This window comes from Globicephala melas, chromosome 2, assembly GCF_963455315.2.
Source record: "Globicephala melas chromosome 2, mGloMel1.2, whole genome shotgun sequence".
In the NCBI taxonomy this organism is placed as follows: Eukaryota; Metazoa; Chordata; class Mammalia; order Artiodactyla; family Delphinidae; genus Globicephala; species Globicephala melas.
This window is the reverse complement of record NC_083315.2, coordinates 168966054-169206875: the sequence shown is the minus strand read 5'-3', so window position 1 is coordinate 169206875 and position 240822 is coordinate 168966054. Positions and strand designations below refer to the sequence as shown.

Below are 240822 nucleotides of genomic sequence, written 5' to 3'. Positions count from 1 at the left end.
GTGGACTAGATATATATATATCCTGTTATCTTAGAATAGTAAATATTTTTGTGCTTTAAACATTAACTTGTTGAATGTACATATTTAACACATGGATTGACTGTGTACCTTTTTTTTTTTTTTTTAAATACTGATTGCCTCAGAAATTGGAGATGGCCAGGGAGCTCCAGACAGCCTGGAGGTTCTGGGCACTCAGACATTTGGGAGACTAGGCTTTGACTTCCAGCTCTGCAGCCATTTGTGGGAGACTGGGGCCAACCTTTTAACTTTACCCAAGCTGTTAAATTGGCTGTAAAACAGGGGTGAAACCACCAACCTAACAGGGCGGTCAGGATCAAACAAGATATACGAAAGCACCTTCTGAAGTGGTCTCCATAAGTGAAATTGCTTTTTTTCTGCAACGCTGAAGCACGCTTCTACCAATGGGAGTTTTTCATTCCTTTTTTCGTCCCCACCCCGACTCCCTTTCCTTTTATACATATGTCTCATTAAAACTTGTTTTGATAAAATAACACTTTGAAATTTTGCAGATTTAATTTGGGAACAGCTTGCTCACAGCAACATTCTTTTTTTTAGTATCAACAAGAAAGTGCTGTCAATTTAAATGTAAAAATACTCATGTAAGACCAGTACAAAACTTGATGGAGTAAGTACTCTTCAGCATTCTTTCAAAAGGTCTATTATATCAAATATTCTAGAGTTCACTAGTTGCCTCATTTCCAGATTTTCAGTTTGACCCTACTGACACGCAGTTAAGCAGGTAAGTACTTTTATTCAACCGGTCATGCTACTTTAAGTCATTTTTGTTTCATTCTTGTTTACATTACTGATAACATGTAAATGAGCTAGTTACAAGGGGATGGCTTGCAGAGAATTTTGTATCATATTGGTGTGTTAGGAAAGGAGATTCTATTGATCAATTCTATTATGCCTACTAAGGGATCTTTCTTCTGTTATTCCTTTCCTCTTTAAAATTTTTTTTAATATTTTAGTTTTCATTGAAGTATAGTTGATTTACAATGCTGTGTTAGTTTCAGGTGTACAGCAGAGTGATTCAGTTACATATATAGGTTATTATGAGATATTGAGTATAGTTCCCTGTTCCTCTTTCAAAATCAGCTTTCATGTAACCACAAAGTTCAGGGGATGCTTTTATTGACACATATGGGGATGGTTGGCAGAGTCAGAAGACTTGGGTTCTGACCGTACCCTCCTGCTCACAGGTGGGCTGCTGAGCAAGTGCCGCAACCTGTCCAAGTCCCAGCTGGACAAGTCACACACAAAATGAAGGGGTAAAGGGCAGAGTTCTTAAGTCAATCTGGCACATATCAGAATGTTTTCCTACCCTGTTCCCCCTTAACAATCAAACCACACATTTCGTGTTTTTGAACACTGGCGAGAGAATAGTGCAGTGTTGTGATGGGGGAAGGGAATGAATGCTCAGTACCCCAGTAGCTGCTGATTAGCTGTGTGGGATGTGTAATGATTGATTCTGGACCTGGAGGAAAGGTGGGGAGCGTGTCATTGTGGGAAATGAGGTGTGCATTCTCTTCATAGTCATACTGCCGCTTCAAGGATCCTGGGAGCAGGCACAGCTCAGCACAGATTGGTGCTTTTGCTACAAAGGGATGTTCTTCAGCTGGTTTGAACACCGTTATCTATTGCATTTCCCTTCTCTAATTAGTATATAAAAGCTAATGTAGAAAATATGAAAAAGAAAATTACTTATCTTACCACCTAGTGATAGCTACTATATTATTTCATTTTTCCTTCTGTTACATATAAGGTTATTTTTCAAGATGTAGTTTTAAATCCCTTTTTTCCTGTAGTATAATTTTCTCCAATTTTAATGGCTGCATAGTTTTCCATCAGGAGGATCTGGCATAACTTAACCACTTTTTAGAGCCTTTTCAATGTTTCATTAGCGAAAATGACATCCTTGTTGTATATCTTCTGCTGAATCATGTCACTATGCTAGATTTCTAGGCTATTACCAGCACAGAAGTTATAAGCTTTGTAAAGGCTTTATTACCACTATTTTCCAGAAAGGTTTCACCAATATATCTTCCAATAGAGTGTAACTATGCCTCTCACTAAATCTTTATTGATATCATTATATTTAAATAAGAGAAACTATTAAATTATTAGGTAAAATGGCTTAACATAGCTAAGCCTATTTTCCTTTCTTGAATTACTGGTCTGGTCGAACATCCTTCAAGTGATTACTGGACATTTGTATATTTTTCTGAGTTGATCATATTATTTGCCCCTTATTCTCATTTTTTTCTTACTGACTTATAAGAGCTACTTATTTGGAGGTTCTTTCTTTTTCTTTTGGAAGTGAAATCAAGGGTTAATTTATCTGGTTAAATTCTTTTACAAATCTAGGTAAAATGAAGGTTTTAATGTCTAGTGGAGGTTTTGATATGTGTAGTTCTATTAATGTCTTCTCTCTCTGTTGCTCTTTCATAGTAATAAAAAGAGCAAATCACTTCACACCGAAATGGAACAATACAGAATTCAAAAATGGAAACGGAATCTCTCGGAATCAAACGTTTATCACAAAATGAACGCTTTCAATTTTTAAACATACAATCACTTTTCTTCATACTTAACTCAAAATTAGTAAACAGAATTTTATTCAGACTTTACAAATATCCTTTACATTCAGCCTGAGATTAAGCATGAGAAAGTTCAACCTGAAGTTAGACTTCGTTACCCAAACACTTCAGCATCTGAAAATAAAGCTGAGGATGAATGTTCATTTATCAAACATAATTTAAGCATTCCAATAAACTCTGACATGAAGAGTGACCCAAACCAAACTTTAACTTGCTCTGGTCTACATGATCTTCAGAGCCTAGAAGTACCTATTATTTAATAATGATTTTAAAAAGTCTTCAAATGACAAATTATGAAGGTGTGTCCAGATGTGGAATTTTAGTTCAACATTTCTATAGTTGCTGCTTTAGACTAGTATTAAAAAAACAACTCCCCAATCCTTATTATTCAACATGTACTTGAAAACATGTAGCAGCATGGTATAGTTTATTTTTATAAATATTAGTACCTGTAATAAAATATAAAATACAGAGTCTCCGTTTTTCAAATATTAAGTCTCTGAATGCTTCATTCATCCTTTGGTTTCAAACCCATACGATGCACTCATATGACATTGCAGATTTAGCATTCAGACAGAACACTGTACATCTGTTGGGGAAGGAGGGGTGCTGTGGGAATACCAAAGCGCTACATCATAGAAAGGAAACGCTGAAGCAAAAATACTTTCTGAATATATACTGTACATTATGTAAACAAACATTCATAATAAGAATCAACACAGGCCAAAATATTGTTTTCTAGGAAATCAGAGTCTTTTTTCTTTTAAATCACACACACTGAAGATGCTTTTTGTTAGGAAAAGAATGGAGCCTGTTCCTATATTTGCTTATGTGCTTAAATATCTTGGAAACAAGTAATTGTTGCATTCATTTGCTAACGGTTTGTCCTCTTACTTGGCTGGCTGTTGCAAACAGGAATACAGTACTATTTCAGTACCTGTTCTTCACGTAATGCTAGCTACATAATATAGAATTAATTCATCTTTATCAGTCCATATTAATAATATAAATAGATTACATGAAGCAGTGAATTTCAAAATTTGTGCAGGAGAAACTAGTTGATAATTTGTTTCCAATAAGGCTAGTAGCAAAATAATTACTACAAAGTCAGTCCAAGCTAGTAGCAAACCCCTGATTTAGCAAGCTGAATCAAAGTTTGAAGTTAGTTTATTTCCTATATTACTGTGCAAATCTAGAATTTCCTATGTAAGAGAGAGTGCTGGCAGCATCAAAGTCCTGCAATAAGAGAATGAAATACTGATTAGGTTTTCAGAATGCCAGAGATACTATATGAAGAAATCTGAATGTCTTAATGATGGTGTCACAGCAATGGCCTCAGGATTTCCTTAATGAATCACAAACTAAGAAAGACAATTCATTAGTCAATAAAGTTCTCAATCAAAAGCCTAAATGTGAAGCAAAAAATCATAAAGACACAAAATCAAAGATGCATTTTCTACTATGACCACCTGGAAGAATTTCAAGCTTTAGGTCAACATTGTGTACCAGCAGCAGCCTCTCTAACAGGAAAAAACTTAGTCATGACTGTCCATCCCTTTTCAAAGCTTCCAGTCTTTGAAGGAGTGCATTTCCAAATGCTTCCCGGTAGGCAGGGCTAAGTGTATCCAACAAGGAGTAGACTGTTTCATGGTAGGGAGTCTGTAAATGATCGTCCACCTGGTCAAAAGCATAACCTACCACCTACAAGAGAAATGCAGTAGTGAATAAATAATCAGATTTCATCTTGGTACAGAAAGCAAAAAAAACCCCAACTTTTTACATGGGTCATTCTCTGACATTATGTGTTTCTCCATCAATAGTTAGAATACACATATTTTTAATACAACCTGTAATATTTAAGCAATTCGTAACATACAGGAACACCACCAGCAAAATGCTCTCGTTATAATTTTTTTCTCAAAATTTAAAAGGTCTGTTTTACCTACTTTTGATCCTAAAGGAATGTAAAATACAGAAAGAATTTAAAAAGCTATACAAAAATAGTATTTCATTTTCATGGTCTAAAACATACTTCTATTTATTTTGGGTTTTTTTTGGCTGCACCACCGGCATGTGGGATCTTAGTTCCCTGACCAGGGAACGAACCCGTGCGCCCTGCATTGGAAGCACGGAGTCTTAACCGCTGGACCGCCAGGGAAGTCCCCATGCTTCTATTTAATTCCACATACATTGAGGGTCTTTTTATAAAGGTACTATAATAAATAATTATACTTATTATTACTACAGTGTTATTAGTCCATATTGTTATAATTTATGTGATTTGGACTTTGTATAAAGAATTCTAAAATTTATTTGAAGTTTTAATTCTTCCTTATAATTAGTTATCTGAAATGCCACTTTCATTACTAATACATTACTTATCTGCTCAACTCTGTGAGATAAAAGGGAATGTTATTCTGTGTGCTTCTCTGTGTGTTTTTTCCCCTTAAACACAGCTAAAGCTTTTTTTCTTCAACAGGATTATAAGACCTATATCATGGTTCACCAGCACAGTGTAGGGCAAAATCAACTTAGGTTTTGCTGACTTCATGAAAGCTTGTGAACTCCCCATATGAACCCCACATTTTATGACATCTATTCAAGCCATAGGAGAGGCAAGTTTCTGCTAGAAACAGAAGCAGAGTTGTTATTGCACCACTTCGGGACCATGCTCTGTCCCAGCACTTTCTACAACATATTACAATTTTGTTTGCCCCTCTCTTATCCCCACTAGACTGTGGTCTACCTGGGGACAGGGATCATGTCTTATTCGCATGGTTTGATTTCTAATTCCTGACACAGGATAGTTACTCAGTAAATGTTAACTGAATCAGACTGAAAAAATAAATATTTGAGTACTTACATGTCAGGTTTTATAACTGATCCAGATCTTTCTGCAAACTTTATTCACATAACCATCCCCCAAATCCTTTTCAGTTTTTTTTTTTTTAATCTCCAACTTACAGATAAAGAAGTAGGGACTCAGGTTGACTGACTCACCCAAGGTCACTCAAATTCACATGTAAGACTTCTGACTCTCATTAGAACGTTTCCTACCTCACCAGAATTAAACAGCGTCAGACAGAATTAATTTACCTGGGGTCATTTATCTCTACTTTCGATTTGCCTATTTCTATTTAACATCCACTTCTAAAGATTGCAAGTTTTTGGTACAAATTTAGGAAGGGGAGCACAAAGATTAGTTAATTCCGGGACTACTCCCAAAGCCAAGCCTCATCTGTTGGGGAACTAAGGGTAGTGACGATGCTGGCCTTGCAATCTGCTTCAATGTAAGTGATCCTCTATCAAGGGATACACAGAACACACGATCACATACATCTTAGGTAAAATGAACCTAGTGAAATAAAGAGATGTTCATGTGCTTGTTACCACATGACACTTTTACTTGCTTAAACCCCGTGCTCTACTTCATGATACTGCGTATCTTTGGGAGAACTATCTATAGAAACAGAAAAGTCAGAGATTTTTGACCAAGACAGAAGGTTATTTATTTATTTTGGCTGTGCCGCACGGCCTGCGGGATCTTAATTCCCTGACCAGGCGTTGAACCTGGGCCCTTGGCAGTGAAAGTAAGGAGTTCTAACCACTGGACCTCCAGGGAATTCCCTCAAGTATGTTGTTTCAATAGAAGAGACATTTATAAGAGGTGGGAAAATATTCAACACAGTGGCTGCAAAACTCATCCAATGCAGAGAATGCATTATTCTGGTAAACATATTTAGCTAGAGATAAGAAATAAGTTAATCTGGGGGGTGATGGTTACAACAAAATAACTCTGCAAATCAAATCTGTTTCTTCTTTTTCAAAAAATCCAATTTTCCCATGTTGGCTGAAAGACTTTAGTATTAATAAAAATTCCTAGGGAAAAAAGCTTTCCTTAAAAAAACTTAGAAGCTAATGAGTGTCAAGTTCTCATCTAACACTCTTTCCCACTCCCTGACTCCCTGCCCTTTTTGATTAAGTGGTAAAGATGTAATTTTTTTTTTTTTTTCCTAAAGAGAAAATGACTTACCCTGAGCCCGGCTTCAGTGAGCTCCAGGCAGTATCTATTCCTTTCTCTTGTTTCCACATTGATATAGGCCACATCGTCTGCACAGCGCAGGGTTTTTGAGACAAACATGGTGTTAACAGCAAAGAGAACATCATTTACAACTGCTTCAGCTTCCAGTCTCATGTCTTTCATATCTGTTCCTTCAAAGCCATTAAGCTCTGCATCTTCTTCAAATCCTGACACACTGCTCAGCTCCATGGGATTACAGTCTGTTTCCATTCTGCAAAAATCTGGATATAAAACTGGCTTATAGAAAGACACTCCACATACTAATGTTTGATTAAAAGCAGTTATGCCTTACAACTGCTACTTATTGGAAAACATTAATGAGTTAACAACTTTTAGGGAAAATATTGCCTAAAACCATTTTCAGTAGTTTTTCACAGCAAAATTACAGATACCTATAGATTAAAAAACCCCCCAAAAACAAAAAACTCTTGTTCTCCACTTCTCCTCAAAAGGTTAATCCCCATATTGGTACGAATTCAGAATATCAGTTTTTAGCTATTTCAAACAATGCCAATGTAAAACTCCTAGTACCTACTTCTTTTTAAATGTATTATTATTTTTCTAGGATAGATATTTAGAACTGGAATTGCTGAGTCAAAGTATATACTCATTTTAACTTTTAATAGATACTGCTGAGTCACCCTTCAAAAAAGGCTGTACTGACTGATACTCCACCAACAGAATATGAAGGACTGTGCTCTTTTTCACCACACCCTTTCCAACCCTTTTTAACATTTGCCAACTTGAGAGGCAAAGAATGATGTCTCATTGTTTGAATATGTATATCCTTGATTAAACAACCTTTGGGTATTTATAGGATATTTTTAGTTCTAAGATCATACAGCTATTAAAAAAAACAAATAAAAATGAACTAAGTAGTCTGAAATCAAAGTTTAAGTCTTTACCTACTAAGGTACACCCTCAATAGTTCCTTTTATGACTTCTCAATTTGGGGTTTTGCCTAAGAAGCAATCTTCCCCATTCCACGATTACATTTTAAAATGCTCTAAATTATCTTTTGAATTCTCATTCTCTATATTTAACTCTTTGATCCGTCTGGAATTTATTCTGTGTAGCTTTATTTTCCAAGTGGATAGCCTATTGTCCCAACACCACTTACTGAATAACTCTTTTTACTATTTACTTGAACTGGCTCACATATTATACACTGAAAAATATTATTTCTTGTGCTAACTTGACCCAATATTACCGCCAGTCTGCTATGTAGTTCTTGCTTCTCTTCTGTGACTGGGGGAGCAGTTTTGTTAAAAATTCTAAATGTATGGATGAGAAAAGTTAATAAATGTGAGATTGCTTTGGAATGTAAAAACAGCTTTTCAGAATAAGATATACTTTCTTTTTACCTGTAGGCTTTAAAAGTAAATTAAGATTTCATTTCTCTGGTATGGATTAAGCACTCACTGTCCTAAATGCAGGACGACTGTTCAACTTGTTATGAACATTTATTTGTACTGTTTGTCTATTACCTTACAAATTCCATCCCTTTTTCTAAAGTTACCAACTTGTGCCCTATCTGTGTGATGTTCAAAATCCTTTAAATTAGTGGTCCTCAATTGTGGCCAAAAACCCTACCTGAGAAACTGAATCAAAACCTCTGGGAGATTTTTCTGGGTATTTTTTTCAGAGTTTCTGGGTGATTCTACTGTACAGCCAATGATCTGAATTATTAGCAAAAATCTTAAGGTGCTAGAGTTCCTATAGCTGCAAGTCATTTGCACATTATAAAAGTCAAAACTATTTGCTAAAGGCAACTTATGATAAACTATGTAAAGCTCTTTCAAAAAACTACATAGAAAACTGGTACAAATAATATAATCCTCCAATCCTATTTCAACTAATGATACGTTTTAAGGGTCCTTTATCTTGTCTCCCACAGCACTTCATAGGATTAGTCACTAACTACTAACAATACAAGTTAATTATAAATTTATCAATTATTGCTGGAGGAATTTGTCAGGTAACTGAAATCTAATATTGACTTAGTATATATGAAAGTGAAAATATTTGATTTTCTAAAAATGTCTACCTTCTCTAGAAATAATCATTATATTCCTTAATATTACACTTGGTTTTATGTATAAGAAATGAGACCATTTTATTTTTTTACAAAGTCAGTTCTGAAGATTTTGAAATGTGACTGTCTACCATAAATCTCTTAACATCCTGAATGGCAAACATCTTTATTTTGCTCAAGTAATCAAGTACCTTAACTACAGATGACAGAAATAGTAACTGTTACATGAAAAAGATGTTTATATGAGAAAGCTTTTAAAGAAAGAGCCTAATTCATTGCAACTAGGACCATAGTGATATGATAAGCCAAAGAATCCAATACTAGAATATAAGACCTCACAGGTCAGTAAAGCAGGTCATCAAACTGTGGGTAGTAGTTAGCACCAAGGGGCAAAAAAAGAGAAAGACACCTTTCCTGAGACTGTGAACTTTCAGGAGATTTTTCTCTGAAATGCTTTTGAATGATGCATTAAATAGCAGACACATCCAGAACCTCTGATGATACATAAGAATTGACAGATTTTAGTACTGAAGCATTATACAGGTTAACATTTTAAGCTATCAGTATTTTAAGGTATTATTACAATTATCTTTTGTTGGTATGACAAGCTCTTGATTATTTATCAATACCCTTTCCCCTTCCTAACAGCACCCAGATTTTCCAAGAGGAATCATAATACCTCCCCTTCCCCTATTTTTTTTTTTTTAAGTTTTTGGCTGCACCCCACGGCATGTGGGATCTTAGTTCCCCAACCAGGGACTGAACCCACGCCTCCTGCATTGGAAGGAAGAGTCTTAACCACTGGACTGCCGGGGAAGTCCCCCCTTCCCCTATTGAGTAAAGTAACCAAGCAATTTGCATGAGATTGACCCCAATCCCAACTGAAGACTGTCCTGAACTTATCAATACACTGAATTCTTCCTAGTCATTTTATTTTTAAAATTTATTTATTCATTTATTTATGTTTTGCTGCGTCAGGTTTTAGTTGCAGCACCCGTGGTCTTCATTGAGGCATGCGGGATCTTTTGTTGCAGCACGGGCTTCTCTCTAGTTGTGGCATGCGGGTTTTCTCTAGTTGTGACGCGCAGGCTCCAGGGCACATGGGCTCTGTAGTTGTGGTATACGGGGTCCAGAGTGCGTGCACTCTGTAGTTTACGGCACACAGGCTCTCTCATTGAGGCACGCAAGCTCAGTAGTTGTGGCATGCGGGCTTAGTTGCCCCATGGCATGTGAGATCTCAGTTCCCTGACCAAGGATCAAACCCATGTCCCCAGCACTGGAAGGCGGATTCTTTACCACTGGACCACCAGGGAAGTCCCTTTTCTTTAATGCAGAATAGTTTACAGCACACACTTTAATGCAGAATAGTTTACAGCACACAGCCCCGGCTGTCCCTGGTAGCCATCCCAAGATGAGGGAAACTCAAGGATGATGCTGACAATGGGAAAACAGAGCCAAGAGATTCACAGAGAAATGAAGCCCGAGCCCTGACAGCTGCCCAACCTTTGCACTTTTCAGTTATTGCAGCCAATAAATTCATTATTTTACTGGCAACTGAAAGCATACTGAATTAGGAGTTACCTAAAATAAAAAGCACTCATTAATCTCGCTCTTCAACAGCTTTACACAAGAGGTTTAAAAAAAACGGAACCATGATGATATTTTTGTCTGTCATGTAGAAAGTGCTTAATAAAAGCTTTGTAGACTGAGTATCAACATGTGTATTAGTTTCCTATTGCTGCTGTAACAAATTACCACAAACTTAGTGGCTTAAAATAACATGAATTAATTTTCTTACAATTCTGGACGTGAGAAATCTAAAACCAAGGCGTTAGCAAGGCTGCATTCCTTTTGGAGCCTTCAGGGGAGAATCTGTTTCCTTGCCTCTCTAGCTTCTGGAAGCCTCCCGCATTCCTTGGCTCATGGTCCCTTCTCCCTCCACCTTCAAAGCACATCACTCCAATCTCTGGTTCTGTGGTCACATTATCTCCTTTTTCTGACTCCTGGCACCCGCACTCTTTTATAAGGACCTTTGTGATTGATTATATTGGACCCACTTGAACATTCCAGGATAATTTCCCCATCCAAGGCCCTTAACTTGAACAAACCTGCAAAGTTCCTTTTGCCATATAAGGTACTGATAATACATTCACAGTTTCTGGGGATTAGGACATGGACATCTTTGGGGGGGGGTCATTATTCTGCCTACCAGTATCCATATCCTATCAGCAGGGAAAGGAGTATAAAGGTAGTCAAAGAGACTTCATTTTCTGACTTTCCTTTTTGGAACAGTCATAGTTTACTTTTAAAAGGAGGTCCAGCGTACTTGTCAAGCTCACTGCCTTCTTTGGAAAGGTTTCTTAGTTACAGCTTTCATGATTTGTATTCTGTAACTCCAGCACCGTGATACAGCGAAATGAACTGGATTTGGGTGTTATAATTAAAGTCACCATTTCGAGGCTGGCAAGGGGTTTATGAATTGTCTTGAATCAAGAGCTCTGTCCAACTACCCGATTCTGGATGGTGACTGGTTCATCCAATCAGATCCTCTTTTGAGGAGTATGAACACAGAGCCAAAAAACATGAATTCAGTGTGTGATGAAAGGAGCTACAGAAGCAAAGCAGGGAGCAACTGGGTAGCCTTACCAATGGGGCACTAGAGAAGTGGTTTCTATACTTTGATTATTCATCCCAATAACCAAAAATATTTTGAGCAGATACCTCATCATATGTATATTTATTTACATATCACAATTAGCGTATCAAAACACATAAATATGAATTTAAAGAGAAGGTAAACTATGAAATATAAGCTTATTTTCTTCTTACTTCTCAATGGATTATCTTGTGTACCCAACTGTAGAAGCCTGCACCATTGAGGATGGGGACATATACGTCCATGGTGGTGAAGGGACAACTGCTAAAATTACTAATGAAACATTAGAGATGCTGTCAGGTTACCAGAATGGTTGACTCATCAATGTGATTCCTGTAAAAATCCCTGGATTCTTCTGTAGGCTAAACAACTTATCATTGTATGAGAAATTCTAGACCAGTAGAACTCTGTGCAATGATGGAAATGTTCTTTATCTATGCTGTCCAATACAGTGGCTACCAGGCACACGTAGCTATTAAGCACTTGAAGTTTCGCTAGAGCGACTGAAGAACTGAACTTCAAATTTTATTTAATTTTCATTCATTTAAATTTAAAAAGCTAGTGGCTACTGTATCACATAGCACAGGACTAGACCTTTGTGAATACTTCTGGATAATATAATGAACTGAGTTTATATTACTGTTGAAAACAATCAAGATATAAAGGTACTAAATTCAGCTTATTTTATATGAGTACCAAGATTTGGAAATAGGTATGTTAGAAAATCTATTTTGAATCTTAGCTAATCTATGGAGGGAAATTAACTGTCAGTGTTTCATTGGTAAAAATCAATGAATTACTTCATTTTTTTATCTTTTCAATTTAGACTCTAAGTTTATTTATCTAGCACTTTTCTAAGCATTAGAATACTAATTAAGTATGTTTACTGGTAGTTTACAGCCTAATTTGAGAAATAAGACAGGCACATGAAATACGTACACAAATATTAATGCCACGCACATGAATCATAACACAAAAAATGTATAATTAGAAAAAACAAAATGTCTTGGTCCTACTACAATCTTACCACTCAACTTGTATAAACTTGGGCTGGCCATGTAACCTCATTGGTTTTCTCACTTACAGAATAAGGGGGAATGAATGGGAAATTCTTTACTGTTCTTGAGAGCTCTGACATTCCATGATTTATGACATAATTGTTAAGTTACTATGGGGCTTGACTCATGGAACAGGTCAGTCAAAATTGGGCTTGAATGAGCACAGATGAAAAGTTATGGATAAGCAGAGAAGACTTGAGAGTTGTGAAGGATTCTTCAGAGGGAACAATGCATAAACAAGGCCCAGGGTGTGGCAGGAATTGTAAGGAAACTGGACTAGGTAGTCTACTACAAGGAAAATGCTAAGAGAATAACAGATAGGAATGGCCCAATGTGACAAGGTGCTAATACCTAGACAACAGAATTTGATTTTGGTACAACAGGCTGTTTTAAGCTCTTGAGAATGGGAAGAGCAATGTCTTTATATTTAAAGTAGGTTCCTTGTAGGCAGTATATAGTTTGGTCCTGCTTTTTCATCCAATCCGATAATCTCTACCTTTTAATTGGAGTGTTTAGACCATTTACGTTTAATATGATTACTATGATTATTGATATGATTACTATGATTGATGTGGTTACTATCTTGCTGTTTGTTTTCTATTTGTCCCATCTGTACTTTATTCCCTTTTCCTTATTTTTCTGCCTACTTTTGGACTGACCACTTTTTAGGATTCTTTTACATCCTTTGGTGGTTTATTGACTCTTTGTTGAACGTTTTTGGTGGTTGCTTTAGAGTTTATAATATACATCTTTAATTTATCACACCTTCAAGTGTTCTTATACCACTTCATGAATAATATAAGAACCTTACAAGAGTATATTATACAGTCTTTGTGCTATTTTTGTCATACATTTTACTTCTACATATGTTAGAAACCATGTTATTTTTGTTTCATTATTATTGTTTTTAACAGTGTTTTTTTGTTTGTTTTTTGGCTACACGTCATGGCTTGTGGGATCTCAGTTCCCTGACCAGGGATTGAACCCAGGCTACAGCAGTGAAAGCCTGGAATTGTAACCACTAGGCCACCAGGGAATTCCCATTATTTTTGCTTTAAATAGCCAGTTACTTTTCAAAGAGACTTAGGTAGTAAGAAAAATGCATTTTATATTTAACCATATGGTTACTATTTCTGATGCTCCTCATTTCTTTGTGTTGATCTACATCTATAATCTGTATAATTTTTCTTCTGCCTGATGATTTCCTTAAACATTTCCTGTAGTGTAGGTCTGCTGTTGATGAATTCTTTCAGCTTTTCTATGTCTGAACAAGTCTTCCTATCACTTTCATTTTTTTTTTTAATAAACTTATTTATTTATTTTTGGCTGCACTGGGTCTTTGTTGCTGTGCACAGGCTTTCCCTAGTGGCGGCAAGCAGGGGCTACTCTTCATTGCAGTACACAGGCTTCTCATTGCAGTGGCTTCTCTTGTTGCAGAGCACAGGCTCTAGGCGCATGGGCTTCAGTAGTTGTAGCACGCAGGCTCAGAAGTTGTGGCTCATGGGCTCTAGAGCGCAGGCTCAGCAGTTGTGGCACATGGGCTTAGCTGCTCCACGGCACGTGGGATCTTCCTGGACCAGGGCTCAAACCCGTGTCCCCTGCATTGGCAGGCAGATTCTTAACCACTGTGCCACCAGGGAAGCCTCACTTTCATTTTTAAAAGATATTTTTGCTGGGTATAGAATCCTAGGCTGACTTTTTTTCTTTCAAGAAAAAAATGTTTCCTTCAAGCAAAAAATCAAAGATGTTTCTCTACCGTCATCTTATTCGCAGTTTCCCGTGAGAAATGTGATGTCACTGTTATCTTTGTTCCTCTTGGTGTAGTTTTTCTTCATGTTTCTTTTGCTTGGGGTTCATTGAGCCTCTTCCATCTGTGGGTTCATAGATCTTAGCAAATTTGGAAAAATTTTGGCCATTATTTCTTCTAACATTTATTTGTCTCTCCTCTCTCTGGAGAGTCCAATTTCATGAATATTAGTCCAAGTGAAGTTGTCCTACCCCTATGCTCATTTTTTCACTCTTTTCCTCTTTGTGTTTCACTTTGAATAGTTTCTATTGCTATTTAAAGTTCTTTTCTAATCTTTTCTTTGCTGTATCTAATCTCTTATACTTGGATTCTTCTTTAAAAAACATATTTTTATGTATCTACTTCATTTGCTCAATCTTTTCTCTAATTCTTTTAAACATATGGAATAATTATAATAAATGTTTTAATGTCACTGTTATTTCTGGGTTAGTTTCAATTGACAGATTTTTCTAATCGTTATGGGTTGCATACTGCTTCTTTGTATGCCTGATATTTTATGATTGGATGCCAGACTGTGTGGATTTTACCTTGCATGGTGCTTGATATTTTTATATTCCTATAAATATTACTGAGTATTGCCCTGGGATGTAGTTAACTGGGAAAAGCTTGATCCTTTCAGGTCTTGCTTTTAGGCTTTTTAAGGCAGTATCAAAACTCATTTAGTCTCTGGTTAATTTTTTTCCCAACTACAGAGGCAAAACCTTTCTGAGCACTCTACCGGATGGCCTATGAATTATGAGATTTTTCATTCTGGGTGAGAGGAACTGGAACTATCACTGGTCCTGTCTGAGCTCTGAAAATTCCTCTAATTCTTTTGGGTAGTCTCTTCCCCAGCCCTGGGGAGTTTCCTCACAACTATGTGTTGATTAGTATTCAGCTGCAGACGGGAGGGGGATCCTCTGTATTTATCCACGGCTCTAAGAAGCTCCCCTCCTTCTAGTACTCTGTCCTAGCTGCCTTGGCCTTCCTGGAATCCTAGCTTTTTATCCTCAATTCAGGTAGACTGCCAGTTCTACCTGGGTTTCTCCTCCCAAGGCCATGCCTAGAAATTCTCTCCAGGCAATAATCTGGGGCAACAGTTTGCATCTTGTCTCTCAGGGATCACTGTCCTTCACTGCCTAATGTCCAAAGTCTTAAAACCATTGTTTCATGTATTGTTGCCCACTTTTTTTGTTGTTTCAGGTGGAAGGTTAAATCTAGTCCCTGTTACTCTATCTTAGCCAGGAGTGGAAAGCTTATTAACCAGTTTTCAGCTAATTTTGGAATCTTATTTCATCAGTTTTTCTTTCATTGATTTTGGTCTCTCCTATATTATTTTGAATCAACTTCACCATCTTGTTGGTTCTTTCATTAATGAGTTAAAAACATTTTTGACACATGCTTACTATATGTTTGTATAAGACTCACTTTTTTACTTAAAAAATTAAATTTTGACACTACTTTCAGACTTTTAATCCTTCCAAATTCAGTTTGGACACATCTGTTTCAGGATTCTGTATCTGATCTCAAGGTAGAGTTAATCACTATATCCTCCTTCCTTAGAATTTGTTTTGATACTTCTGTACTTATCATACCTCAGTGCAAATGAAGGTCTGTGGTGTCCATATCACCAGCACAGTGTCTGGCATAAAGCAGGTCTTCACTGAATACTTTCTGAGCGAATAAACCAAAGAAAAATTACTAATTTTCTGCTTCTCAAGCTGTAGTACTCAGCTCTGTGACATGGGGCATACAAAGCTACAGGATAAACATGATAGACACTCCTGGAAAATACACATCACTGCTAGAGTAACAATATTATGAAGTATGATGCAAAATTATGTACAACTTTAAAGCAAATGGCAGCCTCAAGCCATGTCCTCTTTAGGTTATGTTTCCCCACCCCTAGGGTTTCCTTTGCCTCTGACTGAAATATATGTGTGAAAAATAAGTAAGAGAAGGACTGCTTTAACTCAAGGAATTAACTAAAAAAGCTGAAAATTCCAGGCACTGGGTCTGGGGGTATAAAGTTAATAGGCAGAGGTTGCAGCTGGTGGAAGAGTGGAATGTTAGTACTGGGTTGGACCTTCTCTAAGTCTTTATAGCTCTTCCCACTTCGGTTATAATAATGCTCTTTATTAAAAGTTAAGGTAATTATTGATAGCTCTTACTTCTGTTGGTATAATTTGGGGGCTGTGTTAGTGTTTTTGGAGGATTCATGAAACTGGTTATCAAGATATTGATTACTAAGTCCTTCATTCTCTATTTCTTAATTTTTTATATTCTAATTTTCTATGGCAGAAAAATGTATTATGTTTGTAATAAGACAAAAAACTTTAAAAAATGTGATGTATTAGAAAGTATGAGGTGTAGGAAGCAGACACATTTTTCTTCTTAGAGAAGCCAGACTACTTAGTGTTTTGTTTTTTGGCTGCGTTGGGTCTTCGCTGCTGTGTGCGGGCTTTCTCTAGTTGTGGCGAGTGGGGGCTACTCTTTGTTGTGGTGCACGGGCTTCTTGTTGCAGTGGCTTCTCTTGTTGTGGAGAATGGGCTCTAGGCGCACGGGCTTCAGTAGTTGCGGTGCATGGGCTCAGTAGTTGCAGCACGTGGGCTCTAGGGTGCATGGGCTTCAATAGTTGTGGCACGTGGGCTCAGCAGTTGTGGCTTGTGGGCTCTACAGTGCAGGATCGGTAGTTGTGTCACAAGGGCTTTGTCGCTCCTCAGTATGTGGAATCTTCCCAGACTAGGGATCGAACCCGTGTCCCCTGCACTGGCAGGCAGATTCTTAACCACTGCACCACCAGGGAAGTCCTAAGACAGTTAAAGTAACTGGCAGCTTCAGTTTCAAATGAAATGAGAGCTTTGAATTTATCTGAATTTCAAACTACTGTTTTGAAAGTAAAGATGAATAAAGTTGATTCGCAACATTTAGAATTCAGGCAAAGCTAAAGCTAGTTTAAACTTTATTTTCTGTAACACATAACATTTAATGTTTTCAATAGCTCTGAGATGCTTATTTTGAAATTAAAAATTTTAAATCAGAATCATTTGCAGCATTACAGCCATACATTATTTGTAATTCAAATAAAAAGGGCTTATCTTTCCATTTGTACACTGGTTTATAAAATTACTCTGCACCCCACTTTCAACAAAGACACACATACACAACCTAGTAATAACAAATCAAGCCACCAGAATTGTATTGTGCTTCAGCTGATTAAAGAGGTGAAGAAATATATAATGTTCATTTGAGAAGTCTTTTTTTTTAAAGATTTAATTGGCTTTATTAGGCAGTTCATGCATCGGGCAGAATCCCATCTGGCAACTAGAGCGGTACTCCTGGAGAAGTCTTTTAAACTGTAAAAAATAGGCAAGAACACTACAACCCTGTAAACAACCTTTCCTTTGAAACCAGAAATAGTAAATGAGATTCCAAGACTAAAAAATTGAATGCTTAAGAACTAAAACCAAAATAACTCCAGGAATTAGTTTTTTGTTTCTATATAACCCACTAGGTTATATAGAGGATTTGGTATTATATTTAATATAAGGTACATTCTAACCAATATAAATCAATATCTAAAGAGATATGAAACAGAAAACCTCTTTGTTTTCCATTTAAACTCTAAATTGGCTCTCTACCAGACTCTGAGCAATATTCTGTTGCTAGCACCTTCAAAAATTGGAATACCTTATGGTTGCTTTTAGTTATTCTGGTAGATTGCATCACCTTGCAAAAAGTTTCCAAATGATTCCTTATAACATCATCCATAAATTATTTAGGAACCGCTCTTACTTCATCTGTTGGTATAATTTTTGGACTGTGTTAGTGGTCTGGGGAGAATTCATGAAACTAGTTATCAAGATATTGTTCACTGAATTCTTTATTCTCTACTTCTTAATTTAGTAGACTTTGTTTTGTTTCATCACAAATTTACAGCATTAAAGAGCTAGCAGAAGACTAGATTTGTCCTTGATGACAAAAGAACAGGCGTAGAAAGACATACACGACTGTCTGCATGTCTACAGCATGGCAAAAGAACAGAGCCAGAATGACTTCAAGAGCAGTATACAGAGGTCAAATTTACATTTTGAAAGAAAGTTAGATTTTTCAGTTGCCATTACAACAGTCAGCTGAGGGTTAGAATATAATATCTTAATGATGATTACAGCTGACCCTTGAACAACATAGGTTTGAACTGCACAGGTCCACTTACACATAGATTTTTTTCAATAGTAAATACTACAGTATTACACTATCCATGTTGATTGAATTGGCGGATGTGGAACTGCGTATATACAGGGCTGACTACAAGTTACACGTGGATTTTCAGTTTTGGGGGGGTTGGCGTCCTTAACCCCAGCGTTGTTCAAGGGTCAACTGTACTTTTATTTATATCATACATCACAGTCTGGAAAATCCTCTCAACATGAATAAGAAGTCGCCATATGGTGTGATGGTTAAAGGGCTCTTTTGAACAGACTGATCGGGGCTAGAGTCTCAGTTCTGCCACTTACTCTGCGACTGGAGGCAAGATATCTTAATCCCTCTAGTCACATGTTCCGCCGCCCTAAAATGAAGCCAACAAGAGCATCTACCTTAAAGGGATCCCAAGAGAACTAAATGAGTGAATATATGGAAAACGCTTAGCATGGTGCTGGACACGCAATAAGCTCAAGAAATATTATCTGTTAATTGTTAAAAATAGAGTATTTAAATATCTTTAAAGAAGAAAGAGTAAACTCTGACCTAAGCCCTTTGACTCCAAGTTCCGTGCCCGTTACAGTATGTGGAGTGGCTGCAGCTGCGGCCTTCCACGGCTCTGAGAAGCATGAGACGCAGGAACACTATTATCTTATTCCTGTTACCTCAGGCACAAGTCTTAGAAGGACAAAAACATCTCAGCTTTTTTTTTCTTTCACATGTTAACGTGGATTTCTTTCATGGATGATTTTTTGACATGACCCATTCAGCCTCTGGTATATAGCCTCTAACCTGTCATTTCAAATCTTTTCTAGAATTTTTTGGAAGTTGACAATGTTTGGTTGGTAATTACCTTCATCGTCCTCCCTTAATTAATGTTAGCTGTTAACATTTTGTGATAGTACTTTGTCTTTGATAAAACACAAAACACTGTTAGGATGAGTCTGTACTCTATTTGAGCTAGAGGTATAATAATGACAGATCCCAAACCTTAACAATTTATGCTGAATTTCTCCTACAAAGCATAAAACGTACCCGGCAACACACTTAAGACTGTGAAGGGAGCATGTTTGTTTTTACAAAATCTTCTAATTTTTATTTCCCTTTTCTGATATTTGAAATTTCACACATTCTACGGACAGTCTGAATGTAATTCTGTATTCCAAAAGCAATCACTTACTTAACATTTCAACCTGAAAAGAAGTCAACTGTACTCATTCATCAAAAGTCTGGTTCAAACCTCCCAAGGTCTAGTCTAACTCCCTGCCAGATTGGATCCCAGTTTCATACCACTTTGTTTACACTCCTTTTATGGTAAGCATTATAATTATTCATAAACATGACTTATTATCTTCCAAATATATCCAGAATCCAACTGCTTTTTCCCATCTTCACTTCTATCACTCTAGTCCAAGCCACTGTCATCTCTGCCTGTATTACTGCAATATCTTTCTAACTGGTCTTGCTTTTTCTCCTTTGGTCCTCTCCCCTCCACAAGTCTATTCCCAACACAGCAGTTAGCATTGATCCTGTAAACATTTTGGCCAGATTATGGCACTACTTTCCTCAAACCCATTCACCGACTGAATAAAAAGGCAAAGTCCTTATAGTGGCCTACAAGGCCCTTATATGACCCCCCCCCCCGCAAACCCCCAGCTTCTCCTCTTTCCTTCACTCCCTCCTGAGGTTCCTTGTACTTGCTAAGCACGCTCTTGCCATGGGCCTTGCGTTCTGCTGTTCCCCCTGCCTAGAAAACTCTTGCAGGTATTCACTTGCCTTGCTCCCCAGCTTTCCCTAAGTCTCTGATAAAATGTCACCTATTAAACAAGAGAGGCCTTCCTTTATCCCCTATATAAAAGTGGCAAGGGCTTCCCTGGTGGCGCAGTGGTTGAGAGTCCGCCTGCTGATGCAGGGGACATGGGTTTGTGCCCCGGTCCGGGAGGATCTCACATGCCGCGGAGCGACTGGGCCCGTGAGCCATGGCCGCTGAGCCTGCGCGTCCGGAGCCTGTGCTCCGCAACGGGAGAGGCCGCAACAGTGAGAGGCCCGCGTACCGCAAAAAAAAAAAAAAAAAAGTGGCAAATCTCTCTGCTCTCCATTCCCTTTATATTACTTTATTTTTTTCTACAGCACTTATGACCACATGGCATATGACATGTTTGATTACTGTTTGTATCCCCTCCCTTCAATAAAATGTAAGCACTCCATGAGGGCAGGGACTTAATCTGGTCACTGCTGTATCCCCAGTACCTAGAACAATCCCTGGCACATAGCAGGCAATCAGTAAATATTTACTGAATAAAGGAGTGACCCCTTCACTATAGAACATAAGCTCCTTGAATGCCTCTTTACCTTTTTCACATCACCAACTGTGGAGACTTTCATTCAAAGGACCCTTAACAAACATTTAAACATGCATGAAGAGCAAGGGAACTGAAGTTACCAAGAATGCTTGCAAGTCTACAAAGAATGAGGGGTAGCAAGAATCCCAGCACCTACGTACAGTGGAAAGCACCCTGGTTCCAAAATGAAAAGGTGGAAAGGGGAACCAGAGCTTTCTCCATTTGCCAACACTTGTGGGCTGTGTTAGTATTTCTAAGGCACTGGTGAAAGTTATCAGCATACAAACAAAATCTTCTTAACCCGGTCGTCTTAATTCACGATTTTTTTTTCTTTCGACAGTTTCATTTATTAACTAACCATGAACCTTTTTACCCACAGATAGGATAAATCAACAGTGTTGGCAAATTTAAAATCATTTACTAAATCTTACTGAACGGGGCCTTGAGGCAAACATCCCCACTTTTAAGCTCTCTTCTAATGAGGTGACAGACTCAATTATTTGGTAGAAATACCAAATAATTTAAGCAAAACCGGACGGCTAATAAAATTTACAACTTTAATTAAACTTTCTACACTCCGAATACTAGAACTGCTTAGTGACAAACTCCACAAGACTTTCCAGTAAGCTTATTACAGTTTGTTTCGTCTGACAGGTTACAAGACAAACACCCAGTCTGCTTGAGTTTTAAAAGGGTATTTCCTTTGCTTCCCCGGCATAACCAAGAAAGACAGGAGTCCAACTGGTAAAGCGAAAGTCGGGTTTAATTAACTATTCTTGATTAAACTGGATGTATCGGGACTCCGCTGGTTCCCGACGTATATCGTTTAAGTTTCCTAACAATATTTGGAGATAAGATATTACTAATGTGCTCACAGTTGGCGAAGACTCCGAGAGGTCAGCGGCCGCTTCGAGGGGGCTCGGCTAATGAGCGCCAGGGGCGGGATTCTAACCCAGGACACTTGGCTTCCGGGCCACGAAACAGCGGCACGCAGGCCTTCTCGGGGGTGGACCAAGTTAAGGGCCGGCTCCGCCTCTGCAGGAGTTGCCTCCTAAAAGGCAGAAACACGGCTGCGCAGATTCCCAGAACCGCACAAGTACTTTGCCCAGGTTTCCGCGGGGTCGGAAGGTTCTGGTATCGATCAGAGAGAGCAGTTCTGCCTAGAAAGCTCAAGTGTCTTGGTCGCTGGCGCAGCACACGCAGGATAAATAAAGCACTTTGGAAACTGCAAGCCTCTAGACAGACAGCGAAGCTGAAGCTCCGGAAAACAATACCTGAATGAGGCGGGCGACGAATAACTTGCTGACTATGGGCACCGGCCAATACGGGGGGTGGGCGTGGGGGGGGAGAGGGATGCTCGAGAGGGGCTGCAGCCCTCCCCGTAGAGCCGGCGGCGTCCGAACGCCCGTTTCCGGGGTCGGGGTCTAAGCTGCCTGGGATGGCCCAGGCCGGATCCGCCCCCAACCCCACCCCCTCTCAGCCCGGGAACCGGGCCGCTTCTGCCGTCGCCCCTCACGGCCCGGCCTGCAGAGCCACGTCCGGCTCAGAGGACCCCCAGCTCGCCCTCGAACCCCCCTCGACCCCCAGCCGGCCTCTTGCCGCCGGCCCCGCGACTGCTCACCTGCGCACGCCCCGCGTCCTCCTCTCATTCCCTCCCCAGGCCTCTGGAAGCGACCCGCGACACCTCCCCATCTCCTCCCCGCCCTCGCCCCGCCCCCTCGGAGCCGGAACTGCCCCCTTCCGGGTCCTTTTCCCCGCCTCCTTCGGCCCCCTGTGTGGCGTCACTTCCGCCTTGCCCGGCCGCGCGCTGGAGTCCGGGTCTCGCGGACGCGCCGGTAGCGTCCCGCAGTCGGGAGCGCGCCCCGTGGATGACAACAAATTCGTCGCGCAGCGGCGGTGGAGGTGTCCGCCTCAGCTCCGGCCTCAGGCCTTTCCGTCTCCTCGCGTGATCTCTTGCATCCTCTCTCTGGGCCGACTAGGACCCCCTCGGAAGCCCCCGGACTTGGGGTGACGGGGACTCCTCCGCGCCTTGTCCTCGCCAGGCCTAGCGCGAGCGGCGCGGCACAGGTGATGGGATCTCCCTGAGGGATTCCCGGCCCCGAGCGGGCATGGAGGGGCCTCCCCGGGCTTAGGCTTCGCCGCGGCCTGGGCTCGCCGGCCGGGACCTGAGACGCCGCTGCAGCCACAGCAGCGGCCTGGAGCCGGAGCCTGGACCCCCCAGGCCGGAGCCGTCCGCAGCCCCCGCCGGCCCAGCTGCCAGCCCTCGTCATGCCTTGGCCGTTTTCGGAGTCCATCAAGAAGAGGGCCTGTCGGTACCTCCTGCAGAGGTACCTGGGCCACTTTCTGCAGGAGAAGCTGAGCCTGGAGCAGCTCAGTCTGGACCTGTACCAGGGCACCGGGTCCCTCGCCCAAGTTCCCTTGGACAAATGGGTAAGAGCTGCCGGCGGCCAGCCGGGAGGGACTCAGTTTTCTCTTTAGCGCGATTCGAACGAGTGTCACCCAAGATTGGTGACGTTCAGTCCCCCCCTGGGGATTGTTTGGCTCCAGGTGGGGCAGTACTCCGAGAAATGTGTTCAAGTGTCGTGTAATCTGTTTCTAGCAAGTTTGCTCTCCCAAATCACGTGTTCAGAAACTTAACATAGGTAATGGAGTCTACCCTGTGGGAATCAGCGGAGTCAGTGGTTTGGGCGGGGGTGGGTGTCTGTGAATCTGGCTGAAAGGGGTCCATGGAAGGAGGTGATCAGTGCTGCCCCTTTGGGGAAGGACGGGTCTCGGGGTTCTGTGCAAACAAGTCGTATTTCATGGGATGACACTCTGGAAAGATTAAGGATGAGGAGGACCTTTGGGGATGTCAGAATGCCTAGGTATTCATTTATTTACTTGGGGTTGGTTACTTGCACACCGCGGCCTCCGTACAGCGTTTGGCATCTGGAAGAAAGTTAGGCGAAGGCCTCCTCTGCCGGTTTGCCTGCTTTTGCTTGATACTGTGTGTAGAAGGCCAGTCGGTGAACGGTAATGTGGCTCTAATAGTGATGCTTGGTTGTGCCTGTTTGCTTCACGTGACAGATCATAACAGCGGGTGTTGCAAAAGCGCTGAAGCTGCAGCGTTCAGACATTTAAAAACCTGTTTTCCGCTTGTCATCCAGAGGTTGTGAGTTGACTCGTCTTAACAGGTGCTTCATGTACAGTTGAACCTGCGTCTGTATGTTTTCAGTGCATAGTATTTTACTTCATGTGTATTCAGCCTTGAGTTTGGCAAGAATGGAGTGGCTCTCCCACTTCCCCCAACTCTTATTTGTTCCACTAGAGTTTGTGGCTTACAGTTTGTGTTGGTTGTACCATTCTAAAGTATTACTATTCTGAAAACATTCCAACACGGTTTACATTTAGGAAATCATCAATATAGGTAACTCTCCTGTGGTAGCTGGGCGAAACAAAAGGAAACATTTTTTTTTCTTGATTTAAGCAGTGTAAAAAGCTTGTGGGTTTTTTTTTGTTTGTTTTTCTTTTATGTAAAAGTATTTTAACAGAGTAGTGACTTCTTTAGCCGTAGAAACCTGAAAAACTCAAATTATGCTGACACCTTACTATGACCCTTAAATTAATTTGTACTGGTGTAAATAAGCATGTAATTTTATCAGCAAGTGGATGACCTACACTAGGGAGAGTACACAGGATAGTGGGAAAAGCCTTGGCTTGAGTAGCAGAAGGACCTAGTTCCAACCCAGGCTAGCCCATGCTGCCACAGTTAGCCAAGTGACGTTGGACATAGTAATTCACCCGAGTTCAGTAAACATTAATGGAGTACCCACTCCATGCCAGGCACTGTGTCAGGGTACTGCATCGCTGTAATTCTTACCAAAAGATAAGGATTCTGATGGGTATTTTAAAATTCATTGACCCATAAGTCTATCCTTTGGGTACAGTTATGAATAGACCGTCTTTAAGGAGGAGGGTTGGATATTTATTAACAGTCTTTTTTGGGTTGAAGGACTTGGCTGCATTATTCTTTTTTAATTATTTATTTATTGAAGTGTAGTTGATTTACAATGTTGTGCGTATGCATTATTCTTTTTTTTTAAATTTATTTATTTATTTTTGGCTGCGTTGGGTCTTTGTTGCTGAGCGCGGGCTTTCTCTAGTTGTGGCAAGCAGGGGCTACTCCTCGTTGTGGTGCGTGAGCTTTTCATTGCGGTGGTTTCTCTTGTTGCAGAGCATGGGCACGCAGACTCAGTAGTTGTGATTTGCCGGCTCTAGAGCACAGGTTCAGTAGTTGTGGTGCACGGGCTTAGTTGCTCCGCGGCATGTGGGATCTTCCCGGACCAGGGCTTGAACCCGTGTCCCCTGCATTGGCAGGCGGATTCTTAACCACTGTGCCACCAGGGAAGCCCCTACATTATTCTTTAATGACTTTTCACATTAACCCTATAAGGTGGGTATTATATCTATTTTACAGATGGAGTTAAATAATTTGCCTCAAGTCACACAGCTAGCAAGTGGTATAGTGAGAATTCAAGTCTCACTCCTAAGCCTGTTATTTCTTTATTAATCACATGGCTTCAAGCCAAGGAAAGAGCAGTTAATGTAACTGAGCATTTGTTTATTTCAGGCACTGTACTAGGCACTGTTATTTACGAGGTTTTATTTAATCTTCATGGGAAATCAGAGGTGGTAATATTTCAGTTTTACAGTTTGACTTCAGGATCATTGGAAAAGTAACTTATGGTTGGACTTAATCTGAAGGTTATATTTTGTTCTGCTTCTTGAAGGTGAGGGATATGCCCAGCCAAAATGATGTCAAATAAAGTATCCAGTAAACATTGGCTGTTGCTGGTTTCTTTATTTCATTATAGTGTGCTGTGTTTATGACTAAGATAAATCTTGGTGTGACGTTTAGATACAACTATTTAAACTTCTGATTGCAAATTCAGTTGCTTTTGACATTTGATTTGAAGGACTTTCATGACAGATAAAAAGATACCTCACAAAGATTCATAGATCCAAACGGGAGAATCCTATTATTGACAACATTCCTAATGTTTCAAATCTCAGTCATCAATTATGCGCAGGATTGTGTTGAAATCGCCTGTGAGATTCCCTTCTTCCTTGATCTCAGTCAATTATTCTTGCTAATTAATTGGGACATGTTGCATTTATATATATATATATGTGTGTGTATATATATATATATATATATACACACACACATATATATATAGTTAACTTTAAAACTCCTTTTAAAAAACTGTTTTAAAGGGCTTCCCTGGTGACGCAGTGGTTGGGAGTACGCCTGCCGATGCAGCGGACGGACGCGGCTTCGTGCCCCGGTCCGGGAGGATGCCTCATACCGCGGAGCGGCTGGGCCCGTGGGCCATGGCCACTGGGCCTGCGCGTCTGGAGCCTGTGCTCCGCGGCGGGAGGGGCCCCAACAGTGAGAGGCCCGCATACCGCAAAAAAAAAAAAAAAAAAACCTGTTTTAAGAAGACTTTAAATTTACTGAGTTAATTTTTCATGTTTTCAAACCTTTGTAACCTGTGTAGATAACGACTTAAAAAATAGTGTTTTTAATAGACATTTTTTCAGCAACAAGATCATGTAACAGTGGAAACATTTCCAAATATAATTTTTCAAAATGTCCTCTCCGTAGTACAAAAATCCTTTGAAAAGCAGCTACTTTTCTCACTCATTAATAAAGTGGTATCTTTACTTTGAAAAGACAGATTAAGTGTGTTTTGTGTTTTGGATTATACCTGCTAGGTAGCATGTACTACTGATAGCCATTTGTCATCACATAAAAGGTAGGCATATTTAAAATTCTAATCTTTGTGAAGAAGAAAATTACTTATTATCTTTAAATTCAACTCCTAAATGTTTGGTCATAAGAAAACCCAGGAAATCAGAAAGTTACTGTCATTTTCTGTCTCTCACAAAGATTCAGTTTAAAAGTCTGTTTTTCTTATGTAGACTGTATGCTCAAGTGTCAGTGCACTGAAATGGACCATCCAGCCAAAGGTACCACCCTTCCCACTGTGGAACTGCTAGTCTTCTCTTTGTTCCAGTCTGATGTATGGCCTGAGTGAGAGTGCAATGCCCATTTGTACATTAAGTATAGTACGACTTTTAAGTCTGTTTTATTTGAACTCTTACGCCTGGGCTTAAACTAATAAGGATGTATTCTTTTCCTAGTTAGTCTTACGGTATCAAAAAGAAGCGTATAACGTAATGTTTGCTTTTCTTCATCCTGCCAAGCACACCTTGAATTCCTAGTAGTGCTCATCATTGTACTAGGTAGGCACTGTGGAAGACAAAGAAAAATAATCAGCATTTACAGAGTGTTTACTTGGTACCAGGAACCATGTTGGTAGCTTTACACGTTATTTCGTTTACACTCACAATAACCTTAAACTGGTAGTATCGCTATTTTATGGATGAGGAAATTGTGACTCAAGTTAAAACCTTGTCCAAAGCCACCCAGCTAGTAAGTGACCGAGCTACTGTCTTTTAAAAGACTGTGTTTTAGAAGACTATTCTTCAAATATGTTTGCCCAGTTTTCTTTAAAAAATTTTTGAAACACTAACATATTCCTTGTACATTTTAAAATCGACTTTAAAATGTTTTCATTATAAGTTTAAATAGTTGTAAGGATAATGTAAATACTGATATAATAAAAATATAGTTTTTTTACCCAGTAAGATCTAAATACCTGCCATTATATATTTAAATATACTTGAACAAGGTCACCATTAATAGTTGGAAATTTAACATTGTATGTTCTCCCATTGAACTCATATGTCCGTCCAACTTCCTCTGCAAGATTTTATCGTAATTTGCATATTTTATGCTTATATCTTTTATTGATCATGCTGTTATTTCTCTATAATAAAAACATGTAACTAAATTGAAATCGATCATACTAAAAATTTGTGTCACAATTCAACTTTCTTTTGCATTAAGTGAATATTTTCTAGTGTAACTTTTTTTTTTTTTTTTTTTGCAGTACGCGGGCCTCTCACTGCTGTGGCCTCTCCCGCTTTGGAGCACAGGCTCCGGAAGCGCAGGCTCAGCGGCCACGGCTCGCGGGCCCAGCCGCTCCGTGGCATGTGGGATCTTCCCGGACTGGGGCACGAACCCGTGTCCCCTGCATTGGCAGGCGGACTCTCAACCACTGCGCCACCAGGGAAGCCCTAGTGTAACATTTTAATTCCCATAATGATTTCTTCACTATTGATTCTTTTTTTTTGAGTTTTTTAGTGGTTGCTCTAGGGCTTTTACCATATTGATCTTATCAGTATCTCCTTCACATAATCATTGGGTTTTAAGTGAATTTTTCCCCTGGATTGTTCTGTTATTACAATGTTAAGGGCAGTTGATCAAAGCAATGTAAATATATTATACATTTGAATAACTAAACATAAAAACTTATTGGAAATATATTTATTGATGTTATGGGTGTGTTTCCCCCTCTTCCCTGATTTGTTCATGTATCCATAGATGAATATACTTACAACTAGAATTTGATAGGGTTCAGCATAAATTTCACTCTAAATTTTTAAAATAGTTATAAGCTTGAGAAACACTGCTGTCCTAAATAAGTAGATGAGAATTATAGGGATTTTGCAGTAGCAGTATCACTTAGTTCTTTGAATTTCTTTTAATGGCAATGCCAAAAATACGTATAAGGTGAGGAAAGACCAGAAAACTTATTGCTGGTCCTGCCTGAAGATTTTTATATCCTAGGCAGTGCGTAAGGGAGGGTTCAGGAAGGGAAAAAGATATGCCATTTTTGGCTCAGTGGGAGAAGGGAGACTGTACAAGGGAATATGGGAAAGGAGACCCAACATGATGCCAGTGCTTTAAGTACCCTTCTCAGGAAGGTCCATTTTAGGAAAGAATATATTTGGAGATTGGGGATCTGGAATTTTATACCTTAAAACCATCCATGCCCATATACTCTTTAGGAAGTCTGTAGGATCACACAAACACCATTGTGAAGAAAGTCTATTAAAATAGTAACTTCCAGTGACTTCCCTGGTGGTCCAGTGGTTAAGACTGTGTGCTTCCATTGCAGGGGCCACGGGTCCCTGGCTGGGGAACTAAAATCCTGCATGCTGTGGTGCAGCAAAAAAAAAAAAAAAAAATCAAAGTAGTAACCTCCAGTGATAGAACGTGAGCCAGTCTAGATCTCAATGTTCAACGTTAGGTTTGTAGACAAAGAATTACAACACTACCCTTATGCAACATAGCATACAGGAAGCACATTACGTGTAGACTGGCATTTAATAAATTTTTGTTATTTTAATTTAAAAAGTATATTGTCTGTCAAAAAAACCCATTTAATGATTCTACTAACTGTATTTACATCCATCTGTCTTCCTTTTGTTGTAGTTAAAACTTCACTGAAATTGCTGTCAGTGGGATCACCTATACGCTAAATGTCACTAAATTCAGTGGACATTTAAAAATCTTTGACTTCTGGTTAGTTCTCGTTGCACTTGACCACTCTTTATGTTGTCTTTCCACAATTTTCTGGGGCAAGAGGCTCTTGATTTTCTTTCTACTTCTCTGTTTGCTTTTTTTGTTGTTGTTGTTTACTTTGCAGGTTCCTCTTTCTTAACCTTCTTCTTAAATGTTGGTGTTTATCAGGATTCTGTCCTAAGCCTCATCTTTTTACTCTACGTTAGTTCCCAAAGGCTGTCTCTGCTCACCCCTGTGGTTTCATTTACCCTCTGTGTTTATAAAGCCCTTCTGTATTATAAGCCCAGATGGCTCTCCTGAGCTCTGAACCTCCTAGACATCTCCACCTTGATGTCTGCTCAGATATTATCTTTGGAACTGAATTCTTCATCTTCCCCTTACCCTGTCTCAGTATATGGCGCCCCTATCTAAGCCGTTGCCCAAGCCAGCACCCAGCGAGTCATTCTTCATTCCTTCTTGTCTTTACCCCTCATGATGACAATTAATTCTACTTCCTAATATATTACAGAAATCCATCTTCCTCTAACTTGCCTCATTGCCACTATCCTTGCCAAACCAAACTTTAGTTTCTCTTACTTATAACATCCTTTCTGCTTGAGTTTTGCTTTCCTCCAATGCATGCTGTACATGACAGCAGGAGTGGCTCACTAAAAGTTCTATCCTCATCATGGCGCCCTTGCTTAAAATCTTTCACTGGCTTCACATTGCCCTTGAGATAAATTTCAGACTCTTTAACATTAATTACAAGGCTTTTTGGATCCCATTCACCCTTATCTATGTAGCCTTATCTCTGGCTCATCACCCTGGCATGCTCGTCACCCTGGCATGCTCGTCACCCTGGCATGCTACAGGAAAGCCTAAAGCAGCTTTTTCCACACCTGCCCCCCCACCCCGCCCAAAACTCTTGTATCTCAAATATGTGTGCTTGTACACTCTGACGTCTGCCTTCTTTGAATCCTTCTACATGCTGCTGTCTCTCTCTGGACCACTGTGTCCAGTTAACTCCTCAGCCTTCTGGTCTCAGCTTTAAATAGCACTTCCTCAGGTGGCCTGCCCTGTATCTCTAGGTTAGGTTCTTTTACACGTTCAAACAGTACAGTGTATTTCCTCTGTCAGGCAACTTATCCCACTTTAATTAAATGTGTCTTTCGTGGTAAGCTGTTTTGTCAGCTTAGTGAGGGCCGAGAATCATCCTTATCTTGGTCTCTGCTTTCTTTATCCTTAGTGCCTGACACATGCATGAGCATATGTAGCATCTCTGAATAAGCCAACAATTTTAAGTTCTTGTTCTTGTGATTTCAAAATGCACTTTTTTTTTGTCTTTAGTGTCTCAATGAGATCCTGGAGTCAGCAGATGCGCCTTTAGAAGTCACTGAAGGATTCATACAGTCCATTTCTCTGTCCGTTCCATGGGGCTCCTTGCTGCAGGATAATTGTGCACTGGAAGTAAAAGGGTTAGAACTGGTCTTCCGACCTAGACCTCGCCTAGGTAGGTGTATATTATGTGTTTCTGTTTGTTTCTATTTTTAATTTTCAGAGATTGGGAAAGTAACCTGATGGCGTTAAATTCAGTATTAATTTTGCATTGTATTTGTGAGATTTTCAGTAGATAAAATATTAGGGCGTGGTCCATGTGGGGGGCGTGTGATTGTATCTTCAGAGTTATTTCTGTCTCTATTTACCTACAGGAACTTTAGTATATAATGATTGGTTTAATTGTTTGTTACCAATTATCTAAAGTGACTTATGCTTTTTTTTTACTTGAAGTATAGTTGATTTACAATGCATGGCATTGTACAGCAAAGTGATTGTTATACATATTTTTATGTTTATATGTATATATATTATTGTTCAAATTCTTTTCCATTATCAGTTATTACACAATACTGAATAAAAAGCGACTTATGTTTTAAAGATTCAAAGTATTGTGCCAGAAAGCAAGGAGGTGCTCCAAGATTGATGGAGAAATGTTAAAAGGACACAGGATTGGGCTTGAAGGGGCTCCCATTGGCCAAATCTGGAAAACTTGGGCATCAAAAAGGATAATGAAAATAATGGATTATAACACACTAAATAAAAACAACCCCTAAGTCCATGTCAATACAAATAAGTATGTAAGGGGGGCAAGGAGAAGGGAAAGCTCTTCATTGCTACTACTTAGAAACATAAAAAAAATGGTGGAATATTCCCATGTTTTCAGCCACCATAGTAAAAATTAATGGTATCAAGATCATCAATGAACGCTGATACCGTTCGGTGAAGGGTTGTTGAAAAACTGGATAGATATTTAGACAGTATCAGAATATCTCCCACTGTTTACATATTATTTGCAGAGGGAAAAAGTTTCTTTTACCGTGCAGAAAATTGACAATCACCACCATAACTGAGTGATCAAGCTTAACCTCATCAATAATGGGTTAACCTGACATCATGTGTGTCCTGACTGAGGGACTGAGAAAGACGTGATCACTTATGTATTATTCCTGCTAAAAGTGCTTAATCTGAATCAAATCACGAGGAAGCAGTCAGACAAATCCAAAATAAGGGAAATTCTATAAACTAACTGGTTGGTACTGTTAAGAAAATGTCATGAAAGACAATGAAGGTAGAGGAACTGTTTAGATCAAAGGAGACTAAAGACACGAATAACTAATTGCAGTACATAATTCTCTTTCTCTCTCTTTCTTTCCTATGAAGGGTGTTATTGAGGCAGCTGGGGAAATTTGGATATTGAATGTATGTATGATATTTTGTCAATGTTACGTTGCTTGGGTGTGTTAATGGTATTGAGCTTTTGCAGGAGACTGGTCCTGTTCTTAGGAGTTACATGCTGAAGTCATTAGGAGTGAGTGTTATGATGTCTGCAGTTTACCTTCAAATAGTTCAGTGAAAGTTTGAGAGTGTGTATGTAATCTTTTTTTTTTTTTTCCTGGCTGCACTGGGTCTTTGTTGCAGTGTGTGGGCTCTTCGTTGCCGTGCGCGGACTTCTCTGGGTGTGGCATGCGGGCTCCAGAGCACGCGGGCTCAGTAGTTGTGGCGTATGGACTCTCTAGGTGTGGCACGTGGGCTTAGTTGCCCCGCAGCATATGGGATCTTAGTTCCCCGACCAGGGATTGAGCCCACGTCCCCTGCATTGGAAGGTGGATTCTTAACCACTGGACCACCAGGGAAGTCTCAGTGTGTGTGTAATCTTGATGAATCTAGGTGTAGGGTATGCAGGTGTTCACTGTACACCTCTTTCTTAGGACTGAAAATTTTCAGAAGAAAACTTTGGGAAGGAAAAGATTTAAACTGGTAGCAAGTCATTGTTTACAAATATATGCGTGTGGTAGCTTTAATTACACATATGATGTTTTCTGATTTATCAAACATGTATACTGTGCTTCTTGCATGCCAGATACTGTTCTGGGTGGTTTACAAGTACTATCTTCACAGTAGCTCTTTGACATAGATACTTTTAATTATCTCCATTTTGCCGAATAGGAAATTGAAGCATAAATACTAGGTTTAATAACTTGTCCAAGGTTATAGCTAATTAAATGGAAAAGATGGGATCTGGATCTAGGCAGTCTAGTTCTGGAGCCCCTATTCTTAACCACTGTGCTATGTTGTGTCTTGGATTGTCTACTGCAAAGAGTGTGTGTTTATGTATAAGCTAGTAAAGTCATGATGGTGAATCATGTTAAATTATGAACTTAAATTCTTTCAGTGACAAGTGATGTTTGTAAAGATATATTTGAAGAATTATGATCCCAAGTGCTGCCTGAAACACCATTTAAGTTATGCTTAGTAAAGTTTAGTATCTGTATTTTTAAAATTGGTAATCTATGCATGGAAATTCTTAATAATCTGGTATTTAATTAACAAGAATATTTTATATTTTAACCAAGCTGAGTAGATATAGTAATACTTTACTAAGGAAAGTCAAATATTTTACCCTTATTTTAAAAATATTTCATTAAAAGGACTTTTAATTTTAGAAGACAATAATTCTAGTAATCTCTGTCAGTTTGTTTTGAATAACATAAGGAAGTGTGGTGGAATTCTCTCATAAGGGAGGATCTGGAAAGGACTCTTCGCAGTTTGTGTGTTCCTTCTCCAAGGATGCTCTTCTGTTTTATCTACATTTATAGTAACCTTCTGAAGCCTAGGTCAACTGCTATCTCTCCTTTCCTGTGAATTCCCTCAGCCAGAAGATTTAGCCTCTTCTCTTAGCTAGCATAATATTTTCTGTTGACACTCAGTAGTTGGCTATTAATTCTTCTTAATTTTATCTCATTTCTTCTACTATCTTGTAGTCTCTTTGAGGGCAGAATTAATAATTATTTTATTTTTCTTTCTTTTATAGCAGGGTCAGCTAACTATGGCCTGCACACCAAATCTGGTCTGTCATCTGTTTTCGTAAATAAATTTTTATTGGAACATCACCATATATACATATTCATTCATTCATTCTCTCTGGCTGCTTTTGTACTAGAGTGAGAGAGTTGAGTAGTTGTGATAGAGACCATATGGCCCACAAAGCCTAAAATACTTACTGTCTGATCCTTTGCAGGAATTTTGTTGACCCCTGCTCTACAGTATTTTGAACAGTACCACTCATATAAAATATCCATTAAATACTTGAATGAATATGTGAATTAATATTTGTCAGATATGTATCATGTAATGAGAACATATGTCTCTGGACTTCTATCTGTGATTTTTTTTTCCTTCTCAGTTATTATAAGGTGATGTTTAAATCTTAGGAGTAATTTCTAGACTATTGTATCCCTGGGTGACACTATGATGCTGAATATCTCTTGGAGGATTAAGAATTTATCTGTTTGAAATGTGTGATTTTAAGAAATGGCTTTGTTGTAACTGTGAGAAGTTATTTAAGATTAATCTATATTTTCTGCAGCAACTGGTTCTGAGCCTATGTATTGGTCAAGTTTCATGACCAGCAGTATGCAATTGGCAAAAGAATGTCTTAGCCAGAAACTAACAGATGAACAAGGAGAAGGATCCCAGCCTTTTGAAGGACTTGAAAAGTTTGCTGAAACCATTGAAACAGGTTTGGCATTATTGAGTATTTTCAAAAATTTTAGATTTTACTTAGTAGTAAGGCTTGTATAAGAAAAACTCATTTGAATGATTTTAAAAGAATTGTTATTCTTACTTCAGAACTTTAGAATTGAGGTTATTTTAAAAATTGTACAGTAAATCCCCCACATACAAACCTTCAAGTTGCGAACTTTCAAAGATGTGAACCTGCGTTCACATGTCCAATCACGTAAGTTAGTTCACGTGTCTGGTGTACATTGTCACGTGTGTGCATCCTCTTCAAGTGGCTGTGCTTTTGTGTACTTTACTGCACAGTACTATATAGAGTACAGTAATACAGTATCTTTATTTCAAGCCCAGGATGTCTGGAAGCAAGCATAAAAACAGCAGTGATGTAGCTGCTGGTACTACTACCAGCCCCTGTGTGCCAGTTGTTGTGCTGGACTACTGTACTTTTCAAGGTACTGTACTGTAAGATTAAAAATGTTTTCTTTATTTTTTGTGTTTGTTTTTTTATGTATTATTTGTGTGAAAAGTATTAGAAACCTATTACAGTACAGTACTATATGGCCAATTGTGTTAGTTGGGTACCTAGGCTAACTTTGTTGGACTTAGGAAAAAATTGGACTCGCTCTCGGAACGGAATTCGTTCATATGTAGGGGACTTACTGTATTCAATTAAATTTCATGTTCTTTTTTACCCTAGTTTCTCCTCTGTTTATTTTATTATGCTTGCATAATGAAGGGATTAGAATTCAACAGATAGTGTTAGTCATTGCCCAGGTTGAGATGTAACATGGGTAAGTGCTCAGCAAGGCAAAATATCTATTACAAAGCTCAAGATTTGGGGATTTTTTAAAGGAAAGAAATTCAACTTTTATTTTGTAAGTTCTTATTAAACTAATTTAGTATTTATTCCTTTCATTAGAAGTTTTTATTTAGTATACACATGGTCTCATGTTGATGGTTACCTGTTTACTCTAGTACTAAGAAGAGTAAAAGTCACTTTTATAGACACTGTCTTGAGAATTGAACATGTGCCAGAAAATTCCAAAACTGGAACTGCACTTGAAATTCGAATAGAAAGGTAAGACTTCTTATATCTGAAAGCAAATTACCCTGTTCTTTTCTTTGTAAATAATAAAATCTGACTCTCGTTAGATTTCAGGATGCTTTTGGAGTTTAGAGGTGCTTGTATTAAGTTAATATATTACATTATTTCTGAGTAAAGTGCTTTTCTCCAAGTTGTGTTCTAATCCCATTATTGAAAACTGAAAGTACCAGTTGGGGTATAATTGTATATAATATAATGCTCTGAATATTTGATTTCACAAAGCAGGTAATTCTCTTTTAGTTAATATCAAATCGAAATAATGACTATTTGAGTGGTACTAAATTTAAGGTACTCCTGTTGGAGAGTTTCAGTTTTTTCATATGAACAATGTACTATTTAGATGTGTCTCATTAATGTGATAGGCTTTTTTGCTTTGCTTTATTTGGTCTATGTGCTGCTTTAGGCTAAGACTGTTGTTTTCTTTGAAGATTCTGTGAAGGTATTTTAAGGTTAATATGTACAATAGTGATTTACTTAAAAAGATGTAAACACATCACTTTTTGTTTTCTGTGTTTGCCCACTTGGAGCACCTATAAATAGCTCTAAAACAGGGACTGATTTACATACCCACTACTGAGTGTTGTTTTGAGGTAGTAACTCTTCACCTGTGTCTTAATGCCACATGAGCTGCCAGCAGAGATAAGCAGAAAGAAGTAGGTACACCGAGCACCAAAGACACTTTGTATGTGGATCTGTTGGGGGCCTTTATTGAGTTCTGGTCTCTTTCACAAAACATAGCTATTAGTGAAACAGTTACTGTTAACAGATCTTTGAAATTAGGTTGCATTACCTTAAAATGGTATATTTAAAAAATTTCTAAAATCTCATGCATTTAGCACAACAATATTTTACTTAAGCTGAAGATGAGTCATAAGGACTCATAGAATAGTTACAGGAATTCAAGAAATGTCACGTCAGGGGCTTCCCTGGTGGCGCAGTGGTTGAGAGTCCGCCTGCCGATGCAGGGGACACGGGTTCATGCCCCGGTCCGGGAAGATCCCACATGCCGTGGAGCGGCTAGGCCCGCGAGCCATGGCCACTGAGCCTGCGCGTCCGGAGCCCGTGCTCTGCAACGGGAGAGGCCACAACAGTGAGAGGCCCCCGTACCGCGAAAAAAAAAAAAAAAAAAGAAATGTCATGTCAGACTTGTGACTTGGAGCCAAATGCTGTCCCTGTTAACCAAGAGATGTTTGTGAGGGAGCACAGGAGTTGTTTTCCTTGAAACTAACTTCAGGAAGTTATTAATTTTTTTCCCCCAAATTTAGGAGCCTCAAAACATTACCTTGTTGGGCTTAATGTCTCTTCATGAAAATATTTACTGTAGTAAAGCATGGTAATGCTGACCCACCTTTTAGATATATTCTAAGAAGAGCTAACACTTGAAAAATTCCTTTAACTTCAACAGCGATGTGCATTTCTTATAATTGCAAGTAGGTTTTCCTAGGAGTTTTATGCAAATGCTCTTTTTGTTTTTAACTTTCAGAACCATGTACTGTGATGAAACTGCTGACGAGTCCTCAGGTATTAATGTACATCAACCCACAGCTTTTGCTCACAAGTTACTTCAGCTCTCTGGAGTGTCTCTCTTCTGGGATGAGTTTTCTGCATCAGCAAAATCTTCCCCAGTTTGTTCAACTGCACCAGCGGTAAGGAAAACAAAACAAAAAACCAAAAAACCAAGATCATAGATTTTTGAAAGGTTTACATGAGGGTTTTTAAAATTCCCTAGGATATGTAATATGTACTAATAGGTTTCCGTCTGATGTGAGAGCTAACACAAATATTCAGTAATGGGGGCATATATTTTGGAGATTTAAGGATACTTACATTTATAATTAATGCCGTTTCTGCCAGTTTGCTCTGTATTACTTAGATAAACACTGGATTCTGTGTCTTAGAGGGAAATGATATATTAACATCTAATACCCTTTTTACAGTAAAAACATAAAATCAAGTAATGTTCACATTTACCTTACATGCTGAATGTATTACTGAAAATGTATCTTACAAGTCATATCTTAAAGAAGTTTTATAATTAAGGAACTCTTTGTTAATCCCTTCTAAGATTGGAGAGTCCTTTTATAAATTAGTCACTCAATGATTTATCTTTTACTTTATTTCACAAATCTTATTTTCTTAATTATAGAATGTCTATTAAATTTTCTTATTATGGAACTTGAACAGAGACTGTGCTTTATTCATAAAGTCCTTTTCCATGATTTGCCTTTATTAAGGTACTGTGCTGTTTCATGGTAGCTCTACAATACTGGTTTATCCATTGTCACATCATACAGTTTTCATGTCAAATACTTTATTCTTCTTAAACTGACAATTGTATTTTGCATTTCAATTTCTTTACATTAAGGTATTTTAAAGAATTGCTTTTTTTCGTATTGCCTTACTGTAGGAAGCTGAGCCAAAGCTGTCCCCTAGCTGGAGTCCCAGAATTGTTTATGAGCCACACCCACAACTAACTAGGAGTTTGCCAGAGGCAGCACCCTCTGACCCGGTGCAGATTGGAGGGCTAGTCGGTAGTTTGGGGTTGAGTCTCACATTGAAACAGAATGAGGTACTTCCTGGAGCTAAGGTAAGTATTTGTTCTATTTTCTGTAGATAAAAACAGAGGAAAGCCACAGGCATCCTTTACTCTATGCGGGGACCCACTGATTGGTTGCTGTAAATTACCCTGTGACGAGGGGGCCACGGTCTTGGAGTCAGCGTTTTTACTCTCAGCTGGTGCTTCTGTCTGTAGGTGACAGAGTTCGGGTGAAGACGGGCTTTCTGCCCATCTGCTGCAGCTCAGGATTTGAAGCTGTCTCCTATGCTTACTTTCCTCCACTTTCAGAAACATTCATTAGTTCAGATAACTGGGAATATCTTAAAGAATCTCTATCATCATCAAATGATAAAGTTAAAGGAAGGAGAGATTGGGAAAGCAAGTTGACTGAAGGGGATGTTTAATCACATGTATGTAAAACTATCCACCTATGTGTATTTTGAATGGAATGTCCATTTTTATAATACTTATGAAAAGAGATTGATTTTTTTCATGATGTCTCATAGCTTTTTGAAGACAGTGTAAAGACAACTGTACTCATTTCTTAGGGAACAATATTGAACAGTCTGGAGAATCAGGAAACTTGTATGTATTTAGTCAGTTAACAATGTGTCTGTCAGGTATTATTTTCAGACTCTGAAAACTAATCTTCCATATAATCTGTGTAAAATGTAGTTTGAGAAGATATCAGGGTTTATTTATTTGTATATTCACTTATCTAACTAGCTCTAGACATTTGAGTGACTACTGTATGCCAGACCCCATACAAGTTCTTGGGACAGATGCAGAGATGAACGGAATGCAATCTTGGTCTTAATAAAAGATAAAATAAGGGCATAGACATGGCTGTGGGAATGTGGAAGAGGGAGCCACTGAGTACATGTGAACATACATAGAAAGGTTTTAAGTTCAGCATATAATCAAAAAGAGATCTTCCCACTGTCCCCAGCCTTAACTCCTTGTTGATTTATGGCCTGGGATGTCAGCAGTCAGTAAGGAGGCCCCATGAAACCAGCACTCCGCGGGTCAGCTTAGCTTAAAATCCTGGCTCTGGATCTGTTAGATGGCCTTGCGCAAATCACTTAATCTTTGTGAACTGTTTTCTCATCTGTAAGACCGGAACAGTACTAAGAATTAGAGGAAATAAAAGCATCTAACACAGTGCCCCAGTACGCAAAAAAAAAGTTGGTAATAATGATTATTATTATTATTGGAGAATGTATTATTTTATTAGTTAGATCATGGAAATTTCTCAAAGTCACTATGTAATTTATTTTATTTTTTGTTCTTACAATCAGAAGAAATTTGTTTTTCGCCTGGGAAAGATGCCATTTCCCAAATATAAGTATTTTCTTAATTGAATTATTTTTAAATTGTATAATGGCATAAAGATAATAGGAGTCCGTGTTAACATTAAAAATAAGAGGAGGTGAATGAAAAGTAAGGCGAGCATATTCAACTTTCCAGAATGTGATGTAGAGAACAGGGTAATTGCTTTTGTCAGCGTATACGCCAAAAGAATCAGGGTGAGAGTGGGATCGGGCTTTTATTTCTAGAAGGAAAAATGGACAGGGAGTTGGAAAAGAGAAGGGAATTCCACATGAGCCCCCTCTTTCTGCTGTGGCTCCATGCCCAGTGGAGAGTGGGCTTTGTGGAGCACAGAGGGCATTCACAGGGACACACTGTTGATAGAGAAGGTCCTTGCATGTTCTACAAAGGAGTGTGATCTGTGGGCAAACTTATGAAAGCCAGCTTTATTTGCTCTTGGCTTGAATCAAGCTTTAAAGATTATGATTTGGGTCTTTTGAAATCATGATGGGAATGATTACTCTGTTACCGCTATAGATATTCTTTCTTGGAGACTGTATCTTAAGGCCTCCTCAAATACCTTAAATACTCAGAAAACTCAGAGAGACACAAAGTATGACATTGGACTTGCCAACATGGAATTTCTCAGGAGGATTTTCCCTCTTAAAACAACAGTTGTTGGCCTTACATCTTTTCATTTAGATTGTGTGGATTAGTAGAGAGAACCTTAGGTAAAGGAATCCAAGGCTAAATGATCAGTATTCCTCTTAGTGCATTAAAATGTACTGGGATTTGTCATGATGAGTTTATAAAGAGTATTCATCCTGAGTAGTTTTCTTCTTTTTTTTTTCAAGTTGGATATTGATGGACAGATAGACTCTATACATCTATTCCTGTCGCCAAGGCAGGTGCACTTGCTTTTGGATATGTTAGCAGCTATTGCTGGACCAGGCAAGTATAACTCTGTTGTTATTTCTAATTCTTTAAAACTTTTTAGCTAAAATGTATAGCATACAAATAGGGAATTGTATTACCATATAGGAAATGTGTGAACTTAAAGCTGTATTGTAGGGACTTCCCTGGTGGCACAGTGGTTAAGAGTCCGCCTACCAACGCAGGGGACACAGGTTCGATCCCTGGTCTGGGAAGATCCCACAAGCACGGAGCAACTAAGCCTGTGCACCGCAACTACTGAGCCTGCGTGCTGCAACTACTGAAGCCCACGCACTCTAGGGCCTGCATGCTGAAACTACTGAGCCCGTGTGCTGCAACTATTGAAGCCCACATGCCTGGAGCCCGTGCTCCGCAACAAAAGAAGCCACTGCAATGAGAAGCCCACGCACGGCAATGAAGAGTAGCCCCTGCTCGCTGCAACTAGAGAAAGCCCGTGCCTGGCTTCCTTTCAACGAAGACCCAATGCAGCCAAAAAAGAAAAAAAAGCTGTATTGTATTGTGACTAAGAATCCTCAATAGTTAAATTTGATTGGATCTTTCAAATTGTATTATCCTGGCACAAATTGGGGTTCAGATTCTTTGTATCATATACATAACATTTTCAGAACTGACTGGCTTACTTCCTTGGTTGGGGGTAGTACTTCATACAACTGAGAAGGTGTAATTCTTAAACACATTCAATAGCACGCACTTAAAATTTTTAATGACTTATCTATCAGAGATCAGATCTTCTGATTCCTAGCTAGCTGCTTAGAGCTATTGCTTAGATCTCCAGTTAATATTAAATAGTGCTGGTTTTGCACTGACTGTGGTACTGAGTTGCCATTGATATTGGATAAGTGGGTTGGGAGAGAAATGATTAATTAACTCCAAATTTATTTACTGTTTTGCTTTCCTTTTGTATACTTGTAGAAAATTCAAGCAAAATCGGGTTAGCTAATAAAGACAGAAAAAATCGACCCATGCAGCAAGAAGATGAATATCGAATTCAAATGGAATTAAACCGGTATTATTTGAGGAAAGATTCCCTCTCTGCGGGTGTATCCTCAGAGCAAAGCTTTTATGAGACAGAAACAGCTCGTACACCTTCTAGCCGGGGTAAGCAACTCAAAAAGTTGACTTCTGAATCATACATTATCATCATAGAGCAAGGTAAACTTAATTTTGACTGCTGTAAAATGGAGTTTAGTAATGAAAAAACTGAAGATCCAAGAAGGTTTAAATTTATAAGTTGATCTAACCACAGCCTTACAGTGATGCACTGGCACGCATGTGCTGCAGTATCCCTTTTGATTGTATAGTTTTGTTTTGTAAATCATGATTTATTCTAAGGAAAGTCAATTAAAAATGTGGATTTACACAGAAGATAAATTGGGGGTAATTATTCATTTTTTCAAATTCTTATGTGCTCACATAATGATTTACAGTAGTTTTCTTTACATAGAAACCTTTGTCCATTAATCTTTCTATCAATTAAATGTAAATATAATCTTTATCCAGTTTACTTTGCATTTCAGAATGTGTAAGCACTAATACCACGAATAATAAGAATCAATTTAAGTATGGAATGTTGAACTAAATAAAAAATTCAAGTCTACTCAAGAAATTTTGGCCATAAGAAACTTCATTTGCATGAGGGTAAAACAGTCTCTAGAAAGAAGTAAAACATAAATAAAATTCTAAATAAAATATTCAACTCTTTTTTTAAGAAATAGCTGTATCCATATGAAGCCAGAGATTGCAAGATATTTATACTATTTAAAAATCTGGATTATTTTAAAATCATATGACAGTTAATGACATTACATCATACCATGTAATGCAGCTTATCATATATTTTTTTAAAAAGTTCACCAGTGGGCTAGCTTAACCTTTTGTTAATCTATATTCAGTTGAGTTTTTACTATGACATTAATATCTTGGTTCCAAAGAAATTACCCCATTTGAAGTAACATAAAATTTAGGACATCACTATATCTCAGATAACCTGAGGGAAGAATATGATATTAATATATATGAACTTATTTAAAGATGTGAATTGGAATTATAATAAAACTGACAAAGTTTAATTCTGTCTAGAAGAAGAAGTTTTCTTCTCCATGGCTGATATGGACATGTCCCATAGTCTCTCTTCTCTTCCACCCCTTGGGGAACCCCCAAATATGGACCTTGAGTTATCATTAACTAGTACATATACAAACACACCAGCAGGATCTCCGTTAAGTACTACTGTGGTAAAGTATTAATTAATTTTTGTTCTGTTCTTGAAAAGTTGCTTCTAAAATTTTGCACTTTATTCATGTGCTTTAAAAAAATTATTTTATAGCTTCAGCCAACTTGGGGAGATTTCCTTGATCATCATAAAGAACAGCCAGTAAGAGGGTCAGCATTACCATCCAGCCTAGTTCACCCAGCATCTTTACAGAAGACTGGTAAGTAAAAAAAAGACATTTGTTGATAGTTTCCCCTGGAATTTTTAAAAACTTAAAAATTAAAAAAAATTGTTTTTAAAAAATGCCATTCTATTCTTTTTCATAAAATTTTCTTTGGTCTAGGCTATTTAACAAAATTTAGAAACAAAATGAAGCATTGTTGAACAATTCACTGTGAAGTGTTTCAGAATAGGTGCCTTCTTATTGTATTCTTTGTGTATTTAAATACTTAAATATTTTTAGTAAAAAGTACACCAGAAGTTTCTTATTATTATTACAGTTTAGGGGTCTCAAATCAACTATCTGATTTTTGTTTCACGTTTACACTTTCCTTGAAAGAGAACCTCAAGTTTCTTTTCTGCAAAATTTAATTGAAATAGACACAGGCTTAAAGGAAAATTTGAAGAGCAGCTTTTGGTTAATCTCTGACTTTTTCCAATACAGTTTTATTAATGCAAAAGTTTTGTTCATATGTTTCCTATTGTAACAATTTTTTTTTTGTACTTCAAGTATCAAGGATCTTGGATATAAAATGCAGAAAGATTAGTTTATTTTACTCGTTTACAATCACTCAAAATGTGTGATCACATGTTTTTTGAGACTAAAACCTCAGGTTTAATTTTAAAATTAACACACGAGTAAATGTTTTATAATTTTGATATAATGGATTGTTTTAACTATTAACTTTTTTATGAATATAATTTTAACACATGTATTTCAGCTCTCCCCTCTAGATCTGTTTCAGTGGATGAATCCAGGCCTGAATTTATTTTTAGACTAGCTGTGGGAACTTTTTCAATCTCTGTGCTTCACATCGATCCTTTATCTCCACCTGAAACATCATTGAACCTTAATCCATTGACACCTATGGCGATAGCTTTCTTTACTTGTATAGAAAAGATTGATCCAGCAAGATTTTCAACAGAAGATTTTAAGTCTTTCCGAGCGGTATTTGCAGAAGCTTGCTCACATGATCACCTTAGGTAAACTTTTATATTTATTAATGATCCTTGAAAAAGAACCAAATGTGGACTTTTCATTTATCTACAATACCTACCTATCTCCATTTGTTTTTCCAATTCACATTTTAAATATTTGTAAATGAGTGGAGTGAGTGTGGTTTTCTTGCAGTGCTGCAAAGATGTTTACCATAGAATCTCTCATTCAGGTTATTTGGCATGTGAAACATTCAGATATAAGATCTATATAATTTGGGGTTGTCTAAATTATCTTTTCTTTAGTTCCCTGCCCTGCCCTTGCCAAGTTTCTTTGCCCACATTTTGCCTTCATTCCCCACTGACACCATTATGATCATAAAAATAGTTCTTACTGTCACAGGTTTGGTAGAGATGGCAGTGGTGGTGAGCGTAGAATGGGCTAATGCAAAGGGACTTGAAGGTGATTCATACGCTGCTGGCCATGGGGTGGGAAATGATACCAAGGCTCATCCTGAGCTTGGACGCTACATTTTCAACTTCTGCTTAAAAAAAAAAAAAATCAAAGCTGTTCAAATAGCCACTGATCTTTTTATGGGTTGAGTCCTAATAGATGAGGAGATAATTAAGTTTATAAGTACATATAATATTGTTAATGTGCAAATACTATTCATTTTAACATGAGAGTGACCTATAAATTGTCCATTCATATGTTATTTTATGTAATGGCTTAGGCACATATATTCCTATTTTTAGAGAACGCTTTGGGCTTTCATTTTAACTTTTAACTTTTTTGAAGTATTAAAATTAATATACAAAGTAGTTTTTATATCTAGCAACAGAAACTCTACAGGTTAGGACCATAATATTTATTATAAAGCTGCAAAAACATTTTTTCTTCATATTTTTGATAAGGTTTCAAATATCTGCCAGTAGGAAATACAATAAATGCAACAAAAACTAGAGGTAGACCTTCATTTGAGTTCCACTGACTAAAGTTTTAAAAATATTGCATGATCCTTCTAGATAAGTTTAAGAAACTATGTACATATATTTTACAGATTTGAAAGATTTTATCCACTGAAGCATAAATTTTTTTTTTTTTTGCGGTACGCGGGCCTCTCACTGTTGTGGCCTCTCCCGTTGCGGAGCACAGGCTCCGGACACACAGGCCCAGCGGCCATGGCTCACGGGCCCAGCCGCTCCGCGGCATGTAGGATCCTCCCGGACCAGGGCACGAACCCGTGTCCCCTGCATTGGCAGGCGGACTCTCAACCACTGCGCCACCAGGGAAGCCCTGAAGTGTAAATTTTAAAATGTAGAAGAGGGAAGGGCAGTGTTGGGAAATACGTCCTGGGTGATTTCTTATCAGCAGATCTGATTTCTTTATCTTACGTCAGGGAATGGGGAATTTGAAGCAGTCTTTCTGGTTAATATCATTAAGAATATTAGTTATTACTAACAATTTGAACTTGTCAGAACAGGTAGGTATTAACAGTTGTGTACTATTCTTTGACACATTGTTTAATCTAGAAATATATGGATACTCTTAAATGATGCATTTTTTTTTATAACAGATTTATAGGTACTGGCATCAAAGTATCCTATGAACAAAGACAAAGATCAGCTTCTAGATATTTCAGTACTGATATGTCCATAGGGCAAATGGAACTTTTGGAATGCCTGTTTCCGACTGATTTTCATTCTGTTCCTCCTCACTATACAGAGGTAAATGCTGATACTTTTCTTTTAGGATTAGTCTTTAAATGTCTTGCTTGTTAAGAATTGTGTGAACAGCAATGATTTTCTTTAAAAAGGCATAGGAAGTTGTATAGGAAGAAGTTTTTTGTGGTGTTTGCATTTATATTTTGTTGAAACAGATTTTTAAAAAAAATTATTTATTTGGTTGCAGCAGGTTTTAGTTGTGGCAGGCGGGCTCCTTATTTGCGGCTCCAGGGCTCCTTAGTTGCGGCACATGGGTTCCTTAGTTGCGACAGGCGGGCTCCTTTGTTGTGGCATGTGAACTCTTAGTTGCAGCATGCATGTGGGATCTAGTTCCCTGACCAGGGATGGAACCTGGGCCCCCTGCATTGGGAGCACAGAGTCTTACCCACTGCGCCACCAGTGAAGTCCTGAAACAGATTTTTAAGTGTGGCCTTTAAGGCCATTATAAGAGTGTGTTACATTTTTAGAGTTGACTTGTTTTAGAGTCAGTTTATGGGACAAATGACTTAATTTCACTCATTTTCCAAGCACTCTTAATTTCAGAAGAATTCTATTATTCAACAAATAGTTATTGAATGCCTACTATGTGCTAAGCACTGTTCAAGATAAGTGAAATGTCTTGTGCCCATTTATCGTTAATCTGATTTTTTTCCTATCCTAAAAGCATGTCCTAGAGAAACTTTTAAAAGCTATCAAAATGACATTTTTATTGCTGTTACTTTGCCCTTGTGACTTATTTTATTTTCAAAGCGCTTTATTTGAATCCTCACATACATTTTGCAGATGTGATACTAAGTATTTCAGAAGTTAACTAATTTGTCTAAAAGTCACGTTGCTAGTAAGTGACAAAACTAAAGCTTAAACCAGCCTTTCTGACTTCAAAAAGCTCTTTCCGCTATTATATTAGCTCCTCTATTAATTCATGTGATTAATTATAGCTTAATATTGTACATTTCATTTATCTTCATCTTTGTTTTTAAGCTTTTAATGTTCCATTCCAAAGAACAAACTGATTCTCACCCCCCTGTGTGTCTTCAGCTTCATTATAAGCATTCTGAGAATAAAGGACCCCAGGTAAGAGATCTTTTTGTGTGATTAGCACCTGTAAATTTTCATTTGATGTATATTTTATCACAATCACAAGGTTTTAATTTAATTTTATAGAATTGTTAGTGATCATATTAATGCTTTCTTTTTCTTTTTTTTTTTCTTTTTAGGGTAGTCAGGCAAGACTTAGTTCTGTTCCTCAGAAGGCAGAATTACAAGTTAAGTTAAATCCAGTGTTTTGCGAGCTGGATATCAGTATTGTGGACAGGTTGAATTCTTTGCTTCAACCACAGAAGCTCACTACAGTAGAGATGATGGCATCACACATGTATACTTCATATAATAAGCATATTAGTCTGGTAAGTATTTAAAAAGTTGCAAACACACATCGTGATCATAGCTAGCTAATAGGCTTATTGGATGATTTCTGAGCTGAAGTATTCTTACTAGGTTAAATAGCATATGTTATTAAACGGCATCATTTGTAATAATGAAAAAAGGAGGCATCTTTAATGTCTACATAGTAGACTAGCTAAATAAGTTGTGCTAATGTACTGAGTGCAATTTTATGCTGCCACTTTAAATGATGGCTATAAAGAGGGTACAGCAACATGAAGAAGGCTCATGAAGAAGTATGAAGTGAAAATGTAGAATATATTATTCCACATAAACTTTTATTATAACTGTGTAAATAAAATTGTATAGAAAAAGACTGGATGGATATATACCATTTGGTAGCATTGATTATGTAAGAGTAGTAAAATGAGATTTCCTTTTCTGTGTTTATCTGAATTTTATAAACTGTGACTATAATATCTTGATAAAACTTTATTCACACATATAATGAACTAGTTGAATCTCCTGTAAAATGCAGCCCATATAATGTAGAATATACTCTTGAAATTGGGAACATAATTTATCATATTGTGTTATGGAGCATCACATTGTATCACTTTTACTTAGATCTGGTACCTGGAGTCTTTTCTAAGCTAATCAAGTAAGTCAGGTTTGTAAGGTGTCTGCTAGGAATTTTAGGATTAGTCACAGACAGAGACAACTTTGTCTAAAAAGAAAAGGGAAAAGATATTTTTCTACATATTTGCCTCTCCCTTAATTAGTGGTGAGTATTCACATTAAATCAAGGTTCTTTAATTTTTATTGTCAACAATTGCTATTTTAAGTTCTGTGGGGCAAGTGTTTATATTTGCTGTTACCCATAGATGTACTGGGATGATGATTTTATCTCTTGAGCAATTTTTGCTGAGAGTGGGGGTTAGTATTAGAAAGTCAAATAAGGGAGAGAAAAAATAGGATCCAAGTCTTAGCATAAAAATGGAACTTTCTAATCTAGGTGGTTAGAGACTGATCCGTGAAATTGAGGATTGTTATCACCTACACTGTATGCTGGACTAAAGCTTCATAAGTTTTAATTCATTTTAGAGAAAAAATAGAAATAGACTTTTATCTGAAGGGCATGTTCTTTGACCCTTTTATTATAATGTGGCTTTAAGTAACTGGTGCATACGTGTTTTGGTTTCTAAGAGTCATTTGATGGCATCATACCCTTGGATTGGATGGGAGCTCACAGTGAGCCATTTAGGGGGGAACTCAGAGTGAGTCATTTAGGGAACATTTATTTAGAACCTGTGATGTGCCAGGCCTGGGCTTAGTCCTGGAAATACAAAGATGAGTCAGGGATGGGCCTTTGCACTTGGTATAATTCATCGGATTTCACACTGAAGTCTTTAAGTAGCATGTTGGTGGATAAATTCTTCAAATTGAATGCTGGGTACTATAGTGATTTTTAACCATATTGAGATTGTTGATAAGCTAATTTACACATTATTCTTTATAGTCTGTAGTAAGATACATATACATGTATAGCACCTGTGTCTTCACTTTGGTTCAGTTTTTATTTTAATTAATTTTTTTATGTGAGGATTTAACTTTTGCCAGTAGTTTTGACTTTTGTCAGTAGCTGTTGCATTATAAAATTTCATTACACTAAATTAATATGGTAGTAGTTAATATGAATTGTGTGTTAATACATTATCCTGAATGAGGAAATAGTGATTATGTATATTGTAATGTTGAATACTAGTGTCATTTATGTTTATTTGCTTAATTTAACATTTTGGCATATTTTTGTTGTTTTAGCACAAAGCTTTCACTGAAGTATTTCTAGATGACTCACATAATCCTGCAAATTGTCGGATATCAGTACAAGTTGCCACGCCAGTATTAAACCTTTCTGTTCGCTTCCCAATACCTGATCTTCGCTCAGATCAAGAGAGAGGACCATGGTTTAAGAAGTCACTTCAGAAGGAGATTCTTCATTTAGCATTCACAGATCTAGAATTTAAGACTGAATTCCTAGGAGGATCAACCCCTGAACAAGTTAAATTGGAACTTACCTTTAGAGAACTAGTTGGTAAGATTGACCATGCCTGTAAAAGAGCCAGACTAGAAACTAACAACTGCTACTGAAACTTACATTAAGAAGAGTATATGACAGCCCCCCAATACAATAAAATTAAAGAACATATGTTAGAAAGCAGGTGTAACAGCTTTTTTCTAATACTGTATGCAAACGTGATATCTGTCAGTTTTTGAAAAGAAACTACAATGCGTGATGACTTACTCACTTTGAGAATATAGTGCTTTAGCCTACATTTTAATACGACCTACTACTTACTTGTTGTAGGGCTAATAGTAGCCAAAATTTATTGAGTGCCACTCTACGTTTGCTGTGTGCTGAGCACTTCACACACATTATCTTGTTTCCTTTAATCATCATAGTTACGGTAGGCTTATTATTTCCAATTATTCGTATCATTTATAAGTGAGGAATCTGTCGACTTCCGAAGAGGTACGTCCCAAGGTCAATGTAGTAATAAACGGTGGAATCAAGATTCAAACCCAAGTCTGACACTAGAGCTTGAGCTTTCAACCATCATACTAGTAGTGACTTTCCTTTGTAAAATCTGTTTTAAGTAACCCTCTCCTCCTCTTTCTGCTCGCCTCCTTCTCTGTAGGCTGCAGTTTTCCTTCCCTTGTTTTCTCTGAGTTTTACATATCATTAGAGGTATTTAAAATTGACTTGCCAGTTATGATTTCATGGAAAGGCCTTTAGGGGTTATCTGGAATCTTCCCTTATCTCTAGTGATAAGAAACTCGTTATTCTGGTGGAAAGTCATTCTTTGTAAAATGGAATGAAAAAACATATATGGGGTTATTGTGAAGAAGTAATTCTTACAGTGCTTGGTACAAAATAGACATTTAAGAAATGTAGTTATTTCTTAAAATAACTACATTAAAAAAATCTGTTCCTAGACTAACTGCATAAACTTTTATGAAGAATAATCACTAAGTGGCACTCAGTAAGTGGTAACTACTATATTTAATATGTTATGCTTATTTATTTATTTATTTATTTGGCCGTGCCATGCGGGATCTTAGTTCCCTGACCAGGGATTGAACCTTGCCCCCTGCATTGGGAGCACGGAGTCTTAACCACTGGACTGCCAGGGAAGTCCCTTATATTTAATATGTTATGATTATGCACCTTACACGTTAAACATTCATACCTAAGAATTTGAGTTTGAGCAGAAAACAGCATTTAATTTAATTTATCTGCTTATCCTGTCTCCCCACATGTACACGTGCAGCAGGAATAAATGAATAAATGTTGTAGAACTTAACACTGCATTATGTCCCTGATTTAGAGGATCTTTGCTCCTCGAAGGAGGAAAGTATCTTTTCTCTTAGTATTGGAGAAGAAATGCATCTCCATGAATCAGTCTTGTTTTATTAGGGTCATTCCAGGAGGGTAAAGGAGAACCATCCATTAACTTTTTCCACGTGACTAGTGGAGGAGATGGAGACACAGCGTCATCAGATGACTTTGACTGGCCGCGGTGAGTAAGCAAATGGACATGATACATACATTTAATGAGACTTTCCTTTCAGAAACAAGTTGCTATAGCTTTTTTGACTGACATTTTGGCTATTAAATTTAAGCTAAAAATATCCAGCCTTGATGAGAAAACCCTGAGGAAGATGGAAAAATTAAATAAAAAATATGTACTACTTTATCAGAGGTGCCTGTGAGATACTGACAGAGATGGACATGTAAAATGTGTTCTCCGGCCTCAAGTTACTTAGCCTAATTAGATGGACAAAAGAATCATAACCATTCTAAAAGCAGTTCATTTTTGAAAAGGGCTTTAGTACAAGAGGTATCATACAGCACCATTTGGTTAATTATCAGATGAACTTTATAGTCAGTGATTGTTTTAGGAAAGTATTTTCAAATCTGGGGAGCTTTTACAAAACACTGATTCTTGTGCCCCACGTTGAGATTCTGAGATAGAACCTGGGCATCAGTATAGTTTAAAAATACACCAGGTGATATGTTCATAGCAGCACTATTCACAATAGCCATGGAAACAACCTCAATGTACACTGACAGATGAATGGATAAAGAAGATGTGGAGCATATATACGATGGAATACTTCCCAGCCATAATAAAGAATGAAATAATGCCATTTGCAGCAACATGGAAGGAACTAGAGATTATCATACTAAGTGAAGTGAGTCAGAAAGAGAAGGACATACCAATGATATCATTTATATGTGGAATCTAAAATATGACACAAATGAACTTAACTAGGAAACAGAAATAGACTCACTGACATAGAGAACAGACTTGTGGTTGATAAGGGGGAGGTGGGATGGGGGAGGGATGGAATGGGAGTTTGGGATTAGCGGATGCAAACTATTATATATAGAATGAATAAGCAACAAGGGCCTACTGTATAGCACAGGGAACTATATTCAATATCCTGTGATAAACCATAGTGGAAAAGAATATGAACAAGAATATATATATATACATGTATATGTATAACTGAATCACTTTGCTGTAAATTAACACAACATTGTAAATCAACTATACTGCAATTAAAAAAATGAAACTACAGTAGGTGATACCAATGTGCAGTTGGATTTAGAGAACCACTGCTTCAGGATTTCTTGGGCAGGAGAAATCATTCTTTAAATTAGCCTGATAGTGGGCTTGGATTACATTTTTTTTTTTCTCTTTTTAAAAATTTATTTGTTTTTTGGCTGCGTTGGGTTTTTGTTGCTGTGCGCGGCCTTTCTCTAGATGCGGCGAGCGAGGGCTACTCTTTGTTGCGGTGCACAGGCTTCTCATTGCGGTGGCTTCTCTTGTTGTGGAGCACGGGCTGTAGCGCGTGGCCTTCATTAGTTGCGGCACGTGGGCTCAGTAGTTGTAGCTCGCGGTCTCCAGAGCACAGGCTCAGTAGTTGTGGCACACGGGCTTAGTTGCTCCACGGCATGTGGGATCTTACCAGACCAGGGCTCTGAACCCATGTCCCCTGCATTGTCAGACAAATTCTTAACCACTGCGCCACCAGGGAAGTCCCTTGGATTACATTTAAAAGAACTTAGTTTACCCAAAATAATGATCCTTTATTATATTGAAAACTGAGTTCATGAATCCTCTCTTAAGAATTAAAGTGATCTTTCTTGTGCCACTTTCTACCTGCCTTCTTTTACACCCCCGTACCCTATGTGTCAGACCTATCAGACTCCTAGGACAGGCCTGGTCGGCGCACAGCTGATCATGAGCAGGAGTTTTCATCATAAGAAACGAATCTACTTCAATTAAGTAATTTGAAAGCACAGTTTACATTAGGATATCTGTAAATTAGGAAACAGTTGTTTTAGTTTATAACTAGAACCAACTGGCAATACCTTCTTAGGAAAAAGAAAGCTATTATAGATGCTACACAGCTGTTTTGTTTGAGCGTGCCATGTCTCATCATGACGGCAGGCTGGTGGGATGAAAAGGAGGCTACAAAGCCTTGTGCTAGTGACATGCTGCAGAGAATTAGGAAAGGGCTGGCATTAGTCTGGGGCAGAAGCTAATGTCATCAAAGGCTCTTAGCTCTTGATATTTTGAGTTTGTAGCTACAAAACACCACCAATAACACAAGTCTTTTATTATTGAAATTCCTGAAGGAAAAGATTACTTTGTTGTTGCAGTTCTGAAAATATTCTCTAATCAAACTCTCCTTCTTCCATTTGGACAATTTATATAGCATGAGGTTTCTTAGGTATGCAAGTATTTCATAAGCCGAACAGCTGGAATGTAGAAGGATTTGGTTTAATGATAATAAATAGAATTCTTAGGTAAAACTTGCTCGCTGTTAATGAAATTACAAAAAAAATGTTGTTTAACTGATGTATAGTTGATTTACAATACTATGTTTCTGGTATATGGCAAAGTGATTCAGATATATATATGTATGTGTATATGTATATATGTATATATATATATTACACATACACACACACAGACACACATATTCTTTATCATATTCTTTTCCATTATGGTTTATTACAGGATATTGAATATAGTTGCCTTTGCTATACAGTAGGATCTTGTTGTTTGTCTACTTTATATATAGTAGTGTATATCTGCTACTCCTTATTTATCTCTCCCCCACCCCCTTACCCCTTTGGTAACCATAAATTTGTTTTCTACATCTGTGAGTCTGTTTCTGTTTTGTAAGTAAGTTTGGTAATGAAATTTTAAAATAGCCCTTTTGTTCTCAAAAGATCAGATTTTCCAGTTATCCAAGTATAAAATGTTAATGCCCTTCTTTTATTTGCTTGTTTCATCAATTCCACACTTTTAAGTTTACAGCATGCTCAGGAGTGGGTTGCGTTAGATATAATTAGACTTTGTAGAGAAGTTGACGCCTATCAGTAATGATTTAATCAGCGGGCTTTCTATTAGTTTGTTTTTGCGGTAGGTGGGCCTCTCACTGTTGTGGCCTCTCCCGTTGCGGAGCACAGGCTCCAGACACGCAGGCTCAGCGGCCATGGCTCACGGGCCCAGCCGCTCCGCGGTATGTGGGATCTTCCCGGACCGGGGCACGAACCCGTGTCCCCTGCATCGGCAGGCGGACTCTCAACCACTGTGCCACCAGGGAAGCCCTGTAACCACTGTGCCACCAGGGAAGCCCTGTATTAGTTTGTATACAAGTTAGTTTTGCAGTTTACACTTAGGTCTTGATTTTTAAAATTGTCTTTGCTATCAGAATTGTACTGAAAGTAAACCCACCAGCCATGCATTCCATTTTGGAGAGAATAGCAGCTGAGGAAGCAGAAGAGAGTGATGGCCACTACCAGGAAGAAGAGGAAGGAGGCGCTCATTCCCTGAAAGACGTTTGTGATCTGAGAAGACCAGCCCCGTCTCCCTTCTCTTCTCGTAGGGTGATGTTTGAAAATGAACAGGTAAAGTAACAGTGTGAGCAAGCAACAAAGGAGTTACCCTCTATCAGATAGCTCTTAATGCTTTCTCTTTAAAAACATACTTTGTATACTGTTTTTTGCCATATTTTTAGCTCCAAGATTGAATAATATCTATTTTTTTCCCTTGGTTAAAAGTTACATGCTTATTTATTTGCCCACATACAAGTCGTATGGGTCGGGTAAGAAGATGCTACTACTATTTTAAATATAAAATGGTTATTTGATGCTTTTTTTCTTCTTTTTTTTGCACTAAACTGTTATGTTTTAGATGGTGATGCCAGGAGACCCTGTAGAAATGACAGAGTTTCAAGATAAAGCAATCAGCAATTCTCACTATGTGCTGGAACTTACATTACCCAATATTCATATAACACTACCTAATAAAAGCTTTTATGAGAAGCTTTATAATAGGTGAGTTTAAACTCATTTAGTTGAATCTTTGGGATTGAACTTTCCTGTCTAACTGCCTCTCTACTGTCCTATCTCCTTGTTTTCCCTCTTCCTCCTTTTCTTTCCTTGTTTTAATATTACCAACTATTTCAGTGTACTTTGTATGGTGTTGATTATAGACCTATTACCGTTATGATGAGCTATTGTCATAGCAGATTTTCCTAACCAGTGTGTCTGGTAACTGGGTTTCTTGTGTGTGAGATGTATTCCCTCCATCCTAGGTTGGCTGGTTGCCCTCTGTCACCTTACCACAGAGTACTGAGAAAGTATCTCTTTGTGTATAATGACATGAAAAGAGTTGGGATATACTTGTATAGAGGGCCAAGAGATACTGGTGTAAAGTCAGAGTCCTAGAGTCTTTGTACAAGGAGCATCCCTTCTCAGAGTGTAAAAAAAAAGCATCTTGTTAGAATTAGAAACTCTATCTTATAAACTTGTCTATAAAAACTTAAATTTATTACATTTAAATACCCTTAAACATATATACCAAGAAAATATGTTGAAATAAATGGCATTCTAGAGTAGAAAGGTCATAGACTCTGAAGATCTTGGACGATTTACCTAGTCCCCGTGAGCTCCATGTCCTCACATATAAATTGGAGATGATACTTGTACAGGCCTCAGTGGGTTGTTTGGAGCATTAAATGATACAACCTTTGGGAAAGTTCTGAGAACAGTGCCTGGCGAATAGTAGGTAAGAATGTTATCATTCCTACCCACTCTGGCATAGCTGAAAGGTGGTCATGTGGGTTTCTGGAAAAAGACACGTCCTTAGTGTCTGTTATTGCTAGCTTCCCACTTGTAGACAAGTCATCGAAATTTTTGTTAATCTTCAGAAACTGCAGACCGTTGTTCCTGCTGTAGATTTACTTGGTACCAAATAGGATTCGGATTTATACAGGAAACCACTGATCTCTAGACTGCTCTCCTTATTTTATAGTTGAGGGATATCTACCAAGAGCTAACGAATGTGCAAGGCTAAGACTGAGCAAAATGAAACAACTAGTTCAAGGTCCATCCCAGAGGTCAGAAGGGCTTCGTCCATTTCTTTCTCCTTATGCATTGATTGAACAGGTGGCTGTTGGTTAGATTGCAACATCAGAATAGTAAAACATACCTTAAACGTTCCATTTATGAATGAATATATGTTCATTTACCACTTCTTTTTAAAATATAGGACAGGGCCTTTTTTTGATTACAAGCCACTGGTTAGAATTTTTGCTTAATGTATACCCAGAAGGCTTTGTCTGCAATTCTCAGTTTCAGTTTCTTTGAAGTGGAGTGAAAAAATAGTTTCAAAGCAGTCTGAGTGCAGAATCCTTCCAGGTTTTTAAGATTTTTTTCTCACTTCAGTGTATATACTTAAAAGTCATCAGTTAGCACAAGATTGAATTAAACTATGCTTACAATAACATACAGCTGGGATGAGCAGATTTGGGGCCAAGCACGATTTACCCGTGGTGACTATACAAAACGTATAATTCAGCTGGTGGGTGCAGAAGTTCTCAGGGGGGCTAGGGAGTTGTCTACCAGCAGCAAGCAGGTGGCATGTGGGGGACATCAGTCAGTATGGCAGGCAGGGTAGCTTAAATCAGGGAACTGGAGAGCATCTGCTCATCTGGGGAGCTGGTTCAGGGGTGTTGCTCACGAGAGTTTCTGTTCTCTCTTACCCTGCCCACTGCTCTGTGTCTCAGGCCCCTAGACTTATATAAATACCGCAGTGTTCCCCAGCTGTGGGTCATATAAATCATATATCTAAGTTAGCATGTGAATTCTTTGCCCTCTGTTTGGCTTGGTCTATATATACATATACATACTTTTTCTTTTAATTTTCAGACATTCTCAGACTTATAGGTAAGTTGCAAGTACAGTACAAAGAATGTTTTTTCCCTGAACCATTTGAGAGTAAGCTGCTGACTTGATGTCCCTTCAGCTTTGAGCAGTTGAATGTGTATTTCTCACAAACACGGACATTCTTATATATGACCATAATTCAGCCATTAAAACAAGAAAATTAATATTATACATTAGCATCTAATCCTCAGACCCCATTCATGTTTTGCTAAATGTCTTAATAATACCCTTTATTATACATAAAATTTACAAGTATCTTTCTGAGCAGGAATTATAACCAATTCTGCCTTTACTTCATACATTTGAAATATTGGTTTATTTCTTCATCAACTGGCTCTTTTCAGAAAGATAGTCTCAGGTACAGGTAGATTTTTTTTCTATGTCAAAAATCCTTTAGAATAGAATATAAAAAATATTCTACCTGGTTTTATTAAATCAGATATCTTTGAGCTTCTATAATGTTTCAAGCTCATCGGCACAGAATCGTGGTGATGTGTCCTTAAACATCTTAAGTGTTTTTTTTTCTTGATATTAGAAACGTCATTCAGTGTTTTATAGTATTATGGTATCAAGACCGTGTTTAGACCAAAATGTAAATAAGGAAAAATAGTAAAATCATATGAAACATATTTGCAGGTCATATACCACGAACTCCAGGTTTTATTTAAAGTAATAGTTTCTCTTTAACCTGTGAAGATAAGAGAATGGTTGGAGGGAATAAGGTAAAGAAAAATTTCCTGAGAAAATTCTTCATTTTATACTTTCACTATTTATTCATATAGGAATTTAGACTAAGATCTGAATTTAGACTCTTGTTTCTTTTTTTTCAATAAATTTATTTATTTTTGGCTGTGTTGGGTCTTCGTTGCTGTGCGCGGGCGTTTTCTAGTTGTGGCGAGCGGGGGCTACTCTTCGTTGTGGAGCTTGGGCTTCTCATTGCAGTGGCTTCTCTTGTTGCAGAGCATGGGCTCTAGGCACGCGGGCTCAGTAGTTGTGGCTCGTGGGCTTAATTGCTCCGCGGCCTGTGGGATCTTCCCAGACCAGGGCTTGAACTTGTCCCCTGTATTGGCAGGCGGATTCTTAACCACTGCGCCACCAGGGAAGTCCTAGACTCTTGTTTCTTTGTTCTGTGAGTGATACACCCAAGAGGCAGCGAGCCAAATGAGTACCGCACAGTTCTGGGCATCGCTGTCAGTGTGTCTGAGGCGAGACATGCGTCTGCCCTGTGTCCCTGGTATTGTTCATCCAGTGATGCTTCCAAAAAGAGACCTTTTGGGTGGGGATTACAATCTACTGAGAGTGACAGTACTCAGTCCTCGTTTATACTTTCTAGGCCCTCAGAAGCTCAGGAATTGGCCCGGGAAGTTCCTAGACAAGTGGCTTCTCACAGGAAGGGGCCAGGGCTACATCATCGCTTGGCACCTTGATTGGTGTTCACACTAGGCTTTATGACGAGTCTGTGCTTTTGGCAGTCCTTCCATGTGAGTCATCCACTGGTCCTTTCTTCAAACCCTCAGAGCCTGCTGTGTGACAGCCACTGTGCTAGGCACATATAAAGATGACTAAGACACAAGTCTTAGTCTAGGAAAGGGAAACAAGAAAATGGAGTAGTGTTATAGGTGCAGTGATTGCATTATGCATGTGAAGGATATGCTATGGGTCCAAGCCTAACAAAGATCTTTGTAGAGAACATTGTAAAGTCTCAGTTTTCATGATAACATAGAGGTGAGTGGTGGGGGTGGTGGTATCTGAGAAGGGACAAATATTTCTTTGAAAAAATAGGATGCGGTGGTGGCCTAGCTTGACATGTATCACCCCAGTGGTCACCAGTATTGACTTGGCTGTTTGTCTGTTCCGTTAGTTAGAAGGGTTTCCTCTCTTTATTTCCTGTTCTGTATGCTTCTTTATCTCATGCAAGCTTCCCAGCGAAGCTGTGCTTTCTGTGGAAGAAAGAAAAAGCAGATATCCCTAGGGAAAGTGAGTAATGGAAGAGAACTGAATTGGGAGCTGGACATAATCTGGGCTCTGGTTCCACTTCTCCCACTAATTAGCTGTGTGACCTTGGGCGGGTCACTTAACCTTTATGATGCAGTTTCTTCCAAGTGTAAAGTGAGAATAATAATTCTGCCTTGGCTTCCCCAGAGGATTGAGGGGAGTCAAATGAGACAGTGCATAAGCTATTATAGTTTATAGAGTGTTCTCATATACGTGAAGAGTCCTTTTGTTCTTTATGGGTTTTATTTTTAATAAACCTCGTCCTTTAAGTGCATTTAGATGTATGTAATTTGATGCATATAACACTGGTGAAACTAGGAGGATATCTAATTAGGTATCTAATTGTCCAGATTCCTTTCTCACTGCCCTGATAGCCATAGCAGTTATTTTTCCATTGAAAGAAATTACATTTCACCATTTGGAAAATTTATTATTCATGTGATTTCTTAAAGGGATATTCTTTAGTTTGCCTTCAGTTGAAGTAGGAGTTATGTATTTATTTTTCAACTTTTGTCTTTATAGGATCTTTAATGATTTGCTGCTCTGGGAACCAACAGCTCCTTCACCAGTAGAGACATTTGAAAATATTTCATATGGTATTGGGCTTTCAGTAGCCAGTCAACTGATTAATACCTTCAACAAAGATAGTTTTAGTCCATTGAAATCTACAGTTCACTATGGTAATATATTTTAAATTTCTTCTGAATTAAAATGCTTGGTTTATCAATAAACAAAGTAGTAACCTTTCAAATTGATGGATTTAAAAATGTTTCTTTGGCGTTTTCCATTTATAACTATATTTTATAATATCTTTTAGTAATTTACAGTATTTCCCCACTTCTAGCTATTTTTTAAGGGTTATTAATTAAGTGTTATTTTATAGTATATTCATTGTCTGAAGTTCAGTGGTAAAGAGAAAGACAGTACATTTTTATACCAGATTCTTTGTAAAAATAAACAGGTTGTAAAATAAGTAAATATTCTTGTGATAACGTTCAAGGTTGAATGCTGTTTTGTGTTAATAAGCTGTTAGAACAGCTGTAATTGTGCAATTTATTTCTCATAGATGAGGAAAGTGGATCTGAGGAGGAGACTTTGCAGTATTTTTCCACTGTTGATCCCAATTATCGTTCTCGTAGGAAGAAAAAACTAGACTCTCAGAACAAGAACTCGCAGAGTTTTCTCTCAGTTCTTCTGAGCATTAATCATGGATTAATGGCAGTGTTTACAGATGTCAAGGTAAGGATTTACAAATCCAAAGTGATTTTTCAAGTGCATCTTATTATAAATCTAGCATGATATACACATTCAATAGTTGAGGTAGTTCGAGGTTGTTTCAGTGACTGATGATGAAGGTCAGTTTTCTGAGGCACACCACGATGACAGCAGCTTGGGAAATTTAGCTTTCGTTGCAGATCAAAAGACAAACATTACACGGACCTTCTTTTGGAAAACGTGCTGGTCCCACTCCTGCGGTGGTAACAGTAATTTATCTATTCCAAAGGGTGATGAAGTACCAAGGTTCATTTGGCAGAAGAGGCCCGGCCTAGTGTTTAATTATGCAGTTCTTAATACCACCATGTTGGATGGTTCAAGAATCAGACCGCTTTGCTGCAGTGTGGGAGATCCTCCTAACCTGAATCAAGGAGGAGCATCTCAAGGGTCGTTCTTACTTTTCTGTTTTTAATTAATGACTTCTCTGTTTTTTCTGATCTTCTTATTAGCAAGATAATGGAGATCTGTTGGAAAACAAGCATGGTGAATTCTGGTTAGAATTCAACAGTGGTTCGTTATTTTGTGTGACAAAATATGAAGGTTTTGATGACAAGCACTATATCTGCCTTCATTGTAGCAGTTTCAGTCTCTATCACAAAGGTAGGACAAATGTTAAATATGTGTGTTGTTCACTTCTGGTTAGACATGTTTAAATTTTGCTTAATAAAGAAAATCTACTGAGAACACAATTCTTTTTTTTTTTTTACATCTTTATCGGAGTATAATTGCTTTACAATGGTGTGTTAGTTTCTGCTTTATAACAAAGTGAATCAGCTATACATATACATATGTTCCCCTATCTCTTCCCTCTTGCGTCTCCCTCCCTCCCGCCCTCCCTATCCCACCCCTCTAGGTGGTCACAAAGCACTGAGCTGATCTCCCTGTGCTATGCGGTTGCTTCTCACTAGCTATCTATTTTGGTAGTGTATATATGTCCATGACACACTCTCACTTTGTCACAGCTTACCCTTCCCCCTCCCCATATCTTCAAGTCCATTCTGTAGTAGGTCTCTCTCTTTATTCCTGTCTTACCCCTAGGTTCTTCATGACATTTTTTTTTCTTAAATTCCATATATATGTGTTAGCATACAGTATTTGTCTTTCTCTTTCTGACTTACTTCACTCTGTATGACAGACTCTAGGTCCATCCACCTCATTACAAATAACTCAATTTCGTTTCTTTTTATGGCTGAGTAATATTCCATTGTATATATGTGCCACATCTTCTTTATCCATTTATCTGTCGATGGACACTTAGGTGGCTTCCATGTCCTGGCTATTGTAAATAGAGCTGCAATGAACATTTTGGTACATGACTCTTTTTGAATTATGGTTTTCTCAGGGTATATGCCCAGTAGTGGGATTGCTGGGTCATATGGTAGTTCTATTTGTAGTTTTTTAAGAAACCTCCATACTCTTCTCCATAGTGGCTGTACCAATTCACATTCCCACCAGCAGTGCAAGAGTGTTCCCTTTTCTCCACACCCTCTCCAGCATTTATTGTTTGTAGATTTTTTGATGATGGCCATTCTGACTGGTGTGAGATGATATCTCATTGTAGTTTTGATTTGCATTTCTCTAATGATTAGTGATGTTGAGCATTCTTTCATGTGTTTGTTGGCAGTCTGTATATCTTCTTTGGAGAAATGTCTATTTAGGTCTTCTGCCCATTTTAAGATTCGGTTGTTTGTTTTTTTTGTTATTGAGCTGCATGAGCTGCTTGTAAATTTTGGAGATTAATCCTTTGTCAGTTGCTTCATTTGCAAATATTTTCTCCCATTCTGAGGGTTGTCTTTTGGTCTTGTTTATGGTTTCCTTTGCTGTGCAAAAGCTTTGGGGTTTCATTAGATCCCATTTGTTTATTTTTGTTTTTATTTCCGTTTTTCTAGGAGGTGGGTCAAAAAGGATCTTGCCGTGATTTATGTCATAGAGTGTTCTGCCTGTGTTTTCCTCTAAGAGTTTGATAGTTTCTGGCCTTACATTTAGGTCTTTAATCCATTTTGAGCTTATTTTTGTGTTAGGGAGTGATCTAATCTCATACTTTTATATGTACCTGTCCAGTTTTCCCAGCACCACTTATTGAAGAGGCTGTCCTTTCTTCACTGTACATTCCTGCCTCCTTTATCAAAGATAAGGTGACCATATGTGCGTGGGTTTATCTCTGGGCTTTCTATCCTATTCCATTGATCTGTCTTTCTGTTTTTGTGCCAGTGCCATACTGTCTTGATTACTGTAGCTTTGTAGTATAATCTGAAGTCAGGGAGCCTGATTACTCCAGCTCCGTTTTTTGTTCTCAAGATTGCTTTGGCTATTCGGGGTCTTCTGTATTTCCATACCAATTGTGAAATTTTTTGTTCTAGTTCTGTGAAAAATGCCAGTGGTAGTTTGATAGGGATCGCATTGAATCTGTAGATTGCTTTGGGTACTAGAGTCATTTTCACAATGTTGATTCTTCCAATCCAAGAACATGGTATATCTCTCCATCTATTTGTATCATCTTTAATTTCTTTCATCAGTGTCTTATAATTTTCTGCATACAGGTCTTTTGTGTCCTTAAGTAGGTTTATTCCTAGATATTTTATTCTTTTTGTTGCAATGGTAAATGGGAGTGTTTCCTTGATTTCACTTTCAGAGTTTTCATCATTAGTGTATAGGAATGCCAGAGATTTCTGTGCATTAATTTTGTATCCTGCTACTTTACCAAGTTCATTGATTAGCTCTAGTAGTTTTCTGATAGCATCTTTAGGATTCTCTATGTATAGTATCATGTCATCTGCAAAGAGTGACAGCTTTACTTCTTCTTTTCCGATTTGGATTCCTTTTATTTCCTTTTCTTCTCTGATTGCTGTGGCTAAAACTTCCAAAATCATGTTGAGTAAGAGCTGTGAGAGTGGGCAACCTTGTCTTGTTCCTGATCTTAGTGGAAATGCTTTCAGTTTTTCACCATTGAGGATGATGTTGGCTGTGGGTTTGTCATATATGGCCTTCATTATGTTGAGGAAAGTTCCCTCTATGCCTACTTTCTGCAGGGTTTTTTTTGTTTGTTTGTTTGTTTGTTTGTTTTCATTATGCGGGCCTCTCACTATTGTGGCCTCTCCCATTGCGGAGCACAGGCTTCGGACGCACAGGCTCAGCAGCCATGGCTCACGGGCCCAGCCGCTCCACGCATGTGGGATCTTCCTGGACCAGGGCACGAACCCGTGTCCCCTGCACCGGCAGGCAGACTCTCAACCACTGCGCCACCAGGGAAGCCCATCTGCAGGGCTTTTATCATAAATGGGTGTTGAATTTTGTCGAAAGCTTCCTCTGCATCTATTGAGATGATCATATGTTTTTTCTCCTTCAATTTGTTACTATGGTGTATCATGTTGATTGATTTGCATATCTTGAAGAATCCTTGCATTCCTGGAATAAACCCCACTTAATCATGGTGTATGATCCTTTTAATGTGCTGTTGGATTCTGTTTGCTAGTATTTTGTTGAGGATTTTTGCATCTATGTTCATCAGTGATATTGGCCTGTAGTTTTCTTTCTTTGTGACCTCCTTGTCTGGTTTTGGTATCAAGGTGATGGTGGCCTCATAGAATCAGTTTGGGAGTGTTCCTCCCTCTGCTATATATTGGATGAGTTTGAGAAGGATAGGTGATAGCTCTTCTCTAAATGTTTGATAGAATTCGCCTGTGAAGCCATCTGGTCCTGGGCTTTGGTTTGTTGGAAGATTTTTAATCACAGTTTCATTTTCAGTGCTTGTGATTGGTCATATTTTCTGTTTCTTTCTGATTCAGTCTCGGAAGGTTGTGCCTTTCTAAGAATTTGTCCATTTCTTCCAGGTTTTCCATTTTATTGGCATAGAGTTGCTTGTAGTAATCTCTCATGATCTTTTGTATTTCTGCAGTGTCAGTTGTTACTTCTCCTTTTTCATTTCTAATTCTATTGATTTGAGTCTTCTCCCTTTTTTTCTTGATGAGTCTGGCTAATGGTTTATCAATTTTGTTTATCTTCTCAAAGAACCAGCTTTTAGTTTTATTGATCTTTGTTATCGTTTCCTTCATTTCTTTTTCATTTATTTCTGATCTGATCTTTATGATTTCTTTCCTTCTGCTAACTTTGGGATTTTTTTTGTTCTTCTCTCTCTAATTGCTTTAGGTGCAAGGTTAGGTTGTTTATTCAAGATGTTTCCTGTTTCTTAAGGTAGGGTTGTGTTGCTATAAACTTCCCTCTTAGAACTGCTTTTGCTGCATCCCATAGATTTTGAGTCGTCGTGTCTCCATTGTCATTTTTTTCTAGGTATTTTTTGATTTCCTCTTTGATTTCTTCAGTGATCACTTCGTTATTAAGTAGTGTATTGTTTAGCCTCCATGTGTTTGTATTTTTTACAGATCTTTTCCTGTAATTGATATCTAGTCTCATAGCGTTGTGGTCGGAAAAGATACTTGATACAATTTCAATTTTCTTATATTTACCAAGGCTTGATTTGTGACCCAAGATATGACCTATCCTGGAGAATGTTCCATGAGCACTTGAGAAAAATGTGTATTCTGTTGTTTTTGGATGGAATCTCCTATAAATATCAATTAAGTCCATCTTGTTTAATGTATCATTTAAAGCTTGTGTTTCCTTATTTATTTTCATTTTGGATGACCTGTCCATTGGTGAAAGTGGGGTGTTAAAGTCCTCTACTATGATTGTGTTACTGTCGATTTCCCCTTTTATGGCTGTTAGTATTTGCCTTATGCATTGAGGTGCTCCTATGTTGGGTGCATAAATATTTACAATTGTTATATCTTCTTCTTGGATCGATCCCTTGATCATTATGTAGTTTCCTTCTTTGTCTCTTGTAGTATTCTTTATTTTAAAGTCTCTTTTGTCTGATATGTGAATTGCTACTCCAGCTTTCTTTTGGTTTCCATTTGCATGGAATATCTTTTTCTATCCCCTTACTTTCAGTCTGTATGTGTCTCTAGGTCTGAAGTGGGTCTCTTGTAGACAGCATATATATGGGTCTTGTTTTTGTATCCATTCAACCAATCTGTGTCTTTTGGTGGGAGCATTTAATCCATTTACATTTAAGGTAATTAGCGATATGTATGTTCCTATTCCCATTTTCTTAATTGTTTTGGGTTCGTTATTGTAGGTCCTTTCCTTCTCTTGTGTTTCTTGCCTATAGAAGTTCCTTTAGCATTTGTTGTAAAGCTGGTTTGGTGGTGCTGAACTCCCTCCGCTTTTGCTTGTCTGTAAAGGTTTTAATTTCTCCATCAAATCTGAATGAGATCCGTGCTGGGTAGAGTAATCTTCGTTGCAGGTTTTTCTCCTTCATCACTTTAAATATGTCCTGCCACTCCCTTCTGGCTTGCAGAGTTTCTGCTGAAAGATCAGCTGTTAACCCTATGGGGATTCCCTTGTGTGTTATTTGTTGTTTTTCCCTTGCTGCTTTTAATATGTTTTCTGTGTATTTAATTTTTGACACTTTTATTAATATGTGTCTTGGCATATTTCTCCTTGGATTTACCCTGTATGGGACTCTCTGTGCTTTCTGGACTTGATTAACTATTTCCTTTCCCATATTAGGGAAGTTTTCAACTATAATCTCTTCAAATATTTTCTCAGTCCCTTTCTTCTTCTTCTGGAACCCCTATAATTCGAATGTTGGTGCATTTAATGTTGTCCCAGAGGTCTCTGAGACTGTCCTCAGTTCTTTTCATTCTTTTTTCTTTATTCTGCTCTGCAGTAGTTATTTCCACTATTTTATCTTCCAGGTCACTTATCTGTTCTTCTGCCTCAGTTATTCTGCTATTGATCCCATCTAGAGTATTTTAAATTTCATTTATTGTGTTGTTCATCGTTGCTTGTTTCATCTTTAGTTCTTCTAGGTCCTTGTTAACTGTTTCTTGCATTTTGTCTATTCTATTTCCAAGATTTTGGATCATCTTTACTATCATTATTCTGAATTCTTTTTCATGTAGACTGCCTATTTCCTCTTCATTTGTTAGGTCTGGTGGGTTTTTACCTTGTTCCTTCATCTGCTGTGTGTTTTTCTGTGTTCTCATTTTGCTTATCTTACTGTGTTTGGGGTCTTCTTTTTGCAGGCTGCAGGTTCGTAGTTCCCGTTGTTTTTGGTGTCTGTCCCTAGTGGCTAAAGTTGGTTCAGTGGGTTGTGTAGGCTTCCTGGTGGAGGGGACTAGTGCCTGTGTTCTGGTGGAAGAGGCTGGATCTTGTCTTTTTGGTGGGCAGGTCTACGTCTGGTGGTGTGTTTTGGGGTGTCTGTGGACTTATTATGATTTTAGGCAGCCTCTCTGCTAATGGGTGGGGTTCTGTTCCTGTCTTGCTAGTTGTTTGGCATAGGGTGTCCAGCACTGTAGCTTGCTGGTCGTTGAGTGAAGCTGGGTGCTGGTGTTGAGATGGAGATCTCTGGGAGATTTTCTCCGTTTGATATTATGTGGAGCTGGGAGGCATCTTGTGGACCAGTGTCCTGAAGTTGGCTCTCCCACCTCAGAGCCACAGCACTGACTCCTTGCTGCAGCACCAAGAGCCTTTCATCCACACGGCTTTCTCAGGGCCTTGGCACAAACTGTTCTTGACTTGGAATGTCTCTACTTGGCTTTTCCCAAAGCTGTCTCCTCATTTTCTTGACTTCAGTTTCACCATCACCTCCTCAAAGTCATTTTCCCTGCTGGCTCCACCTCTCTACCCGGTCACCCCCATAGCCCCGAGATGTGGCACCCACAACTCACGCTTCTCTCAGGCCGGGTTCCGGTGGGGTCAGTGACAAGGCCGACGTGGCGTCCACGTATTGCTCCAGCCCCCAAACGTTGGGTGCGTGTCCTGGCTCAGCCTGCCCCCGGGGAACAGAACTCTGAACATTAGAAATTATTTTCTGTAGGGTGTTCTGATTCCACTGGCAAGGTAATAATTATTGTAAATTAGAAGTTGACTTTATGTTTTTTTTTGCAACAACTTATATTGAGATATAATTCACATGCCATGTAATTCACCCATTTAAAATACACATTTCAGTGCTTTTTAGTATTCCATAGAGTTGTGTACCCATCATCACAGTCAACTTTAGAGCATTTTCATCAACCCCTCAGAAGAAGTCTGCATCTTTGAGCTATAAACCCCGAGTCCTGCAGTCCCCTCTGGCCTCAAGAAACCACTGATTTACTCTCTGTGTCTATGGATCTACATATTCTGGCTGTTTCGTATACATGGTTTCATACAATAGAAGGTCTTTTGTGATTGGCATCTTGGCATGATGTTTTCAAGGTTAATCCAAACGTATCAGTGTTTTATTCCTTTTTATTGCCAAGGAATTGGATATACCATATCTTAGTATACACTGAGCAGTTGATGGGACTTTACATTCTTTATTTTCTCTTAAGTGGTGTTTCCTTTTGGTAACAAATACAGAATTTGCTCTTCTTTGAGCACATTCCTTGTGTTACTTTGTGAATAGAAATGAGATACTTGCACATTCTTAATGTTTATTAGATTTTCCTATTTAAATTTAACTTTTCTAGCATTTCAGATCTCAAATTTTTTTTTTTTTAACTTGGATAGTCACTTATACCAACATTAGTAGAGGAGAATGAATTATTAATGTCAAGCTGGTTCTTGGTCATTTTGCCTCCAGGGTATGTTATATTCAATGGAAGTACATGGATTTTCATTTTGAGTTATAGAAGTTCGTGAATTAATTTCAAATAATCATTTTGTTATCTTGTCACCTCATTGTGGATATAGGCATAGTGGATGGAGCAATTCCTTCTACAGAAACACGACTGCCCAGTTCAACCCGACCACATTGGTTAGAACCTACTATTTATTCCTCTGAAGAAGATGGCCTCAGTCGAGCTTCTTCAGATGGTGTTGGAGGAGACACTTTGAATATGCTCTCTGTTGCAGTTAAAATATTGTCTGATAAATCAGAGTCCAATACAAAGGTGTGTGTTTTGTACTTTTATACCATTAAATACTTGCTGCTGATTTGATTACTAGTTAATAAAAATGATTGCATAAATGTAACACATTTATTTTCTTAGAAACTTTTCAAGTTTTGAGCCAGAGGGTTATGTAGGTGATAAATATAATTCTTCGTGTTGCTCTGTAGGAATTTCTCATTGCTGTGGGACTGAAAGGAGCCACTCTCCAGCACAGAATGCTTCCTTCCGGGTTTAGCTGGCATGAGCAGGTAAGAGAGCTGTGATGTATATTTATTGATTTATTTTTTACTTTATGTTAACATATAATACACATAGTGAAAAGTTCACAAATCATAAATATTCAGTGCTCATCAAATTTTCATGAAATAAATACTCCTATATAAATACCACCTCTTATGTTAGGAAATAGAACATTATCACCACCCCAGAATGTAATTGATTTTTTACCTTAAAGTTTGGTCCTTAAACATCTCAAAGACAAAGTTATGTTTTATCATTAAAGGGAAGGGACCTATCGAGTGCCTGGCATAGAGGAGAATAAATGAGTGTTGACTTGCACTTATAACTGTATATTCTTTAAGTGCCGTAATTTCAGAATTATCCCCTAGGCCAACAATATACACTGAGGCATTTATAAGGAATTCTGTAATTAATTTCCGGTGTAATAACTGTATTTGGTTAATTACATTTTTTCAAAGGAAACTTTGGGTAAGAAGTTAACTCTTCTTTATATGAGAATGAAAACTAGCACACTATGATTCTTGTTCATTTTCCTTAGAAAGAGAAACCTTTTCTTTGTGCTTGGAAAATAATAAATTATTTTAAACTTGAATGCTTTCAGAAACATTCTGAAACATAAAATATATATAGAGAGAGAATGAATGGAGCGGGGGGTAGAGAGATGGTTAGTCAACTGGCTCGCTGTAAGGGAGAGATTTAGCCTAACTTTTTTATTTAGATAGAAATATAGAGTAGATGTTGGTGAGAAGGACTGGTTTTCAGACAGATTTGGGTATAAATTAAGGAACAGGAACTTCTCCCAACAGTGGATTTTATAGAAAACCAGATGGAGAGTTTTAAACAGTCTTCGGCAAAATTTGTTTTTTTCAAAAGAATTATTCCAAGCAAAGTAATGTTGAAAGTATATTATACATACTTTGTTAGTTTCATAGGATATGATTTTTCCAAGATCTCTGTAGCATTGCAGTTGTTACACGGGCCTCTTCATTTCAAATTCTAGTTATGCAAATACTTTTTGAAATGAATTCCTTCAAATGATGATTTTCTTTTAACATTATGATTTTCCACTAAATGGTTGGTTTTTTTGTGAGCTATTTTATTTCATGTTGGTATTAAGGATATCATATCAAAACTTTTTTTTTCTTCTAAAGCAGGGCATTTTATATTTTTGTGATTATAGATTTTATACTTCTTGAATATTGCTGATGAACCTGTTCTGGGATACAATCCTCCAACTTCATTTACAACCTTTCATGTTCATCTCTGGAGCTGTGCACTTGATTATAGGTTAGTTCATAAATGGAGCAAAATAAAGTTTTAGTCTTTAAAATATGTACTAAGTTTTGAGGAAAAATATGTAATTCAGTAGAGTTAAGGTTCAAAATGCTCTTTAAAGGGAGTTTCTTTTCTTTTGCAGCAGACTAATGTTCTCTTGTTTCTTTGTGGTAATAGGCCTCTTTATTTGCCAATCCGATCTGTTCTTACTGTTGAAACATTCAGCATTTCAAGTAGTGTTGCCTTGGATAAATCATCTTCTACTCTCAGGTACCGTGTTAAGCCTCTCTGTCTACTAAATGCAGCTGTTCAAAACATACTGACAGAGCTTTATCTCAACCCTTTGATTAAAGTCTCAATCTTTGTTAAAACCAACATGCTTTTACTATTAGTCATGTTCCTTTATTCAAGTTTTCAGTTTTTCTTTCTCAGATGATTCGTCCCACCTCTTCAATTCATTACTGTATTTCATTTTTAGGGAGGAAATTAATTCTTGAGATTATTGGCTAACTTTTTAAAACATTTATGTGTAAACTTCCCATAATACCTGATACACTTCATTTTCCTAATTTAAACCTTGTGAATTTGGGCATCTGTTAAAATTGCTGAAAATTTAAAATTGATTCGAGCAGATGATTTAATCTCATTTATGCCATTTAAATGTTTCTAGTACTCATAAACAGTGAGTTTTAAAGAAATGTTAGGGCTTACCTGGTGGTCCAGTGGTTAAGAATCTGCCTTCCAATGCAGGGGACATGGGTTCAATCCCTGGTCAGGGAACTAGGATCCCACATGCTGCGGGGCAGCTAAGCCCACACCACAGCTAGAGAGCCCACGTGCTCTGGAGCCTGCACACCACAACTAGAGAGAAGCCCACGCACTGCAACGAAAGACGCCGCATTTTGCAGTTCCCGTGTGCCGCGACTAAGACCCAACACAGCCAAAGATAGATAAAAAAATAAATAAATATTACAAAACCAAAGAAATGTTAGGTGACATTTGTAAGTTAGAAACTGCATATGACTTTGATCATATTTATATCAGAAAGAATGGTACAGCTAAGTATATAGTGATCATGCAGCATATATTCAAGGTTAGTTTTTTAGATCTTGATTTTATCTTTTTTTTGCCCAGAATAATCTTGGATGAAGCTGCTTTACACCTGTCTGACAAGTGTAATACTGTCACTGTAAACCTGAATAGAGGTAAGAGTTAAAAAACAAAATCTGGGATAGATGAATCCTCTTTTATTTTTTGCATCTGAATATTTTTAAGCATTTTAATTCTAGAATAATGCCAGTGAACTAAGGATCTTATCAGTCTGAATATTGTAATACCAGTTTGTAATATCAATAACATTGGTGAAATGCATCAAATTATATATACTCTGGTTTATTTAATAGAAGGCAGATTTTGTTTCTAATTAAAAATAAAGTGAACTGTAGGATTTTTGTAGGATGAAACTATGTTTCCATTACATTATAAGTATTTGTACTACTACCTGCCATGAATTTTAAAGAAACACAAGTTTTATTAGGTGTTTGTTGGATAAGCATTTTTTGAAAGTTATACTCAGATATTTTATTAATTACTTAAAACAATTTTAGATTATGTTCGTGTGATGGATATGGGGCTTTTGGAATTAACCATAACTGCAGTGAAGTCTGATTCTGATGGAGAGCAAGTAAGTTATTAAAATAAATGGATATTTTTTAAGCCCTTTTTTTTTTATAGAAGAGACTAAAAACATACTGAACTTACTGTAAAATTATTTTTCCGCTTACCTAATTTTAGTCAGAAATAGATAAAATATTTTAAAGTTAAGATTGAGTTATTATAAATGCATGTTTCCTGTGGCAAGACAAATTATCATATTATATTTTATTTAATGTAAACCGATGCAAACATTTTTTTCTCTTGTTTTGGTAGACATTTTTATCCTTTTTTCCGTGTCCTGTCCAGACTGAGCCGCACTTTGAATTACACTGTTCGAGTGACGTTGTCCATATTAGAACGTGCTCGGACTCTTGTGCTGCATTAATGAATCTCATTCAGTACATTGCAAGCTACGGGGACTTACATGTGGCTAACAAGGCGGACGTGAAGTCCGGAGCCCCGCAAAGAAAGATGAAGGTACAGCCGCCAGCCTCATTCATTAGAACTCACTCAACCCCTCCTCATTCCAGACATGCGAGTGACCTGTACATTGGCGAGGTCTTCTTGACAGTCATAGGGTAGAAAGGCAACTTTGAATAATCATCTATCTATTCTTACTTTCAGGGTGATGGGGTCTAGAAAGGTGATTCCATGGGCCTTTTTGGAAAACCACTCTACTGTTTGATGCTCTCAGTTTCAGAACATTAATATTCTCAACCAACATACATTTTCCCAGACTTAAGTTATTTTCATATGTGCTCAGGGAAGAAAGAAAACATTTATCATGTGAGAGTCTGTTATATGCAAGTTGTATGTAAAAATGCTATGAGAAGGTGGCAGGAATTAGTATTATTACCAGAAGACTTATTTATATGACATTATCTTTCATATTTGTTATCTACAATTCTATCCAGTTTTCAGTATACTTTCTCATATGTGAGTTCCTCTTACCCAGTGCAGTTGAGAGGTTAAAGGTTATCATCTCTGTTTAGTAGATGAATAAGACCCAGAGAATTTAGGTAATTTGCCCTAATAAGTAGCAGCAACAATATGCAGGTATTTGGATTTCCAGTTCATTGCTTTCTTATGCCCCCAGCTGTCACCTCTCTGCCCTCTCATATGTCCAGATAGAACAATGTCCAGTTTGTTTAGCATTTACTTTTTATCAGTCTTTTTATTCTTCTTCATGGCCTCTTCTGTGAACAGAATTCTCAGTCCCCTTAGGTCAATGGATCCTTCAGTAAGGGTCTGACAGGCCTTGCATTATCTTTCGTTCACGCTGATCTTACACCTCATTTGTGTTACGCTTCTGTTTTTGTTTCCTTGCTCCTGCTGTATTCTCCCTGATAATGAAGTGATTTATGATACTCTCTCTCTACTGTTTCTTCTCTTTTATTCTCCAGTTTATTAAAAGTTATTTTAAATTATCCCTTTCAAATGAGATCTTTCCATTTTAGAGTCATGCTGACATTTTATTTATTTATTTTTTATTATTATTATTTTTTTGCGGTACGAGGGCCTCTCACTGTTGTGGTCTCTCCCATTGCGGAGCACAGGCTCCAGACGCGCAGGCTCAGTGGCATGTGGGATCCTCCCCGACCGGGGCACGAACCTGCGTCCACCGCATCGGCAGGCGGACTCCCAACCACTGCACCACCAGGGAAGCCCCATGCTGACATTTTAAAAGCATGGTTTGGATTTAATGAATCCACGATTCACTAACAAAAATGGTTAAGCATCAGTGTTGGAATTGAACTCCACAAATCACCTTTTAGTAGATTTCCCCTCTCACGTGTACCCGCTACTGTCTTTAGGTGTCTATTCGTTCCAAGAAATGAGGCTCTGCCTACAGTGGCTTTGTCTCAGAGGGTGGTCATGGCAGCCATCAGGTTTGAGCAGATCGGACTCTTTACAGAGAGACCCCCCTCTCCCCCAGCTTCACTGCAGTGTTTTTCACCTTCCTTCTTTTCGAATGTATTATGTCTTCAAGATTCAGTTCACTGTGTCGGCTTTGAGATGATAACACATTTATTTCTATTTACCTGTAGTTGTTGGGGTGAAAATACTAAAGACTTAAAATGAAAATGTAACACCTGCTGAGAGAATATAGAAAAATGAATGTGTTCCTGTTTTTGATGTTTTTGTGAAATGTAGTATATTTCTAGGACAAAATAAACGTTGAGTAATTTGCTTTTTAGATCATTTTCAAGTTGATTTTAATTAGGGTTTTTGGCTGTAGGTAGATTCCGCTGGTCGGTCATCCTCACGTGGTCCAGTGCTTCCTGAAGCAGATCAACAAATATTACGAGATTTGATGAGTGACGCTATGGAGGAAATTGACACACAAGAGGCTGCTGCGTCTGTAAAACCACAGTCTAATGGTGAGACAGACCAGGACTTCTTCCTGGGAGCTGTGATGTTGTAGTTGAGGCTGACATTGTTTGTGTTCTTACAGAGTCCTCAGTAAGCAGCTTACTAAGGAAAAGACAGGTCTGAGTTTTGGTGGGTATTTATTAGTCAGTCAGCTTGTGTTCATTCAATGTTTAGTAGATAAATAATACTGGCCAGAGTGTTGGGGGGCGGCGACAGATAAAGTGGAAGGCAAGGCTTATGTAGCTGGTAGCTCGTGGTCTAGTGCAGCAAACTGGCCCTGAACCAGACTGAGGCTAGTGCTTAGAACCATCCAGAGGTGATATAAGAAGACACTTCAGAATGTAGTGTACACTCTAATCACTGGTCGGAAAGGATTTGGAATCCCTTCATTAGGCTTCAGTGAAAATGAGATGAGTTGGCTTTTAAAAAGTGTGTGGAACCTAGGCGTGTAGAGGGGAGAGAGAAGATAATCTTGGCAAGGTCACTAACATCAACAGAGGCCCAGAGGCGTGTATGAGCCTTAATGATCTAGTAACTCAGGCTGTTAATACTGGAACAAAAGTTCCCTTCTTGTCGAAAAGAATTAGGCAGTAATGTTAGATAAGCAGGGAGGAACCAGACAGTGAGAGAGCTTTACAGCCAAGTGGAAGCATCTAAATACTTTGAAGTATCTATCTAAAAATATTTTTTTTCTAATTGGCTGAACATAGCTATTTCTATATGTTGTGAGATCTTAATTTTTAAAAATTATTTCGTAGTGTTATAGAAGTTTAGCATTCAGTGTTGCTTTCATTCTAATTTAGAATAACTTAGAGCTCAGGAAGCAAATGGGAACTTTTAGCTGTGTACTAACATTATTTGTAATAAACGTTAGCAGCTAACCTACTCATGTGGGAAAGAATGTTTAATGAATATTTACCGAGCAGCTTCAACACACAGGACTCTGTACTGTACACTGAGCACTTACAAGGATGAGTGGGTTCAAAGTACTGCCACAGGAGAATGTCTAGTCTGAGAGCCTTCCGGGCTAAGATGTCACCGCATTCATCGTAGTATTCTTAGTTCAAATCACAGGGTTTGGTTTGGATGAATGAATGGAGAAAGAATTAGTGAATCTGTGGAATTCCCTGGCAGTCCAGTGGTTAGGACTCCATGCTTCCACCACAGGGGGCATGGGTTTGATCCCCGGTGGGAGGAACTAAGATCCCGCATACTATGCAGTGCGGCCACAAAAAAAGAAAAGAAAAGAATGAGTGAATCTAATATATAATATAAATGTATAAAAAATATATGTTCACGTACAGATTTTTGCACACATGCAGCCTTTTGTGAACTTCATATTGTGAGAGCTACCTGAGAACAGGTGTCCCATTTGGGTATCCAGTGCCCCCAAGGAGTCTTTTTATTGCTTGGACTCATTCCCTGGCCTAAGACATGCTTGGCAACTGTTTCCCCCACCCCTTCCCCGAGCAGAGATTTCCTATAGTTTTAGGTGAGACGCTGCTACATGTAACTATTTCCCCTCTCCTTGCCATATTGTCCAAGGAGTTTCTTCTAGAACTCCACCTACAGCACATAATTGTCAATATGAAATTCTGGCTAAAATGGAACTCCAGTCCTCACTAACTAGCTGCTGCTGAATTCCTGAACTTCTTTGACACTGAATAACTAAGAGGAGACTGTCTGTAACTTTATGAGTCCATCATTTACTGTTTCTTAGAAAACTTCATACTTACTAGTCTTTTTATTAGTAGTCAGAAGGTTATTGTAAGAAATAAGTAAGATACTGTTTTTTAAAAATTTTTGGCTGTGTTGGGTCTTCGTTGCTGCGTGCAGGCTTTCTCTGGTTGTGGCGAGCGGAGGCTACTCTTTGCTGCGGTGCGCGGGCTTCTCGTTGCGTTGGCTTCTCTTGTTGCAGAGCACGGGCTCTAGGTGCGCGGGCTTCCTTGGTTGCAGCACGCGGGCTCAGTAGTTGCGGCACGTGGGCCCTAGTGTGCATGAGCTTCAGTAGTTGCAGTGCAGGGACTCAGTAGTTGTGGCGCACAGGCTTAGTTGCTCCATGGCATGTGGGATCTTCCTGGACCACGGATTGAACCTGTGTCCCCTGCATTGGCAGGCGGATTTTTACCACTGTGCCACGAGGGAAGTCCTAAAATGCTTAATAAATGTTATTGTTGTTGATGTTTAAAATATGCCAAAATTGAATGTTGTAATCTTTTCACCTAGGTGTTTTGGATGAGAAATCTCAAATTCAGGAGCCATGTTGTTCAGACCTCTTCCTGTTTCCTGATGAGAGTGGAAACGTGTCCCAGGAGCCTGGACCCACTTACGCCTCATTCACACACCACTTGATGAGTGATGCGGTGACAGGCGTGCCCACAGAAAATGACGACTTTTGCATTCTCTTTGCACCAAGAGCAACCATTCAGGTAATAAATTGATGATATAATTAATGTCTTAAAATAGTGTTATAAATTGAATTGACCAAAGGGCACCTGAAAAGATTCTTTAGGTTTTGTTAACTCTTTACAGTTCAGAATTACTTCCTTTTGTAATTTACTCTTGAGACTTTGTAAATGTTTGTTATACTTTACTCTTTTTATGAACATCTCTCAGAGACTCTCTACTTGCAAAGTCTCCTGCATTGTTTATTGAACTACAGAGTAAGTATGTAGTAAGATACCTCTTCAGGGTTGTGAAATTAAATGGCAGAAAGGAGTTCTGTACAGAGTTGTTAACACCAGAATTGGGAAAGATAAGATGTGATTTGTGAGAAGGCTAATGCTTGGTTAATGTATATATAATTTCCTTTTTAGAATCATGCTCACATTGAAAAAGCATGGTCTGGATTTAATGAATCCACAGTTCACTAAACAAAATGGTAAAGCATTGAATCTGTACCTTTTTATTGTCAAACGAGTAGTAAAAGCCAAATCGTAGACTATAAAAAATTCTTATGGAGTGATTCACATAGAAGAGAGAGTTCATTTTATTGTTAATAAAGCAGAGTATCTTATGCGGTGATTATCGTCAGTATTTATTATTCCACTATATATTGAAATTATTAGAAAGAATGCAGAATCAAATCCCCTTGAGATGCGCACCATAATCAGTGGTTTCTACTTAAATAAGAGAGTATGTGTTACCTCTTCCTTTGTCTTAGGAGAAGGAAGAAGAACCAGTTGTAAAAATAATGGTTGATGATGCGATTGTGATAAGAGATAATTATTTTAGTCTGCCTGTTAAGAAGACAGATACGAGCAAAGCCCCGTTACACTTTCCTATTCCTGAAATTCGGTACCTGGTTAAAGAAGTCTCTCTTGTCTGGCATCTTTTTGGAGGAAAAGATTTTGGAACAGCCCCTCCTGCTTCTCCAGCTAAAAGTTATATGTAAGTTAATTTCTACATAAGTTTATTTGGCGGACCAATATACTCTCTTTGTTGTGGCGCACGGGCTTCTCTAGTTGTGGCGCGTGGGCTTAGTAGTTGTGGCACAAGGGCTTTGTTGCCCCGCAGCGTGTGGGATCTTAGTTCCCCGACCAGGGATCGAACTCGCGTCCCCTGCATTGGAAGGTGGATTCTTTTTTTTTTTTTTTTTTGCGGTACGTGGGCCTCTCACTGTTGTGGCCTCTCCCGTTGCGGAGCACAGGCTCCGGACGCGCAGGCTCAGCGGCCATGGCTCATGGGCCCAGCCACTCCGCAGCATGTGGGATCTTCCCGGACCGGGGCACGAACCCGTGTCCCCTGCATCGGCAGGCGGACTCTCAACCACTGCGCCACCAGGGAAGCCCATGGAAGGCGGATTCTTAACCACTGGACCACCAGACCAATATATTCTTTTCGCTAAAAATACATAGAATTTATCCTTTTAAGAATTATTAATAAGTAATATTAAAAACTGTAATTTAAATGTTACTCTTTTAATGTTAAAGTTTTGCATTTGAAAACTTGTTTGCATTCTTTGTATTTTTTTCCTAAAATATGATGACTTAAGGCATTTCCATTCAGCAAAATTTTTCGGGTACCTACCATGTGCCAGAGCCTGTGTTAGAGGCACACTCATTAAAATGAATACGACCCAGACCCTGTCCTAAGTTCAGAAGGGAGAGAGAGTTACGTGAGCCAGTGAGGGCAATGAAGTGAAGTGTGTGCATCAGGAGGTGGGGACCACGCGTGCCCCTGATTCTCTAGCACCCAGCAGGGTGCCCAGCACAGAGTGGATGCTGCTGAAGTACCTGCTAATGAGTGCCTTATTCCATGGTTCTAGAGGGAACTGGATGGAAAGATGAGGCAGAGACTAAGGGTAAACACTCTCAGTGGGGTGGGGAGGGTCAGGAAAGGCTTCACGGGGTAGGAACCTTTGGCATAGCATTGTAATGACTTTTTCTATTTAAAAGTGCTTTTAAAAAAACTTATAACTTTACTATAATTCTTTTCCGTGTTAATTGGAATTTCTAGGACTTGTCCTCTGACTCACAGGGGTTTCTGAAGTAATAAGGAACTTACACGGAGGTCTCATTTCTAAGTCTATCTTGTGATATGCACACCAACATCATAGTTAGCGTTTTCTGTAGTTTTAAATATTTAGCAAGTAGATGATTGCTGTAACGGCAGTAATAACATTTATGTTCTCAGTGTCTCCAAGAGATAAAAGATGCGGTTTTGATTTATAGCAATACAGTTTGTGGCAGTGTTTTGCTAGTTCTGTAATCTTTTCTTTTTTCATCCTGTTATTTTTTCTGGTGTCATTCATTGCCTTTCTTTGACTATTCCTTTAACAAAAGGTTTTATTTTTCATTTATAGTAGTCCCCACAGCTCACCTTCTCACACACCTGCAAGACATGGACGTAATGTGGTATGTGGGGGAAAAGGAAGAAACCATGACTTTTTAATGGAAATACAATTAAGCAAGGTAATGTGACATTTTGAAAGGAAAAATCCACCGAAGTAGGAGCATTAGTGGGTGTTCTTTGGTTACTCCCTGTCCCCTCCCCCATGTGGTCTTGGGGTGTAAGAGGAAAAGTGCAGGGATCTTGTATAGAAACTCTTGCCTCTTTTTCTTTCTCAAATACTCTAAGAAAATTTAGGGTTTTTGTTTTTGTTTTCCCAGGCTACCCCTAGAGCAGTGTCTCGCAGAGTTGAACAAGCATCAGAATCCCCTTGAGGGCTTGTTAAAACACAGGTTGCTGGGCCCCAGAGTTCTTGATTCAGTAGGTCTGAGGTAGGGCCCATGAATTTGCATTTTTAATGAGTTCCCAGGTGATTGTGATACCACTTTACCCAGGACCGTGCTTGGGGAACCACTGCGCTGGAGCCTGTCTCTGGGAAGGCCTGCCATTGGATAGCACACAGGTCTCAGGTCCTTTGTGAGCATCTAGAGACCAGTAGCCCAGGCTGCCAGTGCCATTGATGCAGTTAATTCTGTCAGCTTGTCTGGGATTGTGCCAAGGGTCGAATATTAGGGCGCTTATCATAGAAACAGTGCAGTGATGACAGCTCCATATACTAAATTGTATCCTTGCGCCCTTTTGGAACTTGAACCTTGCCTCCAAGCAGTTTCATAGGTATGCAAGATAATAATTTTATGACTTATGCCTATTGAGCGTTTTGCTTGAAAAGGATAGGGATTTTACCAAGGTCAAATAAGAAATGTCAGTCAGGCTTTTCCTTGTATGGTTCTGAACACGTGGATTAATAAATAAATACGTGAACAAATGTAGGAATGTTATGCTGTTCTCTGAAAGTGGAATCGAAAGCTGAGAATTCAAAGAAAATGAGTGATGTGTTACATTTTAAAGAGAAAATCTGATTTAAATAAAATGTAGAGATTGTTCTGTGTTCTTTCTCTTCTGTAAAGGTGAAGTTTCAGCACGAGGTCTACCCCCCATGCAAACCAGAATGCGATTCTAGCCTCTTGGAACACCCGGTCTCCCGGCAGGTGTTCATCGTGCAGGATCTTGAAATTCGAGATCGTCTGGCAACATCACAGATGAATAAGTTTTTGTACCTGTATTGCAGTAAAGAAATGCCTCGAAAAGCTCATTCCAACATGGTAAGATTTAAAACTTCATATATTTTGTTGTTGTATTAGTTTCAGAAAAGTATTTTTATTGTATCTAACTGCAGAAGATTTATTTTAGATTAGGGAAAATTATGGGATTTTTTTTCTCATTTTTATATGAAAATCCCTTTTAAATACGCTGCTTAAAGTTTTATGTTTTAAAAATTATTTTGCATGTTGTTTCTATAATTGCCAATATATCAATACCTGAGGAAAACCAGAAGTCCATAGTGATCTACACAAAACACTTACACAAGGAATTCCCTGGCGGTCCAGTGGTTAGGACTCCATGCTCTCACTGCCAAGGGCCCTGGTTCGATCCCTGGTTGGGGAGCTAAGATCCCACAAGCCACGCGGCATGGCCAAAAAAACAAAACACTTAACACGAAATATTTAAACGAAATTGTTGGCAGTATTCCACATTTCTAACTTTTAAATTTTCTTAGAATAGAAATGATCAGCTCAGGACTTGCAGAAGAAGACGTCACAGAAGTTGTCTCTGGAGTGTGGGTCTATGGATTAGCTCCTGGGGCTTAGCAAACTTCTTTGAGACGCGAGTACAACATTATCATTTGCGTTTTTTCCTCTAAAGAGAATTTATATCTTTCATCAGATTCTTTAAAGAGTGTGTGACCCAAAAAAGTTAGATTCAGGATCCTAAGGGAAGAGGGTAAACAGTTCCAGTTTTTGTTCTGATATACGGACTAGATATAGGATTTTTTTTCCTCTTTTTTGCTTTTCTTTTTTTTAATGAAAACAAGGTCATATTATCACTAGGGAAAAAATGTGTTTGTCTGTCTCATCTCGTAGCTGACAGTGAAAGCATTACATGTGCGCCCGGAGTCTGGCAGGTCACCACAGGAATGCTGCCTCAGAGTGTCACTAATGCCACTTCGCCTCAATATTGACCAGGTTTGTATTACAAGCATAAGGCATGGAATTATGTTTAAATATATATCCCACATTCAGAATAAGAGATTTAATTTAGTAGAATTATGTTTATTATTATTTAACTTTTATGGAAGTTGCATAATTAAAACAGACTTCTGCTGGTAAAGAATAGGGCAAATTCATTAGCTGTTTGGAATCTGAATTATTAGTGAATAAACGTTATTAGATTTTGTCCTCCAGTTTCCTGCGCACTGTCTACGTGACATAGCGCTTAATACCTGCTTCTCATGTTCTCTGATCTTTACATACGTACTCCTAATGCAGATATACAGGTATTTTCAGAGGATGAAGGGACTCCTCGATATACACTACTGAAAGATATAGGGGATTGTAATCACAGCATCTGGAAGAGAATTCCCTGCCCTGGGCACAATGACAAATTAGTAAATTGGCACTTGAACAGGTCACAAACAAAGCAGAGATTTATGGAAAGAGGTAAAGATATCCACTTTCCTATATCCTAGCAAGCACCCCATCAGATGATCCTGGGTTTTGCCTTCCCAGAGAGCTGTTTAAAGCATAGTTGGTGTTTTACAAGCTTTGTTCGGTGTATGAAGATGTGATACTTGGTAGTAGTGCAGTGTAGTGAAGAGTGTGGGTTTAGAGTCAGACCTGGGCTTAAATCTCAGTTCTCTTTTACTAACTGTGTGGCTTTTGGTAGGTAACTTAATTTCCCCAAGCCTCAGTTTCTTCACTGGTAAAATGGAAAAAGTAATAGTACATGTAGCGTCTTTTTTTTTAAAATGAGGATTAAAGGAGACTGGTGTATGTAAAACATTTAGCTTGGTGCCTGGCACACACTGTTAGCGAGCAGAAGTGTTAGCAGTTATTATTAACTGAAGCATATAACAACTACAGAAAATAAGTGGAGTTTTTATAATAATCTGCTTTTGAAATAACAAAACCCTCCCCTTATACCTTACATATTGGTGTGAGCTCAGGTTTGGAAGTGGAGTATATGTGGGGTGGTATTATTTGTTTGATTAAATAACATTGATTGAATAATGTCAATTCATTATTTAAATAAGTAATAGATGTATCAGGGATAATCTAAAGTAATGTTTATATTGTAAACAAAATATAGGAATATCTCAGAGAAGATGTGTTGTGAAGCACAGAAGTTTAGCACAACTTTATGTTAATATTTGTAGCTTCTGAGCTGGGTCAGTCTTGCCAGTGAGTATTTTAGATTTATGTTTTCTCATTATGAGAAGAATATCTTTTGAAACCCATATTTTAATTTAATTTATCCATATTGGCCTAGTAGGAATATGATGAAGTATTTATGGGAAATTTGATCTGTGAAAATGACCAGTGTGAGCAAGAATTTGAGATTTATCTTTATGGCATGACTTTACCAGACTTATCAAGCCCAGTTTTCTTTAATAGACCTTTTCTTTAATATTGAGCTTAATTTCTTCTTTAGAACTATAAAGCATTATGATTTTAAAATGGAGGAATATTAACCTTAGCAAAAACAATCAGAGAAATAAATGTTATGACTAAACTGAGAAGGAATGGGAAATAATTCCCCAAGGTATGGGATCGAGGGAAACAAAGCCATGCTGCAAATACGTATGCCTTAACTAGGAATATTATGATACAAAAGAGTCCTTTCTAGTTTGTGTCTTCTAAGATTGACATACCATACCAAATGGTCATCTGAATAGAAAGCCAAATATTTGTGTTCTTTAGTTTTTCTTTTGAAAACATATCAGTTGATGAATGAGAATGCTTTGAGTAATGTTTTTCTTACCAAGCATATCTCTGACTTTATCTTCACTGGATCATAGACAGTAAGTATGAAAGCAATGTGTTGTTTTCTCTTGTTTCTAAGAAGCTGCATTGCTGTTGAAAGTCGGTGCAGTTGCTTGTGAAGCGCAGCGTACCTGTAGGGCAGGCAGGACACTAGGCAGATGGAGTGATTGCCATGTAGGGAGCTAAGTAGATGATGGAGGTTGTGTAACTAGGCGATTTGAGATCCGAAATCTGAAGGGGCCAGATTTCCTGGTCTGATGTTCATTTTAGTATTGAACTACCTGGAAATCTGTGTAGGAAAATATGTTAATTCCAAATCATTTGCTGAATGCCACCCTTGTCCCAGGTCTGAAGTAGGATGCTGGGAATACAAAGAGGAAGAAACATCCCATCCTCAGAGATCTCTGTTTAGTGGGGGAGACAAAGAGACAAATGACTTTAACACCCTGTGATGAAGATAGGCATGAAGATGTGTCCCACCAGAAGAGGGCTCCTAAGACAGGCTGGGAGTTTGGAAGATGAGGGGTGAGCAGTAAAGGCTTTCTGGAGGAGGTGACAATCGAGCTGGGTCTTAAGGGTCATAATAAAAATTATGAATTTTTGTAAAGGCATTGAGAGCCTAATTCAGGTTGTGAGATGCAGTGTGAGGCCGTTGGGTAGGACAGGTGCTTGGCTGAGGTTGGAAGTGATGAACATGTAGCAGTACCAGCTGGCATGTTTGTGATTCTTTTCAGTATCACCTGAGCATGACATTGAAAGCATTTCTTTCAATACCTTAAGTCATATCACACTGTTAATATCCTTTACCATGGGACCTTAAAGCTAGAAATAACTATTTTATAGTGAAGTTTTAACAAAAATAATAAACCATATTTTTTAAAGTTAAAAATTGATTTTATTGAAGTATTATTTGCATATAATAAAATGCAGAGATTTTAGGTGTACAGTTTGAGCTTGACAAATATGTCTTGTTTTGGCTCTTAATGAATAAAGCTGCTATGAAATCTGTGTACAAGTCTTTTATGGACATAAGTTTTCAGTTTTCCTGGGTAATTATACACCGAATGTCTGGGTCATAGAGTAGATGTGTGTTTACCATCATAAGAAGCCGCCGAATAGTTCTCCACAGTGGTTGTACCATTGTAGGCTCCCATCGGGAACAGATGAGGGCAGCAGCTGCTTCACGCTCTGACCAAACTTGGTGTTGTCTTTTTAATTTTCGCTACCTTACTTGGTGTTCATTTTGGTTTTAATTTGGATTTCCCTGATGACTAATGATGCTGAGCATCTTTTCGTGAGCTTATTTGACATTTGTATATCTTCTTTTTTTGAAGTGTGTGTCTTTCTAGTTTTTTTTTTTTAAGTGATTTTTTAAAATTTTAGTTATTTATCTTTGGCTCTGTTGGGTCTTCGTTGCTGCGTGTGGGCTTTCTAGTTGCGGTGAGCAGGGGCTACTCTTTGTTGCCATGCGCGGGCTTCTCTTTTTGGTGGCTTGTCTTGTTGGGGAACACGGACTCTAGGTGTGCGGGCTTCAGCATTTGTGGCTCGCGGGCTCTAGAGCGCAGGCTCAGTAGTTGTGGCACACGGGCTTAGTTCCTCCGCAGCACGAGGGATCTTCCTGGACCAGGGATCAACTCATGTCCTCTGCATTGGCAGGCAGATTCTTAACCACTGCACCACCAGGGAAATCCCTGTGTCTTTCTAGTTTTAGAGTTAGGTTGTTTGTCTTATTGAGTTGTAAAGAGTTCAGCATAAATACCAAAATTAAAAATTTAGAGAACATTTTGAAAAGCTGATGATCAGTATCCCTTTGTCTGTTGTTTGTAGTAAAAATGTGTAAAAACCACTGTCTCTTTAGTCTTCCCTTTTTTTAAATAAGGGCACATTTATACCTGGAATTTTCTCTTTGTTTTTTTTTGGAGGCAAAACATTCATAGTATTAAAATATCGCCATCTGGTGGCCAAAGGATAACATTTTATATACTATTAACTGTCAACATGTAATATTGGATATATGTAAATATACACATATATAGTGATTTATAATAAATGTATGTAGTGTAAATAATATATAAATATATACTTAAATACGTATGTGTAAAGCATAATAATATAGTGAACAATTCATGAACTTACTCCCCAACTGCAGATCCAGAATATTTCTAATACTGTTGAAACCGCCTGTTCGTTCTTCAGTCCTAGCCCTCAGTCTCCCATATGCCATGTTATCTAGAAAAATACCTTTCTAACTTCCATCATTTACACTTCTGACAAGTGTGATCAGTAGTAGATCGGATCCTTTGGAATCGCCAGTCAGGCACTTGGTGCGCTGCCACTTACTGTGACCCTGTATCTCACTTTCACATTGCGGTTTGGTACAATATTAACGTTTTATATTAATTAAAGTTTTTTAAAATGGGAGGGAAGAGTAAGAAAGAACAGGCTCTGGTATTTAATTTTCATATTCTCCAAAATGGATTTGTCAGTCTCAGTAAGGCTTAATGAAGCTGCTAATAATGGGCAAATGTGGCTTGCATACACAGCACCAAGAATGGTCCATACCATAGAATTTCAGAAAAGACCACACTGATTGGGTGATTTTATTTATTTTCAATTTTTATTTTGAATATCATGTCTAATGAAGAAAATGTTTAAGGCAACATAACATAGTGGTAAAGGCAGAAATAAGACATTAAGAACTTTTAAGGCACATCTGAGTATCCAGTACATGCTAGCTGCTGTTATTGTTTAGTAATATCACTGCTACCAATTCAGAGTGAGAACTAATGCCAAATTAAGAATGAGACTACTATATTTCTAAGAAAACCAAAATGTACTTTGATTTAGAAATAGCAGTTTAATTTCTAACTTATCTGTCGTAATTTCTGCATCTATAAATTAATTTTCTCCGAGTTGTGAGAATTAACAAGGAAGTGTATGTGTGTGTGTGTGTGTGTGTTTATGTGTGAGAGAGAGGGAGAGATTGAGAATAGGAACAATGCTTGACACAGAGTAGGGACTGAATAAATTATAGCTGTATATGAACAATGAGTGAAATATAAGACTTCAAGACACTTCGTTTCATAGTTTTAGAACCCTTTAGATATAATTACATCTTTCAATTTTAGGATGCCTTGTTCTTCCTGAAGGATTTCTTCACAAGTGTTTCCACAGAAGTAGAGCTTCTCATGGCTCCAGATCCAGAAGGTATTAAATATGTAGAGTTTGAAAAAGTCTATAACAAGTACTTGGATTGATTTTGATTGTTATGAGGCCTTTTTGAGAATGTACTTACAAATCTTTATTCTCATTTATATAAATGTGTTCTGTGCTCATTTTTGTTAAGTTGTACAAATGTAGTTTATGTAAAAGTACAGGAGTCCCCCCTTATCCTCCAGAAGTACCTTCCAGGACCCCCAGTGGCTGCCTGAAACTGCAGATAGTACCAAGCCCTAAATATACTAAGTTTTTCTTTCTATACGTACATGCCTATGATAAAATTTAATTTATAAATTAGGCGCAGTAAGAGATTAACAACAGTAACTAGTAATAAAATAAAACAATTATAACAATATACTGTAATAAAAGTTAGGTGAGCATGATATTTCTCTCTCTCAAAATGTCTTGTACAAATTTAATGCCTTTTCCGTCTTAACTAAGCACTTATCTTGCACTGTGGCTGTAACCTTTGAGGTACGACAGCAAAATGAGTGCGAATTTCTTTTTCCTTCATCACAGTTTTACAGATTTGTTCTTACTGTAGATCTTAGCGGCCTGAGCATACAATTTTTTTTTTCCTTATTAAGTCAAGAGCTTTCACCTTTTCACTTAGAGGAAGCATGCTGCGGCTTCTCTTTGGTGTATCCGAATGGCCAGCATCGCTGTTCTTGTACTTTGGGGCCATTATTAATAAAATAAGGGTTACTTAACACAAGCACTGCAATACCCCAACAGTCAACCTGATAACTGAGATGGCCACTCAGTGACTCACTGGTGAGATATGCTGGACAAAGGGATGATTCACATTCTGGTGGGATAGAGTATGACGAGGCAAGATTTCATCATGCTACTCAGAATGGTGTGCAGTTTAAAACTTAGGAATTGTTTATTTCTGGAATTTTCCATTTCATATTTTTGGACCGCAGTTGATCTTGGAAAGTGAAACTGAAGATAAGGAGGGACTACTGTAATAATTTAAAAGGTGAAAGGTTTCTCTAGCAGTAGCTGTATTTATTAAACGAAATGTAGCAAAGCAAGTTAAGTGTAGATTGACTTAAATTGTTGCTTTAAAGACGTATAGCTAATTTTTCAAATGTGCACTTTCAGTTAAAAAGTCTCCTGGAGCTGACGTCACCTGCAGTTTGCCAAGGCATTTAAGCACCTCAAAGGAGCCAAATCTAGTTATTTCTTTCCCTGGGCCAAAGCAGCCATCCCCAAATGGCAGTGCCAATTCAGTGCAAGTGGTCAATGGGGAAGAAGAGAAGGACTTCTCTGCTGAAGAAGCATCGTTTAGCGATCAGCCTGTGTTTTTTAGGTAAATCATTTAATTTTGATAACAGATGAAGTTATTGTAGAGTATGAAGGTTGTTCTTTCATGTGTCTGTGTGCGGGAGATCAGGAGGTCGCGTCAGCGTCTCTGTGCACTGGCAAATCATCACCCGGTGTATCTATTTGTATGCGGGCCCCACCTGCTTGCACCTCCCATTTATACACATTGCAACCCTGGCTCAGGATTCATCCTCCTATTGATTCTGTAGCAGGAATTTTCTCTTCCCCTTAGATTCTTCCTTCTGTTTTCCTTCACCTGTCCCTCGCTTTCCAGTCACTTATTATGGCCTGTTTGTGTGTCCTTGAGCGTGATGCTGTCCTTTTCCCTCAAACGCCTCACCTTCAGCATTCCTCCCTTTTCCCTTATGGGGATTTTCTGTCTACTTTCTCTGCCCTTCTCTATCACTGTTGTGTCCTTCCTGACCCGCCGCTAACTGGCTGAGTTGGAATCACCAGGAAACCCATGTCCCTGTTGACTACAGCCAACAACTAGCTGGTTGTACATTGGAGTTTATCCTCATTTCCAGATCCATTCATTCTAACCGTTTTCTTTCTTTCCCAGCCCTTGATGGTAGGGATGGAGCCTTGGCTCTATTGGAAGGAGAGAGGTTGAAGATCGAAACCACCTGTGTTGTGAGGGACCGTTAGCTCCTTTCCCTGGTTTTCTATAGTCCTCTCTTGTTGACATCAGTGGTCCCCAAGTTCTGTCTTTCTAAGTTCTGAGTTTAGAATGTGACCCAAAGTAGGCAGTATAACTGTTTTAAAGTGTTTTCATGTTTTAAATATCTTGTATATTGATGAAAATAGTTAGAAAATAGAATGTGAGAATTGGAACGATCCTGGGAGAGAGGATCTCTGGTGGTTCTAAACTTTTCTACCATAAAAGAAGAATCTCTTTTATTATTTTCCCACATTTCTTTTTTATTTAAAAATTTTTTTCTAGCAAAAACATTGTGTATCTTAAGTAATAATTTGAATTCTCATTTCATATAAGCTACCAATTTGGTTTTTGTGAACACTGGATATCCAGTATAAAAGAAATTGAATTGTTATAATTCTGGCCTGAAAGCACAGAAATTTGACACTTTTTAGTCAGACTAGGTAACCTCACTTACTTAGGTAAATATTTGTTTTTTTCCATTTAGACTACTTAAAATAGCTTGTAGATTTCTGTTTCTACTCTCAAAAGCTCCTAGTGTATCTAGGACCCTGGGGTGGTACTTGGTGATATAGTTCAAATTACTCACTTTACAGATGAGGAAGTTAATGCACAGAGAGGAGAGGTGACTTGCTCAAGGCCACACAGTTAGTTAGTGGCCAAGCCAGGACTAGAACAGAGGTCTTCTGAATCCCAAATCCAGTGCGTTTTCCAAGTAATGGCATAATAGTCCCCTCTCCTGCAGACATTTATTCATCCCACGGATATTTATTGAACATTTATTATATGTATGTCAGATTTTGTTCTAGGTGAACAAAGTAGAGAAAAATCCCTATTTAATTGAGCTTATAGATAATAAAAATATATGATTTGGCCTATTACATACATGCCATGGAGGAAAGAGTGAGAATGGAGGAGGCAGATGTCGAGGGGCTGTCGCCCAGAGAACCCAGTGCAGATGAGTGTTCGGAAGATGAGGGATGACCTGGGAACCCAGACTTCTTGTAGTGATTGATATTAATACAGCACTTCCATTTTACTGTAGGTTAAATGGACTTTTGTGGGATGACTTGGGATGACTTAGTATATAACCACCGACATTAATTCTGTAGTAAAAATGTGTTTCAGCTTCCAATTTACAGTCCAACTTTTGGAAGCCAACTGCTTTTGTTTGATGTGTACCATCAATGTATAATTATAATTTCACTTAGAATTCCCAATATTTGTGTGTCAGTGTCCTATTTGCAAGCGTTAATTTCATGACTGTCCACTAAAATTCACCAATGTAGATGGCATTTAAAAATTTACTGATGAAGACATTTAGGCTCAGAGAGTTTAAGTTACTTGCCTCGACTGCATCCCATGTAACTGATAAAACTAGGGTTCATGTCTAGGTCTTCTGGATCTTTCTGCTCTATCACAGAGCTAAAATGAATACCTTAGCCCTTTTTTACTTTTCGGTAATGATTATGTCATTTGGTTTAATCTTGAAAGTTGTCTTTATTAGTTCGTTCTCTGTATGAATGGAATATGTGCCAGAATAAATTTTCCTAAGATAAACATTGTTTAGTAAACTAGGAAAAGGTTTTTGTGAGAAATTTAATATATAATGAAATAAATAAGATTTATAAGATGATTAACATCTGTTTAGTCGTTACATTGCCTTAAGAAAAGGTAGAGCTAAAAGACATTCTCTTTTATTTAGGCCTTAATATAGTCACATTATTTATTTTGTGGCTTTGTTTTTATTCTCCAGTTGAACAAATTCATTTATATCTAATTTCAGCTCTTAGTAATTTTGAATATAAATAACTCCCCTCCTTTCTTTATCTTTAGAGAATTTAGATTCACATCAGAAGTTCCTATTCGACTTGATTATCATGGCAAACACGTATCAATGGATCAGGTCTGGAAACTTTGCACAAATATACTCTACAAAATTATCTCATTTGTGGACTCAATTTTTTAAAAACTTTTTTCCGTTATAGTTTGTATATGTGAAATGCAGTGTAAGATTTTAAAATTTAATTCTGCTTTTAAAGTAAATTAAGTATAATTTTACTTAAGAACCCATGAGTAAAATTTGATATAAATTGGGTCATATAAAATACATGTACTTTTTTGCTCTAAGTATTTTAGGTGTTTTACCTTTAATAGCGATTTTTTTTTTAATTTAAAGGGTACGTTAGCTGGGATTTTGATTGGTCTGGCCCAGTTAAACTGCTCTGAACTGAAGCTGAAGAGGCTTTTCTATCGGCATGGGTAAGTTGACTTATTACATGAGACTTTAAGATGTAGTTACTAACGTTAGTTTACAGCAAACTAAAAATTGAGTTTTCTTAACAAGCATACATAATTTATTTTACAGTGTTGTTTGCAGAGACCTCATTTTTAGAGGATTTTTACTGGCTAGGGACTAATTTTTATTCTGAGAGAATAGAAGTAGTTTGAAGAGAGTAGTATTTTTCAAAAAACAGCTATAGTTAGGATTTTTAAATAATTTCCCGAAGTTATAAATTAGCCTATTCAGTGAAAAGACTGGAAGTTCACAAGGTAAACGGTTCTTAGTAGCTAAGAACTGTCTGGCGATTTATAGACACTGAGTCAACCCTGTGCCAAAGCTTTAGATGTTGAAGAAGTAAGAACAGTGGAAAAGCACACTTATATATACTACCTAAGCCTTATATAGAAATTATTAGCATTATAAGTGCTAAATTATTAGCACTTATATATACTGCCTAAGCCTTATATAGAAGTGATTAGCATTAGCATTGGGTTAAATGTATGTGTATACATAGATATATTTATATACTTAAATTGAAAATCTATAAAATTTTGTCCTTATAATTTGTACGTTTTCTTTTTTGTCTTTTTTTTAATAAACTTATTTATTTATCTATTTATTTATTTTTGGCTGCGTTGGGTCTTTGTTGCTGCACCACGGGCTTTCTTTAGCTGCGGTGCGGGGGGGCCACTCTTGTTGCAGTGTGTGGGCTTCTCATTGCAGTGGCTTCTCTTGCTGTGGAGCACGGGCTCTAGGTGCGTGGGCTCAGTAGTTGTGACTCGCGGGCTCTAGAGCGCAGGCTCGGTAGTTGTGGCACACGAGATTCGTTGCTCTGCGGCATGTGAGATCTTCCCGGACCAGGGCTCGAACCCATGTCCCCTGCATTGGCAGGCGGATTCTTAACCACTGTGCCACCAGGGAAGCCCTCTTTTTTTGTCTTAAGTAAAAAAATTCCCCAAACTTGTCTAAACCTATAAATTTCATTTTCCTTCCTGTATACTTACAGTCATTTGCTCTAGTTTGCTAGGTGTTGACAAATTATTCTCATATGCAATCACTGAATGGCTTACTGACATTAAGAAGAACCAGCTGCCAGGAATTCTGGGAGGCGTTGGGCCTATGCACTCACTAGTGCAATTAGGTGAGTGTTCTTTTTTAATTAGAAGATAATTTATTTTGCCTGATCAGTGATTCTTAACTCTTTTGGGGTTATGGATGCCTTTGAGAATCTACGTGAGGATCATCTTTCTAGAAAAACCTACATGTTAGTCGTACAAAATTTTGCCTCCCATTTTAGGAGTTAAAAACCCGAGGGTTGGAATGATAGCAGAGATCTAAGCTCCAGCACGCCTCTTGATTTCTGTGTGTTGGCTGCTGTTCTAGTGCAAGGCCTGAAGGACTTGGTCTGGTTGCCAGTTGAGCAGTACCGGAAGGGCGGCCGCATCGTCAGAGGGTTTCAGAGAGGCGCCGCCTCCTTTGGCACCTCGACAGCGATGGCTGCTCTAGAACTCACGAACAGAATGGTTCAAACCATACAGGTATCTTTCCAAAGACCAGCTTGATCTGTACAAAGAGGAAGAGCTGTTGTAAGCAGTTGGGTTATTTTGTTCTCAAAATGTACTGTGAAAGTGTATAAAATATTGAGAATATTTTATTTGTAATGATTTCATATCATTAACTTTTTTTTTGATTAGCTGTCCAGTGTTAAATAAGTAGTTAAATAATAAAGCAGTGGACTACAGTGTCAAATTCGTTTGCCTCTTTCAGGTAGATTATAACTATTAAGTTAGCCAAGGATTTATTTCACCACATTTATGTGAAAAGATCATAGCTGAATGTAAAGAAGGCATTAGAGATCTAATAGTGGTCGTATTAAGGTTTGTTATATTAAGTATTAAGCTCCATTTGGCCTTATCCAGTTGTTCACAGACATGCATTCTTGTCTAACCTTGGTAACAGGGAGAGTGTTCTCAGAAGGCAGAGGAGGGGCTGAAAAATTCAGCTCAATCCAGATATGAGTTATTAGTGTACACTTTAACATTCTTGTTATAAAAGTGATACATTCTTGTAAAGAATTCAAATGCTGCAGAAGGGCCGGTCTGAGGGTGTGTGAGTCCCTCTCCTCTTCCTCTCTCCCCGTAGGAAGTGCACTGTTGGAGCTTAACCCTCCAGACTTTCTTCTGATTCACTTTTTTGTTTTCTGATTCACTTTTCACTCTCTGATAAAATGATCCAGGCGGCGGCAGAGACTGCTTATGACATGGTGTCTCCTGGTACCCTTTCTATCGAGCCCAAGAAGGTCAAAAGGTTCCCTCATCACCGCTTAGCCCACCAGCCAGTGGACCTGAGGGAAGGTGTGGCCAAGGCCTACAGTGTCGTGAAGGAGGTGAGTGGGCACCCGAGGGGACAGGCCAGAAGCAGTTTGCGTGCTTTCCTGACGTTCATCTAAAGAGCAGCGGCACTTGGGCTTTGTCCCAAAGAAACCCCTGGGGTGGACTTGGGACTGTTCTGTCGCTGGTGAGTGCAAATATCTGCATGAGGTAAGAGAGGAGGCTGTGTCCTGACCTGCAGGCTCACGAGAAGAGTAGTGATCTAGTGGGAAGACTGACCTCTTTACATACAGAAGCAAACAAGGAGTAGTAGAAACACGCCACGGACTCACCAGTGGAGTTAACATATGTTTATATTTTGCTGTATTTTCCGCAGATTTGTTTAAAAAATAAAATTTTTCAGGTTAATCACAAATGCTGACCCCATTCCCATGCCTTCACTATCCTGAAGATGGTAGATATTTTTTCTGTGCATGTTTTTTATAGTTTCATGTAAGTATGTATTCATAAGCAAATAATTGCTTATATTTTAAAAGTTAACATAAATGGTATCATCTGTACCATTCTGTAACTTTTGTCTTTCAAGATGTATCCACATTGATATATGTAGATCTAATTTAAACTTTTATAGTATTTCACTGTATGAATATAGCATAATTTATTTATCTTCCTATTAGTGGACAGTTTCCTTTTTTAAAAAATTAATTTATTTACTTCTTGTTGGCTGCGTTGGTGTTCGTTGCTGCGCGCGGGCTTTCTCTAGTTGTGGCAAGCGGGGGCTCCTCTTCATTGCGGTGCACGGGCTTCTCACTGCAGTGGCTTCTCTTGTTGCAGACCATGGGTTCTAGGTGTGCAGGCTTCAGTAGTTAAGGCGTGTGGGCTCAGTAGTTGTGGCGCACAGACTTAGTTGCTCCATAGCATGTGGGATCTTCCTGGACCAGGGATTGAACCCATGTCTCCTGCATTGGCAGGCGGATTCTTAACCACTGCGCCACCAGGGAAGTCCCAGATTCCATTTTTTTCCCTGAAATACGGCTATTGGAATGTTCATATAAACGCCCCTTTGTTTGTATGTGCAAGAAGTTGTTAAGGGTGGAATTGGTGATTTGTAACTATTTGAATCTTGACACTTATTAAGCATTAACAAATTGTAATTTAGTTGCACCAGTGAATCCTGGTTCTTTATGGGTGTTGACAGGAGCATTCCTTGTCTTTTTTTTCTTTCTTTTTTTTTCTTATTCAAACAAAGTCACAAAAATTATAATCATCCTCATCAGTTCACTCAGTCCCATGTAATTAATTTGTTTTTCATCTTGATCTTTTCTTAGCACTTTTGTGAATTCATCAGTTTTCCATTAGAGTTCTGAGAATACTTATTCATTCAATTCAGCAGTATAGTCAGTTACCAGAAACCTGTACTTGTCAGAGTCTTTTCCATGAATTCCTTGAAGGTGAAACCCTTTTATAGGAACATTTTTGCAAAAGCATCAGAGTACACCCAGAACCGTCTGTAAATGACAAAAGACTTAAAAATGACCACGGTTAAAGATTTGACGAAAGTTCATAATAATGCAATTGACAAGGAAATTTAGTTATTTCTGAGATACACATTTTAAAATAATAACTAGAATTATGACTTATAACATTATACCAGAACGTATAAGATTTTTAGGAATTTCATGTAACATCTGAAACGTTTATATTAACATATTTCCATACAAATGACCCAAAGAAAGTTTAGTATTAGTTTTTTTTCCTTTTTTTAGCATTCCTTGTCTTAATCTTTTTTTTTTTTTGACATAGGACATGAAGTTTGAGGTCATTTTACTTATGATTTGTGTGTTAAGATTTCATTAATGATATTTTTCCCTGTCATATTCTGACAGGCAGAAGTGCCTTAGGACAGTCTTTTACGTGACAAAAGAAGCCCATGTGGTCCCAAGTGGTGGGAAGAAGACTGAAGTGAGGCCCCCAAGAAATGTGTTAGTGGATAAATAAAGGCAAGACCACGGATCACCTCTCTTAAAAAGAGGTTTAGTCGGGAGAATAAAGAGAGAGAATTACCAGTCAGACCTGTTCCTACAGATGTCAGGATTGGGCCAGTAATCAGCAGACATGTTAGAAATCAGGTTTGTAAAAATTATCCTGGGCTTCAAGGCGTAGCAGGGGCAGTTTGCAGCAGGATATAATAGCACTTGGGTACCTAGCACTTTGCAGTTTCACAAAATTCTTCCCTAACTTAATCTATGCTCATTTAAATAAAAGTATTTGTGTGCTTACTCTGTGCCAAGAGGATAGTAACCCTTAAAAGATAGGTGGTTTTCCTGACTTAGAGATGAGGAAACGGGGTCAGCAAGAATGGCTTCCCCACTGTACCGTGGCGAGACGGTAGTGGAGCCTGGATCGGAACCCAGGTATTTGGGTCTAATGTTTAGTTCTCTAAAACCATCTGTGTGAAGAAGGGAGGAAGGAAGGTGAGCATGATTTGATATGGTAGGTGTGCTTGATTAGACGGAGTCTGAATTCTGTATTAGAAAACTTTTAAAATAGACGTTCCTAGGTGGTGATAAATACTATCTCTTGGGCTTCCCTGGTGGCGCAGTGGTTAAGAATCTTCCTGCCAGTGCAGGGGGCACGGGTTCAAGCCCTGGTCCGGGAAGATCCCACATGCCATGGAACAACTGAGCCCGCGAGCTACAACTACTGAGCCCGCGTGCCACAACTGCTGAAGCCTACGTACCTAGAGCCTGTGCTCCACAACAAGAGAAGCCACCGCAGTGAGAAGCCCATGCACCACAATGAAGAGTAGCCCCCACTCACTGCAACTAGAGAAAAACCCGCGCACAGCAACAAAGACCCAACGCAGCCAAAAATAAATAAATAAAATAAATAAATTTATAAAAAAAATACTGTCTCTTTTCGTATTATATGTTGGTAACTCAGAGATCAAGAGGAAACATCACATGTGTTTCACAAGATCAGGGGTTGGCAAATGATAGGTCTCAGGTCAGATCTGGCCCATGCCTGTTTTTATATGGACCATCTAGTAAGAATGATTTTTACAGTCTTAAAGGCTTGTAAAAAAGAAGAAAACAAGAAGGAAGAAGAAGAGTATATGACAGAGACTGTGCAGCCCGCAAATACTTACCACCTGGCCCTTTGCAGGGACAGTTTGCCGAGCCCTGCTCTGCATGATCAGGTCTCGTGGTGGTTGGGGAGCAGTGGCGAGGGAAGTAGTAGTTGTAGGAGCTGTTCGGTGAGCACTTAGTACCTGCTGAGTTGTACCGGGCTCTTTAGGTGCAGTATTTCATTTAACTCTAACAATCACTACAGCATTTTCATTCCCCTCTTAAAGCACTTGTGTCAGGTCACACAGCTAAATGATGGAGCTGAGGTTTGAATTTGCTTGGTGGTGCTGATCACCACGTTCTGACACACTAACAGCGACTGTTTGTGGGTTAGGGAGGGGACCTGGGAGCAGGCAGGAGGAGGATGTGGGCAAATGTGTAAATTGTAAGCATCTTCACTGTGGTGACGGTTTTACTTGTTGGCTGTTATTCTGTAGATAGTTTGAACAATAGCACTTACATTTTTTTTTTTAGCTCTTCTGTAACCCCCTCCCCGCCACGGTATTACATGTTTTTTGCCTGCTGTGCTGTGTAAAAATGATACTCGCATCAGGTTGTCAAAGTGAGGGCTAGACTTTGGACTAGGGCAAAGCTCCTTGATTTCCCTGGAGAGCCCAAAGTTCCTCTCGTTGTGCCTGTCACTGAAATGGTCACAGTGGAATAGTGCCTCGTGGCCCCTAAGGGATTTTGAGTTAGCCAAATGGTAGAGATTTGAAAGTCATGTATGACGTTTTACCACTCTGGCTTGACCTACTCATTTACATATTCAGCTCTAAAGCTCAGCAGTCATGATTATTTTAATGTTACACAGTTAGAAGAAAGATGAAAAATGCTGCAGAAGCTTTGTTTCTAATTATTAAACATGTTCCTGCTTTATGTTCTCAGAATTTTCTCTGTTTAATCCAGTAAAATGTTCTATTTAGCCTTTTATCTTAATTGAATGTTCCACAGTTATCTCTTCTAGTACATAGCCAGTAATTTAAAACAAATTAAATTATTTTCTGGAGCTTAGTCAAATTAGGTTTTTTGTTACAGTTGAATCACAGGTGCTATCACCATATTCATTTAGTGATTATATTTATTCAAGAAGCTTTGTTTGCTAAGTTTGATTTAACTAGAGTGATTACTGGTGCCAGAAAAGCTGCTCTTGGATTATTGACTATTTCTGTAAGCTTCCCCACGTGAAATTGTAGTTTACAATTGTAGTGTACACAACTGTCACAATAAAATGCTAAATCATAATAATTGCATCTTACTTTCCCTTATAATTAGAATTGTCATAAAAATAATTATCCTGGCTTATCTCAAAAGTACAGGTTCTGTTTTGTTTTGTTTTTTGTCTAGTTACAAACCTGCTGTTGATTAACTCGACTAAAGTGTGTATTATGAGAGAATTTAGAGAGTTTTCTGACCAGTGATTTGCTCCCCTTCTCTCCCCTCCCCTCTTTCAGGGAATTGCAGACACGGCTCAGACCATTTACGAAACCGCAGCCCGGGAGCACGAGAGCAGAGGGGTGACTGGCGCCGTGGGCGAGGTCCTGCGCCAGATCCCTCCCGCCGTGGTGAAACCTCTGATCGTTGCCACAGAAGCAACATCCAGCGTCTTAGGTGGCATGAGAAACCAAATCAGACCAGACGTTCGGCAAGACGAGTCACAGAAATGGCGCCACGGAGAAGACTGACGTTTCAGACGTGGTTCTTCATGAAGATAATGAGGGTGGAAATAAGGAACAGAGTATCCCACTGGCAGCTTCAGGGGGAACTCGCTTAATTTTATTGTGCTCATCTCAGGAACAAAACCATTTCTTAGTGAAATAATTTAGTATCAAAACAACATGCAACCAAAACCTTTTGACATTTTAGGGCTAGTTTGGTACTTGCCTGTAGAATAGAAACGTTTGGTGGCTGGCGTCAAAAGTCCAGGAAGCATTTGCTGCCCAGTTAGTGGAATGTTTGCTTTTATTAAAATGACTGTACTGTTCCGTGTTACAGACAGCTGTCATTGGAAACCTCCTTTTACAGTACAGAGTGCTCAGAAACATTGGAGCACTTTGAAAGCACTATTTACGTTGCTCTAAGGAGTTGATTTTTCTCCAGGTTTGAAGAGAATCACAGCTTCGAAACTTTCATTGAAAATGAGAGACAGAAGCCACAGGGAAAGTAAAACAAATAGGATTTTCAATATAAATACCCGTGAGGGAAAAATAACCTAGTCTGTTGGATTTAGTGTTCCCGCACTCGCGAACAATGTCGTTTCCATTTGCTCAGAAGAGCCTTCTGTGGGAGTTTGAGAACGTGAATGTCGCAGACTTGTTCTGTTGTGTTGCACTTTATTGTGTGTGTGTGTGTCTGTGTGTGTGTGTGTGTGTGTGTTTAGATTAATACAAGTTATGTGCTATATTCTACGTGTAATTTATAGAGTTACACAAAATATAAAGAGGGGTAAGTCTGAAGGTTTTTGGCAAAGGAAGGTAACTCAAATGTAATAACTTTCATTCATTCTGAGTGTAAATGAAAATGTGCATTCTATAATGAACTGGGGCCCATCTCATTGTTTATATATTCAATTTTAAGCAGGTGTAGTGCAAGGTTATTAGGAATGTGTGGAAAGGGAGATTGAAAGTGGTTTTTACTCTTTTGAAATTAACCAAAAATCCTCCAAATATGCCCTAGTCAGCTATTTCGAAGTACCATTTTTACTTGGTTAACAATGTACATTTTGATAATCTGTCAGGAATGAATAAAATATTTTTATTTAAAGGTAAAATTGTTTTATGCTTCCATGAATATTTTGCTTCTCTTAGAGCATATTCATAGATGCAATACTAGAATTTATTCCAAGACCCTTGGGAACACTTTCTCAAAATTGATTTTGGTTAATATCAAGTAAATCATTACCTAGGAGTGAGAGGGAAATTGTTCTCAAGAACTCAGCCTCTAACTTTAGATTAATCTAGCAGAAAGAAAATATAGGACTTTGTATTCATCCACTGTTTAAAGTTGCACGATGTACATCCTCATTTTCTAGAGTGGGGGGATGTCATCGAGGTGAATTTGGATTTCACAGCTGCTTTCACTTTGGGGTTTGGAAAATGACGTATCAATTTCATTCTCTAAACTTTCTAAACAAGAAAGCAAATGTAAACCAAAAATCTGAACATTTAAAATTTATAAAATGATGTTAAATAGCATTTGATTTAATTTTGTTTTCTGTTTACTGCTGAAAAACTTAAAAGGATAGTGCTCAGAAAACCACCTGTTTAAGCATCACAGGACCGTTTATTACTCGGCCCTAGTTAGATGGAGTCCACCTAGAACGTGGTCCTGAACGCTAGCCATGGCTGTTTATTATATGAAGCTTCAGCCTGCTTCCGGGGTGCTTTCCAGGCACCCTCGCATTGACACCAGTATTTTCCCTTATAAGGGAACATGCTGTGTGTGATATCTGTGATGATCAATCAAACTGGAAAACACTTGCTCAAATTTAAAAATATAAAATCTCTTTATTAAATATATTTTCCATACTACATCTCATTGAACTTAAATAATTAGTATAGGGAGAAATAATCATCCTCTTCTTTGTACTCTGAGTTGCAAATGGATCTGTTTTTTTTGACAAATTGGGTTTATAAGTCCCATTTAAACATATATCTTTATAGTGTAATTTCCATGGCTCTCTGTTCTGCCCTCCTGCACCTGCTTTTAATAGAATCCATGTTTGGGAACAGAAACCTTGTGTCTCAGAAAGATTCAGTGTCAGGGTCTAGTCATTGTCAGTTTAACCAAGATGCTCTTTACTTGAGATGTTTACATAGAGGTCCTTTCTATATTTGAATACTTAGGCATTGTTAAATGTCCTTAATTTTTTCTATAGTGTCTTTTCGAACTTTTACGTCACCATGACACAGTAGAGAGTGTTGGCAGGATCCTCGTGTTGCCAGATCTGTGACTTACCAAGTGGATGCTTTTGCCAAGACATTGAGTTTCTTTGTGCCTCTGGGTCCCTCTCTGTAAATGAAGGGGTTTCTTACGACAAAGCCCAACAGAGATTTTCGGATGAGTAGAGCGTGTGTGTGTATGCATGTGAATGATGACGTGGGATGTGGCACTCCGTTGAGTGCCCCAGGCCTCTGGCACCTGGGACGGGTGGTGGTGTCGAACGAGAGCACTGGCCACATCACACCCACAGTAGCCACGGCTCCTTCAGATCTCTGATCTCTTAGAGTAACGTGTCTCTGAATGGCCATGGTGCCTTCAAGGCTGACTTCTGAATGGAGCAAACTGAGCATGTCCATGTACTGCTGCATTGAGTCCACGTTACGTTTCTCCCCGAGGGGTCCAGGTCAGCGAGCTTGATCAGGATACGTTTGTGAGTTTCAGAACCTCACAGTGTTGCAGGAACATGTTAAGACCACTTTACGTTATACAGGCAGCAGAGGCCATGGTGACATCTCCTCTTGATTAGGATCCCCCAGTTTCCCTTCCTGTCTGTCCACAGATTGCTGTTATTTACAGGTAGAATGTCCGCTCAGCATTTGCCTTTTAGGACAGATAGGATGCAATGTTTTTTTCTAGACATCATAGCGAAGACTTTCATTTTAGTAAAGCTTGGGTCCAATTTGGAGTCCCACTTAAGCACATATATTTAACATCAATATTTTTATAATGCAGAACTCCCTTTAAGAAAAAAAAAAAAAATCTTCCCAAATAGCAATGTGCCTAAAATGAGAAAAAGACTAAAAACCAGTATTTCCTGCGACATGCTATGCGTCACTTCCCTCTCCTTTAAAAACTGTGTTTTGTAGGTTTGGTGCCTTTGTTCAGTTCCCAAACAGTCCAAACAACTACGTCTGCTCCTCGGGGGCCGCTCGCCACCCTCGGGTACTGTTGATTCAGGTTCTGTGCACCGTGTGTGCTCTCACCAGAGACGGGAGACGAGAGACAGAGGGCAGAGGCAAGTTAAGCAGTTTTAAACGAGGAATCCACACTTGCACTAAGTAGTTTTAGGATTAACAATTAATTATCTTACCATGAATTTAGATCTTGTATATGTAAAAAGCTGCATGACTCAGCTTAAGAGAAATCATTTACCTTTGCCCCGCCTCAGTTTTCTCACACCTGAGTGGGGTGCAAATGAACTCTCAGCTTGTGGCAGTGTGGCAGGGCTAGTGGCCCGTGGTGAGCAGTCTGTTCCCTGTTTCCCTTCATATCCTCTTGACCTACTTAAGACACGAGAGAAAATGTCTATAAAGGTCTTTAAGCGTCGTGAAAGTAAGGGCCTGTGCAGATGCAAAGCGATACTTTGCATCTGCAAATGCATCAGCTGGACATACCCATTGGTACTAAATTGAATAACTCAAATATCAATATAAATTTGTGAGTCTTAGGTTAAAAAGGAAGGTTATTTGGGTAGTATATAGATAATGAAGGAAAGAAAAATTTTGTTCCATTACCAAGAAATCTTATTTCTGTGTCCCGGAAGGTATAGTCAGTCTTTTCATTGAGAATAACTGAGTGCTTTAATGCCAATTTAGTTTTATCTCAGAAGTTTCAGGATCATGCTAGGCATTGCTCCCTGCAGTAGACTTTACATGCACAGTGGCAAGTCAGCTAGTTTTAATCAGAAGTATTTTCCTTTCATCGTAGTGTCTGCAAATCAGAGAGAGAGAAGGCATTCTAACACACCACGATCGGCTTCTTTGGGGATGCGAAACTTGAGTTTCAACAATTCATATTTTGAAATGTCAGCAATTTTTAAAAACAGAGGTGTTAGACATTTTTGCTTCCTGTAACCAGTGTTGGCCCCTTGGTTTCAAGCATATTGCCTCATAAAAAGCACCAGATGGCTATCTGATGTATTTCAAGAGATTGTAGATGTGATGTTGGCCGACTCAGTGACATCTCTAATGCTCTGGGGGTGTTGAAATAGCAGCCCCTCCTTTAAGAAACATGTTTACTTTGCTGTTTCACATGTACTTTGTGTATATGAAATGGCAGCTTCCAATTTCTAGTTGGATTTGTCTTACATTGTTTGTGTAACTTGCCGGTCACACAGGACTGTTTGCTTTTTCATTGCGAAATTTGGTAGGGACGCCAATTCAGCTCTTATGTTAATCCATCCTGATTTATTTTAGACATTGAATTGATCTCACCAGAAGTAAAAAGCATATGTTGTATATGTTGACTGTCGTTGCTAAGTTTCCTAATTGAGGTAATTATGGATATGAATACTTTAAGAATACTGATGCTATATGAGTATTTTTGTGGAAATGTTAACTTGTTAGTGTGACTATTATGAATTTAAGAATATTCTTGAAGAAAATTAAAATATTTACTCTTTGGAGTTTGCTCTAAACACTATTGTCTTTCACCAAGAAATGTTCCCTGTATAAAAAGCCTGTATAAAATACTTTTTGAGGCAGAGGGCAGGTCTGTGTCAGATCCTGTTGCTGTGAAATGGTGTTCTTATGATCCTGTGCTGATAAGTACTTCTAATAGCAACTCTTGTAGCTACCTGCTGCTGCCTTCTGAGATGTATAGGGCATATAATGTTAGAATTTGCCACTCCTTCCCCTTTTGGGATATTAATCACTGCATTAGTTATCTTATCTCCACAATGTAGACTTGCAGCAAACACATCTTATAGTTTTGGTCTTAGGGACCTAGATAAATACTTGAAAAACCTGTTCTTTTTAGAGGAATATTATTATTTATAAAAGGAATATTTAAAAGAAATATTTATTCTTAAAGACAGTACTGTAAAATAAGTTTTGATGTGACAGATGTCATTATATGACCATCCACTGTGAGCAATCATGGAAAAATCGTGAGTCACAACACACTTCACACATGACTCTTGTGAGAGAGGGAAGGGAACCTTTGTGAGGTGCTTGCTGTGAGCCAGGTTCTTTATATAACCCCAATAGCCCCTCTGAGGGGTGCGTGTAATAATCCCTCTTTTCCAGAGGAGGAGACTGAGGTTCAGAGAGGTCAAGGAAGTTTCTTAAGGTCCCATGGTTTGATTCCCGAAGCCCATGCTCATTCTAGGATTTTATTTTAAGAGGAACTTGTACCGTTGTCTAAATTAGTGAAAACTCTTCACTAATTAGGAAACCAAGAAAGGAGTTTTGCTAGAAAATGGAGATTATAGGCTCTCAGAATACTTTAGTCAGACAAACTTGCTTATCTTGCATCTCCACCCCTCCCCCCTCTCCAGGCTGGGCTCCAGCCACAGTCGTTAAGTCTGGGAGCAGGGCTAAGTTAGATTCTCTCCACTTTAGAAATCTTACCCTTGGGGCTGGATAAGCCTTTGCTGTGGGGCTGTCCTGTGCACTGTAGGATGTTTAGCAGCGTCCTTGGCCTTACCCAGTACGTGCAAGTAGCACCCCGTCCCCACTTGTGTAAACCAAAAATGTCTTCAGACACGGCCAAGTGTCCCCTGGGTGGCCAAGGTCCCCTGGGTGGCAAGAGCCCACTGGTGCAAACCACTGGGCCAAAAGCTCCCCTGGTGAAAATCATGTGCGGCATGGAGCGAGCACAGCGCGTAAGAGCCTCCCCACATTCCTTTCTGGAATATTCTGCCTGGTTCCTCCTTATCTCAGCTTAAAGGTTACGCTTCTCTGGCCCAGCCACCCTTACCTCTTTATTACCTCATTACTCATTATAGCACACACTCCTCTCAACAAACTTTGTGGCATTTCTCTCATTTTAAATTCAACATTTGTTAAGTATTTACTGTGTGATTACTACTTTGTTCAAACCTCAACAACATGGCATTCACATTCCGTACCAGCCAGGGTCCTGGCCGGAAGCAGATGGCCGGCCACTGGGGCGACTGAAGGAGGTGTAAGGAAGGGACTTAATTTAGCACAGGTGGGCAGGGGCAAGGGAGATCCACTGGCACCTCGGGAGCTGGCTCGGCCTCAGCTCTGTGAGTCAGTGGTGGTGTCTGACTTTTTCCCGCTGACCTTGGACACAGGAACACGAGGCCGCTCCCCCTTTCCCATCCCATCTATCAGGAGACTGAAGCAGTGCTAAGCCTCACCACAGGCCTGAGGGGACAAAGGGATAGAGTGATTCACAGAACCCGTAGCTGAAGGGGAGGGCTGCCTGATACAGCTGTGGCCTTAGGTGGAGCCAAGTAGCCAGAGGGGCCCAGACTGCTAAATCCCCAGCCTCGGGCTCCTGCTTTCCCACCTCCTGCTGGAGCCTCCCATAGGTTGAGCCTAACTTACTGCAGTATCTCAGGCTCAGCCTCCCCGGCAAAGAGCAGGGGAGAGGGGGTGGAGAGTGGATCTGGAGGGGCAAATGAAAGCTGTCACTCGGACATGATTTGTATTTGTAATATTGTCTTCATTCTGCAGATGACAACACTGAGGCTTAGGATAAGTGACCTCCCCAAAGCCACACAATGTACTAGTTAAGGAACACTGGTCACTGATGACAGATAAACCCCCGAATCCCAGCAGCTTAACAAAAAAACGATTTCTCATTTACATCAAGTCCAGTCAGTGCTCCTGAATATCTGGCAGCTCTCCCCTAAGTGGTGCTGGAATAGCCCAGGCCCCTTCCATCTTGTGGCTCTGCCTCCCCATTCAGAATCTGCCTCACAGGAAAGAGGACAGCCTAGTGCTGGAGACTTTTGCCCACATTCTATTGGTCAGAATCCTGTCACATGATCACACTTGGCTTCAAGGGAAGCTGGGTAATGTAGTCTTGCTGTGCGCCTAGGCAGGAAGGAAATGGAGGTTGGTGGGCACGTAGCCAGACTCTTATCCACTGGAAAAAATAATGCACAACCTCAAAGTAGAGAATTATGTTTTATTTGGCAGTCTTTCTGAGGACTTCAAGCCCAGAAGACAGCCTCTCAGTTAGCTCTGAGGGACTGCTCTGAAGAGGTAAGGGAGGAGCCAGGATACATAGGAGTTTTTGCAGTGAAGACCAGGTAGTTGGACTTCAAAAGATTACTGTTAATTAAAGAAAATCAGGTATCTCAAGTTAAGGACTTCAGCACTTTTCTGTGTATGGGAAGATGCAAGAGTCTGGGGTCCTTGAAACCATTCCTTTGATGTGCACGTCAGCTATCTGGGACCAGTATCCCCTGCTTTCCCATCCTGATTCCCCTCAGGGTACACCACTGGGGGCAGATGCCATGGCTGAGGGCTGGCAGCGAGGTCATTTGTTCCCTCAGGGCTCACCATCAGGGCAGCTGTAGTGGCTTGGTGGCTGCAACATCCTTTGTTTAGTAATATGGCAGGCAACATTTTCCACTCACACTGTTACGTGCAGAGATGTTAATCCAAGAATGTCTTGACTCCAGACCCATGCTCTTAGCACAGACTCTGTTGGAATTACAGTCAGTTACACTCCAGGGTAATTTGATACAACCAAAGTTTGGATATTATTTTTTCCTCCTTGTTTGTTTACATTCCTGAAAGCAGGTCCTACTGTAGCAAACATATTCAATTCAGCAAACATTGCTGAGTAGTGAGGCAGGATAGTATAATGTAGTGGTTCTCAAAATGAGTCCGTGTATGGGAATCAGCTGAGGAGCTTTTAAAAATTCCAAAACCCATACCACACCCGAGACCAATTAAATCACAATATAATGTATTAAATGTACTTTTTGAAGGTGTACTTTTGAAGCTCCCTAGGTGACTAATTGCAGACAAGTTGGGGAACTGCTGGTATACTGGCTAAGAATATATATTTTTGAGTCAGACTGCCCGGGTGTGAACCCAGGCTGCATTACTTGTTATCTGTGTGGCCTTGGGGAAGTTGCTTAACCTTTCTGTGCTTCAGTTTCCTCCTCTATAAAATGGAGCTAATAATAGTGTTGTTATGAGGATTACGCGAGTTAATCAGAACAGTGTCTGACACAGAGTAAGTACCATCTAAGTGTTAGATACTGTTACTGTTTCTCGAATGCCTACTATGAGCAATGCCCTGGGCCAGAGATGAAAGATATGGTCCTCGATTTGGGGGAACTCAGAACCCAGTGGGAATACATCAGACTCTAATATAAAACAGCTTAGACACAGCTAATCATTCCAGCCATTTGTTCCTTATAAATGGAAATCAATTTGTTTTGCTTCTGGGAAATTGAATGGCATTTTAGGAAGCCGAGGAAAGGAGCAGAAGCTGCTCAGAGCAGTTTTAGAATTGGAATTCCTGGTTTTGAAGACACCACCTGGTCTCCTCTTTCACTGCCATCCAGACATCTGCTTCCCTGGCGTTAAACACAGATCCGGGGCAGGCTTGGGAAAGCTGGGGGAGCCGCTTCCCTTTTTAGCCTGATGTTCAGGATTGACTGGTTACAGGGAAATTTGAGTTGAAGGGGACATCTTGGGTAGCATCTGGAAATAAAAGTCAAGGAGGGTGCTGGAGGCAAAGTCTTTGGGGTTTTGGGTTTGCTGAGAAAAATGAGTATTAGCACAACCTTACAGTAAGAATTTCTAAGGCTGTCAGAAGAGGGCAAAACATTCTTTTAAATTTAGATTTCACTGAGGTATAAAGGAAAACACGACTGCTCGTTGCCAAGTACTACCATTGCTTCCAAAACCTAATGTGAGCATTTGTCAGCCCAGATGTGGCCCATTTATTTTTAGAGTGATGGACCTCAAGGCTACAACTCAAAAAACACTTAACATTTAGTAAAAGTTAAGCACAATACCGCCCCCCCAAATATGCTATTTAAAAATCAGTATCAATGTCATAGCTCTATAGTTAGACATCCTCTTTCCATTTACAACAAGCACTTCTAAGGCCAATTAAATACCTCCCTTCCTTCTCCATTTCAGTTTAAACTTGAGCCTTACTTACTTCCCCTCACCCCACCCCCATTTTCTTTAAAATATTCTTTTCTTCAAAACCCTCCTTAATCCTTCATACCAGATTTCATTTTGAAAGCCATCTTCTTAGTCTTTATGTCTTATTTGCTGAGCTGGGGTTTCAGCCAACTCGCTACCCCAAGGATTGACCTTGAGCAAATCACTGAACTTGGCTCCACCTCAGTTTCTCAGTAGTTTTGATACCAATCAGGGTTCTTGGCCTTCTCCAAGCAACAGAAATTGACAAGAGGCCAGACAAGAAATTCGGGCAAGGTTTATTGGGGCCCATGTGGTCACAGGAGGGACTGAGAACTAGTAACAGGTTCCCTTGTTTGCTCCCTGACCGGAGGCAAGCTCATTCCTTACATGCGGTGAGGGTAGGGTTGTGTCCAAGGGTCAGGCTAGAGGGTGGCTTAGGTGGGTTGCCCACCCCTTTGGTGGTGTTGAGTGCAGGGGGCAGTACCCTGCTTTTGCTCCCAGTTCTTCAGAAGTGGCAGTTGGGTTTTTTGGTCTTTTTGTATCTTTTGTCCAGAATTTGCCCCAACTGTGCATACCCGCAGTTATTTTTTAGTCTCTTATAGATTCTTTGTATTTTGTAGCTCAAGGAGATGTTTGTCCAGGTGCAAGCATTGCAGCACTGCAGCAAAGGGTCCCAGGTTCCAGCCTTGAGGCAGGAGATAGATGGGCCCCCGGGGCAAACAGTTTGAGTTTGGTCCTGTGGACCTATACTCCGAGACAAGAATAACAGGACAATTGAGAGAGGAGGCTGGGCCCTGCCCAGACAGAAGTTAAGAGGCCACATATTCCTCATTCTCAAAGTCAGGAGACCTCCCCAACTACACATGAACAGAAAGGCTCGTTGGAGGTCAAAAGGGAAGTGATGCTAAGTGGCTAAATCTACCCATAGTCCTCTTCAGTAGAATCCATCTTAGCTAAGAGATGCACACGCACACGTGGGAAGATACTGAGATACACCAAATACGGACTTTTTGAACTAAGCAAATCAAAATGATTGGCAAAAGGAAACCCAGAAGAAATGCCCCATAAAAGTGATTCAAACTGCCACAAGGGCACGACTCTCTCTTGGAGCCTGCCTGTGTGTCTATCCACATGTACTGTACATTTTTTTTCCTAATAAATAATTTACTTGTTTCACTACTTTCCTTCTTTGTGGGAATTCTTTTTCTGCAAAGCCGTAGGGCCAGAGCCTTGTCGCTGACCACTGGTCTAGTGGCTAGGATTCGGTGCTCTCACTGCCGCGACCTGACCTCAAGCACTGGCTGGGAACTGAAACCCTGCTTCAAGCCGCTGCTGGCCGAGGCCACCCAAGATCAGCCTGCCTCAGTTTATCTGTTGGATGGATCACTACAAGGGGAAACACTGAATCAATGATATGTGACACCCATTTAAAATTTGAGTGGCTCTTACCAACTGCCCTCTTATAGAAGTTGTACCTACTGACGTACCCACCAACAGGGCTCAAGAGCAATTGTTGCCTTTCCACGTTTCCATGTTTTGTTAAGCTTTGTAACCTATCTGTTGTAACCCATTCAAGGACCTGCTTTGAAATTTTGTGCAGAAACATTTCTGGGGAAAGAGCACTCTTCTTCGAGGCCAGCAGGAGGCGCCCGCTCCCCTCCTGAGTGGAACTTTGGTTTCCAGCATTTACTCCCTACAAAGCCTCTGCAGCCCGTCTGAGCCTGCGCAAATTCTGACCCCGCACACGGTGGGAAGGTTTCGGAAAAATCCTATCCCTACCCTTTCGCAAGGCTAGTCTGTGGCAGCGTCCTCTTGGTCGAGGAAATAGCTTAAATTTAAAATGAAAATGTCATTTGATTTCACAATTAGTTTCTCCCTGTAAATACTGGTTTGAGCGGTAAAGCACAGCCAGCCCCTCTCTCAATCCCCAGGCTTGTGAAAGTTGCCCTGGTGCAATTTTCACAACAGGTTGATAAGGGAATATTTGAGACCTGAGACAACAGAAATGTGCTTTATATTCAGATAAAGTTTTTTTTTTTTTTTTGCGGTACGCGGGCCTCTCACTGCTGTGGCCTCTCCCGTTGCGGAGCGCAGGCTCCGGACTCGTAGGCTCAGCGGCCATGGCTCACGGGCCCAGCCGCTCCGCGGCATGTGGGATCTTCCCGGACCAGGGCACGAACCTGCGTCCCCTGCATCGGCAGGCGGACTCTCAACCACTGCACCACCATGGAAGCACCAGATAAAGATTTCTGTTGTGTTTTCCCAGCAGGCGGTATGTAAAGGTGAGTCTGAAACAGAAGCCTATTTAAGCTTCTCTGCTAATTCATTCCTCTACTGGGAATGCAGCCCCAGCCCTGAATCCTGCCACTCAAGGCTGGGGCTAGGGTGTGGCGGCTGAGGCCCTCGCCTTGGGCACAAAGTTTAAGGAAGGCGGGGTGAGTATAGGAGCACAGCGGTAGTCAAGATAATAATTCAATGCAATGCTTTTCAAAACTCAAAATGAATGCCAAACACCCATGATGAACAAAAGAGTGACATTTTAAATAAAGACAGGATGACCCATGCGCCTCCATGCTCATCTCAGTGGCCTCCCTCTCGGCCAGGTCTGCTGGACCCTGTCTTTCCTTAAAATGTGATGTTTTGCTCATTATGACTGAATCACATTCTTCCCTTTGCTCCCTCTTTCCCAGTCTTACCCGCCCCTCCACCCCCATCACAAGGTTGGCTATAGTATCATGTGGGGAAAATAACATTGGAAGAAGCCACAGGGCGAAGGTGAGGGGTATTTATTGTTAAACACTGGGAATGATGCCAGAATCAATGATGGCTAGTTGCTATAAACGATGTCACTGTTTGGACTGGAGGAGAGCTTCTGCTGATATTAGCAAACATTTATTGCATGTACAATGCTGAGTGATTCTCTGTGTTTGGCTATTTAATCATTCCAACTGTTGTTTGTGCAGAGTCCCCACTCCCCACCGCCCCATCTCCAAGCGTGCCGGCCTCCAAGCCTCCCTTTGCTCACACTTTCCTAGCGCAATGGCTTCTCCCCTTCCCTTTGTTAAGTTCAATCCTTCAAGGGCTGAAATTCTACCACCTCCAGGAAGTCCCCCCAGATCACTAGCCTTTCCTAGAGGTCTTTGTTGAGTAACTGGATCAGATCAGCCAAAATGTGGTTCTCAGCTGGGCATGGGGGATGATTTGCTCCCAGAGGACATTCGGTCGTATCTGGAGACATTTTGGTCGTCACACTGGGGGAGGGCGGATGCTCCTGGCGTCTAGTGGGTAGAGTCCTGAGATGCTGCTAAACTTCCTACAACGCCCAGGCCAGCCCGCACAACAGAGAGCTATCTGGGCCCAAATGTCCTCAGGGCCAAGAACGCTGCATCAACCTTGCTAAGGTATTTTGTGAAAACTCAAGAATCAGATTTGCATTTCACCAACAGGCTTTCATGTTTTTATGCAAGATGTTTGGAACTTGAGTCCCGTGGAGTAAGGGATGGGCAAGGTAGTAGGAGCTGGGGTTTGAGGACACTCCTGTCTTCCTGCCTCAGTTCTGAACTAAAGGAGGCAACAGGGCTCAGCAGATGGGGCCACCACGTTATCTTTTTTTTTTTTTTTTTTTTGCCGTATGCAGGCCTCTCACTGCTATGGCCGGACACGCAGACTCAGCGGCCATGGCTCACGGGCCCAGCCGCTCCGCAGCACGTGGGATCTTCCCGGACCGGGGCACGAACCCGCGTCCCCTGCACCGGCAGGCGGACTCTCAACCACTGCACCACCAGGGAAGCCCGTTATCTTTGTTACTGAGAAGAACTCACTTGGACAGTGTCACTCAGGCATGTGACAACAATGGGCTTCTTAGTTCTGAATCCCAGGATCAGGCTGACTTACCCACACAGGCCCAGAGAGTGCTGACAGTTTCCCGCCTCTGAGGAAGAACCTCATGGCTGAGAGAAGCCCGGGGTCTGCAGACAGCACTTCCCAAAGAGTGAGTACGGAGGAGGGAACTGCACTCTGTAGGCTCAGTTCTTTTTTTATGAAACTGATCAATCAGATAAATCACTTTTCTTCCTTGGAGAGGAGTAAGGGGTGGGCAAGAGGCCCAGAGTTTAGGGAGCAGTCCCTCCTCATTGAAACCTGCTGAATCAGTGAGGATGAGCTAGGTTCTGCTGCAGTAAAAAACATCCCCCAACTCTGTAGCTTAAGAGCAACAAAGGTTGATTTCTCACTCATGCTGCATGTTTAACACAGGGGCCCTGCTCTTCTAGTCCTTCAGGGGTCCAGGCTGATGGGCTGTACATCTTAATGACACCACGGTCTTGACACAAGTCCCCAGGGTTCGCTATGGCAGAGGAAAGGAGGTCACAAAGAATTCTGCTCTTAAGTGCTCCTGCCTAGAAGTGACACACGGGTGCCCTCACATTGGCCAAAGAAGTGCGAAGGCAACTCTTAGCTTCAACAGGGTGAGGAAGTTCAGTCCTCCCACTTCCCAGAAGGACAGGGAACTAGAATTGTTGGAGAGCAGCAGTCATGTCTCGCGCAGAAGAGTGACGAAGGGTTTCCTGCCCCTCCCACTGCCTCCATCAACACTGGTCAAAGGCACTTCCATTGGAAAGACAAGGTTATCTCAGGGAGTGTTTTCCAGGGAGCCACTTGACAGGGCTGGAGGACTAGACATGGCAGGAGAAGAGCTGGCCCTGATCCCAGACCCCACATGGATGGTGTCACCTTGGGACGGGCAAAGCATTCTGGGCCTCAGTTTTTCCGTCAATAAATTGAACAGGCTGCACTGGCTGATCTCTTCCACATCCTGTGAACTCTCCGAAGGGACCAAAAGTCTTATTTACTCTGCACCCCTATGCCTCACACAATACCCGCCCTGGATTGAACACTCAGTATGTGTAGTCAAAGCACTGAATGAATTAGCTGCTCTGATTCCATCTGAGTTTGGGAAGGTCACGGTTGGGGTGCTCCCAGCCCACCATCATTACGCCTATCCCACTGTGGTTTTTAACTCTACCCAAGGTCAGCTCTGTGCCTACTGCTCCCCCCTGCTCGACCCCCAGAAGCAGATCCACTAGCTGACTGGCCGCTTATCGCAGGTGGGTGGGTGAACCCAGCCAAGACCAGCGGAAGAACCGCCCAGCTGAACCCAGCCCAAGTGGTCAACTACGGAACTATGAGCTAAGGTGCTTGTTTTAAATCATTAAGTTTGGGGGTGGTTTTTTTCAGCGATAGATGACCGATATGCTCTTCAGGCTATCGTCCATGTTCTAGTGAAGTGATCTCTCTGAAACGCAGGCCTGAATGTGACACTCCCCTGCTCAGAGCCTCCATTGACTGGCATGGCCTTCTGATACTTTTCTGTCTCCCGAAACTCCTGGAAAGTAAGCCTGGCCTCTTGCTCATTGCCTTAAATCCAACCCCAGACACAGGGAGCTCTGCCACCATCAAGGCAACTCAAATGGTGGCGTCCCTGGCACTCAGGTCTCTTCTCTGAACTCCCAGCCTCGTGGGCATCCCTGGTCTGGACAGAGCCCTGCCCCAGGAGTCCAGCTCACTGGGTAACCTTGGGTAATTCTCCACCCATCTCCGGGCCTTGGTGTCCTTGTCTGTGAAATGGAGGGGCTGAGCTTGATGATATTTTCTTTTTAAAACTTGTTATTAGATTCATAGCTCCCTCGTTCTCTTTACTCAGTATCCCTCAGTGGTACTGTCTTACCTCAGTATGGTACGATGTCACAGCCAGGAAGCTGACGGGATATAATTGTTCAGCTTTTATTCAGATGGTACCAGTTTGACATGCACTCATATTGATGATATTTAAAGCCTCTTCTAGGTCATAGGAGGGAAATTCCCACCTGCTCTTTATCAAACTTGTGACTCACCTCCGGAGAACAAGAAACTGCCTGTGACACCGGGGAGTCTCCCCAGGCTGGGATTTAGTGGGGCTTAGCGCTTCTCAGTGCCCGTGATGGATGGGATGGTGGATGCGGCAGGGGAGGGAGGCCAGCAGCCGTGGACCCACATGACAGGCCCAAAGCTGAAAGTGGATTGGAGAAGAAGCTCCATGTCTGTACTCGGCCCTTCAGAGAGAGAGAGAGAGAGAGAGAGAGAGACAGAGAGACAGAGAGAGTGGGAGCTGGGGCGCTGGAGCTGGCGATGCTAGGAGACCCTTTGCTAACCCGCCATGCCAGGTGTTCGTTAGCCCTACAAGGTGAGGTCTGGGCCTGGACCCAGGTGTGAAATATTCCAGGCAGGCACGTCCACTCATGGGAACTCAAAAATATTAATGTCTCCCTCAGCATTGATCCTCTTAACCAAGGCAGGAATTTCCTCATCTGCAAATGAATAATTGACCTTCCCAGTAGAAGAACAGAATCCTAACTGTGGGGTTTGCCAATTTCTGTCCTGCTGTAGGACCGTGCACTGTGCTTTGGTAAACGTGACGGGCATTCCATAAGTCAGGTGTTTGCTTATCAGAGCCCGTGTTGACAGTCTACTGTCGAACTTCAGGCCGACGAGCAATGTTCTGATTTCTCAGGCCAGCACACTCTTCTAGAACGTGCAAGCCCTGTAAGGATTGTTGTAAGCTACAGCTTTAAAGCAGGGGCTGAGAAGGAAGGAAAGAGGGCATATTGGGGTCACTGCGCAAGAGACGATGTTATTTTCTCTTTCCAACTCTCTCTTCTTGCCGGATGCTTCTGCCTATTCTGGCCACTTTGCTATGGGGCTTTGCTCACTGGATTCCTGTGCAGGGGCTCAGAAATTGCACTGCGCTGGAGGCAAGCAAGCCCGGTGAGTGCAGCCTCCGCCCCCGGGGAAGAGGCTGATCTGTCAGCAGGGGCGCTGCTCCTCGGCTCCCTGGGGAAGCCCCAGGAGGTCAGCTCCAAGAGGACCAGGGATGCTCCTCTGTCTTGTGTCCTGCTTAAGTTCTTTACTTAAGTGCCTGGCAAAAGCAGATGCTCAATAAATATCAGATGAAGGAATGAGCGCAGATTCAGCATTGCCAGAGCTTCCAAGTGTTCAAGGGAAGCCCCGAAGATGGATTTTTAGTATGGAATTTAACTATTTGTTAAACCCCGTGTGGTCCAGAGTAGATACGTGTGGAGGCGGGATCCTGCTTGTTGACCTAAATCCAGGCCACCTGAGCCTCTCTCTGCTCTCCAGGAAACCTACAGGGGCTGGGGCACTGATCAAAGTGTTGTCTCTGATAGCTTATGAGGGCCTGGTGGCCCAGCCCCGCCAGCTTCTCCATCACCAGGCTCCAGCAACACCGGCGTCCTTTCCATTTCTTGAATGAATCTGGGTCTTTGCTGCTATCGCATAAGGACAAGTCCTTCCCGTGCAGCAGGAGAGGCGGATCCTCCCCCGTCCCGCACTGTTCCGTGGAGACTGGCCTTGGCACCTGGCCTACTGGCCTCTCCTCCCCAGGTCCTTCCATCATCTTGCCTGCCTGATAACCCATCCCTCACCTCGCTAGTCTTTGACTGTCTGGTCCTTCTATTCCAACCGTGCATTGCCATGGCTGTCCTTGGTCCTTGTCATCTCCTGGGATGGCCCCACCTTTGGAAGGTTCTGTGCAAACATTCTTACTTGTGGCCACAGCCTCCTATTTTTCTTGCCCTCTCATCTAGGTACGCCTGCTACGCCTGTGCTTTCACCATATCAACAGTACTCCGCTTCCCTCATCTCCTATGTTCATTTTCTTCCCCAATTGAGCCACTTCCCATAGTATAACCAGAATCCCCAACACCCTTGAACGTTGGCTGCCCATCTGGCAAATCGCCAACTCTGGAGCAATCCACTGTCTACTGTTCTTGGGCCCACTGAGCTTGGCTAGAGTAATTCACATAAGAAATGCATGCCTCCTGGCTCCAGCCGGGCCCTCAAAGCCGCTGGAAGACCTTCAGGCTTCCCTCCCTGCCCTTGACCATCATGTATCCTCTCAACACCTGCATCCTCCTCAAACCTCGAATCCTTCCAGGGCTGCCTCATCCTTCCTTCCTTCCTTCATCCTCCTCCTTAACCTATGAACCATCCTGTCTCCGGATCTGATTAGTTTCTTTTCTCTGGAACACTCCTTTCCCCCATTTTGCTTGTCCTTTGGGACTCAGCTTCTATGTCTCTTCCTCTGGGAAACCCTCTCGAGCCGTCCCCTCCCAGCACCCCAGGCTGGACACCCCTTCTCTCTGCTCCCAGAGCACCTGCTCTCACCTGACACTGGATCACCCTACTCTGTGACACTGTCCTAATTATCGTTCCTGTTGCCACGGCCTCCTGGAAGACAGACTTGCTCAGGTTCACTGCTGGGACCCTCGCAGCAAGAAAGATACTGAAGCATTAAGTGTTCAGTAGATATCCCTTCACCTGCAGCCTACGCTTTCTACCTGTGTATGCGGTTCTGCCTCTACCAGCCCTTCCTCCCTCTCTCCATGTACCAGATTCTAACCCCTGTCAAACTCAGCTCACAGTTCACTCCCTTCACAGCCTCTTTTTTATTTACATCTTTATTGGGGTATAATTGCTTTACAATGGTGTGTTAGTTTCTGCTTTATAACAAAGTGAATCAGTTATACATATACATATGTTCCCATATCTCCTCCCTCTTGCGTCTCCCTCCCTCCCACCCTCCCTATCCCACCCCTCTAGGTGGTCACAAAGCACTGAGCTTATCTCCCTGTGCCATGCGGCTGCTTCCCACTAGCTATCTATTTTACATTTGGTAGTGTGTATATGTCCATGCCTCTCTCTCACTTTGTCACAGCTTACCCTTCCCCCTCCCCATATCCTCAAGTCCATTCTCTAGTAGGTCTGTGTCTTTATTCCTGTCTTACCCCTAGGTTCTTCATGACATTTTTTTTCTTAAATTCCATATATATGTGTTAGCATATGGTATTTGTCTTTCTCTTTCTGACTTATTTCACTCTGTATGACACACTCTAGGTCCATCCACCTCATTACAAATAGCTCAATTTCGTTTCTTTTTATGGCTGAGTAATATTCCATTGTATATATGTGCCACATCTTCTTTATCCATTCATCCGATGATGGGCACTTAGGTTGTTTCCATGTCCTGGCTATTGTAAATAGAGCTGCAATGAACATTTTGGTACATGACTCTTTTTGAATTATGGTTTTCTCAGGGTATATGCCCAGTAGTGGGATTGCTGGGTCATATGGTACTTCTATTTGTAGATTTTTAAGGAACCGCCATACTGTTCTCCATAGTGGCTGTACCAATTCACATTCCCACCAGCAGTGCAAGAGTGTTCCCTCTTCTCCACACCCTCTCCAGCATTTATTGTTTCTAGATTTTTTGATGATGGCCATTCTGACTGGGGTGACATGATATCTCATTGTAGTTTTGATTTGCATTTCCCTAATGATTAATGATGTTGAGCATTCTTTCATGTGTCTGTTGGCAATCTGTATATCTTCTTTGGAGAAATGTCTATTTAGGTCTTCTGCCCATTTTTGGATTGGGTTGTTTGTTTTTTTTGTTATTGAGCTGCATGAGCTGCTTGTAAATTTTGCAAATTAATCCTTTGTCAGTTGCTTCATTTGTAAATATTTTCTCCCATTCTGAGGGTTGTCTTTTGGTCTTGTTTATGGTTTCCTTTGTTGTGCAAAAGCTTTGCAGTTTCGTTAGGTCCCATTTGTTTATTTTTGTTTTTATTTCCATTTTTCTAGGAGGTGGGTCAAAAAGGATCTTGCTGTGATTTATGTCATAGAGTGTTCTGCCTATGTTTTCCTCTAAGAGTTTGATAGTTTCTGGCCTTACATTTAGGTCTTTAATCCATTTTGAGCTTATTTTTGTGTATGCTGTTAGGGAGTGATCTAATCTCCTACTTTTACATGTACCTGTCTAGTTTTCTCAGCACCAATTATTGAAGAGGCTGTCCTTTCTTCACTGTACATTCTTGCTTCCTTTATCAAAGATAAGGTGACCATATGTGCGTGGGTTTATCTCTGGGCTTTCTATCCTGTTCCATTGATCTATATTTCTGTTTTTGTGCCAGTACCATACTGTCTTGATTACTGTAGCTTTGTAGTATAGTCTGAAGTCAGGGAGCCTGATTCCTCCAGCTCTGTTTTTCGTTCTCAAGATTGCTTTGGCTATTCGGGGTCTTTTGTGTTTCCATACCAATTGTGAAATTTTTTGTTCTAGTTCTGTGAAAAATGCCAGTGGTAGTTTGATAGGGATCGCATTGAATCTGTAGATTGCTTTGGGTAGTAGAGTCATTTTCACAATGTTGAATCTTCCAATCCAAGAACATGGTATATCTCTCCATCTATTTGTATCATCTTTAATTTCTTTCATCAGTGTCTTATAATTTTCTGTATACAGGTCTTTTGTCTCCTTAGGTATGTTTATTCCTAGATATTTTATTCTTTTTGTTGCAGTCGTAAATGGGAGTGTTTTCTTGATTTCACTTTCAGATTTTTCATCCTTAGTGTATAGGAATGCCAGAGATTTCTGTGCATTAATTTTGTATCTTGCTACTTTACCAAATTCATTGATTAGCTCTAGTAGTTTTCTGGTAGCATCTTTAGGATTCTCTATGTATAGTATCATGTCATCTGCAAAGAGGGACAGCTTTACTTCTTCTTTTCTGATTTGGATTCCTTTTATTTCCTTTTCTTCTCTGATTGCTGTGGCTAAAACTTCCAAAACTATATTGAATAAGAGTGGTGAGAGTGGGCAACCTTGTCTTCTTCCTGATCTTAGTGGAAATCCTTTCAGTTTTTCACCATTGAGGATGATGTTGGCTGTGGGTTTGTCATATACGGCCTTTATTATGTTGAGGAAAGTTACCTCTATGCCTACTTTCTGCAGGGTTTTCATCATGAATGGGTGTTGAATTTTGTCAAAAGCTTTCTCTGCATCTATTGAAATGATCATATGGTTTTTCTCCTTCAATTTGTCAATATGGTGTATCACATTGATTGATTTGCGTATATTGAAGAATCCTTGCATTCCTGGAATAAACCCCACTTAATCACGGTGTATGATCCTTTTAATGTGCTGTTGGATTCTGTTTGCTAGTATTTTGTTGAGGATTTTTGCATCTATGTTCATCAGTGATATTGGCCTGTAGGTTTCTTTCTTTGTGACAGCCTTGTCTGGTTTTGGTATCAGGGTGATGGTGGCCTCATAGAATGAGTTTGGGAGTGTTCCTCCCTCCGCTATATTTTGGAAGAGTTTGAGAAGGATAGGTGTTAGTTCTTCTGTAAATGTTTGAAAGAATTCGCCTGTGAAGCCATCTGGTCCTGGGCTTTGGTTTGTTGGAAGATTTTTACTCACAGTTTCAATTTCAGTGCTTGTGATTGGTCTGTTCATATTTTCTATTTCTTCCTGATTCAGTCTTGGCAGGTTGTGCATTTCTAAGAATTTGTCCATTTCTTCCAGGTTGTCCATTTTATTGGCATAGAGTTGCTTGTAGTAATCTCTCATGATCCTTTGTATTTCTGCAGTGTCAGTTGTTACTTCTCCTTTTTCATTTCTAATTCTACTGATTTGAGTCGTCTCCCTTTTTTTTGTTGTTGTTGTTGTGGTATGCGGGCCTCTCACTGTTGTGGCCTCTCCCGTTGCAGAGCACAGGCTCCGGACATGCAGGCTCAGTGGCCATAGCTCACGGGCTCAGCCGCTCTGCGGCATGTGGGATCCTCCCGGACCGGGGCACGAATCCGTGTCCCCTACATCGGCAGGCGGACTATCAACCACTGCGCCACCAGGGAAGCCCCTCCCTTCTTTTCTTGATGAGTCTGGCTAATGGTTTATCAATTTTGTTTATCTTCTCAAAGAACCAGCTTTTAGTTTTATTGATCTTTGTTATCGTTTCCTTCATTTCTTTTTCATTTATTTCTGATCTGATCTTTATGATTTCTTTCCTTCTGCTAACTTTGGGGTTCTTTTGTTCTTCTCTCTCTAATTGCTTTAGGTGCAAGGTTAGGTTGTTTATTCAAGATGTTTCCTGTTCCTTAAGGTAGGGTTGTGTTGCTATAAACTTCCCTCTTAGAACTGCTTTTGCTGCATCCCATAGGTTTTGGGTCGTCGTGTCTCCATTGTCATTTTTTTCTAGGTATTTTTTGATTTCCTCTTTGATTTCTTCAGTGATCACTTCGTTATTAAGTAGTGTATTGTTTAGCCTCCATGTGTTTGTATTTTTTACAGATCTTTTCCTGTAATTGATATCTAGTCTCATAGCATTGTGGTCGGAAAAGATACTTGATACGATTCCAATTTTCTTAAATTTACCAAGGCTTGATTTGTGACCCAAGTTATGATCTATCCTGGAGAATGTTCCATGAGTGCTTGAGAAAAATGTGTATTCTGTTGTTTTTGGATGGAATGTCCTATAAATATCAATTAAGTCCATCTTGTTTAATGTATCATTTAAAGCTTGTGTTTCCTTATTTATTTTCATTTTGGATGACCTGTCCATTGGTGAAAGTGGGGTGTTAAAGTCCTCTACTATGATTGTGTTGCTGTCGATTTCCCCTTTTATGGCTGTTAGTATTTGCCTTATGCATTGAGGTGCTCCTATGTTGGGTGCATAAATATTTACAATTGTTATATCTTCTTCTTGGATCGATCCCTTGATCATTATGTAGTTTCCTTCTTTGTCTCTTGTAGTAGTCTTTATTTTAAAGTCTCTTTTGTCTGATATGAGAATTGCTACTCCAGCTTTCTTTTGGTTTCCATTTGCGTGGAATATCTTTTTCCATCCCCTTACTTTCAGTCTGTATGTGTCTCTAGGTCTGAAGTGGGTCTCTTGTAGACAGCAGATATATGGGTCTTGTTTCTGTATCCATTCAGCCAATCTGTGTCTTTTGGTGGGAGCATTTAATCCATTTACATTTAAGGTAATTACCATTATGTATGTTCCTTTTCCCATTTTTAAAATTTTTTTGGGTTTGTTATTGTAGGTCTTTTCCTTCTCTTGTGTTTCTTGCCTAGAGAAGATCCTTTAGCATTTGTTGTAAAGCTGGTTTGGTGGTGCTGAACTTCCTCCGCTTTTGCTTGTCTGTAAAGGTTTTAATTTCTCCATCAAATCTGAATGAGATCCTTGCTGGGTAGAGTAATCTTGGTTGTAGGCTTTTCTCCTTCATCACTTTAAATATGTCCTGCCAGTCCCTTCTGGCTTGCAGAGTTTCTGCTGAAAGATCAGCTGTTAACCCTATGGGGATTCCCTTGTGTGTTATTTGTTGTTTTTCCCTTGCTGCTTTTAATATGTTTTCTTTGTATTTAATTTTTGACAGTTTGATTAATATGTGTCTTGGCATGTTTCTCCTTGGATTTGTCCTGTATGGGACTCTCTGTGCTTCCTGGACTTGATTAACTATTTCCTTTCCCATATTAGGGAAGTTTTCAACTATAATCTCTTCCAATATTTTCTCAGTCCCTTTCTTTTTCTCTTCTTCTTCCGGAACCCCTATAATTCGAATGTTGGTGCATTTAATGTTGTCCCAGAGGTCTCTGAGATTGTCCTTATTTCTTTTCATTCTTTTTTCTTTATTCTGCTCTGCAGTAGTTATTTCGACTACTTTATCTTCCAGGTCACTTATCTGTTCTTCTGCCTCAGTTATTCTGCTATTGATCCCATCTAGAGTATTTTAAATTTCATTTATTGTGTTGTTCATCATTGCTTGTTTCATCTTTAGTTCTTCTAGGTCCTTGTTAAACGTTTCTTGCATTTTCTCCATTCTATTTCCAAGATTTTGGATCATCTTTACTATCATTATTCTGAATTCTTTTTCAAGTAGACTGCCTATTTCCTCTTCATTTGTTAGGGCTGGTGGGTTTTTATCTTGCTCCTTCATCTGCTGTGCATTTCTCTGTATTCTCATTTTGCTTAACCTACTGTGTTTGGGGTCTTCTTTTCACAGGCTGCAGGTTTGTAGTTCCTGTTGTTTTTGGTGTCTGTCCCCAGGGGCTAAGGTTGGTTCAGTGGGTTGTGTAGGCTTCCTGGTGGAGGGGACTAGTGCCTGTGTTCTGGTGGAAGAGGCTGGATCTTGTCTTTCTGGTGGGCAGGTCCACGTCTGGTGGTGTGTTTTGGGGTGTCTGTGGACTTATTATGATTTTAGGCAGCCTCTCTGCGAATGGGTGGGGTTGTGTCCCTGTTTTGCTAGTTGTTTGGCATAGGGTGTCCAGCACTGTAGCTTGCTGGTCGTTGAGTGAAGCTGGGTGTTGGTGTTGAGATGGAGATCTCTGGGAGATTTTCGCCATTTGATATTATGTGGAGCTGGGAGGTCTCTTGTGGACCAGTGTCCTGAAGTTGGCTCTCCCACCTCAGAGGTACAGCACTGACTCCTGGCTGCAGCACCAAGAGCCTTTCGTCCACATGGCTCAGAATAAAAGGGAGAAAAAGTAGAAAGGAAGAAAGAAAGAAAGAGGATAAAATAAAATAAGGTAAAATAAAATAAAGTTATTAAAATAAAATAATAATTATTAAGAAAAAAAATTTTTTTAAGTAAAAAACAAAAACAGACAGATAGAACCCTAGGACAAATGGTGAAAGCAAAGCTATACAGACAAAATCTCACACAGAAGCATACACATACACACTCACAAAACGAGGAAAAGGGGAACAAATAATATATCTTGTTCTCAAAATCCACCTCCTCAGTTTGGGATGATTCGTTGTCTATTCAGGCATTCCACAGATGCAGGTACATCAAGTTGATTGTGGAGATTTAATCTGCTGCTCCTGAGGCTGCTGGGAGAGATTTCCCTTTCTCTTCTTTGTTCGCACAGCTCCCAGGGTTCAGCTTTGGATTTGGCCCCGCCTCTGCGTGTAGGTCGCCTGAGGGCGTCTGTTCTTCGCTCAGACAGGACGGGGTTAAAGGAGTAGCTGCTTCGGGGGCTCTGGATCACTCAGGCCGGGGAGAGGGAGGGGTACGGAGTGCGGGGTGGACCTGCGGCGACAGAGGCCATCATGACGTTGCACCAGCCTGAGGCGCGCCATGCGTTCTCCCGGGCAAGTTGTCCCTGGATCCTGGGACCCTGGCAGTGGCGGGCTGCACAGGCTCCGGGAGGGGAGGTGTGGAGACTGACCTGTGGTCGCACACAGGCTTCTTGGTGGCGGCGGCAGCAGCAGCCTTAGCGTCTTATGCCCGTCTCCGGGGTCCACGCTGTTAGCCGCGGCTCGCGCCCATCTCTGGAGCTCATTTAAGCAGCGCTCTTAATCCCCTCTCCTCGCGCACCAGGAAACAAAGAGGCAAGAAAAAGTCTCTTGCCTCTTTGGCAGGTCCAGACCTTTTCCCGGACTTCCTCCCGGCCAGCCGTGGCGCACTAACCCCCTGCAGGCTGTGTTCACGTCGCCAACCCCAGTCCTCTCCTGGCACTCCGACCAAAGCCCGAGCCTCAGCTCCCAGCCCCGCCCGCCCCGGCGGGTGAGCAGACAAGCCTTTCGGGCTGGTGAGTGCCGATCGGCCCTGATCCTCTGTGCGGGAATCTCTCCGCTTCGCCCTCCGCACCCCTGTGGCTGTGCTCTCCTCCACGGCTCCAAAGCTCCCCCCCCCGCCCCCGCCACCCACAGTCTCCGCCTGCGAAGGGGCTTCCTGGTGTGTGGAAACCTTTCCTCTTTCACAGCTCCCTCCCACTGGTGCAGGTCCCATCCCTATCCTTTTGTCTCTGTTTATTCTTTTTTCTTTGGCCGTACCCAGGTACGTGGGGAGTTTCTTACCTTTCGGGAGGTCTGAGGTCTTCTGCCTGCATTCAGTAGGTGTTCTGTAGGAGTTATTCCACGTGTAGATGTATTTCTCATGTATGTGTGGGGAGGAAGGTGATCTCCGCGTCTTACTCTTCCGCCATCTTCCGAGTAGAGTCCACAGCCTCTTTTTTGATAACTCTAGAAGGAGATCATCCCCTTTCCCTCTGAATGCTGCAGGTACTGGGTCTTTGTCACACGCGTGCGATTTCTCATTTACTTTTTTTTTATACTATAATTATTTTGATCTACGCAAGCTCCTTGTGGATAGGCTCTCTAGCTAGGTCATCTCTCTAGTCCTAGCAGTTAACTTAGAACATTTTGGATGGACAGGCAAGTGGAAATGTAACAAGAGATGCTTACTGGAAACTTGTTTCCTGCCGCTGTGACAAATTAACCATAAACTTGGTGACTTAAAAACAACACAGATTTATTATCTTCTGGTTCTGGAGACGAGGCATCACTGGGCTGAAATCAAGATGTCAGCAGGGCTGGTTCCAGAAGGAGGCTCCAGGGAGGATCCATTTCTTTGCCATTTCACGTCTCGACAGGGGACCTGCAATTCTTGGCCTGTGGCCCCTTCATTGTATCCCTCCAGCCTTCTCTGTGTCTGACACTTTTGCCTCCTCTTTTTATAAAGACCCTTGTGATGACATTGGGTCACCCAGATAACACAGGATAATTTTCCATCTCAAGATCCTTTGCTTAATTACATCTGCAAAGTCCCCATTACCCTATACACATTTACAGGTTCCAGGGACTAGGTCCTGGTGATCTTGGGGGACCATCATTCAGCTTATTACAGTAGTATTTATTACGTCAGTAATAGTTGATGAGGAAGTCACACTTCTTGGCTCCCTGATGCTTACTTTTTAAAATAAATTTATTTATTTTTGGTTGCGTTGGGTCTTCGTTGCTGCGCGCAGGCTTTCTCTAGTTGCGGCGAGCGGGAGCCACTCTTCGTTGCAGTGCGCGGGCTTCTCATTGCAGTGGTTTCTCTTGTTGCAGAGCACGGGCTCTAGGTGCGTGGGCTTCAGTAGTTGTGGCTCTCCGGCTCCAGAGCGCAGGCTCAGTAGTTGTGGCGCACAGGCTTAGTTGCTCCACGGCATGTGGGATCTTCCCGGACCAGGGCTCGAACCCGTGTCCCCTGCATTGGCAGGCGGATTCTAAACCACTGTGCCACCAGGGAAGTCCCTCCCCGCTGTTTTAATTCCGCCAGAAAAGTTGAAGGATTTCTTTTCTATGGGACGTGGATATTGGAGTCAGTCATCTAGGGATGCATCGTTTATAAAGTTCCCAGACCTTGGTCCTGAAAAGCCGGCCCAAAAAGACATAAATCACTGGATTCAGGCAGCTGTTCATGAAAGCAAAGAAGTTGGCCCATTGCAGGCCCAGGTCGGTGAAATTCTCCCAGAAGCAGCCTCTGACAGCCCGCACCTCGAACAGGAATTCCAGGAAGGCAAAGAAGTGGTAAGGGGTCCAGCAGAGCAGGAAGGCAGCCACAAGCAAGAGGATCAGGGCCGTGGTCTTGCCATCCGTGGGCCCCCCGTGCCTTGTCTTTCTGACCTCCCCCCGCCCTCGCAGGGCTGCCAGGATGTGACAGTTGAAGAAGACAATTGCAACCAGTGGGAGAAGGAACCCCAGCACGTTTAACTCCACCATCCTTGCAAAGGGCCAGGCCTCGCTGGGGTACAGCAACACACAGGCGGAGATGTTCAGTTCCGGGACAGCTTTGACGGAGCGCAGCAGGAACGTGGGGATACTTAGGAGGCCCCCCATGGCCCAGATGAGCACGCAGGTGGCCTGAGCCCACCGCCGTCGCCGCCGCCTCCAGCTGGCCATGGGGTGCACCAGCACGCGGTAGCGGTCCTGGCTGATGGCCACCACCAGGAAGATGCTGATGAAGAGATTGGCCTTGATGACACCGTTGACCACGCGGCAGAGGAGGGCTCCAAAAGGCCAGTTGAATTCCTTCCAGATGTTCTCTGCCCAGAAGGGCAAGCCCAAGATGAACACCAGGTCGGAAGCCGCCAGGTTGGCCAGGTAGATTTCTGCCGCGTTCAGACGCCATCGGGCCAGGAGAAAGACGGACAGCACAAAGAGGTTTCCCAGCAGCCCACAGAAGCAGATGGTGATGATAAATGTGGGTAAGACTCTATGCAGCAGGTCCCAGGCTTCCTGAGCGCTGTCGCAGGACGTGGCATTTGGAGGCAGGAGCTGGCTCTGGTTGGAGGACTGGAACTCCAGGAGGGTCCGGGAGGCCATCCACGGTGACCTGCAATGAACATCACAGAGCATCACACGGGAGGCGGCCATTCTAGCCCGCAGCCCAGCCAGTGTGTCCCCAGTTTTGGAAAATAAAGTTTTATTGGCACACAGCCGCATCCATTCATTTACCTTTTGTGTTAAAACAGCAGAGTTGAGTGGTTGCAACAGTGGCCCTTTGGCCTGCAAAACTGCAAATACTTACCCCCTGTTCCCTTAGAGGAAAAGTATGCTGACCCCGGGTATAAAGGAAAGGACCAGGGCTTTTGAAACCCGAGTTCAAATCTTGACGTAACTACTTGTTGTGGGCCACTTACACCAACTGACTTTTATTGTCCTTTTTGAACATTGGACCTAATTGTATCCCTCTTGTGGGATTGTGGCAAGGACTGGCGAGTGTATCTGTGGAGAGCTTGGCCTGGTCGCCTGGCTTAGAGGAAGCGCTCAGTGGAAAGGGAGGACGAGTCTTACTTACAACCATACCATTATTATCAGCAGTGTTTCATTACACAAAGTACTGGCACAAAGTAGGTGCTCGTGTTTGATTGAAGGAGCACCTACTTTGCGCCAGTACTTTGCCAGGTGCTGGAGATCCGGGGAACGGGGCCCAGCCCCCTGGAGGTGCTCACCATCTAGAGGGAGGCAGACATGGAGACAGTGGTCGATGACCGAAGATGGAATGAAGCAAGGAAGAGGCCCGGCCCTCAGGGATGCTGATCCACTGGGACGGGGACCAGTCAGGTGGAGGAGGTGAGGGCAGTAGTAGAAGGTGGGGGGTTTCTGGCACTCCACACCTAAAATCCCTCCTCCCACCTGGATGAGTTAATATATGCAAAGTGCTTCAAAGGGTTCCTGGCTCTTTGTAGGCACTTGCTACCCGTTAGCTACTGTTATCATCATCGTTATCCTTAGTGATGCCTAACAGTCCTTCCCTTCAACTGGGCGAAACTCATAGCATCCAACACAAGATATTGCGTAAGAGAGCTGATCTCGGGAAAACCTATTTGGCTCTGCAGTCTTAGGCAATCACTTTGTGTCTCTGAGCCCGACTTTCCTCATCTGCGGAGGACGTGATGACCTTCTCGCTGTGACACTGCAACCCACACACTGTGCTATTCACATTGGGTAAAATCCACGGGTCCCTCCATTCATTCATCCACTGGACAAGTATGTACTGAGCACATCATGTGCTAGGCACTGTTCTAGGTGTTTGGGACATAGCCGTGAATCAAACGAGCAACACCCCCTGCCCTCAAGGTGCTTCTAGCCTTATGGGAGAAGAGAGGCGATGGCAATAAGTATACTGAATAAACCTGTTAGCCGGGGAGGGGCAGCCATGGAAGCGGTGAGATGCGATCAGGATCTAGGTATGGTCTGAAGGTAGAATCACCATGATTTCCAGTCAGATATGGGTTATGACAAAAGGGGAATTGCATGAAGCTTAGATGTTTGGCCTGAGCCCCCGGAAATAGGAAGCTGCAGTCAACTGAACTGGAGACGACAGAGTGACGATAGAGCAGGTTTCTTGGCGGGGAAGATGGGGGGTTCACATCTGGACATGTGAAGGCTGAGCCGTCTGTCGGACATCAGGTGGGGATACTGGGGCAGTTGGCTACACAGCACTGGTGTTGAGAGACCACGTCTGAGACAGTGATACATCATTGGGAGTTGTAATCACATGGATGGTATTTGGTATTTAAAGCCACAGGACTGGATGAAATCACCAAGGGAGAGTGCAGGCAGAGAAGAGAATCAGCTGCTGGGCTGCCAGTTGACAGGTCAGCAGAGGACACGGGAAATGAAGGGTTAGGAGGCTATGACATATCCGTGGCTTACAGGGTTCTGACCCAGAGCATATGGAGGAGAAAGGACACTCTTCTTCTGTCATTGATTTCAGGGCATAAATCCACAATGAAGTATTTATTTTGTTATTTGGCAATACTTTTCAATTTTGCAATGAGTCCTTCTGGCAACAATGAGCAAAAAAAGAACGTTTAATGACAATTTAAGTCCTGAACTTCTGTCTCTCAGGGAAGTCAATGATGAATGTGTAACTTTGCACACACAATTTGTAATTGCATATAAACGAGTTTCAGTATTTTACCAATTGATATGGAGGTTATATTTGACAAGATTTACAAAATCCTAAAACATAAGATTTGTAGTTCAGAATTACTGAGCTATGAACTTTTGTGCTGAAGTTGATGAGGAATTTTTTTTTGGCCGTGCCGTGAGGCTTGTGAAATCTTTGTGAAGTTCCCCAACCAGGGATCAAACCCATGCCCTCGGCAATTAAAGCACAGAGTCCTACACACTGGACCGCCAGGGAATTCCCTTGATGAGGAATTAAAGCAACTCTAGCGTGCATTTTCTTTCTCTGCCGCCCATCGTAAATCAATTTCAGAAGACACTAAGTGCTGTAAAATGTTACTCAACTATTTGTTACAGCAGAGTTGAGAAATTTTGTAGAATTTTGTTCCAAATCGATGAGGAATCTTCGAACCAGTATTCAATGAGTGGAGCACTGAAGCAGCAGCTTTTAGAGCTTTCAGCAGATTGTAGTTATTGAGAACAAAATTTTATGCAGAAAATAATCGAAATTTATAGCTAAAAAGGCAAGGGAGAAAATGATCAAACTAAGCGATGAGTGGTCAAATGGTGCACAAGATTTAATTGTTGAATTTTGTAACGAGCTCTGGAATGTCTCAATTTGTGGGAAGCATCTTTTCAATTGGAGAAGTTCATATTTTGTACAAAATTGAGATGAAATTGGGACAGTCCCTGATCTGCCACATCTAAATCTGACTAAGCAATCAAAACTTATAAATAGCTACAACTTATCTGAAGAGTTTAATGTGGTGAAATTATTTGCTGAAGGAACTCGAACTAAGGCAAAAAGACAGCACCCGTGAAAATATCTGGGCTGAAATATTTACATAATTCCATATGCAAAGAATTAGATTTGAGAATAGCCTCTGCTTGGCAGAATTTGCTCAGAGTTTATCAGATACCTCAACACCTGCAGAGAGAACATTTTCTTCATTAAATATATTCTAGTCCAAGAGGAGAGTCGATTGAAGGTGCTAATTTAAATTTATTAACCATAAAATTTGAAGGAAAAAAAGTTCAGGCAATTATATGGAACCATTAAAAATAATAAGACCATATTGAGAGAAAAATACATTCTCTGGAAAATGCCAAAGACATATGAGAGTCAGGTACAAGCCCAAGAAGCTAATGGTAGCACTTGCATATGTGCCCAAACTAACTATTTTGCTTATGTTATTTTTCAATGTTCAGTTAATTAGCATAAAGAAAATCTTTCATTTTGCCTTAATATATGTAGATGGATGAATATATTTAGACTTTTCTGGAAAAAATATTTTTGACTAGAGCTGCTTTATAGCCCCATTAATGTAATATAACCAATTAGTTGGGGTGTGTGTGTACATATGCATACATGCATATATAATTAAATATACATATTTTTTAAAAATAGCTTTTGATTAGAACTACTTGATAACTCCATCAATATAATATAATCAGTTTTAAGTGTCTTGTAGTAATTTGCTTTGGCAGCCACAGGAAAGCAATACACTCAGATACCTGGTGGCCCCTCCACGCCCCCTCCCCCTGGCAGCCCCCTTGTACTACACACACATGTGGGAACTGCTTCCTAATGGCCAACTGCCGTTGGGCCTCATGCCATTCCTTCCTGTGTGCTTCTCTGCACGTGCTAAGGAAGCTCTATGTGCCATGGAAAACCCGAGCATCTTCGTCTCGGCCCCAATCTCCCACCGACACTGGGGCTGCAGAGTAAGCCCCTGATGCCAGATCCGACCCTTCACTGTCAGCCACACCTGTGATCTGTGGGCTGTGCTGGGCTTTAGGTAACCTGATCCTGACAACATGCCTGGGAGGAGGGATGGCTGTCTTGTGCCCATTGTACAGATGGGCAAACAGAGGTGAAGAGAAGTGAAGTGACTTGCCTACATTCATACGGCGATAGGAGCCAGTCTGTTTATACATGGCTCTTCTTCCAGGCCCAGCTCAGGGTCAGGCCTCTTTTACCTAGCGTGCTATGACCGTAAAGAGAATGGGCCTGGTGTTAGGGAGCCTGGGCTTGGGTCCTGGGGTCACCAAACTGTGATTCTGGGCAAGTCAGATAACTTCTCTGAGCCTCAGTTTGTTCGTCTGTAGAATGGGAATAACGGCAGTTATTACAAAGAGTCATGGTGAAGCTTGAAGGAGATTATACCTGTAGAATCCCCTTGTAGGCTGCAAAGCATCAAATATGAAGCTCAAATGATGATGACCACCACGACAATAATAATGGTGATGACCACGGTAGTAATAATGTGACGATAAAGTGTCCTGGTCCCTCTGAGTGTAAGCAACCTCTCCTTCATGTGGGCTACTCTGGTGTCGGAACACGAGGTTGGAAAGTACCAAGAGACCCCTTTTCTGCTCTTCCTGAGCTGCGGAACAGTTCAGGGATTACCTGGCACCTAACACAATAGGAAACTAAGGAACTAAAATTCCGGAAAGCCGAGTTCCAGGAGGGCCTGGCTTCTTGGCAGTGGGATTCTCGTTCGTCTCCAGCCTTGGAGCTTTCACCACCAGGAGGTTTAAGGAGAAGCTGGAAGGAGGGGAGCGGTTCGTTGTGGATGCTGAGACAGACCCCGGATGTGGTCTGCTTTGCTTCCCTCCCTTTCCTCCTCCAGGTCACCTTGAACGTGTGAGACAGGGGTCGAGTCCCCTCTGAAGTGTGGGTGTCTGGGCAGGAAAGGGTGGCTTTGGGAGGCAGTGGAGGGGGCCCGGCTCCTGTGTGCTCCTGAGGGACCACAGGTCAGCAAGAGGCAGGGGCTGCCCGGGCACCGCCAGACCAAAACATGGGCTGTACCCCAGAGCCATGCAGTCGGCAGAATGATGGTCCCCAAAGGTGTCCACATCCTAGTCCCTGGAACCTGCAAATATGTTCCCTTACATGGTAAAAGGGACTTTGCAGATGGGGTTGAGGTAAGAATCTTGAGATGGGGAGATGATGCTGGATTATGGAGGTGGGCTTGACGTCATCACGAGTGAAAGTGATTTCATTTATAAGTAAAAGAGGGAGGTAGGGGGCGGTCAAAGGCAGGAAAAGAGTAGAAGATGCTATGCCATTGGCTTGGAAGATGGAGAAGGCGCCATGAGCTAGGGAACACTGGCAGCCTCTAGAAGCCAGAAAAAGCAAGGAACGGCTTCTCCCTTCGAGCCTCCAGAAGGAGAACAACCCTAGCCAACACCCTGGCTTTAGCCCAGTGAGGCTGATTTTGAACCTCTGACCTCCAGGAATATCAGATGACACATTTGTGTTGTTTGAAGCCGCTAGCTTTGTGCTAATTTGTTACAACAGCAACTGGACAGTAATACACGGGTCAAGGCTTCACCCTGCCCAGGAAACCAAGAACTGTCACCTATGCCACCAGCAGAAACCTCTTACTTCAGCTCGAATCTGATTGGTTCAGCAGACACGGCCCGCCATCCCATGGGACCCGGCTGGGTCTGTGGCCACGGCACGTGTTTGCTCCAGCCGAGCCTATTTTCAGGAGGTCGTCTCTACCAGCTGCTGCCTGTGTCTACGTAAAGTTGGCCAGAGAGGAGAAAGCTTCCTTTGTTGGTTCCGAGTCTTAGCTCTGATATTTGCCTGGCACGTAGTACATGGTCAAAACCCAGCAGCTATTGATATGATTAGTCATATTTGATCTTATCTGAAAAAGTCAAGAGTGACATTGGGCAGGTCTACTAGAGATGATGGATTCTGTAATTTCTATGTGATACTTTCTGAGTTCTGCACATGAGAACACTGGTGCGTGCCACTTCTTCAACAAATTAGCCTTCTTCAAATTAATTCCAATTTCAACAGTGAGGTGAGGATAAAGGCATTTGAAATACAGACATAGATATTAAAGGATGTCAACCCAATCACATCATAAGATACTGTTTTCAATCCACAAATAACCCAACCAGTTATTGGCATTATGAAATTTTGTAAGCAATCCTGGGGAGACCAATTTGATTTTTATAAATTGGAATTTGTAGACTGTAACTGGTCAGAGTCCACACGGAGCTCTGATGACTGTATTCAGCTTCTCCATGTTTCATGTGACCTTGAGGTAAAGAGCTGCCGGAGGTACTCTCCTGTTTCAAACATCCTTCCTCCTCCTCTTCTGGAAAAGCATCTAAAACCCAAAGTAGGCATGGAACACAGTCTCTTAAATGGATTCAGGATTACAACAACAGAAACAACAGAACAGAAAGCTGAAACAGAAAGCTGAAAACTCTGCCAATATTAGTTGTAAAAGGAAAATTTTTTCCCCTGAGATATGAATCTTCTCTTATATTTTACTCTGATAAGAGAGGAAAAAAAGATGGTCATTTACTTACCCAGACAAAGTGAAAGAGGTCACAACTTCAGCTGGGCTTTCTGATGGTGAGAGTGGCCTCTGGAGGTATCTTCTGTTCTGGGAAGCCCTGTGGGAGTGTGGTGGTCTTAAATTACATAACTCCTACTCCAGTGATGTCATCGGCTGGACTGCTGAAAAAATGAGTCAGACAGAGGAGACAAGCTGGAATTTTGAAAGAAAAACAACTTTGCACTTTAGGGCTGAAAAGTGATTACTCAACTACCATCTCCATCTTTAATTTCGTAACATCTGGGAAGGTCCCGCGATCCTGCCCAAGAATGATATGGTGACCAACATGCCCTTAAAACACATTTGGGCGTCGCTGAGTCCCCACAAGTCTGAGTGATGACTTTACCCATTCGCACTGGGGACCTGAATGCTTGGGGCTCTGCAGCAGCTTTTGTGGGAGCTGACTTGAATGTCCACTTTTGAATTTGGGTCACGAAGGGTACATCACCAAGAATCCATCACTGTGGACCCCATTAAACAAACAGTGAGCCACAAAGAGCTTGACTCATGCAACAGGCAGAGCTGAGTAAGGTCAGATGCACTTTTCCATCATCTTCCCTGGCAGTTCTGAAGTCTGTTTTTGATGTAAGTCTGCGGATATCAAGTTGGACCACTCAGGGCCTCGTGTTCAGACAGTCTGACATTTCTGGCCTTTTTGAGAGTCAGACCTCAAGAGCCTTTGACCGGATGCTGCCTACTTTCTATCTTAGCCCCTAAAAATGAAGATGTTCTAATCTCCCTCCCTAAGTGCAGGAGAATGCTTCCACACCAGGGCTTGATTCCAGCTTCTGGAAAGTGACTCCCAAATCTCAGGCCTCTGTCCTCCCTACACCCTAGTCCTGCCTCTTGGACGCTCTGCTTGTATTTCTTGATGTCACCTTGAGCCTGGCGTGTCTGGAGCAGAAAATGTCCCCTTTGTCCTCAGAATATGGCCTCCTCACCATGTTTCCCTTTTCTATTACTAACACCTCACTGGAGATAAACTGCACTTTTGAATTTCCTAGCAGTTTTCTCCCATTGCTGGACATCTTAAAATTGTGGAAGCAGGTTGAAAAAAAAAAAAAGGACACCCCAAGGATCAGATGTGTATTTTAGGGAGGAAGCTGGAATTTATCTCTGGGGAAGGGCCCTTCGTATCAGGAGAGGTCGGGGACTTTTTCAGTCATGCAGATGTTAGGTGAGTACCTGCCATCATTTTGGGGTAGATTTTAACTAGAGAAATGTCTCCAAATCCCAGTCGTCAGTCCTTCCTAATTAGTAACGTAGATCAGAGTCTCACCAGCCAGACCTGCCTTTGCAGAAGGTGGTTGGCTTTTCTCCCTTTGATGTGAGTTTATACAGGATTGTTTCTGAGAAGTATCTGCTCTCAGGAGATGTCTGCCAGCTCCAACACAGATTTACCCACAGGATATTATGACTCCAGCCCTGCCGGGAGGTGGGGTGCACAGGCCTGACCTTGGCTTTGCCTCACGTGGAGGACAGACTGAGAGAAGTGGCCTGTGCGTGGCAGGGCCACGTGGCCAGGACTGTCAGTATGTCACACGCCACTAGTGAGGGCTGAGTAAGTGGCACTGTGACAGCCCTGCCGAGGCCTTGGGGAGCCCCACCCTGTGGTGGAATGGAAAGTTCTCTGAAGAAAACGGATGCTTCCACTGTTGCTTTCCGGGATGGGAAAAGGGAAGTGGGCCTTGGTGCAGGGAGGAGAGGGTCTCCTTCTGCCTCTGGGGCTGTGGGGTGTGGGAGCCTGAATTCTGGGGTCTGAGGGCAGGGTGAGGGAACCCCACGTGTAGGAAGGGACCACAGATCCCTGGAACGTGGAGAAGATGGGAGGAGGCTGAGAGTGACATGGCAAAGGCCTGGTGTGAGCTGTTCTGGGTGGAAGTCCCCTGGGCACTGGGACCCTTGTGGGGAGGTGGGCATAGGTATTCATAAAAGCAATAGATAGAAGTCACACATATTAGTTGACATGGCTGAAATGAAGACATCTTCATAGATACCCAAGAAAAGTATAGTAACCCATCCCTAAGAGGTAGTAAAAGTAATGTTCATCCACGTTTACTAAATAATTAGGCCCCGTTTTGTGAACCATAGAAATCACAATTCTCCGATCATTATACCAGAAGAAGAATGCCTCCGAGTTCCTGTGAAATCTGTATTCTGATCGTACAGTGGACTGTGAAATGCTTTGTTCACTAAGTATGTGAACGTAATATACGTTAGTTAATAAAACTGATTTTTTTTAATTTTTTTTTTTTTTTGCGGTACACGGGCCTCTCACCGTTGTGGCCTCTCCCTTTGCGGAGCACAGGCTCCAGACGCGCAGGCTCAGCGGCCATGGCTCACGGGCCCAGCCGTTCCGCGGCACGTGGGATCTTCCCGGACCGGGGCACGAACCTGTGTCCCCTGCATCGGCAGGCGGACTCTCAACCACTGCGCCACCAGGGAAGCCCCCTAAAGCTGTTTTTTAATGCGTTAAAAATTATTTTAACAGATTTAAAATGATTATTTTAACTAATTTAAAATGATTACAGCAGAGACCGTTATAAGGCACAAAGAGGTGGCTGGTGGAAGAAACAGAGGACAGCCTGGCCAGCTGGGCGGGACAGACCGACCCTCCCTGAAATTGCCCTCAGTGTTAACGCAGCAGGACCCCAGGCAGGTACGGTTGGGCTCGGACTATGCTCGATGCAGATTCAAGGAAAGGATGCGCCGGAGTTGTAGGAACTTGGGGACGAAGAGGTTATGTCCCCACTCTGGCATTCAGGATCACTTTCCGGCTCTCCAGCCGCTAAGCCCTGGAGTCACTTGGTCTCTTCTCCTTTCTAGTCACATCCAGCTGCTTCTTCAAGGTCAAAGGCTCTGGTATATTTCATCCAGCGCAACTCTACGAATGATATCTATATGCCTAGCCTTTTGCACGGGGGTGTGGGCGAGGGTCCTACTCAGCCCTTAAAATAGCTGGCATCTCTCTTACAACCTCCACTGCAGTTAGGGAAAGAAAACTACTGCGGGGCGACTTCCCACCAGGATGAAAGGCAGCATTTTCGTTTCCGTCTAGCTAGTGCTCTTCCCCTCTGCCCAAGCCTTCCTTCCCATCTTGGTTTTAGACACTCATGCAGCAAATAAGCCTGCAACAAAGAACCCCAAACCAATCTCCTTGCTTTCTGATTTTTTCCCCTTCAGTTTATCCTTGGGCTAGATGAATATTCCAGAAAGACTTGGATTTTGTCACTTCAACCCCCCTGGAATTCACAGACTCCTTGGCAGTCCTGCGGTATCACCCAGAGCCACCTCTACCTGGTTCTTCCATTCTGGCTGAGAGGGAAGTCCCATGGGCCTAATGCATCTGGACTCACCGACCTGTGAGCGTTCGCTAGCAATCACCATCCTAATCCTCTCTTTCTGCTTCACGTGCATGCATCATTCAAATCCCATTGTAAGCTCTGCTGCTTTGTAAGCGCAGGTCTGAACGTTTTTCTTCCTGTTCTGCGAACACGTGGGGAGCAGCTCCATGGGGCCAGGGGCGAACTGGGGGCGGGGGGCAGAGAGGACGTCTCAGCATCCGTGCTGGGCCACTCACGCTCGGGTGGATCTAGCAGGTGAGCAAGCAGACACCTGCAGCCCTGTGTGGCAAAGGCCACGGCAGAAGAGCACCGCACAGCTGCAGCACGAAGGGGGCAGGGCGGGACAGGGCTGGAGTAACGGGTCATGATGCCAGGGAGATAAAAATAAACTCCTCCGTGTAGGTTTAACAAAGCGCAAAGATCCAGAAATCAACAGGGAGACAGCTGCCAACTTGAGTGTGTCCTGGGCATTCAGGCGGTGCAGGCACTGCCCTGGCCTGAGTTCATGGCCGTTTAGAAGCCAAGGGTTCTTGGGGCCTGTCACTCTGCAGAGAAAACTCCGCTGGGACAGGGGTTCCACGGACCACGAAAGTTTAAGAAAGTCCACAGAAAACTCTCCATCCCCACGTTGGTCTTGCTCTGGGAGATCAGGTTTTCTCAGCTGGGTAGTGGGCTCACTAGAAACCTCCTCTTAGGGAAGCTGGGAGGATCCCATGAGCTAACACAGCCTGGAGCTTGGCACATGCTGGCACTCAGGAAATGCCCCCCAGGGGCAACACTCAGAAGGGGTCTGCCAGAGGATGGTCAGCCATGTTCCTCGGTGTTCTACTGCCTAAGTCAGACCATGGCATGTCCTGTCTCGGGCCCAGGAGGACACTAAGATTGGACAGTGGCCCTCAAGGCCACAGCGCCCCACCCCCTGATGCATTTCTGAACACCCCTTTCACTCTTTCCACCTGTTCCCTGGCCTCCTCGCTCTCTTTTGAACAAGCCGTGCTGTCTCCTACCTCAGGGCCTTTGCACTGGCCATTCTCTCTGCCTGGAGCGCCCTTCCCATAGGGACCTGCACGCTCACTCCCTCAGGTCCTTCTGGTCCCCACACATCCCCCGCCTATCAGAGGGCCCTCCCCTGAAATAGCCTTCTCTCCGCCTGCCCAGCTTCACTGTTTGTTACAGCCGTTATCATCACCTGGATACGTTCGTCCGTTTATCTTTTACTTCCTGTCTCTCCCAGCAGAATGTGAGCTGCACCGGGCAAAGGGTTTATCTCTTTTGATTAGAGTCATGTTCCCAGCTCCTACAACAGGGCTCACATGCTTAATAAATATTTGCTGAATGACTTCATAACTCTATTTATTTATATACAAGAATATCAACAGCTTGTCTCTGTATCAACATGCATGTCCCAAACCCCTTGTGGGTGCCAGGTCCTGTGTGGGCACTGGAGGGACAAAGGTGAATGCTGTCCCCTTGAGCAGCTCTTGGTCTGGCTGAGCACAAAGACAGGCAGACATCCAATGACTATACTTTGTGGAATGCAAAGTGGCAATGAAGTGCCAAGCTTCTGTCTGAGTGTCAAGACTGTAAGGATTTAATTCTGCTCAAGGCAGAGTTGGGAAAGTTTCATGGTGGAAGGATATTTGAGTGGGGTTTTGAGAGACGAATAGGAGTTTGTAAGTCAGGCAAGCTGAGAAAAATATTGTAGATGGAAGGACCTGCATGCATACCATAAACACACATGTGCACAGATGTGTTTGTGGAACACTCACTTGGAACTTGCAGTCAGAAAGCCCAGGTTCTAGCCGTTCCCCTACCCCGCCCCATTTAGTCTTTCTTTATGTGAGATCACATAGCTCCTACCCTGGGGCAGGCCCTGTGCAGGTGTGCCCCCAAAGGCTCTTGGTTTGGTGCAGGAAAGGAATTAAACAGTTTCAGATCTTAGAGAGTGGGTACAGAGGGGGAGGCCGTCCACCTGCAATGCTCCTGGAAGGGAGCTGGGTAACCCACACAACCCTGGGAATGCTCTGACCCTCGGTTTCTTTATCTGAGATCATGCCCTACTTTGAGAGCAGTTCTGAAGGTCATACACATGCATGGAAACTGTCAACATCACTTTATACAGATGTTCACAGGGTAAGACGAATGTTTATATATTGATGTAGTTTTCCCACTTTTATGACTTTTCTCTGTGTAATCTAGGAGAAAGTACCCATTTTCTAGTCAGCCTAGATGCCTAACTGGCCCACATGTACCACAAAAAATGGGACCATAAAGTAAAATTCCTCTTCCTTTGAAACCAGTAGTTCTCATAGGGTGTATTTAATGGAGATGGAATTGATGCTGTGAGCGTTTGTCTTTAACATAGATCATGTTGGCCCCCATGATGGGGGGTGCTTCTTTGAGCTGCAGACTCTGGGTACAGGGGAACTGAATGCGGAAGATAACTTTTACCTTTCCTGTAAGACTCAGGGTCACCCTTGACAGACAAGCAAACAGAGAAAACCACCTGTGATTGTAATTGTGGTGCGTTCTATGAAGAAACAGCTCAGGATGCAGTGTTCCACAAAACAGAGAGGGTGTGAGGGCTTGTACCAAGGGAGGTCAGGGAGGCAGAGGGAAAACTGGGAGCAACAGGAGAAACCAATTGCAGAGCCAGAGGAGCTGAGTGAGGGCAGAGGGAACAGCATAAACAAGGGGCCTGAGGCTGTGACAGCTCCCTCTGCCTGAGGAACTGAAGAAGCGAACACAGAAGGTGGAAGGGCTGGAGCGGAGGTGGATGCTGGGCAGGGCCAGACCAGACGGAGCCTGGGACAGCGGCTGATGGAGTTTGGAGCTTCCCAGGTCCAGTGGCATTGCAGGGTGCAGGAGGTCCAAGGGATCAGGACCTGTGAGAGTAAAAGGAAGGAAGGATCTGGGGCAAAGGGAGAACGGAGCTGCAGCGTAGTCTTAAGAGAAGCCTCCGAAGACCTGTGAAAATTCCTGGATGGGATGACCCTTCAAAGCTGTCTGAGTTGGGGCAAGATGGCTGGGCTCCCTACCTTCTCTCAGCCACTGGATGCAGGATGCCCTGGAAGAAGTAGCGCTTAAGGTAAGCACTACCTGCCGGCAGCTTCCCTGGCAGCTGAGGTAGGAGGTTCCTCATTCCCTAAGGAGCGTCCGGGTGGCACATCGACCAGAAACAGGAAGCCACCAAAGGGTTCTAAACATCTAGAACGGTCAGCCTAGCTCTTGTGTGGCGGATGGGCTGGAAGGGTTCAAGGCTGGAAGGGGAGCCAGAGATGGGGATGGGTCTGAGATGCTGTTTGGAGGTAGGGCCGGGAGTGCCTCGTGGTGCATGGGGCAGAGGGAAGCGTCAAAGATTTTTCTAGGAGTAACTGGGTGGTACCATTAACCGAGATGGGGGAGATGAAGGGAGGAATATGTCTCTTAAAAAGAGAATCAAAAAGGCTGGTTTGGGACTTAAGTTGGAGATGCATGTGAAATACCTAAATGGCTTTCCAGTAGGCATTTGAATCAGAGAAGATTTTTCAGAAGAGAGTTGTTGGCATAGATGTGTATCAGTCAGGGCTCTCCAGAGAAGCAGAACAAATAAGATCTATCTATCATCCATCTGTCTATCTATCTATCTATCATCTGTCTATCATCCATCTGTCTATGTATCTATCTATCATCTATCTATCTATCTATCTATCTATCATCTATCTATCATCTATCATCTATCTATCTATCTATCATCTATCATCCATCTATGTATCTATCTATCATCTATCTATCATCTATCTATCTATCATCTATCTATCAATCTATCATCTATCTATCATCTATCTATTTTTTTATCTATCTATCATCCATCTGTCTATGTATCTATCATCCATCTATCTATCATCTATCATCTATCTATCTATCTATCATCTATCTATTTTTCTATCTATCTATCATCCATCTGTCTATGTATCTATCTATCATCTATCTATCTATCATCTATCTATCATCTACCTATCTATCTATCATCTATCTATCATCTATCTATTTTTCTATCTATCTATCATCCATCTGTCTATGTATCTATCTATCTATCTATCATCTATCATCTATCTATCATCTATCTATTTTTCTATCTATCTATCATCTATCATCCGTCTATGTATCTATCTATCATCTATCATCTATCTAGCTAGCTAGCTATCATCTAACTGTCTATCTATCTATCATCTATCTATCACCCATCTATCTATCTATCACCTACCTATCTATCATCTATCTATCTATCATCTATCATATCTATCATCTACCTATCATATCTATCTATCTATCTATCGTCTATCATATCTATCTATCTATCTATCTATGGATTTATTTCAAGGAATTGGCTCACATCATTGTAGGGGTTGACAAGTCCAAAATCTGTAGGTCAGGTCAGCAGGCTGGAAACTCAAGCAGGAGCTGAAGCTCCAGTCTTGGGGCAGAATTTATTCTTTTTCAAGAAACCACAGTTTGGGCTCCTAAGCCTTCCCACTGCTTAGAGGAGGCCCACCCACGTGATCGAGGATGATCTCTTTTACTTAAAGTCCATCGATGGGAGATGTTTACCACATCCACAGAATTCCTTCACAGCAGCACCTAGATTTGTGTTTGATTAAATAACTGGGTGCTGGAGCCCAGGCACGTTGACACATAAGACTAAGCATCACAGATGATATTTGGAGTCATGGTCCAGGCTGGGATTAGTTAGGTGGGCCATGTAGAGAGATGAGAAGAGGGCTTAGGATTGAAGCCTGAGGAATTCCAACCTTTCAACTTCACGTGGAGAAGGAGACACTGAGCAAGCAGAGTAGGAAGGAGTAGGCAGTGAAGACCAGGTTCTGTGCCCATCAAGTCCGGGAGCCCATGGGTTAGACAAAGCCCTGCATTAGACAAAGCAGAGTGACTGACCTCTTGCCTGCAGGTCTTCCCAGGGCCTTTAATATGCATCTATGCAGCCCCACAAGAAAGATGTAGTAGTTTCATTTCTCAGACTTTTTTTTTTTTTTGTGGTACGCGGGCCTCTCACTGTTGTGGCCTCTCCCGTTGCGGAGCACAGGCTCCGGACGCGCAGGCTCAGCAGCCGTGGCTCACGGGCCCAGCCGCTCCGCGGCATGTGGGATCTTCCCGGATCGGGGCACGAACCCGTGTCCTCTGCATCGGCAGGCGGACTTTCAACCACTGCGCCACCAGGGACGCCCTCTCAGACTCTTTTGAGCAATCAGGAGCCAGACTCTTCTGTTGTTGTTTTTGTTTTTGTTTTTTGAGAAACTTACGGAAACTCTGCAGAAGGAAATAATGGCATCAAAAGAGCTTAAACATTGGAAGGGGAGCCCTGCAGCTCTAGAAGAAAACGAGGTCAGGACTGAGTGGAAGAGAAAGAATTTGGGCAACTAATGGAGTGGGGAGGGGTTGCCAAATGAGAGGTTCTCTTCTTCCCGCTGGAGACCGAGGGGGAGGGGTCGGACTAGCCCAGAAGGCCATTCAGCTGTCCAGCTGTCAGCGGTCTCACTGCTTCGTCTTCCTCAAGGGGACTGGTCCTTTGTGAAAGAATCTGATTCCAAAGCAAGACCCTGGTCCTTGAGGTCTGTTGCGGAAGTCAGGGTGGGCAGGTCTGGCCGAGGAACCACGTCACGGGGGTTTAATCCCAGCTCCATCACGGTTGAGCTGGGTGACCTTGGGCCATTTTTTATACCATCTCCTGGGGCCTCGGTCTCTTCATTATTTTTTTTTCTGGATATTTAAAACCGCTTTTAAAAATTGAAGTATAGTTAAATTACAATGTTGTGTTAGATTCAGGTGTATGGCAAAGTGATTCAGTTATACACATAAATATGTCTATTCTTTTTCAGATTCTGTTCCCTTATAGGTTATTACAAAATACTGAATATAGTCCCTTGTGCTATACAGTAGGTCCTTGTTTTTTATCTATTTTATATACAGTAGTGTGTCTATGTAATCCCAAACTCCTAATTTATCTCTCCCCCAGCCCCCCAAGGAGACCCAGTCTCTTAATCTGTGAAGTGGGCCTCTTCTCCGAGTTTGGGGATCAGGTGAGATGGCGATGGAGCAGGCCCTTGGTCAGCAGCCAGCAGGAGGTTTCATCACTTGGTCGTTGCACAAGGCGGTGGTGGTGTGAGCACAGCAGGGTTACGTAAGCTGTCCTCTGCCTTGGCCAGGACTGGGGAGGGGAATAGGCAGGCATACTTGACCGCCCTGAGTGGGCCGTGCGGTGACTCAACGTGGAGGGGGGCGTCCAGAGGAGCCTCAGAGCTCCATCTTGGGCCATTTTTCAGGATTGTTTATAAACAATGTCCCACCAAGGTGGGCTTGGCGGTGAAGCTGTCAGGAAGCTGGGAGCTGGGCCCTGTGGCCTCTTCTTAAACTGGTCTGAGACTCCTGGAATTGGCCTGCCTTAGGGGGAAGGAGAGAAACAGGGCAGCCCCAGCCCCGGGTCGGTAAAGATGGTGTGTCGAGGCCTGTGGTGCACACACTCTGGGGGCCTGGGCAGCCCCCAACACGCTATGTTACCTTGAGAGAGGCCCCAGTATCTTCCCTGTGAAGAAATCTCTAAAATTCTGTAAGATGGTGTATCCCATTCTTTCTCAGGACACCTTCTATCACCAACTAGCATCTCTAAACCCCAGGAGACCCGAAGAAAGTGTCTGGTTCCCTCCTCCATTGCTGGGGGAAGGAGTGTGTGTTGGGACTGTGACGGGCACCTCGTGGGTGAGCACACACTCAGAATTGTTACAACATCTGTATTCGTCTCCTAGAGCGGCCGGATCAAAGTACCACAGACAGGGTGGCTTAAAGGAACAGAAATTTATTCTCTCACGGTGCAGGAGGCCAGAAGTTCAAAAGCAAGGTGTCTGCAGGGCTGGTTCCTCCTGGAGGCTCTGAGGGGGAGTCTGATCTCTGCCTGGCTTTGGGCGGCAATCCTGGGCATTCCTCAGCTTGTAGAAGCGTCACTACAATCTCTGCCTCCATCTCCTTATGGCCTTGTCTCTGTGTCTGTGTGCATCCTCTTCTCTTCTTATCAGGATCCCAGTCACTGGATTTAGGGCCCATCTTTATCCAGTATGACCTCATCTTAATTACTTCTGCAAAGATCCTATTCCCAAATGAGGTCATATTCTGAAGTTCCAAGTGGATGTGAATTGGGGGAGGGAGGGGACACTATTCAACCCATGAGAACACCTTTATCTCACTTAATCTTCACAAGGCCTGGATCCTCACTTTATAGGCAACACCCCTGCCACCCAGAAACTCAGAGATGTTAACTGATCTCGTCCAAATTCCCACAGCCAGGAAGCGGTAGGGCTGTGAACCAGGCACCTGGCTCCAAGTCCAGGGCAGTCCCTGCCACGCTGGTGCCACCCTTTACAGTTTACAAAGCCCCCTTTCCAGAGTCATTAGCTCTGTGCGACTCAGGTATACTTATTGTATTATCTGCCCATTTCACAGATGAGGAAACTGAGGCCAAAGGCCGGTGTGGGGGAAATGAGTCAAGTGGTTTGTAAAGATCAGACGGTGAGTAGGTGGCATGGCAGGGACTCAAGGCCTGGACTCCATGGTTCTTCCCCTCCAATTCAATATTATATCTCCGTGTGGGTCAGGTGAAAGACGCCAGACGCAAAAGACACATATTGTGTGATTCCATCTCTATGAAACGGTCAGAATAGGCAGACCTAGAGACAGAGAGAAAATGAGTGGCTACCAGAGGCTATAAGGAGGAAATGACTGCTCATGGGTGTGGAAGGATGAAGGTGTTCTGGAATTAGGGGGCAGTGATGGTTGCACAACCCTGTGAATACACTAAAAGCCACTGGAAGGGGCAAGGCACAGAACTCCTATCTCAATAAAGCCACTCTAGTAAAGATCTCACTGGAAGGTGTCAGCCCCCCGCCCCTGGAGATGGTTCTTCAGGAAGCAAGAACTCAGAAGCCCCAGAAGATGCAAAGTCTGCCTATCGGGGCAGACACAGCCCAAGCCGAGGCCGGATGCTCTTCCTGCAGGAAGGCGCCTTGGGAGCCGCTTCTGTGGCAATTTGCATCCCCCTGTTAAGGCACAAACACACAGAAAGCAGGTGGGCTTCTGACCACACTCCTGCAGAACCGCATGGCCTTAGCAGGTTATTTCCCTCTCTGGGCCTAAGTTCCCACATCCCGAACTGGCAATGATACAGGCACCTCCCTACATGAGTGGTCGTGAGGGTCAATTCCAAAAAGAGCTCAGCAATGGATAAACAACAAGGTCCTATTGTATAGCACAGGGAACTACAGTCAATATCCTGTAATTAACTATAAAGAAAAAGAAAATAAATAAATTAGAGCTCAGCAGAGTGAGAGATATTTTCATGGAGCCCCTTTGACCTCAGCCAAAAAAACCCCACGAACAAACCATTAAACTTTCAGCCACGGCTATTGCCAAATTGTGTCCTCCTTGCTCAACCCTGACGCCAACATTCTCAGGGGCTTTGCTCAGAGGTCAGGGCTGTGTGGGGCTCTGCAGCGGGCCCGGGGGTTGAGTAACGAGGAGGTATGGCGTGTGCTGTGCGGGTCACAGGTGGAGACTGCACCTTTGAATCATTAGTGGCTGCCTCATCGGCGGGAGCCTGCATCACCAGCACTAGCTCCCGTTGGGGCACCTGGTGGGCAGTTGGCACTCCTGCACTGGGCCCTCACCCGCTCTGGCCAGGACAGACTCAGGAGCTGGGCCCAGCGCTTGGTTCTGAGGCCACCACAGGCCCCTCTGGGCTTCTCCCCATCTCACCAGCTCGCTGGGGCCAAGGAGGGTCAGGAGTTGAGGGCCGCTCGTGCTGCCTGGCTGGGGTGGGAGGGAGGTAGGAGGGAGCTGAGAGGGAGGCCTTCCCAGCCTGTTTACACCTGCTGAGAGCCCCGCTCAGACTCCTCCAGATTGCAGACTTCCCTGAGTCATGCCCCATCCGTGAGCGAAGTCCCTCGGATGAGTTAGCTCCCTTGCGCACTTGTGGGCAACTTTCTTCAAGCTCAAGGCCTTGGTGGGGTGCAGGCTGGATGGGAAGTGTGGGCACTGGACAGAGAACTGAATATCTACCAGGCACCTGGGTCCAATGCGGCTGGAGGGTAGAGAATGAGCCAGGAACTGGAGAGAGGGAAAGAGACAAGGCAGGGGCCAGCTCGTGAAGGGTCTTGCGAGCCACCTTATGGAAGTGGAGCTTTATCCCAAGAGTGGTGGGACACTACTGAAAGGCTTCCTGTTAGAGAGGGCCATCATCACCCTCACCATCATCTTCATTACAGCCATCACCTTCACCACCACCATCATAACCATCACAGCCGTCATCATCACCATCATCATCACCATCACCAACATCATCACCATCATCATCACCACCATCAACACCATCATCATCACCAACATCATCACCATCATCATCACCATCATCATCACCATCATCATCACCATCACCAACATCATCACCATCATGGCAGCTCATGCCTGTTGACTGCCAACTCTGTACCAAGCTAAACACTTTCATACACTAATTCTGCTAACAGTTCTATGATGTGGATGCCATTACTATCCTCATTTTACAGATGAAGAAATGTAGACTCAGAAAGGATAACTGAGATGCCCAAGACCACACAGCAAATGAGTCTGAGCCAGAAGCAGAACTGGAATCCAGGGCTGCCTGATCCCAAAACCTTTGCTCTTAAACACTGTTCTTTACATGTTCTTTAGATGTATAGCTTCCCTATCATTGTCTTTGCCTTCTTAAAAGACGTCATTGGCTGCAGAGTGGAGAATAAGAATTGGGAGATGGTGGTAGTTAATATCAGAGATGGGGAGACCAATAAGAGATGATGGTTAGACATAGAAAGAAGCAGAGAGATCCAGGAAACACTTAGGTGGAACGTAAAAGAGGTGCTGATTCACTAGGTGTAAGGAATAACAGAGAGGGCTATTTCTCTTTACCATGAGCCCCAGGTTTCTAGCATGGATTGATGGGTGTGGAGACAGAGCAGTGTCATTTCTGTAAACACAGAAAGCAAGTTTTTTTAAATGAACGAGTGAATGAATGCATGAATAATGAAGGAACCTCAAAATGGAGTGGGTAATGAGTTCCCCATCACTGGTAGTATGCAAGCAGTAGTTAGACAACTGTTTGATCTAGACCTTGTCAAATGGAAGGCACCTAATAGATATATATCACATGCACGGATGATTGAATTACAGTCATCCTTATGATTCTAGGGCCTCATGGGGCCTCATGCACACATGATGGGTCCTTGGTAATGAGTCACCAATGTAGGAATATGGGATGGGAGAAAATATTCAAACGCTGTTGAAATTTCTTAGATTGTACTTGAGTATATTTTAGAGTGTACCTTTTAATACATGTAAATAAGTGTACATATTGGGTACGTATAATCCAAATTTTTTTACTTATATGGATATGCAATTACAATAGCTTGGACACCACTGATTTATAGGACAGAAGCCCTAAATTAGGTTGAGTGGAAATAAATGGAACCCCCAGGCCAAAGACTTCTAACCGCCACGGCAGTGTCTGTGACAAGACTCAGGTTTTCGGGAGCTGTAACGAATGAAAGAACTATGCAAAAATGCCTCATCCCTTTATTACGCTGGAAAAAACACATGTTTACGCCGTTCATCCATTTCTCCTTGTTTGTGAAATGCTCCCTCTTTACAATGTAGTAGCTCTTTGGACCTTTCACAGGACAGATGTTCTTTATCATGGTACCAACACAGCCCACGGGGCAGCTCCCTTCCCACAGACCGATTGCTCCTTAGCCCACGGGTCGACCCTAAATGACCATTAGGGGCCCAGGGCTGTGATGCGGCTCTGCTCATAGGAGACCTTCAGACCATACACACCCACTGATGAATGAGTGGTACACATTCCAAAGCCCAGCCTCCTTGTGTGTTACCCCACTCACAATATGCACATGGTTTAACTTCATTCTAATACTAAGTGGTTCCTACTTCGTTCTAATGCGAAATGGTTCCTATTTCTTATTTCTTCTGTTTTCTTTCTCCAGCTAGAAGTGTGTCTGTTTATTTGGGCAGAGGGGTATGCGTAGCAGAAAACAAAGGCTGGGATGGGGAAGAAATCTTCTGTGACTCTTTTTCTTTTAAAATCCAGAGCTGGATTGGGCAGTATTTATGGGCTCTTTGCCATCTAAATCCTCCTGGTCCCACAGGTTCTATGCTCTCCAGAGACGGCCCACTAACAAATCACCCATTTACTGATCGAGTGAGCGCTTCCAGGGCGCTGCCTGCATTACGCGTCCCGAGCTCCATTGCTACTGAGCGTGCCTCGCTGCCTTGGCTCTGAGGGCTTGATGTTGGCGCCTGGGTGGTGCGTTCTCCGGTATCTCCACGTGGGCCGGCCACAGAAGGCAGATTATAAAACGTGTAGAAAAAGAAGAAACGAATTCCGCCTGGAGGACCTCGGGCTTGGGGCTAAGGCTGTGTCTTAAGTCTCTGGCCAAGGATGCTGGTCCAGCTTCATCCTGCCTGACACCTGATACCGGCTTTCCGCCCCGTCCATCACTGCCCACCCCGCCCTTCGGCACAACGACCCGCCCCTGCCCCGCCCACAGGAGGCAGAGCCGCGGACCCCTCTGCAGTTGCTTCTGGTCTACGGGTTGGGGAGGGCGTTCTGCCACCTCCACTGAAGATGCTTGTGTTTGTGCGCGCGCGCGCGTGTGCGTGTGCGTGTGTGTGTGTGTGTGTGTGCACGTTGATGGGAAGGACATGTGGTGGAAGAGAGCTAACATATTGAGCACCTAGGATGTGTCAGACACTGATGGGTGCTTTACACCCCACCATTAGCTACCGATTCTCCTCTACGGACCTTTTGCTGAACCTGTGTCTTTCTCCTTATAATAAATTTATTCCTGTTCTGTGGGCGTAATAATGCCTCACATTTATATAGCACCTTTCATTTGTCAAAGTACTTTTATGCCTGTTAGCTCCTTTAATCCCCCAACAGCCTCGTGTTACAGAGGAGGAAACCGAGACAGGGACACAGCCACGTGCAGCCAGTTATAGGCTCAGCTGGGGCGGGCTCTCCTCACCCCTCTGCCCTGCCCCGCCCACAGTGCCTTGCTTGACCGCGGCTGCAGGTGCTGACTTATCCCCACATGAGTCTGCGAGTTCCTTCAAGGCCGAGACTGTACTTTCTTTTTCTTCTCTTACCCACAGTGCTCAAGGCTGCGTATACAGCAAGTGCTGGATAAGTGCTTATTGGGTTCTTCTTTGGCACAGACCACTTGTCTTTCCATGAGGGGAATGAAAGAATCCTGGTCTCCGGATTCACACCACGGAGCTCTCAGAGTTTAACCTTCATTAACCTGAGAAATCATCCTCCAAAGTCCTAGCTGAGTGGATTAAAGAAACCCAAGGCAGAACTTCAGCTGAGCCCTGCGTGGGCACTCAGCAGCTGCACCAAAGCTGGGTGGCATTTCTGGAGATCTGAGCTGTCGTGCTGGGGCAAGGTGGGACACCACATGGGAGGGAAGCTCGGTCACTCCTGTCCCTACCCCCAGGCTCCCTCCACTCCTGGGAAGCAGCAGACTGGTCTAGGGGTGGCAGCAAATAAGAACAATAATACTCTTGTGTTTCTGGAGCCCCTGGCTGTGTACCAGATCACTCCAACCTCACAGCCTTGTTATCTGCAACTGGAGCCGGGAAGGAATTTACTGGAGACACCGGCTCACTGTCCAAGGTCACACTTGGGATTCCTTCCATTCCTCCTGGGTCACATCCTGAGAATCACTGTCCAATAATCGTCACCCGCGTTAGTAGCCCTGGTGACATCTGCTCACTGGCTGCTTCCCACCCACTACGACAGTTTGTGAATCTGGCGTTCCACTGAGATGGAGGTCCGCAGTGTGCCCATGGAGGTCTCCGTCTGGCTGGGCTCTGCCCCGCAGCACCCTTGCCGGCACAGCCGCCCGTACACCTCCCGCGACTTCTTGCGGAAGCTCTTGCCCACGATCACGTACACCAGCGGGTTGAGGCAGCTGTTGCTATAGGCCACGTAGGACGCGATCTGCGTGAAGACGTCGACCACGTGCTCGTCCCAGCAGCTGGAGAGGATGCCGAGGCGCTGCAGCGTGTCCAGGAAGGTGCTGAGCTGGAAGGGCAGCCAGCAGACGACGAACAGTAGCAGCACGGCCAGGACCAGCACAGTGGCTTTCCTCTCCGTCTGGATCTCCTTGAACTTCTGCATCTCGTTGTTGCGCAGCACGCGTATGATGTGCACGGTGCAGAAGGTGATGACGCTCAGGGGCAGCAGGAAGCCCACGGAGTTCAGGAGGCTGTTGGTGAAGACCTCCCAGCTGCGGGACGGGTAGATGATGATGCAGGCGGTGACGTTGTGGCCCTCGGCCCCGTACTCCCGCATGGTCCGGAAGACCAGCATGGGCAAGCTCAGGAAGAGTGAGCAGCCCCAGATCACCAGGCTGTAGAGTCTGGCCCAGCGCACCCCGCGCATCCGGCCCATGGACATGGTCTTCACCAGGGCCAGGTAGCGGTCAATGCTCACCAGCATGAGGAAGCAGATGCTGCTGTAGAGATTCATGTAGAGCACGGTGTTCACCACGCGGCAGAGGACTTCCCCAAAGAGCCAGTCGAAGTTGTTGGCGATGGTGATGGCCCAGAAGGGCAGCCCGCAGGCCAAGAGCAGGTCGGCCGCGGCCAGATTGCCCAGGTAGACCTCCGCCACCGTGCAGCTGCTCCTGTGCAGGCAGAAGACGCTGAGGACGAAGGCGTTCTCGAGAGCTGCCAGTATGAAGAGGACCCAGAGGAAGGGGGGCTGGATGGTGTTCAGCGAGCTCCACCAGTCGGAGTGGACGCAGCTGCTGCTCTGGGGAGGGGTCCCGTTGAGGGCAGGTTCAAGGGCTTGCAAGGTGACGTTGCACATTTTGGCGCTGCAAGAAAGTGGAAAAGAGGCAGTTACACCTCAAGGTCACAAGAGGAAGGAGAAACGGCTGGTGCAGAAGGAGAGGGGGTGCTTCCAGAGGCAAAGTCAGGGCTGAAACCCAGACCCTTTCTGTGCGGTGTTCAGAGGCGGTTCAGGCACACCTGTGTCCCCAGGGGCTTAGAAAGGCGCCTCTGCTCCTTGGACTTAAACTGGGAGCTCTTGTTCTTCGCCTCCAGGCTCCACTGGGATGTGTACTTGACCAGCATCCGTCACCCAGACTAACAAGTGTGAGCGTTAGACCCTGGACCTCCTCGAAGCTTCCATGATGGGAGGATACACAGCATATTCCTTCCTTATCACAGGCCCCCACCCCCACAAGGGCGCTGGTCTCTTTCAGCCTCTTGTGGCCTGGCCATGGGTGAGCAATTTATTAGAAGAGAAAAGTGATATCATGTCAGACAGGGAGATTCCAACCTGGCTCGGAGACCACAGTCCATCTGCCCACTCCCTGTCTCCTTCTGGCAGAGGGCAGCTTCCATACCTTCCATCAGCGTAGCACTGATGATGAGCAGAGGTCGCTTGATGAAAAGGGAGGGGAAGGGGCTTTGGAGCCAGACAGTCCTCTGGGTTCAGTCCTGGCTCATTCATTAGCTGTGTGACCTTGCGTAAGTTAATTAACCTCTCTGAACCTTAATGTTCTACCTTGTAAAATGGGAATAACAAAATCTTCTCAGGGTTGTGGTGGGGACCTGAGACAAGGTGCAGAAAGCCCCAAGCACTGTACTTGATTCAATAAACATGAATAATTACCTGTTTTTTGTGAACTTATTAAAATAACCAATGTCAAACTCCAGCACCACTGCTGGCAGATTCTTGCTCTTATATTGGTGATTCCATCATTAACCCACTGGCTCCTCTTTCACTCTGAGACTCAGGCCAGCAGTGAGACTCAGCCCAGGGGGCAGTTCACTTTCTGGGAGTTCCTCTCCGACTTCAGCAAAGAGGCATGGGGTTTCGATAGACGTTGGCTCCAACCCTAGCTGTGCTGTCTTGGGTAAATTGCTTGACCTTTCTGAGCTTCCACCTTATTGTCGTAGAGTCTTGCTCTCTCCCTGGCTTGCCTTGCATGGCTCTTGCAAGGTTTAAATCAAAGAGTAGGTATGAAGACACATTGAAAAACTAAAAGCACAATGCAAAGGGCAGGACTAATTGGGCACTTTCCTAGTGCTCCGTGGGGTGGATGAAGGAAGGTGGAGGTGGAGGGGCTCTTCCTGGGCAATTGATTGTTGGGTAGGCTCGTGGGGGAGGAGCTGAGCAATAGATCATGGGAAAGAATCTGCTGATCGTCTCTGGGATTTCCCAGAAAACGTCCTGGAGCAGCTGGCTGGCTTTGAGGGGCCAGACTGGAGACTGTGATGAACTCATTCATTGATGCAATTTATCTTTAAATGCTTCTTGAGCTTCTCCTCTGTGCTGAGCTCCACCTTGGCTCTAGGGACCTGGAGGGGAACCCCACACGTCTCCTGCCCTGCCCGAGCTCCCAACACCTGCCACCCAGTGTGCGCGATGAGCGCCGAGGGGTGGGAGGAGGGGCAAGGGACACAGATGTCGGGGGAGGAGGTTGGAGGTAACTCTGGAGCTGGGTCTCAGAGGATGAAGAGCATGTCAGCAGGGGCCAAGAAGGACGAGGGCAGATCAGGCAGAAGCAGCAGCTTGAGCAGAGGCACAGAAGTGGGGAAGCCGCTGGTGTTCTGGCAGGTGGACTAGATGTTGGATGGGGAGGTGGGAAGTGGCAAGTGATGGGGTTGAATAAGGGGATAAGGACAGTCTTCAATGGGTGCTGAGAAAGTGAGGCTTTGTCCCTATTGGAAATACGCTCCTAGTGGAGGGTGGTTTTAATATGTCCACAAATTCTTCGATACTCCTCCTTTCAAAGGGTGGAGTCTAATTCCTCTTCCAGTGAATGTGGCCAGACTTAGTGACTTGCTTCCCACCCATGGTGGCAGTGACAGTGTGTGACATCCAAGACTAAGGCATAAGAGGCTTCGCAGCTCCCTCCTTGGCCTCTTGGGTTGCTTACTCAGGGGGAGGCTAGCCGCCATGTTGTGAGGACAAGCAAGCGGCCACATGGAGGGGCTCCATGGCGAGGAACCGACTTGCCACCTTGGTCATGGAGCCTCCGGCCCCAGTGAAGCCTTCGGTTAGATTCTGTTCCCTCGGCCTGTGAGTCTTCCAGCTGAGGCCCCAGACATCACAGAAGAGAGACAAGCCATCCCCACTGGACCCTAAATTTCTGACCCATGGAAACTTGCAGGCTTCTCTGCAGAGCCTCTGAAAGTAAGACCTCCCCTACGTGGTCCCCTTGGTCCAGGCTTTGGCCCGATTTCTGCAGGCACAAAAAGCTTGTTTACTTAGTGCCCCACACCTGGGGCGCTGCTGTCTCTCATGGTCCAGCTCTCTAGACACTCAAGTGTCACACCACATGCTGCTTGTTAATTTCCCCCACAAGGTAGCCCCTAGCCAACAGGATGGCACCTGGCCCATACCTGCTCTGAGAAGCCACAGGATCGTTAGAAGGTGGCCTGGGGAGTGCTTGACTGGGAGCTATAGGGCTCGTGTTCTATGGCCCCAGCTGAGATGGCCATCTGGTCATGTCCATAGCAGGTCACACCTGACACAGGACCTAGAGGCCCAGCTGGGCCCAGCTCCCCCTTTGTCTTCCTAACACTGCCCCCCTCAGGACTGACTCTCCCTTTCCTCTGCTTCCACTCGGGATCAATTCCCCCCACATTCTCTCTTTAGAGTGTTCAGACCTTCCCCAGAGGTCAGCCTTGTGTTGAGACGTCCCGTCTCCATTGGAGACACGCCACATCTCTGTCTGATTTCTTGTGTTGACTTCAGAATTTCAATCTTTCTTTTCACGTTCACCTGGGGCCATTCACACGTGACCACCTGTGGAATGTGTGCTTCTCCTCCTGCACACCCCTCCCTCAAACAGAACAACCCATGCCCTCCGCCCCCGACAGGCCTTTGGGGATTGGAACGCCAGCCTCCCCAGCCCTTGAGAACTTTTGTCTTTGGGTTTAACATTGCCTGGTGCTTCACGTGTTGTCCCGGAGAGGAAGGGCGTGCTCTCCCAGGTGTTCTCCGGCTTGTCCCCTCCCCTCTGCCCCATAAATAGTAAATCGAGGAATCCCTTTGACTCGGCTGAAAGACGCAGTGGTGGGCACGGCGTCCTCATGAACAGATTGGATCATTGATCTCTTCCAGGCAGAGAACACTTGGACTCAGAGGGGGACGTGAGTAACGGGCTGCCCAGGCTGACTGGAGGAGAAAAGACAGTTAGGTGGTGGGACCGGGGACCATAAATCACACGCATTCTCCACTAGGGGAGAGAAATGGAGGCCTTCACTTAACAAATATTTATTAAGCATCCATCACACACTGGGTGCCAGGACGTAATGTGAGAACAGGCACAGCGTCTGTCCTCCGGGGGCTATGGTCTCATGGAGAAGCCAGACATGACCCAGTCACTAAGTTACCGAAAACTGACATAAATCCTATGAAATAAAATGCAAGGTCCCGTGAGAGCATGGAAGGTGGGGCTCTAATCCAGCTGCGGGCAGGGGCTGAGTGGGTATTTATTATGAGACTCGAGGGTGAGCAGGAGTAAGCTGGGTGAAAGGACGGTGGTGGAGGATGTCTGGACAGAAGGAGCAGCAGGTGCAAAGGCCCTGGGGCAGGAAGACGCTGGGTGCGGATGTGTGTTAGGCCCTGGTGGCTGGATTGTGGGGGAGCCAGGGGCAGTTGCTGCCTGTTTTTCTAGGCACAGGATGATGGAGACTGTAGAGGATCGATTCCAGAGGTGTTTAGGGAGGAACACTGACATGTCTGGAGCAAAATTGGAACATGGAGAGGTTGGAAATGAGGGTAAGGAAGGGATCAAGGGTGCTGCCACCCCCGTCCCGGTGCTGCTGTCTCCTATGAAGGGGATGAATGGGAAGGGCTAACTTGGAGAGACAGGATCATGTGTTTAGACTTGAACCTGTAAGGTTTGACGTGCTTAGAGACTTGCACGTGGGTCTGGAGCTCAGGGGAGGGGGCTGGGCTGGAGGACAGGCTCGCCCTGATGCAATGGAGATGAATTAGACACAGGATCTCCGGGGCCTTCGAGCCTAACAGACAAATACAGAGGAGTGTTTCCAATCCACAGCTCTGGTCAGTGCTGCGACGTGCTCTCAAGTTCTGAGCCGGGTCCTCACCTGAGCCCCGGGGAAAAGTGACGGCCTTTCTGCCCCGTGGGGCTTGAGCTGATGCAACCTCCCTCGCCCCCTTCAAGTTCAACTGCACTCTCATCCAGGGAGGTAGGCATTGGCTGTACGCTTGCCTTGCAGAGGAAGAAACGAGGTGCAGAGAGGTGGGGTGACTTATCCAAGTGCCGTTGCTGGTAAGAGGTGGAGGTGGGACTTCAACCCTTCTGGTGCCAGACCTGGAGCTCAGACCAGTAACCCACGTGACCTCTGGCTGTCTGGGAAGGGTGTGAAAAGCTGGGCGCATGCACGCGTGTGTGCGTGTGTTTAGCCACGGATCTGCCCTGCCCTAGTTTTCAGCAGCTTCTCCGCTAGAGGAGTCTGTGCAGACCCTGCGCACCCGGCTTCCAGAAGCCCAGCTCTCCCAATGCAGTTGTGGGAGGTAGAGATCAGTTAGCAGACAATTCTGGAAATTTGAACACATTAGGAAAAATAAAATAAAAAATAAAAGACTGGGCTGGTAAGCAGGAAATAAAGCCAAAGATCTTCAGTTAACGCCCAGAAAAGGTTTCCCCAAACCCCCAAGCTGAGCTGAGGTCAGGATTTCGAACTTGCAACAGACGCAACGCACAGCAAGTCCTTTTGATTTTTCGAGGAAGGGCGTTAGGGGAAGGGAAGGAAGACCTGGTAGAATGCTTTTCTGAGGGGCCCAGCTGGGCCCAGGGAAAGGAAATTCAACTAGGGGTCAGAGGCCATGTATTCAGGTCATTCATTCCTCAACAGCAATTATTCAGTGTTTTTCTGGTGCTGGAGATTAGGTGGTGAAGAGTGAAGCCGAGCTTCCCCTGCCCCAAGGGGCTCTCTGTCCAGCCGAGGGACCTCAGCCTGCCTGCTGAGGTCACCATTTCCACCAAGACAGCCGCATAGCTAACCCAGGGTCTCCCAACTCGGTCACCCTGGGGGGGTGGCAGCCCTCCCTCACTGCCCTCTGTTACGGGTCTGCACGGCCAGGTGTCCCCAGATCTGGCAGGATCAGCCCAACTGGACCCTAATTGTTTGCTAATGACTGTCAGCATTGCTCTCCCGTTCAAAACAAAGCTGAGGGCTTTTCTCTTTCAGATGTGCAGAGAGCAGGCAGTTTGAGGACCAGGGAGAAGGTAGGAGTCTGAGGCGACTCTAGATTCTCTGCATCTGCTCCACGTGTGGGAGCATCCTTCGCCCCCTGCTTCTCCCCAGCCCTGTCCCGGGAGCGCGGGGACCACTCCCTGGGGATGAGATGGCTGCCATCTGGCTTCCCATGGGTTTTGGCCCATGGGGGCACCAGCAGGAGGCCGAGGGAGGGAGGAGAATGAGGATGGGGTGCCGGCTCCCAGCTCCCTCCTTTGGGGGCCTCCAGGGGCTGGCTGGGCCTGGCCCGATTCACAGCTCCTATCGGGGCCCTTTCCAACTCGCTGTCCAGTGATGCTGATAGATGCCACCTCCTCTTGGCACTCAGGCCTCAGGCCCGGAGGGAGGGAGGGAGGGACGAGTGGGTCGTCTGCCGAGACCTCTGCTGCTCTAGCTCTGAGGCCCTGGCGGTGTCCCCACGCGCTGTCTACAGGCAGAAAATAGACCCTCTGTTAAAATTCCCTTCCGCTAACCAGTATTAGCTGGTTTGAATGTGCCCTCTCTTTCCTACTGGACGCTGACTAATATATCTTGGGATTATAAACTCAGATGTCAGAGAACTGTTTAAGGGACCGTTGGGGGGAGGGCGCGGGCGTGGTGTGGCGGGCACATCGGCACTGAGGGTGGTGGCGATCAGGTGTGCAGTTCTGGGTGTTATTTGAGGGAGTCCCTTTAGCTCCCTGCGCCTCGGAGTCCTCATCGACACAGCTGGGGGTGGGAGCGGGGGTGGGGCGGGGAGGATGGACCCATGCAGCCTCCCGCCTCTACTCTGATCCTCGTGTCTGGGTCCGGGCGCTGGGCCGATGACTCCGCAGCTGGGCTTTCCCCTTGTTTTGCAAACTGCTGCTTTAGAAGAAACATCTAACATTCTCCCTCAAAACTGGTCCAAGAAGACTTACTTCAAAAGTATTTCCTTTGGTTGAATCACATAAACACGGGCTCTTGGCGCTGCAGAGAGCATTTCCATTTTAGTCTCGAGGGAGTCTGTTCTGGTTCCCCAAGAATCCATGTCTGAGGGCTCTGCGGCTGTGGCCACCCCAGGACACACAGTGTCACTTTCTCAGGGACCAGGATTCGCCTTGCACGGAGCCCCTGATCTGTAGCCAACTCGTGCTCCGTGTTTTGTGGCGGTGTGCTGGAGATAGGAGGTATTTCCCAAAGCGAGGGCTGTGGACTGGATGGTAAATAACCTCGAATCGTTGAGCCACTCCTCTGGGTTAGCCCTGGAGAAAGTGTCTTCAGCACCTCTCTGGTGTTTATAACCCACCTTTCAACAAAGACAGCAGGCCCAGCCCCTGGGCTGGGCCCCAAATCTAACCAGACTTTAACCGGAGTGTTTATGGCCCACTGTATTTATTTTTACAGGCCTTTTTTGGGTGACAAATGATACTCATTTTCCATTTAAGTTGGTGATATGGAGTTACCAGTTCAGAAGTGAGTTGCTATTAAAGAATTAGCTGTACAGGTGACATAGACGTCAGAGCCTGTGCGTGGAATGACCGAACGAGGGAAACACAGCCCGAGGAGTCTAGCTGGAGACTCACGTCATAAACGGGAAACCCAGCCCCGCGGTCAGGCTTACTGGCTCTGGAGCCAGACCTGGAATTGGGTCCCCCTCTACCGGGTCATTATGTAACCTCGTGGTGCCTCGTTTTTCTCAACTGTAAAAAGGGGGTTAGTATAAAAAGAGCCCTCACCACCTAGGGCGGCTGTGAGGCATAGATGAGTGAATCCATGTCCAACGCACGAAGCATGCGGTGAACGTGTCCAGGATGGGTACTGCTTCACTCCCGCTCCCCAGGGGGGCCCGTCTGCTGCAGGAGCCCCCCACGTTGCCTACTCTCCCACCCACAGCCCAGCTGAGGTTTGCAGACACAGTTCCACAGCTGGATGGAGAGATGAGTGTGTCGCTGGGACATCACCAGCCTGCTGCTCCAGGGGAACCCTTGAGACCGCAGAGTTCTATCCTGTCGGGAGGGCGGTCCCCTTCCGCCTTTTGCATCCCCTCTCACAGTGATAGCCTTGTGTGTGTCTGTGTGTGGATGCACGCATGCTCCTGTCCCGTTATATTAAATACACCTGCCTTGCTCGTCTTTCCACCCTCCGCCGTGCCTGCTGCTGTGTTTTGCACATCCCAGTCTCTTGGAAAACATTTACTCCATAAATAAGTAAAATCTCTCAGACCACCCAGCAAATTGGAGTCAAGGCCAGAGCTACAAAGAACCAAGGTCTCCCGAATCTCAGCTCAGAGCCCTTCCCTGGACTTCTCCCCGGAATAAATGTTTTCCTCTAAAATCTGCCTTTATGTGATCACTGAGTACGGATGCTGTCTGTAGGGAGAAGTGTGGCCTGAGTTCAGTTTCCAAGGGGCTTTTTCTCCTTTTCCCTGAGAAAAGGTCCGAGCTGTCTGTCGGGGAAGGATGGGGTTCTGGGAATTCAACCTAGGTTCCAGGAACACCTAAAGAGCTGAATCAGAAGATCCATTCAACCTTAGACATCCACGTGGGCCCTTCTTGCGTTTGGACACTTTGTGGGCCTGGAATGTTTTGGAAACACTTACGGGGGCGGAGGTGGGGTGGCGGGAAGCAGGGGGGAGGCTTGAGAAGCGGAGCCCCTCTCCCTACCTGCTTTCTGCAGCCGAGGACGGGGTGTGCCTCCCTGACTGTTCCCCCTCACACACCCCGGGCTCCTGCTGGGCTTCATCTGTTTCTTGTTTCTTACTGTTCGCTTATTCTGTTCAGCACATCCTGTTTCCCTCACCTTGGATTCTGTAGTTTTAACGAATGAGCAACTTTATCTGATATCCTAATACCAATCCTTCCCCTTAAAAAAAAATAACATCTCCCTTTTTGTCTTAAAAGATAATATGACCACAGTAAAGAGCATTTAAAAATACTAGAACCTTGGGACTTCCCTGGTGGCACAGTGGATAAGACTCCACGCTCCCAATGCAGGGGTCCTGGGTTCGATCCCTGGTCAGGGAACTAGGTCCCATACGCTGCAACTAAGAGTTTGCATACCACCACGAAGGAGCCTGCCTGCTGCAACTAGGACCCCATGCAGCTAAATAAATAAATAAATATTTTTAAAAAATGTTAGAATCTCTCAGAGTTCTATCCCCAAACAGCTCTTTTTATATCCACACTCAACCGGCTTTTCATCTCCTGTGGTTTTGCGTAGAATATCGCATCAAGGGGATTTTTCCATGTTGTCCCATTGTTGTCATAAGGATGCCTTTAAAAGAACGCATCGTATTGGTACATTGTGGTTTATGAACCCGTTCCTCGATTCCGATCCCTTCGTACGTAAGGTATTTCCATGGGGCTCCATCGGGATCATCCCAAGGATATTTCCTAGGTTCCCACCACCCCTGCCTCTGCTGGGGGCTGCCCCTCCTGCCTGAGTGCCCTTCTCGGCCCTCTGCCTGAAGGTGACACCAGCTGAGTCCCCAACCCTTCCACGGAACCTCCTCCTTAAGTGCCCTACCATGGCCGGTGTTACGTGTCAACGTGTCTAGGCTACAGCCCCCAGTTATTCAATCTAATACTGGTCTAGGTGTCGCTGTAAAGGCTTTGTGGATGTTATTGAAGTCCCTCATCAGACTTTAATTAAGGGAGATTATCCTCCAGTATCTGGGTGGGCCTGGCTTAATCAGTTGAAAGGCGTTAAGAGCGGAACTGAGGTTTCCCAGAAGAAGAAATTCCACTTGGGGACAGCAGCTTTAGTGCATATCCAAGAGTACTGGCCTGCCTCTCCTGACCACCTTACCTATGGATTCTGGACCTGCCTAGCCAGCCCTGCAATTAAGTAATCCAGCTCCTTGCAATAAAGCTGTAAATACATTTCTCCCACTGGCTCTTCTTCTCTGCTGAACGCCCTTGAGCAGTAGAGTTCTCTTCCTTCTCTTCCCCCCTCCTTCTCCGTGACATTCATTTAGGGCAGGTCTGTCAGAGATGCTTATGTTGCTTCTTCTTTTCTCTGTTCCGTGCCCGATGCCTATTAGGTGCTCAATAAATGATCATTGACTGACTTGATAGAGGGCAGGGCAATCCCTACTTTTCTTTTTCTCCCCAGCAGACACGTCTGCAGGGTAGAGGCGAAGGGAAATGGAAGAACGTACTGTGTGCCCTTCCTGCTACATCCTCAAGACTGTACTGTGTGGTTGATACATCATCATTCCCATATACCAGACACGAAGGCAGAGGTTTAGCTAGGTAACCTGAGATAGTTCAAGTTCACAAAGCTAGTCAGAGGCAGGGCCAGGATTCAAACCCAGGTCTGCCTGACTCCAAACCCCAAGACCTCAGAAAGCCCCTCCCCGTCGTCGAAGTTCCAGGTGCGAGGCCCCCCACCCTCGGAATAGTTGAGGGATTAAGTGGGCATGCAGGCTTGGCTGTCCCTGGCCTGGAGGGGGCACTGTGACTTCATTCCTCAAGGGAAGAAGTGTTGTGCAGGCAGCTGCAGGCGGGCAGCTCAGACGAGGGCTCAGCTGGCCATGTGGAGGTGGCAGGGGGATTCGCACAGGGCTAGAAATGGGCAGTTTGTGGGACTCGGTCCCTGGGACCTTTTGGTAATGCGGCTTTTGGAGGCAGGAAACCTCAGTGTCTCAACCTCGCCAGTCACTTGTGGCTTGGACCTTGATTGGAACTGCAGAGGGCAAGACACAGTGTGTGTGTGTGTGTGTGTGTGTGTGTGTGTAAGAGCATGGGTTGGGTGCCCCGAGATGTCCCTAAGGGGTTGGAAAGACAAGGGACCTGGGGTTTCATGACTGAGATACAACCAGCTCAGAATCCCAATCCCAACACTTACTAGCTGTGTATAACCTTGGACGAGCAGCCCAACCCCTCAGGGTCTCAGCTTCTTCATCTGTCAAATGGGAAGCTAAGAGCACCCACTTTGTGGGGTTGCTGTGAGGATAGGAAGGTTAATGAATATTAAGTGCTTAGAACAATGCCTGACACACTTTAAATGCTCTATGCATGTCAGGGTTTCCTTCCTCTCTGCTCTGTATTAGGTTTATGCAAACAATTTTATTGGGAAAAAAGTTCTACTTAAAAAGAAAATGTTCAGTCTACCTCCAACCCCTCATGACAAAGGGGGAAACTGAGGCTCAGAGAGGTGAGGAGACGCCTAAAGCCACACAGCGAGTAAATGCCAGCCTGCAGAAAGAGCCACGGCCTGGCCTGTCTCCCCCTGGAGTGGCCTTTTAGGGGTCTCTTCCAGGCCAGAGGTGACCAGGGGTTGGGACACACTCACAGGTCTGGGGCCACTGGGGACAGAGCCCAAGTGGCCGTCTTAATGGAAGCATGGGTTCCTATACCCAGCATATTCCTCCTTCCTTCTCCTGCTCCGGAAACCCCTCCTGGGTTAACATGACAGGATCCTGGAATATTAGGGTGGGAAGGGCTCTTGGACACTGCTTCATCAGGCCCCTGTTATATAAGTGGGCACGGAGGCCCAGAGATGGTGGACATTATCCCAGGACACACAGCCAGTTAGTGGCAGAGCTCGACCTTGAACCCAGGTCCTGGAATTACGGTATCTAAGCCCCCTGTGTTTTTTTTGTTTGTTTGTTTTGTGTTTTTTTTTTGTTTTTGTTTTTATCATCCTACAGCTGCTCCCATCCCATGTAGAGACAGGGCTGTGTGCTAATGTCTGATTGTGAACATGTTCAAAACCCCAAACTCATACCCACAGCCCATGCAAAGGAATGGTGAGGGCACACACCAAAACGTTACGAGCTGCTGCCTTTATGTGATTAGAAAGATGTCCTTCTGGGAGAAAATACGTGCAAAACGATGTGACCGACAGGGCTTAATCTCCAAGGTGTACAAAGAGCTCATACAGCTCAATAACAAAAACAAACAACCCAATCAAAAAATGGGCAGAAGACCTAAATGGACATTTCTCCAAAGAAGACCTACAGATGGCCAATAGGCACATGAAAAGATGCTCAACATCACTAATCAGTAGAGAAATGCAAATCAAAACTACAATGAGATATCACCTCACACAGTCGGAATGACCGTCATCAAAAAGACTACACATAATACACGCTGGAGAAGATGTGGAGAAAAGGGGACCCTCCTACACCGTTGGTGGGAATGTAAGTTGGTGCAGCCACTATGGACGACAGTATGGAGGTTCCTTAAGAAACTAAAAATAGAGTTACCATATGAACCAGCAATCCCACTTCTGGGCATATATCTGGAGAAAATTCTAATCCAAAAAGATACATGCTCCCCAATGTTCATAGCAGCACTATTTACAATAGCCAAGACATGGAAGCAGCCTAAATGTTCACTGACAGATGAATGGATAAAGATGATGTGGTGTATATATACAATGGAATATTAGCCATCAAAAAGAATGAACTAATGCCATTTGCAGCAAAATGGATGGACCTAGAGATTATCATATTAAGTCAGAGAAAGACAAATATCATATGATATCACCTTTATGTGGAATCTAAAAAATTATACAAATGAACTTATTTACAAAACAGAAACAGATTCACAGACATAGAAAACAAACTCATAGTTACCAAAGGGGAAGTGGGAGAGGGATAAATTAGGAGTTGGGGATTAACAGATACACACTACCATATATAAAATAGATAAACAAGGTCCTGTTGTATAGCACAGATATTCAATATCTTATAATAAACTATAACAGAAAATAATCTGGAAAAGGAAATACGTATATATATATATAACTGAATCACTTTGTTGTACACCAGAAACTAGCACAATATTGTAAATCAGCTATACTCCAATTAAAAATGTTTTGAAAGAATGATGTTCTCTTCCCACTTTCCTGTATGTTCTGGGGTTTCTGTTACAAGCATGTAAATAATTTATAATGGGAAGAAATAGAAATCTTTGCAAAAGGGTAAAGGAGAAACCATTCAGGGTCCAGCGGGAGTGTGTTTTCCAGAAAAGCCTTTGCTCAGGAACGGCTCGGACTTGGTGAGCTGAAGATGCTCATTTCCCCGTAGACACTCCAGCTCCTTGAATGTCCTGGTGGCCCCGGGGGTGGCCCTGGCCCTGCTGGGGCGGGAGGAGAGGGTGGCTGACCTGGGGCTTTGGCCACATGCAAGTGTGTGCCATGACCTGTCTTCCCATCCAGCCCAGTTTAAAAAACATGGGGGAGGAAAACACCATGGAGCCTCTGAGCCAACCACAGAGAAAAAACTCCTTTGTGGCATGAAGGGATTTGGGTCCTGCCTAAGATGCGTGCAAAAGGAGTGGTGAACACCATGTTTGAGGCAGGTGGAGTTTTATCCCTTCCTGCACAGGGTCCCCACAAGATGCCCTTGGCTCCTAAGGGACTGGTACCTGTTCAATTCCCGGGAGTGGCCTTCCTGCCCATTCATTCATTCATTCATTCAGTCAACAAACTTCTATTCCCCATGTGTTTGCCATGCTCAGTGTAAGATATCATGGGAAGGGTACAGGCATGGTGGGCAGGACAAAAAGAATTTGGACATCAAGACACAACCTAGTGCCATCCTTCAAGGACCATCTCAAATGTCACCTCCTTTGAGAAGCCTTCCTTGACCTCTCAGCCAGCAGAGATCTATCCCTTGTCCGAGACTCTATAGCAAAGAAATGGAAGGGTGCAAGCCTCTGGGCATCAGAGCCCTGGGTTCTAGTCATGCCTCCATCACTGAGTGCCACATGTGACCTTGGATAAATGCTTTGACAACGCTGGGACTTCATTTCCTCGTTGAGAGAATGAGAGATTGTACTAGGTGGTTCTGGAGACCTTTGTAGAACCATGTCCCTAGAGGGGAAATGAGCTGCTGTGGGGAAGCAGTGAGCTCCCCATTCTAAGAAGCATGCAAGCAGAGGCAATGTTGCCATTTGCAGCAACGTGGATGGACCTAGAGATTATCACAGTAAGTTAAGTAAGTCAGAAAAAGAAAAACAAATACCATATGATATTGCTTATATATGGAATCTAAAATATGATATAAATGAACTTATCTATGAAACAGAAACAGACTCACAGACATAGAGAACAGACTTATGGTTGCCAAGGGGGAGGGGGGTGGGAGATGGAGTGGAAGTTTGGGATTAGCCGATGCAAGCTAGTATATATAGAATGGATAAACAACAAGGTCTTACTGAATAGTCAGGGAACTATATTCCATATCCTGTGATAAATAGAAAAGAATGTGAAAAAGAATGGATATATATGTATCACTGCATCACTTTGCTGTACAGCAGAAATTAACACAGCATTGTAAATCAACTATACTTCAAAAAAAAACCCAGCCTTGCCCTAGCCACATGGCTGCTACCCTCTGCCCAATTCCACTGAGGGAGGCTGATCTCCTTGGAATCCAAGGAGTCAACCTTCAGAATTCCAGAGCTCTGGGCTCTGTCAGTGGGAGAGGTACATATTTCTTAGAGTTGATCTGCAGAGCTTGGAATTCCCCAAGAACAGAGAAGTAGAGAGGAAGGGAAACGTTGGGCCCACGTCCCCAGCTCCGGCACTCACATCCTGCCTGGACGCAAGAGCTAGACAAGCCTGGGATGTGTCTTGGTTTTTGTCTGGCTGGACGACCTGGGGCAGCCAACGTAGCCTCTTGGTAAAATGGGCATAGCTTCCCCTGAAAAGGGTGTTGTGAAGACTGGCAGCACTGTGTAAAGTGCCTGCCACTTTGTTTGCATGTTTCTAAGTACATTATAGAGTGACCTCTGCATGTAGGAACTATTATTATTAACATCCCTATTCTACAGATGGGCAAACCGAGGCACAGCCTGCATGGTGGAGCTGGGATTTTAAGCCCAGGTGGTCTAGGCCAGACCCCCAGATTTGATTTTTGATTTTGTTTTTTAGCTTAGTATTATGGAAGTTTTGAATATGCACACAAGTAGATAGACTAGCATCATGAAACTCCACGTACCTACCACCCAGCTTCAATAATTGTCAAGTCACGGTCAATCTTGTTTCTTCCATACCAACCCCCACCCCAGCTCTTCTGTATGATGTGAAGCAAATCTCACATGCCTGTCATTAGCCTGTACATCTTTCAGGGTGCATCTCTAAAAGATAAGGACTCTTTTTTTTCAAAAAGCATAATCGCATACCCCTTATTCCATCTAAAAGAAATCAACAATAAATCCTTAGCAGCATCAACTATCCAGGCAACTATTCCAGTTTCCAGTTGTCTCACTCTGATTGCCAAGCAGCAGTCTAAGTGCTTCCCATGAATTAATTCAGGTGATCCACACCTATCTTAAATGGAGGTACTATCATTATCCCCATTTTACAGATGAGAAAACAGAGGCATAGACAGGTGAAGTGACTTGTCTAGAGTCACACAGCTAGTAACTGGTGGAGCTGGGATTTGACACTGGAACCTCACGACACTGTCTCTGTGGTGTGAGGACAGTGGTAAACGAGAGCTGGCACCTGCCCTCAGGTGTCTCCCAGGTGACCGGGAGTATGCCCAAGGGTGGGAGCACGGGAGGATTCCTGGGGAAGATTTGGACCTTGCCCAAGAGCACCAGGTGATCTCAACTGTGCAGCGCTCATATACAGCTCTGTTTCCTTGGCTTCTCTGCTAGGACGCCTGACACAGCCAAAGCATGACGTTGTTGATGGGTGACTGGCACCATCGCTTTGGCTGCGATGAGGGGTCCGGCTAAATCTGGAGGCAGGGATTTAGAGGCTGTGGCAGCCAGGTGGGAGAGGAGACGGTGCCTGAGATGGAGGGGGGATGGAGGGAGGGGGAGATGCAGGTAGGAGGAGATGGAGGGAGGGAGGATGGAGGGAGAGGGGGCTGGAGGGAGTGGGGGATGGAGAGAGTGTGAGAGAGAGGGAGGGGGAGAGGGAGGGAAGGGGAGATCCAGGGAGAGGGGATGTGAGAGGGGGGATGGAGGGAGGGGGAGATGCAGGTAGGAGGAGATGGAGGGAGGGAGGATGGGGGGAGGGTGAGAGAGAGGGAGGGGGAGGTATAGGAGGAGGAAATAGAAGGGGGATGGATTCCAGAGAAGGTGAAGCATCAGTAGCCTTGAAAAGGGTGGAGAGAGGGAGGGCAGAAGAGTGGAGGGAAGCCCTCTGGGTCTGGGGTTGGTACCTCCAACTGCAGGGTCTCAGGTGATCCCCAACTCCTCAGAAGGCAGACAGAAAGACCTTAACGGTTTCTCTCATCCCCAAGCCTCTGCTTCTCTTGAGAAGCAAAGGTCTGTCAGCTTCCTTTTTCCTTCGTTTCTGCCTTTTGTAGTTGATGTGCAGCACCCTGGGACTATCTGTCCTGGCGTGGAAAGCTCGTCCCCGAGAACTGCATTCATGACTCCTTCACCACCGTTGAGCCCCTGGCACGGGTGGACTCCTGGTAAACGTTTTTTCCATAAACACTCTGGTGTTCCCTCGGACTAGCCCAGGACCAGCGCTCACAGGAAGGAGCTCCTGCTGCCCTGCGTGCGCCCTTGGGGACCTCTGGGCAAGGGTGGGCTTCTTCAGGCCGACCGAGTGGAGGAAGAGGCAGTGGTGTGTTACCAACTGGACCTCGTTGTGGGGAAAAGCACTAACTGGTAGCATCTGCAAATTTCCATGTTGTAAATATTCCCACCGTGGCTGATTTCAAGCCCAGTTGAGCTCATGAAATTCCTGACAATGTGACAGTTGATTCCCGCCTTGCCCTGCCCAGAGCCCCAGCAACTGTGTCTCAGGGCCTTGTCTCCCTGCCCACCCACCCCGCTGCACAGGGCAGGAGCCCGTCCAACTCCTGGTCATCCTTCAGATCTAGCTTAACATCACCTCCTCCGGGAGGCCTTCCTGGACTCTGAGGGTCTCTGCACAGAGGCCCTTAGCTTCTGTTCTCTCATGGCTCTCAGTACATTTATGTAAATAGCTTGTTTAGTTGGTTCTCTCCCCACCAGGCTGGGAGTGCTCTGACTGCAATAAATGTCTCAGTCTTCCCTCCACTGTATCCCCATCTCCTAGCGCTGGGCCTGGCCAAGGGCAGGTGCCTCAGGAAGTATTCTGGAAAGGATGAATAATGATGATGATGATGTTGACAGCAACGCATATAGCATCTTCCACATGCCAGTTCTGTTCAGAGCACGTAACAGACATCAACTCACTCAATCCTTACAACAACTCTAGAGAGGCATTGCTAGCCCCATTTTACAGATGCGGAAACAGAAGCACCTCCCTCAGTCCTGTAAGAAAGGCGGGGCTCGCAGCCTTGCCCGCATCTAAATAAACAACAAAACAGGCTCTGACTCCAGCAAGGGGCTTGTCCAAGTTTAGGGAAAGGGCCTTGGCCAAGGTCATTGGCTATTAAGTGGGTGGGAATGGGGTAGGATTCGAACTCAGGGGTTGCAGATACCAAAGTGCTTTGTAAACTGCCAAGTACCCCAGATGTGTTCGGGCCGTGGAATTTTCAAGCTGGAAGAATCTCGCCATCTAGAGATTTTTTTTTAGTCCAACCCTATATTAATCGTGAGGAAACTAAAGCTCTAAGAGGGAGGTGGCCTCTCCCTAGTCGTGCATGAGTGTCCCGACCCTACCCCTCTGCACACAACCCCACGATGCCGGTTACTCAGTGGCAGTGTGCACTGCACTTTACAGTTTATGATGGAGGTTTGCACCCTGATCAGCGGTTCTTTCCCTGATCCTCACATAATTGTCCCGCCAGGGGATGTGACGCCTATTTTATAGGCAAGGCAACAGAGGCTCAGCAAAGTGATGTATCCAAGGTCACAGACTCCTAGGTGGGGACGCAGGTGACAACTCCCAGAGCCACCAGAGAGACGACAAGAACCAAAGAATAGCCAAGTTGATTGTGGTCGAGTGCATCAGGCAGACCGCGCTCATGAGCCCCTCCTGACCCCCGTCCCCTGTCTCCTCAGGGCTCCCAAATGTCGGCCTGGGGCCAGGCAGTGGGAAGGCTGGGCGCTGACAGTTAGACCTGGCTTGACCCCCAGCTCCCCACTTCCCTCTGCACCTTGGTGTCCTCATCTGTAAGGCGGGGATAGTAGTAGCGTGTCCCCCTCCGTGCTGTCAGGTGCTGAGCCCCGGGGCTGGCACGGAGCTGGGGTTCCCCCACGGTAGCTGCCATCGGAGTTGCTTTTGCTATCGTTAGTATTACTATTATTAGACCTACCCTGGACCGCTGACTCAGCATGTGCCTTTGAGCAGGTGGCTTTCCCTCTCTGGGCCTCAGTTTCCTCATCTGTAGGGCAAGCAGGGGGGTGATTACACAGATTATTTTGTAAGGTCTTTCCCACTGTAACAGTCTGTGACTAGCAGCTTTCTAACTCTGTTCATTCTGCTGCTGGGGTGGGTCTCCCCACTGTAGCCTGGAAGATGACGTCCCCGGCCTATGGGGAGACTGTGCCAGATGGAGGCCACACCCAAGCAGCTCACCTTCCCACACACCCAGCTGGAAGCCTGCCCAGGGGACACAGGGGCAACAGTTCTGTGCCTCTGCTCACTGCCAAGTCCCTGAACCTCTCGGGGCCTCAGTTTCCTTATCGGTGGAATGGGACTGGTCACTCGTAAGCACTCAGTGAGGCATCACTCTTAGTAGGAGTTTGCATCTGGTGAGATGCCAGGTCCACTGCCTCCACCCCTGGCTGCCTGGACCTGCTTCCTCAGGAACCCTTGGAGCCCAGACCACATTAAAACAATCTGGTTTGCCAATGTTTAATGGGCCAGTCACACACTGAGGGGCAAGGCAGGCAGACGACAGCCTCGATGTTCTTCTCCGAATAGGGTCAGGCACAGAAGGTTGACTGGCTCTCAAACCTGTCTCCAGAACATTCGATTTTGGAATAATTCAATGAAGCAAATCAAGAACCTAAAAAAATACCCTTTACTTTTTGCTTGGTATTTCTGAAAACAATCAAAAGGACAGGGAAAGCCTCCTGTCCTCCGATTAGGGAAATAAGAAACAACCAAAACTTTGCGGACCAGGGGACTGATTAAATATTATACGTGAAAAATGACGCTCCAGAGAGTTCACCAAAAGAGAGAGAACACTTCTGATATCAGGCCAGGTGGGAAAAAAAAGCTGGGCACTAAATCATATGTATAACACAGCAGGAAAAAATCTGGAAGGCAAAATACCAAATGATTACTAGTGGTGGTTGCCTTTGACCAGTGGGACCCTGTGTTGCTTTTGTGTTTTCTTTATTCTTTGTAGTAGCCTTCACGTTTTCTACGAAGAACCTTGATTGCTTTTGGAACGAAACTATTTAAATAAGCTAAGTGCTCGCTCCTATTTTTTTCAAAATAGAGAATGAATGATGGGCTAGCTTGTGCAAGAAAGGCAATCAGCAAGCCCATGTTCAATGAAAAGGCCTTGCTTACTTAAAACCGGTAAATCGATGCGTAATCATGTTTTCACATAAAATGAAATGTTGAGTGGATTTATGAGTTGTTTCTTCAGTGATTTCCTGTCTTACCCAACCACCAGTCCTGAGCACGAGACAGGCTGGGACCTGGGACCCTTTGCTGCAGTGCTGCAGTGCTTGCACCTGGACAAACGTCTCCTCCAGCTACAAATTGCAAAGAAATTATAAGGGACTAAAAATAAAACTGTGTGCGTGTGCAGCTGGGGCAAATTACAGACAAAAAGACCAAAAAAAACCCCAACTGCCACTTCTGAAGAGCTGGGAGGAAAAACAGGGTGTCGAGAGCAAAAGCAGTGTACTACACATGCCCCCCCGCACTCAGCACCACCAGAGGGGTGGGCAAAACACCTAAGCCACCCCTCTGGCTGGATCCCTGGACACACCCCTACCCTCACCCCATATAAGGAACAAGCTCGCCCCTCCTCGGGGCGGGGGAGGGCCAAGCGAGGGAAACTGTTACTTGTTTTCACCACCCCCTCCCACCCGCTGCAGCAGGGGCCCCAATAAGTCTTGCCTGAATTTCTTGTCTGGCCTCTAGTCACTTTCTATCGCTTGGGGAAGGCCAAGAACCCTGGTCAGTATCAAGCAGGTGGAGTCAGCGGGCTTCTAAGGACCCAGGAAAGAGCAGCCAGGTGGGGAGCTGCTGAGGGAGACTCTGGGAAGGTGGGATTTCCTGCTGGACTCAAAAGCCATTTCTTGTCACAGGATTCAGCCTGATGTTTCACATTTGGGGTCCCCATGAACCAAAAATCCTTCCCCAACCTCTGTTCTTCATTTTGACTCATGTCTCTGTCACCCGGGTTTCGTCTTTGAGGGATTTTTTTCACGCTGGTTGCAAGGATGGCATGTTCTCTGAGCCCTTTCACATTCAGCACGTTTCCGCCGCCTGCACTCAAGGAAGACCATGCACTGTCACAGCCTGCTTCTCTCCTGAGTCTGGAGACACTCCTCTGTTGGATCTGGTGTATTTGCTGCCGTGGGAAAGCCTGACTTTCCTTCCTTTGTGTGTTGCCCGCCGCTTTCCCCCCGTTGCCCCGCCTCTGGGTTCTACGGCTGCCCGCCCTCACCACCCTCTCAGGTCATCCTCAGTCAGGCCAGTGCTGGCCCTTGAGGCAAACCTGCAGCAAAAAGAAAAAGGCTGGGAGGTAGCATCACTCTACAGGCATCTAGATGCCAGCTCTGACATTTACCACCAGTGTGACTGAGCCAGTGGCCGCCTCTCTGGGCCTGGGTCCCCCCACTTGCAGGACTAGAGACTGTCTCCTGCCTGCGGGTTGTGGTGAGGACCCAGCGGGATCAGCCCTGGCCGTCAGGATCTCATTAGCCCTCGGCTCCCTTTTCTGCCTCGGAGTAACCGTCGCCTCCACGGCACCCCAGATCCAGGCGTGTTCTGTGCAGTGACCGCCCCGGGGGGCCCACCTCCACCCCCTCAGCCACGGCCACCACGGTCCACACACGCTCTTGGAAGAAATTCCCCAGGCCACTTGAAAGTCCCCGTGGCTGTGATTTATTTCTGCAGTAAGCACACGTGTACACCGCTGGGGACAGGCAAGGCGGCCCAGTCGGGGAAGTCAGCGCCCAGCTGGGGCTTTGGGATGTTGCCCCAGAGTGGGAAGGCCCGGGCTCCCCCCAGCATCTCCAGCCCTGGCCCCTCTTTCGCTTCCCCACCTGCTCTCTCCCCCGCAGTGGCAGGGCTGGTCTCCTCGCCGCCGCCGGCCTGAGCGCACCTCCTGATGCCCATCTTGACATCTTTTCCCATCCAGGGAGCCACGGCGTCCTCGTGGGGGAACCAGACCAGGTCCTGATCCTAGCGCCGCCTCCGACCAGCTCTGTCACCTCTAGAGAGCGTTGCATCCGTGCCTGGGGGAACCAGACCAGGCCCCGATCCTAGCGCCACCTCCGACCAGCTCTGTCACCTCTAGAGAGCGTTGCGTCCGCGCCTGGGGGGAAGCACCCCCGCTCAGCAGCTTTAGCAGAGTTCTGAGGGCGGGGGTGCCCGGGGTAGGGCCGAGATATACACTCTTGGGGCCCTGGGTGGGCTCCCGCCTGGTCCGTCCCACCGCATGTCCTCCCCCATTTACACCCGCCCTCCGCTTTAAAGGTCTAGGACCCTCCTGAGAGAGAACTTGAACCCTGCCCACAATGACAATTCAGAGAGCATAGGTGTCACAAGCTGGTTATGGGGACATGCAGGCAGCAGAGAGGCAGTGGTGTGTGTCTGTGTGTGTATATGTGTGTACGTGTGTGCAGTGTAGTGTGTGTGTGGTGTATTTATTTGTGTATATTTGTGTGTGTACGTGTGTGTGTGAGCTCTGTGTGTGAGTGGTGTGGCGTATTTGTGTGTACATGTGTATACATGTTTGTATGTGAGTGTGTGTGAGCGTGTGGTGTGCGTTGTATGTGTGTGTGAGTGTGTGTGAGCTCTGTGTGTGTGATGTGGCGTATTTGTGTGCACGTGTGTGTACATGTGTGTCTGTGTTGTGTGTGTGTTTATATGTGTGTGTGAGAGTGTGTGTGAGCGTGCGGGGTGTGTGTGTGTGTGTGAGATGTGTGAGTGTGTGTGTGAGTGTGTGTGTGAGTGTGTGTGAGCGTGCGGGGTGTGTATGTGAGTGTGTGATGTGTGAGTGTGTGTGTGAGCTCTGTGTGTGTGATGTGGCGTATTTGTGTGCACGTGTGTGTACATGTGTGTATGTGTCTGTGTTGTCTGTGTGTGTTTATGTGTGTGTGAGCGTGCAGGGTGTGTGTGTGTGTGAGTGTGTGTGTGACGTGTGAGCGTGTGTGTGTGTGTGTGACGTGTGAGTGTGTGTGAGATGTGTGAGTGTGTGTGTGTGAGTGTGTGTGAGCGTGCGGGGTGTGTGTGTGTGTGTGTGAGTGTGTGACGTGTGAGTGTGCGTGGCAGGCTGGCACGCAGAGGCCCAGGAAGGGGAAGGTGGAGATCATGACATCTGGCTCTGGATTCAGGAGGCCCAGGACAAGCAGAGGGCGTGACTGTCCCGGGTCCTCTGGGCTGGGCCCTGGGGTCACAGGAGCAGGGTGCTGAGTCCGAGTCTCCCAGGCCCTCGCCTGTCTCTCCCACAGGCTCCGCACTCCTCGTGGGCAGAAGCCTCCGAGCTGGGAGCCCAGAGAGTCTCTCCCGAGTGGTTCAGAGAGGAGGGAATGAGCGGGCCCTGCGCGGCGTGGCCACTTTCACACACGGTCCTGCCGTGTCGGCTGCGCAAAGGCTGTGCACGGTGGTCTTGATTCCCTGATGCAGGTGGGAAGGGAGGGGCTCAGGCCGGTCGGCGACCTGCCCTGTGTTACTCAGCAAGCCGTTGGCCAAGCCTCGATCAGAATGCTGGGCTGTTGGACAATGAGGCCGGTGTCCTCCACCACGGCCTCTGCCCAGGGACTGGAACTGGCTGGAGGCCACCTTCGGAGAAGCTGGCACTCAGGGTCCAGAAGAAGGGACTTTACAGAGTGGTGCCGGCCTACCAGTGGCTGCCATGGGACCCCCTGGGGTCGGAGCCCATTCCCTTGGGGAAGGTACCCGGGCTCAGAGCTGGTGGGCTCAGAAGCCTCACCTGTGCCCCAGAGCCTTTAGGACATGTGGGCGTGGCAAGACCCATGGAAAGGAAGCCTGGAAACCTGCCACCCGACTGTTAGTCTGCAGTGACAGAGAGACCTCCTCGGAATCCCTGCTCCCTCCAGGCCAGAGGCCACACTCAGGGAATGCCATTGCTCACCGGCCCTGGCGTCTGATTGTCACTGCAGAGTCCGACCTCCCAGGAGGCCTGCTGAGCCTACCAGGGTACAGGCCCTAACGGCCAGGAGGGCGCTGCAGGTCCCCTGGGGACCAGGCTGGGAATGGACAGAGGGGTAAGATGAGGCCCTGGCCTTTGAGGGGGCTCACAGGCTGCAGGAGAGGCAAACACACAGATGATGCCAACACAGCATGGCTAGTGCTGTCCCTGAGGGGCCAAAGGCAGTTGCGGGGCACCAAGGAGAGACCTAGCTTCTGGGAAGGGGTGTAGAAGGCTTCCTGGAAGGAGGGACCCCTTCATCTCAAAGGCTGAGTAGGAGAAGAAGCTTGAGGAAGGTGTGGAAAAGCATCAGAGGCACGGGAACAGCATGAACAAAGGCTCAGAGGCATTGGAGAGCATCGTGTGCTTAGGATCCTGGGTAGTTCAGATTTTCCTCAGTTTCACACCAGCTTTTCCCCCTCTCTGTTTGGAAGAGTCAAGCCCTCCAATAAGGTCTCAACTCCACGGCTGGGTGTTCCTGCTTTAGATCTGGGAAATGCTCCGTGTCTAAGGCACTCTGCGGCACCATCGCAGGCCCATTTTAGAGCTCAGCCCCCAGAGGCTGGCGTGGGGAGGGGCTGTCTTTGCCCTCCCTTACGTGGGGCTGTTTGGGGGAGAGGCTGCCCTTGTAAATCTGCTCGGAAAGTTCTTTCTCCCAGTCGTAACCAGCTCAGCTCTGCCTCAGTGGCCTTCACCAGTCTGCACCTCTCAACGTGTGAAGCAGGGCCTCAAATTCCAATGCCCACAGGGGCCCATTAAAGTGGGGTGCTGGAGGTGAGAGCAGATGCTGACGCTGGGGGAGGGGTGGGCACTCTGACGGCCAAGGTCTGACCTAAAGAGCTGTGTGTGGCCAGGTGGGGCATTAATTTTCAGCCTTGCCAGAGCCGTCTGCATTCCTAGAGAAGCTGGGAAGCTGAATTTTTATGTGAAATATCCCATTTTAAAATTATTGACTCTTGTAAGAAATGCTGGTGGCTAAATACTTAGCACATCTGTGAGCCTGTTGGTTCGTGGGCTCTGACTGAGACTTAGGTATAAAAGGTTCAAGCAGAGATGATGGGATCCCAGGCCCAGCGGGGGGCAGGGCTTTGAGCTCTGCTCTCCTACCTTCAGGGACATGGGACCCTCCCAGGGAACAGGAGGCCAGTGTGGAAAGAAGGCCTTCACGGGTCCAACAGAAACCCCCAACCAGGCAGATCGTCCTTCCCACAGCCTGGAAAGGCTGGGATGCTGGGCCCCAACTGTGCTGCAGGCCACTCTTGACCGCAAAGTGTCTGCTTATCACTTCCTGTCTCAGCAACTTATCCTAATTCTCCGCATGGCACAGATCGCTTCCTAATATTTCCTCCCCCTTCGCTATTTTCAAAGAGCCAGGCTTTGGTTTTTCCTTAGAGGGAATACTGATATTAACGTTTGTTTCCTTTCTAATTAATCATTTTGTTTTGTCATCATTATTCTTTCTTCTACTTCTTTTTCTTTCTTTCTTTTCTTCTTTCTTCTACTTTTTTTGTCCATCCAGCTTCTTGAACTGAACATTTTATGCATTTACTTGCAATCTCTATAAACAATAATACAATAATCATCATCATAATTATTATTATTAACATGAGTTCAACTATGAGTATGGCTTTGTCTGTATCCCATAAATTTGATTAACAGTGTTCTTGTAACTGATCTTGTCTCAGATATCTGTAATTTCAGTTTTGATGATCTCTGATGGGAGAGTTCTGAGGAAGAGCATTTCCTAAAATTTACAAGTGATCTGTGATGTTTAGTTTCTATATTTCATATTAATTTCTACAGTATGGTCAAGTAATGCAGCCAGTAAGAGTTTTATATCTGGGACTATATTAAGGTTTTCTTAGGGCCTAGAACATAATCAATTTCTATAAATATTCCTTAGAATGTATTTCCTTTGTTGAATACAATATAAGCTAATTTATCATAATTTATAATAATTATGTTACAAATATAACATACTATAATTATATATATATATATATATATATACTCTTCAATTCTTCTAGTGGTTATCTTTAAAATTTTAACAAACATATTAAAATTTGTGTCCATTATTAGCATCAGGAATAGAAAAATAGCTGTTCTTCCAGCTAAGATAAAATCTTTAGTGTACATCAACTATACTTCAATTAAAAAAAATCTTTAGCACACTTTTCCTCCTCCCTTCTTTTTCTCTTCTCACTTTGCAGATTTAGCTGGAATAATAAGAACTTTTTGTTCCAGATTATTTCCTCATTTTTATGTCTATTTTAGGTATCCTGCCTAAACAGTTACAAAGCTTCACAATCACAATACAACCAATTTGTCAGCCATAGTTTAGAATTGAACTGGTTTAACTGATCAGCTAATTTTCCCTATAACTTGTCTTTCCTTTTCTTGCATTATTTGATGGGATTACTTTCCCATTTGGCTGGAAGGTGCAATCTCAGAGGCTCTGGAAGGACCAGAGAGCCTCCCTACTGCCGTCGGGGTGTCACCCCTGCTGTGTAGGTATTCACAGTAGGTGCCGCGCTGGGTTGGGTTCAGTCTTTTCCCTGGAGGGGATTTCGTTTGGGTGGGAGAGGCAGGACACAGCTTGGTGCTTCCTGAGGCCCAAATCCACCTGCAGGGGAGCTAGGCTGGGAGCTGTCTGAGGCCCCGAGCTCTCAGGGAGAGTGTGTCCGTCGGTTCCTGAAATGACATGGGAGGGGGCGGTGATACAGCCCTGGGTACCAGGGTTTGGGGGCCCTGAATTTCGGCCATGGAGATTAAGAGGAGGCATCTGGGGATGGTGGCTTTGGGGTCTAGGGCAGGGACAGGGCCTGAGTTCCTTTCAAATTTGCTCCCCCGAGAAAGCCATTTGCAAAGGCAGTGTGTGTCCATGGTTGGTCTTCCCGGTCAGGCCACACCCCCTTGGAATATGGTCACTTGGGGACCCAAAAGAAAGAAGAGGGAACACGAAGTCACAGGTACACATCAGCACAGTAACAGCCACAGAAGCGCTGGGCTTGCCCAAGTGCCTGGCACGCTACAGTTTACCGACACCCCACGAGGTGTCTGGCACAGGCGCTGCTGACCTCGTGAGGCTCAGAGAAGCAAAGCGACCTCGCTGAGCAGGCTCAGCCAGCTAGCCAGTTTGGATCGGGGTCTGGAAGCCAGTTCTCTGCGCCCGCCTTCCCAGAGCTCCACTGGCCAGAGAAATCAGAGGGGCCTAGAGGCGCTGGGGAGTGTGGGCTGGAAACCTGAAGTGGGAAAAGTTACAGGGCTCCAGCTGTTGCCACCCACAGGTGTGCTGCCTAGGAATATGAGTGCGGGCATGCTGGGGTTCCCTGGGAACCCCCAAGCTGTAGTGACCCCACTGCAGGGCAGACAACACCTCTGGTAGTCCCAGGTCCTTGCTGCCGTCCGCCTGCTAAGTGGGCACCTGCAGTAAGCCTGGCCCTGTTTGCACTGCCCTAGCACCATCCGAGATAAACCTCTCTATGCTCCTCAGGAATAGGAATGACTACCCCCATCGTACAGATGAGAAACCTGAGGCTCGGGAGCCTCTCCAGCAGTAAACAGTCGGAATTTGAACGCAGGGCCTTCAAATTGTTCCACCCTGCTTTGTGCTGCGATGATTTTTTTTGGAGGGGGTTCACATTTTTCTAACCTGTAGAACCCTGCAGATTCCAGAGTCAAAGGAATACTTTACTTCTTGGGTTTGTTCTGGAAAGTATATTTTGATTGAAGAGCTGTGGAAGTTTTGCTCAGGCAGGACCCATGGGATGAGAATTATACAGTCCCACTCCAAGAGATAGAAAGTGGCCCAATGCTCAGTGGGAGAGGGATTTAGCTTCAGTCTAAGGAAGGACTTTTTTTTTTTTTTTTTGCGGTACGTGGGTCTCTCACTGTTGTGGCCTCTCCCGTTGCGGAGCACAGGCTCCGGACGCGCAGGCCCAGCGGCCATGGCTCACGGGCCCAGCTGCTCCGCGGCATGTGGGATCTTCCCGGACCGGGGCACGAACCCGTGTCCCCTGCATCGGCAGGCGGACTCTCAACCACTGTGCCACCAGGGAAGCCCTAAGGAAGGACTTTTTAACAGTACAACCCTCTCGAGATGGAGCAGGCTGCCTTGTACAATAGTGACCTCCCCGTTCCTGGAAGCATGTGCACAAAGAAGTCAGGGGATTCCTGGGCCGGGTGGGTGTTGGAAGTGACGTACTCAGTCTTAGTATCGAGTCTTAGGAAGTTCTGATCATCTGATTCATGGCTCTGGGATTCCCTAAGTGCCTTCTGAATCCTCAACACACAGTCCTGCACTGTGTGCTTTAAAAAAAAATTAGACTGTATTTTTAAAGCAGTTTCAGGTGCACAGAAAAATTGTGCAGAAGGTACAGGAGTTCCCACATGCCTCCTGCCCCACCTGTGCACAATCCTCCCCGCTTATCAACACCCTGCACCAGAGTGCTGTGTTCTTGCAATCAATGAACCTACACTGACATATCATATCGCCAAAGTCCATGGTTTACGTTAGGGTTCACTCTTGATGTTGTACATTCTATGGGTTTGGACAAATGTATAATGACATGTATCCGCCATTACAGCTTCATGCAGAGTAGTTTCACTGCCCTAAAAATCTTCTGTGCTCTGTGTGTTCATTCCCCCCTCCCCCCAACTTCGGCAACCACTGATGTTTTTCACTGTCTCCATAGTTCTGCCTTTCCCAGAATGTCATATAATAGGAATCCTACAGTACGTAGCCTTTTCAGATTGGCTTCTTTCACTTAGTAACGTGCTCTGTGTGCTTTTAGTGCCTGCCAAGTGACCAGTATTCATTTATTCATCCATCCACCCATCCATCCATCCATCCATCCATCCATCCATCCATCCAGCTATCCATCCATCCATCTACCCATCCAGCCATCCACCCACCCATCTACCATTCAGTCATTCAGCAAATACTGACTTGTGCCCACTTCATGGTAGGCACGGTTCTCAGTGCAGGCGAGCCAGCTGTGAATGGACAGACATGATCCCTACTTTGATTTTGAAAACCAGAATCCCCTGGTGGGTCTGCAGGGCAATCTCCAGTGCCCTCTCTGACCCCAAGGCTGCACAGGTCAGAAAGGCAGCCATTAATGTTACCCTCGGATCCCCTCTGAACTTTTTATCCAGGCACGGTCACTGTGTTAGCAGAGACCACGTGGCACGGCTCTTTCCCCTGCTTGGTGCCGTTGGCCAGCATGTCTCCAGTTCGGTCTAATCCCATGTCTTTAGTCTCACCATTCGTCAGTCATCGGAACCTTCCTATAAGTGACAGACCTGAGTCCCAAACAGGTCAAGGCCTTTCCCGGACCCTGAGCAGAGGGCTTTGCTCAGTTACGTCCTGGCTCGGAGACTCAGTTTCCTCATGTGTTCTGTGATGGCCTCGGAGCGCATGACTGCAGGGGTTCTGTGAGTTCCCGGCAGAGCTGGGATGAGACCCTGGGTTCCTGGCTACAGGGCCAGTGTGCGAGCCTGCATCTGCAGTGTTCTCCAAATCCCCTTCTCCTGGCTCGTCCCCACCCCCGGCTTGACTCCTGTCCCGAACGGGAGAAAAACAGTGAACTCTTCCTTCAAGTTTGTGGGGCTCCTGTTGTGGAATGTCCCCTTCACCCCGACTGCTGCCAGGGCCCAGAAGTACACAGAACAGTTTTCCTCCAGATAAGGAGGGTGGACAGTGTCCTGTGGGGTCACTCACCCTGCCCCCAGCCACCCACTGAGAGAAGGAATAAGAGGCGGCTTGGCCCTGGGGCCCCCATGGCCCACTACTGGGCCAGAGCTCCCACTTCCTGTGGACTGGTGGGAGCCCCAGGCAGCCTGACTCAAGGAGGCACATTCTCACCTGCCTGGGAGAGCAACTCCCACCCCCCACCCCGGCGCAGCCTGGGGAAACTACCTGCCCTCGGCAGCTCTGATAACCGCTACGATTTATTGAGCACCTACTGCACATGCGACACTTCACTTCATCAGCCCATTTCTGTCTTTGCCCCCCATCCTGCCAGGTCAGCTTTCTGGCTCAGGAAACTGGGAAAAAAAACGGACTCAAAAACATTACCCAGGGGATGAGAGCAGAGCTTGGTGCCAACCCAGGACTAGATGCAAAGCCCACGCTCTGAACAAACAAACTGTTTTATCCCTCCATCCTGGACAGCCAGGACCAGACAAGAGGGATGCGAAGCTTGTCTGAGTTATCACCACCACCGCCCCAACGCACATCATCAGCCGTCCTTTACAAACCCCCTTCCGTCTGTGGTCTGATTAACTCCAGCCGCCCCAGGGAGCAGGCGAGCAGGGTACTTTGCAGATGAGAAACTGAGGCTCAGAGAGGTTAAGTAACTTGTCCAGGGTCACATAGGGCCAATGAGCGGTAGGGCTGTGAGTGAAAAGCCAGATTCTTGAGTCTAAACCCCACACCTTCCCTGCTTTACCACCCTCTCTGCTTTAGTGCAGGAATCCACCCAAAAGTCAGGTCACTAAATGACTCACATAAATACACACCTGCCTGTCTGTCTCCTCCATTCAGGGAGAAGACAAACCTAGAACAAACAAGAACATTTCTCTTGCTGGGAGTCCTTCTTGTTACCTGTAGGGAAGGAAGGGAACTTTCCCAAACTCCCTAGGACCTGAGGAAAACTTCTCACCCAGCCTGGGAATCAGCCCCCATGTCACCCATCTGCCCGCCCTCCCTCTGTGTTCGGTCTGCCTGTCCTTCCCCGAGAAGGTGAGGCGGCTGGACCAGCCCCTGCCCGGCACCCACCTTGTCCGGAGCACAAACGCGGGCACTTCGTAGCTCCCTGGTCCAGCGGGGCTGCCCGAGGGCCCCAGTCCTCCGAGGAGCCTCCGGAGCTGAGCTGGAGTGGCAGTGGGAACAGATCATCTTTCAAGGGCTGGGCTGTGATGTCATCACCATGCTGGGCACTTCCTCCCTCCACCTCCAGCCTAGACCAGAGCTCCGGCTCCTGCCCAGCGCCGGCCCCAGCCAGGCTAGCTGCAGCTTCCAGATCCCAGACCTACAGATCCCCCCTACAGAGGGTAACTGCATCTGCCCAGGGCTCCTGCTGCCCTCTGTGCCTGGGGGGCTGGGCCAGCCACATGGATGATTTCCAGGTTAGTCCATGGAATGTTCTCTTGTGTAGACAGCCTGCCCTTTAGAGGCTCGGATTGGCAAACGCGTTCTGGGCTCCAAGTCAGCCTGGATTTCAGTCTCCGTGCTGCCGCTTTCCTGGCAAAAAACCTCGGGCAGGTGACTTAACATCTCTGAACTCTGAAATGTAGCTGACAGTGAAAAATCTCAGAGAGGGGAGTGGTGAGGATTAGCAACAGTCCTGACGTGTATATAACTTTTACTGTGGCAGGCGCTTTTTTAAAGCCCGTAAATGCATTAACTCAGCTAATCCTCCCAGGAACCCAGGCAGTCTGGCTCCAAACTCTGTTCTTAATCACTTTCCCATCCCTTTTCTCAACTAAATGAAAATTTGGTGTGAATATTGGATGCAGAGCAGGTGACCCTTAAAATACTAGTTTTCTTCTTTCTGGTATTGAGGTAGGTAGCTGACACACTCCACAAGTGAATCCATTTGTCTAATAGCACATGTATTGCTTATCATTATTTCTTTTCCCTGTGTGGTTGTTTTGTGTCCGAGTTCAGGTGTAAAACAGTGGGCATTTACACAGAAGGTAGAAACAAGGGTGGCCAGGGAGGCAGGGGAGTTCTGATTTTTTTTATGCCATGTATACTTCCAAAGGGATGATGGCAGCAGAAACTCGGAAACGTCTTCAGAGATAGAACACCTTTCCCTGTCCTGTTTTCTGGTGACACTTCCGGATCTGTGCCTCTGAGACTCTGCCATTTCTTTGGGGATGTTTGCCTGTGGTTTCCTCACACTTCAACACTGGTTGGCTTTCTTAGCTTCGCTCTGGAGACTAACTGACAGTCCACAGCACTTAACACTCCCAGAAGCTTAGAAGCTGCAAAGTATGGGGGCCTTCGAACATTTTTGGAAAAAGTCTTAAAGCCTTTCCTTCAAAAGAGAGCTGATGACGTGGGTCCGGTGGGACTGGGGGAATAAACGGGAGGGTCACAACTCCACCTGCCGTCTCCCCTTCCCCTGTAACTTCTCTGAACCAAGTCTTCAAACCAGCGACTGAGTCCAACTCCATTGTCAGAGATACGGGGAAACTGAGTCCCAGAAGGGTTAATGGGGAGGCCTGGGATCTAGGCCTGACTTGCCTGTGAACTGGTTGCATAAACTTGAATGTGGTCCTTTCCCTGACCTGGTGTCTCAGTGACTCCTCTGCACAGTGGCTGGTTCTACGGTGCTGGGACTCCTTGATCTGAGGTTTCTGACTTCCTAGATGGGAGCAGTGCTCTGTGGACAGGCTGCCTGGTGTCCACCAGCCCTATAACATGGACTGTGCTCTATGCTTTTTCCAGGATAGAGGATCTATAGTCTTCGTCAAATTACTGAAAGGATCTTCTATGATCCAAAGCATCTTGAGTCCCTCAGACATCAGAGAGAGAGAGAGGCAGACCTTGTGAGGTCCCTTCCAGCTCCCATATTCTAGGGTTCTACTTCTACGAGATGAAAAATCTTCAAAGATCTGAATCCAGTGCTGATGCTTCTGTAAATACTATTGACAGAGAGAGCTCCAAAAGGCATCATCCCTCTACACACTTCTCCATCCACCACTGTAATATAGTTTTTTTGTGGGGGTGGGGGTGGGGGGGAGATGCTATCTTGACCCAGTTTTGAAATCCTGGCTGGCGGTTGGTCAATTCTTCTTGAACAGCTAAGTTCACACTCCCATCACTTCCCTTCTCGGGCTTTCACACTCTGGGCCACTATGCACCTGCCCTAATCACACGGGGGCCAGGTACCAAACAAATATGGACAGCCCCTATACCCTGGAACTTACAAAATGATTCAAATTAGCCAGTCCACCCGGAGCCTGAGAAAGCTGCCTGACCCATCTTGCTTGCTGTACATAAGCTCTCCCGGTAGCACCTGCTTGCTGTTACTCTGTCCCCAGGTGCAGCCCCTGTGCGGCCCTGCCTGGAAGACTTCTCTCCTCTGGGGAAGTAATTAACAAAAAGTTCTGCCTTTCATCTATCTGAGTGCCGTTGTGTCATGTCTCTCCAACAAAAGAATCTTTAAATCTTGTAAAATAATCCCCCACTCTTCCATTCACCTACACTTGTATCTACCCATTCACCCATCCACCCACCCGCTCTCCCATCCACCCATCCGTCCATCCATCCATCCATCCACTGATTTATCAGACATCCGCATAGGTGGTCTGTGCATTGTGAGGCAGAAGTGAATGAATCCATGCACCCATGTCTGGAAGGAGCCCACCACTGAGGCCAGGGAACCATTTCGAAGGGAATTTCTCACAAACTCAGTAACAACCCACACTCATTTATATCTGGATCGGCAGATATTTGCATTTCATTTTTGCTATGAGAAAATTGAGCTAAACCCTTCCTGCGAAATCTGACACCCCTGACTTATTCTATCCCTTTCACTTATCCACTTGGCTGGGGTCACAAGGGGACTCAGCCCTGCCAGGACTCCGGCTCCAGCCAGCCCGGGGGTCTTCAGGGACAACTAGAGGAGGCACCAAGTTCCTCCTGCATGTAACCCTGATGGCCTCCACACGAAGCCAGGGCCCCTCTGTGGCTTGGGAAGAACCGACCCCTGGCCTCTCCAGCTCAAGTCCGAACCTAAGCCTTAGCAACGCGCAGTCATCTAAGTCTCCCAAATGTGGCGGATGGCAGCTGACTCCACGTCTTTGCACGTGCAGCGATCTCTGTTTGGAGCACCCTTCCTTTGGAAACTCCCGCCCTTCTTTTAGGAGCCGCTCACGGGCCTTTTCCTGATGTGCCTGGTGGAGGCTGCCCCTCGCCTGCACTCAGCGCGCTGGCCGCTTCCCTTCACAGTGCTGAGTTTTCCTCCATGCCCCCTGGACATGAATCCCATGAGGCAGGGACTCCTGTCTTATTTATTTATTTATTATCCTGTCTGTTATCCAGCACATAGCAGGGCCCCCGTGAACTCCTGCCGGTGGAATGAAGACACAGGTCCGTCTACGGGCAAAAGCCCCCAGATCCAACCTCGCTGGGGTGGAGAAAAGAGCCCATAAAACAGAACAGCAGGAAAGCAAGCTACGTGTGCACGTGTATGCACACATGTTTGTTTATGTATGTCTGTCCCTCCATCCCAGTGTTCCAGAACTTCCTCTCCAAATGTCTGTGTGTGAGGCTGAGGTCCTCAGTCCCCTCCCCAGGAAGGCCCTTCTCCATCCACCTCCAGAAGTGGGCTGTGCTTTTGTCCAGAACTCTGTGGTCTTGACCAGAAAGCAACCCCTGTTCTCTGTCACTCGGCAGCCGCCCGGCATACCACAGGCAGACCAATCCTGAGAAACTGGGTGAGCACGGATTTTGATTCAGAGCGAAACATGCACAAAGCCTACAGTGTGGACTGGTTGACACTGATGCCAACGTCCACAGACCCTGCAGAGCAAGTCCCAGCCAACGTGCAGCCCCCTCCGTTCTGCCTCTGTTCTCGCCCCGACCCCCAGAGGCCCCCATAGCCCTGCAGGAAGCTTCGTCCTGGGCACAGCTGGCTCTCAGTCCCCAGCTCCGACCCCCGGGCTGTCCATTCCCCAGTGATAAGTTACTAGCTGATTACAGTTCTTCTGAGTAAAGGAGAATTAAAATTTTCATTTATTAACATGTATTTTACCATTCACCTTTATATCACTCAGCTTGAAGTGCAAATATCTGTGCGTTTAACTCACGTGTGAAATCACTGAGATAGCACCATTTCTATTCTGCAGTTTATACGCGCATATGCATTTTGTTCTTTCCAGAACAGTGGAAACATGGAGAGAGCAAACTCTTCTGCTTTGATTTAACTCCTTGATATGGGTTGTTTTCCTCACAATTTCTGTCCGACTGGACTTTCCCACACCCTGTCCCCAGATTTAGGGCATGAGTGAAATCCTTGCTATTTCTGGTGCAAAGACCTTCAGAGCTGCGCTCAGAGAGGAACTTGAGGAAGGAAGTGGGGGCGAAGGGCACAGGGAGGCTAATCTTTCCTCCGTCTGTCTGTCTGTCTCCCTGCTGCCCTGGGAGGTGGATGGGGGCCTCGTCCTGCTGGGCCGGCAGGTTGGTGGGAAGGAGGCCTCGGTTGCCGGTCGGCCTGGCCACACTGCTTCCTACCTCTGTCCTCAGCCCTGGGGCTGCCGCTGCTCTTACGCCCAGAGGTGATTCCTCACTTCCTGCCCGGGGGGCAGGCTGGGGGGCTGCCGAGTTTGGGAAATCCTAAGGGTAAGGAGCCCAGGCTGATTCCTGGCATCCCTTGCCCCTCTTCTCCAGGGACTGGCCGCTGAGCCAGGGTCCCCAGGGAGCCGGCTCTACCTGCAGGGTCCTCGTGCCTCCCGTGGAACCTGGGACCCCAGGTCCGGTGCCCACTAGGCTCGGCGCTGAGGCCCCTCCTTTCCCCTTCCCACCCCCTCATCAGGAGACTGAAGCTCCGAGAGGGGATTTACTCTAGTGAGTGGCGCCCTCGGATCTCCCTATTCTGGGTATTTCATAGAAACGGAATCCTATGACATGTGGCCTTTGGGGCCTGGTTTCTTACACGCAGTGTCATGTTTTTGAGACTCAGCCACACGGCGGCACATAGCGGTCCTTCATTCCTGTTTGTGGCTCAGCAATGCTCCGTCCTATGGCTGGACCACATCTGCTTGTCCCTTCCCCCATGGATGGACTTCGGGGCTGTTTCTCCCTTTCAACCACTGTGAATAACGTTGCCAGGAGCACTCACGTGGAAGTGTTTGTCTGGGTTCCTGTTTTCAGTCTTTTGGGGATGTACCCAGCTGGGCCACGTGGTAACTCTGTGCTTCACTTTTGGAGGAAGAGCCAGACTGTCTTCACAGCAGCCGCATCAGGAAGCGCCCCTACCCCTTGCTGTTCCCCACTCATAGGTTCAAACACCTAGAGCGCTGATGCTGCTGGAGGGTTGCGGAGAAGGACACTGCCCTGGGGGGCATTCTGGAGCGAGCAGAACCCTATGGGGCCTTTCCCAGACAGACCCCTCCCTGATATCCTCTGCTGTAGCTCCTCTCTGAAGTACCTGGGTAATAGCATCTGATGCACATTTCCTGAGTTTTTCAGACGATAACACCACCACCAAATGGAAGAAATTAATTGGATAATCACAAGCATGCAGCCCCCAGACCTTCTGGCGCCTAAGGATTGATAAGGTTAATTCCCTGTGATACTGCTCTGTTATCTCACCATCAACCAATCAGAGAACTGTGGACAAGCTGATCACAGACCCTGGGGTGCCCCGCCCTCGCCTGGCCTTTAAAAATGCTCTGCCCCTATGATACTGTATATAGCACAGGGAACTCTGCTCAATATTATGAAATAACCTAAAAGGGAAAAGAATTTGAAAGAAGAATAGATATGGATAACTGAATCACTTTGCCGTACACCTGAAACTAACACAACATTGTTAATCAATTGTACTCCAATATAAAATAAAACTTTTTTTAAATTAAATAAAAAATAGGGCTTCCCTGGTGGCACAGTGGTTGAGAGTCCGCCTGACGATGCAGGGGACACGGGTTCGTGCCCCAGTCCGGGAGGATCTCACATGCCGCGGAGCGGCTGGGCCCGTGAGCCATGGCCGCTGGGCCTGCGCGTCCAGAGCCTGTGCTCTGCGAAGGGAGAGGCCACAGCGGTGAGAGGCCCGCGTACCGCAAAAAAATAAAAAAATAAAGAACCGTAAATTGCTGCTCTCAAAAAAAAAAAAATGCTTTGCTGAAACTTTTCAGGTAGTTTGGGGTTTTGGGGGGCATGCGCCACCCGTTCTCCTTGTTTGACCCTGCGATAAACCTTCCTCTGCTCCAGACTCTGACATTTCGATTTGTTTGGCCTCCCTGTACATCGGGCACATGAACTTGCGTTCAGTAACAATTCGAGTTTCTACTGACTCAGTGCACTAACCGTTGATCACCATCACCATCAGCTTCCATTTCACTTCATCCATTTGTTTCGTGTATTTTCAGTTCAGAGAGGTGCATTCCCACGTGCTACGCATCAGTCTTACAACTAAGAAGAAATGTTGAGTAACCTGCCCAAGGTCCCCCAGCTAGAGGGTGGCCGAGCTGGAGCAGGAATCCAGGCCTCCTCTGCACTGTAGCCTGCAGACGGGAGCCTCTGTTTCCCAGTGGACGTGGCCCCCGAGAGCCAGCCGTTCCCTGGAGCACTCTGCTCCCCTTCCCTCTCTGCCCAGGCTGGCACTGCATTCAGATTCTGAATTCGCCCCAACTCTCCCTGGGAGAGAGAAACTTAGTACACAGCATTGTGGGCCACATTCCTCTGCCTGGGGGCCTCCAGCCGGGTGCCCTTCACTCTTGAGTAATTTCCCTTTGGCTCACCTTCAAGTCTGTTTTCCTAACGCAGCCCCAGGCAGCTCCCAGCCTCCACCCCCTGCCCTGGCTGGTGAGTCCCATCCACCCTCTGGAAAACACAATCAGCCAGGCTCCCACGTGCCCAGCACCTTGCTCTAGACAGGCCCCTCCAGGCAGGTTTCAGGTGACATCTCCAACCCACACAGTCAGCTTCTAGGTGGGAACCATGTCCCCAGTGAGGAGACAGGCTCCCAGAGGTCAACAACCTGAGCCACCACTAGCCCAGACCCAGCCACTCTCACTCAGGCCACTGCCGTTAGCCCTGGCCAGTTTCCCACTTCCTCTCCTGCCCCTCCCACCCTTCCCTTTCACAGTTGCCAGAGGGATCTCTTTTATTTTTTAATAGAAAACTTAAAAAAAATTGCACAGAGTCACGTTCCCTCTTTGTGGTGTCCGGTTGGTTCTGTGAGATTTGACAAAGGCAGAATCGTGTATCCACACCCTCGTGCCCCGCAGAACAATTCAATCACCCTGCACATTGCCTGCAGGCTCCTTTGCTGTCAACCCTCCCCAGTGCCCAGCTCTCTGGCAAGTGCTGATCTGTTTTCTATCCAGAGGGATTTTAAAGAAGGTAAAATCAGTCTCCGGTGCATCTAAAGTAAAATGCAGGTCCAGGCCTCTTGCTCACTCAGTGCATACCCTGCCACAGGACATTAGCATCGCCCACTCCTCCCCCAGGAATGTTCCTCCCTCTTCTCCCAGGGCCAACTGCTCTCCTCCCCAAGTCACAGCCTTAGTGGTTCCTTCTTGGGGGGGGGGGGCGGGTCTTCTCTGCCAGCCTGGCTAAGAAGGTGCCCTCCTTCCCAGCTGGGGCCCTTCTACGGAACACCCACAAGGTGCAAAGTTGTATGTGTGTGCTCGTGTGTCTCCTTTGTCTGCCGTGAACTCACAGCTCCATAAGGGCAGAGCCGTGTCTACACTGCCCGCCAATCCACAGGCAGGCAGGTCCTAGGTGTTCAGAAAACACTCATTGAACAGATGAAGGGCGGCTGCTGATGGCAGTGAACCCAGTCTGTGTCTGACTCTCAATCTGTACCTTTTCCACTGTGCCTTGTGCGTCCCCAGAATTGTCACTCATCTGTCCATCTATTCATCCGTCTGTCTATCAAACACTCACTGAGGCCAGCTCTGTCCCTTGTGCCAGCCCAGGGCTCCCAGAGCTGGTAAGGCTAGCCCCTGCGTTCCCACGGTCAAGATTAACAGCCACCCATCCCCACCGTGCACTTCAGAGGTGGGAGAGGACTCCCCCGCCCATGTCCTCATGTTGCCTCTTCCTCCCAGCCCTGTGGGGTGAGTGACACTAGAATAATCAACAGAAGGGGAAGTGACCTGCCCAAGGAGAGCATGACCTGAAGATACCGCAGGACACCACAGCGCCCTCAGAGAAAGGCAGGAGATGGGCAAGAGGATGTGTCCTCAGGTGGGCAGAGAGGGAGTCTGGATCCCGGAGGGTCCACAGGAGAAGGCAGGGCGGAATGGGCACCTCAGAGCTGGGGGGTCCCTCAGTGCCCCGCAGGGAAACGGGTCCAGAGAGGATGTTTTAGTCAGCCAGCCCATCCTTGAGGGTCCCTGTGTTTCTAGGGTGGGTCACAAAAGCAGTTGCGTAGGAGACGTAGGGGAGGGGTGGCCTGGGGCCCGGGGAGGAACCAGCCCTGACGATGTCAGGGGAACATGAGCAAGTCTGTCCTGTTGTTTTTGCCCCATAAATAGGCACCACCTTCCAAACACCTCTCTGTCTCAAACACTGAGGGCGTGGAGGTGATGCCAGAAATAGGCCAGGGCCCCCCAAGCTGCAGAGACGGTGTGGGCGGTGACCGACTGCCCTTCTGGGAACCGAGCTCTGTTCTCTTCCCAGACCTGAGTGATTCAGAGTGAGGAGGTAACCTTTTCCTTTCCTGAGGGCTACGTTTTTAATTTCAGGGTTTATTTGAGTTGTTTGTTTGTTTGTTTTAGCAACCTAATGGAAGCCGAAGTGAATTTTGTCAAATTATTGAGATGGACACAGCGCCTGGCCCAAGGGAAATGTGTGATAAACAGTTGCTGATTGATTAAGCAGATGCCTTCTCCCCCCTCCCCTGTGCGCACAGAGCACTTGAAGACCTACAATAGAAGGCTGGTCTTTGGCGCAGGTCTGTGCACCCAAGGCCATGAGTAGGTGGCCCAAGCCTGGCGGTGGACGTGGGAGTGGGGACACTAGAGGCTGGGCTTGGAGGCTGTCCAGCCAGGAATGGTGTCCCAAAGCCACCTTGGAGCAGCTTCGCCTGTGTAGACACTGTTGCTGCCACTGCTGATGCGCCCAGGCCCTGGCACTGGACGCTGGTGCATCAGGGAGCTGTGGGGCAGCTGCCGCCACCCTCCTGGGATGCGTTTCCAGGTCCTCACTAGCTTCTGATTCAAAGGCCATTTGGGAACGTCTGATTGGGACTCGTGGCCACATGCCTGCACCCCAGTTGCAAGAGAGGCTGGGAAAGCATTTGCTATCCTCCAAAACTCATTGGGTGGGGGATCCCCCAAACTCAGCAAAGGTATTCCGAGACGGAGGGAGACCAACGGGAATAAACATGCTCACAGCAGTGCCCTATGGACCTTCCATGCTTAGGCCAACCCGTGTCTCATATCGCCATGCCTCTGGGCCTTTGCTTGTGCTGCTCTGTGCACTCAGCCTGACATTCTACTGCACATCCCCCCATCTGTGTGCATGACTATATATATTCCTCTTGCTCTGCTCCCCCCATCACTCCCAATATGGTAATATAAAATATTTGGTTACATCGAGCATCAGTTTTCATGTTACTTTGTCTCTGATATGAAATGTTGTTTCTGGGTAGATGTATAAGATCTCTGCTGCTTCTTTTTTTTTTTTTTTTTTTTTGCGGTACGCGGGCCTCTCACTGTTGTGGCCTCTCCCGTTGCGGAGCACAGGGTCCGGACGTGCAGGCTCAGCGGCCATGGCTCACGGGCCTAGCCGCTCCGCGGCATGTGGGATCCTCCCAGACCGGGGCACGAACCCGTGTCCCCTGCATCGGCAGGCAGACTCTCAACCGCTGCGCCACCAGGGAAGCCCCTCTCTGCTTATTCTTGTTCCTTTTTTTTTTTTATAGCATCCTGTTCTTCTTTAATGGGTGCACTATTTCATCCTTATGAACATATAAATTATACTTTTAAAAATTTCTTCTATTTTCTGCACTGCTTATCCTTGGTCTCTTTTCTTCTTTGCTTTTAGCTTAGAGGGTTTCCTCAAAGGGCCAGTTCCCTTAGCTGTCTGTTTCTTTTGAAGAGTGAGCTGTCCAAGGTTCTGCATACCTGGGCTGGCCTCGGTGCCAAGCGCACCTCATGGAGGAACAACCATGCAAGCAGGGAATGCTGTCGGGGAACCTCCAAATGTCAGTGCTGCAGTGTTTCCTCTGCAGCCACTCAGCTTCCCAGAGAAGAGCCTACCGATCCCCTGGCTTCCCAGGGACAGGTCTGTGGGTGCCAGAGCTCAACGTGCTGATGGTTACAGCTCCCTAGGCTGTTAAGCTTCATTCCTCACCTTTACGCCTTTCCATCTGATTTTTCCAGAGGCTAAACCTCATGTCCTAGGGCTGGAGGTGGCATGGGAAGGAAGAAGCTGATGCAGGTGTCGGACAGGGGACCGGGAACCCAAACATTTTGTAGAGAAACTTTCATCCAATCTCCACTCCCCTTTTAGTCTGGAATCCAACACCCTCCTTTAGTGGTACCTGGTGCCTCAGACGCCGATCCCCTGTGGGTTCTGTGGTCAAGTGGTGTGTTTACATGGACTCTCCTTCTTCGTGCCCTTATATGGAAACCATCTCCTTTCTTCCAGATCCCTCTTCTGCTTTCACTCCACTAACAATGTCGTGACTCTCTCAGCTGCGAGTGCAGCTTCTCCTGCGTTTATGTTCTTATAGAGTATTACCATTTTTTGGTGATACCTCTCTTAATATTTTAAAGGGGTTTTGGGGAGACGGAGGAGACCCATTAATGGTGAATGTGCCACTTTTAACCAAAATTGGCATTTTACTTTCTATGACCTCCCTTCTTCCCACAGGACGTGCATGACTTTCCCCACACTGTGACATTGCCCGTTGTCCCTCCCTGTACCCCTGTCCCTCACTGCCCCCCATCCCTTCTCTACTAAGCTCATACAGCCCTGATGCCACTGTCGACTGAGAATTGCCAACCCCAGCCGGACCCCGAACAGCGCCTAGAATCGCCCATCGTTTCTCGTCTACTGGTCCTTCTCTTTTCCTTCAAATCCCAAAATTTCCTCTTCCTCCAAGCAAATGACCCTCCTGCTACTTCACAGGGAAAACCAGAATCACTGGATGAGGGTTCCTCCTGTTCTCGTTACCACCATCCTCTCCAGCCTGGGTACCGTCTTCAGGGACACATTTGCCCCTCCCCCACCCAGTCTCCACCCAGTAGCCCAAGGGCCCCTCCAAGAACATACATCCGCACCTGTCACTTAAAACCCTCACCGTTTCTCACTGTTCCTAGACTTGTCAACCTCCCCCTACACCCCTCTGCTCTCCACTCAAGCTTCCTTTCAGTCCCAGAAAGAGCATGCACTCAATATTTTTACATTTGCTTTTCTCCAAGGGTGATATTAAAAATATTGAACGATGGCAATATGCAACAACAGGGTCCCAGAGGCCTCCTGCTCTACGAGGAGTTACCCTTTAACGTCTGGATCGCGAGAAGGCATTAGTTCCTGGGGCCGCTGTACCAAAGGGCAGCAAAGTGAGTGACTTAAACAGCAGATATTTATTGTCTTGCATTTTTGGGGGGCTGGAGGTCTGAGGTCAAGGTGTCGGCAGGACTGTGCTCCCTCTAAGGGTGTCGGCAGGCCTCACTCCCAGCTTCTTGGCTGTGACAGCTTAACTCCAATCTTCACGTGGCGCTCTCCTGACGTGCACGTCTGTGTCCAAATTTCTCCTCTGTATAAGGACACGGTCATATTGGCTTAGGGACCCACCCTAATGACCTCCTCTTAACTTGATCATCTGTAAAGAACCTATTTCCAAATAAAGTCACATTCGTAGGGATTGGGATTAGGGCTTCAAAGATTTTTCTAGGGGACACAATTCAATCCTTATGGGTTGACCAGAGTGTTAGCGGTGGGCATGTGGGAAAATATCTATTTATTGATGCATATGGAAGAAGGTGACTATTTTAATAACCAGGACATCCTGGCTGAACATGTACTCAGCCAGCCCTGGAACTCTCCCCATCACTTCCCTTTCCCTTCATGTTGCAGCGTCCTCAGCTTAACCATACGTGCCCCTGAGCCCCTGCCCTGGAAGCCCCGGCTGCAGGGGCTTGTAGCCGTGCCATGAGCACCACAGCACCCAGGCCTCCCTGCCGTGACCTGTCTGTTAAGAGGGATTATTTCCCTTCCCTGGGCACCTGGAACCCAGCAGGTGCTCCTGGGTTATTTGCATACATGTCTTTTTTCCCATGGAGTCCTGGGGGCAGTGGCCTCATCTCTTACACATCAGCCTCACCAGTGTGGTGGACACTGGAGAAATGGTGGGTGAATAAACAAATGCTTTCATGAATGGATTTTTAACCCGTCCACCAATATCGGGCTGTATCAACAACCTTGCTTTGTTTTACACTCTGATAGGTGACATGGAACTCACAGGCCAGCAGGTAAGAGACTTAAACAAACATTTGGGGAGGGGAGGTTTGCTGTGTAAGATAAAATCTGACCTCCCGTGCTCCATCGTGAGAAGGAAATATGAGCTGCAGGTGGGGAAGGGCAGATCACAAAGGAAGGTCCCTAGGCAATCAGGGCTCTCTGAGAAAGGGGAGGAACGCTAAATCTATCGGCGTCGTCATTTCATGGTGGAGGTGAGTCAAATCACTATGCTGTAGAGTGAAGTAAGTCAGATAGAGAAAGAGAAATACTGTATGATGTCGCTTATATGCGGAATCTAAAAAGAAATGATACAAATGAACTTATTTACAAAACAGACTCACAGATTTAGAGAATGAACTTACAGTTAAAGGGGAAGGGTGAGGAGAAGGGATAGTCAGGGAGTTTGGGATCGACATGTACACACAGCTATATTTAAGATGGATAACCAACAAGGACCTACTGTATAGCACAGGGAACTCTGCTCAGTGTTATGTGGCAGCCTGGATGGGAGGGGAGTCTGGGGGAGAATGGATACATGTATGTGTAGGGCTGAGTCGCTTTGCTGTGCTCCTGAAACGATCACAGCATTGTTAATCGGCTATACTCCAATATAAAATAAGAAGTTTAAAAAAAATTCAAAAATATGACTATGCTGTACACCTTAAACTTATACAGGGCTGTTTGCCACTTACATCTCAATAAAACTGGAGGGAAAAAAACACATAATGCTGAAGCCCAGCCCCAGAATTTCTAATTTAGTAGGTGCGAGCTGGGGCCTGGGAAGCGGGGCTTCTAACAGATTCTCAGGTAATGCTAATGCTGCTTGGCTTCAACTTGAGGATCACTGATAGAGTCAACAACTTCAAGGTAAAAATGGGAACGCTAAAGCCCAGAAATGTGTCTTGCCCAGCAAAATTGGCTAATGCCCAGGATGGACGTAAAACCAAGTTGTCACCTTCAAGTCAGTATAACCCCTACAGCAGGCTGCCTTTGGGGCACTCCCTCAGGAGAGGATGCCTGCCTGACCTCGCAGTGATTCGAAGAACAATCACGGAAGGAAAGAATTAATACCTTGGTGGTGTTTCACCTGGCTCTTGTTTATATTGTATTTTAATGTCTGATTCCAGAATCAGCCATGTTCTTGACATCTTGCACCACCAAGCATTCTATTTTGTGTGTGGAGATCTGATCTGTTTTTAAAAGCAACATTGCAATCACAGTATCATTTTCAAAAGGCAATTCTAAAACTTACTAATCTTCTCTTCCTAATAATAGAGGGTTCTCAGGACTAAGGTCTGCTATTACAAGATCACTTTTCTCTGTAGTAGCCCCCTGGTAGATAACTGATTGGGGAACTAACAAAAAACCTACCATGATCATTGAGAGTAAGGAATTAAAATAAGTACTGGGAGACAATTAAAAAAAAAAAAAGAAAGGGACTTCCCTGGTGACACAGTGGGTAAGAATCCGCCTGCCAATGCAGGGGACAAGGTTTTGAGCCCTGGTCCGGGAAGATCCCACATGTCGCAGAGCATCTAAACCCGTGCACCGCAACTACTGAGCCTGCGCTCTAGAGCCCACGAGCCACAACTACTGAAGCCTGCACACCTAAAGCCTGTGCTCCGACAAAGAGAAGCCACCACAATGAGAAGCCTGCGCACCACAACAAAGACTAGCCCCCGCTCACCACAACTAGAGAAAGCCCGTGTGCAGCAAGGAAGACCCAACACAGCCTAAAATGAAAAATAAATAAATAAATTTATTTTTAAAAAAAAGAAAGAAAAGAGAGGAAGGCTGGGAGCCATGATGCACTGGCAGGGCCTCCATACGAGGGGGTCCGGAACAATGACGAGCTTGGCAGAAAGGCTCCATGTGGAGCACAGGGTTCCTCTCGGCTCCTTTGGAAGCTCGGCCAGGACTTTTCATTCCGTGGGGCTCAGAGGACTCGGCGGTTCATTCCTCTGTTTGTCCTCTGCCCACCTCTGTCTACACCCCTCATGTGTTTTCACCAGGAGTGACCCCAAGTAACAGGTGGGGTTGATGCTGTCACCACGTGCCAGAGCTGTGGCCTTGGGGCCGGCCCGTTCAAATTGTCCCCTGTTCCGTGGTCAGGTCTTCTGCTCATTCAGGCTCAAGGGTCAACTCTCCAAGAGGCTCGCCGGACTGCACGATCTACAGTAGCCTCCAGGGGGAGGGGCAAGATGGTGTAGGGGATTAAGAGGTATAAACCGCTATGTATAAAACAGATGAGCGATAAGGATATATTGTACCGCACAGGGAATATAGCCAACATGTTATAATAACGCTAAATGGAGTATAACCTTTAAAGACTGTGAATCTATGTTGTACCCCTGAAACTTACATAATATTGTAAATCAACTGTACCTCAAAAAGAGTAGTCTCTAACACGCACGCGTGCGTGAACACCCAAGCCACACAAACCCAAGTACACACACATCCCACCAACACACATACACTGACACCACACACACACACACACACACACACACACACACACACACAAGGTGGTCCATTCTGGCTCAGAAATTAAAATCTTAAATTGCAGCTGGAGGCTCCGCGTGGTTAAGCAACAGCCCCTCAGGTATGTGTGGATTTCTCGACTCCACCCTCAGGCACAGGGGTGCGGAGATCAGATGTCTGTGCTGCAGAGCTTCAGAGACACTGGGCATCCACCCCATCAGCCCAGAGGGTGTGAACCCAGGGTGCGGTTCACCTGACCCCCGGCTCTCTGGCCCGGGGTCTGTCTCAGCAAACCCTTCTGAGCTCCGCGTGCTGGCACCCGGTCCCCTGCAGCGCCACGAAGGCTGGTTGTGGACCCCGAGTGGTGGGCGTGCAGCCTGGGAGAGGGGCTGCCTGCTCCACACTCTGGATCTGCTGTGAATCTCAGCTGAGGCCCTTATCTTGCCCTGGCTGGGCTTCCTCATCTGTCAGATGCAGAAGGAAGACAGCACCGAGCTGACAGGCTTGTGTAAGGACTTAGTGGGCTACGCATCCATGGAGACTGAGACACAGGCTTCTGGGCAGGACGCTGTCTGGGAGGTGACCACGTGGACCAGAGGAGGAGCTGGTGGATGGGATGCTAGGAAGGCGGGCAGGCGATGCAAGGATGCTTTCCTGAATTGGCCACTGCTGCGGGTGCTGGGCCCTGTCACCTCGAGGACCTTCTAAGGTGGGTTGCACTGTGTCTCAGAAATGCCTGCCCTGGGACAAGAGAGAGAGGCATTTCCCCAACTCGGGGAGGGTTTCCCAGTGAAGCACTGGTTCCCCCACGCTCTTTTTTTTTTTTTTTCCATTTTAACATCTTTATTGGAGTATAATTGCTTTACAATGGTATGTTAGTTTCAGCTTCACAACAAAATGAATCAGTTATATATATACATATGTTCCCATATCTCTTCCCGCTTGCGTCTCTCTCCCTCCCACCCTCCCTATCCCACCCCTCTAGGTGGTCACACAGCACCGAGCTGATCTCCCTGTGCTATGCGGCTGCTTCCCACTAGCTATCTACCTTACGTTTGGTAGTGTATATATGTCCATGCCTCTCTCTCGCTTTGTCACAGTTTACCCTTCCCCCTCCCCATAGCCTCAAGTCCATTCTCTAGTAAGTCTGTGTCTTTATTCCTGTTTCACCCCTAGGTTTTTCATGACATTTATTTTTCTTAAATTCCATATATATGTGTTAGCATACGGTATTTGTCTCTCTCTTTCTGACTTACTTCACTCTGTATGACAGACTCTAGGTCTATCCACCTCATTACAAATAGCTCAATTTCGTTTCTTTTTATGGCTGAGGAATATTCCATTGTATATATGTGCCACATCTTCTTTATCCATTCATCCGATGATGGGCACTTAGGTTGTTTCCATCTCTGGGCTATTGTAAATAGAGCTGCAATGAATATTTTGGTACATGACTCTTTTTGAATTATGGTTTCCTCAGGGTATATGCCTAGTAGTGGGATTGCTGGGTCATATGGTAGTTCTATTTGTAGTTTTTTAAGGAACCTCCATACTGTTCTCCACAGTGGCTGTATCAATTTACATTCCCACCAACAGTGTAAGAGGGTTCCCTTTTCTCCACACCCTCTCCAGCATTTATTGTTGCTAGATTTTTTGATGATGGCCATTCTGACTGGTGTGAGGTGATTATCTCATTGTAGTTTTGATTTGCATTTCTCTAATGATTAATGAAGTTGAGCATTCTTTCATGTGTTTGTTGGCAATCTGTATATCTTCTTTGGAGAAATGTCTATTTAGGTCTTCTGCCCATTTTTGGATTGGGTTGTTTGTTTTTTTGTTATTAAGCTGCATGAGCTGCTTATAAATTTTGGAGATTAATCCTTTGTCAGTTGCTTCATTTGCAAATATTTTCTCCCATTCCAAGGGCTCTCTTTTGGTCTTCTTTATGGTTTCCTTTGCTGCGCAAAAGCTTTTAAGTTTCATTAGGTCCCATTTGTTTATTTTTGTTTTTATTTCCATTTCTCTAGGAGGTGGGTCAAAAAGGACCTTGCTGTGATTTATATCATAGAGTGTTGTGCCTATGTTTTCCTCTAAGAGTTTGATAGTTTCTGGCCTTACATTTAGGTCTTTAATCCATTTTGAGCTTATTTTTGTGTATGGTGTTAGGGAGTGATCTAATCTCATACTTTTACATGTAGCTGTCTAGCTCTCCCAGCACCACTTATTGAAGAGGCTGTCCTTTCTCCACTGTACATTCCTGCCTCCTTTATCAAAGATAAGGTGACCATATGTGCATGGGTTTATCTCTGGGCTTTCTATCCTGTTCCATTGATCTATATTTCTGTTTCTGTGCCAGTACCATACTGTCTTGATTACTGTAGCTTTGTAGTATAGTCTGAAGTCAGGAAGTCTGATTTCTCCAGCTCCGTTTTTTGTTCTCAAGATTGCTTTGGCTATTCGGGGTCTTTTGTGTTTCCATACAAATTGTGAAATTTTTTGTTCCAGTTCTGTGAAAAATGCCAGTGGTAGTTTGATAGGGATTGCATTGAATCTGTAGATTGCTTTGGGTAGTAGAGTCATTTTCACAATGTTGAATCTTCTAATCCAAGAACATGGTATATCTCTCCATCTATTTGTATCATCTTTAATTACTTTCATCAGTGTCTTATAATTTTCTGCATACAGGTCTTTTGTCTCCTTAGGTAGGTTTATTCCTAGATATTTCATTCTTTTTGTTGCAATGGTAAATGGGAGTGTTTTCTTGATTTCACTTTCAGATTTTTCATCATTAGTGTATAGGAATGCCAGAGATTTCTGTGCATTAATTTTGTATCCTGCTACTTTACCAAATTCATTGATTAGCTCTAGTAGTTTTCTGGTAGCATCTTTAGGATTCTCTATGTATATATAGTATCATGTCAGCTGCAAAGAGTGACAGCTTTACTTCTTCTTTTCCGATTTGGTTTCCTTTTATATCCTTTACTTCTCTGATTGCTGTGGCTAAAAATTCCAAAACTATGTTGAATAAGAGTGGTGAGAGTGGGTAACCTTGTCTTCTTCCTGATCTTAGTGGAAAAGCTTTCAGTTTTTCACCATTGAGGACGATGTTGGCTGTGGGTTTGTCATATATGGCCTTTATTATGTTGAAGAAAGTTCCCTCTATGCCTACTTTCTGCAGGGTTTTTATCATAAATGGGTGTTGAATTTTGTCAAAAGCTTTCTCTGCATCTATTGAAATGATCATATGGTTTTTCTCCTTCAATTTGTCAATATGGTGTATCACGTTGATTGATTTGCGTATATTGAAGAATCCTTGCATTCCTGGAATAAACCCCACTTGATCATGGTGTATGATCCGTTTAATGTGCTGTTGGATTCTGTTTGCTAGTATTTTGTTGAGGATTTTTGCATCTATGTTCATCAGTGATATTGGCCTGTAGGTTTCTTTCTTTGTGACAGCCTTGTCTGGTTTTGGTATCAGGGTGATGGTGGCCTCGTAGAATGAGTTTGGGAGTGTTCCTCCCTCTGCTATATTTTGGAAGAGTTTGAGAAGGATAGGTGATAGCTCTTCTCTAAATGTTTGATAGAATTTGCCTGTGAAGCCATCTGGTCCTGGGCTTTTGCTTGTTGGAAGATTTTTAATCACAGTTTCAATTTCAGTGCTTGTGATTGGTCTGTTCATATTTTCTATTTCTTCCTGATTCAGTCTTGGCAGGTTGTGCATTTCTAAGAATTTCTCCATTTCTTCCAGGTTGTCCATTTTATTGGCATAGAGTTGCTTGTAGTAATCTTGCATGATCTTTTGTATTTCTGCAGTGTCAGTTCTTACTTCTCCTTTTTCATTTCTAATTCTATTGATTTGAGTCTTCTCCCTTTTTTTCTTGATGAGTCTGGCTAATGGTTTATCAATTTTATTTATCCTTTCAAAGAACCAGCTTTTAGTTTTATTGATCTTTGCTATCGTTTCCTTCATTTCTTTTCCATTTATTTCTGATCTGATTTTTATGATTTCTTTCCTTCTGCTAACTTTGGGGTTTTTTTGTTCTTCTTTCTCTAATTGCTTTAGGTGCAAGGTTAGGTTGTTTATTCGAGATGTTTCCTGTTTCTTAAGGTAGGATTGTATTGCTATAAACTTCCCTCTTAGAACTGCTTTTGCTGCATCCCATAGATTTTGAGTCGTCGTGTCTCCATTGTCATTTGTTTCTAGGTATTTTTTGATTTCCTCTTTGATTTCTTCAGTGATCACTTCGTTATTAAGTAGTGTATTGTTTAGCCTCCATGTGTTTGTATTTTTTACAGATCTTTTCCTGTAATTGATATCTAGTCTCATAGCGTTGTGGTCGGAAAAGATACTTGATACAATTTCAATTTTCTTAAATTTACCAAGGCTTGATTTGTGACCCAAGCTATGATCTATCCTGGAGAATGTTCCATGAGCACTTTAGAAAAATGTGTATTCTGTTGTTTTTGGATGGTGTGTCCTATAAATATCAATTAAGTCCATCTTGTTTAATGTATCATTTAAAGCTTGTGTTTCCTTATTTATTTTCATTTTGGATGATCTGTCCATTGGTGAAAGTGGGGTGTTAAAGTCCCCTACTATGAATGTGTTACTGTCGATTTCCCCTTTTATGGCTGTTAGTATTTGCCTTATGTATTGAGGTGCTCCTATGTTGGGTGCATAAGTATTTACAATTGTTATATCTTCTTCTTGGATCGATCCCTTGATCATTACGTAGTGTCCTTCTTTGTCTCTTCTAATAGTCTTTATTTTAAAGTCTATTTTGTCTGATATGAGAATTGCTACTCCAGCTTTCTTTTGGTTTCCATTTGCATGGAATATCTTTTTCCATCCCCTTATTTTCAGTCTGTATGTGTCTCTAGGTCTGAAGTGGGTCTCTTGTAGAAAGCAAATATATGCGTTTTGTTTTTGTATCCATTCAGCCAATCTGTGTCTTTTGGTGGGAGCATTTAGTCCATTAACATTTAAGGTAATTATCGATATGTGTGTTCCCATTCCCATTTTCTTAATTGTTTTGGGTTCGTTATTGTAGGTCTTTTCCTTCTTTTGTGTTTCTTTCCTAGAGAAGTTCCTTTAGCAGTTGTTGTAAAGCTGGTTTGGTGGTGCTGAACTCTCTCAGTTTTTGCTTGTCTGTAAAGGTTTTAATTTCTCCATCAAATCTGAATGAGATCCTTGCTGGGTAGAGTAATCTTGGTTGCAGGTTTTTCTCCTTCAACACTTTAAATATGTCCTGCCACTCCCTTCTGGCTTGCAGAGTTTCTGCTGAAAGATCAGCTGTTAACCTTATGGGGATTCCCTTGAGTGTTATTTGTTGTTTTTCCCTTGCTGCTTTTAATATGCTTTCTTTGTATTTAATTTTTGACAGTTTGATTAATATGTGTCTTGGCGTATTTCTCCTTGGATTTATCCTGTATGGGACTCTCTGTGCTTCATGGACTTGATTAACTATTTCCTTTCCCATATTAGGGAAGTTTTCAACTATAATCTCTTCAAATATTTTCTCAGTCCCTTTCTTTTTCTCTTCTTCTTCTGGAACCCCTATAATTCGAATGTTGGTGCATTTAATGTTGTCCCAGAGGTCTCTGAGACTGTCCTCAGTTCTTTTCATTCTTTTTTCTTTATTTTGCTCTGCATTAGTTATTTCCACTATTTTATCTTCCAGGTCACTTATCCATTCTTCTGCCTCAGTTATTCTGCTATTGATCCCATCTAGAGTATTTTTCATTTCATTTATTGTGTTGTTCATCATTGCTTGTTTCATCTTTAGTTCTTCTAGGTCTTTGTTAACTGTTTCTTGCATTTTGTCTATTCTATTTCCAAGATTTTGGATCATCTTTACTATCATTATTCTGAATTCTTTTTCAGGTAGACTGCCTATTTCCTCTTCATTTGTTAGGTCTGGTGGGTTTTTATCTTGCTCCTTCATCTGCTGTGTGTTTTTCTGTCTTTTCATTTTGCTTATCTTACTGTGTTTGGGGTCTCCTTTTTGCAGGCTGAAAGTTCATAGTTCCTGTTGTTTTTTGTGTCTGTCCACAGTGGCTAAGTTTGGTTCAGTGGGTTGTGTAGGCTTCCTGGTGGTGGGTACTAGTGCCTGTGTTCTGGTGGATGAGGCTGGATCTTGTCTTTCTGGTGGGCAGGTCCACGTCTGGTGGTGTGTTTTGGGGTGTCTGTAGACTTATGATTTTGGGCAGCCTCCCTGCTAATGGGTGGGGTTGTGTTCCTGTCTTGCTAGTTGTTTGGCATAGGGTGTCCAGCACTGTAGCTTGCTGGTCGTTGAGTGTAGCTGGGTGCTGGTGTTGAGATGGAGCTCTCTGGGAGATTTTCGCCGTTTGATATTATGTGGAGCTGGGAGGCATCTTGTGGACCAGTGTCCTGAAGTTGGCTCTCCCACCTCAGAGGCACAGCACTAACTCCTGGCTGCAGCACCAAGAGCCTTTCATCCACACAGCTCCTTAATTTGGGATGATTCGTTGTCTATTCATGTATTCCACAGATGCAGGTACATCAAGTTGATTGTGGAACTTTAATTCGCTGCTTCTGAGGCTGCTGGGAGAGATTTCCCTTTCTCTTCTTTGTTCTCACAGCTCCCAGGGGCTCAGCTTTGGATTTGGCCTCGCCTGTGCGTGTAGGTCGCCGGAGGGCGTCTGTTCTTTGCTCAGACAGGACGGGGTTAAAGGAGCCACTGATTCGGAGGCTCTGGCTCACTCAGGCCGGGGGTAGGGAGGGTCACGGAGTGCGGGGCGGGCCTGCGGCACCAGAGGCCAGCGTGACGTTGCCAGCCTGAGGCGCGCCGTGCGTTCTCCCGGGGGAGTTGTCCCTGGATCCCGGGACCCTGGCAGTGGCGGGCTGCACAGGGTCCCCGGAAGGGTGTGTGGATAGTGACCTGTGTTCGCACACAGGCTTCTTGGTGGCGGCAGCAGCGGCCTTAGCGTCTCATGTCTGTCTCTGGGGTCCACACTTTTAGCCGCGTCTCGCGCCCGTCTCTGGAGCTCCCTTAAGCAGCGTTCTTAATCCCCTCTCCTCGCGCACCAGGAAATAAAGAGGGAAGAAAAAGTCTCTTGCCTCTTTGGCAGGTCCAGACTTTTCCCCGGACTCCCTCCCGGCTAGCCGCGGTGCACTAACGCTCTGCAGGCTGTGTTCACGCCGCCAACCCAAGTCCTCCCCGGGTGCTCCGACCAAAGCCCGAGCCTCAGCTCGCAGCCCTGCCCGCCCCGGCAGGTGAGCAGACAAGCCTCTCGGGCTGGTGAGTGCCGGTCGGCCCCGATCCTCTGCGCTGGAATCTCTCCGCTTTGCCCTCCGCACCCCTTTTGCTGTGCTTTCCTCTGCGGCTTCGAAGCTCTCCCTTCCGCCACCCGCAGTCTCCGCCCGCGAAGGGGCTTCCTAGTGTGTGGAAACCTTTCCTCCTTCACAGCTCCCTCCCGCTGGTGCAGGACCCGTCCCTATCCTTTTGTCTCTGTTTATTTTTTTCTTTTGCCCTACCCAGGTACGTGGGGGGTTTCTTGCCTTTTGGGAGGTCTGAGGTCTTCTGCCAGCTTTCAGTAGGTGTCCTGTAGGAGTTGTTCCACGCGTAGATGTATTTCTGGTGTATCTGTGGTGAGGAAGGTGATCTCCGCGGCTTACTCTTTCGCCATCTTCCCGGAAGTCTATCCCCCCACGCTCTTGCATGGTGCTTCCGGGAGTGTGGAGTGGGGTCGCCCAGGCAGCCCATCCTATAGATCCGAGAAGCCCTAGGGCAGGAAGAGAGGGTCAAGGGTGGATCCAGAGGCTGGAGGTGGTCAGCCTAGAAGGGCCGGTTAGCGGAGCCACAGCTGGCGCAGGGCTGAGGCTGTGAGGGCGCCCAGGACACAAGCCCCACCCTCCCCATCACCGTGCCATCACCGTGGCTCCGCCGCTCTCTGTGCGAGAGAAGCAGAGCCTCCTGCTCCCAGCGCCTGTCTCACGGCTCTTGGTGCCTTGCGGCATCTGTGTGTCCCTTCTCTCTGTAGGTCTGCCAATAGCCAATAGCTGGTTTTTCGGAAACTCAAGTCCAAATTCTCAAGCCTGCATGCAATGGGTACAAGTGGTCCCAACCCTTCGCAGGTGCCCTACAAGCCTGGGGCCAATCTGTCCATGAACCTCTGGGTCAGATGCCCTCCTCAGGCTCATGAAACCCATTTTGCCTCCCAACGGATCTGATGTTAGGAAGCCATCCGTTCAGCCCTCTCACCTCCCCTTTCCTGATCCTAGGAGAGAAAGAGAGAAGGCCCTCGCTTGACTGTTGTGGAACTTGAGGCGTGCCAAACCTACGGGTGCTCCGACAACTGGGCCCATATCCCCAAAGGGTGATGTGGTAGACAGAATAATGGCTCCCTCAAAGATGTCCACGTCCTATGTTATGTCATGTGGCAAGGGGGAATTAACTTGTAGATGGAATTAAGGTTGCCGGTCAACTGACCTTAAAATAAAGAGATTATCCTGGATTACCCGGCCCCAATGTAATCCTATGGGTCCTTAGATGTGGAAGGAGAGGGCAGAAGAGTCCATGGCAGAAGGATGTAAAGTGAGAAAAACTCTACCACCATTGCTGGTTTTGAAGACGGAAGGGGCCACCAGCCAAGGGATGCAGGAAAATTCAAGGGAGTTAATATGGTGATCCAGGGAGATGGAGGGTAATGGGGCACACTTCTGCTTTCTTCTTTCATGGGGCTAAAGTGAGCCAGACTTCTCCAGCAAGGTTGGCTGCTGGGTGGTCCCAGTAGGTCAGGCGTTGAAGCCACCAGAGCAGCTTGCCCACCTGGCTCCTCCTACCCTGCCCATTAAGCTGGACAAACACAGATCCCTCGGCCCACAGGTTGGCAGCAGGAAGAGGGGCTGGCTGTTGGTGACGAGGTCTGAGGCCTCCACCATCTCCACAGCTGGGTGAGAGGGATGGCACGGTGGGGCTGGCATCTTGCTGGTGGCCGGGCCCTGGGCGGGGCTGGAGGAGCTTAGGCACATGCCATCCCTGCTCTGAGCCGTTTTCCCATCTCACCCAGGCTGTATCACCGGGCTGTGAAGATTGAATACACTGTGCTGTGGAAGCATTTTGTTGAGTTTGAATGCCCCGCAGGTGGCAAGGGCTCCCCACCGGGCCACAGTCTCTGAGCCCAGCTTCCCATCTGAAGGAGAGACCTGCAGGAGAGATGATTGAGGCCCCGCTGATGTCTCGCCTCTGACTCACGCACGCATGAAACCCCCCAAGTGGCAGGGCAGCTGGAAAAACACTGAGTTGGAGGGTAGCGTGCGGACGGCCAGATGGTTTTCATCTGAGTGATGATGAAACTTGAGATACCAGGATGCAGATGGGGACCCGAGGCTCTGATGTGGTGAAACGTGATCCCTCACGCCAGCTTCTCCATGCTTATCCTCCTGTGCTCTCTCTTTCTCTGTCTTTGAATCTGAGATGTTCCTTTCAAGTTGATTTCACATTTGTTTTCTGTCTGTGCTTGTCACTCTCTCCTTCTGTGTCCTTTTCTTTTGCTTCTCATTTTCCTCTCACTGTTCTTACAGGTTACCTTTTTGTATCCCCTGCAGCAGCATCAAGGCTCACCCTTCTTTTTTTTTTTTTTTTAATTTTTATTGGAGTATAGTTGATTTACAATGTTGTGTTAGTTTCAGGTGTACAGCAAAGTGAATCAGTTATACATATACCTATACCCACTCTTTTTAAGATTCTTTTCCCATATAGGTCATTACAGAGTATTGAGTAGAGTTCCCTGTGCTATACAGTAGGTTCTTATTAGTTATCTATTTTATATATAGTAGTGTGTATAAGTCAATCCCAATCTCCCAATTTATCCTTCCCCCCGCTTACCCCCTGGTAACCATAAGTTTGTTTTCTACATCTGTGAGTCTATTTCTCTTTTGTAAATAAGTTCATTTGTACCCTTTTTTAAGATTCCACATATAAGTGATATCATATGATATTTGTCCTTCTCTGTCTGACTTACTTCACTCAGTATGACAATCTCTAGGTCCATCCATGTTGCTGCAAACGACATTATTTTGCTCTTTTTTATGGCTGAGTAATATTCCATTGTATATATGTACCACATCTTCTTTATCCATTCCTAAGGCTCACACTTCTCAACCTTCATCATGCTGTAAAGCAGTCTTGGGGATCTGCCCTTACCCTCCTGCCCCCCAGATCTCGTCAGTCCTGTGTATCACTCCCTCAGATCCCCTAATCCTGGCTGGGAAGTAATAGACAAATGTGTTAGTCCATTTACGATTCATGCGCACTTTATAGGAGTGTCTCCTGGGGTGACGTTGTTTTTACCTAAAGCCCGAGCTTCTGTAGCACGTGGCAAGTGACTTGGGCTGAGACCTGTTGATGAAGAAGCTTTTCCTGGTTCCACACCACACTCACCAGGGATTTTCTCTTCTGGATCCTGAGATAAATGTCCTTTTGGATTGGTGGGAGTATTAGTGGAATGAGTACAGAGCTGTCGCAGCAAAGAGCCCCTCATCTCCCAAGAGTGGCTACAGGCATAGACATCTATGTCTTGCGCTCACATAACAGTTCTGAAGTGAGCTATCCGGGGAGGCTGTACTCCATGGGGTCATTCAGGGACCCAGGTTCCTACCATTTCTTACTCCATTATTCCCTAGCTCATAAGTCAATTGCATGGTTGGAGCTGGGTCACTGCCAGGTCTGGGTTCCCTCTTACAGGAAAGGAAATAGAATGTGGTAGAAGCACTCCCTGTGGCTTAAATTCTAGACCTCCAAATAGCATATATCACGCCCATGACAGCCTGGGGAATACAGCCTAACCAGGCAGCTTGTGTCCAGCTATACACGTTCATTACTAAGAAATAAGGGGAATAGGTCCGGGTGGACAGCTAGCCATCTCCGTCACATGGGATAACAGAAGAAGCTATTGCTCTGATTCTGTCCCCATCTCTGCCCTCTTTATTGAGATGGGGAGCTCAGGATTCCAGCTGTAGGCTAGTCCCATAAGTGGCCTCTTTGTATGAAGGACTCAGGAGATTCTTGGGAAAATACTCATTCCAAGGGAAAAATCTGTTCTTGCTGGGTTCAAGGCAGAAACGACCAAGATAGAGAGAGAAGCGCTTCTGAGCACAGCCTGCTGTCACTCAGATACCTTTCTGGATCAACCCTGTGGACACATGCCTAAATCAGAGAGGAGGTGCAAGGAAGGTGAGTCAAAGCCAAAAGAAACCTCCTCAAACACAGGAGAAGGAGGCAACCTGTGGGGCAAACCCTCCCAGGGACAGCCTGGCTTTGCCTGCCCACCAGGCCCACGTCTTCTGAAAACAGCCCCTTCACTCATAGGTCCCCTTGGTCCCCACTGCATCAGTTTCATGGAGACTTTAAATCAAGTGGTGGGTGTGTGTTGGGCCGATCAGAGGCTCTTGTCCAGTAACTTGACCTCTGAGGGGATGGATGTGAGGCTGGACCAGGGTCAGGGCTCTGTGGCCCAAAAGGGCACATGGGGACTTCTAGCCTGTTGGTGACGTTCTGTTCCTTAACCTGGTGGTGGGTACATGGGAGGCCAGTTTATTACTATGTCCTTGTTCTTTTTTTTTTTTTAATTTAAGTATAGTTGATTTACAATGTTGTATTAGTTTCAGGTGTACTGCAAAGTGATTCATATATATATATTCTTTTTCAGATTTTTTTGCCGTTATAGGCTATTACAAGATTTTTTTTTTATTGGAGTATAATTGCTTTACCATGTTGTGTTAGTTTCTGCCACATGGCCAAGTGAATCAACCACATGTATACACACATCCCCTCTCTCTTGGACCTCCCTCCCCACCGTATCCCACCCAAGTGGGCCATCCCAGAGCACCGAGCTGAGTTGCCTGTGCTATACAGCAGGTTCCCACTAGCTATCTATTTTACACATGGTAGTGTATTTCTGTCAAACTTAATCTCCCAGTTCATCCCACCCTCCCCTTCCCCACTCTGTGCCCACATGTCCGTTCTCTACGTCTGCCTTTCTATTCCTGCCCTGCAGCTAGGTTCACCTGTACCATTTTTCTAGATTCCACATATATGCGTTAATATACGATATTTGTTTTTTTCTTTCTGACTTACTTCAATCTGTATGACAGACACTAGGTCCATCCACATCTCTACAAAGGACCCAGTTTCATTCCTTTTTATGGCTGATTAATATTCCATTGTATATATGTACCACATCTTCATTATCCATTCATCTTTCGATGAACATTTAGGTGGCTTCCATGTCCTGGCTATTGTAAATAGAGCTGCAGTGAACGTTGGGGTGCATGCGTCTTTTTGAATTATGGTTTTCTCAGGGTATATGCCCAGTAGTGGGATTGCTGGGTCATATGGTAGTTCTATTTGTAGTTTTTTAAGGAGCCTCCTTACTGTTCTCCACAGTGGCTGTATCAATTTACTTTCCCACCAGCAGTACAGGAGGGTTCCCTTTTCTCCACACCCTCTCCAGCATTTATAGTTTCTAGATTTTCTGATGACGCCCCTTCTGACTGGTGTGAGGTGAAACCTCATTGTCATCTTGATTTGCATTTCTCTAATGATTAGTGATGTTGAGCATCTTTCCTGTGCCTCTTGGCCACTTGTATGTCTTCTTTGCTGAAATGTCTTCCGTCCATTTTTTGATTGGGTTGTTTGTTTTTTTGATACTGAGCTTCATGAATTGTTTGTATATTTTGGAGATTAATCCTTTGTGTGTTGCTTCATTTGCAAATATTTTCTCCCATTCTGTGGGTTTTCTTTTCATCTTGTTAATGGTTTCCTTTACTGTGCAAAAGTTTTTAAGTTTAATTGGGTCCCATTCGCTTATTTTTGTTTTTATCTTCATTACTCTAGGAGGTGGGTCAAAAAAGATCTTGCTGTGATTTATGTTAAAGGGTGTTTTTCCTATGTCTTCCTCTAAGAGTTTTATAGTGTCTGGTCTTATATTTAGGTCTTTAATCCATTTTGAGTTTATTTTTGTGTGTGGTGTTAGGTAGCACTCTTATTTCATTCTTTTACATGTGGTTGTCCAGTTTTCCCAGCACCATTTATTGAAAAGACCATCTTGTCTCCATTGTACATTCTTGCCTCCTTTGTCATAGATTAGGTGACCATAGGGTTTATCTCTGGGCTTTCTATCCTGTACCATTGACCTATATTTCTGTTTTTGTGCCAGTATCATCCTGTCTTGATTACTGTAGTTTTGTAGTACAAGATATTGAGTATAGGTCCCTGTGGTATACAGTAGGTTCTTGTTGTTTATCTATATATAGTAATGGGTATCTGTTAATCCCAAATTCCTAATTTATCCCTCCCACCCATTACTATATTCTTGACTCCATACTGATATATTATGAACGTAGTTTTTCCCCAGTTTTATTGAGGAATAATTGACTTACATGACCGTATAATTTTAAGGCATAGAGCCTGCTGGTTTGATTTACATGTATTGTGAATGAACATAATCTTTTATATGTAGGCTATAATTCAGTAACAAAAATAAGGAAGTGGTGGTGGGTTGATCTGTCCTGCTTGCAGAACTCGGAAGAAACCCCGTGCCAGTTCCTGGTCCTGGATGTTTCTCCGTGTCCTTCTCAAGACCTGGCTGTCCAACTTCTGTGATGCTGGGAGATTTTTCCCATTTCTCTGCCTCCCCCTCGTCATCCTCCCTGTCTCCTCCCTACATGTACCAGAACTGGTTTCTGCTGCTAATAACTGAAAACCCTTCCTGAAATAAAGGAAACATGATATGAGTGTGTACGAGTATGTGTGAGCGTGTGTGAGTATGTGTGTGTGAGTGTGTAAGACCCACTGAGGAGAGCTGACTCAGCTTCTGCAATGACAGGTATTGGACAGAAGAAGGAGGTGCTGTTTTCTGTTTGTGGTCCCGATTTTACCTCGTGGCTGGAATGGTTGGTGTAGCACTACCTGTGGCCTAAGGGTTATTGGAGTGGAAAGTGAGGGGCAGATTTTGCTCCCAGGCACAGGAAATCTTGGCAGCAAGAAACAGCAGTCGGGCCGAGATGCAAAAGAAAATCGACGACCGTGGGGTACACAGAGTCAGGGCTGAGGGGCCTCCACGGTTCTCTGATTCAGCTTCTCATTTTGCAGAGGAGGGACCTGGCCAGAGAGCTTCAATAACTTGCCCTGGCTTACACAGAGGATCTTGAATCTGAATTTGCCATGAGGCTGTCCCACTAGAAAGAAAAGAGTGAAGCTGAGATAGGATTGCTCAGCTGGATGACATGGGTGGGAAGGGAAAGCAGGGAGAGGCTGGGGCAGAGAGAATCAGCTGTACGAGTGAAAGGTATCTTCACTTGTTGCCGCATGCTTTAATTAATCAGTGTATGATCACAGATGGGGCAATAATGGAGACATTTTTGAGTGTGCTTTTGTCACCCAGGCAAACAATATGTGACCAGGGATGAGAAAGCATGATTATTTTTCTAGCCAACCAGAAATACAATCTGGATTATAATAGATATTCATATATTCAGCCTTTGATTTCTTATTTATTTATTTTTAAATATTTATTTATTTGTTTGTTTGCACCGGGTCTTAGTTGCGGCAGGCGGGCTCTTTAGTTATGGCATGTGAACTTTTAGTTGCGGCATGCATGTGGGATCTAGTTTCCTGACCAGGGATCGAACCCAGGCCCCCTGCATTGAGAGCATGGATTCTTAACCACTGTGCCACCAGGGAAGTCCCTATTCAGCCTTTTAAATTGTATGTCAATCTCTGATGTGCCCAGTCACTGGCATTGGGGACGCTGTGAGAGCAAAGCAGGCTCTGACGTTTCCTTGCTGGTGGACCTAGACTTTCGGGGAAGACATATTAAATACGTGATTTCACAAATGATTGATTAGCCATTTCGGTGCCACTTGACAGGGAATTGCTCCCGTGGAAGCGGCACTTAAGCTCCTGCCAGAAGAAGGAAGGTTAGCTGGGAAGCCGGGCGGGATAGGTTTCCCAGGTGGTGGGAGCAACATGTGCAAAGGCCCTGGGGCTTGGAGAGTGTGGCTTGTTGGTAGAGCTGAAGAAGGCACTTTGTGAGGAACTGAGAGAAGACGAGCTTGGCCAGAGCTTGGTGAGTGTGGCAGGGGCCGTGAGAGAGCTGAGTCTGGGGGTAGAAAAATGGAGAGGGGGAGAAAGACCTCGAAAGCCATGGAAAGGAGTTTGGACTTCGTCCTGGGGTCAAGGGAAGCCACTCGGGGGTTCAGCGTGTATGAGAGTGTGTGTGTGTGTGTGTGTGTGTGTGTGTGTGTGTGTGTGTTACGGTTTGTTTGATGCCGAAAGCTCAGCCAGCCTCTGGGCCCCGGTGCCGAATGGAATCTTGGAGACAGAGTTTTGGGTGAAGTAGAAAAGAATAGCTTTCTTGCTTTGCCAGGCAAAGGTGGGCACAGCAGGCTCGTGTCCCGACCCGGGAGGAATTGGTGAGGAGTTTTATAGCAACAGTTCAAGGGTGGGGTTGCTGAGCAGATTAGGGTGTGTGCAGGGCCTGCGCTCCTTTAATCTCATCTCAGGTGGTCTCCTAATCTTGATGAGTGTCTTTGGTCCCTTTAATCTGGTCTCAGGTGGCTTCCTGGCTGCTCCTCCCTGGTCTCTGCATCCCCTCCCTTCCCCCAGTAGCAGCTGTTTGAATTTGCCCTTTGGAACTCAGGAGAGGCCATGGAAGCTGGAGTCTGTTCCCTACAAACAAGAAATGGGGGACAGGAAGGCTTCCTTGCCCAGAAGCCCCAGAGGGTCCTGCCCGGTTTCAGGTTCTCCAGAGAAATGGAAACAATGGGCTGCATATACACAGAGAAAAAGATTTATTTTAAGGAATTGATTCATGTGATTACAGAGGCCGGCAAGTCCAAAATCAACAGGGTAGGCCAGCAGGTTGGAGATCCAGGACAGGGCTGTAGGTGTTGGATCGCCAGCCTCCATAATTGGGTAAGCCAATTCCTTAAAATAGATCTCTCTCTCTATATATATATTCTATTGGTTTTGCTTCTCTGGAGAACCCTGACTAATCCAGATTTCTCCTCTTCCCCTCGGGACTGTCTCCTCCTCTTCTAAGGTCACTCGTGATGGCAGAGATGCCTACAGCTCCCAGCCCCCCCACCGTACCCCTCACACCGTTTTATCCCTAAGGTCCTGGGAGGTAGGCTCCAGGGAGACCAGGATCAAACTGTGGGCAGCAAAGTGATCATGAGCACCAACTGTCGGGTCTGAACCCGAGTTCTGGACCTCCTGGGGGCACATTGCTAAACTGCTGGTGCCTCAGTTTCCTCTTCTGTAGGGAAGGGCTGATTCTGTTAGTATCTGTCTCATGGGTGGGGTGGAGGGTGGAATGGGTCTGCTCTGTTTTACTGAGGGAAATCTGGAAGTCAGACGAGTGAGGACATTGCATGGTTTCTCTGCATGTTAGTGAAGCCTTCCTAACCCCCAGGGCCTCGGTTTGCTCATCTGCCAGGTGGGTAGGACCAGGCCAGCTCGCCCTGCACTGTTTGTTTTCCTGAGTGAAGGCAGAGACAGCTGGCTCTCCCTGGAGAAAATGCTGGGAGGACGGTCTCCCTGGGTCCTGGCAGAGCTGAGGAAGTTTTGGCTGTAAATAATCTCAAGGGGCCATTCTGGGCTTTTCTGCTGCAATCTCCAACCTCCCACAGATTGCCAAGAGGCTCTTTCCAGCAAAATGGAAAAATACTCCCGACTTCTTACAGACCCATGTGCCAAACCCAGCAGGTGCCAGCAGCTGTGGGGCCTTCAGAGCCAAGGGCTTTAAACCTCTCTGCTCAGGGGAGGCTACCGAGATATCTGGGCCCTTCTTTAACTGGCTAAATAGACAAACCGACCTTGAACCTCAGACCAGGCCCACCGTTCTCGGGTCAATTGATGGGAAAAGCCCTCTGCTCTGAAACGTTTGGCAACGGAGTGAATCATGGGGTGTGACCGAATGGGTTTATCCTGGATGTCAGGGGACTAATGTTTGTGCACACATCCATTCACTACTCATTCATTTACAAATATTTTTTGAGCACTTAGTATGCTCTAAGTGCTGGGGATATTGCAGTGAAACAAACAGGCCAAGTCCCTGACCTCATGAAATTTATATTCTAGAGGGAGGAGATTAAAACGAAATAAGCAAACAGATGGATAGACAAGATAATTCTAGATAGTAACTGATCATAAGAGTGTAATGGAAGAGTGAGAAATATGGTGTGACTACAGGGAACTAGTAGTGATCAGGAAAGATCTCTCCAAGAAGATGACATTGAAGCGGAGCATTGGATGGTGAGAAGGGAGCAAAGATGAGGTCAGGGAGGGGAGCTTTGCAGGCAAGGGGGAGAGCAAGTGAACAGACCAGAGACAGGAGAAAACCTGGCTCACAACGAAAACCATACAGAAGGTCAGCACAGTGAGAGTACAGTGTACGAGGGTGGGTGCCACAGGAGGTGATGCGTAGCCAGCAGAATGTGAAGGAAGAGGAGGCTTGCGTTAGCCAGGGTAGGTTAACACTAGCTGCAATAACAAATGACTCCCAGAGCTCAGAGGCTTGGCGATGCAATGAAGGGCTGATTCTAGCTCACTTCTTAGCTCTATGTGGGTGTAGGGGATTCTCTCTCCTTCAGTCTTTGAGGAACCCAAGCTCCTGATGTCACGTGACTCTGTCTTCCCCCAGTGCCTAGTGCCTGGGAGCCTTCCATGGGATACATGCATGCATCCAGCCAGTACCCAAGGGAAGAGAGAGGTGATGGGGACCTGTGTGGTGGTTTTCAGGAAGAGGCTCGGAAGGGGCATCGTTGCCTCCTGCTCGCATTTCATTGGTCAGAACTCAGATCCCTGATCTCTCCCAGACGCGAGGAAGTGGGGCTGGGAAATGTCCAGCCGTGCACCAGATGTATTGATGAAAACCAGCCACGTTTTTCCTCAATACCAGAAAGGGTGGTGGGAGGGACTGGATCTTATAGGGCTTTGTAGATCACAGTCAGGAGTTGGTTTTATTCCAGGTGGGCTGGGAGGCTGGTGGAAGCTTATAAAGGAAAATGCATCACCTGGTTTACATTTGTGTTTTGCCTCGGACACTAAGCTACTGTGTCATGTGCGCAAACCTGAGCTATGGATCCTCCTGGACCTTCAGTTTTATCGTCTATAACATGGGGGAATTGGAATTCAGATTATTTTTAATACCCTTCTCCTCCACATCTCTTGTGGCATACATCAGTCCTCCCACGTACCTACTCTATGGATTTTTGGGGACTTCAGGAAACTAAGACCATGTCTACCAATACTGAGGGGTGGAGCTCCTTCCAGGACAGTCCTGGGGTCCGGAATAGAAAGTGAACAGGATGGAAAGGCCACAGAAAACCTTTCCAGTCCTCTGGTGGCCAGCCCTGGTAGCTGAGCATGGCCCAATTCCTGGTCCTTCCCATCTTCCAAGTACTATACTGATACAGAATGTCCCTCATTGCGTTTCCTACCTCCTGGGTTATTGACATACACACACAAGTTGAATGAATTGTCTTCTTCCCAGAAGCCCCTTCCAATTCCTCTCCTGGACCCAATTCCTACACATCTTACCAGATTCCACTCAACGCCTCCTTCTACTGCTTACTCCTGTCCACCGTCATTTCTCACTTCTCTGAAATCCAACACACTTAAGGTGTATATTATCCAATCACTGGATATTATTTAATCAGTGGCCTGTTCATTTATTTATTATTCTTTCATTTTTAAAGGTTCATGTCTGTGGAGTGCTTTTTATGAGCTGTTGATTTCAATTTTTTTTAGAATTTTTTTTTCTAAATTCATTCATTTGGTTTTTCTTTTCTTCTTTTGGCTGAGTTGGGTCTTCGTTGCTGCGCATGGGCTTTCTCTGGTTGCGGTGAGTGGAGGCTACTCTTCGTTGTGGTGCGCGGGCTGCTCATTGTCATGACTTCTCTTGTTGTGGAGCACGAGCTCTAGGCACACGGGCTCAGTAGTTGTGGCATGAGGGCTCAGTAGTTGTGGTGCGCAGGCTCAGTAGTTGTGGCGCATGGACTTAGTTGCTCTGCAACATGTGGGATCTTCCCAGACCAGGGCTCCAACACATGTCCCCTGCATTGGCAGGTGGATTCTTAACCAGTGCGCCACCAGGGAAGCCCTCAATATTTTATTTAAAAACATAGCCTGCCTTATGAGGTAGGTAGCTATCACATTAGTCTAGGCTGCAGAAACAAGTCAATCCTGATGCCTCAGTGGCTTAAGCAAAGGAAGTTTATTTCATGTTCACATCACAGGCCAGTTGGGTCCTTTTGCAAGCTCTGACGTGGGGACCCAGACCTGTTTCGTCTTGTGGGTCCACCAACTAGTTGTTTCATGATCTCCTTGGTTCATCCAGTCAGTATGGGGTCCTGGGGCCTGGAGAGTAAGAAGAAAGAGAAAAGGCTTATTTGTGGGAGACCCTATGAGCTAGGCATGCAAGTGGCATACATCACTTCCTCCCACATCCTGCTGGCCAGAATATGGTCACGTGGTCTCATCCAGCTGCAAAGGAGGCTGGGAAAAAGAGTTTAGCAATATGTCTGCAACGAGGTGAAAATTGATATCGGTGAACACTAGCAGTATTTGCCCCAGTAAGATTATTTTAGACATGAGCAAACAAGGACTCAAGTGAGGTGAAACGAATCACCCACAGTCACTGGGCTAGGAAGTGGGGTGCCGGGGAACCTGAGCTTAGATGTCAAAACACAGCAAAGTGTTCATCGTAACATGTTAACTGAAAATGGCAGGAAATAAAAAGTATGCAATTTGATCCCACTTATATTACATATTTACACACACACACACAAGTCCACATACAGAAAACAGACTGGAAAAAGATACACCAAAGTATCATTGGGTTATATCTGGGTTATATTTCATTGCTTGGACTATAAACTTTTCTTTATATTTTTTACCATAAGAAAATAATTGCGATTACTTTTTAAAAGTAGTTGATTAATTTTTCTTAAATGTTCTATTTCCATAAAGCATATGATAAGAACAAAACAGTTGCATGTGACAATAGTATTCTTACTAGCGGTAGTAATTTCTTACATCTGTGATTCCACCTCCTTATAGCTTTCAAAGTACTCTTGCATATTTCATTTGTCGTTTCGTTTATTCGCTCAGTGAGCTCCCACCCGCTTTCCACCAGGTCCTGGTGAGGCTCTGGATGGCACAGAAGGGACCTAGACCCAGGAGTCCTCAGTTGAGCCAGCATTCAAGCAATTGACAAATACAGGAATAAAGTCACAGGTGGGTTTAGTGATTGCCTGACAGGTGGGCCCCAGGTCCTACGGAAGCCTGCATGCTGCACCTTGGGGTTTGGTCAGTTTCCTGTTGGCACTGGGGGGCCCAGAAGCAGGGATCTTGGGCCATCAACCTAGATTGCAGAGCTCACTGCTGTGAATACGGGTTGCGGCTGGGTGAACATGGAGCTGAAGCCCAGGGCATCCCAGGAGTCCGGGGATAAGAGTCTGATCTGAGACCAGACCCATGCCCAAGCCAGGGCTCTTTCTAGAGCATTTCTTAGCCATCAGATGGCTTGGTGGCAGAATGTTCGTTCCCTCTGTGCTTTCCTCAGACACTTAGAAGGACTCTGCCTGCACAGCTGAGCCCAGAGCCCTGTGGGTCCTTATGTGCGACTTTGAAGCTGGCCACAAAGTCTGCAGGCAAACATATTGTTGGGATTTATTGTTTGTGTATCTAGAATCTGGGGAGCATAAACAAGGCCCTGTCTGCCACCCACTCTTAGGAGTGGGTCAGGATGTCCTGTACCAGACCTGTCCGCCTGGACTTTCTGTGATTGGGCATGGTGCAAGCACACACACACCCCAAACACATACATACACACGCTCACTCCCTCACTCACTTCTTCTCTGTCTGACCAGATCCCTGCCCCAATGCAGAGCTGCCTTTATTACCCACTTCTCTGCATTCTTGATGGCAGAGAGCCTTACGTTTTCGCTGAAACCAATTTAGATGCGAGGAAAAAAAAAAAAAGAACGTGGAAAAGATAGCTGTATTTCCAAACTTTATTTTTCTGTAAGCAATGGAGAATTTTTTTGAACAAAATCTTACATGGACAAAGTTGCTCAGGTTAAAGCCAGGTGGGTCCCAGGCCCTGGTCACTGGGCAGTAGCCCCCTCAGCCCCCGGTGTTGTCTGAGAAATCCTGGGAAAGCAGAGGCGAGAATGGCCACGCGCTGACCAGGGTCAGGAGTGCCAGCCTCCAGCGCCCTGCATGGCGGCTCCCTGAGACTCTCGGGGAGACCACAGAAGGGATGCTCTGGACCTGAAGACTCTGCCCTGACCCTCTCAGGGCCTCAGCTTCCCATCTGTAAAAACAGGATGCTCACGTATGTGAAGACACCTGGGACCAAAGGATCCCTGCTCCCCGCCTTCCCCATTGTGAAGGTCAGTGGTATCTGAGTTGATTTCTAGCACCGTGATTCCATGGGGGAAGCCCTTTGTGGATAAGATACAGAACTTGGAAAAAGTAAACCATATTTGGGAAAATTGAGGGACCTCCCAGAAGAACTGTTGATGCTTCCCTTACTCATTGCCTTGTAATCCTTCCTTCAAGGCAGATTTAAGGCATTATGTACTTTTTAGCCTCAAAGTCATTTTGGAAACTTGGGACAGATCCTGGCAAGAAGGGAATTTTGAATTTGCAGGCAACTGTGCTAACTCTTTCAAATCCACGGTTGTCATTTTCAAAGATTCGGTGGCAATATAGCCGAAGGGACCTTCCACTTTACAGGTGGGAAAACTGAAACCCCACAGGTAGGAGGATCAGGTTAGAGGACAAGCCAGTGGGGGGACCCAGTATTCCTGACTTTGTATCACTGCAGGTGGCTTAAGAGCACGGTCTTCAAAGTATAAAAGACCCTGCACGGAATCCCAGCTCAGACAACTAAAAGTCCTTCGATGGTGGGCAAGTTACTTAAAATCACCGAACCTTAGTTTTCTCCTTCGGAAAATGGGGTAGTTCCTAGTTCACAAGGATGATGTTGGGATTAAATAAGATGGGTGTCAAATGCTTAGCCTAGTGCCAGGAACAAGGAAAGTGCTGGAAAAATGTTACTCCGCTACGATTGCCCTCATTTCCTGGGGAAGGAAACTGAAGCTCAGAGAGCTTCAACCTCTGGCTGTGCGTGACTCCAGAGCCTGTGTCCCTAACCAGCACACCACGCGGCTCGGGCAGAGGGAGAAACACCGTGCACCCCAGATTCCTCTCAATGTGTCCCTATAACCACCACACCACGCGGCTCGGGCAGAGGGAGAAAAACCGTGCACCCCAGATTCCTCTCAATGTGTCCCTATAACCACCACACCACGTGGCTCGGGCAGAGGGAGAAACACCGTGCACCCCAGATTCCTCTCAATGTGTCCCTATAACCACCACACCACGCGGCTCGGGCAGAGGGAGAAAAACCGTGCACCCCAGATTCCTCTCAATGTGTCCCTATAACTAGCACACCACGCGGCTCGGGCAGAGGGAGAAACACCGTGCACCCCAGATTCCTTTCAATGTGTCCCTATAACCACCACACCACGCGGCTCGGGCAGAGGGAGAAAAACCGTGCACCTCAAATTCCTTTCAATGAGGGCATTTTATGTCTTAGAAAGAAACTCCAGGGCTAAGCCTGTTTGGGATAGAAGCAGAGCCTTCAGGGGCCTGTGTGAGGGCAGAAACATCCTGCTTGCGACCGGGCAGAGGATGCTGGTGAGTCTGATGTGCGTAGGTGTTGAGAAGAAGGAGGTGAGATTGAGAGAGGAAGGGAAGAGCCCGAACCCGGGCAGAGGGAGATGAACCCCTTGGCCACGCATGCCTTCGATCGCTAAACTCACAAAATGTGGTCCCAGAGGCATTCACGAGCAGGACCCTGAGCTCAGTATCAAGCCAGCATCCAGGATGCAGAAGTGCAGAGCTGGAGACAAAAGCTCGAGGAAGCAGGTCTTGGAGAAGTCTCGAAAATCACTTTGTGGGTGGCAGGTTGGGGTGTGGAGGGGAAGGACCCTCCGGAGACTGAGAGGCCCTAAATTAGGAGTTTGGATGAAATGTCTCCAAATCCCTGAGAGGCAAGGAGGCCCAGATGACCCTTAGGTTCTGTGTGTATGTCCGTTTAATTAGTTTTCCATGAACCTGGAGAAAGCCTGAGAAGTTTGCTCTTTCCATTCAGATTCGTGCAGCTCCCTTGGCTGTGTCCGGCATCCTGGGGTCCTATCAGTTCGAGCTCTGAGTCCCAGGACCAATCCTCCCAAGCTTTAAACACCCCATCCTCTCGGCCTCTGGCAGAACCTGAGCCTCCTGGACCACCCAGGACCACCCAGGACCACCCGCTTCCAACGGATGCTTTGAACATTCCTAATCTGACCCCGTCTCCCACCCGCCCCTCCCATCCACCCCTCCCTCTGAGCCCTCCAGAGCTCAGGTCAATCCTGAGTTCTGCTAATTTCACCTTGTACTAATTCAAACCCAGGCTATCCGGGACTCTGCTTCCCTTGCAGTCTTCTCCAGAGGCTGATATTTTTTCCACAATCTCAGGATCTGGGAATAGTAGTCAACGCTGCTGCTCTTCATTCCACTGCCAAGCTGTCTCCTCCCTCTTCAAAGCCCCCAGCTCCTTTGAAGTGCGTTGTCCATCTTCATGACCCTTGCCCCTTCTCCTGTCTCTCTTTTGTTGACTTTCCCATCACCTCCCTTAGTCACCAGTAATGTTAGTACTGACTCACTACTCTTCCTCCATCACCATGCCCTTCACCCTTCTTGGCATGTGCACATCCTTCTGTCCTGGAAGATGGATTCTTGTTCAAACGATTTTTTGAGGAGTCCGACCAAGAAAAGGGGAGTGAGGTTAGGGCAGGTGGAAAAGCTAAGCAATAAAGTAGACTCTGCTGGAGACCAGCTTTTTGCCTAACCCCACGGGGAGCTCTGGAGTATTAACAGTACCACAGAGTTCATTGCATCCCCAGGGAGCCCCCTCTGTGCCCGCCGCCTCATCTGCCATTGGCTGAGATCTGCAGAGAGCCGGGAGCATGGCCTCCTGGAACCTGAGTAGCAGTCACAGCATCATCCAACCCCAAACAACCGCCTGATCTCAAAGGACAGCCAGGGCTTCCCTGGTGGCGCAGTGGTTGAGAATCTGCCTGCTAATGCAGGGGACACGGGTTCGAGCCCTGGTCTGGGAGGATCCCACATGCCGCGGAGCAACTAAGCCCGTGAGCCACAACTACTGAGCCTGCGCGTCTGGAGCCTGTGCTCCGCAACAAGAGAGGCCGCGATAGTGAGAGACCTGCGCACTGCGATGAAGAGTGGCCCCCACCTGCCACAACTAGAGAAAGCCCTCGCACAGAAATGAAGACCCAACACAGCCCTAAATAAATAAATTTTTAAAAAAAAGACAGCCAGTGATCTCTTCGGCCACCCAGCTCAGCCATCCATTGGCAATCATTTTTAAAAATTTTTTTGGAGTATAGTTGATTTACAATGTTGTGTTATTTTCTGTTGTATAGCAAAGTGAATCAGTTATACATATACATATATCCACTCTTTTTTAGATTCTTTTCCCATGTAGAGTATTATATTTCCCATTACAGAGTATTCAGAAGAGTTCCCTGTGCTGTACGTAGGTCCTTATTAGTTATCTACTTTTTTTTTTGCAGTACGCAGGCCTCTCACTGTTGTGGCCTCTCCCGTTGTGGAGCACAGGCTCCGGACGCGCAGGCTCAGAGGCCATGGCTCATGGGCCCAGCCGCTCCGCAGTATGTGGGATCTTCCTGGACCGGAGCACGAACCCGTATCCCCTGCATTGGCAGGCGGACTCTCAACCACTGCGCCACCAGGGAAGCCCTAGTTATCTACTTTATATATAGTAGTGTGTATATGTCAACCCCAATCTCCCAATTTATCCCTCCCCACACCCCGCTTTCCCCTCTGGTAACCATAAGTTTTTCTACGTCACAATCTTTTTTTTTTTTTTTAATTAATTTATTTATTTTTGGCTGCGTTGGGTCTTCGTTGTTGTGCATGGGCTTCCTCTAGTTGCGGCGAGTGGGGGGCTACTCTCCTTTGCGGCGCATGTGCTTCTCATTGCGGTGGCTTCTCTTGTTGCGGAGCACAGGATCTAGGCACGTGGGCTTCAGTAGTTGTGGCACACAGGCTCTAGAGCGCAGGCTCAGTAGTTGCGGCGCATGGGCTTAGTTGCTCCGAGGCATGTGGGATCTTCCTGAACCAGGGCTCGAACCTGTGTCCCCTGCATTGGCAGGCAGACTATTAACCACTGCGCCACCAGGGAAGTCCCTCTAGGTCTCAATCTTGATTTGAAGCTTCCCACTTTCTGACCACCAACTCCTATTCTTCCAATTCACTTCCTTCCAAAACTTCTCTTTTCCAACTCTCTGCTCAAGCTTCCGCCTGCACCTATAAGTTGATTATAGCCAGGAAAAATGAGGCAATGGAGCTGGATGTTTATACGTCAGATTGAAAAGCACAGATCTCTAGAGGCAATGAACACATTCAGTAAATCCACCTCTACTTTCCTAGAGATTCCACCTCCATTTTCCTAGTTTACCACTTCTTCCCTCTCTGCATCTTCCACCTTGCTTTCTTCCCTTCCTCTTGGCTGATGACCTTGTCTCCTATGTTATAAAGACAGTCGATCTATTTAGATGGAGACATCCCATCACCAAGTCACAGCCTCTCAGCACCGCTCTCCACATGCTCCATAATGGAAGATATGTCTGCTTCCATCACTAGGCTCAGGATTTCCTTCCCTCTCACCCTCTCAAGGTCTTCCCTTGTGTAATTAACCTTTCTCTTTTCCCCATCACCAGTGACACCCTTTCTGATGGGCAGCCCAAATATGTCCTAAGGGCAGCCTTTGAAACGCCTCTGACGGCACCTGCGCCTCCACGCACCACCCCACTCTTCTGCTTCCTTCCCAGCACCACAAAGGTTTGTCTATTTGTAAAACTTTATTTTATTGAAGTATAGTTCATTTACAGTGTTGTGTTAATTTTTGCTGTACAGCAAAGTGATTCAGTTATACATATATATGTACATATATATACTCTTTTCCATTATGGTTTATCACAGGATATTGAATAGAGTTCCCTGTGCTATACAGTAGGACCTTGTTGTTTATCCATTCTATATATACTAGCTTGCATCTGCTAATCCCAAACTCCCACTCCATCCCTCCCACACCCCCTTGGCAACCACAAGTCTGTTATTTATGTCTGTTAGTCTGTTTCTGTTTCGTAGATAAGTGCATTTGTGTCATTTTTTTTTCTTAATTTTTATTTTATGTTGGTGTATAGTTGATTTACCATGTTGTGTTATTTTCTGTTGTACAGCAAAGTGATTCAGCTATACATATACATGTATCTATTCTTTGTCAAATTCTTTTCCCATTTACGTTATTACAGAATATTGAGTAGAGTTCCCTGTGCTATACAGTAGTTCCTTGTTGATTATCTATTTTATATATAGTAGTGTTTATATGTGAATCCCAAACTCCTAATTTATCCCTCCCCACCTTTCCCCTTTGGGAACCATAAGTTTGATTTCTAAGTCTGTGAGTCTGTTTCCGTCTTGCAAATAAGTTCATTTGTATCATTGTTTAGATTCGGCATATAAGTGATATCATATGGCATTTGTCTTTGTCTGACTTCATTTAGTATGATAATCTCTAGGTCCACCAACGTTGCTGCAAATGGCATTTTTCATTCTTTTTTACGGTTGGGTAGAGTAGTATTCCATTGTATATAGGTACCACATCTCCTTCATCCATTCATCTGTCAATGGACACTTAGGTTGCTTCCATGAAGTGTGGTCTTGACTTGTCATCTCCACTTTCTCATCTTCTCCTCCAGCCTTTCTAAGCCGGCTCTCGTGCTCACGAATCCCCATGAGATGGCTCTAGGTAACCAACGCCTTCCATCGTGCCAAAGCTCAGTCCTCTGTCCTCCTCTCCCTCAACCTCCTGCTGTCATTTGATGTAACTGGCCACCTCGTCCTCCTGAGACTCTCCCCTCCCTAGGCTCCCACCTTGCAGGCTGATACCTTTCTGCTGCATCTTCCTCCTTACCAACCACCGCCCCCCACCCCCCAGTGCCAGAGTGCCCCAGGGCCAGCCCTCAGCCTTCCTCCGCTCTCTGCCCATACTCCACAGCCGAGTGCACGCAGCCCATGGCTCCTCCAGTCATCGTATGCTGACTCCAAAGTCCCCGTCTCCATCCCACATGTCTCCAGACTCTTCCTCTCTCCATGCCAATGGACCCTCTCCACCCACATGAGTAACAGACCCCTCTAACCTAACAGGACGAGATTGAACAGTTGGTTCTCACCCCTACTTCGCAGTCTGCCTCTTCTTGAATCTTCCCCAAGACAGGAAATTGCATCACTGGTTGCGTTGTGGCTACGTCAGAAACCCAGAGGTTGCCCTCGATTCCCCTCTTTTCCTCAGACCCTTCTTCCAAACTGCCAGTTAGTTTTTCCTGGGAGCTCCGCCCCCGCCTCAGCCCCTCATTCCTCCAGCTGAGCCCAGGTCACCGCCAGCTCTCACGTGGCCCCCAGAGAGCTCCTGATGGCCTCCCTCCTTCACGCTCCCCAGGAGCTGAGTGATCTCATTAAGGCCAGATATTACCATCGAGGGTTGCTGCCGTCAGATCGCGTCATGCCCAGTCTAATGCCCCTGCGGTGGCCTCCCGTCCCCTTCAGATGGAGGCCAGGTTCTTTATGGGGCCGGCACCCCTGCTCGCGCTGGTCTCACGCCTCTGCCTGCTTCACCCCATCCCTCTAAGCTCCAGCCACCAGCCGCACAGACCTGCTTTCTGCCCCTCATCCCGTGATGCTCTCCAGGCCTCTCAGGATCATTTCAGTCATCCTTCAGTTTCGAATGTTTTGCCTGAGATCTTTTTCAAAAGATTTTTTAAAAAAACTTTTATACAATTTTAAAAGGTTACTTTCTACTTACAGTTATTACAAAATATTGGCTGTATTCTCCGTGTTGTACAATACATCCTAAGCCTGTCTTACACCCAATAGTTTGTGCCTTCTGCTTCCCTGCCCCTATAATGCCCTCCTCCCGCACTGGTAACCACTAGTTGGTTCTCTGTATCTGTGAGTTTGCTTCCTTTTTTGTTATATAGTTTGTTGTATTTTTAGATTCCACATATAAGTGAGGGCATACAGTATTTGTCTTTCTCTGTCTGACTTACTTCACTTAGCATAGTGCCCTCCAAGTCCATCCATGTTGCTGCAAATGGCAACATTTCGTTCTTTTTCTTGGCTAAGTAGTATTCCATTGTATCAATATATATGTACCACATCTTCGTCATTGATCATCTGCTGATGGACACTTAGGCTGCTTCCATATTTTGCCTGAGATCTTGGTGTTGCCTTCTCATTGCTCAGAGCTCAAAGGTCGCCTCTTCGGGGGGCCGCCCTGGCACCCCTCCACCAGCCTCCATCACAGGCTTATCTCCTTCACAGGCTTCCTCAGTTCCTGACATCATCTCGCTTACGTGTCCGCTTACATGTTACCACGTGGCCCCACAAGAACGTGAGCTCCTTGAGGGCCGGGTTCCACTTGAATCGCCCATGGCCTATGGCCTTGTGTGTAGGAAGATGTCTGCTCATCCTAGCTGCTCAAGATTCAGACCTGCAGGTGCCCAGAGCAATGACCAGCCCTGTGGAACTAGAGGAATAAGCCACGTTCAAGGGTTGGTGGCAGGCGTGCCACAGGTGTTCCTGCGGGGGTGGGCAGGCATGCTGGGGCAGGCCACACCTTGCTTGTGGTGGGGCTGGCCCAGGACACCGAAGGACGGGGACACAGAGGCTGACAAAGCATGGCGTGGGGCGGGGGCGGTTGCCAGAGGTCTCTCAGCTCTGCCAAGGTGATTTCCTTCAGGGCCACAGAAGAGGAGGGGGCCACGCAGAGCAGGAGGAAACGCACCCTGTAAAACCCAGGCTCCTGCACCCATCCGAGGCTAAAAACACCCACTCAGCTGCACACTCAGGACCCCACCCAACGACGTTTCAGAAGAGGGACATTAGCACCTGGGAGACACTGGCCAGCTAGTCCGTGGCTGTCCATCAGATACAGCCACTGGGTTCAACAAACTGAACACTTTGGGACCTTATGGACCTCCACCTATAGTGTGTCTGCAGCTCAGCAGGGAGCAAAATGGGGCTGGTTGGTTGAAGACCTGGGCAGGAACCAAGCAGACCTGCCTCACAGTCGTGGCCCATCTGTACCTGGGGTTGGATCTCAGGCTCCCCGGGCTAGGCCCTCTGCCCTGGATAGGGCTCTCTGAGGGGCAGGAGCAGAAGTGAGATGGGGACAGGCATGTAGGAAGGCACGGGAGACACTTCATCTGGGGTTGGATGGAGATTGGACCTTAGCTGAATCACCGAGCAAGATTTTGAACTTCTTTGAGCCTCAGTTTTATCATCTGTAGGATGGGCTCAGTCACTCCAGGATTGGCCAAAGGACAGATGAAGCTTGGGCTTAAGACACCCATAGAGCTGGGCATCCTATCAAAGGGGATGGATGGTTTGATATTTCAAATATTGATGCACAGTGGTCAGCTCAGGCAGCTAAGACTTTCTGATATTTTAAAATAAAATAAAAGTTAACCTTCCGGTTAAATCATAGCATTTCACTTGACACATAATAGGTGCCCAATACACGTTGTTGCTTCCCTCTGTCCTGGCTTCTCAGAGGTGAAGTGGGAAGAGGCTACAGAAAGCTTTCACCAAATGGACCTTTGGTGAGGGGTCCTCTGACGCTTTTCTGGAGGACAAAAGCCACATCCTCTGCGTCCTGCATCCCTGTAAAGCCCATGTATGGTTGTCGGTGTGGAGTTCCAGCTCTGAAGAAAGTGCTTGCTCTGGGGATAGGGCCACCTTTCCATTGTGAACTGGGCACTGAGTCAGTGAGCAGATGACCGGGCACCCTGCCAGTTATCAGCATCGAGGGCGGGACATATGACGGGGCGATGCGGAGTCCTGGTGGGATGGGGCAAGTGCCGCTTTAGATGAGGTGACATTTGAGGAGGTCCCCGAAGGACGGGAGGGAGCAAGACGTCCAGGTCCCTGGGGGAGCAGCTTCGCAGAAGGAAGGGCAGTGTGAGGCCTCAGCATGGGCAGGGCCTAGGATGCCCAGAGCACACAGGGAGGGACTGAGCAGATCAAAGTGAGCCGGGACAGCCAAGGGCGAGGAGATGGAGGGTCTTGGAGGGCAGTGAGGCCAGGGAAGCTACTCGCTTTGTCTTTTATTCTAGGTGGGATGGGAGGGGACCCCTGGAGCGTTCTGAGCTGAGGAGAGACAGCTCTAACTTAACCTCTCAACAGATGGCTCTGGCTGCAGTGTTAATCATAGATGAGGGGGCAAGGGTGAATGACCAAGAACAGTCATGAGTGTTTTGCAACGATGCAGGGCAGAGATGGTGGTGGCTTGGGTTGGAGGCTCACCAGATCTACGCGGATTGCCCGCCGTAATCAAAGGTAAAGTTGGCCAATATTCCCTGCTGACACCGTAGTGGAGCTAACATAGCAGATATCCTCCGGGCACTGATGGGGCAGGTGCTTTTCGTGCCAGCTTTCCCAATAAAACAGCTAACATTTATTAAATGTCTGCTATGTACCTGCCAGGCACTGCTAGCCTGAATAGAGCAGGGCTCAGAACCAGAGATGCTGGCAGGAGACTTCATTTCACACGTTATTGAGTGTCCCTTACTAAGGAGGTTCCAAGCGTCAGGGAGAAGCTAAAGACACGTGTGGCTAGTGCAGTTCAGCAGAATTGAGGTGACATGAAGCAGGGTGACCTGAGGCTCCAGGATGAAGCAGCGTGGGCCGCCCCTATGTCAGCAGCATCTTAGTTCCCTCCCTTCCCCTCCCTGCGGGATGGAGCTCTGTGCCAGGCCAGGGGAACAAAGTGGAACAAACTATAGACCTTGCCTGTCAAAGGATTCCAACCAGCCAGGGAGAGACACACACTTCCTGGAAAGTCTCTTTCGAGCATAGGTAACAGAAAAGCCAACAGAAACAGACTCAATTGAGAAGGAATTTCAGAGTCTGACATAGCTGAAGAATCCAGGAGTATGTCTAGCTTCAGGAGATGCTTAACCAAGGCCCATAGGATATCACCAGAATGCCAGGACCCTGTGAAACAGGATGGGGAAGAATGGATCCCCAAGAGGTTATTACTGGAAGTAGAGAGATGGGCGCTGGGCAGCCACAAGCCACCCAAGAGACTCTGCAACAGCCAGATGGACGCCAAGCCAAACTATGAAAAGTTATCTGAGAGGAACATTGAGGATGGAGAGGTTGCTTCCAACTGGGGTGATCAGCAAGTGGTCACAGGAAAGGTGGTGAGCTGAGAGTTAAAGGAGCATTTCCATAACGCCATTCGCAGCAACATGGATGGGCCTAGAGATGATCATACTAAATGAAGTAAGTCAGAGAGAGAAAGACAAATACCATATGATATTGCTTACACGTGGAATGGAAAATATGACACAAATGAACTCTATCTAGGAAACAGAAATAGACTCACAGACATAGAGAACAGACTTGTGGTCGCCAAGGGGGAGGGGGAATGGAAGAGGGATGGATTGGGAGATGCAAACCATTATATACAGAATGGATAAACAAGGTCCTAGTGTATAACACAGGGAACTATGTTCAATATCCTGTGATCAACCATAATGGAAAAAGTATGAAAAAGAATGTATACATGTGTATAACTGAATCACCTTGCTGTACAGCAGAAATTAACACAATATTGTAAATCAACCATACTTCAATAAAATGAACTTTAAAAAAATAAAGGAGCATTTCTAAGAGGTATAACATGCAGGAAGAAAGTCATCCAAGATGGGGGCATGGCATGAGCATGATGTGGGAGTAGATCTTCGGTGCGGGGAGTAGGAAAGCGAGTGGCTGGACCATCGGGAATTTAGGAGATAAGGGAAGAAATGGGATGGGGCTGGATTGTAAAGGGCCCTTCGTGTCAGCTTGAGGAATCCAGACTTCCTTTTCTAAGCAATGGAGAGGAATTAGAGGTTTGAGGGCAGAGAGGCGATGTGTTCTGTGCTTTAGAAAGATTGCTGGGTGGCAGCGCGCAAAGGGGACAGGAGAGGAGGTGAGGCTGGCAGAGAGCACAGTTAGAGGAGGTTACTGTGGGTCTGAACTGGGTAGAAATCTTGGCAAGGGGGAGGGAGGTGGGTTTGATGAAACTGAGACGTTAGTTTCAGTTTCATGTGGGAGCTGTGTAGTAGGGAATTGATGGCTTATCCAATATCCATTCTCTTCTTTCTTGCCAACAGAAGCTCAGTTTTGTTCAGGGCAGCAATGTGCCTTGTGATTGCTCGCCTTCCCAGGTGTCTGGCAGTGGGAGGTGCAAGGCAACTAGTTGTGTAACCCAGTTGTGCCAAAGCGACATAAACAGAAGTCTATCAGACAACGCTATTGTTTCCCACATAAAAAGGAACAAACTCAGTTGACATGAGCCTTTGCCCTGCATCATCTTTGCCTTGACATGTCCTGCCTGGAATGTAGCTGCAATGCTTGGAGGTAGAGTAGCATTTTTGTGACCATGAGGATGAAAGCTTCCAGGTAAGGATGGTGGAGCAGAAGGCTACAAGGGATCTGGGTTCCAGATGACTTCCTTAAGCTGGTGCCCCAGCCCCAGACTGCCTGCCCCGAGATGTCATGTTACACTATACAAACAGACACCTTCTTAGTTAAGCCACTCTCGTTTGAATTATGACACATACAGCTCAAGCCAATCTCAGGAGATACAGTGGGGATGAAGGCAATGTTAGAAATGACTTTGGAAATTTGAAGAACAGGTAGAGATTGATGCCATTAGCTGAGATTGAGAACAGGTTTGGAAGGATCAGCGTGGCAGGAAAAGAGCCTGCCATCCAGAGTCAGACTGGCCGGAGGCCAAGTGGGAAATCCTTTAGCCTGCTCAGCCTCGAGTTACCCATCTGTGAAATGGGATTTTAAAGTCTAATTTATCAAGAAGACCAGAAACAACAGATTCATCATGTAAAGCATCTGATACCTGCTTTGGGTTCCCAGTAACTTATGGAGTTGCTTTTGGAGTGTCAGGAAAGAGGAAGCCAGCCTTGCTGGGGATTCAAAGTAGAGCAGTTAGTACAAGAAGGTCACTGAGAACTGTGGCCTCCTTTGTGTCCCAGCCCAAAGGCCCCTCAGCTTCCCAAGGGATGAGGAGGCCCTCAAACTGGTGGTGAGGCCAGCAAGGGCTCCGGAGGGGTGAGCCAGCCGGGTGGGGGGCTACTGACTGCCCTCCTCTTCTCATCCAGCACGAGTACATTGTGGGTGACGTACACACCAGACACAGAGATGACTAAATACGGGGTGGTCTGATGTTTGTGGGCTCATTCTTGTTACTAAATTTCGTGCAGCCATAAAAACTCCAAGGAGCAAACAAACACAGCTGACCCATAATGTGTTTATAATGGTCGTTAAGAAGGGAGGGGACTTTTATTCAGGCACTCCAAATGGTGACTCAGCTCTCCTTCACCCCCTCCACACACAGACGGCTCACTGGAAACTGGAAGAATGTGGGCAGCAAACACCTGGGAGCCAATATCTTGCCGGACCCTGACCTCAGGGAGTCAGAAGGTTCAACGGCCAGAAGGGGCATTGACGGCATCGAGGGCACTGCCCATCGGAGCTCGAGTGCCTGCCCAGTTCTCTGCCAAGCTGGTGTTCAGCTGTGTCTCGATACCTCCCGAGATGGGGACCTCACTGCCCCCAGGACGCCCGCTTCATTAAGACTCTGAGAACTCTGGGGACAGGTGGCAGGTCTTATTTGACTTGCACTCTCAGAGCCTGGTGCAATGTCAGATTCCAGAAAGGTCCATCCTGTTCTCTCCATCCAGCACCGGCCTTGACTGAGCTTTGAGCTAAGTTCTGGGGGATCTGAGACACGTAAACTCGGTCTCTGGGCTTGAGGAGCCTAGAGTCCAGAGAGGGTGGAAGGAAGTAAACAGGTGATGACAATAGAGTGTGATGGGTGCCACCATGGGCTGGAGTAGGTATAAGGGTTGAGTGGGCACACGGAGGGGACACTCATCAGGCACTGTGTGGGGGTGGGGGTGTGTGGTATGGTGGGGGGACGGGAAGGCACGTGGGAATGAATGGTTGAAAGACCTCAGGTCAGTAGAGATTTCTCTGATTCATACCATCTACACCAGGTCCACCGGACCCCCAGTTCTCACCCTGGGGAAATCCAACTTTTCCCAATATTTCTTGGGGATTTAAGTTCCCATGGACACCTCTGGCCCCAAGCTCCCGATTCCACGGAATTCAGTTCATGGCTCATCTCCCTGCCCCACATCCCACCTGTGTGCGTGGAACCTGACTGGGACCCCAGCTCTTTGATTCTGCAAACTAAACAAATGATATAGAGCCAACAAGAAGCGAACATGAGTGAGCATGCAGTGAAGATGCTCTGAAGGTCTGGGAGAAGGCGCAGGGAGTGCATCGCAGACAGACCACCTGGGAGCCCTTCCACCATCCTCACCTTGGCGCCCTCCCCTCTGCACCGCCCTAAGCCCCAGCCTGCCACAGCTCGGCGCATCCACTCCTTCTGCTTACCCACCTCCCTGCCGGTCCCCGAATCCCATGTTTTCATTGTCCCCAGAGCAACCCAGCTCTCGGCAGCCTTCGGTTACCCGTCCAAACCCACCCGTACTCAGCAGGACAAGAGCGCCTCTCACAGAGCAGGGTCTTTCCCCTTTAGTAGCAAGACATTTGCAAATAGTCCTCACACTGGGGATCCCTGTGTTCCTAGCAAACCCCAACCAGTCTCCCCTGGGTCTTTGTTCTGCCCCTCAGGCTGTGAAGAGCTGGTGTGTCCCCCCCCCCGCCCTTTCCTGGGTGCAGGGCCGTGCCAGCACCTGTCCTCGCTCTGTGCCGACCTGGGAAAGAAGTGACTGGCCAGCCTTCCACTTCCCATCATGGACCACGAGAGCATTTGTTCCAAGTTCGTACTTTCTGATTTTCCTTGCCCTGCCCCCCGACAGGCATCCAGGGTGTGAAGAAATTTGTCTGTGCTGCCGCTGTGGCCAGGGGTTTTGAGCATAATGTCGTGGCCAGAGGTGGTGTGGATAAAAGTGTGTGGTCAGAGGCCATTTCTGGAGAAGCCCGGGGTTTGGGTTTTCATCTCCTTCCAGCATGCTTATGGCAGGCAGTTGCTCACAGCTGGGGCCGGAAAGGAGCTTGGAAGCTCTCAAGACTTCTGTCACCCTGGGAGTCTGCCCTTGGGTTCTCACAGGGGCAGAGAAAGGGATCAATTTGTCCCTAACCCTTGTCACTCATGGTATGAACCCCTGCCTGCCCCCCAGTTGTCCTGGCCTCTGGGTGTGGCCACGAGCAGAGAAGAGGGGCTGATAGAGAAAGGGAAGCAGGTGGCTGGCTGTCACCTCCGCCCTCCCTTCTCGCTGTCCCTCCGCTTTGAGGATGCACTGTCCCTTCTGCTTTTCCCCAAGGGTGGGGTGGTGATTGGAAGAGCAGGAATCAGCAACGTGGCAATTGGTCCTCCTTCCTTCCGTGTTTCCGAAGGGACCAAAGGGCCCATGATTGCCCTCTGAACGGAGAAAGGGAACAGCAGGGGTCAGGAGAGGTGGGCAGCAACCTGGTTTTCCTGCCAACTCCCCTCTCAGCTCTGAAACCGAGGATGTTGGCTCAGGCTGCGCTGTGAGGGCTGTGACTGAGTTCGAGGAGCCTCTTCAGCTAATTCCTTCCTTATTCCCGTCTCACTAGGAAATCTCCACAAACCCACAGGCTCCTGAGGGGCAAAGGCTTCGCTGGGTCACCTCTGTGTCCCCAGCGTCCAGCCCCGGGCCAGCCCACGACGAATGCTTCAAAGATGCAGCTGGTGAGACCGGGTTTTAGAGCCTCAGCCTGCAGCCCTGGGGCCTCTGGGTGACCTTTGCATGTTAAAAACATCCTGGAGCCTCACCTGTAAACAGAAGATGAGAACGTCCACCCAGCAGGGCTGGTGGATTAAGGACTAATGATTAAATGAGTGCATTAGTTTTCTTATTGCCGCATAAGAAATTACCCCAAAAGTGGCTTAAAACAAAACTTGCTTGTTATCTCACGGTTCTGACAGTCACAAGTCCAGGCAGGCCCACTGGGCTCTCTGCTTCTGTTCTCATAAGGCCAGAATCGAGGTGTCAGCCAGGCCAGGTTCTTATCTGGAGGCTCCAGGGAAGGATCTGCCCCCAAACTCATTCTTGTTGTTGGCTGAAGCCAGTTCCCTGCAGCCGCAGGACCAAGGTCCCCACGTCCTTGTTGGCTATGGTCAGGGGCCATTCTTGGCTTCTAGAGGCCACCACATCCCTCAGCAAGTACCCCCTTCATCGCTAAAGAGCAAAGGTACGTAGAGTCCTTCTTGGGCGTCTAACATCTCTGACTTCTTCTTTTGCCTCCAACTGGAGAAAACTCTCTGCCTTTAAAGGCTCACCCGATCGGGTCAGGTCCCCACCAGATAACCTCTGCAAAGTCCCTTCACAGAAGTACCTGGGTTAGTGTTGATTGAATAACCAGGGGACGGGAATCTGGGGCCATCTCTAGAATCTTGCTAATGTCAAGTGCTTGGCAAAGTGGCTGGCACCTAGTAGGAGCTCAACGTCATCAGGGAGCTGGATGATCCAGTGACAGTGGCCCTGCCACCCACTGGGCTTGTGTAAATCACAGAGGTGCCCCTGGGGCATGACTCAGGGCACCGAGATTACTGGAAGATGGAAAGAACAGATCCCAAGTCTTTCCTGCCTGGACGAGGCAGCTTTTTTGTGACCATGAGGAAAAGACCAAGACCCTCACAGAAAAAAAGGCCCTGATATCACCTAGCCACTGAACCTGTACCGGCACCACTGAGAAATCACTAGGGGACTGGGGGAGCAGGTTTAAACGGGGGGCGACCTGACCTACTAGAACCTCTAAAGGGGTCAGTGTGACTGCTCTGTGGAAGATGGATTTTAGGGGACAAGAATGGAATCTGAGAGACCAAGTATGAAGATATTGCTTTAGGCCTGCCGACTTAAACCAGGGTGGGTGGCAGGGAGAGGTGAGTGAACGGGTGGATTCTAGATGCTCTGCAGAGGAACCGGAGAGACGTGGGGAGGCCTGTGGGAGGGAAGTTGAGGGGGGCGGAGTGTGGACCAGGTCCAGGTGGAGATGCCTCGGGAAGAGAGAGCGAAGGACTCCGGCGGGCAGACACAAGTGTAGGCCAGGTCTAAGGAGAAGAAGAGCGGGTAATACTCTCTCCACCCAGAAACAATGACTGACAGTATTTGGTTCACTTGCTTTTAGAATGAATTTCTAATGCACTGTTCTGTTCTGTATTCTTTGCCAGAGTTGTAATCATGTTATATATACAAGTGTGTGGACCCTGTTTTCCCCCGCTTAACATTATGTCATAAGCGCTTCTCTCAAGTTACTTCTTATAAGTGTCTTTTTTAAACAGTTGCATAATCTTCCATCAGGTAGATTTGCCATAGTTTATTTAGCTGATCCTTTTTATTAGAAATTAGCTTGTTTCCACATTTTCAGTGTCATAAATAATACTGTGATGACACAACTTTGTACATAGCTGGTGGTTTGCTTGGAGATGCAGGGCCCACGCATCTCATGCTTGGGATCTGCCAGGCTGAGCCTTGGCCAGGCATAAACAGCCACAGATGTATTCTGTTTGGCCCTACAGTGCTGGTCTGCTTTTTTTCTTTCTTTTTTTTTTTAATGGAGACTTCACATACAAATTCTATTTTCAGCTTCTTTTAAAAAGTTTTTATACAAGTTTTAAAGGCTACTTTCCATTTACAGTTATTACAAAGTATTGGCTATATTCCCCATGGTGTACAATACATCCTTGAGTCTATCTTATACCGAGTAGTTTGTACCTCCCACCTCCCTCCCACTCCTATGTTGCCCCTTCCCCTTCTCCACTGGTAACCACTAGTTTGTTCTCTATATCTGTGAATCTGCTTCTTTTTTATTATATTCACTAGTTTGCTGTATTTTGTAGATTCCACATATAAGCAATATCAGATAGTATTTATCTTTATCTGACTTATTTCACTCAGCATAAGGCTCTCCAAGTCCATCTATGTTGCTGCAAATGGCAACATTTCGTTCTATCTTAAGGCTGAGTAGTGTTCCGTTGTATATAGATACACACCACGGCTTCTTTATCCATTCATCTGTTGATGGACGCTCCCATGTCTTGGCCATTGTAAATAATGTTTACAGCTTCTTTTGAAGAGTCAGAAGACTAGGTGATCCTGGGCTCACATTCCTGCATGTCACCCTCTGCTGAAGCCCTTTAGGTGGGGTAGGATGCTCTCTTTAATCCCAGCCTCCACTGCTCTCCACTGTATCCTTCACATGGAGGCCATATGACAGTAGTCATTTACCACTGCACTTATGCTGATTTTTTTTCTTAACAAGAAGAGTGAGATATTTCTCACCTCTCTATGTACTTCTTTCAAAAATGGGAAATATTGACTATAGTTCCCTATGCTAAAAAGTAGGTCCTTGTCGGTTATCTATTTTATATATAGTAGTGTGTATATTTTAATCCCAAACTCCTATTTAATATCTTGTAATAACCTATAATGGAAGACAATGTAAAAAAAGAACATATATATATATATATGTATGACTGAATCTCTTTGCTGTACATCTGAAACTAACACAACATTGTAAATCAACTACATTTCAACAAATTTTTCTTTTTTTAAAGTGGGAAATAAAGGGGATAGACTGAGAGGGTTTGGGGTTTCATAAAACACAGGAGAGAAACTTTTTCTTGGTGGAATTAAAGACTATTCCTAATACTTAATATGCAAATCAAGTATATCTTTGTAGAAAAAAATGCAATGAACGAAGACATGTCACGGAAGTTTGAGACAAGGATGATAGGCTCCTATACCTGGGCCTGCTTCACCAATTACAATTCTCTGCTAAGCTCCTGGTCAGTTTCTGTGTCCAACCCCTTCTATGGGATGCTGTACCAGTCAGGAGGCTCTGGACAGCAAATAAAAGATATCTGAGGCAAAGAGGCTTAAACGATGAGGAAATGTATGTCTCACGTCTAGGCAGAGTGGGCTTCAGGCAAAGTTCTATCAATGTTTGATGCTCTCGTCAGGGACCCAGATTCTCTCCAGTCTCTTTACTCAGTCACCCTGAAGCTGGTCCGTGGCCTGATTGCAATACGGTGGCCAGTGACAACAGGGCAATGTGCTTCCTTACACCCACCAGGAGAAGACAGGGAAACCCTTTTTTTTTTTTTTTCTTTTCAGTTTACTGCAGCACTTTTATTTCCTCACAATGACACATTGCTGGGGCCTGATGTTCTCACACGACAGTAGAAAACCAAAATCTGTTGTCATCTCTTAAAGAATTGAGAATTGCGTCCAAAAACCTCACATAAATTAAAAGAATGAATAAATTTACAGCTGTGAATGCAAACCGCTTTCCAACTCAAGGCAAGTGACAACCTTCGGTGCCCTGGCGGGCAAACTTCAGTAAGAAAGGAAAGCAGGCAGAACTTGTTGCTGATTTTGACCTTGTATTCAAGTTAACTCTTCCCTTGGTACACGTTTAATACCCTGTGCATATCTTCGATTGAAACCCCTATTTACACGCGGCTCCGTCACTTCATGGCTGTGGTGAGAACACGTTTATTGGAAGAGAAGTCCAATGGCTTGATGAGAATCTGGGAGACCACGAGTGTCTCGATCTGTGCAGGGTATTAATGTGTCAGAGCTGCATATTCCAGGATTTCTCTAGAGGCTGGCAGGAGTCCTGAACCCGCTGTCGTTTCTCTCTTGCTGGTAGTCTTATAGGGTTGGGAAGGTCCGAGTCTTAGGACCTGCTTTCCTTTCAGACAGGGAGACCTTTTAACCAACCTTCTGAATCTTTCCCTTCAGTCTGATCAGGGCAACTTAGGACACATGGCCGCCCCTGGACAGATAATAGGCACGGGGGCAGGGGCTGAGGGGAGCAGTGCTGTGGACTGATGAGCTAGATACATCACAGCTGTGGATGGATCTGGGGAGTCCCCCTCAGGCCCACCACAAGCCCCTCCTTGAGCCCTCCTGACTCAGCTCATCCTCATTCTTCGCTGTGCTTTATATCTGCAAGGGCTCCGACTCAGCCCTTCTTGAGTGAGGTCCCATATCAAACCCCAGCAGAAGCCGGCTGGCCCCAAACCAGGCAATCAGCGTCGCCGCTGTCGCCTATATCCCTCCTGCTGGAGAGGAGACAGGCTGCTCCTTTCTCAACACTACCCTTCATTTCACTCTTCGGTTTGGGACTTCAGTGATTTCATAACAACTCCAGATTTCAAAAGTCTAATTATTTTTTCTAGCCTCCATACCACCCCGGGAGATTGGGTGAGTGGGACAGCACCGCAGTGGTTTGTGGAACAGAGACGTTTCAGTAAACAGGGGTAGAGGTTATTTTTCCCATCAAGCTCCTGATTTCCTCACTGCAGAAATACAACCTGTATTGTATGAAATACAACCTACATGCAAATACAACCTGTAATTGCCAGTCAGGGTCTCCTCGGGGAACCAGTTGTAAGGGGCTGCGGGAGCGCGGCTTCCCTTGTTTCCAGGTTCCATGCCTCGTGCAATTGATTTTGGGGGCTGGGGAGGTTTTCCAGCTAATGAACCTGTCACATAGCTCTCAGCTAATCTGACACCACATCCTGGGCCAGTGGCAGCTACAATCCAGGAAGCCCAAGCCCCTAAAGTGATAAGTTTTGCAGCTGCCTTCCCGATGTTAATGTAATCGCGCCTCTGCTACCATTACTCTGGATGGGAGATTAGTCTAGGGGGATCTCTCCAAATGCACATTAGGCCCACAGCCAGGGCTGCATTCTCGTCTGCATGTGGACCCCTTGCAAAGATACTCATTTAAGCTTAACAGAGGGTGAAATCACAGAATACTGGAAGCGGGGGAAAGTGGTAACTGGGGGGTCTGCGAGTCAAATTCTTGTAGAACTTGCATTACGGTCACTTGGGGTGCTGGTCAAAAGGGACGATTCTTGGGCGTCAATACCACATTCCCCCCAAAGACATGAGTCAATGACCCAGAATCTCACGCCAGTCCTCCCCCAGCCACACCCCTCCCACACGCACAAGGGCTCTTATTTAGAGACGATAGGGTCACAGTAGGAGTTTATGGCACAGTCATAAAAAGTCTGGGTCTCCACATCCCTATACAACTCTAGCCAGCTGGGAACTGGGAGCTTAATAGGCTAATATTGCATCCGTATCCTTCTACTTATGGGGCTGCTTTGTGGAGTGGTACAGATGGCGCCCTGCCCAAGGGGGTCTAGTCAAAGGGGTGAGCGGACTTCTCTTTCTATTCCCCGAGCCATGCCCTCTGGCCTGGGCCCACTGCTGGAAGAAGCTCTGTCTTTTTTTTTTTTTTTTTTTACAATGTGTGTTAGAGTCAAGTATACAGTAAAGTGATTCTCTTATACATATATATATATATTCTTTTTCAGATTCTTTTCCGTTATAGTTACTACAAGATATTGAATATGGTTTCCTGTACTATACAGTAGGTCCTTGTTGTTGTTTATCTATTATATATATATATATATAGTGTATATCTATTAATCCCAAACTCCTAATTTATCCCTCCTCCTCTCCCCTTTCCCCTTTGGCAAACATAAATTTTCTATGTCTGTGAGTCTGTTTTCATTTTGTAAATGAGTTCGTTTGTATCATTTTTATTAGTTTCCACCTGACAGTGATATCCTACGATATTTATCTTTCTCTGTCTGACTTACTTATCATGATAATCTCTAGGTCCATCTATGCAAATGGTATTATTTCATTCTTTTTATGGCTGAGTAATATTCCATGGTATATATATACCACATCTTCTTTATCCATTCGTCTGCTGATGGACATTTACGTTGCTTTCATATCTTGGCTTGTAAATAGTGCTGCTATGAACATTGGGGTGCATGTATCTTTTTGAACTAGAGTTTTCATCTTTTCTGGCTATATGCCCAGGAATGGAATTGCTGGATCATATGGTAACTCTATTTTTAGTTTTTTAAGAAACCTCTGTAATGTTCTCCACAGTAGCTGCGCCAATTTATATTCCCACCAATATCGTAGGAGGGTTCCCTTTTCTCCACACCCTCTTCCAGAAGCTCTTTTTTTCATACTTCTTTTCTCCCCCTATTTTTACCATTCAGTTCTTATATTCTATATTCAAATTTATTGTTTTATTTTTATATTGTTTAGGCACACTATGTATGCAGTTCTTTTTGAATTTAGATAAAACTTAGACAGTGAAGTGTGCAGATCTTAAATGTCCAGTGTGATGGGTTTTGACAAATGTTAATGCCCATGGAACCAACTCCCAATCAAGAAAATAAATATGTCCATTTCCACAGAAAATTCCCTCATGGCCCCTGCTAGTCAATCTCTGCTTCCCAAAGGCGACCACTGTTTGGATCTATATCACCACAGAACACAATTGTTTGGCCTGTTCGCAACTTCTTATAAAAGGAATCCCATGTGGTCTTTTGTGCGTGGCTTCTTTTGTTCAGTATAACATCTATGAGGATTGTTGTCTGTATTGCTGTCATTTTCTATTGCTGTGCTGCATTCCCTTGTTAGAATATTAGACTATTTATCCACTCACCTGTTGAGAGACATTTGATTTGTTTCCAATGTGGGGATATTTTAAATAAACCTTCTGTAAATATTCTTGTATAGGAGTTTTTGTGGGCATATACTTTCATTCTTTTCCTTGGGTAAATATCTAGGGGCAGAATTCTTGGTCATTCCATAGAAGTTGAACTTTATAAGAAACTGTATGAGTGGATACAGTGGTAGTTTATACCGTATGAGTGTATAAAGTATAAGTGTAAGCTCTATAAGAAGATGAGAGTTTCAGGTGTTCTATCTGCTCACCAACATTCGCCATTATTAGATTTTTAAGCTTTTAGCTTCTCAGGTGGTATGAAGTGGTATCTCACTGAGGTTTTCATCTCATTTTCCTCGGGACTAATAACGTTGAAGACTTTGTCATGTGCTTATTGCCGTTTGTATATCTTGTTTTGTGAAATGTCTCTTTAAACCTTTTGCTCAGTTTTTATTGTGTTGTGTGTCTTTTCGTAATTGAGGTGCAGGAGTTAAAAAATATGTCCTGGATACGAGCTCTTCTTCAGATATACGTTTCATAGGTATTTTCTCCCAGTCTTTGGCTTACTTATTCATTTTCTAAAATATAATACCTTTTGACCAGCAGATGGCTTTGATTTTGGTCAAGTCTAACTTTGCAAAAAATTTTTAGTGCTTATTGCTTTCTCTGTCCCATGTAGGAAACTGTTCCCTTCCGCAAGCCATGAAGATATTTTCCTATATTTGTTTTTAGAATTTTTATTTCAGCCTTTATGTTTAGGCATACGATTCATCCTAAATTAATTTTGCTTAATGATCTCGGTTCATGTTTACCCCATGTCATTATATGTTCTACAATTTACTGAAAAGACTTTTCTTTCCCCATTGGATTGTTTGGCACCTTATAAAAAATCAAATAACCTACCTAAGTGAGAATTTTTTTCTGGGCTGTTTATTCTGTTCTACTGATCTATTTGTTGATCTTTATGTCAGTACCATATTGTCTTGATGAATGTAGCTTTATGGCAAGTCTCAAGGTCTGCAGTTAGAAAGTGTAAGTCCTTCAACTTTTTTGTTTCTTTTTAGAATTGCTTTGTATATTCTAGGTTCTTATCTTTCCATCCAAATTTCAGAAGTATACTGTCAATTTCTGGAATTAAAAAAAAAAAGACTGCTAGTAGTTAATTTGATTGGGATTGCATTAAATCCATACATCAATTAAAAGGGAATTGACATCTATAAAACATTCAGTCTTGAATCCATGAACATAGTATAGCTCTCTGTTTATTTATATCTTTTATTTCTCTCAACATTGTTTTGCAGTTATCAGTATATAGGTCCTGCATATATTTTTCACATTTATTCCCAGGTATTTAACTGTTTTTGATAACGTAAATGCCATTGCTATTTAAAATTTAAATTTCAAATTGTTTGCTGCTAACATATAAATATGATTGATTTTTATATATTAACCTAGTATTTTATGACCTTGCAAAATTCACTTATTAATTTAATAGTTATTTTGTAGCTTTTTAAGCATTTTATATGTAAACAATTATGTCACCTGCAAGAGTTTTATGCCTTCATTTCCTACCTTTATGGCTTTGATTTTTGTTGTCTATTTCCTGGCTAAAACCTAGTACAATATTGAATAGAAGTGATGAGAGCATGTATCCTCGCCTTGTTCCTGGTATTAAGGGAAAAGCATTACATACTTCATCATTAATTCTAGCTGTAGCTTTTCCATAAATGCCCTTTCCTTCAATTTCTGTTTTTCCAAGACTTTTATTATAAATGGGTGTGGAATTTTCGCAAATGTAATTTTTTGTATCTATAAAAATTATCACGTGTTTTCCCTCTTTGTCTTTTTTTTTTTTTTTTGCGGTACGCGGGTCTGTCACCGTTGTGGCCTCTCCTGTTGCGGAGCACAGGCTCTGGACGCACAGGCTCAGCGGCCATGGCTCACGGGCCCAGCCGCTCCCCAGCACGTGTGATCTTCCCGGACCGGGGCATGAACCCGTGTCCCCTGCATCGGCAGGCGGACTCTCGACCACTGCGTCACCAGGGAAGCCCTTTCCCTCTTTGTCTTAATATGACAACTTACATTGTTTGCTTCTCAAAGCATCAGCCAAGTTTGCATTCCTGCAATGAAACCCATTTAGTCATGATGCATTATTCCTTTTATTTAGTACTGGATTTTGTATGATAGTGTTTTGTTAAGATTTTTCATGTTTATATTCATGAGGTGTATTTAATCTGTAATTTCTTTTTTATGTAATGTCTTTGTCAAGTTGTGGCTATAGGGTTATGCTGGCTGATTATTTCTGCAGAATAACCCTTCTTTCATCCTTGATATTAATAGTTTATTTATTTTTATTTTTTAACATCTTTATTGGAGTATAATTGCTTTACAGTGGTGTGTTAGTTTCCACTTTATAACAAAGTGAATCAGTTATACATATACATATGTCCCTATATCTCTTCCCTCTTGCGTATCCCTCCCACCCTCCCTATCCCACCCCTCTAGGTGGTCACAAACCACTGAGCTGATCTCCCTGTGCTATGCCACTGCTTCCCACTAGGTATCTGTTTTACATTTGATAGTGTATATATGTCCATACCACTCTCTCACTTTGTCCCAGCTTACCTTTCCCCACCGCCATATCCTCAAGTCCATTCTCTAGTAGGTCTGCATCTTTATTCCTGTCTTGCCCCTAGGTTCTTCATGACCATTTTGTTGTTGTTGTTTGGTTTTTTTTTGTTTTTTAGATTCCATATATATGTGTTAGCATACGGTATTTGTTTTTCTCTTTCTGACTTACTTCACTCTGTATGACAGATTCTAGGTCCATCCACCTCACTACAAATAACTCAATTTCGTTTCTTTTTATGGCTGAGTAATATTCCATTGTATATATGTGCCGCATCTTCTTTATCCATTCATCTGTCAATCGACACGTAGGTTGCGTCCATGTCCTGGCTATTGTAAATAGTGATGCAATGAACATTGTGGTACACGTATCTTTTTGAATTATGGTTTTCTCAGGGTATATGCCCAGTAGTGGGATTGCTGGGTCATATGGTAGTTCTATTTGTAATTTTTTAAGGAGCCTCCTTACTATTCTCCATAGTGGCTGTATCAATTTACATTCCCACCAACAGTGCAGGAGGGTTCCCTTTTCTCCACACCCTCTCCAGCATTTATTGTTTGTAGATTTTTTGATGATGGCCATTCTGGCGGGTGTGAGGCAATACCTCACTGTGGTTTTGATTTGCATTTCTCTAATGACTAGTGATGTTGAGCATCTTTTCATGTATTTGTTGCCCATCTGTAAGTCTTCTTTGGAGAAATGTCTCTTTAGGTCTTCTGTCCATTTCTGGATTGGGTGTTTGTTTTTGTGATATTGAGCAGCATGTGCTGCTTGTATATTTTGGAGATTAATCCTTTGACAGTTGCTTCATTTGCAAATATTTTCTCCCATTCTGAGGGTTGTCTTTTCGTTTTGTTTATCAGCTGTTGAGGGAAGGATATTGTAAGCAGCTCTTTGCAGGAAACCCCTTTTCTTGACAATTTAAGTAAAGCTACGCTGTAACTAACTTTTAAACCACGTGCCTCTATGCTCTACTCATCTTGGGCCCTAACACACCTTTCAAATCTTTTTTTTTCTTTTCTTCTTTTTTTAAGTTTATTTTTTATTGAAGTATAGTTGAATTACAATATCGTGTTAATTACTGCTGTACGGCAAAGTGACTCAGTTATACACATACATACATTCTTTTTCATATTCTTTTCCGTTATGGTTTATCACAGGATACTGAATATAGTTCCCTGTGCTATATAGTAGGACCTTGTTGTTTACACCTTTCAAATCTTTTTTTTTTTTTTTTTGCAGTATGCAGGCCTCTCACTGTTGTTGCCTCTCCCCTTGCGGAACACAGGCTCCGGACGTGCAGGCTCAGCGGCCATGGCTCACGGGCCCAGCCGCTCCGTGGCATGTGGGATCTTCCCGGACCGGGGCACGAACCAGTGTCTCCTGCATCGGCAGGCGGATTCTCAACCACTGCGCCACCTGGGAAGCCCCTTTTCAAATCTTTTGATCACACAGTACCTTGCCTAACAGGTTGGTTTTTTCCATAGATCAAAGAAGTAGAAATGAAGAGCGAGTAATTAACAGATGACCAGATCTCTTCCCTAGCTTCCTCTTCAGTAATCTCATGAACAAACTGCGTGAACTAACTGTGTAAACAAGATAGCATCCAAAGAAGTCGACGAGTCTGCACACAGTGGGGGGATGGCTATGAGTCTCATCTCCATCTCAATGAAATTACCTCCCCCTGTCCTTTTAAAACTTTCATGGCCGAACAGAATCTTGGGAGTCGGTTTTCAGGGAAACGGAGTCCACCTTCTCCCGGCTTTCTGATTAAAAGCAGTGTTTTCTTTTCTACCAAAACCTGCCTCTCGAGTATTGATTTTCGAGTGGCGAGCAAAAGACCTAAGTTTGGTAACAGATTTTTCGCCTTTTTTAGATTACAGCCAGAGTTCCCTTCCCAAAACATGCTTTAAATCACAATACCCTTCTATTCAAAAACTGGCAAAGGGTGCCCAGAGTGTGCAGCTAGGCCAAACCCAATAGCATGGCTTTCCAGGCCCTCCAGACTCCATCCCTGCTTGCTTCTCCAGCCTCACCTTTCACCTTGCAGCGTGATCAGGGTGTTCATGAAGGGTCTTGTGCATGAATGAACATGCGGAGGAGCATGGCAAGTGTCAGAGAGCAGAACTTACGCTCTCAGGCTTCCCTGGGGCGTGACAAGCCACACCTCAGCCATCCCAGGAGCTTCAGTTGTGTTGGCCCTTTGAAAGCACCTCACTGTAACAGCAGCTTAAGAGCATCACTTAGCAACTGGTAGTTTTCAACAGGTAAAAACATGCTCATGGTGTGTGTCAACCTTTGGTTTCTGGTTATTTGCCAAGCTGAAATAGGCAGTGAAAAGGAAGCAATGTAACACCATGATATTCCATAGAACATGGGCTACTCTCCAGTTTCTGAAGAGGAATTTGAGATTTTCTTTATACAAGTGATACAGGTTGCAGAACAGGTGAGTGGATACAGGAGAGGCCTCTTTGAAGACCAGTAAAGTGGCCGTCAACAGTTAAGTAGAGTTGATTTCTTCTGGCCAAACTTTGGAGTTTCTCCTATAGGGCCTCCAGACTCCAGCCCTTGGGCACTCGTTCCGGCAGCTCCTTCAGTGGAGGACGCCCTGTCCCTTCTTCCTCACCTTTTGGAATTGAGCTCGTCAGTCAAAGCCCTGCTTCAATGCCTCCTCCTCCATAAAGCCTTCCTTGATTCTCTTCTCAGAGTTGCTTCCCCTGCCCCAGGAGAGTTTGCTCATATTCTATTTTAGTGTAAAGTAATGGAAGTAAACAGAGGCTTGGATACAGACTCAAGTTTTTGTCCTGGGTCTGCCACATTTTCGCTTTAAGATGCTGGCCCAATTACCTAACATTTCTAAGCCTCTGTTTTTCTCATCTGTAAAGTGAATAATTGGAACTTCCTCATAAGTTGTTGTAGGATTAAATGAGGTTATACCTGTAAAGTACCGCAGCACTAACATGTAACAGGCACTCAGCTTATGTGAGGTATGTTGATGATAGGGTGACGATGATCTTGATTACTTGGTTGATTCTGTCTTGAATTACAGGTTCTTTTCACCTGTCTCCTCTACTGAACTATAACCTCCTAGAAGAAGGAAATTTTGTTTTGTTTTCTGTATCTCAAACATCTATTGTACCCCTAGACCCTAGTAAGCACTCAGCAAATGTCTTTTTAAAATGCAAAATGAGATGAAGCAGACCCTAAAACTGAAACATGAAAACACATTTCTATCTCAATATTTGGAAAGGACACACAATTTCTGGACTCAGACAGAAGGGTAAGCATTCTATCAGAGAAACATTTTTGCAGATTTGTTGAATGTGTTTGCCTGAGCTGCAGCATGCCAGGGGAAACGTGAGGTCAGACGTACTTCTGACTTGTATTTTGGAATTCTTGTTGGCATTTTGCCCTTGTTGAGTTCCTGTGGTTGTAGCTACAGGATGCGGGGTGGGGTCACCTGGGAGTTGTTAACCCTGTTTTGGAAGCTGGCACTGCCCTGCTTGTTAAACACTTCCCTCCTCCACACACTAGGTGATGGGCAGGGAAGGGACCGAGGGATGGTCCAAGGCCAATCTCACACACCACCCATTAATGTATTGGTCCAGGGGGAACGGGCTGGCATGTGTTTTCCCATTCTTGGCACACAGAAGTGTTTGTTCTGCCATGTCCAGGACAGCTGCAGGCCTTAAACAATGGTGAATGATATATTTGGTAAAGTTTATTTGAGTTCCAAAGGGTTGCTACGCATATTAAGTAGCTGTCCTCCCTTTTCAAACCCAACCAGTGGTTCCACATTTATCCAGGAGGAATTTCACTTAGTTTCCGTGATTTTTTCAAGGTGTGTTTTACCTCTCCCTTCAGTCTCCCTAGCCTGTGGGAAATGATCACTGTGCCTCTCAACCTTCTAGCCATGAGTGGTCAATGTCATGACTATCTTAAGAATTAAATTTTAAAAATCCATAGATCAAAATATTTAAAGATTAATCACAAATGAGTCTTAATTCATTCTGTAATAGAATCATAGTTCTTTTTGTTCTGATCCACCGTGTCGATGTCATGTCTAAACTGGCAAGATGTCCTACCTAAATGTACTGCAGGGTGTGGGTTAATCTTTGGGGAGAACTCTGTTACACCACAGTAGCAAAACATTGCTCCAAATCCCTGCGTAATATGCCCCCGTTTTGTCTGC

At 44.3% G+C, this 240822-nt stretch overlaps 4 protein-coding genes, 1 long non-coding RNA gene and 1 other non-coding gene across 14 annotated transcripts; 2 read left to right on the top strand and 4 right to left on the bottom strand.

Annotated features, from left to right (window-relative positions):
* Positions 1 to 2542: 2542 nt before the first annotated feature.
* On the bottom strand, positions 2543 to 22497 carry GSKIP (GSK3B interacting protein). Of its 3 annotated transcripts, none has more exons than XM_030883447.2 (3): positions 22404 to 22497; positions 6655 to 6923; positions 2543 to 4322 (listed from the first exon to the last, which is right to left on the bottom strand). In XM_030883447.2, the coding sequence occupies exons 1-3, from the start codon at positions 22429 to 22431 to the stop codon at positions 4161 to 4163; spliced, it is 459 nt and encodes a 152-aa protein (XP_030739307.1). In that variant the 5' UTR covers positions 22432 to 22497; the 3' UTR covers positions 2543 to 4160. The 3 variants fall into 3 exon arrangements, with proteins under 3 accessions (XP_030739307.1, XP_069901105.1, XP_060151238.1); XM_070045004.1 differs by lacking the exon at positions 22404 to 22497 and adding an exon at positions 22057 to 22113; XM_060295255.2 differs by lacking the exon at positions 22404 to 22497 and adding an exon at positions 21658 to 22024.
* LOC115867401 (small nucleolar RNA SNORA27) lies at positions 21419 to 21545 on the bottom strand. Its single transcript, XR_004045111.1, has one exon. It is a non-coding gene; the product is annotated as a small nucleolar RNA SNORA27 (small nucleolar RNA).
* A 124-nt stretch (positions 22498 to 22621) lies between the features above and the next one.
* Positions 22622 to 100841, top strand: ATG2B (autophagy related 2B). Of its 2 annotated transcripts, none has more exons than XM_060295254.1 (42): positions 22622 to 23212; positions 30585 to 30747; positions 34162 to 34314; positions 35289 to 35391; positions 36902 to 37064; positions 37826 to 38005; positions 40138 to 40234; positions 41150 to 41335; positions 42320 to 42471; positions 42564 to 42669; positions 43391 to 43652; positions 45182 to 45332; positions 46311 to 46403; positions 46547 to 46735; positions 48534 to 48807; positions 50191 to 50293; positions 53508 to 53703; positions 53990 to 54132; positions 58543 to 58700; positions 59087 to 59259; positions 59745 to 59895; positions 67036 to 67235; positions 67403 to 67483; positions 68656 to 68762; positions 68928 to 69020; positions 69885 to 69955; positions 70358 to 70434; positions 70713 to 70883; positions 72646 to 72787; positions 75006 to 75208; positions 75943 to 76169; positions 77584 to 77692; positions 78638 to 78832; positions 79652 to 79753; positions 84679 to 84757; positions 85877 to 86084; positions 88593 to 88662; positions 88936 to 89018; positions 90060 to 90181; positions 90424 to 90578; positions 91277 to 91426; positions 95950 to 100841. In XM_060295254.1, exons 1-42 carry the CDS (start codon positions 23051 to 23053, stop codon positions 96178 to 96180), a joined length of 6234 nt encoding a protein of 2077 aa, XP_060151237.1. In that variant the 5' UTR covers positions 22622 to 23050; the 3' UTR covers positions 96181 to 100841. The 2 variants fall into 2 exon arrangements, with proteins under 2 accessions (XP_060151237.1, XP_030739300.1); XM_030883440.2 differs by having other exon boundaries at positions 42317 to 42471.
* Positions 100842 to 122291: 21450 nt separating this feature from the next.
* On the bottom strand, positions 122292 to 123290 carry BDKRB1 (bradykinin receptor B1). Its single transcript, XM_030883449.2, has one exon. The coding sequence runs from the start codon at positions 123288 to 123290 to the stop codon at positions 122292 to 122294; it is 999 nt and encodes a 332-aa protein (XP_030739309.1).
* A 21440-nt stretch (positions 123291 to 144730) lies between these two features.
* Positions 144731 to 176746, bottom strand: BDKRB2 (bradykinin receptor B2). Of its 5 annotated transcripts, none has more exons than XM_030883450.2 (2): positions 176403 to 176746; positions 144731 to 147056 (listed from the first exon to the last, which is right to left on the bottom strand). In XM_030883450.2, exon 2 carries the CDS (start codon positions 147047 to 147049, stop codon positions 145967 to 145969), a length of 1083 nt encoding a protein of 360 aa, XP_030739310.1. In that variant the 5' UTR covers positions 147050 to 147056; positions 176403 to 176746; the 3' UTR covers positions 144731 to 145966. The 5 variants fall into 5 exon arrangements, 2 of the variants coding, with proteins under 2 accessions (XP_030739310.1, XP_060151236.1); XM_060295253.1 differs by lacking the exon at positions 176403 to 176746 and adding an exon at positions 164591 to 164844; XR_009563188.1 differs by lacking the exon at positions 144731 to 147056 and adding an exon at positions 166884 to 167782.
* On the top strand, positions 176586 to 224484 carry LOC132596887 (uncharacterized). Of its 2 annotated transcripts, none has more exons than XR_009563192.1 (6): positions 176586 to 176752; positions 187736 to 187876; positions 188763 to 188788; positions 211428 to 211528; positions 217111 to 217231; positions 223612 to 224484. It is a non-coding gene; the product is annotated as an uncharacterized lncRNA (long non-coding RNA). The 2 variants fall into 2 exon arrangements; XR_009563191.1 differs by lacking the exon at positions 223612 to 224484 and adding an exon at positions 219773 to 223093.
* The last annotated feature ends 16338 nt before the right edge of the window (positions 224485 to 240822 follow it).

Excerpts from the sequence above, each read along its gene's own strand:
- GSKIP (XM_030883447.2), bottom strand. The coding sequence starts at position 22,431 with ATGAGAGGAGGACGCGGGGCGTGCGCAG. Across the intron at positions 6,924-22,403 it reads AGGACGCGGGGCGTGCGCAG|ATTTTTGCAGAATGGAAACA; the intron begins GTGAGCAGTCGC and ends TTTTATATCCAG. Across the intron at positions 4,323-6,654 it reads TCACTGAAGCCGGGCTCAGG|GTGGTAGGTTATGCTTTTGA; the intron begins GTAAGTCATTTT and ends TTTCTCTTGTAG.
- BDKRB2 (XM_030883450.2), bottom strand. The coding sequence starts at position 147,049 with ATGTGCAACGTCACCTTGCAAGCCCTTGAACCTGCCCTCAACGGGACC.
- BDKRB1 (XM_030883449.2), bottom strand. The coding sequence starts at position 123,290 with ATGGCCTCCCGGACCCTCCTGGAGTTCCAGTCCTCCAACCAGAGCCAG.
- ATG2B (XM_030883440.2), top strand. The coding sequence starts at position 23,051 with ATGCCTTGGCCGTTTTCGGAGTCCATCAAGAAGAGGGCCTGTCGGTAC. Across the intron at positions 40,235-41,149 it reads AGCAGCTATTGCTGGACCAG|AAAATTCAAGCAAAATCGGG; the intron begins GCAAGTATAACT and ends GTATACTTGTAG. Across the intron at positions 90,579-91,276 it reads GAATGGTTCAAACCATACAG|GCGGCGGCAGAGACTGCTTA; the intron begins GTATCTTTCCAA and ends AAAATGATCCAG.